The sequence below is a fragment of the Chionomys nivalis genome, chromosome 7 (genome assembly GCF_950005125.1).
Source record: "Chionomys nivalis chromosome 7, mChiNiv1.1, whole genome shotgun sequence".
NCBI lineage: Eukaryota > Metazoa > Chordata > Mammalia > Rodentia > Cricetidae > Chionomys > Chionomys nivalis.
The window spans coordinates 10,387,896-10,659,622 of NC_080092.1; the positions used below are offsets into that span (position 1 = coordinate 10,387,896).

General features: G+C 46.3%; 3 protein-coding genes and 1 pseudogene across 5 annotated transcripts in view; 3 read left to right on the plus strand and 1 right to left on the minus strand.

Moving 5' to 3' along the window:
• The window catches only part of Tfap4 (transcription factor AP-4), a 17,772-nt gene extending 17,689 nt beyond the window's left edge, over positions 1–83 (plus strand). For both annotated transcript variants that reach the window (XM_057775234.1, XM_057775235.1), the window contains exon 7: positions 1–83. This exon is cut by the window's left edge and continues 883 nt beyond it. The gene's annotated coding sequence lies outside the window, so the exon portion shown is untranslated.
• A 665-nt stretch (positions 84–748) lies between these two features.
• LOC130878563 (60S ribosomal protein L27a-like) lies at positions 749–1,317 on the minus strand (annotated as a pseudogene).
• A 17,905-nt stretch (positions 1,318–19,222) lies between these two features.
• On the plus strand, positions 19,223–61,727 carry Srl (sarcalumenin). The gene is made up of 6 exons (XM_057776798.1): positions 19,223–19,283; positions 46,947–47,048; positions 48,501–48,596; positions 53,453–53,569; positions 54,794–55,027; positions 58,662–61,727. Exons 1-6 carry the CDS (start codon positions 19,223–19,225, stop codon positions 59,471–59,473), a joined length of 1,422 nt encoding a protein of 473 aa, XP_057632781.1. The 3' UTR covers positions 59,474–61,727.
• Positions 61,728–121,814: 60,087 nt separating this feature from the next.
• Positions 121,815–243,046, plus strand: Adcy9 (adenylate cyclase 9). Of its 2 annotated transcripts, none has more exons than XM_057773560.1 (11): positions 121,815–121,946; positions 122,130–123,865; positions 203,703–203,893; positions 213,086–213,247; positions 214,199–214,416; positions 219,317–219,419; positions 221,924–222,132; positions 226,906–227,065; positions 229,198–229,346; positions 232,536–232,577; positions 237,742–243,046. In XM_057773560.1, the coding sequence occupies exons 2-11, from the start codon at positions 122,173–122,175 to the stop codon at positions 238,931–238,933; spliced, it is 4,119 nt and encodes a 1,372-aa protein (XP_057629543.1). In that variant the 5' UTR covers positions 121,815–121,946; positions 122,130–122,172; the 3' UTR covers positions 238,934–243,046. The 2 variants fall into 2 exon arrangements, with proteins under 2 accessions (XP_057629543.1, XP_057629544.1); XM_057773561.1 differs by having other exon boundaries at positions 213,086–213,190.
• Positions 243,047–271,727: the final 28,681 nt, after the last annotated feature.

The following is a 271,727-nucleotide window of genomic DNA, read 5'->3' on the forward strand; positions in this document are numbered from 1 at the left end:
TCTTTTTTTTTTTTACACAATTTTGAGGTCTTTGTGTCCAAGGAAAAGCTATTATATTTTGTTAAGAAAGTGGGGGTAGGGAACAAAATACCAAGAGGCCATTGTGCCTTTGTAAAGAAACAAAATAAAATTTGTACTTTGTTTTTTAGATTCTGTATTTCTTGAGGATGTACTGTTCTGGGGACCCTGGCCTGGGCTGTTTGGCCTAGACTAAGGGGTATTCTCTGGACTTCCAAATCCAGAGAGGACTGTGTGAACATAATGGCACTCCGGATGGTGTGTGACGTTGCAATGACGAGATTGGGGCCCTCAGTCCGTGGGCTTGGAATATTCTTCAACAATGGGACGTCTGCTGGGGTGGAGGGAATGGCTCAACCCTCACTGGAGGGCAGGAGCGTAAGCCAGGGTTTTAACTACCAGAGGAAGAGTATAGATACTCTCAGGCTCTCTAGGTTTATGAGCCTTACCGCTGCCTGGATGTCTGTGCCCCTGTGTTCCTCTTCTCCCCAGTCCACAAATCCCCCTGTAGATTGGAGTGAAGACTCGTTTCCACGCTGGGGTGGCACAGCAGTGCAAAGACTGACCCATGGCAGTCCAGCGCAGAGTGACCGAGTTCACTGGGGGTCAGTGAGCAGGGACGACTGAGGGTGGCTGAGTTTTCCTCTAATCCCATGTGAATGCCTTTTTTTTTTTTTTTTTTTTTTTTTTTTTGTAAATACTAGCATTTAATTGGCCTCCCTGAGTGGCTTCAAGCCATCAGAACACAGGCACCTCCAACACCCTTAATCTTCTCTTCAGTTCTTCTGCTGAAAAGTTTGGCTTTCACAATGACAGGCTGCTTAGGGAGCTTTCCCTTCCCCAGAACTTTGTAGTAGCCCGATCGCACGACATCAACGATGGGAGCAGCTCCAGTCTTGTTCTTGGCAGCATTAGCCCGGGTCTGCTCACTGACCAGCATCCACACAACTCTTAGTCTTGTTCTTGGCAGTGTTGACCCAGGTCTGCTCACTGACCAGCGTCCACACAACTCCAGTCTTGTTCTTGGCAGCGTTGACCCGGGTCTGCTCACTGACCAGCGTCCACAGTTTATCCAGGTTGACAGTCGGGCAGAAGCTCTGGTTCCTCTCTAAGTGGTAATGCCTCATCCCAACTTTCCCGGCGTAACCTGGATGATATTTGTCGAAGTTGATCCTGTGATGCTGCATGCCTCCAGCGTTCCCGCGTCCTCCTGGACACTTGTGGTGTTTACCGATGCGGCCATGGCCGTGGCTCAACGTGGCCCCAGAGTTTACGGGTCTTCCTCAGTCTGGATGGCATGGCGGTGGCAGAAAGGAAAGAGGGCGAATGCCCATTTTATGTGGCTCTCTGTCCACATGCAGCAGAATTAATTCAGAGCAGTGGCTAGTCGTTAAGTCGTAGAGGTGACTACAGGTTCAGATAAACCAGAATCCAGGTGGAGGCACACCCCTTTAATCCCAGCACTCAGAGCCAGAGGCAGGTGGATCTCTAGGAGTTTGAGGCCATCCTGGTCTACAGAGAGTTCCAGGACAGCCAAGACCAAACAAAACACCCCAAAGAACCCAGACTTAAGGAAAATTTGTTCCTTGTTCTTAGTGGGGGTTGGGGAAGGGGGTATGCTGATCTCAGCCTACACTGCCCCACCAGGGAAGGAGTTGGTTTTGCTGTTCTGGCACAGAGAACAGCAACATGGAGGCTGGCTGCAAGATGGCCTTACTCAGGCTAGGGTTTGGAGGGCGAGTGTCAGATCCGCTGAGGCCAGTGTTCTCATCTGCACAAGGGAAGGCAACCTCTCCATGATGTGTAAGCGGCTGTGGCCTGCCAGTGCTCAGTTCAGCCTCACACAGCACAACCTCGCCCTCTGAGTCTGTTTCCTTCTTGGGAAATTGCAAATGATAGTAGGTCAAGGGCTTCCCGTCTCTTTGGGAGAGGAGACTGCCCTTCAGGTTTCTTTACCTTGTGACTTTATACAACATGGCTCATTTCTCATTCACGCTCACTCTGTGGGACTAAGACCAGAGCAGAAGAGCGATTTCCACCCCCAGCAAGCCTCTGGACATGAACTTACTCAATTAAAAGGCAGGAAAAATTTAAACATTTAAAAATACTTTTAGAGCCGGGCGGTGGTGGCGCACGCCTTTAATCCCAGCACTCGGGAGGCAGAGGCAGGTGGATCTCTGAGTTCGAGGCCAGCCTGGGCTACATAAAGTTGCTCATTTTACACGTGAACCTAGGCCACTCACAATGTTAATAAACCCATCTAATCCCAAACATCTCCTCAGCTTCAAAATGCACCCTTTCCCTACAGCAGTCGCTCTCATCCTCCTCATCCCTGGTATCCACCAAACTCATTTAGTATTCAAAACAAAATAGTGGGTGCTGGCAAGATGTATCAGCAGGTGACGGTGCTGGTGATGGGGCTACAAGCCTACCTGGGTTTGATCCGGGATCCACCACAGGGCGGAAGAAGAGAATTGACTCCTGGCAGTTGTCTGTACACATGGACCATGGCACACTTAAATCCCAGGGCTCAGGAGGCAGCTGGGCCAACATGGGCTCTAAAGAATGATTTTGAGGCTGGCCAGGGCTACACCCTGTCTTAAAAAACAAAACAAAACAAAAAACCGGCGGTGCTGCACACCTTTAATCTCAGCACTCAGGAGGCAGAGGCAGGTGGATCTCTGAGTTTGAGGCCAGCCTGGTCTACAGAGCGAGTTCCAGGACAGCCAGGATACACAGAGAAACCCTGTCTCGAAATACAAAACAAAGAAAACACACACAAAAAAAACCACTGTAATTGTATTAACTGAAATTCACACTTGTTTGTGAGGTTTTTTTTTTTTTGAGTATGCACCATCAGATAGGAGTTAGTACTTCCTCAGTGTTCCCCCAGTCTGTGTTGTTTTTCTGGTATGTTTGTTATAGTTTTGCTTTTTCCAAAATGTTATGTAGAGTCATTTGAGTCTGGTGTCTTTAGGTAGCCTCATTTTCTTAGGTATGCTCCATGCAACTCCTGATAGCATCAACAGAGGGCGCTGTGGGCCTACGATGCTTGTTTCTGGCGGGACCGAGGCTCTGCCTCCTTCCGGTCTCTGCTCTAGTCCCACAGGCCCGAGACGGGACTTGGGACGGAGCCAAGAAAAACAGCCCGACTCTGGAAACGCATTGCCGCCCCGCGGTGGTAGGCGGGCTCTTCAGGAGGCTGCGGAAGTCCTCGCGCGTTCAAGTCCTGCCCCTTCCGGGTTTAGCCACGCCCTCTCAGCACACCTCGTGGCGCCTCGGACGGTCGGGGGCGTTCCCTCCAGGAGGCTCTGCCGGCCCCGCCCACAGGCGGACGCGGGCTGCTCGTACCGCTTTAGTCCGTCGGGTGTTGGTGCCGCGACCTCTCTTTACGCGTGACTTTAAATGTCCAGCCGAGAAATAGGGGACACACGTCTTCATGCTAATTATGTCTGGAGCATTGTCACCTCAGGATGTCCTCCTTTGTTCCGCTCGAGCCCAAGGCGGGGCCGCCGATGTCCGGTCGGCAAGACGAACCTGGACCTAGAGCGAGACGACGGTGCCGCTCTGGACTGTATTCTTGCGTGCAGGGACAATGGAGCGGAGCGCGAGTGACACCTTTAACACCTGTGCTTTTGGGGGTAGACGCTGGGATGTTAGGCAAGCCCTACCCCTGCCCATTTAGCCAACATCTGTTTTTACCTTTTACTTTTAGGCTTTATTATATCTATAATGTTGCTTGTTTTTATTTTATGTGTTTGAGTTTGCTCACATGTATGTATGTGCATGCTCCAAGTGCATGCACGGTGCCTACAGTCCAGAGGAGGGCATCGGATCCCTTGGAACTGAAATTCAAGACCGTCGTGAGCTTTCTGTGGGTGCTGAGAGCTGAACCCTAGTCCTCTGCTTTTAATTGCTTGCTGAATCATCTCTCCAGCTCCTGTTTTATCTTTCGTGTTTATTACATGTGAACACACCTAGTTTCAACACTTAGGTGGAAGCAGGGGGATCAGGAATTGATTATCCTCAGCCATGTAGTATGTTTCAGGCCAGCGTGGAATACATGAGACCCTGTGCCAAGAAACAGAGTGAGCCGGACAGTGATGGCGCACGCCTTTAGTCCCAGCACTCAGGAGGCAAAGGCAGCCAGATCTCTGTGAGTTTGAGGCCAGCCTGGTCTACAAGAGGCAGTTCCAGGACAGCTAGGGCTGTTACACAGAGAAACCCTGTCTTGAAAAACAAAAAACAAGAAGGAAATAAGAACTAATGCTACTTTTGTTATTAATTTTGTTTTTGCTTATCTCTATCTATCTATCTATCTATCTATCTATCTATCTATCTATCTATCTATCTATCTATCTATCTATCTATCTGTTTGTTTATTGAGACAGGGTTTCTCTGTGTAGCCCTGGCTGTCCTGGAACTCTGTAGACCAGGATGGGCTCAAACTCAGAGACTTCCTGCCTCTGCCAACCAAATGCTGCGATTAAAGGTATGCATCACCATCATCCTGTGAATGTTACTTTACCTTAATTAAATCCAGTTAATCAAATTAAATTGATTAAATAAATTTAAAAAATTACAATTATTTATTTTGTGCAGGCCTGGGAATGGAACTCAGGTCATCAGGCTTTCCAGCAGGCACTTTTACCACTGAGCTGTCTTACTTGCCCTACTTTATTTAGTTAAAAAATAGTTCTTTCCGGGCGGTGGTGGCACACGCCTTTAATCCCAGCACTTGGGAGGCAGAGGCAGGCGGATCTCTGTGAGTTCGAGACCAGCCTGGTCTACAAGAGCTAGTCCCAGGACAGGCTCCAAAACCACAGAGAAACCCTGTCTCGAAAAACCAAAAAAAATTAAAAAAAAATAAAAAATAGTTCTTTTTTCTTTTTCAATTTTGGTTTATCAAGACAGGGTTTCTCTGTAGTTTTGGAGCCTGTCCTGGAACTAGCTATATAGACCAGGCTGGCCTCGAATTCACAGAGATCCACCTGTCTCTACCTTCTGAGTGCAGGGATTAAAGGTATACGCCACCACTGCCTGGCCTTAAAAAATTTTTTTTAATCGTGTGTCAGTGTGTCTGTACCTAAGTGCAGCACAGCACCTTCCTGTCCTCTATTGCCATAGACAGCCTCTTGAGCCTGCGATTCCCTAAGAGGGAAACCGAGGGATCATTTAGTAATAAATCCATATTCTTCCCAAAGGCTCCAGTGATATCAGCCAGGGGTTTTGCATTCTGTTTTGTGGGTTTGATGACACGTTTTGGTCACAAAGACGTAATTAACACTCCGACATGCTACTGCCGTGGAGGGGTAAATGTCCCAGCAGTTCTGAATGGCACACCCATCTTGTCCTTAAATGGCTCTGCCAGACTCGCCTTCCCAGGCCTCTCTTCAAACATCTCTACAGTGGGGTCGCTGAGATGCAGCATTAACTGCGGGCTGGCTGGGTACCCATTCTGCTGCCTCTTAGCTTGTCCTGGCTATGGACAGGTGTATATTCCAAGGTCTCATTGAACAACAAGCAGCCGGACTGGCCCCATACCTTCCCACCAGCATGAGTTTGTTAATTTTTATTGCTAAGCACTAATTCTTTGTATGAATATTCCATAATTTTTATCCATTTACCTGGAAATGGACATCTAAATTGTTTCTAACTTATAGCTATTGTAAAATCATTTTTTTGAAAAAATTGTTTATTTTATGTGTATGAATGCTCTTATCTGCATGTATGCCTGCATGCCAGAAGATGACATCAGATCCCATCATAGGTGGCTGTGAGCCAACCTATGTGGTCGCTGGGAGTTGAACCTCTGGAAGAGCAGCTAGTGCTCCTAACTGCTTAGCCATCTCTTGGGCTCTGTAAGTTCAATTTTACAGACACTGCCCCCTAAATACCCACAAGTAAGTGGTAATTCAGAATTGTCCTAACTGTGATTGATGACCTCTTTGGTGGCTGTTTCTTTGAGATCAGGGTTATTCTCAGTCCCTGGTTCCCTCATTGACCCTATTTTGAATCTTCATTAGGAATAAGCCTCATGGGAAATGTGCTCTTTCTTCTGTAAGAGTGTTGTCAGGGACCACTGCATTGTCCCTTGTTGGCTTTATGATGAGCCTCAAGAAAATTCCTGTTGACTATCAGTAGCAGGAATATTATCATTCTTCCTAGCATGTGGTTTGTTCTCATTTTAAGGACACTGAATTGGGCGTGTGGTTACACACATGTTAGGATTTAAATATATAGCCTTTCTCTCCCTTCTAGCCTTCCATTTTGTGTTTTTTTTCCCTGCTTCTCTTCTATTTGGTGCATTCTGCTATATGAATTAGTGCCAAGTTGTTTTTGTTGTTGTTGTTGTTGTTTGTTTTCTAATACAGGGTTTCTCTGTGTAACATCCCTGGCTGTCCTGGAACTCGCTCTGTAGACCAGACTGTCAGGCTGGTCTTGAACTCACAGAGATCCACCTGCCTCTGTCTCCTGAATGCTGGGATTGAAGGCATGTGCCACCACCACCCAGTGGCAACTATTTAATGCTTTTCTGGTATAGTATGGCACATAATGAATATGTGTCCCTCGTGCCATGGTTTGCCTCAGTTCCACAGATGTTTGAAGAATCATCTAGTGGTAGAGGCGGGGGCCTTTCCGTGGCCTTGATCTCTTCAGTAGTGACTCGCTGACCCCTGACGGTGTGTAGAGCAGCCTCTTGGAGTCAGCCATCTGGCCATGCTGTCCTTAGCTGCAGACGTTGGTCCTGGCTTCACCCTGCCATCCTACTATCCTCCTGAACCCAAGTCTCTCTGCTTTCATCAGTGCTGTTGAATGTGTGACATTTGTCTTTTTCACATGTGCTTCTGCTTGCCTGCCTTGTCCTTTGATCCTGGGTGGAGATGGGAGTCAGACTCCATTCTGCTTTATCCCTTCTCTTTTGTTGCCCTGATGAATTGCAGGTTTTTTCTGTTGATTGACAAGAACATGTGCTGATTGAGAGAAGAGGGTGGGACTGGGGGCTGTAGGCAAGACTGGCACTACATTTGGCGACTGTGCAAAGGAATGAACGCCTCAAATTGGCTCTCCTTCTATCACACCCCTGCTATTGGAAAAGGAACCAGGACTGACAGCTGCAACATTGTTTCTTGAATTATGTGCCCCAAATCAAGGCTAACTCCAGGGCACAGCCTAGCTGGTGGACGGACATTCTCAAGATTAAGTAGACAGTCTCAAAGTGGATGGAGACTGTGTGCTCTTTGAAGAACAGAGGTTTTTCTCAACAAGTTTCTCCTGGTAACATCTGCCTTGTGGAGTCTGTGATAACATTCTGAAAATTGTGGCTGCATAGAGAATTGACAAAAATGTACTGTTCTTTCGTAAGAAAAGGAAATGTGCTAGACGGTGGTGGTGCACACCTTTAATGCCAACACTCGGGGAAGCAGAGGCAGGTGGATCTCTGTGAGTTCAAGGTCGGCCTGGTCTACAAGAGCTAGTTCTAGGACAGCTAGGACTGTTAAACAGATAAACCCTGTCTCAAAGAAAAAAAAAGAAAAGAAAAGGAAATGCCACCAAGGCTGGACAGGTAGGTGTTCCTTGCCATCAAGGGAATGGCCCTGTGCTTTTTCTGTAAGACACTGAGATGACAGGTGGGAAGGAGTTGCAGCATTGACTGGTTCTAAGTCCTCACTGTATTCAACAGTGGAGCCATTTTTTTTTTTGTAATATTAAACATCTCTCACAGCGGGTATTTGAATAGGCTGAATGAATATGTCGGATTTTTATGGAAATAGTTCCCCTATTGGGTGGGAATTTGAAGTCTTCTAAGATTGATAACCTGTAATTACCAAGAAAAATAGAATAGTCCTTTTAGTGAGTGCTTCTAGCCAAATGTGGTTCACATTTGAAATCCCAGTACTCAGAGACTGAGGGAGGAGTGTGCTAGAAGTTTGAGGCCACTTGGACTACATAGTTTTAGGCTAAGATACAATGTGGGCCCCCATCCATCCACCCCCATCCATCCACCCTCTACCTCACGAGTGCCAGGATTAGAGGTGTGCTCCACCGCACCTGGCCAAAGAGACTAATAATAATAATAATAATAATATCAGGATTAGAGGTATGCGCCACCGCACCTGGCCAAAGAGATAATAATAATAATAATAATAATAATAATAATAATAATAATGATAATAATAATAATAATAAAAAACCCAACTTGAATGAGATAGTTTAGTGGGTTAAAGTGTTACATTAAATCCGATGACCTAAATTTAGCCCTCAGGGCTCGGGGAGAGGCGAGAACTGATTCACCAAAGTTGTCTGCTGACCTCCACATTTGTGTCAGAGCATCCCGTACACATACAGAATAATAAAATACTAACCGATGCCAAAGATGGCCTTGGTGGCTGACACTTATAATCTCAGGACTTGGGTGCGGAGACAGTAGGACTAGGAGGTATACAGTTTGAGACTAGCCTGGATACTTGAGACCCTGTCTCACCCCCTTCTACCCAGCCCCTCCCCCCTGGAATGTGCAACAGATGCAAACGCAGATGCTGCCTAAGTTAAGGTCTGACAATTTCCTGGATCCTTGAGGAATGTTCGAGCCTGACAGTCTACCAAGTCAGCTGCCCAAGACAGACCAAGCTACAGACGCTGTGCGGGGACCATACAGTTCTAGCACGCGTCTCGCTGCGCCTTGTGGCCTTTCCCATTGTTTCTACACCTGCTTCTCATCCATTGTTCTAAACACTAGGTGTTAATTCTGTGTGCTGCGTTCATGACCTATGTTCTTTTTTCTTTTGTTTCTTTTTAATTTTTTTACATCCTGACTGCTGTTTTTTCTCCCTTCTCTTTTCCTAGTCTCTCTCCCCCAACCTTCCCTCTGTACCCCCATTCACTCGTCCTCCTCTTCTCATCAGAAAAGGACAGGCCTCCCATGGATATCAACTAAACAGGGTTTCTCTATGTAGCCCTAACTGTCCTGAAATTCACTGTGTAGACCAAGCTGGCCTTAAACTCATAGAGATCCATCAGCTTCTTCCCTCTGAGTGCTGGGATTAATGGCATATACCACCGTGCCCAATTCATTTTTTTTTAATTTTTGATTATATGTCTCTGGTGGGAATGCACATGTCTGTGTGTGCCACAGGAGGTCAGAGATGTTGGGTCCCCTGGAGCTGAAGTTATAGGTAGTTGTGAGTCACTTGATGTAGCTGCTGGGATCTGAATTCAAGTCTTCTGCAAGAGTAGTAAGTACTCTGAATCACTGAGCCCTAAAATGAGTTTTTACTTTATATGTTATTCTGTGTGTGCTGTGTCTGTGTGGGTTCCATGGTGTGCCCGTGGGAGTCTGTTCCCTCCTTCGCTGTGGGATCTGGGCATTGAATTCAGGTTGTCAGGTTTTCTTGGCAAGTACCTTTCTTAACCTGCTGAACCTTCTCACTGACCCCCTTTTACAGATTCTGAACCTCAAAGTGAGGCAGCCTAAGCCAAGAAGTCCCAGATCTGAAATCACAGATACAGACTTTATATTTTGTCAAGTAACTTACCAAATGATTGCTAACAAATCGCAGCCCCAAACTAGCTCACAGATTGTTTTCACAGGTGAGTCCTTTTGGGGATCCATTCATTTGTTTTTGTTAGCTCTGGCTGCTTTTGAAAAACTTTAACCTTTTGACCTCTGACCCTTTACAGGAGAGGCTGCTAATCCCTGTTCCAGGGCACTGGAAGTGGGACTTGAGTGACCCCAGAACATAGTAGCCTCACCTCACGTTCTTTTTGTTGAGTTTTACATTTTTATTTTGTGTTAATGTGTGTACGTGTGTGTGCATGTTAGCGCTGTGGCGGTGAGAGGAGAGAGCGTGGAGGAGCTGGTTCTCTCCTTCCACCATGCAGTTCTACGGTTGGCAGGCTCGGTGGCGTCTCACTGGCCCTCATATCATGTTCTTTCTTTATTTATTGTGGATGTTTGAGACACGGTTTCTCTGTGTGACCCTGGAACTCCATCTGTAGACCAGGCTGGCCTTGTCAGCCAGCCTCCGCCACCCAAGTGTGGGATTAGAGGTGTGCACCACCAGCACCCGGCTCACACGCATCCTGTTCTTAAGCACACTTCTCCCCTTTCCACGTCTGGAATGTCAGCCTGAGACTGTCAGGAGCAGGTGTACGTAGGGACTGGTAGCCTGTGAAAATGGGGCTGAAATCTCCATGATCAAGGATTCTCAAAGGCTGAGCAGGGCCCTGGAGGGTCTGAGTTTGGAGATAGTGGCAGAGGTGGGTGATGTGACATGTTGGATGTCTTGTGACCACATGACATCTGTTTGAGAATTTGAGATTTAAGAGTTTATTTTCTGCTGAGTTTCCCCTTTGGTCTCTTTTTTCCAAACAGGGCACCCCATTGCCTCTTTAAAAACAGTGTTAATTTCTAAGTTTATGACCAAAAGTTGTTTAGGCAGCTCTTGTACATCTTTATGAGGAACTGCCACACCAATTTCCATAATGGTCATAGAAGTTAGCGTGCCTTCACGCAGAAAATAGGTGTCCTCCTCCCCCAGTTCCTCAGCAGCGTGAGCCATTATCTGTTTCATTGATATCAGTCATCTGACAATTGTATGATGAAATCTCAAAGTAGTTTTGATTTTCATTTCTGTGAAGGTTATGAATGTTAAACACTTAAAGGTTTCCTAGAAATTCAAGTTTACTCTTTTGAGAATTCACTCTTTACATCTGTATCCCATTTTGAATTGGGTTATTTGCTTGCCTGATGTCTGGTTCCTTGAGTTCTTTAAATATTTTTACTGTTGGTCATCCATTAGATGTGGAATTAATAAAAATCTTTTCATAAAAAAATTGTGGAAGCATACATGATAGACTTTTACTATTTTGAAATTTTTAGGAGATTGTCTTATGATTTTGATTTTAAAAAATCTTAATTAATATCTGTGTTTGGGGTGTGCATATGAGGTCAGAGAACAACTTACAGAAGTCAGTTTTCTCCTAATACCATGTGGTTTTGGGGGCTTAAACTCAGTTCCAAGTACCCCATCCACTGAACCATCTTGTCTGCCTTGCCTCAGTTTTGAAAGAGGGTCTTTGGGCTCAGACTGACCTGTAGCTCACTATGAATTCTTAGCCCCTTGCCCTCTACCCCCATGTGATAGGATTATAGGTATGTGCCATTACATCTGGCTTAATAATTTTTAATAACACACAGTTCTGTGGCAGTGTTTTCAAAGTGTATGAGTAGGTTTTTCCAGCATTGCTCGAATTCTGGGTTTCATGAATGCCAGACAAGTGCTGAACACTGAGCTGCCCTCTCAGTCCCTCGTGCGTACCTAATAGTTCTCATCTATAAATCTGACTACTGAAGCTTCCTCGTATAAACGGAGTTATACAATGTCTATTGTCTCACACCCTTATGTCATGTGCTGAATCCCAACCCCTAGCACCTTAGCATGCGATTGTGTTTGGAGATAGGGCTGATAAAGAAGCAGTGAGGGTAAAGTGAGGTCGCTGGAGTGGGCCCTAATCCAGTCTTCTGGCATCCTCAGAAGAAGAGCTTAGGCACAGACACACACGGGAAGACCATGTGAGGACACGGGGAGAAGGTGCAATGTGCAAGCCAAGGACAAAAGCCTCAGAAGAAACCAATCCTGTGGATACTTCAGTCAAAGCCTGCCAGCCTCCAGAATTATGAGACAATAAATAATTTCTGCGGTCCGTGATTTTCTTTTATAGAAACTTAGCAAAATAATCACTTAACTCAGCGTAACATTTACTTAGAGGTTGACACATGCCTCATTTCTTTGCGTGGCTAAGTAATATTTCATGTGTGAAGACTGCATTCTGCTTATCGGCGCATTTGCTGGGAGGCACCTGGATTGTTCCCAGCTTTTGGCTATTGTGGACCATGCCGCTTAGAACATGGTGTGCAGTTATCTGTTTGATACTCCACGTAATACCTTTCCATCTAAGAAGATGCTGAACTTACTTGAACTCGCTTAGGTTTCAGTTCTTGGGGCTTTCGTTGACACTTGTGTCTTCCCTGTATTCCTCATATCCCTCAACTCTTTTTTAATGACACGGTGATCTTTTCTTTCTCTGATGGTGTTCACTGTGATTGACGGAAGAAGTCACAGGTGTATTAGTAAGACTATTTATGTATTTGTTATATATACAATATTCTGTCTGTGTGTATGCCTGCAGGCCAGAAGAGGGCACCAGACCTCACTACAGATGGTTGTGAGCCAACATGTGGTTGCTGGGAATTGAACTCAGGACCTTTGGAAGAGCAGGCAATACTCTTAACCACTGAGCCATCTCTCCAGCCCACAACACTGTTCTTGATTGAATACTACTGAACCAATTGTTTGATTTCCCTGACACTTGAATTTGTATCATGGTAAGTGAAGAAGTAGCCTGCCTCCATCTTAGGCTGAAAAGCCATCTCACAGTGACGCAAATAGGCCAAATCCTGTTTATGATTAAACCTCTGTTGCTCAAGGATTAGGCTATGTCCCACCTGTAACCTCAAATACAGATGGTTCTGTGCTGCCTGTCCAGGAATGGTAATCATGTCTTTGTTTCAAAAAGTTGTTTAGCCGGGCGGTGGTGGCGCACGCCTTTAATCCCAGTACTCGGGAGGCAGAGGCAGATGGATCTCTGGGAGTTCGAGGCCAGCCTGGTCTACAAGAGCTAGTTCTGGGACGGGCACCAAAAAAAAAAAAAAAAAGTTGTTTATAACCATCTTGCAACCCAACCTTTGTTTCAAAAGTTATATGAGCACCTATGACTACCTTGTTATGCCCACCTTGCAACCATGTTGTTGTTTCAGGAGGTCATTAGGACTAACTTGTTTATCCTGCTCCTATAATCTGGCCTATTTTGCCCACCAAATCCCCAATTTGGAAGCCCCCTACTCCTGAACTATAAAAGCCTTGTCTTCTTCATATCCAATGCTGACCTCTTTAATCCCGCCTTAGTGGGAGGCAGCCTGTGTACATAAATAAAAAAAAATGTGTCAATTAATTTGGCTGTGGTGATTTGGGTCGGTGGTATATTTAACAGAATATTTTAAGAGAATTGTTTTTTGTTTGTTTTGGTTTTGTTTTTTCAGGATAGGTATTTTTCTTTACTGTGACCAACTGTTCCCTCCTTTCTTGCAATGACTCCTCAGCTCTATACACAATTGTGAGACATAGTTTTGAAAGAGAGCACAGAGCTTGGGGAGATGGCTTAGCGGTTAGGAATGCGGAGCCCCGAGTTTGGCTCCTAGCACCCACCCTTAGGTTTGGTTCACAACCTCCTGTAACTGCTGCTCTGGAGGACCCAGTGCCTTCTTCTGGTCTCTTGGTGACCTGCATGTTGCACACGTGCACATGTACATGCACACAGATACAAATTAAAGAAAAAAGTTGAACGTTTGCTTAGAATTTGCAGATGAAAATTCTGGCAAGAGTAGATGTCATAGTCATGAGTCTGAAGCCAGTTTAAGTCATAATTCCTCCTCAGGCCACTCGCTGGCTTGAACGAGACATGCTCACATTGAAGAAGGTGATTTCTTTTTATCACAGTCTCTTCTTTAAAATCGGTGATAGGGATTGAGCCAAGGTCTTTCAGCATGCTAAGCCAATACTCCACCACTCTCCCAACCCAAGATCTTTGCTGCAAATGTTAAAAATACCTTCCTAGTAACACCCAGATTAGTGTGAGACCAAGCAACTGGCACCATAGTGTAGCCAAGCAGAAACAGAATCCACCACCACAGTTAGTAACGTGGCTAGTTTCCTTCAAGTAGAACCACAGATTCATTATAATCCTCCTTAAAAATCAAGAATACTTTTAAAAATTGGTTGTGCAGATGGACTAGTTTTCTTTAGAATTGACAGCGATTGCTGACAGTGTTGAAAGGTGAAGTTCCCCTAGCTCTCTGACACTAAATGGCGGGCTCCACTTGCGCTGTGTATTAGCTTGACAATTCCATTCCAGAGGGAGTTTTATGTCCTACAATACAAAGCATACTAAATACCAATTTGTAGTTGGTCATAATTGTGCATTTAATATATCTTGAAGATATTAAATTATTTCTAGTCCCATGTTATTTTAAGAGAATTGTTTGTTTGTTTTTGTTTTGTTTTAGTTATAAACTGATTGGTCCATTAGCTCAGACTTCTTATTAACTCTTACAACTTATATTAGCCCATTATTCTTGCCTATATTAGCCACGTGGCTGGGTACCTTATTCAGCGAGGCAGTCACATCTTGCTTCTTCTGTGGCTGGGTCACAACTGCCTTTTTTTTTTTTTCCGAGACTGGGTTTCTCTGTGTAGCTTTAGAGCCTGTCCTGGAACTCGCTCTGTAGACCAGGCTGGCCTCGAACTCATGGAGATCCACCTGCTTCTGCCTCCCGAGTGCTAGGATTAAAAGGCTGCACCACCACAGTCCAGTTTGAGAACTTTCTTAAGTATTTCTTCATTATTGCCCTGCCAGTACTATGTGCTCTCTGTAATAACACTGATCATGATAATCCAGTTTTCTGATTAGTTTTGCTGATGTGCTATTTAAGATTGAAAATTTGATTTTATATGTGTTGTATAGAACGTTAAATTGGGAGCCAGTGAAATGTCTGTTGTCGAAGGCACCTGGCACCTTGATTTTGTTCCCTGAGACCTGCATGATGGATGAAGAGAACTCCCTCCCATAAGCTGTCCTCTGACCTCCACACACAGACCACAGCACACATACACATATATACAGAGACAAGCAAGCAAACAAAAACACCCTAGACTGACTGGGTGCATTGATGCCCTCTCTTAAGCTAGCACTGGGGAGGCAGAGGCAAGTGAATGTCTGTTTTGTTTCATTTTATTATTTGTTTTTTTTTTTTTTTTTTTCTAAACCCATAGAGGTCCACCTGCCTCTGCCTCCCAGTGCTAGGATTGAAAGTGTGCGCCAGGGCTGGAGAGATGGCTCAGCGGTTAAGAGCATTGCCTGCTCTGCATAAGGTCCTGAGTTCAATTCCCAGCAACCACATGGTGGCTCGCAGCCATCTGTAGTGAGGTCTGGTGCCCTCTTCTGGCCTTCAGGCATACACAGACACAGAATATTGTATACATAATAAATAAATAAATATTTAAAAGTGTGCGCCACCATCATTCAAGGGACATTGGGAGTCCCAGGGCAGCCAGGGTTACAAGTGAGAATGTGTTTCAAACAACAGTGGTCTGGAGAGATGATTCAGTGGTTAAAAACGCTGTTTTTGAAGAGGACCTGGTTTGGTTTCTAGCACCCACATGATTGTTGGGATAATCTTTTTTTTATTGTGTGAAGATATGTCCTTGTTTTACCTCACCAGCCTAAGGCACCTTCTAATTGGTTTAATAAAGAGCTGAACAGCCAGTAGCTAGGTGAGAGAGGAAAGGCAGGACTTCTGGGAGAGATGGGAACTCTGGGAAAAAAAATCTGAGGAGGGAGATTAACCTGCCAGACACAGAGGAAGTCAGACAAAGGTACCGAAGAGAGGTAATGAGTCATGTGGCAAAATGTAGATTAATATAAATGGGTTAATTTAGGTTTTAAGAGCTGGTTGGGAGCCGGGCAGTGGTAGCGGATGCCTTTAATCCCAGCACCCAAGGAGGCAGAGGCAGGTGGATCTCTGTGAGTTTGAGGCCAGCCTGGTCTACAGAGTGAGTTCCAGGAAAGCCAGGACTGTTACACAGAATTCCTGTCTTGGGAAAAGAAAGAGCTAATTGGGAATAAGCCTAAGCTAAGGCCAAACTTTCATAATTAATAGAAAGTCTCTGTGTCGAAATTCGGGAGCTGACAGTCCAAACCATTCCCTCTTCTAGTTTCCACAGGCACCAGGCACACATGCAGCACACTTACATGCACGTGGGTAAGACATGCATACACAAAATACAAATAAATCACTGGGCATAGGGAAGCAGAGGCAGGCGGATCTCTGTGAGTTTATTATTATTGTTATTATTTTGATATTTATTGAGCTCTACCTTTTTCTCTGCTCCCCTCCCTGCCTCTCCCCTTCCCCCTTTAACCCTTCCCCAAGGTCCCCATGTTCCCAATTACTCAGGAAATTTTGTCTTTTTCTACTTTCTTCTTCCCATGTAGATTAGATCTATGTAAGTCTCTCTTAGTGTCCACATTGTTGTCTAAGTTCTCTGGGATTGTGGTTCGTAGGCTGGCTTTCTTTGCTTTATGTTTAAAAACCACCTATGAGTGAGTACATGTGATAATTATCTTTCTGTGTCTGGGTTACCTCACTCAAAAATGATGTTTTCTAGCTCCATCCATTTTCCTTCAAAATTCAAGCTGTCGTTATTTTTTTCTGCTGTGTAGTACTCCATTGTGTAAATGTACCACATTTTCCTTATCCATTCTTCCATCGAGGAGCATTTAGGTTGTTTCCAGGTTCTGGCTATGACAAACAAAGCTGCTAGTTGAGCACATGTCCTTGTGGCACGATTGAGCATCCTTTGGATATATACCCAAAAGTAGTATTACTGGGTCTGGAGGAAGGTTGTTTCCTAATTTTCTGAGAAATCACCACACTGACATCCAAAGGGGTTGTACTAGCTTGCATTCCCACCAGCAAACCCCACAACCTCTCCAGCATAAGTTGTCATCAGTGTTTTTGATCTTGGCCATTTTTACAGGTATAAGATGGAATCTCAGAGTTGTTTTGATTTGCATTTCTCTGATGACTAAAGATGTTGGACATTTCCTTAAGTGTCTTTCAGCCATTTTAGATTCCTGGATCTCTGTGAGTTTGAGGCTGGTGTAGTACCCAAAGGGCTCCATATAAGGCCCTGTCTCACAGACAGAAAGAAGATATTGAAAATCTGTGACTTTTGAAGCAGGGATTTTAGATAAGACACTATTTTTTAGATAAACACTTAATTCGTAAAAGAAAATTTGATAAACGGCACTTGATAAAAATCAAGAATTTTGTTCCTTGAAAGGCATTTTAGTGAGTGGAATGAGAAACTACAGCCTAGGAAAGAATATTTACAAGCATATTTCTGATAAAGGATTTATATCCGGCATACATGATCAAAACTGAGCAAAAGATCTCATAATAAGTGAAAAAAATTTGAACAGGCATTTCATAAAAAATATATCTAAGAAATAGGTAGTAAATAAATGAAAACATTAATATTATTAGTTATTAGAGAAATACAAATGAACTGCAGTGAGTGAGATGGCCCAGCAGGTAAAGGCACTCGCCACCAAGCCTGTTGACCGGAACGCCATTCCCAGGATCCAGGTGGTGGAGACAACTGTCCTGTCTTCTGAACTCTGTGTGCATCACACACACACACACACACACACACACACACACACACACACACACACACAAAAATAATTGTTTAAAAAATAAAACCCTGCAGCAAGCTACACCTACACATCTGAAGACTGAAGGTAAGGGACGAAGGCATGGCTCAGTGGGGGGTTCTTGGCTAGCACATGGAAGGCCTTGATTCCATTCCCAGGACCACATAGACCAACCATATCAAGTGTTAGGCTGGGAAAGGACTGAAATTCTAGTACACTTTTGGGAACATAAAATAGTATGTTCCAAATATCACCTTGGGAATTATTGATTGATTGATTGATTGATTGAGGCAGGGTTTCTCTGTATAACAGTCCCGACTGTCCTAGAACTTGCTTTGTAGACCAGGCTGGCCCTAAACTTACTGAGATCCGCCTGCCTCTGCTTCCCAAGTACTAGGATTAACTGCCCAGCTGCCTTGGGAAAATTTTAAGTAGATGCCATATGACCCAACTGCTTCACTCCTAGGCAGTTACCCAAGAGAAACGAAAGCTTCTGTCTGTACACTGGTATGCATACAAGTATTCGTAACAACCTTCCTTTTAATAGTCTAGTATTGGAAACAACTCAGTGTCTATCAGCGGGTGAGTAGGAGGCCAACTGTGGGAGATTACTCACTGATAAAAAAGAATGAGCTATTGATACAGTGTGACTAAATCTCAAAGTAAGGTGTAAGTGAAGGAAACAGATAAAGAGCATCGGCGATATTTACAGCCATAGTTGTGAAATGCAAACTAACCTGTATTGACAGCAAGGGGGTTAAAGGTTTGCCTGACTGTGTAGGGAGGAATCTGTTCATTGCCTAATTGTGCCGGTGTGGATGACTTTGCAGACAGAGGTCAAATTTCATCAGTTTGTGTCCTCTAAATAGGTGTGGTACTAGGAGCGGTGGTGCACACCTTTGATCCCAGCGCTCAGCAGAGACAGGCAGATCCTTGAGTTAAGACAAGCCTGGTCTACAGAGCTTCTTAAAAATGTAAAGCACACACAAGGGCTAGGGATGTGGTTTCTGGGAGAGTGTTCTGGCAGGGTCTAAGCCCTGTGTTCAGTTTCCTGTACAATGCAAACAAACTTTGGGAACTGTAAAGTCCCTGCACACAACAGATGCCTTCATTCACTCCATGGCTGGTTGCTACCTCCTCCTTTCCTGGTGACACTGTGCCCCTAGCCACACAGGCCAGCATCTGTTGTCTCTCTGCGTCCCACACCTGGCTTTCAGGGCTACCACAGCCCAAAGGACACCGCATCAAATGGCACTTTGCAGAAGTGCCTGGACATTCTGGAGCCCCTGCCCACTGGAACTGGATCTGTCTCCCCACCTCCGACTGACATCACATCACTCAGGCGCTTCTCCGAGTCCCCTTTTTCCCTCTGCTCAGCAATCTCTATGCAGAGGCTCTGGGAGGATAAACTTGTAGTCACTGACCTCAAAGGTCAGATGCTGAGGGTTTTCCTGTTTGCTAGACTGCAGATCGGCGACCAAATAGGACTGGTTTTGATTCGGCTGATAATTCCTTCATTTGGAGGAATTTCCAAGTCCTGGACCTGTCTGAGACTTTAGGTCAAGATAACAAATATTCTAGGAAGACGCAAGTTCCTAACTCCTGAGCCTCAGACCAAAGGCCATCTCACTTTATTCCCTTAGTCTTTACCCTGGACCAAACGAGTACTGGGCTCTGGTTTCTGGTGCTTGAGATTAGGGCAGTACCTGCAGTATCCCTGAGGGTCTGGGCTTCTTCCCTATCATGTTTGCCCAGTTGCCCTAGTGACTGTGTGACCCTTCTCCCCGCCCTCCACTGCCCGCTGTGGCTGCCTGCACCCACCATATAAATAGAGACGAGGAGCAGCTGGGCTCTCTTGGCAGTCACCATGAGGGCGCTGCTCCTGCTCTGCTGCTGCCTGGCCTCGCTGCTGCTCTCAGGACAAGCAGGTATGCCTCCTGCACAAATGGCTCCTGTTAGGTCCCTGGCAGTCCCGAGTTTTTATTGGAGTAAGGGTCTGGGGCTGACAGCAGGACTTTGCTTCTTGTTGGTATCACTGCCCTTCTCACAGGGGCCTGGGACACAGAGGATGAGATGTTAGAGAGAACTGGGGGCTCGTGAGGGGCTCTAAGAAGAAATGAGAACAGATGGTTCTGAGGTCTGGGCCAGGTTTAGAGAGAGGAGTCTGGCTGGAACATGCTGGAAAAGAGGACCCTCCAAGTCAAGTCTAGAGGGATCTCTGAGATGAATAAAAACAACATAATTTTAGAATGGAGGTTCTGAGTTCCTCTCTTGGTAGGGGATAGGACAGAGGACTCTGTTCTAGCTGGTGACGTTAGGCTTGCGTGTCCACGGACAGAGTGGGGCACTGTAGGCAAAGCTGGGAATCATTTTATGAACAGTGGGGCAGGACGAGTCAGGATAGGGTCGAATTGAACATAAAGCTGAGAATTGGTGATTGTGTTGGAAGCAACTTGACAGAATGCAGAGAGGAATGGGAGAAAGCCTGTATGAGTTACAGGGTCTTTCAAGAAGGGGGCTTGGCTCTGCACACGGTGGCTTTCCTTTGACATCTCAGCACTTTGTGTGACAGAGGCGGTGGCTTGGGTTGCAGCATGGGGGTTATTTATAGGCTGTGGAGGGGACACCTGATCATTTTGCCACTTGTCTTGTTCTTAAGACTCCCAAGGCTGGCTTCCCCTTGGGGATACTTTGGGGGAGGTGCCCTAAGAATCCCCCTAGGGTCTAGGACTGTGCGGCTTGTCTCCGGGACTAGCACTTGGTCTTTGCACATGAGATCGTGAGGTTTGTGGGTCTGCCCTTAGGTTTTTAAGGTTCTCTCTCATGAGACTCTGGAGCTGCAGAGGTACAGTCCCAGTGAGAGGACAGGCCTCAGGATGAACAAAAGACATTCTTTGAGGTGGAAGAGATAAGGCTGGGGGCCTCTGGGCTATTGAACTTGCTTCTGGGCCCTGCCCTTGTCTGCCCTTGAGTTAATTTGGTCTGTGGGGCTATGGTGGCTGGAGTGGTGAGTATTCCATGCGGCTGTCAGGTGGCTAAGTATGGAAACTGCCCTGTAATTGGATCCTGAGCCTGAAGCCACTGCCACCCTCTCCCCTTTCCCCTTCCCAGCTGCCACCTTGAAGCTTCCACACAGCAGAGTCCCAGGAATTTCTGTCCTTTTAGGGGCATCTTTTATATTCTCTCTTCGTATAGAGAGAACTGGATATCCAGAATATTCCAAAATCTCTGCTCAGAGCTCTCGCTATGGGGAAAAGGGGCCCGTGCTTTGTGTGAACATTTCTCCAGGCTGTTACTTTCCTGCACCCAGCAGTGTGAGCATGCCTGCTCCTGCGGGTCCATTAGTGTGCAAATTCCCCTGCCTGCTCCTTCCAGCCGAGTGACCATTACTCTGCCAGATGGAGATTGTATACTTTAAGGTGGCTGCTGCTTAAATTTAGCGGGAGGTTCCAAGACACCAGATTATTTCCCTGTACCCTTATGACAGTAATCTTTCCTAGTGGTGAATTTTCCCTCAGAATGTGCCATCCTGGTCAAGGATCACGTCTTTGTACCTGAACTCCTCTCCTCACTCCTCCTGTCATTTACCCCCATTTTGCTCTGCCCTGGGCTGGAAAAAGCAGATGTCTTTCTTCTCTAGCCCTACCCCAGCTTCCAAGGATAGGAATCCTGGAACTCTACCTGTTCTTATCTCCTCCACATTGCTCCCGTATTTCCTCTAGGCTGGGTGGTTGACTCTTCTTCCTATTAGGAGACCCAACACCCTGCTTCCCTAGCTATGAGTCACAAGTACCTACACCAGGACTTGGAGCAGCCATGGGCTCCTGTCATCAGGTACCTCTGGTCTCCACCCTTGTCCTGCCGCCCCCGAGTTCTTTACGATGACCTGAGTGCTTCCTGGGGTCTGCACCTGGCAGGGAGGTAGGTCTCGTCAAGAACCCTAGAGATGACTTAATCGATGTGTTCTTTGGACAGTGAAGGAGAGGACAACCCAGAGAAGTGAGGGGACCTTTCCGGGCAGTGACAGAGGCACGTGTGCCAGTCACTCCTCTGGGGAGCTGTGTTCCTCCCCTGCCTGCCCTCTCTTACAGCGCCTGTACGCAGAGGTGGAAAGGGGCACAGGTGAGGCCATCCAGGAAGTTCCTGAGAATGTTGCTTTGGATCCTTTGCCTCCCTGGAGGATTGAGCAGTAGGTGATGCTAAGACAGCATTTGTTAGGGGTGAAGCCATTGGTGTGTATTGTGAAAGGCCGATTCATGACACCTTCGCTTCCTGCTCTGTGATGAGGGATCTGGGATTTTTGTGTCTATTCATCGCCCGCATACCCATCTCAGCCCTGGTTTGCAGATTTTTGACTCCTCTCTGGCCCCCTCTGCCATCCCGAGGGTTGGTTTATGCTGGGAGCTCCCGTCTATAGGCCTAGGGCAATGTGTCCATATCACTCCTTGAGGCTGTCACGCCTATAAGGCTGGTATACCCAAAGGGAACTTCCCTTCCGTCTCCTCCACGGCAGTTCAGCTGCTGCTATCTTCTATAGGGAGGCTAAAAGGACTGAATTCAGAGTTCTTGAGGGAGAGAACTGACCCCAGAAGCCTTTCTAGCTCCCAAAGTGATGTCCCCCGATACTAGCTCTGACAGGACCCAGTGCCTCTTGCCTCCCATTTTGCACATGGAATCTGTGAAGTGCTATGCCAGGGTGTGCTTATGGGTTCGTTCATTTGAGACAGTGACTCCTTTCCCAGTATCATGGGGACCACAGTTTGGGAAATTCTGTTTCTGCCCCATATATGAGACAGCTAGTTGACGGTTGGCCAGAACCGGGAGTCAGGTCTTTCCCTGTGCTTCAGTCCCCTTACCTCCTGAGGAAGGCGAAGAGGAGGCCAGTTGCAACCAGCTGGCCATTTGGTGCCTGCTTGTGAGTGTAGGCTGAGAAGGCCCCAAACAAAGGAGACAAGATGGCTGCTTCTGCTGCTGGCTTGGCCTGGGAGACGAGGCTGGGTGCTATGCTTCCTGGTGGGAATGAAGGTGACATCTGGGAGAGTGTGCTGCAAATATGGGGGATGGGCACATTCTCTACTCCCAACCTGGGAGAGTGTGCTGCACATAACGGGGGATGGGCACATTCTCTACTCCCAACCTGGGAGAGTGTGCTGCACATAACGGGGGATGGGCACATTCTCTACTCCCAACCTGGGAGAGTGTGCTGCACATAATGGGGGATGGGCACATTCTCTACTCCCAACCTGGGAGAGTGTGCTGCAAATATGGGGGATGGGCACATTCTCTACTCCCAACCTGGGAGAGTGTGCTGCACATAACGGGGGATGGGCACATTCTCTACTCCAACCCAAGTCTAAGCCATCGTGTGGTGTCGCTCGAGTGTGTGAACCCATATGTCCACACAGCTCGCAATACTTCATTATTTTATAAAGTCATCCTATATTTATTGTGCCTGCTGGTTCTTCCCCCTTTCCCCCAAGATAGGGTTTCTCTGTGTAGCCTTGACTGTCTTGGAACTCACTCTGTAGACCAGGCTGGTCTCGAACTCACAGAGATCAGCCTGCCTCTGACTCCCGAGTGCTGGGATTAAAGACATGTGCCCCACTGCCTGGCTGTGCGTGCTGTTTTTTAAAGTATGATACTGAAGGAATTCGGAAGACATTTTGGCATGCCTTTGATCTAGAAGGAAGGTAAAAGATAGCCTCCTCTTCCTAGTATACCTGGGCTGGTAAGATACTGCCATAATAGAGATTTGAGACAGTGAGAGGGAGTAGGGTCATTGAGCTGAGTGGATTGAGGAATGTCTTTTTTATGAAATAAATGACATTTACCTTTACTGATTAGGGAGGGGCATACATGTGCCACAGCATGCATGCAGAGGTCAGGGGACAACTTTGGGAGACTTGGCTATCTAACTGAGGTCAGCAGGTTTCCTAGCAAGCACCCTTACCTGCTGAGCCATTTGCTGACACTGAGAGTATTTTTAGATTAAGGAAGATGAAGCTCGAGGAAGGCATGGTCCAGACGCGAGAAGACAGCAGAAAGGGGATCTATGTAAAGGGGACAGGATGAGTGAACCTCCTGCAGTAGCGTGGATGGTTTTGAGTGGCGGCTGAGGGGAAGAGTGGGTGACCATGGAGGACTTTTGTTGATAGTGTTGACTGGGAGGAGTAGGGCTGGAAACTGGTCAGCCAGGAGTATAGGTCAGAGAGCATAGACCCCAGCAAACTTGTGAGTAGGGAGAAGAGGCAGCCCTAACAGAGTTAGTGTCCAAAAAGCCAGCGTTCTCCACCTGAGCGGTCTGCAGGAAGCCCTGACCAGCTTCTTTTAGGTCAGAAAAAGACATTGCAGGCTATGTAAGAGAGGACATATCCTAAATGTTCAGTTTGGGCTGAGTGTGGTGATACATGACTTTAATTCTAGCACTCAGGAGACAGGGGCAGGTGTGCCTCTGTGAGTTTGAGACTGTCAGCTTGGTTTTTCTAGTGAGTTTCAGGCCAGCCAGGAGTGAGACCCTGTTATACACATACACAATTCAATTTGGGCAGTTTGAGTGCCGCAGACCATGGGACATCTGGATGGGGATTCAAAGTGGTTAGAAAGATGAAGTTGACAGGTATGTTGACACATGGGAGACAGGTAGGAAGATCATGAGTTCAAGGTCATCCTGGGCTAGGTAGTGGGTCTTTGTATTAAACAAACAAGCAAACAAAAACAGAGGAAAGATGAGATTGGAGCCCAGGACGAGACGAAAATCAGGCCTAGTACTGTAGAGGAACCATTCATTTATACAAAGACTAGCAAGGCTTGGAACGGGGAGCAATGCAGAGGGAGAAAATAAGACCAGGGACTAATCTCTGAAGGACACTGGAACTGAAGATTAGGAAGAGGAAGGGGATAATAAGTAAATGAATTTCAGAAAGATGGGAAGGAATACAGGGGAAAGAGCAGCCTGGTGGCCAAGGGAAAGGATGTCTCCTAGAGGAAGGGGCAGTCAAGGGGAGTAAATGTCACAGAGTCGTGGGGACGATGAGGTGTTGATTTTGACAACCCAGAGGTCACTGGCAGATTATGAGGGATTTAAGAGTATTTAGTGATCACACAGAGGCAACATATTTAGATGTGGGGACTTAAAGATTAAGTAGGGGAATAAAAGCCAGTAACAGAATTCAGGGCCAGAAGGCATTGAAGACAGAGAAATTTTAATACCAAGCAAGTTTCTGAGCCAGAAGGGAAGGATCCCGAGCAAAGGGAAAGGTTGAAGAGCATAGGGAAGGACTGGGGCTGTGGTTCAGTTAGGAGAGTGATTGCCTAGCATGTATAAGGCCCTGGGTTCGAGTCCCAGCACCACATAATCCTAGGAATGGTGGCAAATACTGGCAATCTCAGCACTTGGGGGAGAATCGGGAGTTCAGGGTCATTCTGGGCTTCCGAGTGAGTCAGAGACAGCATTGGACTATGAGACTGACTTAAAAAGAAGAAAGGACAAGAAGGAATGGCAAATGGGGTGTCTAAGACTCAAGGAGTGCTGTGACTTTTTAATGTAGTCCTTTGTGTTGTGGTGACCCCAACCATAAAATTACTTTCATTGCTACTCATAACTGTAATTGTGCTGTTATGAATTGTAACGTAATTATTTTTTGGAGATGGAGGTTTGTCATGACCCACAGATTGAGAACCCCCACTACTCTAGAAGGTGTGGAAGGCCATAGAATGGAGAGCCAGACAAATTTCTCAAGAGCTCTGTGTAGTTAGGGAGACTCGTTACTCTGACTTTGAGTTGAAGCCAAGTCAGACTCCTCTGTTGAGGAAGAACTGTGAGATGCCTGGAAGGGGCGGTTGGAGGAGAAGCAAACCCCGGCCTTTTCACGAGCGTGGATGTCGTAGTGACTGCAGTAGAAAATAGACTTCCCCCGACTCCATCATCCAGGATGTGTACTGAGTGAACGCCTGGTGAACCTGCCATGTGTTCTGGTTCCATCTGGATTTGTTTTCTGTTTTAAGTAGAAACTGATGGAGGAGGCCCATGGCCTGAGTCACCTGGCCCTGCTCTTCTTCACTGAGGGATGAAGACAGGTGTCCAAGCCCAGGTCTCTCCATTGGTTTCATCTTGGCTGAGAGGCCAAATTCTCTCATTGGACAAGGGGCGGTGAACAAGACGAGCACATAGATGGTTGCGGCTTGAGTACTTCATTTCTGCTCTGAGAGCCTGAACTCCTCCGAATTCCCAGCTCTCTCCTCACCTGCCTTCTTGGAAAGGCAATCACAGCGGAAGCTGCCTGTCTTTAGAATGCATCCACCCTGCCGGGCCTCTGTAATTCTTCGGTGTCTGACTTCTCTGCCTCTCTGCTAGCACCTGCTCTGACCTCCACTTCTACCTAACCCAGCGCAGTCAGGAAAAGCCTCACTCACGTCGATGGAAGACCTCTCATTTTCTGTGATCACTCCATTCTAGAGGATTCCAATTTTAGCTCAAGAAATGCATCTCTAAGGTGGAATTTCCCATTGCTTTGGTGAGCAAGGCCTGTGGAACCCCTTAATTACAATACAGAAGCAACAGATAGTCCATGAGTTCTGAGTGCAAAGGGGCTGAGCTGCAGAGTGGGCCTTCTTCTGCCTGAGGAAGATTGGAGTCACAGTGAGCTCACTCTAACGGGGCTTTGGATTTGTTCAGTGTGGCGGAAATCTCAGTCCTCTGGGGCTAGCCTGGTGTGCTCGGCAGCAGGAGAAGGCGACAAACATACTTTAGGGGACAAATAGGACTGTCAGATTAATCTGAGCTTTTGGAAACTGGTCTCTTTCCTGTTGGCCTGATTGGTGTGTTTTTGTAGGATTGAGGAGTCTTCCTCTCCTGTACCCCTTAGACAGGGTTTCTCTGTGTATCTCTGGCTGTCCTGAAACTCACTCGGTAGACCAGGTGGCCTTGAACTCAGAGATCTGCCTGCCTCTGTCTTCTGAGTGCTAGGATTAAAGATGTGCACCATCACTGCCCAGCAAGGAGTCTTGATTCATCTAGTTTCTGCCTCTTTCTTTTCCACTCCTGAAGGTGGTTTTACTTACAATCAAGGTTCCAGGGCCCTTCCACCTCGGGGGACATGCCTGTCACTTGTCAACTTATGTATTTACCCTCCCTTCCAGAGCAGAAATTCCTGGGCTGCTCAGTTGCAAGATAGAAAGCTTATATGGAGAAGTAGAAGTCAAGTGTCAGAATTAAGCAGGAAGTACAAGTAACAATATAAATTTGATTCATAATCTGAATATAATTGGTTAATAAGTAGAATTTAGTCAGAATTTAATCTGAATTAAAGGACCAAGAGTTCAACCATTCACACTTTGAAGGCCAGTGCCTTATAGTGAGTTCTTCATCCAGCTTACCAGTTCTTTCTCAACAAATACGGAGTCGGGGAGCTGCTTTCAGTTGCCCTGTGGTAAGTATGCCCATGGCCAAATTCTGAGGACACCAAGAAGACATTGATGCCAGGGGGAGCCATTCCAGAAGTCTGTCTTTCTTGAGATGGTGCTGTCTAGGGTGCAGGATAGCAGGGTGGCCATCAATGAGGCCAGAAGTATTCTATGGGACAGTATCTTAGCAAGGGTGGGATTCCTGGCTCTCTCTAAGGGTCTTGGGGAATAGGAAAGGGCTTTTCCCTTCCTCTCCTTTCCCAAATCTCTCTTTGCACAGCCTCCTTGAGAGGTCTTGCTTCTTCCTTCGGTTTGGAGTAAGCTAGCTACCGTGTAAGCATGGCTGCAGAAGGATGTGGGTGTGGCCTTCCTTAGAGAACTCCTTAGTCAAGGAGACTGAGGTGATTCGGGTCAGGATGTAGTCAGAAGTGTGAGGGAACAACAAAATGACTGAACTCGCTGGGAACTTGAGTGAGGACAAGGAGTGGGGTATTTTACCCCTGAGGAGGGAGAGCTGAGGCTTTTGTGGGGTCTCTAGCTCTCTCAGACCCTTCTCGGAACTGTCAAGGTCCTGGCTGAGCCACATGGTACAGGCAGGAATGGACTGTGTCTCTGCCCTGAAGAACTGACCTTCTATTTGGAGAGATGACTTGCACTGTAAAAAAATCTACCTAACACCCTGTAGCCTGCACTCTGGTTGGAGTACAGAGGGTAGTTAGGAGGGAGCCAGCCACACTTGTCAGAAGGGACAACTATCAGCTCCCAGAGGGCGGAGGCTGTGCTTTTAGTATTCCTCTTACATAGTAAATAAGTAGTTTTTGTTGATGTTGTTTGTTTGTTGAGACAGGGTTTATCTGTGTATCCCTGGCTGTCCTGGAACTCACTCTGTAAACCAGGCTAGCCTCGAACTCAGAGATACATCTGCCTTTGCCTCCTGAATGCTGGGATTAAAGGCGTGCGCCACCACTGCCTGGCTTTGTTGTTGTTGGTTTTTTGTTTGTTTGTTTGTTTTTTAAATCTATGGTTTTATTTTCATTTACTATGACCAAATAGCCCAAAAAGATTAAAAAAAAAATCCCAGAAATAAACAATTCATAAATTTTAAATAACTCTTTTTCTTTTTTTCTTTTTAAACAGTCTCACTATATAGTTTTGGCCTGGCTGGTCTGGAACTCACAGAGATCCACCTGCTTCTGTCTAGAAGTCAGGATTAAAGGCACTGCTCTACTGACCACTGTTTAAACTTCCATATAGTATATTGTTATAATATAGGCGATTATTACTTCGTTACTCTTTTGTTATGTATGCCCCCACCTTCTCACAGGACTGGGGACTGAACCTAGGGTTTCACGCTTACTGGGTCTCATGCATGAGCTAGATCCTCAGATGACTGTGCCTAACTTAAAAACTTATTACATTTATTTATTTCTCTCTCCCTGTGTTTGCACACATGTACATTCATGCCTTGGTGCATGTGTAAGAGTCAGATTTCAACACGGGAGTCAGTCTTCTTCTGGGGCTCAAACTCAGGTTATCCAGGCTTGGCAGCAAACATCCTTTCTTACTGAGCCATCTGGCATCCCATGTCCCTCTTCCTGGGGCAGTCTCAGGGAGCTCAGCCTGCCATCAAACTCACTACTAGTCTAAGATGGCCTTGAACTCCTGATTGTGCTGCCTCTCCCTCCCAAGTGCTGCAATGGCATGTGTGCATGAGCATACCTGGCTTTCTGTGATGTCAAGGATGGAACCCAGGGCTTTTGTCCATGCTGGGCAAACGCTTGAACAAGTGAGCTACATCTCCAAGCCGTCTCTGTGCTCAGTTTGTAAATTAAAACTGTATGGGGCCAGTGAGATGGTTCAGCAAAGAAAGTCATTTGCTGCCAAGCTTGATAACCTGAGTTCCATCTCCAGATCTCACATGGTAGAAGGAGAGGGTTAACCCCTGCAGATTGCCTTCTGAGCTCCACACATATGCCATGGCATGTGTGCACCCTCCTCACCAACAAATAAATAATATTAACGGTTAGCCGGGCGGTGGTGGCTTACGCCTTTAATCCCAGCACTGGGGAGGCAGAGACAGGAGGATCTCTGTGAGTTTGAGGCCAGCCTGGTCTACAAGAGCTAGTTCCTGGACAGGCTCTAAAGCTACAGAGAAACCCTGTCTCGAAAAAAAACAAAAAACAAAAACAAAATAATGTACAGGAAAAAAAAAAAAAACCATAGCCTATATAGAATCCCTGCAAGCCTAGGGGATTGTTGTACAGCATTACTAGTCCTGAGCACGGCGTTTGGATCACTGAAGGCACTGAATGATGTCTAGTGAATGAGCAGATGATTTGTGTAAGAAGAGCTATCTACAGGACTGGGGGAAGCTCCGAGTTTTGCGCCTGCAAGAACAGAGTGAGAGCCATACTGGCTAGAATGGGAAGCTCATGTTCAGGGGAGACAAGGCCACACTGATGGGTTGTAGCCAGCTGGGAAAGGCCTTGAATGCTAAGCTGAGTGGCCAGCTCCCTAGCCTGCTCTTCCGTTGACTAGACCCACCCCCTCTCCTCCCTCTCAGATATTTTTAGATCCTTCTAGAGCAGGGACAGCACTCTTAGTTCAAACAGGTGCAGGCAAATCCTGGCCTGGAGTTCGGGGCTTACAGGAAGTGGGCTGTGCTGGGAGCTCAGCCCAGAACTGAGCCAGGGGAGAGCCCTGGAGCTTGCTTGGGAGTCCCCTCCTTCCTTTCCTCCTCCAGCAGGCCACTGCCAAATGGCAGCCCCTGGTCCACCTCCAAGCGGCCATTGGGTTAGAACCTGGTTGCCCAGTTGTCTCCAGTAGAATTTTCCCTAGATGGCAATAGGTAAAAGCTTGACTGACAAAGCCAAACCCTTGGCTCCTCCTCTTCCTCTCTTCTTTCTGTTAACAGTGTCTCTCGTGTCTCTCTATGTAGCTGGCCCTGAACTCATAACCCTCCTTCTTTAAGCCCCTACATGCTGGGATTATAGACACGTGCCACTACACTCACCTTGTACCCGTTTCTTTACCTACTAAGTGGGGATAATAATACTTCAACTGTTGGCTATGTGATTATGAAGGAAAAAGGGAGCTGGGGGAAAAGAGCTCAGCTGGCAGAGTGCTTGTTTAACATGATCAAAGCCCTGGGTTTTATCCCTAGCACAGTTTAAACTGGTCATGGTGGTGCGTGCTTTGTAATTCCAGTACTTGGGAGGTAGGTATGGGTTGGGGGGTGGGGGTGGGACAGACCAGAAGTTCAAGGTCATCCCAGTATCCTGGGATGTATAGTGAGTTTGAGGTCAGCCTGGGATATACAGACCCTGTCTCAAAAAAAAAAAAAAAAGTCTTTGAGCCAGGCATGGCCATGCATGCCTTTAATCCCATCGGTTGGAGGCAGAAGCCGGAGGATCTGCTCTACATAGTGAGTTCCAGGACAGCCAGAGCTACATAGTGAGATACTGTCTCAAAAAAATGTTCGTTGATATTAGATGTTTTTTAGCGTTCATGTTAGCAGGGCTGTGACAGCACCAGAGCATTCTCACTGCGGAGCAGATGCTGTCACTTGACGTGTGCTGCCAGTTTCCTCAAATGTCATGGGACAAGAACAACCGGGGATCTATCAGCATTTCACTGCCGCTAGGGCTGTTAATATCTTCGGGATTCTCTGTCCTCAAAGAGCTTACAAACCAGGAGAGGGGGTAGTCCATACTCCTGAGATGAACAGAGGACCATATAAGGTAGATGGAATCAGGGGCTAAAAATAAGCAGCCAGAGAGCAGAGAAGGGGAAACACTTGTCAGACAGGCTCTGTGGCTGGGAGGGGGGCGTTCAAACTGGGACTGAAGGCATGAGGATGCCAGGACGGTAGGGGTAGGGGCTGGGGCTTGGGACTAGTGAAATCTCATCTGGCTTAGTGTGGGAGAATGTTTGGCAGGTTTCTGAGGGCCAGGCTTAGGTGTTGGTTCGTATGTCATTTTCCTGTGGTTGCCATAACAAGTCACCCCAAGCTCGACGGCTTAAAACATTAGAAATGGTTGGGTGTGGTGGTGCACATCTTTAAACCCAGCATTTAGGAGATAGAAGCCGATGGATGTCTGTGAGTTCAAGACCAGCCTGGGCTACAGTGAGACCCTGTCACCAAACCAAACCAAACCCACAAATGTGTTCTTGCTCAATTTGGGGAGCAAGAAATCCAAAATCAAGGCATTGGTAGGGCTGAACTTCTGAAGGCCTTTGTGGAGGAAGCCTTTGTGTTTTTCTAGCTTCTGTGACTGCCAGGAACCCTTGGCCACTCTGGCTCCTTGCTTCACTTCTCCAGTCTCACCTCTGCCTTCCATTGGCCTCCTCCCCGTCTGTGCTTCTATGTTTTTTCCTCATCATATAAAAATATTAAAGACATTGGGTTTAGAGCTCACCCTAATTAACATGATCTCATCTTAATTAATTACATCTACAAAAATCATATTTCCAAAGAAGGTCACATTCTCAGGTCATGGTGGACCGTGTGTTGAGAGCCCACAATTCAACCTGCTCTAGTTCCAAGATGTCTAGTAGTTGCTACCCCCAAATGTTTAGTTTTTATGTCCCGCGGGCAAGAGTGTTCTGCTGGGCAGGGGGCACCTGTTGTCTCGGCCCCCACACGGATTTGGTGGCTAATTTGGGGCTCTGCTGACACACCCAAGGGAAACATGTTAAATGAATGTATGGACAGCTGGCTGGAGTGGAGAATTCTGGGAGCAGCTGCCCAGCTTGTAAGGGTGCGTGGAGGTGGGGTGTGACTGCCTGGGTACGCTCAGCTATGGAACATGTTAGAGGTGGAGGATCCCAGGGAAGGGAGGACTGGCTTCTGGGTGGGTAGTGACAGGAAGAGCGAGGACTCAGACGTTGGGAGCCTATGCACAGTATTGCTTTCTTTGGGAGGCCCTGTATCGATTTCCCCTCTTGATCTCAGCTCCTGGGTGTTGTGGGAGCCAAGTGAGGGATATGTGGGATGTGGAAGCCCTCCTGAGCTTTGGAAGAAGCTGCTCAGAATAAACTTCTGAAAGACTACCCTGTGAGGCCGCCATTCTCACGGACCTCCTGCCAGCTGCAGAGTAGAGCAGCTGGGGCACCTCATGGTGGGTAGCTGAGTCTGGGCATCCAGGCAGTTCTAGAAGCTGGGCACTGGTGCATTCTGGTTCTGAAGGGAGCAGGATCAGGCGATTACTTTTAGCCTTTGCCCAGACCTTTTCAGAAATGTGCATCAGTGGGTACTGGAGAGACTGCTCAGTAGTTAAGAGTACTGGCTGCTCTTTCAGAGGACCTGAGTTTGGGTCCCAGCACCCGTATCAGGTGGCTCACAACTGCCTACAGGGTATCTGATGCTGTTTTCTAACCTATTCAGGCACCCACATACACATAGCACACACACACACAAGCACATAAATAAATCTTTTTAAAAAAGAGCAACAACAACAATAGTAAAATGTTCACCAGTGAGCACAAGGCCTACTTCAAGGCACCCACTGGTCTCCCTCGCTAGCCTGGCATTGTGTGCTCTGCTCCCCAGCGCTCTCCTCCCCTCCTCCCCACAATCACTGCTCCCCTCACACACTTGGCTTGTCTTCTGCAGCTCTGTCCCCAAGTAACCTCACATCCCAGGAGCAGCTAGCTATTCAGGTCCCCTGTTGTCCACAGTCCTTCTCAGGCATGGAGACTGATGCTGGGTGCTAGTTCTGGCTTCCTGCCCACTCATATTGCCCTCTAATTGGATCCTAATGTCTTCAAGGGGAGATTTTATTCAGTAACTCAGCTCACTTGGTTATTTCACAGTCAGGTAGGAAAGCAGCTCTTCTAGGGCCCTTTAGTCACACAAGAAGTAGGCCTGTGGAGGTTAAGTACCGGCATCAGGACACGGCTCAATGCCACTTCTCTTGTCTTATAGAACTATTCTGTTCCCAAGTCGAAAAAAATCTTCCATCAGACTGTTTTCCATCCATCCATTTTGTGTTCATCCACACAAATAGCTATTCTTGGTGCTAAGGAAGCAAATTCCAACCCACAAGAAACTAAGAAAGTTATGAGGCGTATTGGAAAACAGATGCAGTGAAGGAAAATAAAACTAGGGCGAGCGAAAAAGCAAGGCTAAGTGGGAGACAGTCGGCAGTGGGTAGCCGGAGTGAGCCTTGATCACGTCAGAGCAAACTGTCCAGGAAGATAGAACACGAAGGACAGGAACAGGAGGGACACGGGGTGGCCCAAGAGGAGCAAGAGTTCTAAAGTGGACAGGGTAGTCAAGGTGATAGAGGAGAAGAGATGAGGTCACAGGGGAAGCAGGGCAGAGGTCATAGGCCTCTAGGTCACTGTAGAGCTCTGGTTCTTCCTTGGCATAAGACAGGAACAGCTGGAAGGGTGCACTGAGGAGCGACATCATTCATGGCTCTGGCTGATGGAACACACAGGGCCATGGGAAGGGGTGGCTGTGTGTTCCTTTTTCAGAGAGCCCTGAGAAGCACCGACGGGAAAGGGGGTTATTGTCACATGTTCTCAGCAGTCATCAGATGCTCACAGTGCACGGATAGCTGCTAAGTCTCAGCTAAACACCTGCTGTCTCCCTGGGGAAAAAGGTGACAGGTACTTCAGGAATACAGAACAGACACACTGAACTAAGTTTAAGGGGTGGGGAGGAAATTCCTGGGGGAGGAGCCTCAGAGCTGAGCTCTGAAGTTAGAGCAGGAGTTGGCCCTGGGACAGGGATTGGCAGTGAGACAGGCATTTTGGAGGCTGGTCAGAAAGTCATGCTGAGTGAAGGTGATTTGAATAATAACCTTCAGGCATGAATAACATGAATCTAAAGAGGTGTTGGGCACGGCCGTTTCTCTGGAGATGTCATTCGGAAGATAGGTCACTACCATAGAGAGCGGGGCTGTGTCTCGTCACGTTACTCAGGGTAGTGAAGTCTGGTCATGAGTGAATTGAGGCCAGAGATCCATGTGACCTCAAGTGATATGAACCAAAAGACATCATAAGAGGTGTGGTATGAGACATGGCTAGCAAGAGGGGACAGGTAAGGCTGGAACCTATAGAAATCAGGAGGGAATTCCAGGCATAAAGGCCATCATGACACCTCAAGACATGTTTAAGTCCTAAGCCAAGTACCTGTTTGTGGGATGTGGAGCTATCGTGGCTGTTGGTTGGGTTCCTAGGAGAAGGGTAGGCTCTGTGTCCAACATGGTGGCTTCCTTCTGGGGAGAGAAGGAGGAGGAGAAGGTCATGTGGAGATGGAGACAAACACTGGTAGAGGCAGCTGTAAACTTGCTGTAAGGCAGGGACTGCCGGAGAAACAGACAGGCGCTCCCCTTTAGGGCTCGGGGGAAGCATTGCCCAGCTCATGCCTTGATTCTGACTCTGACTTTTGGAACTGTGAGAGAATTGATTTTTGCTCCCCTGCCTCTCTCTCTTAAAGATTTATTTATTTATTGGTTTTTTGAGACAAGGTTTCTCTGTAGCTTTGGAGCCTGTCCTGAAACTCACACTGTAGACCAGGCTGGCTTTGAACTCACAGAGATCCACTTGTCTCTGCCTCCTGAGTGCTAGAATTAAAGGAATGTGCCACCACCACCCATCAAGCAGAGGTTCTTTATTTTTTAATTAATTATTATTATTATTATTATTTTGGTTTTTTGAGACAGAGTTTCTCTGTAGCTTTGGAGCCTGTCCCGGAACTAGCTCTTGTAGACCAGGCTGGCCTCGAACACCCAGAGATCCGCCTGCCTCTGCCTCCCGAGTGCTGGGATTAAAGGTGTGCGCCACCACCGCCCAGCTAATTAATTAATTTTTAAAAACTATCTTGTTTCATTTTACATACCTATCCCAGTTTCCACTCCCTCCCCTCTTCCCGCTCCCCCCACCTTCTCCCCACGTCCCCTCTATCCACTCTGGGAGCAGAGGTTCTTAGCCCCTTTGAGGGGCTGAATGACCCTTTCACAGGGGTTGTCCCAGACCACTAGAAAACAGATATTATATTATGATTCCTAAGAGTAGCAAAATGACAGTTATGAAGTAGCAATGAAAATAATTTTATGGTTGGGGGTCACCACAACACAAGGAACTGTAGTAAAGGGTTGAAGGTCTAGGAAGGTTGAGAGCCACTGCTCTGGAGTTCTGAGTTTGTCCTGTCCAGGAAGCACCAGCATTAGGGCTGTTCCCTTTCAACTCTCCCAACGATGACTGCTGAGACACCTCTGCAATCTCCTTGTGACCTTGGGCATTTCAGAGACTTCATAGTGAAGGCTGGTGGCTTTTCTCAGGCTCTCGATGGAACCTCCCCCCAAATCTCCAAACAAAATTGTGCCTCCAACTTACTCTAGATGTTTCTGGCTTGCTGGGAAGGCAAATAGGGGAGTGAGTGAGCAAGCCAAGGTATACGGGGTCTTGCAGGTGGAAACATGGGCCTAAAAGGTAGAATTATTAGACAGGAAAAGGGGGCTGGTTGCATTTGGTTAGGAACCATGCGTGAAGACAGGTTAGAAGAGTTTGTGCTTAGTCCTGTCTCGTACTCGCTCTCTGGGGGACTTCTAATACCCCTTTTCTTTCTCCTCTGGACTTGGTTTCTTCATTTGTGGAATAAGAATTGAATGAATCAATTTATACTTTTCCTTCAGTTCTAGAAGTCTCTATTGTAAAAATAACCATAAGGCTAAAAATCAAGATGTGGGGGTATGGATATAGGGGCCAGAAGTGGAACTCGTCTGCCATGGATCTGGGGATATTCTCAGAGCGACAGAGTGGACTGCCCTGGGCAAAGAGCAGTTTTCCATAAAGGTCTATAGGCTAGGGCATAATACCTATCCCACTGCTGACCAGCCTGCCTTTGGCTTGCCCTTCCTCCTTCCTCCACTATGAACAGACACTGGAACGGGCGGCTTTTGTGGCGCCTGGGAGTGAGAGCTACTGAGGCTATCCTGCTGGCAGTGGGCAGCAGTGCTGGTATGACCGGGTGCTGTTGGCCTGCTACGGTAGCTATGGCACTTCCACTCCCCTGAACTGTTTGAGCCCAGCTGCAGGAGGTGGTGAAGAAGTAGGCTGACTGTGATTGGTTCTACAGCCTGGTGTATGAGGTGCTTTTGACTTAAGGGTCAGAAGCCTTCTCAGCCTATGAGAAATTTGGCCAGGGGAAGCCTCAGCCTGTGAGGTGTAAGTAACCAGGGAAAGCTTCAGTTCAGGCCCAGGCTGGGAAGATCCAGCTCCCAAGTGCAGATTTTTCCAGCCTCCTTAGGCTGGGAAAGAGGTGGCTCTGGTCTCACTGCTCCTTCATTGCTGAGCCCCAGTGACTAACCCAGGGCATCCAGAGGGAGCTGCGCTCCTTTGTCTCCCACTGGGTATCTCATTGCTGGCATCTACAAGTTAAACCATCAGTTTTCCTAGCATCCTTCCCTACAGATGCCAGGGAGGTTTAGTCTCCTCAGACTGGGAGCTGAGGAGATACGGGAGTCAGACGCCTGCCTCAGTCTTTCTCGGACTCCACCCTGCATTCATTCCTCCTTCCTTCCCTGGCCGGCCAGCTTAGTCCTTGCAGACTGAGGGTATCACTCCCAGACACTCTTGTGAGGATTTTGTGCTGATCTCTGGAAAAACAGTTTCAACGGAGCACTCCTTCTATCAGCTTACTTGGAGGCAACAGGACTTAATCTTTTTTTCTTTTTTTGAGACAGAGTCTTATGTAGCCCAGGCTGGCCTCAAACTCAATGACCCAGATTCTCTTGTTACCACTTCCCAAGTGCTGGGATACAGGCATGTGATACCACACTCAGTCTATGCCGTTCTGGGGATGGGACCAGGACTTCATGTGTGCGGGCCAGCATTCTACCATCAGCTACATTCCCAGCTCAGGACTTAATATTGTGCTTCTCCTAGAGATATTCACCTTTCCAAACGAATAAGCAAGCCAGGTGTGGCAGCACGTGCTCACAGTGCCCTCCCTCCCTCAGGCTAAGTTATATAGAACCAAGCCAGCTGGAACAATATAGCAGGACCTTGACTTAAAGCAAGCAAGCAAGCAAACAAACATCTAGGCATAGTGACGCATGCCCGTGATCTCAGCACTTGGGAGGTGGAGGCAAAAGGATTAGGAGTTTAAGACTAGCCTTGGCTACATAAGGAGTTTGAAGCCAGGCCAGGCTATGGTGCTTATGTCAAAACAAACAAACAAGCAACCAGCCTACTAACGAGCCAAACAAATAAAACAAAAATGAACATTGTTTATACTAATGATCCCCTGGCATCTAGACAAGCACCCATAGATCTACCAATGGCCATGGGATTTATAGCAATTTCTCTGTATACCTCCCAAATCAAGTATTCACAGGAATTAGAGGTGAGGTGGAAAATAGTTATTCTGTCAATTCTCTGTACTCTGTAGGTTAAAAATAAGTGTGTTAGAGACTTCGACCCTTTTCAAAAGAAGAAGAAATAGGTGGGCAAAGAAGGCCCTGTTCTAAGGCAAGCACAGCTCCTGTTGTTGGCTTAGTGGGAGAGAGGGTGAGGTTGACTTGGCACAGGGATGATTTAGAGGCAGCAGGAGCTGGGTTCTAGAAGCAGATACTACCAAAGATTCCCGGGAAATCAAGGCAGGTACTCTTAGAGTTTTAGCTAGTGAAATTTGAGTAGTTGGTCACTGAGATGGTTCTCTGTGATTGCTGCCTTTGCTGGTGTGTTCTGTTCCCTTGATGAATCATTTGGGGGCCAGAGTCCAGCCAGGGACGAGCTGTACTGGTGGGATTAGCCTTGACTTTAGAGACTTGGCCATGAAGTCAAAGACAGCCTCCACTGCCTCTCCTGTGGGACCCTGTCTCCCTTGTCTGGAGGAAAGGCTAAAGGCCAATGGGTGACTAGAGAGTGTTCCTGGATTCTGGAGGACGGAGACAGCCTTTGCTCAGGCAGGCACTTCTCTGCTGAAACGCCAAACGGCATCAGCTGTCAGCCACATTGTCTGAGGAAGGCGTCACCTGTGACACAGGAGAGGGAACTCTGGATGGTGAGAAGTCACTGTAGAATGAGATAGAGAAAGTAAACAAGTGAAAAGAAAAAACAAATGGAGGACGGTTAGCAGGAAGGCTCAGCCTGCTGCTGGAAGACAGAGGGTGCCCGAAAGGGTGAGAGCAGCGGCAGCGTCACAGGTCTGATGTTTCCCCAGACACAACCCATGAGATGTGGGCTAAGGGCGACTTGTGGGACTTGGAACTCCTGTGTACCTCAAGGCAAGTGTGCTCCTGATTAGGTATATAAACAGAAAAGACTTTCTCCTGGCATCTTTATTACTACTGATGGCTCATTAGCGTAAGTGGGTATGCGTGGGGGTCAAAACACTTACATGTTACTTTGATCATCACAGCTTCAGATCAGATGGGTGAGGAGGCGTGTAGGAGCATAACCAGTCTATCCTTACTAAAGACTGCTAAGGAACCAGCACTCGCCTTTAATCCTAGCCCTGAGGAGGCAGAGGCAGGTAGATCTCTGAGTTCAAAGTTAGTCTGATTTATAAAGTAAGTTCAGGCTGACTAGGGATACACAGTAAGACCCTGTCCCCACTCCCACCCTACCCCCAAATCCTAAAGAGATAACCTGCAGCAGAATTTACATTGAGGTGTGCTCAAAACAGATTAATAAAGTATGTCTTAGGTTCTCAGACTTGTTCTTTAGACCTCCACTTTCAACTTTGGGACCGAGCTCCTTGGTAGTTGGTGCTGAGGAACACTTAGTGTTGAGGGTCTTGGGCCTTGGTATTTTCTAGAATGATCTTATAAAACACAGCTACATACTGGCCCAGAGCCGGGATTCAGTGTTTGGAAAACTTTGTAGGTATGGTCACACCATTCCCAGGCAGAACTCTGCAGGAATGAGTTGTCAGACAAATGCCTTACGTTTCCTGTGTCTGCTTCCTCATTTCAAGAGAGAGCGATAGCCTTGGCCTTTTCTGCTGGAGAGGGCTGTGAGGAGGATCAAAGAATAAGGACTCCAAAACGTCTCAGAGCCCTGAGGGCAAGACCAGATCTAGTGCAGAGTTTTGCACCTGTACAGGAACAGAAAGGAAGGGGGCTGAGGTTGTCAGGTTTCTCCCATACTCACCCTCTAGACGGTGGGGCAGATAGATTCAGGGAGGTACGGGCTATGAAGGAGGCCCTGTTTCCACGCTACTTCATCTTTCCTTTCCCCTGAGGAACTTGTGAAACACAAGCCGGTAAACCACTGAGGTATAGTGGGAGCCCCAGGCCACAGTTAAGGGTTCTGTCCCAGCCTGACCTTGTCCTCTGGGCAGCCTTAGCCAGAGCTTCCTCCTCTCCAGCTGGGTTCACAGGCCTTGGAAACTCATCTGTCTCCACAGAAAGTTCGAAGGGATAAGGCGGGAGTAGAGGAACAAAGCCAGTGTGCTTGTTGTGGGGGAGAGAAGGTGGAGCCACTGCTGCGGTGTGAGGTCCAGAGAGCAACAAAAAGCCTAGATTCCCCAAGAGGGCTGACGGTGGAGGGTTGCCAGGAGAGGTAGTGCTGGCTTGTGCCAGGCTGAGCCTGAGTGTGAGTGATCCTGGGATTCAGCCTGTCAGGTGCTTAGGCCTCCCGTGGGCCTCTTGGGATGAACTGGGGGCTTGCTATTCATGTGCCTTGACGTCAGTGGCCAGGCCCGGCCAGCGCTGAGCTGGCTGTGTTGGCGGCAGTTCATACAGTAGGATACTTCATGGCCTGATATGGAACCATGGTCATTTCACCAGAACTCAGCCCACCGGGAACCTCGGTGTCCTCTGGTCCCTCCTGCTCTGGGCACCAACGGGGGTTCTGGCAAAAAGTCAGAGAAGGAGGGGAGGAAAGACACTGGCCTTGGATCTCAGGGAACTGAGCATCTGATGTGCCTCCCACAACAGATTTGGGTCCAATGCTTCCTGAGGTTGAGCTCTGGGAGCCCCAGCAGGACAGCTGGTTTCAGTGGAAGACTTTCTGCCAGAGCAGTTGGTTTTAGCTTGAGAAGGAAGGCCATGGGGCAAACTGCTTAGCAGACAGCCAGGGGTGGGTGCTTTGGCTGTAAGGTGTAAAAACCAAAGCTGGGAGGTGTTAATGTATATACACACACGGTCCAGTAACTGGGAGCGGAAACACGGCAGCGTGAAAGTCAGGCATCCCTTCACTATCTGGTCCTCACGCTCTTTTGGGTGATGCTGACTTCTCACTCCCACTGGAGTCAGAGATTTTTTGCTTCTTCTGTTATGATTCTCTGTGTAGCCCTGGCTGTCTTGGAACTCACTCTGCAGACCAGATTGGCCTTGAACTCACAGAGATCCGCCTGTCTCTGCCTCCTGAGTGCTGGGATTAAAGGTGTGCACCACCACTGCCCGGCAGAGGTTCTTTTGAGAATATCAGAAATAAAAGAAGAAGCCAGACCAGATCTCTTTAGCTCAGTGTCATCACTACAGCCACCATCATCCCCACCTTTGTCATCACAGAGCCACAGGAGCCTGTGGGAAGGGTTAGATACAGCGGAGGAAATGCCGTAACTACTGCTGTTCCGAGGGAAGGTGCCAGGTTCCAGAGGCCCAACCGAAACTGGAAGCCCCAGTGGGGATCCTCCCAATGCGGAGGGCTGGGAGCAGAAGCCTTGGGGTCAAACTGTTTGTCTTTGACCCTGCAGTGGTTTTGTCTTTGTGTGCTGGGATTACTGAAGATATGTTTTTATTGTTGTTGCTAGGGTTGCCTCATGGATACTTTAAATGTGAACCGCTTAGGAAGGGGAGGAAATAAAGAATCAGGAACAAGGTGATTCTAAGTGTTGGAAGCCACAGGAAAGGAGAGGAGAGGAAGTGGTGGAGACCAGCGCCTCTCGAACCATAGTAATGTGTGAATTAGTCGTCTGGGGCATCTTGCTAAATAAGTATTCTGATCCATGCATCTCCAGGAAGCTCTGGGGTGACGCTGAGGAAGAAGCTGGTCTCTGGGTCACACTTGGAGTAGTGATGACCCTGCTCAGAGTCAGGCAGTATCCTTTCCAGGTCAAAAATCAAAGGTCCTCAGCCTGTTACTAGCCACGGGGCATATGCAGGGCCCTGAATTTCAGTCTTCTCACCTGTAAAAGGGATGGAAGGAGCTGGGGAGCTGGGGAGCACACCTTTCATCCCGGCAGGAGGAAGAGGCAGGTGGATCTCTGAGTTCCAGGACAGCCAGGGCTACACAGAGAAACCCTGTCTCAAACAAAACAAATGAGGGATGGGGGTGGGGGGAGGCAAGGAGGGAGGGAGAGAGAGAGAGAATACTTGTTTTTCAGAAGCAGGTAAGTCTAAGTAGATATTTTCCATTGCCTAGCATAGTAAATAATTATATGAATGCATCTCATATTTTATACATCTTACTGCTCAGAGGACTGTCAGTTTCTTTAGGTTAAAACAAATTCCTGCCACAGATTCTTCTCAGAGACTAGAGAGATAGAAAGGCAGGGGAAGGAATTGGGGCAAGTAATATTTAGTTCCCTCATCCTGCTGAGACTAAGGAACCAGGATTTCTCACTGGTTTCTTCATGTAAATGTAGAACTTCTTCTAGAACTTTCTGTAGGGCAGGCAAGGGTCTTGATTGCTGAGAACACACAATTAAGATCCACCTTGCTACCCAGGAGCCAGAAGCATGACCCTGGAAAGAGGGTGCACGCAGTCAGGGACTGGGATCCCCACGAAGGTTCTGGTGTCTCCTGACTACCTTGTGAGCTAGGAGTGGGCAGTTCTGCGTACCATTCACCTCTTAGCCACATGGTGGCCCTGAGTCTGTGGTAAACCAAAGACCATCACTAATTTGGGTGTACAATCTGCCAGGGATGACAAGCAAGCTCACAAACAGCTGTGCATACTAGTGTGCTTGGGGTGAAGGTTTACACATTTGTATACAGGGGTCCTCTAGAATTGGTGCCCCGCAGCTCCCCATCCTCCAGGAGCTGACACAGGTTGACTAACTGTGGGAGCTAGTGATAAAACACCCGTTCCTAATGGCTGGAGACTGCCCCCGCCTTTTGAGAACCGGCGAGGGGTGGGATACCTGGAGACGGGAAGGCTTCTTACTTCGGTGAGGGAAGCACCAGGCTTTCCCTTAGAGGGACTGTCTTCCTTCCCTTCCCGTGGGCTTGCAGCTTTTCCTGCAGGCCTCCTCTTTAAAGAGCTCCAAGTTTGTGAGGGAAGGTCAGAAGGGATAGGTCTAAGCTTTGCTTCCACCCCATTTTCCAAAAATACCCAGCTTGACCCTTGGTGGCAGTCTCTGGCACAGACTGGGACCATGTTTGTTCTGTTCTCCCCGTGCCGTCTGCTCTGTGGGTACAGCCGCAGGACCTTAGAAGGGGATCCCCTCAGAAGGGGTTGGCTGAGGCCATTGGGAAGCCCAGGCCCTACCCATTTTGGATGTCTCCTCCTTAGGCCCTGTTCCCTCTAATCTGAGGTAGAGAGGCCAGCGAACGCCTGCCCTTAAGGGGACAGGCTTAGATGTGTGACTTAATAAAGCTGAGAGCCACAAGTAATCCCCTAAGTACTTTGCCTTGTAACCTAAGATTATCTGGCCTGCAAACACCTGTTCTCGCTCCTTTGCTGATAGCAGTATAAAGAGCTCGCTGGTTAATGACTCTAGGAACTGCCAAGGATAGGAATGTACGAGCATTTGTCTCATCTTGGAATATCTCCTCAGGAACCAGGTGGCACGTGCCACGCCCATTGCAAGGTTGAGGAAGGACTGGAAGGGCTCACAAAAGTTTCTATCCATATATAGTCATCAGGACCCGGGGGAAGGCTTGAAGGTCAGGGTCAGGCTTTGGGGGTTCTTGAGTTACTACAGCAGCTAACTCCCTTAGTGGACAGAAAGTCCTCTAACTCCCTAATCTGTAGGCCCCCCAGAGGCTTGGAGGGAGGCAGGTGGTCCAGAGGACCCAAGTTGGGAGGCATAACTTGGACGCCAGGCACATATGGTGCTCTCTGCAGTGGGAGCTAGCCTGCCATAGACTCTAGAGAAGCAGAGCAAGTGCCAACCCTGTGAACTGACCAATCATGTTCTAATCATTTAGAACTGCAAGTCTCTGCTGCGGGTGGCACAGAAGATGTTGGCAGTTTGTTGGAGAATCATTTCTCTGCTGGAGATGCAAGTCTAGAGGAGAAAGAAAGGGCGCTTTATGCAGATGCGGCCCCTGGAGACAAGAACCTGCTCCTTCACTACCCAGACGGCAGGGAGGCTGAGAGCTTGGAGCAGACACCAGCAGGGGCCCCTTCCACTGCCAACCGCCAGGGCTCCGAATCCGAAGCTAGCCTGTCTAATACCTCAGCTGCAGAGTCAGCTCCATCTGGGGATACCGAAGGGCATGGGGAGGAAGAGGAGGGCCCCGCAGCAGCAGGCACCCTTCCTCCAGGAGGGGTGGAGGGGCCAGAAGAAGAGAGGCCAGAGATTGGTTCCGGAGGGGAACCAGGACAGGAGGGGACTGCCAGTGTGGGGGCAGAAGTACAAGGAGGGAGTAGTGGGGTCCCTGGGGAATTCCAGGGACTCTTAGGTGGTAGCCCCGTGGAAGAGGCAGCAGCAGGGACAACAGAGTCCACAGCCACCCAGGTTTCCCCTAGCATAGAGGGTGAAGAGGTCTATACAGTGGAGGCAAGGGACAAGGGCATCACAGGGTCTGGTCACCAATCCGCAGAACTGGATGGAGTCCAGGATGCCACAGTTGCTGGAGATGAATCAGAGGCTGATATGGCTGCAGAAGCCAGGGAGGGGGCAGAAGACCAGGCCCCAGGCCACAGCCTGCGGTCAGAAGAGGAAGCCATTGTAGGGCCCGATCACCAGTCCACTGACCTAGATGCAGTCTCTGACGACACCTCTTCTGGAGGAGAGGCAGGAGAAGCTGCAGAAGGAGCAGCTGACCAGAGCCAAGTCCTTTCCTCTCAAAAAGATGTCGAGGCTAGCCCAGGGTCTGGTCACCAGCCTACAGAGCTAGTTACAGCCCCGGATGCCACATCTGCAGGAGAAGAATCAAAAGCTGAGATGGATACAGAAGCTGGGGAGAAGGCTGAGGACCAAGGGGAGCCTAGACCTAGCCAGGAGGCTGACTCGGCTGTAGAGGCCAGTGAACAGTCCGGGGACACCCAGGGTTCCAAGGACAGGGAGACAGAGAACTACCCTCCTGAGGCCCAGGTATCAGGGACGCCTGAGGAGGGCCTGGCTGAGGCCTCCTCTGAGGAAGAGGGTGATGAAGAAGGAGGAAGTGAAGAAGGAGGAGCTCCATCTAAGGAGGAGTCTGAAGAAGACAGCGGTGATGGAGTTAGCTCAGAAGAAGAGGGAAACGGCTCTGGGGAGGCTGGGGAGCCCCAGGAAGCAGCAGAAACCACAGAACATGAGGAGGAAGGCATCCAGCTTGATGTGGAAGATTTGGACGCGGGGTCTGAGGGTGGCAAGACCCAGGATGCAGAGGCGGAGGCACCCAAAGAAAGACAACAGGGGAGAGGGACTCCTGTAATTGCTCACCAGGGTAGGATTCATTCCTCAAGGCAATCCCAGATGCATTCTTTACATTCTTACACGTTCTTGGACATTGTGGGGCAAATACGGGGTGTGATAGCCCCTGGTTAGTTCTGGTAGTGGTAGGCAGGGCCCTGTCCCTCTGATCAGCCCAGAGAGCCCATGTAGGCAGTTCCTTAGCCACCCAACCTTTAGTGTGGATGGATCTAGCAGGAGGCTTCAGAGGAACCTGACCATTTCTGAGTTAGGACCAAGAGGGCTCCTCTTTAGGACTGGTAGATGTGGGTCAGCCTTAAGGACAAGGGAACTGATGTCATGTTTGCGGTCCTGAGACTGGCTGGAGGAAGGAGGTGCAGGGAGTTGGCGGGGCAGGTTAGGAAGCACAGGCACTCTTCTTCCAACTGTGTCTGCTTGCGAAGACTTCCCGCATAAGGTGTGAACGTCAGGAATCGGGATCAGGACCATGGTGTGAGAGCTGAGGCTGACTGCTCTCAGATGCCCCTTTAGAGTAGGATAGCCCTCACAGGACAGGGAAGGAGGAGGGCGGGGGCTGATGGGTCGTCATGGTCAGGACTCCGGACCTCATGCCGTATGTGTGGATAGAAGAGAAGGTGCCTTGCAGGGCACAGGCTGGGTCCTGCTATGACTACGTTTTCAGGTGGCATTCTTACAGATTTCCTTAAGCCATTTCCCCCTTTGAGACAGGAGTTTATGTATTCCAGGCCAGGCATGAACTCATTGTGTAATAGTCAAGGTGGCTTTGAGTTCCTGATTCTCCTGCCTCAGCCTCGAGGTTACAGCCACACACCACACGCCTGACTTCTTATGGAACTTAGTGGACTTTTTGTACTCTTTATGTACTTATGCTTTCTGTAAGAAGCAGTAATCTCTTCCCCTTCTCTCTTTACTAATCTGACCTGGGAGCAGGGACTCCTGAGACGCTGCGTAAGACATGCAGATACTGGCCTCCCTCTACCCCACAAGCCTAAGCTACACCCTCCTAATCTAAGGTCCCCAGTAGGCAGCTTTGCTAGAAATGAGTGACCTCAGAGACCAGGACCGTGAACAATATCCTTCCCAGGACTCATCAGGTATGGGTGTCTCTTGTTTGCTCAGTCATCGGAACAGCTGACCTGTATGTGACTGCCAGCACAGACAGGTACAGTCACACACCTGCTTTCTTCCATTTCCCATCAACACTATTCTGACGAGATGTTCCCTCAGTTGGCCAATGGCTTTCTATGCCCTGGGGATAAAATGCAGGCCCCTGTGGTGGTCTTTAAGTCAGCTCCTGGAGCGCCTGGGCCACTCCTTGGCAAGCACCCTGTGTGGCCCATCACAGAAAACTACTTTCTTTTCTTTACTATCTTTGGCACAACAGCAGAAGTCAGGAAGTCAGGAAGGGTCCTCTGCCCCCTCCCACCTCACCCCTCAAACCTGCAGACATTCTTAGGCCCTCAGAGCTGCTCTAGCCTCCTTGCTGCTCAGAATTACCACATTTTAAAGACAGCTCATCAGCTCGTTCCCATTAGGCTAAGGGCAGGAGCCATGCCTGTGTAGGTGTCCCTGGAGGGCCAGCATGACATTTGGCACCTGACATGTGGTATGTGTTCAATACATTTGTTTTATTTTTTGAAATAAGGTCTTGCTATACAGCCTGGATGGACTTAGACCTTGAGAGTCACTTGTCTTGGCTTCTTGGTTGCTAAGATCATACACAGGTGTGTGTCACCGTCACCATGCTCTAGGCTCAGCGCAGTTGAACAGATGACTACAATCAATGGGTGGGGTGATAGTGTCCCAGTGTCCTCGTTTGTTTTCTGTTGTGACAAAACACTGACCAAAACAACTAGGATAAGAGAACGTATTTGGCTTATAGGTTACAGTCCATCTCCTTGAGGGAAACTGAGGCGGGAACTGACGCTGAGATCATGGAGGAACACTGCTTACTGGCTTGTTCCCTCGGCTTTGCTCAGCTAGCTTTCCTATAGTAATTGAGGTGGTCAGGACAGTTCTTGGAAGGAGGTTCCCTGCTCGGGCGACACTAGTGTGTTGCCAGCTGACACAGAAACCAGCCATGGCAGTCACTGAAATGCTCACTGCCCAGCTGTGAGGACCAGAGTTTGATCTCCACCTCCTGTGTAAAAAACCAGGGGTGGTGCTGAGCTCTTGTAAGTCCAACACTGTGAGCAGAGACACACAGATCCTTGGGGCTCACAGACCAGTCGAGCCTAGTTGGTGAGTAACGACAGGCCTCGTTAAAAATAAAAGACAGGAGCCGGGCGGTGGTGGCGCACGCCTTTAATCCCAGCACTCGGGAGGCAGAGGCAGGCGGATCTCTGTGAGTTCGAGGCCAGCCTGGTCTACAAGAGCTAGTTCCAGGACAGGAACCAAAAGCTACAGAGAAATCCTGTCTCGAAAATCAAAAAATCTAGAAGAACGACATCAGAGATTGACCTCTGACCTCCGTATAGTCCCACACACATGTGCTCATGCATGCTCCTGTACACCTCCACATACATGAACACACACACATAGATCATGGGTCTTAAAAGTTGTATTTACATTTCAAATTCATTCAACTTGGCAACTTTGCTCTGTGTCTACCTGAGGTCTGGCTCTGCTCCATCTCTGTGAGGCTTACAAGTCTACTGGTTTAGCTTTGCTCTGACCCTGCACTGTTTGCTTTTCTTTCCAGAAGAGACGGAGGATGTGAGTGAAGAGGCTCCCATGAGGGACCGCTCCCACATTGAGAAAACCCTGATGCTGAATGAGGACAAGCCAGCTGACGATTACACAGGTACCCGGGGAAGGGATGGGCTGGGATTCAGGGCACCAGATCTCTGTAGTGCTGAGGCCAGAGGGGACCACAGAGAAGAGGAGAACCCCGGGCAAGGGGGGTATGTGAGGTAACTCTGTGAACAAGGCCAAGGATGGGGGACAAAGAATATAACCAAGCAGAGGGCACAGAGTCAGAACAGAGGGTGAACTCCAGAGCCATCATCTGTAGGGTACACCCCCCACCCCACCACTCCACTACCCCACCACTGTCCTGTGGAGGGAGGGTGGTTAATAAGAATCCATCTTATCTGCTTTGGTTTTTAGTTTACAAACTCTTTCATATTTATGTTTTACTTTGCCCCCACAATGAACCAAGGATTCAATGGGGGCTTGTTACCTTTTCTTGATTGATTAACTAGCCAGACACAGATTAATACAGCAATTCGCTCTTGGCACAGAGCCAGAGAACGGCAATGCAAGGACTAGAACCTTACTGGTCAGATTCTTGCTCCCCATCCTGTCCTCTTGTGCTACACACACCCCACAAAGTTCTCAGTTGCACCCTAGGTTTCTGCTCCCCCAGAACATGGGGCATGGCTGAATCCCCCAGGAAGCATTGTGCCACAGGTCTGCTGGGCACTCTAGAGAGACCTTGACAGCACAGACAGAGCACAGGCAAGAGATTCTCATCTCCCAAGGACAGAGCTTTCAGCCTAGCTTTTCTGGATGCACCATTGAAGTGAGGAAGGAAGAGAGTATTAGGTTTCGATTTAAATATTCTTGAGACAGTGTCTCATGTAGTTCAGGTTGGCCTCAAACTCCCTATAGAGGAGCAGAGGACAACCTTGAACCCCTGATCTTCCTGCTATCACTCCTTAGTAGATACTGTAGGTATGAGCTGCCACACCTGTTTTTTTTTTTTTTTTTCTTTTCTGTTTTTATGGGACATGGGATTGAACTCAGGTTTCTGTGCTTGTGCATGATAGGTAAGCACTTTACCAACTGAGCCATATACCTGCCGAAGAATAAGTCTTCTATTATTATTATTATTATTATTGAGACAATGTCCCACTATGTAACCTGATTGCTTAGAACTTTCTGTGTAGACCAAGATGCTACTGGAATCACAGAAACCCAGTCACTCTGTCTCTTGAATGCTAGGATTAAAAGTGTATAACATAGTGCTCGGCCAAGAATTAGTTTTTTGTTTTGCTTTGTTTCTTAAATACCTCAGGAGGTTTTGGAGATTGGGTAGGAAAACACTTTTTGTTGAGGATTTATGAGGGTGGGATGGGGACCAGTTCCTTCCTAAACACAATCATGTCATGATCTTAGGCTGCGATGACTCTCCTCACAGGCAGAGAGAGACTCTCTCAGGGTGTGACATGGCCCTAGAGTGAGGAGCAGTGGGGTGTGTGTGTGTGTGTGTGTGTGGCCTGCCTGACGCTCACTCCCTGCTCCTTCCTCCCAGCGGTACTGCAGCGGCTGCGGAAGATCTACCATACGTCCATCAAGCCCCTGGAGCAATCTTACAAGTACAATGAGCTGCGACAGCATGAGATCACAGGTACAAACAACATCGCGACCCTGAACTGGGCTCTGGCCCTTTACCCACGCACACCTCTCTGGTGCCCACGTAGGCTCGCGAGATGCATGTGTGGTGCGTGCTAGGACTCTAGGAGGAGTGGAGGACAGGAACCTGGGCCTCGGAAGTGGCCTTTCCTAGAGCAGTGAGCGCTCAGTACTCTAAGAGGGTGACAGGTTTCATTGTCAAGCACTTTGTCTCAGCAGTAGGCATTTTGATTTCCAGGTGTAAGGCCTGTGAGATCCCTCCTGGGCTCAAGGGCCACCAGGCCCCCTATTCACACGGGCCTCCATATCACCGTATTTCTCCTGCCTCCTTATTGCTCCTCTGGGAAGCCTCCTTTGGGCCTGGGTGATGACGGTGATGATTTTTTTGTGTATGTATATTTTTGAGACAGGGTTTCTCTGTGTAGCCCGGGCTGTCCTGGAACTGTCTCTGTAGATCAGGCTGACCTCAAACTCACAGAGATCCGCTTCCTCTGCTTCCCAAGTTCATGTGTCACCACACCTGGCTGCTGCTGTTGATTTCTGGGACAGTCTCACCATGTAGCTCATGCTGGCCTTGAACTTCGGAAGCTCCTGTCTTAGCTTATTGAGAGCTGGCTTTACACACACATTCTATTGCATCCAGCATAGGACCTAGATTCTTTTAAAACTTGGCTTTTAAAATGATAAGTAAGACATCCTTGTTTCAATTGTATTCAAATAATATAAAATAATTTATACTGAAACAAAGCCAGGCATGATGGCATATAACTACAATCCTAGATTTGGGGAGGCAGAAGCAGGAGAATTATAACATTGTGGCCAGATCAGGCTACATAGTGAGTTCTGGGCTACTACATGGGAAGACCTGTCTCCAAAACACCACACACACATACACTCATACACACATACAGACATACACTCACACACACATACACATGCCCATAGACACATAAACAGTTTCTTTCTTGATCTTCAATCTATTTAATTCCACTCCCGGAAACACCCACTCAGTTTCTTGTTATAGTGCTCAAGACTACAGGAAGTAATAGAATCTTCCAGACAATTACTCTGAATCTATGAGCATATAAATGCTGTTTTCTTCTTACATACATGGAATCATATTATACCAGCTGTGCATACATGTGTGTTTATACATATACATGTATGTGCATGCATGCATGACTCTCCATTATTCTTTATTGAAGCTTTTTGGCCCTGTCTTCTAAGAACACACCAGGCTCTGTACAACCAGTATCTAATTTCCGAGGAACAATAGGTGCTTACCTTGTTCTATCTTTAAAAAAAAAATAATGGGGCTAGTAGCTGTGAGTGGTGGCTCACACCTTTAATCCCAGAACTCAGGAGGCAGGAGGATCTCTGTTAGTTTGAGGCCAGCCTGGTCTACAGAGTGAGAGCAGGAGCTTAAAAAGTTATCCCTCCCCACACATATGGGGCTAGTGAGGCAGCTCAGCAGGCAAAGGTACTTGTCTCTAAGCCTGATGCCTTGAGTTCAGTTCCTGGACTCCACATGGTAGAAGGTGAGAATCAGCCCCTGAAAGTTGTTCTCTGATCTCGTATACACACCACACTGTGCACACTTACACACATGCAAACATCATTATGTACACATAAGATAAACTAAAAAGTGCTCCAGGACTGGGCATGGTGGCTATGCCTGGAGTTTCAGCACTGGGCAGGCTGAGGCAAGAGGATCGCTGATCATTTAAAGCCACACTGGGCTGCAGGGTGAATTCAGGCCACCCTCAGCTTTAGAGTGAGATGCTGTCTGAGAAAAATTGAAATTAAAACATTTCAAACACTAGTATAATTACTGTATGTTTTGTGCACAGATATTTACAGGGCATGCTTTAAAATACTACAATAGAGGGGCCAACAAGATGGCTCAGGGGATAAAAGCATCTTCTGCCAGCCCTGATAACCTACATGGAGGAAGGAGAGAACCAACTCCCACAACTTACCCTCTGGAACATTCCAGCTCCACAAATAAATGTTTAAAAAATTAATATGGAACACTAGAATTAAGTATTTTGATCATTGTTGCAAATTCTCCTTGAAATAGTCTAATCTGTATTCACAGAACATACCAGATAATTTGTGTTTCACCACAGTTTGCCAGTTTTGAAAGTGTTACTCATTTTTACCATGCTGAGGTACACCTCAGACTCCAGACACGCTAAGGTCCCTGTCACTGAGACTCCAGACACACTAAGGAGCCCTGTCACTGCGACTCCAGACACACTAAGGTGTCCTGTCACTGAGACTCCAAACATGCTAAGGTCCCTGTCACTCTGACTCCAGACACGCTAAGGTGCCCCATCACTGTGACTCCAGACACGCTAAGGGGTCCTGTCACTGTGACTCCAGACACGCTAAGGTGTCCTGTCACTGACACTCCAGACACGCTAAGGTGTCCTGTCACTGACACTCCAGACACGCTAAGGGTCCCTGTCACTGTGACTCCAGACACGCTAAGGAGCCCTGTCACTGTGACTCCAGACACGCTAAGGAGCCCTGTCACTGAGACTCCAGACACACTAAGGTGCCCTGTCACTCTCCTATAGCCACAGCTAATCTCACTCCTGTTTTAAAGTTTTCATAATTGTTATTTTTTTTCTTTTCAGTTCTGGGCATGGAACCCAGGGCCTTGAGCACCCTAGGCAAGTGCTCTACCGCTGAGCCATAACCACAACCCTTGTTTTAATTGTGAATGATATCACAAATCTCTCCCTGTGTTCCTTGGCAATTTCCATAATATCCTAAGGCCTATTGAGTAGCTGTGGTATCTGAGGGCATAGATAGCCCCACTTTACAGAAAGGAACCTAATGCCAGGTAGTGCTGGTTGTCCTGGCCGTGACGCTGCCGTCAGGCTGTGATTCTTCCTTTCCTCGGGAATACTCTGTTCCAGCACTTCTACCATTCTCACAAGCCTGCGAGCCAGTGGTCCTCTTCTGCTTCTCAGAGGACATGTGGACCCTGGTATGAGGTCACGGAATCTCCCAGTGGCTTTCTTTTGTCCTCTGCATTTGCCTTCTCTTCCTGCTCTGACAGCAAGAATGGCATGGCCCTCCTGGGGAAACTCCAGACTTAAAGCCTCAGTGGCCAAGAGGTTGCCAACTGCCCCAGGACTGGTTCTTAGCAAACGCCAATTGGCTCTTTTATGCCTTCCCTTTCTGGACTTGGCTTCTCGGCCCTAATCTCTTGCCAGCTTCCTGCATGACCCCTAGCCTTCAAGCTTATTACTGGTCTCCCACATATGCCCACAATGCCCCCTGCTGTGCAAAGTTGGAACAGCAGCACCCTGAAGCCCTGTCTGAGAACTCACTGGCTTTTTGAAAGTCTCTGTTACTGGACGTACCCCTATGGACCTGCTCATCTTGTCCCCAGGCTGGAGGGCCTCTCATGTTTATTTGCAGGCAGGAGGGAAGGGGCCAGGCCATGGATATGTGCTCACCACGCCCAAGACACCATCTTCCAGGACTTTATTTACCTCAGAGAAACAAAAGTCATGCATTCAAAAGACAGGCACAGAAGAGCAATCATACTATATACTGTACAGAAACGATGACCTGGGATATCTAAAATATTGATTATACACATCAAGACAGTTGGGAAAATGCCAGCAATTAGCAATGCTGCTCAGTGCAGTGGCAAAAGAGTCCAGATGCTCTGGAGGCTGAGGTAGGAGAATTACTGGATTCTTGAGCCCAGGACTTTGAGATCATCCTGGGCAATATAACATAACCTTGTCTCAAAATAAAAAAAAAAAATAGAAAAAAATCCCCTAAGATTAGTTACCTACTAGAGAGGGTGTTAGGGCCCAGACAGAGTGGACCGTTTTTACTTCAGACTTTGGAATCAAAACATTATACAGAATTACAGGAAATAAATGAAAAAGAAGTTTAAAAAGGAGGCCTGCATTTTGAGGACTATATGCAGATTCAGGAAGGCCAAAGTCTGGAGAATGTAGGTGTGCAGTAGACACCATTCAGAAAAAAACTGTGAGGAGCAGAGTCAACAATAAGACAAATCATTTCTCTGTCCAAAGGCTCTTATTCTTTATTTTGCCCCCATTTATTTTTATTTTATGTTTGCAGTAGTAGGGATTGAACCCGGGCCTCACACGTGCTATGCAAATGCTCTGCCCCTGAGCTCCCTCCAAGTCTCCATCCCTATTTTTGAAAACACTAAAGAATTCCGTTTTCTCCCAGCCGAGTAGCCTTGGTAGGGTGTGCTTCCCAGCATGGCGTCGGGGAGGACCTTGGTCTCAGCATCCAAGTATTTAAGGTTTGGTTTCAGACCCTGGAAGACTTATCGTGAACTTTGGAGCAGGATATCTGAGATTAGAATATTTGAGCTTGAGGTGGGGATTTGGGGAGCCACAGGGGAGAGGAGGGGAAACTGCAGAGCCCGGAACGTGGATGGAGCTCACTGTGCATGCCTCTTCCATGTCCTTTCTCCTCTTGTTCTTGGTCGTCTGCGGAGCAAAATTCAGTCTTTCTCAGTGTGAAGCTCCGCCCTTTGCATGACCCATTCGTCTCTAGATTTAGGCAGGAGACTGCGCCCAGCGCGAGCACTGAGCCAGTATGTATTAATCCGCTTGGCTCTTCCTTCTGGTGCAGGCAGATGTGCCAAGGATCTGGAAAAGGTCAAAAGGCTCCTGGTGTCTTTTGAGCGAATGTTCTCGTAAAGCAAGGTGCCCAGCTTGATCCACAGGGAACCTCCGAGCAGCTGGAAGACAGCGGGGATGCAGGGTGCTTTGGGGAGCAGGGCTGCTCCTACAGTAAGGACTGATGCTAGCTCACTTGCGTTTTTAACTCTTGCTGTTGTAGATGGAGAAATCACCTCCAAGCCAATGGTGCTGTTCCTGGGACCGTGGAGCGTTGGCAAATCCACCATGATAAACTACCTCCTTGGGTTAGAAGAAACTCGCTATCAGCTTTATACAGGTAAGAATGGGGGGTGGTGGTGTTTAAATTGTTAAAACAGATGAATAATCAAAGCACTTGTATGCCCTTAATAATATGAATGAAAATGACCTGCAAGGACCAGCAGTTCTTCTGCCTCCAGCAGCATTATTCATAAAAGTCCCAAAGTAGAAACAACTCCTGTCCACTGCTGGACGAAGGAATAACCAGACTGTAGCCTGTGCAGCCAGGGGAGCGCTAGCTGAGAGAGGGATGCTGCATGGCTGAGGACACGGCACAGTGGCTAAAGTGCTTGCTGTGCAAGCCTGACGATTTGAAGTCAGGTCCCTAGGATCCAAGAAAAAGGTGGAGGCCGGGAGGGGTGGCACTCGTGAGGCAGAGGCAGTTTAAGGTCAGCCTGGTCTACAAAGGCTCCAAAGTTACAGAGAAACCCTGTCTCAGAACAAAAAAAAAAAAAAAAAGGGGCCAGCTGAGTAGCACATGTGTCTGTGATTGCAGTACTTCTACAGGGAGATTGGAATAGGAGATAGGAGAACCCCTGAAAGCCTGGAGGCCGGCTAACCTGGCCTGTGCAGCAGTGGTAAGGGAGAAGAAGGTGAGAGTACCCACAGTTGTTGTCTTCCTTCTGACCTCCACCCTTGCGCCATGGCAGGTACATGCAACAGACACACACATACATGCACACATATGTGCACACACATACGAGCACACACATACACGCATGTGTGCATGCACACATGAGCACACATGCGTGCACGCACACACGCATGTGCACACAATACACACAAACACAGACAGAAAGGAATGAAGCATGCATGCTGTCAGAACACATCGGATACATCCTTGCCCCAATATGAATAAATCTTGAAAATGTGCTAAATAAAACAAGCCAGGCACAACAGCACAGATATTGTATGATTCTACTCACATGAGGTGCCACAACAGGACAAACTCAGAGGCAGAGAAAGAACAGAGGTTGCCAAGGAAGGAGAAGGGAGTTACTACCTAATGGAAACAGGAGTTTCGGTGCGGGAAGATGATAGCTGTTTTTGGAAAGTGAGGATAACTAACTGTTTGCATGATAATGTGAATATTTTAATGCTATAGGTTTAAAGATTAAAATGTAAACGTTATGATCTGTATATTTTGGCACAATCAGTCCTTTCCAAAACGTCTTCCTGTGCACACCCCTTCCAGAAGTCTGTTTCTCATTGGTTGCTTTTCCACCTCTCACCATGGATGCAGGTGCTGAACCTACCACCTCCGAGTTCACCGTCCTTATGCATGGGCCCAAGCTGAAAACCATTGAGGGCATCGTCATGGCTGCTGACAGCGCCCGATCCTTCTCACCCCTCGAAAAGTTTGGCCAGAATTTTCTGGAGAAGTTGATTGGCATTGAGGTTCCCCACAAACTTCTAGAACGAGTCACTTTTGTAGATACACCAGGCATCATTGAGAACCGCAAACAACAGGAAAGAGGTAATTTATGGGCCTGGAGGTGTGCTCAGAGGGAGAGTACTTGCCCCGAAAGCACGGGCACCTGAATTCACACCCTTACCACCTGTGTAAAAAGTGAGGCATGGCTGTGGTGGCACACACCTTTAATCCCAGCACTTGGGAGGCAGATGCAGGTGGATCTCTGTGAGTTCCAGCCCAGCCTGGACTACAGAGTGAGTTCCAGGCCAGTCAGAGCTGTTACACAGAGAAACCCTGACTCAGAAAAACCAAAAAAGTGAGGCATGGTTACCTATGCCTTCAACACCAGTGTTGCAGGGTGGGCATAGTTGGATCCCTGAATCCTGGAGCTCTGTGGCCAAGCCAGCCTAGCCAAAATGAGAGGCCTTGTCTTAAAGAAATAGGTCAGAAAGTAGTCCTCCTCCTCTCAATGTATACACACTTGTGGGCACACTCACCTTCACACACACACACACAGACACACACACACATTTCTGGACAGCAAGAGCTCTGTCTTAGGACACTGAGCAGCAGAGGGTGGCAGGCCAGCAGAGGAACAGGGTGGTTAATGTTCGAGATGAAGAGATGCTCTTCACCTCCACCCCTTCTCACTGTTGCTGTGGTAACCACTTGGGAACTCAAGTGTCATGTTCTCTGCCTCCTAAAGGGCTGCCTGAGTTTGGAAATGGTCAGTAGCTTCCTAGGGGGAGTACTGGTCTTCCCTGTAGGGTCCTGGAGATGTCCAAGCTGGGGACTAGCTGTCTTTGGGTGCCCAGTCTACCCTGAATGGTGGAAGGCCTAGACTAATTGTATCCCGGTGATTTATACTTGAATTCAGCTAACCTGGGTCTTGGGCATGGGCTTATCTCTTCTTACTCCCAACACCTGCTTTGTTGGGCCTGCTTTAGTCTAAACCTTTATTATCTAAACCCAGCCCCTGCCTGCCTCGGATGCAGGGCATTGCTATTTGGGCCTGGTAAGCATTAGGCTGTATCATAGGTCATTGGATACTGCCATGGCACAGGGCTCTCTGCACTGATGTGTCCTAACCAGGGCAGTCATAGTAAGAGGCGATCAAATGGCAAATCTCAGTTTATGGTTATGATGCATTTGGGTTATAACTGTGTAGGTGGAATTTTTTGTAGGGACTTCTGACTCCCCAATAAATGATCAGAGACTTATCATTAATTATAAATGCTCAGCTGATAGCTTAGGTTTGTTACTAACTCATAACTTAAATTAACCCATATTTCTCATCTACGCTCTACCATGTGGCAGTATCTTTTTCAGCATGGCATATTCACCCCGCTTCTTACACATCTGTCCGGTGACTTTGCTCCCTTCTTCCTTGCACCTCTCTTTGTCTGCAAGTCCCACCTCCCTTTCCTTGCCTAGCTATTGGGCAGTCAGCTTTCCATTAACCAATGAGAGGAAATCGTTTTCACAGAGTACAAAAAGATTGTTCCACAGCATAACTGAACCCTGATTTATTGGCAATAATATAATTTAGTTATGATAATCATATTAGGCCCTACTATAAATCAGATAGCTTTATATATTGGCAGCAACTCCCGTGGTGTAATGGTTAACGCTCTGGACTCTGAATCCAGCGACCTGAGTTTGTATCTCGGTGGAACCTGTTCCTTGAGGAAGAGACCTGGTCATTCGTCCTCATCAACTCAGACGATGAAACCCGATAGAAATGGGCTGCCCATGCTGCCTCAGCACTGCTGGGGGATGATTCACTTCACTTAGCTCTATACATTATTTTATTGGTTAAAAAATAAATCAGTGTTTTTGAAACTCTTTGTATTAGTCATGGTTCTTTAGAGAAACAGAACTTACAGAATGAATCTAATTATCTATCGATCTATCTATCACCTCTATATACGATAGATATTGTCATATTGCTCTCTATCTCTACATATAGATATAAAGGGGATTTATTAGAATGGATTATAAGTAACTGTTGTCTACTAACAGAAAATCCAAGAATCCAGTAGTTTTCAGTCCGCTAGGCTGGATGTCCCAGCTGGTCTCAGAATATGCTGGAATCCTGAAGAAGTTGGCTTTAATGCCAGTGAAGGCATGAACTTGGCAGTGAACTGGAGGGCAAACAGGCAAAGAGAGAAAGCTTCCTTCTTCTGTGTCCTTCTTCTGGGCTGCCAGCAGAAGGTGTGTGGTCAGATTAGAGATGGCTTTTCCCATCTCAAAAGATCAGATTAAAAGTGGGTCTCCCCACTTCAAATGATCTAATTAAGAAAAGTCCCTCACAGGTGGATCCAGCCACTCGGGTTTTAGTTCATTCCCTATGTAGTCAAGTTGACAACCAAGAGCAGCCACCGCAGTGGTGTTCCTTGTCGTCTTGTTTTGTAAATAAGAACACAGCAGGTGAGAAAAATTACTATATAGCGAGCCCCTGTGTGGCTTCAGATTTAAGCTGCGTCTTTCCTGTCTGAAGCACAGTAGTTTTTCCATCCTGTCTCTCTCCCTTATTATTTTTATTTGTTTTTGAGACAGCTCTGGCTGTTCTGGAGCTTGCTATGACAACCAGGCTGGCCTTACAGAGATCCTCTTGCTTCTGCCTCCTGAATGCTGGGACTAAATGCATGCGCCACCACATCTATCCTAACACGGTAGTCTTTAAGTTAGCTTTAGTATTACTGTTCTTTTTGTAAATTTATAGCTTATGACCTAGAATTTAAGAGCAGTCACCATCCAGCTGGTCTGTCACTAGCCCAGGTCTCGACAGACACTCAACACTCAATATATGTTTTTTCTCCTGAAATCACACATCCCCTTTCCTTCTGACTTCTGGACACTGTTCTTTCAGTATCTTTGCCATTGTCCTAGAGATCCTTTTAGACATTTGGAAAACCACCTGCTTTTTTTCTTTTAAAATTTTTATTACTTTTTAGCTGGATGATGGTGGCACACACCTTTAATCCCAGCCTTCAGGAGGCAGAGGCAGGCAAATCTGAGTTCAAGGCCAGCCTTGTCTACAGTATGAGTTCCAGGACAGCCAGGGCTATACAGAAAAACCCTGTCTCAAAAAACCATTACCAAAAATAAAATAAAACAATTGTCTTATGTGTATGGGTGTTTTACCTGCATGTATGTCTGGACCATACGCATGCCTGGTGCCCACGGAGGCCAGAAGAGGAAGTTGGCTCCTCTGAGACTCAAGTTACAGACAGCAGTGAGTAGCATGTGGGTGCTAGGGACAGAACCTGGGTCCTCAGAAAGGACAGCCAGTGCTCTTAACCAATGAGACATCCCTCTAGCTCTGATTTTTTTCTTTTTGTTGCTGCTTTTGTTTTTGAAACAGCGTCTCATTATGTGGCTCAGCCTGGACTTGAACGAAAGATCCTCCTGCCTCTGCTTCCCAGAATGATGGGATTGCAGGAGTGCACTACCACACACTGCATTAAAAAGCCCCACTTTGGACAAATACTTCACTTCACTAGGGATTCAGAAGCCACTGTAGATTAAAGCATGGGTCAGACTGTTCTTGATTAAAGGTTGACAAAAAGCAAGAGACAATACTCACTGGTCTCTAGAAATTCAGGAGATTGCCAGGGCTTGACTCGGCTCAGGGAGGTGCAAAGAGCTTTGTGTGTGTCCCACTCAGGTTGACTTCTCATTTCTGTCCCCCAAGGCTACCCCTTCAACGACGTGTGTCAGTGGTTCATCGACAGAGCCGACCTCATCTTTGTTGTCTTTGATCCCACCAAGCTGGACGTGGGTCTGGAGCTGGAGACGCTCTTCCGCCAGCTGAAGGGACGGGAGTCCCAGATAAGGATCATTCTGAACAAGGCCGACAACCTGGCCACGCAAATGCTCATGCGGGTGTACGGAGCTCTCTTCTGGAGCCTGGCCCCACTCATCAATGTCACAGAGCCTCCACGGGTTTATGTCAGCTCCTTCTGGCCACAGGACTATAAGCCCGACACCCACCGGGAGCTGTTCCTCAAAGAGGAGATCTCTCTGCTGGAAGACCTGAACCAGGTGATTGAGAACAGGCTAGAGAACAAGATTGCTTTTATTCGCCAGCACGCCATTCGTGTCCGCATCCACGCCCTTCTAGTTGACCGCTATCTACAGACTTACAAGGACAAAATGACCTTCTTCAGTGATGGGGAACTGGTTTTTAAGGACATTGTGGAAGATCCTGATAAATTCTACATTTTCAAGACCATCCTGGCAAAGACCAACGTCAGCAAGTTTGACCTTCCCAACCGTGAGGCCTACAAGGACTTCTTTGGCATCAACCCCATTTCCAATTTCAAACTCCTCTCTCAGCAGTGCTCTTACATGGGGGGTTGCTTCCTGGAGAAGATTGAACGGGCCATCACCCAGGAGCTCCCCGGCCTTCTGGGGAGCCTGGGGCTTGGGAAGAACCCAGGTGCTCCTAACTGTGACAAAACAGGTTGCGGCGAGGCCCCAAAGAATCGCTATAAGAAGCACTAGGTCATGTTCAGCCATTCTTGGGGCCCCATGGGTGAATGAGCTTGTGTCCTAACCGTCTGAGAAGTCCCGGTTTTTAGCCCTTTGAGCCATACTGGTGACAATCAGTCTGAATTGGAGATTTGGGAGTTCATTGAGGCCGGTGAATCAGGGAAGGAACAAGGGAGGAGAGTGGAAACTGTGAATTATAGTGTGCTTGTCTTATTGCTTCAGTTAGAAGGCCTGACACAGGCTAGTCAGGCTTCCCTTGTTTTTCCTGGGTCATGTCTTGGAGGGACAGAGAGCAGCTAACTCCTAATGAATACTAAGATAATGAGGGTCGAATAAGCAAAACTCAGTTGAAGTTTCCCAAGCAACAGAGGTTCTCAGGTCAGTGTCAACTCCTTTCACACAAATCTTCTGTCCGTTCCCTGTCTCTCCTCAGCTCCCTCCTAAGTTTGGGTAGATTTCCAGCAGTGGACAGTCTCTTGAGTCTGATCTTCATGAACTTGGAACCCAGCCTTGGAATCTTCTTCCTGTCTTCCCAATGGGTAGGGCATCCAGGACACTAAAAGTTTTCAGATTAGTGTTGGCCGGCCTCTCCAGGTATCATTTCATTGATGTCTCAGTTGGAGAGCTCAGCTCAGTTGGCCCCAGAAGGAGGATGACTGGGTGACGAACTCAAGTACTTCCTCCTGGAAGTGACTTACATGAATGTACTGGAAGGGCTCAGGGCTTAGTTGGTTTGCAGTGTGTCTTTGTCTGTTGCATGTCTTGGAAAACTCAGATCACAAAGGTGTTGATTTCAGAAAGGACATGGGGACCTTGCTCCTGGTCCTTGGAGGTTTCTCTGGCAGTCCCCTCTCCCAAGTTTCAGGGGAAACTGTTTCTACATCTTCTTTGTGGGAGCACTTGACAGAGGACATGTCTCTTCTGGTTCCCAGAAGTGTGGCTTCTCCTTCCCCTTCTCCATTCCCTGATGCACCAATATTTCCCTCAGAGAAATTCCCTAGACTCAGAACTAGCCCCAGCCCTGTGGTATTGGTGGCAGACAAGGCCTGAGGTTCAGGTCCAACCTGAACTTCTGCAGATGCCCACTGAGTGCAGTCAGGACTGTCACACACCAGTGAGTGTGCATTTGTGTGTCCACTGTACAAGAGAGAGCTAGGACAGTGACAGACTCGAGGGCACAGAGAGAGGACCCCTGAGAGTCTTGCATGGCAGACATACGCTGCCACCTTGGAGCGCATGGGGGCATGAAGCCTTGGGAGGATGAAGAGCTTTTGGATAGAGCAGGTCAGGTGAAGGTCAGACTGTCTTGAGGGCTTCCTTTGAGCACAGCTGGCTGCGTTTTTTTTTGGGAGCAAGCTGTCTTTGCTTTTGCCTTGACTTTGAGGCATGAGTTGGGATCCACCAGTACCAGTGAGTCATCTGGAGCAGAAGGAAAGTGGGAAGGAAGGTGGAGCCAGAGCTCTTCCTTCTGAGCATCAGGTAGGGAGTAGAAGTAGATGGGTATGTGGTAGGGCTACATAGAGAACTTCAGTTTAGGAGTTCACGACTTTGAGCATTTAGTCTGGCACCAGCTAGGAGGGAAGGGAGCTGTTGCCTTGGCTTCTCACAAGTCACACGCCCCAAAGCTGCCAGGACACTGTTCCTTCCATAGGGTCATGCATAGAGCCTGGTGGCTCGGGCAGATGAGCTGCAGTCTACCTTTTCCCGTTAAAATACACATCCAAGCCCAAAGCTCCTCTCATTTCTCCAGCACTTATTCTCTGGAGAGACTGTTTCTCCCGCCTTTCCCCTTCACGCTCCTCATGCCTGAGGGCTTTGTGTAGCAACTCTGCTTTCTCTCAGTGCAGTCGGGGGAGCTGTCCTATCTGTCAGGGCCTGCATGCTTGGTGGGGAGCAGGTGGGACGAGGCAAACACAGTCATCCAGAATTGGTGTTGGGGGAGGGGCACTTTATCGGGGTCACTGTCCTTCTGGGTTTTCCTCCATCTTTTTCTTCTTTGTCTCCATTCTGCTCCTCTCCTCACTGCCTGCGTCCACCCAATTCACTTTCCTCTCCTGCCCATGGGCTGCTGATGAGCCAGCACAGGGGTTAGCACCCATCTTTGCCCAGCTCTGCAGAGATGGATTCTGAGTAGGATTCTGACTCCAGGAGATTCCTGAGCGGAATATCCGTGTAGGTGCTGGGACAGTGGCTGACCTTTCCTGTCTTCTTTCCATCCTGGCTTCGTCAGGGAGGGCGTCTCAATAAAGTTCCAATCTCTCTTCAACACCTTGTCCCTCTTGATTGTGTCCAGCCAGGTGAATCTCTTAGCTTCCTTTTACCCAGCAGAGTATACTCATTTTCAAGTTTCTGGGGGATAGCTTGGAAATTTATAAACGTCTGCCCTTGTTTTGCATGCGTGCCAGCACCTCTTTTGGTGGTTTCTCCAGCACCGAGCCTCCCTGGTGCGGAAGATAACTCATTCACAGCCGGCAGTGAAGACGTCCAAGGCCCACTGCTGTATGGCGGGAAACACAAAGAACCTTTTCCCCTGCAGCACCTCAGTTCACTATTTCCGACACCCAGAGTAGTGTCCCGTTTGAAAAGGGATCACTAGAGGTTTCCATCCCCAGGTCCTTCACAGAGCAGCTCAGATAGTGATAGCAGTAGGTGCGTTTCCTCTACCTGACAGCTACCTCATGATCTCTATGGCTGTGATGGAGTACGGCCTGTCAGAATGGTAAGGGTGGCTGCCTTCCTCTAGCTATCCCAGAAATGGACCATCCCTCTACATGTGTGGACATGTGTATTTTGAACACGTCCCAACTTCCTGAACCAGTAATCATCCCACACTTCATTGTTTTCAGTGTCCTGATCAGAGCAGAGTTCCTTTAATTTGGAAGCATCCTGCTCTGGGATCCTCCCAGGAGGTTTCATGCCATGGTGGGAGAGCGAGCTTGAAAGGGAAAGATGGGGGCCCCGGGGAAGAGGTGGAAGGTTGGAAAGAATCCAAAAGGGAGATCAGGACCACAAACCTAGGTCACACCCATAGTTATGCCAGGAAGGGTGCCAGTCAGTGGCCAAGGCCAATGTTTCTGGGTTCTCTGGCTTAAGAGGGGTTAATCCTCAGGCTAGACAAGTGGGCCATGTTCTCCCATCCTCATGTGATCTTGGACATCTTTGAACAAGTGAGCACTCTGACCTGCTCACCCGCTGCAGCCCGAGCACCCTGACCTGCTCACCCGCTGCAGCCCGAGCACCCTGACCTGCTCACCCGCTGCAGCCCGAGCACCCTGACCTGCTCACCCGCTACAGCCCGAGCACCCTGACCTGCTCACCCGCTGCAGCCCGAGCACCCTGACCTGCTCACCCGCTGCAGCCCGAGCACCCTGACCTGCTCACCTGCTGCAGCCCGAGCACCCTGACCTGCTCACCCGCTACAGCCCGAGCACCCTGACCCCTGATCTGCTCACCCTCTGCAGCCCGAGCACCCTGACCTGCTTCTCCGCTGCAGCCTGGATCCTTTCTTGCCTGGGCCAGAAATCCAGAGCTTTGCCCTGGAAAAGGGAGGGCAAGCAGAAATACACGTTCTGCCTCACATTTTGCTATTCCACAGCTCAGTATTCCCATTACATGGGAGTTGAGAAAGAAACAGAAAGCAGAGAAGGCAGAACTGAAGGCCATTCAAAACACAGCCAGGAAATGTGAGGGATGGGAATGGAAAGAGTATTTGTAAGGACACATGTAGATGTTTTCTAACGTGTGCTTACATATATCAGGGACATGAAAACATTCACGTGAAATCTGGGGGAGTGGAGGACAGGTGGAGATGTGTGCTTTTGTGGCCAAAAGACGCCCAAGTATCCAGGACAGTGTTGGGTACACTTCACTTTTATGCTACTGGAATGAATAAAGAGATGCTGGAGGAGAAGGTGACTCGTGTGTGTGTGTGTGTGTGTGTGCACGTGCGTGTGTGCGTGTGTGCGAGAACCTGGATGGTTCACCCAGGAAGAGGCATTCAAGGAACACCACCCTGTCAGCCCCTGGCTTTGCAGGAGTGTCTTAGCCTTAGAAACCTCACAGGAACTGACAGTACCTGTTGCCAATTCCTCCTCGGTGACATTAAGCTTGGGCTTTTCCTAATACAAAGAAATTGTTCTCTAGAAGATCATAAAGGCAATAAGGAGGAGGCAACGGAAAAATAAATTGCCTAGTGGCTGGCACTGTATACAGGAAAGGTGTGTCCAGCAGGTTGTGCCCACCTCCTGTCCTAAGGATAAACTCTCAAGCTCAAAGGAACTTTTCCCATACCTGCTTGCATTCTGGGACGTGGGATGTTTACCTACAATGTGTAGAGGATCCAAAGTGAGGTTTGACCACTAGGAAAAGGATGTTTCTAGGGTATTTCCTTTGTGCCAGGAACTGGGCTTCAGCTCTATGGGCAAAGCATCCTTACGTCTAACGAAGATGGGCTAATCACACTATCTGCGCTGGGGCTATGCCGCGTCTTTCTGTGCACTGTTTAATTTAATCCTCACAACCCTGTAGTGATGTCGCTGCTAGCATAGTTCAGAACACGGAGTTTAGAACGCAACAGAGTCCCAGTGCCTGGAATTGACTCTGGGCTTGCTACAAGATGGCCTTGGGCAAATGACTAAAGTGTATTTCAGTTCCCTTACTCATGAAATGGAGACACTGACAGCTCCTCCCTTACGGGGTTGTGGTAGGGAGTGAACAGCTCAGTACAAGCAATGTGCGGACTTGACATATGACTCAGCTCACAGACAGTGCTCAGTAAACCTCAGTCACTATTGCTATCGTCGGTCATTCTACTGATGAGACTGACAGTCAGAGAGGCCAGGGTGAAGGCATGTGGACATGGGAGAGCTGGAATGCCACCCAGTACCCGGCTCCCTGCATGGGCAGGCTAGGTAATTTGCTCAGGGCCACGTTATGTAACGCTGACTTTCTGAGAAGATTTGCTTGAGTCTTTGAGTGCTCATTCAGTACTTTGAATCTTTTTATTTTTATTTTTTTGAATCTTTTTATTTTTAAATTTATTTATTTATTTACTTGGTATCTGTGTGTATGCATGTGTGTATGTATATGCATGTTCATGCATGCATGTGGCAGTCGGAGGAAAAGTTTTAAGTCTGTTCTCTTCTTCCACCATCTGGGTTCCAAGAATTGACTCAGGCTATCAGGCCAGCGTACAGGTATCTCTACCAGCTGAACTGGCTTGACATACCAACTATATTCTTTACTTCTTCTTTTAAATTATTACTGAAAACAGATTTTTATACAATGAATTGATTACAGTTCCCCTCCCCCAACCCTTCCTAGATCTTCCCCACCCACCCAAATACACACCCTTTCATCCCTCTATCTTATTAGAAACAGACAAGCACCTAAAAAATAATAAGGTAAAATAAAAACAAATAAACCAGAATAGGAGAGAACAAGCAAACAGAAATCAAGAAACACATATTAGAAAAAGAGCTGGGTGTGGTAGCCCTCGCCTTTAGCCACAGCACTCAGGAGACAGAGAGGCAGTCGGATCTCTGTGAGTTTGAGGCTAGGATAGCCAGAGCTATTTGAGTTCCATGACAGCCAGCGCTGTTACACAGAGAAACCATGGCTCAAAAACAAAAACAATACAAAACAAGACATACAGGCACGCACACACACACACACACACAAAGAAAGAAAGAAAAGGATCTCTTTGAGACAGAATCTCACTATGTAGCTCAGGCTGACCTTGAACTTGTTATGTAGCCTAGTCTGTCCTCAAACTCCAGGTCCTCCTGCCTCAGCTTCCTAAGTGGAGGGATTATAAGTGTGTGCTACCAGGTTCAACTCTATTATTGCCTTATCAACACTGATTTGTGCTGACCTGGATCCCAAACCCGTGGAATACAGTATATATTTTTCAAATACTAATAAAGGTGATTTTGAGCTAGGTGTGGTGGATTGTGCCCGGAAGCCCAGCATCCAGGAAATTATAGTTCGAGACTTTCAAAAACAAACATCCCATAAGCAAAACCAAAACAAAAGATGGTTTGTGAGGAACATGAAAATGTTTGTTATATTTCCACTCATTTTAGTGCTAGTAATTTTCTCAGCATTGTTTCAAACGATCTGGAAGTTTTTCAGATTTATAAGGTATAATTTCTGTCCTGGGGAAGTGGCTACCTAGTGGGGGATCCGAGGCACAGGAGGGGTCTGTGATTAGGGAGGTCTTCACGAATAAGACATTTTCCAAATCACATTATCAGGACATAAAGTCTGATCCAAGATTTTCTTACCCGTTTGTTTCAAGATGAGGCCTTGCTATGTTATCAGGCTGGTCTGAGACACCTGGATGAAAGTAGTTTTCCTGTCTTAGTTTTCAAATGCTTTTCCTTCTTCTCATTTGTGAAGAACCAATGAATTGAAACTGTTAAATGTTTGACCAGTAGTGTAATCAGGATTCTTCAGAGATGGCCACAACACCAGAAAGGGTGATCGAGCTTGAGATAGTGCAATTGTAGCTACTCTTTGAAGGCTGGACAGGATTGGCAGGTCAGCAATGAGGGAGAGGGATGTGGGGAGGTGAGGGATTACACTCACAGGTGAGTCCTTGTGTGGCAAAAGGACAAAATCAAGGTGAGGGGTCTAGGCCACCTCTGTTGCTGAGCGGAGAACAGCATGCAGAACCGGAAGACCAGCCAGCAGCTGCACTGCTTGCTCGTGGATTTGCTGGGTGGGATGTGCTGGACTCTATCTTCCCACTCCTCAGAGCTGGGAACATGAAGGAGAAACTCCGTCCATCAGCATGGCCCTGGTGGCGGCCCCAGTAAACCTCTAACCCACACAGTGCATGTCTCTTTTCTGATTCCTTGTGACATTTTAGAACATCCCATCTCGGGAAGTCAGTTAACAGGTGGCAGTATTTGCCAGGACAAGGATATGATGTTCCGGTGCTCCTGCAGCCTGTGAGGACACAGGACTACTGTCGGTCCTCGACCTCCCCAGGGCAGGGAACGCTCGGGTGGCAGCTGGGATCCTCGCTGTGGCTACATCAGGTTCCTCTTCCTAAGACTGTAGGGAAATGCTGGCTGTACCTGCCCTTACCTTCTTCCCCAAGTCGCCTCCTGAGCTTTGTGAAGAAAGGGGGCCAGTTCTGAACCAGGGTTCTGACAGTGGGGAAGTGGGGCTTCCGACTGGCCTTGGCCAGTCTCTCAAGGTACGCTTCTTTCACACAAATAGGTCTTCCTGAGGTGGGGGGTCACCACCTACACTGCAGTCACTCGGCCCGGCCCGGAGCCTACAGGCATAAACCACAGAACGGGTAGCAAAGAGGCCTGGCCAAAAGACAGCCGGCCTCACAAGGCGGCAGAGCTTGCTGCGCATGCGCACGACCGCAGTACTCCCGCTTGCCCCCTTGCGGCCGACTCTGGATGCTTCCTGTGCTGGCTCAGGCGCACGCGCAGACTCGGAAGCGTGCAGCGGCTCTTCCTGGAGGCTGCGCCTAGTCCTGGGTGGGCGGTGACTGGGGAGCAAGATGACTTGGAGCTTTCAGGTCCCTTCAACTCCCGGTGTCCGAGCTTGTTCTCGTGTCCGAGATCTAGCGGGGCGCGAGGTAGATGCACGCCATCACCTCAGCACCAGCCGCCCCGCACCTCAAGGACCTACCCCTGAGGCTGAAGAGACCGACGCACCTGGTGCTTCCAAGTGGACACCGAGGAGCCCGAAGGCGGCTGAGTTACCCAGGGGACATGACAGTGCGTCCAGAAGGCTGGTGATGTGGAGATACGAGGCCTCGCCGAGAGATACAGATACCTGCAGAGTAACCTGTTGTGGAAAGAACAACAGACAATTTGGTGCTTGCTGTTTTTTAGAGGGATATTTTCTCCAGGGCCAGCCCCCAGGTTAAACAGAAAGTGAGGGTTTTAGGAGATGAACCCAGGATTTTCCCCCACTTCAGGATGAGGGGGCGCTACCCTGGGTGGGACCGATGAAAACGGCAGCTATAGAATACTAGCGGAAATGCTGTGGTTAGAATGGATTATTTGGGCTATTCTTCCCCCACATCACCAATTTTAGGAGCTGAAAGGACTTAGGAGATTGTGTAGCAGTTTCCTCGAGAAAGCAGCGCTGGCTGTGGTAGCCCAAGAACTTTAGTCGCAGCAGGAAAGATCGAGAAGGCAGAATCAGACAGATCTCTGAGTTGGAGGCCAGCCTAGTTTGCATCGTGAATTTCAAGACAGCTGGACTGCATAGAGAGCCTGTTTCACAATCAGTAAGTAGATAAACAAGAAACAACAAAACCACCATAGCCTCGGAATAGGCAGAGAGCACTTGATTAACACATGTGAGGCACAGGATTCTGCTCCGAACACCCTCCTCTACAAACCTCCCATCAGAAAATAAGATTAGTAGAACTCTGCTTGGAACAAGTCCAGTGACAGAGATCTGAATTCAGAGTCTTTCATCAGGGTTCAGTGGAAGGTCATTTGCTCCACAAGGCAGGGGTTTCCCCAGCATTTCCCAGCAGAGACAAGCTAGTGTCCCTGTGCAGGTCTGTGGAGAGCAGACACTGCTTCGATCCTTGGCTTCCTTGGTTATGTTAAAAGCCAAGGTAGGGCCTTTGTGGTCAGAAAGGAATGAGTGCACGCTAAAGTCCTGGGCTTCTTGGTTGTTGCTTTGGAGTGGGGGTTATTTGGCATCTGACGAGGCTTCTCTGTGTAGCCCTGGCTGTCTTGGAACTCACTCTGTAGACCAGGCTGGCCTTGAACTCAGAGATCTGCCTGCCTCTGCCTCCTGAGTGCTGGGATCAAGTTGTGCGTAACCACTGCCTGGCTGGCATCTGGTCCTTCCAGCCTGAGAAGAGGAACGTCCTTGGGAGGGAGTTAAGGGAAGTTGCACTGCAGGAAAAGGAGGAGCCTGCCCATCCTTCCTCCTCTTTATTAGCAAGCTTTATTCCTCTGCGCACATTTCTTTCCTGGGCTTAAAAGAGGAGAATACCCAGTAGGGGCAGGGAATTGTAGTATATGGAGCTGTGTGGTTCAACTCATTTTATAGTCCAGGAAGCTGAAGCCTGGAAAAAGAAACTATCCCAGGGTCATAGAGCAAGCTAGTGGCTACGCCTTATTAGGTCCAGCAGGAAACAGATGGCAGGCTGGGAATAGAGCTCATTTGGTAGAATGTTCATCAAGACTCCTTAGGTTTTGTTCAGAGTACTGCATACAACAGAGGGCCTGTAATTCCCGAACTCTGGAGGTCGAGAGGCAGAAGGACCAGAAGTTTAAAGTCTTTTATTTTGGCTACAGATGAATTCAAGACCAGCCTGTGTGTGTGTTGGGGGTGGGGTGAGAGTCACACTTGCCTTGGGTGATCTGAGGAAGTGTATAGGGAAAGAACTATATATAGTAGGGGATGTTTTGGGGTTCGTATCAATGGGGTCCGAACCACCTGTACTTCCAGAGAGAGGCCGTGCAGAATTTCATCTTTGCAGAGCTGGGACTTTTGAGTCAAGGGATATGGAAAGGAATTGGGTGAATTAAAATAACTCTTACTCTCTCCCTCCACCTTGTCTGTCAAGGTTGCCCATGAGCCAGACAGAATCAGCAGTTGAGTAAGTAGTTCAAACGGAACATTTCTAGAGTACAGAGCAGGGTGGACAAGAATGAGACACATACCCTGAGGGGCCGTCTAAGACACCTAGCGTAACTCTTAGTCTAATAAAAAGATTACATTTCCGTAGCATTTAATGTCAAGCATGTCCATTGTATTTTCCCATAAACTGGGATTTCTCTGTGTGACAGATTAAAAAACAAACCTGACCAGTGAAATAACCCAAGGGGAATAATGACTAATGAAGCTGATGTCTGTCTTTCTAAAATTTTGCCTTCTCAGGAGAGGTTCCCTGTGAATGTGGAACAAAGAGTGAGCAAGAAGCAAGTGGATGGCTTAAGGGGCAGCACTCCCTGGAGAGCTTTTGCTGTGGCACTGGTCTGGAGCAGCTACGAGAACAGGACACCAGCACCAAGTCCCGTGGGTGGTGTCTCCCCTGTTGGTCTTACTAGGTCACCTTCTTTAGCTTAAAAGAACAATGTAGAAATTTTAAAAAGTGTCTTGGATTTCTGTTTGGTTTTCTTAGTGTAAGAGAGCTTTTGGAATTAAAAGTGTCTGTGTCTGGAGCCATCTTTTCCCACCTCCTGGTTCCTGAGATCCCCCGCGATCTGGGCAAGCGCCCAGGGTGCTGCCTCTCCCTCTGCTCAAACTCCCACTCATTGTCCCACCCACAAGCTCGTGGTGCTGCCGGAGGAACACGGAGTTCTTCAGGGATACACAACAGCCAGCTTGGTGGGGAGTTTTACCAGCACCCCTAAAATGGTGTGCTGCGGAGTCAAAAGCTCAGCAGTCAGCGGACCTGTCTCCCAGGCTTCCTCTTCAGAATCTTTATTGACCTCTTCTCTCCTAGAGGGTGCAGGAGCCTTTCTTGAGTTGTCCTAATCTCAGGTCCTCGTAAAGGAAATGACCACGCTTGTGCACTGCACGCCTGCCGCTGTGCTAGATGCTTTGTATCCGTGATTTATGTAATTCCACAGCAGTCCACCATACAGCAAGCAGGGACTTCACCTAGAGGTCTTTAAAAATTATTTAAGAAGTGTATTTACATGTGTGCCTGTTTGTACATGTGTGTATATGTGTGCATGGGTGCCTAGGGAGACCAGAAGAGGGTGTTGGATCCTTCAGATCTGGAATTACAAAGAGTTATAAGCTGCCCGACAAGAGCAGTAATTGCTCGTAACTGCCAAGCTGTCTAGATTGCCAGCCCTGGCCTATGGAACATTTTTTAAAATTTAAATTTCAGACTTCTTTAAATTTATTTTTTTATGATTTTGAGAATTTCATTCATGAGTACACTGGACTTAACATCATTTCTATCAACCAACCCCCTTTCCTCCCTTTAACTCCTCCTGTTCTCTGCTACCCCGTTTCTTCTGGGTTGCCTGATCACCACCTCCCCCTCCTCTTCCTGCTCCTCACCTCTCCTCGTATTCTCCGTCATCCCCTCCTTCTCTCTTTCTGCACACGCACTCAGACACACCCTAATGAGTCCATTATAGAAACATTTGCAAACCACAGACATTAAGGGTAGAGCCAGCATTGATCTCATTCTAATTCAAGGCTTGTTCTGACATACTTCTCATTCAGAATAAACCCTGTTGCTAGAGTATTTGGGTTTATTTTGTAGGTTTGCTCTTCAGGACCTTTTCCGCGTGCCATTTCCTGTGTTCCTGAGGCTTGGGCATAGCACATGTACCATTTTCACTTATTTGTGGATTTGCCTAGCATCTGATTCCATCCGTGGTCTGTGGTGTCTTCTTCATCTGCAGGCCGTTTCACCTACTTATAATGCCAACATCCAACCCATCCTTCAAAACCCAGCACAAATGACACCTTCCAAAAGATGTGCCTCCGGTTTCACTTTCCTCGAGATTCGGAGCTCAGCTTCGTAGACCTTCCCTACAGTTACTACACTAGCAATTTGGATATAAAATCTATTTTCTTTGTTGGACTGAGGTAGGGAAGACACTGCATTAGTGTTTGGATCTCTCCCGTCCCTAAGGCACCAGAAAGCTAATGATTTGGACTTTTTATGACGGAGACGATTCACAAAGTGATTTTCCCCTCAATGTGGCTACTTTGCTTAGACCGAAATTCAACAGTAAAATAAATATCTTGGTAGAGAAGATGGAGGAGGGAAGGAGGGTATGTGCTAACGCTTCAGAGCCATTATTTCTGCTTTTTTCAAAAGCTTTAAATTTGGAGAAATGAAGAGACACGAGTTAGAACAGACAGGGGAGAGCAGACTGCTTACTTCCTCTCCAGACAGGGTCCAACAGAATGGTAGTTGTAAACTTTCGCCTTAATCACACGCTGTGGCTTTTCTGAAGCTATCTCCTTTATGTTTGTCCAGATAGCAAAAGCATCCCTTTTGATTTTATCACCGTGGAACAAGGTAGGCCTTGCCTCTGCAGTGGGGCCCAAGTTGGTTCAGAATACCCGTTCCCCTTATTGCCCAGCACAGACAGATGCTGGGCCCTTCCACAGAACACTGCTGTGGGCTGTGATGACTCGTCTGCTTTGTCACCGCCTACAGCTCGGCTCAAAGCCCTTGGGAATCAAAACCCATCCCTAGGAGAGGCACACAGAAGGCTCTCCTTGGAGATAGCAGCTTGGGTGTCTGCGAGACAGCAGACGTCAATCCTTGTCCCAGTGGGTCAAAGTCCAGATCAGTAGGAGCCACATAGACAGTTATTGTAGAAGTAGCTACCATAGAAAGCAGATCCCTTTCTGGGCATCAGCAGCTTAGACTTGGGCTCTGCCAGGAACTTACTGTTTCCATGGAGGAAGGACATCAACTTTTTACCATTAGTCCCATCGTGCTAAGGGGAGAAGGGTTGTATGAAAGTGGAAACCTCTCCACACCCATCATGGTGCCCCAGGTCTCTAAGTTATAGTGATAAATGATATGCTAGGGTGCCCTTTGTAGCACAGGAGAGACCAACACCCCTTCCCAGGGTGGAGATGAGCAGTCAAATTGAACTGAAGAGAGGAAACTTGTGTTAGGTCTTAAGATTGGAGCTCTTCTTTGCAGATGTGACTCAGCCGTGTTTCTGGGGGATGCTGTGTGCTATAGTGCCAATAGAATGTGGGGGTGAGCTATAGTTCCAACAGAATGTGGGGGTTAGCTATAGTGCCAATAGAATGTGGGGGTCAGCTATAGTGCCAATAGAATGTGGGGGTCAGCTATAGTGCCAATAGAATGTGGGGGTCAGCTATAGTGCCAATAGAATGTGGGGGTCAGCTATAGTGCCAATAGAATGTGGGGGTCAGTTATAGTACCAATAGAATGTAGGGGGGTGAGCTATAGTGCCAGTGGAATTTGGGGGTGTGTGCTGTAGTGCCAATGGAATGTGAAGAGTGTAGCATGAATTCTAGTTGTTCTTAATAAAAACCTGGAGTCAGATATTAGGGGTGAAAGCTGAGAGATCAGAGAAGCAGTGCAGCAGCTACTAGAGAGATTTTTACCTCTACTGAATCCTCAGACCAAAAGGGGATCCTATCTGTTTCTCTTTGAGACTGGATTGATCTAGTGTAGCCCAGGTGGCCTTGAACTCACAGAGGTCTGTCTGGGATTAAAGGTGTGTGCCACCACTGCATGGCCTCTAGTGGTTTAGCTCTGCACTGTGATCTTCCAGCAAGCTTTATTTGTTAAAACATAAACAAAATATCACTGCAGAAGCTGATGAGCATGAGGAGAGGTTAGACTTGCAGGTCTATCAGGGTCTAGTAGGAAAAGGCCTTTGTAGACCATGCAGATTTGGGGCCTTTCCCTGAGGGCATAGGAAGGACACTGAACTGTATTAGTGTTAATATTAATACTTCTAGTGCTGGGGATTTAACCCAGCTCCTTACATGCTGGGGAAGTACTCTCTCTGCTACTGGGCTACATCGCCAGTCGTCCCCCACCATGACCCTGCTTTTAAAATTGAGACAAGAGCTCTTACTGAGTTGTCTATGTTGCCTTGCACACTTTCTCCTTTGGCCTTCTGAGCTGGGATTGCAGGTATACATCATCCTGCCTGGCTTGTTTCTGTGTTTAAGGAAAAGATGTGGTCATATCTGCCTGTAGAAAGAGTCCCACGACAGAAATGTGGGGAATGAATTAGAAGAGTCGAAGATGATAGGTAGATACAAAGATAGAATATCATACAGAAGAGAAGTTGAGGACCCTAGCCAGAGGGCTGGAAGAGCAGATTAGAGGGGATTATCTAGCCCAGGGTCCTCTGCCCCTGAGCTCACCTGAGCTCTATGGTTTGTATATGTTCCCCTTCCTGATGCAGCCTTCGATGGTGATCATGGGTTCAAGACTGATCAAAGGGAACTGTGACATGCTTGGGCTTTGAGCTTATTCCATTTCCCATTCTATTCATCCAACACTTGAGAGGACCCTCTCCTGGGTGAGCAATCAGAACACCATTGTTTGTCTCAGTGCGACTCTGTTCTCTGGCATTGGAATCAGGACTCTATATTAGTCATGAGGTTTCTGCTGTCCTTCTTGCTCTTTCCAAAAGGACGGATGAGACACTAGGTCTTATTGTAAGTTACTGACAAGCAGGAACTAGAAAACATTGGATTAAAGACCAAGTTTGGGATCTCAGTCTTTAGAGAGATCAGCTGGTGAAATTCAGGGCGGTCCTATATGATCAGACAAGTCTGAGCATCTTGGTTTAAATTTAGATCAGTTATATAAAATGTAATCCGAAAACCAATGTGCAAGCCTTCTAATTATTCCGCTGTTGCTGTCTTGGCTGTGGTTACGCATGTTGTCCTTTCTTGTTAATATGTTAATAACGCTGTCATCTAATGGTTCTTGGGCCAACAAAATATAGCCGTCAGCCAACAAATAGGTTCTTGGTATCAGTGGTGTCCTACTTAGCCTTCATTGTCAATTTGACACAACTTAGAGTCTTCTGAAAGTCTTGATTAGGAAATTGCCTAGATTAGATTGGCCTGTGGGCATATGTGTGGGGCATTGTCTTGATTGTTAATTGTATAGAAGACCAAGCCCACTGTGGGCGGTGCCATCCCTAGGCAGGTGGTCCTAAGCTGTGTAAGAAGGCTAGTTAAGCAAAAAATTGGCAGTGTTTCTTTGTAAATTCTTCTTCAAGTTCCTATCTTAACCTCCTTCATAGATAGACCATGACCTGGAAGTATAAGATGAAATAAATATTTATTTACCGTAACTTGCTTTGAGTGTTTTTTAATAGCAACAGCAGAGAGGAAAGTAGAACACATTGTTAATTTAATAATGGATACTATAGTACACAGCAGAGATAGGCTATAGATGCCCCCTGGCTATGTTCTCAAGGAATTGAGAGACACTATTATTATTTTATTTTACTCTAGTTGGGAACAACAAAATTGTGAAAACCAATTAAAGAACAGAAAAATAGGCAGTTTGGCATGCGTGGCACAGACTACAGATACCACAGAATCCGAGAAAGAAAAGGAAATGGGTTAGGCTTCTTGGTCTCTCAAATTGCAAGTTGGATCTACTTAAATCTACCACAGGGACCTAAGCTGGGTCCAACTAGTCTTAGTGTGAGATTGGAGGCCAAGCAGTGCTCTATGGGCTTCCATGGGTTGTGGTCCTGCTGCACAAACGTCCGTCCTGTCTCCTGCATCTGTACTCCCTTCAAATCAAGATTTTCCATCCTCATGCAAATGCCCAAATGCCCCCTCTTTTTCTCCTCAGGATGGGCGCTATCTTCCCTGCTTCTTCTCAGCCTTTTGCTGACTATGCATCTGTGGTTTTCACCATTTCCATCAGGTCGGGAGGCGCTTCTTAGCAGGGCATGTATGATTCCCTTCTCACTCCCTGGGGCTCGAGGAGAGTGGAACCTCACTCAGAATTTGTTTGCTTAACGGATGAAAATCATTCAACAGATATCATTCTCTCTGGCACTTCAGTTATAGAAGATCAGTTTTGGAAAAGGAACACTAAAATCAGAAGGGAGTGGCCCTGCTTTCTGGATCCAGTTTCTGGCAGGAGGCATAATAAGTGGTTGGGGACTTAGTTTGATAGTAGAGTACTTGCCTACAAAATTTAAGGCAATAGGTTTGATTCCCAGTCCACCAAAGAACAACAAACCCCAAGATACAGAGATATGAAATTGAAATGATTTTAAGTAGGGTTTGTTCTCACGCACAAGTGAGTTTTCTGTCCAGTCCCCTCTTGGTCTTGACCTCTCAGGACCAAAGGAATAAATGGGATCTCAGAGATCAGAAGGCTTTTTCCTAGAGCATGGAGTTGGAGAACTGGGGCCAAGTCCTGCTGGCTCTTTGGTGACATTGGCGCCTCTCTGACTTGATGGTGTGTAGACCAAATAAGAAAAAAAAAGTAAATCCTTCAGGATACACAGTATCATTTGTATATTAGGCATAGATTTCGTCATACCTCCTGCCAAGCAAGCCTGGTCACGGTAGCCTCATCCTCAGCCTTTCTTTCTGTGAGGGAAGCTCAGACTGTCACTGCCGTCCGCTGGAAATAATGGATTCTCCTTAGGCCGCCCGAAGGCCAGATCCAAGGCAGTAGTCACAGGACAGCATGCTTGTTTTTACTTATTTTTTAGCAATTAGATTAGTTTGTTTTGATACAGTCTCTATATAGCCCTGGCTGTCCTGGAACTTACCATATAGACCAGGCTAGCCTTAAGTTTATAGAGACCCTCCTGCCTCTGCCTCCTAAATGCTGAGATTAAAGGTGTGTGCCACTGTGTCTGGCATACTTTTTTTTTTTTCAAGACAGGGCTTCTGTGTGTAGCCCTGACTGTCCTGGAACTAGCTCTGTAGACCAGGCTGGCCTTGAGCTCACAGAGATCCGCCTGCCTCTGCATCCTGAGTGCTGGGATTAAAGGCGTGCACCACTACTGCCCAGTGCCTGGCACACTTTTTAAAGTTTGTGTTTAATTTTGTGTACAGTTGTATAGGTCAAACAAGGACCACACTGACTTATTCGTCTGTCTCTAGGACACAGCTTGGTGCCGGCATCCTCAGAGGCCCATGCTGGTGAGTTTTCTCTGGAGTTACAGGTGATTGTTGGATGCCTGATGTGGGTGCTGGGAACTGAAATCAGGTCCTCTGGAAAAGCAGTATGCATTTTGAATCACTGAGTCATTACTTCAGCCTCTAGATGGCCCACATGTGTGTTTGTGTGGTGGGTATCCGCACATACATGCATGTACATGCTAGAACATATGACAGGGAACGTATGTGGAAGCTAGAGGACAACTATGGGAGTCGGGCTGGGACTCAGGTCAGCAGGCTTGGTGGTACGTGCCTGTATCTGCTGAGCCATCTTATTGGCCTGAAGAACATTGTATATTTTACTTTGTTTCTAAGTCAGATGCCTTCCACTCTGACCCTCAGTTTTCTTACCTATAAAATGGGGATAACGATACCTGTCCTGCTGACAGGGCTACTGAGAGGATCAAATAAGCCTATAGACTGTTAGTCTGTCCGAATGCTATAGGTTTAGTTTTAAATCTCTGCTTGAGGGTTTTGAAAGTCTGCCGCCCATCGAGACAGTGACATCATATGCATGCTACTGGAGGCCAGGGTGGGGCACAGAAGACAGACCCAGAGTCCTGGGCGCAGGCTAGAATGCAAAAGGGAGCTCCACCCATGTAGAAGACCTGATTCTTTTCCCATTCGCTTCTCTGGCTCCCAAACAGTCAGTGCCTGACTTGGGTGCAGGGGAATACTCAGGTTACTGTTCAATCAGAAGGCTCACACTGGTTTATTTGTCTATCCCTGGTGTACAGCGTTGTATCTAGACATGACGGGTATTCAAGATAAGATTTTTTTTTTAACAAAGTACAAATATTTGTGAGATCTCCTCATTGCTCCCATTCTCATTCCCTTTGTATTTGCAAATTCTCCTTGTAAATAAACATGAAAAACCAAGGCATAATTCAGAGAAATGGAGGCCTGACTTGTGCATAAGAATGACTGGCCAGCCTCAGAGCCTGAGTGTTCTATCCAGGGCCTTGTTGATTTCAGGTAGCTGTAAACCAGGGTCTGTCTGCCCGTAACCAGGTAGTTTTAAACACCTTCGTTGGTCCTGCTAGTCACTGGAACAGAAAGAAAATGGCTTAGTTAACAAAGACTTGTATTTATTGTGCGTTTGGCCCTGTTCTGGGTGCTTTGGGGAGCAAGACAAAGGAAGTTCTGGCTTCTGAGTTGGCAATTCTTACAGTATGGTTAAGATAATGACTGTGGAGGCTCAGGGAATTCCCGGCTGCAGGCAGTTTCTGCAGAGGGCAAAGGGTGTGGTGGAGAATCACTGACTTGGAGGACAGGCAGAGGCGGGGTGATCCTTAGAAACTGTAGGGCGGGGAGACTGCCTAGTGGAGGTGGACGTGTAAGGAGACAGAGGACCGTGGAGACTTGCTTCCCCTCTAGTTGTCTTTGTCCTCTTTCTGGCCCAGTTGCTGCCTTACAAAATGCCACAAACTTGGCAACTTTGAAGAAGGCATCCATTTATCATGTCGAAGTTCTGAAGGCCAGAAGTACACTCATGGGACTGGGGATAGAGCTCATTTGGTTTAAGGCTCGCCTAGCATGCAAAGAGCCCTGGGTTCGATCCTCAATCCTGTATAAGTTGAGTGTGGTAGGAGATGTCAAGGCAGGAGTCATACATTGAAAGTCATCCTCAGCTACACAGAGAGTTCAAGACTGACCTGGGCTGCACAGACAAACCATCATCACCACGGAGAACAGAAAAGAAGCCTTCAAGAGTAGTTTACTTTTATTGGACTTCTGTGCTTTGGACACCACAAGACTGAAATCTACTTGTATGCAGTCTGGGTAGTTGTCTGGAAGTTCTGGGAAATAATTTTAGGCTATTCCTGAGCTCACCGAAGTAATGCCAGAGTTCATATTCTTCAGTTGAGGCCCTGAGCTCCCTGTTTCCCAGATAACTGTCATCTGGGGTTGTTCTAAGCTCTGAGAGCCAACTCAGGTACCCTTTCTTTATGATTCCTCCCTCCATCTTCAATCTAGCAATAGCATGTTAAACCTCCTCCATGTCTTGAATTTCTGACCTCCTCTCATATCTTTGGGAAGAAATGGTCTGCATTAGAGGGCTCCTATTTGAGTGGCCTCCTTTGGGTCAGCTCAAAGACAACTGGTTAGTAACTTTCATTACACTTGACAAAATCCCCTTTGCTAGGCTGCCTAGCACAGTCCCAGTCTTGGGAAGGGAGTGAGAAATCTCGCAGGCAAGAAATCTGAGTTTCTGCTTGTCATAGATACATTAGAAAGTCCCAAGGGGGCTAGCCTTAGGGCTGGACAGAGGGCAGAAGGGAAGGTGAAAACTACAGGTGACAAACAGTGAATCAGGTGGTTTCACAAGCAGCCTGTCCGGCCTCGCAGCAAAGCTAAAAGAGTGAATCACTTGTTTTTCCTCTTTTTTTCCCAACACTGAAACTCAGAGGCAAGAGGAGCACACAGCTACTCAGTGACAACGCTGTGTGGCTCCTGTGGTACTGGGGTGGGGGCTGATTTTATGTATAGCAAAGGAGGGGAGCACAAGATGAGCCTAGAAGAAGGGCAGGCAGTTGAAGTCATTAATAGAAGTATGTCCAATTCAGCTGTTTATAGAAAGGATGCTTTGTGTCCATGTGGATTTAAATACTCAGCATCCATAGGCTCCAAATCCTGCCTTCTACATTCAGAAAACCTAGATTTCCTAGCAAGGGGATGCCAGGGCCACCCCTGCTGTGTATTTGGATGCCTGATTACTGACTCAAGAGCACGGGAAGAGCTGAGGACCCACCCAGATCCAAGCAGAGCGAGGGAGAAGGGAGCCAACACCAGCCAGTGGCAGCCTCCAGAATGGGGTAGGAATATGCTTTGTGCCAAGGGTTCTGGGCAACACTTGGTGTGCAGGCTGGTTTTATGGTTTTAAAAGGACTCTGATTTTCAGAAAATCAATTCAACTTAACATTATTCTTTTTTCTTTTTTCCTTTATTTTTCTTTCTTTTTCCTTTCCTTCCTCCCTCCCTCTTTCTTCCTTCCTTCCTTCCTTCCTTCCTTCCTTCCTTCCTTCCTTTCTTTCTTCTTTCTCTTTCTTTCTTTCTTTCTTTCTTTCTTTCTTTCTTTCTTTCTTTCTTTCTTTCTTTCTTTCTTTCTTTCTTGTTTGTCAGGGCAGGACTACTTCTCTGTGTAGCTTTGGAGCCTGTCCTGGAACTTGCTCCATAAACTAGACTGGCCTTGAACTCACAGTGTTTCTCTGAGTTCAAGACCAGCCTGGTTTACAGAGTGAGTTCCAGGACAGTCAGGGATACGCAGAGAAACCCTGCCTCAAAATAAATAAATAAATAAATAAATAAATAAATAAATAAATAAATAAAACAAGGCAAAAGCAAAACAAACGACAGCTCTCCCTCATGGTGTCAGAAAGGCTATGCCATGGGTCTGGGGATCGCTGTTGGTCAAGCGATTGTCATGCAAGCCTGGAGACCTGAGGTTGATTCTACCACCCACATTTAAAAAAAAAGTATGTGAATTTGTGTGTATTATGTGCTTGGCATTCTTAAAAACACACTTATTTCATGTGCGCCCATGTGTACATTCATTTGCCACAGTGTGCATGTGGGGGTCAGAGGACAGCTTATGGAGGCGTGGGTTCTCTCCCAACACTGTGTGGATCCATGGCTGGAATTCGGGTTGTCAGGCTTGGTAGCAAGCTCCTTATCTGCCAAGCATTTCTCTGGTCCTGTGTCTGCCGTTCTTTGTATTTAAGCATTCAGTAAAATTGATCTTTCATACATTATTGAACAAGCCTGTTTGCTGACAGTTGGGAGTTACTGAGCAGAAAAGCAAATTGAGCCTGAGTGTTTATTTATATATTTTAATTTATTTCTTTTAATTTCATGTGCATTGGTGTTTTGCCCACATGTATGTCTGTGTGAAGGTGTCAGACCCCCTGAAACTGGAGTTACAGACAGTTGTGAGATGCCATGTGGTTGCTGGAAATTGAACCCAGATCCTCTGGAAGAGAAACCAGTGCTCTTAACTGCTGAGTCAGCTCTCCAGCCCTCTGAATGTTTATTTTTAAGTACACTCTGCGTAATTTTTTGATGTTATCTAAGTTTAGCTGTTAATATTTTTTAATGCCATTGCTATTTCAAAATGAAGAAAGACAGGTTTATTTTTTCCCCCTTCAGACACAGAGTCTTATGTAACCCAGGCTGGCCTAAAACTCCCTACATAGCCGAGGGTAATCTTGAACTACTGACCTTCCTACCTCCATCTCTCAAATTCTGGGATTATAGGTGCGTGCCAACATGACTATTTTTTTTCTTTCTTCTTCAGCACTGTGGGTTGAACCTACTGTCTGATGCATGCTAAGCAGGTTCTCTGCTACTGAGCTATGTGCTCAGTTCACTTTTAACTTCTTATTTTGAGTCATAATCTCTTTAAATTGGCCAGGCCTACCTTGAATCTACAATCCTCCTATGTCAGGCAAGTGACGACTTTCAAGCATAGTGATGTTTATCCTTGTGCATTCTGCTGGGGCCTAAGCCTGAGAAGAGCCGCTCCTCAGAGTCAGAGGACACCAAACCCACCAAATCCACGTCCGGTAATCAGCTAGCGATCACACAGGCAGTAACGCCCTTGCCTGGCAAGTGTAAGAGCCTGAGGTCAATCTCTAGAACCCAATAAAAATGCTAGCTCTAGGGGCAGAGAAGTGGCGAAGAGAAGAGCAGGCGCTGCTCTGGCGGGACCCCAGTTCGGTTCCCACCAATGTTAGGCGGCTCACACACGCCTACAACTCCAGCCTCCATCTCTAGGACATCTGGAACCAAACACCTACAATTCCAGCCTCCATGTCTAGGGTATCTAGAACCAAACACTTACGACTCCAGCCTCCATTTCCAGGGCATCTGGAACCAAACACCTACGACTTCAGCCTCCATCTCTAAGGCATCTAGAACCAAACACCTACGACTCCAGCCTCCATCTTTAGGGCATCTGGAACCTCTTCTGGCCTTCAACCATGCACACGATGTTTACATATACATGTAGGAAAAAAAACTCAGACACATTAAAAACAGGGGGGTGGGCTTCGTGACTCATACCTTTAATCTCAGCATTTGGGAGGCAGAGGCAGATTTCTGTAAGTTCAAGGCCAGTTCGGTCTACATACTTAGTTCCAGGACAGCCAGGGCTACATAATGAGATCCTGTCTCAAAACAAACAAGAAACTAAAAAATCAAAAAGAAAGAAGGAAGGAAAGAAAGAGATATCCTGTCCCAAAGGAGGTGTATGTAATAGTGCTGCTCACAGTACCACCTGAAGTTGTCCTCTGGAATACACATGTATGTACACACACATGCATTTGTACCTGCACATGCACACGTGTGCACACACACATTAAAAACAAAGACATATCTAGTGAGGCTTCAGTGGCTCAGCCCTCATCGGTTTCTCACTTTTCTTCAGAACTGAGCGGCTGCTGTGTGGTAGGTTACAATGGTAAGAAACAAAATAAAACAAAGCCCTGTTCTTATCTGGCCAACAGAGAAGACAGAGCCCAGCCCCCATTCTGCTTTCTGTCGCTGAATTTGGCTGCCTTAGAGATGCCTCAGATAGGTGGGATCGTGTAGTATCTGTCATTCTGTAAGGCGAGCATGACAACCACTGCTATGGAAACTGTATATATTTGTTTTTTCATTTTTATTTATTTATTTATTTTTCTTCGAGACAGGGTTTCTCTGTGGTTTTGGAGCCTGTTCTGGAACTAGCTCTTGTAGACCAGGCTGGTCTCAAACTCACAGAGATCCGCCCGCCTCTGCCTCCCGAGTGCTGGGATTAAAGGCGTGTGCCACCACCGCCCGGCTATATTTGGTTTTTCAAGACAGGGTTTCTTTGTGTAGCTGTCCTAGAACTCACTTTGTAAACCAGGCTGGCCTCGAACTCACAGAGATCTGCCTCCCTCTGCCTCCTGAGTGCTGGGATTAAAGGCATAAACTGTAATTTTACTTAATTTAATGTTCTCAGGATTAATTCATATTGTAGATCATGTCAGAATGTTTTCCTTTTTGTGGTTAAAAAGTATTCCTTTGTGCCCCACACTAATTGTGTTTATCCATTCATTCTTTTTTAAAAAATATTTATTTATTTATTTATTTATTAATTATGTATACAATATTCTGTCTGTGTGTATGCCTGCAGGCCAGAAGAGGGCACCAGACCCCATTACAGATGGTTGTGAGCCACCATGTGGTTGCTGGGAATTGAACTCAGGACCTTTGGAAGAGCAGGCAATGCTCTTAACCTCTGAGCCATCTCTCCAGCCCCTATCCGTTCATTCTTGAATGCAGATGATTAAGTTGCCTTTGCCTTTGGCAGTCGAGAAGAATCCTGCTCAGTAGTGAACAGCTGTGTTATGTGTGTGCCAATACTGCTTACAGACCCCGCTTTCAATTCTTGTGGGCATATAGCCCACAGTGGAATTACAGGCTCATATGACAGACAGTTGGCTTAAACTTTTTGAGGAACCACCATACTGCTTTCCTTACTCCCACCAGCAGTGAGCAAAGATTCTTATCTCTCCACATCCCAGCCCACACTTGTTTTGTGGTTATATTAAAAGCCATTTTCCAGGGTGTTAGGGGGTTTTTCACTGTGGTTTTGATTGCTTTTCCCTATTGGTTAGGGTTGCTATGCATCAAGTGTTTGCTGATCTTACAGATACGGGCTATGAGATCTGGATTAAAATCCCAAGGCCAAATGGCATTGGAGTATTTTAAAGAAGATTACCTAAAGGGGAAAATGTTATTTCTTAAATCCATAGAGACAGAAAGGAGGTTAGAGGTTATCAGGGTAAAGGTAAAGGTAGAAGTGAGTGTTTACGGGGAGAGGTTTCCTTAGGGGATAACAAAACATCATAGGGTGCTGGTTACACACTGTGAACACAACGGCAGCCATTGAGTTGTACCTTTTGAATGAGTGGTTTTAAATTATTATACATTCAGGTATGATGTATATGTCTTCAATCCCAGCACTTGGGAGGGAGTTCGAGGACAGCCTAGTCTGCATAGTGAGTTCCAAGGCAGCCAGAGCTATGTAGTGAGACACTGTCTCAGAATAAGTAAGTAAATAAATAAATAAATAATAAATAAATAAATAAAATCACTTGTTCTCTATCTCCACAGCACTTTTTGCAGACGCTGTCTTTGCAAGGAGAGCCGCACAGAGTCGGCGAAGACAGCAGATGCCGCTGCTTGTTTAGCCGGCTGCACCCAGTATGAACAAAGGCTGCACAGTTTTGGTAAATTTGCTGTGTTATTCAGTCTCCCTCCTTTCCCCTCAACCCTGATTCTTTCCCTCTAATCTAGGAAACACCTTTACTTCATCTGAGGGGGCACACAAGCCTCCTTGTGCATTTAAATGTGGAAGGGTAAGCCAGCTTGTGGCATCTGAGGCTCACAGAGGGGTAGCATCCTAGACTGTGGTGTAACCAGGGACAGAGTAAGCCACTGCCTAAGCTGTGTTACACAGGCCCTTACAAATCACCTTTGCATGCCCAAGTGATTTCCCATCCATTGCCAGTAGTGATGTACTGCTACCAGCCCCTTTGCCCTAACTCGTGATCTGATCCAATAGAAGGAAGTGTTTACAGTTTGGTGAGTTGGAGAAGAAGAATCCTTAAAAGGTGGGACAGCCCTTGACATGACACCATGAGAGAAGATGGGGTAACAATGAACCTTTCCTGGCTAGGAAAAGCCACCAAGCCTTTCAGTTGTCACAAGACTCAGACAGTGTACTTTAGCAATAGACTTGTATGGGTACACGGCGTTTTCTTTTTTCTTGATGCTTTATTCTGCATGTCTCCTACTTAGCAGGTCCCTTGGAAAGCCCAGCAGGGTGGCTCCTTGCAAGTTTCCTTCCGGGCACAGAAAGGAAGCTGTGTAGGTAGTTTCCGGTGAGAGGTAGTAGGAACCTGAGCTGGAGAGCTGTCAGTTTCTCATGGTTCAGCTATCTCTGAGGCGATCGCTCTTTGCTACAGACAGTGCGAACCCTCCACCACCCTCCAGATGAGGTAGATGGTCTGGAGAGAGGAAGTAACTGGTCCAAGACTGTAAAGACAAAGAGAGGTTGAGCCAGAACTCCTTAACTCTTACATGTTTCACATGCCGAGTGGAGCAAGGCCAGCAGCTGTTTCTGTAGTGTCCCTGAAGAGCAGCAAGGATCTTGAATTCTGCTGTGTCTCCCCAGAGAGCCTGCATCTCTCCCAGGCTCAGCTTCCCCCACATGTTGCTCCTCTGGCTTTCTTCGGATCAGTCTTTTTTCCTGGTTGGCACACTGCCCCCCTCCTGCAGCCCCCGTCTCTGTGCCTGTACCATCTGGGACTCCATTTTTGCTCACTCTACCTACCCCCTCCACCATGTTCTGCTACACCAACGCAGACTTACTAAGCACAGAGAATTCTTTTATTCAGCTCTGATTGCTTAGGAAGGAAAAAGAAGTTGCTTCTCAGACTTCGGAGTCCTAGCACTTGAGCAGGGTTATTTAAACATTATTTCTAGAGTCTCCTTCCTTGATATTTACTATAGTTTCTCATATGTCCTCTCTCTGCTGATACTCGGTTCCTGGTCTGGATTTGCACTGCAGAAAGAAAACGATGGTTTGTTACATTTGTGCACTTGTTTTGAGGTGGGTCTCACCTATAGTCCAGGCTATCCTCAGATTCATGACAATCCTCCGGGCTCAGCTTGAGTGTTAGGATTACAGGTTTGAGTCACAGAGTCTGGTTTAGGATTGACTAGTGGTTTAAGTAGGTCTGTCCTCCTGGTCATGTCTGCTCATATCCTGATCCTGTTATTCGAGGTCAGGGGTCCTAGCAAGCCTTCCAGTGCTGGTGAGACTGGCTGAGGCAGATGCTATTGCACAGGGGAGCTGCGTCCATCCTCCCCAGCTGCATCTTCCTTTGCATGCTTTCCTTGCATCTTGTTTCTTTCTCTCCATCTTTTTCTTACAACGGATTTACTCATCCTTGCAGTCAAGCTGATAGCATCCAGTTACTCCCCATGTGTAATCTTTATCAAAGATACAGCCATTTTCTGCATGCAGATATGATAAAACACTGTGGCTTATCACTATCATTTGGGATATCAACTACCCAGAAATGTCTGAAAGCAGAAACCAGCTAGATAGTTGACTGTTCCAGTATGGGACTCTGTCTTTAGAGGTAAATGTGTCACCTCTCCCTGCAGGGATAACAGGGAAACCAGGACATACTCAGGGAAGTGAGAGAAACCTAGGCAGAAATGGGGTCAGAGTTCTTCAACCCAGGGTACTTGCCTAGGCTTGTGTGTGTGTGTGTGTGTGTGTGTGTGTGTGTGGTGCAGACTTTTATTGTCTTCACCAGGGAAAATTTCCCGCAGGCCTCTCCCTGTCTGTGGTGAGCTTTCCTGGAGCAGCTAGAAGGAACTGAGAAGGAGCCCCGAGAGCAGTCATCAAACAGATGTCAATATGTTGTCAGGAACCATCTCGCTCAGCGTGGTCTCTGGTCTGTACATACCCAGTTAATCTGTGGTTTCCTACACATTCTCCTGCCCCCAACTTGGTAAATGTGGTTTCATTTGCTTGGGTTCCCCTTCTTCTGACTGCTTTGTCAAGCTAGGATCTCCTGCGCTGGGACTCCTGTCCCATGAGAAGCTGTCCTACTGGCTTTCCTCTCTGATGCTGTACTCTCCTCTGCTTACCTTCATCTAAGCATTTACGTATTGTGCTGCGACTGCATGCTGTGCATTTGTTTCCCATACAGACTCTGGGCTTAGAGGGCAGAGTGTTGTAGGGACTCATCCTGGCTTCGTTTTGTTTGTCTTCTGGGTGAATGAATGAAGCAGAAGCTAATATGTGTCTACGTGTGCCAGGAGTGTGTGGGTTCCAGCTCTTTTTAGTTGGAATGAAATTTTCAGAGGGAAATATCTCCATCCAGAGCATGAAAAGGGGGTTTACATAAGGGATCGTGTACAAGTTGTGCATTCTACTGATTGACATAAGAGATCATGTGCAAGCTGTGCATTCTGCTGATTGACATAAGGGATCATATGCAAGTTGTGCATTCTGCTGATTGACATAAGGGATCGTGATCAAGCTGTGCATGCTGCTGATTGACATAAGGGATTGTGTGCAAGCTGTGCATTCTGCTGATTTATATAATAGATTGTGTGCAAGCTGTGCATTCTGATGATTGACATAAGGGATTATGTGCAAACTGTGCATTCTGCTGACTTATGTAAGGGATTGTGTGCAAGCTATGTATTCTGCTGATTTACATATAGATTGTGTGCAAGCTGTGCATTCTGCTGATTGATATAAGGGATCATGTGTAAGCTGTGTATTCTGCTGATTGATATAAGGGATCATGTGCAAGCCATGCATTCTGCTGACTGGTATAAGGGATCGTGTGCAAACCGTGCATTCTGCTGATTCACCACTGCAATAGGTTCTGGTTGCTGCTCTAATGAACAACCACAGATTTAGTGGTTCAAGGCACGCATTTAGGAGCTTGAAGTTCTGAAGGTCAGAAGTTTGTAGTTAGTATCATGGAGCTAAAATCATTGTGTCTAAATTCTTTCAGAAGGTCCCAGGAAAGAATTCCTTGCCATGTAAGCATGGGATTCTTCTGCCTACATTCCTTGGCTTGGGATCCCTTCCTCACGTTGCTCCAACCAACCTCTTGCTGCCAACTTCACTTCTAGCACCGTGCTCTCCTGCATCCCTCCTGCAGGAACTCTTATGACTTCCCTGGGCCCACACAGATAATAAGGAGGCTCTCTCATTTTCATTATTATATCAGTAATATCCCTTTTGTCATGTAAGGTGACATGTTCACTGGTCCTGAGCATCTTATAGGAGGCTGTTGTCTAGTCGTCACATGCACAGTGATTCTTCTGTGTCTTCTCACCTGTTTGTGTAGCTCCTCCTGCTATTAAAGACCTGTGCTGCCTCCTCCACCCCCACTGGATACCCCTAGACCTCCGTTCTTACTGCTGTCCTCGACCTGGGCTTCTCCAGTTGAACCAAGCTTCCTTCTAGATATTTACTTTCCACCTCTGTATCTTTACTCCAAGAGCCGTAGTTCTCTCAGGAAAGTCCCTGGCCTGACCCCAGCTTGTCTTCTTTCTTCCACAAAGCACCCTTCTCTATGCCCTTACTCTCAGACAGAGGTTCTAGACTGGCATGGTTGGACAGTTGCATTTCAATGATCACTACTACACGTTACAGTTCTTTGTTTGCAGCCAAGTCTTCAGGGCTGAACAGCAAAAGAGCCTCCGAACATCAGCTGCCTTTGGCAAACCATCTTATCCCTGGGGTTGGCACAGAGCACAACACGTGTGGACAGGGCAACATGAAGGTCTGTCTGCTGTTTGAGCTTCTGTGGCACCTATGATCTATAGCTCTCGCTGGTACAGTCAATGCTTGTGTTCTGCATTTGTGCTGCTGATTGTCCCACCCCTAAACATGTCAGGACCAAGGTCTCCCGTGCAGCACCCTGTTCTACTGGGTCAAATCAAATGAACACACCATAGAACTTAATGATGTCACTATTTCCAACCTGCATACTAATAGTGTCTTTTTGACAAAGAGACTAAGTGTTCATTGCTCATCATTTTCTGATCTGCTGGTCACTACATCTTCCCTCCCAGTTCTGGGGGCTCTTTTCTGGGGCTTTCTCCCATCCACCCCCAAATATGGCTTCCCTCTGGCAATAATGCTTTTTAGATGTGGAGTCAGATATCAATTTATTGATTTGTATCAAGGAAGAAAACTACCGGGCAAACTAGATTCTATCTCTCTTGCAGCAGGGAAATCCACCCTGCAGGACTACTCGGCCTGACAGAGTAGCTTAGGAAAGCAAATGGTGCAGATGCTCTCCAAGCTCAGGGATCCCTACAGGGATGGCCCAGGCCAGAGCAGATGGGCAACAGCCCTGCAGTTCTTCAGTGAGTAGGACCTCAGGTAGTGTTGGGTCCTGCTCTGCAGGTCCTGGAAAACTGACTGTGGATGAAGAGACTCCAGATGCACACACAGAAAAGCTGGGATCATGTAGGCTGTTCTACCTCCAAAGGAGGGCCCCTACTCTACCCAGAAATCAGTGCTGCCATTATGCAAGGAGGGGGAGTTAACTATCTGGGTGGGGAGGTCTCTGTAGGGTTGCAGTTATCCTGGAGGAGGGAGCTGCAGTTGCTAGTGAACGCTGTTAACATCCACACCTGCCAGCAGACTTCACCACTTCTGTGAGCCTGACCTGGGGAAGGCGTTACCCTTTCCGTGGATCTGAGGCGCTGGGGTCCTTGAGACAGTCCTGGTACATGGCCTCCGTTATGTCCACAATGCACATTCACTCAGGACGCCATCCTATCCTTACACGTTTGCTTAAGACTTCTCTGCTTCCCACAAGGTAGCTTGGTTGGCTCTGTAGGACAGAGTGTGCCCTGATGCAGGTGAGCAGAACTGATCAGGGAGCACACCCACGTAACCAGAACTGATCAGGGAGCACACCCACGTAACCAGGGCATCATGTAGTGATCCTACACATGGCTCGGTCTCCATCAGGACCTCATGGGTGTTTGACTTCAATAGTCAACCATGGCCATGCCAAAGGACAGAGAAGGGTGATTCAGTTCCTGCAATGTATTGTTTGCTTCCTTCTTACCTCCCGTTCTGCCTTCTGCCTGTCCGTCCTCTCTCCCTTTCTTCTGGAGACGAGTTTTGATGAATATGTAACCACGCTGACCAGGAGCATTTGCATACCTGCCTTTCCCTGCCAAGCCCCTCCCTCCCCACGTTTAGCAGCGGAAATGGTAAATGAATGAACAAAGTGTGGTTCAACCACACACTGGAATATAATTCAGCCATGAGATGGGTTGTACTGGCACGTCGATGAGCCTAGAGAACATCCTAGACAGAGAAAGGCAGGCATGAAAGGCAGTGTATAGCGTGAGTCCATTTATATGGACGTCTAGACCAGGCAAACAGGGACAGAACGTGGATCAATGGCTTCCCACTAATTAGAAAAACCACTGAACATTTTAAAACAGGAAGAGAGTGCTAAGGGCGCTACTTTTTCTGGTATTAAATAGTGGTGATAGTTGCATAACTAAATATTCTAAAAACTGCTGGAGATGGCTCAGTGTTTCAAAGCCCACACTGCTCTTGCAGAGGACCCAGGTTCTATTGTCAGCACCCACATGACAGCTCACACCCATCTGTAACTCCATCTCCAGGGGATATGACACCCTCTTATGGCTCCTGAGAGTACCAGGCATGTCTGTGGTACACACACACACACACACACACACACACATGCAAACAAAACACTCATACATATAGAATAAACAAATATAGCTTAAAAACCTGTTGCATTATATACTGTCTTACTTAGGGTTCCATTGCTGTGAAGAGACACCATGACCACAGCAACTCTTATAAAGGAAAAAGATTAATTGGAGCTGGCTTACATTTTCAGAGGTTCAGTCCATTATCATCATGGTGGGAAGCATGGCAGCATGCAGGTAGACATGGTGCTGGGGAAGGAGCTGAGAGCTCTATATCTGGATTTGCAGGGCACAGAAGGAGACTGCTGCTCTAGGCCTCCTCAAGGCCACAGTGACACATTTCCTCCAGCAAGGCCATGCCTTCTAATAGTGCCACTCCCTATATGGACCAAGCCTTCAAACACACGAGTCCACAGGGGTCATTCCTATTCCAACAGCCACATGCACTTTATGACCTGGAACTCACCCTGTAGATGAGGCTGGCCTCGAACTCATATGGATCTACCTGTCTCTGCCTCCTGAGTGCTGGGATTAAAGGTGTGGGCCACCATCACCAGGCCTTATTGTGAATTTTAAAAGGGTGAACTTCATGGAATGCAAATATAGATCAATAAGACAGAGATTTAACAAATACGAAACATTGTCATCACCACAGAAAGTGCCCTCAAGAGTGCGACGCTAGTCAATCCCTACGTCCTGGAGAGTTTGGTTGCGTCTGTTCTTAAGGTTCAGGTACAGTCCTGTGGGACAGAACAGCGTGAATTTTCTAAGAAACATGTGCGAACAATGTGCAAGCCCATTGTTGTTGAGCCTCCCGGGGCACATGTACCAGGGCAGCTGTGGCTTTCCTATGTATTGTGGCCCACGGGAGACTAAAATCCATTGTAATGTGTTGGGCTCTGATCAGATTATGAATTGTCTGCTCCCTTGTCCATGTCTTTGTGACAATAGCTTGAGCATTTCCCCTCTAAGTTTATGATTTGCTAGTTTTTTATTGTATTTATTTATTGTGTGTGTGGCACAGCCCACGTATCAGGGGACAACTTGTGGGAGTCAGTTCTCTCCTTCCATCAGGTAGGTACTGGGGACTGAACTCAGATCATCAGGCTTGGCAGCAAATACCTTTACCCACAGGCCATGATTTACAACTAAAAGAAAAAAAAAGAAAGAAAGAAAAACCTCTCTCTCTCTCTCTCTCTCTCTCTCTCTCTCTCTCTCTCTCTCTCTCTCCCTCTGCCCGCCTTTGCCACCCAAGTGCTGGGATTAAAGGTGTGCACCACCACTGCCTGGTGAGCTTTTTATTTTTTAAACATATCAGTCAGAAAAAAACCCCTAAGCACTATTTAAAAATCTATTATTATAGGTCAGGAGAGATGGCTCAGTGTTTAAGAGCATTGGCTGCTCTTCCAGAGGACTCAGCTTCAGTTCCCAATACCTACATGGCAGCTAACAACTGTCTGCAATTACAGTACCAGGGGATCTGATGCCCTCACACAGGTACACATGCAGGCAAAACACCATGAAAAAAAAATGAAATCATATTTAAAATTTTAAAAATTATTATATTATTTTAGATAGGATCTATGTAGACTAGGCTGACTTCAAACTCACAGAGACCTTGTTGCTCAGTTTCCCAGGTGCAGAGATTAAAGGTGTGAGCCACCATTCCTGGCAATGATACTACTTTTTATGTTTGATGCCTTTTGTGTTTGCCCATAAATTCCATGAAGATATTGCTCTATGTTTTTGTCTTAGATGTGATATGAATTTGGCCTTTTCTTTATGTCTAGAATTTACTTTAACTTAATTAAAATTTTGTCTTTAGATTTATTTATTTATTATTGTGTATAAATGTTTGGCTTGCATATGTGGAGGTGTAACCCGCACATGCCTGGTGTCCTGGAAGGTTAGATGGTTGTGAGCTACCGTGTGGGTACTTGAAACTGAACCCAGGTTCTCTGGGAGAACAGACAGTCCTCTTAAAGGCTAAGTCATCTCTCAAACCCTGTTAATTAAAATTTTTATTTTATATTTTTATTTATGTGCACGTGTGTGTTCATATGATTATATGTCACATGTGTGCAAGTACTCACAGAGACTGGAGTTACAGGAGTTATGAACTTCCAGATGTGGGTGCTGAGACCTGAAATCCAGTCTTCTGGAAGAGCCCCAAGTGTCCTTAACCACTGAGCCATCTCTCCAGACTCCTATTTCAGATTAATTTAGTAGCATGATATAAGGAGTAGAAATTCATGTTTTTCCTCTTGGAGGTAGATGATTTGTTGAAAAGATTTTTGTTCTTTATTGCTTTTGTAGAAAAATCAAACTTTCATTGTATATGCACGTCTACATTTAGACGTCATTAAACTTTTTGTTTTTTTGACACAGGGTTTCTCTAGCTTTGGAGTCTGTCCTGGAACTTGGTCTGTAGACCAGGCTGGCCTCAAACTCACAGAGATCCGCCTGTCTCTGCCTCCCGAGTGCTGAGATTGACGGCGTGCTTACCACCGCCCGCCAGGTGTATCCTACCGCAATACCTACCATCTTAAAAACGGCTATTTATAGTAAGTATTTAAAATCATCTAGTGTATTTGCTCGAACTTTTTTTTTTTTACTAGCAAGATTTCGGCTAGTCTGCATCTCTTTTTAAAATTCCACTTAAATTTTAGTTGACTTGCCAATTTCCAAACAAAGCAACCGCTGGAATCTTGATTAGGATTATGCCGAGGCTGCAGATAAACGTCAGAGGATTGATATCCTCGTAATATTGAGCTTTCCAACCCACAAGCACACAGAAACAGAGCTCTGCTTTCTTTCTTTCAACAGTGCTTTGTGGTCTTTACACAGAAGACTGCAACACATATCTCTTACTAAATGCATTCTCAAAGTAGTATTTTAATTCTATTAGAAGAGACTGGAGGTGCCAGAGGGGTGGAAGTGCAGCCGTAGATGAACAGGCAGTGCGGTGACACTTGGGGCTGGGCCTGTTGGCCCTTCCTCCATCTGGATATCAGAGACGAGCTGATTCTGTGTGAGAACATGACTTTGTGCATTGAGACGAACTTGTTCTCATTGCTCCTTTCTGGATCCCGGGTGTTCTTCACTGGTTGGCCACAGACTGGAGGAGCTTGTGTGTCTTTCCAGGTAAACTCCCATGTCTTCAGCATCCAGCAAGCCTCTTTGGCTTGTTGCCAGAAGAGCAGCAACTAAATGTCCTCTGTGAGGCTCTGTTCTACTGCCCTACTGTTGCAGACTAAAAAATGTAGCAGAATCAACCACAGGCTTGACAGGGAGGAAAAGCAAAGAAGTGAATGAGAAGGGGCGGAACCGAGAGAGAACTGTGTGGGCCCTGCACACTTCAGGGTCTCCCAGAAGGTTTTCAAGGCTCCAACGAGGGCTGGGCCTGCAGCTTAGATGCATCTGTTCCCTATTTCCAGAAGGCTCCTTGTGGCACTGCCCAGACCTTCGCATGAACAATTCTGAGGGAATGGTTGCTTCTTGATTCTGCAAATGCAGAGTTAGTGTGTCCCCTGTGGTCTCCTGTGTCTCCATCTTGGAGTCTTTAGCTTTTTGGCAGGTCAGTAGATCCTGTGAGTATAACCAGGGTTCACTCTTCTGCTTGTAGCTTTGTGACACATGGGCAGAGCTGTTCTAGAGAATTCAGACTGAGCCTGTTGGAGGTGTCCTCAACCAAAGGGAGGTTGTCAGGAGTGTCCCCTGACAACGGTGAGAGCTGGGATTCTCAGGAGAGGAACTGGTGGTGAATTTGCAGGGCTGCCCCCAACAGGAGCACACGGGGAACGGGATGGAGCCACAGGAAGAAGAATCGGCTCAGTGTGAAAAGCTGTACAACTTCATACAGACCTCCGGGCCTGCCGAGCACTGTGCATCCATGGAACATATCGGTCCAAGTTCCTTTGCTGGGCACATTAACAAGAAGTTCAAGGTCTCCATTTGGTTCTGCTTCTGACCTTTACCACAGGCCAGCTGATTCTACGCCCCACTGCCAAGCGGAGAGCATTCCAAAGGAAGACGTTTCTAGGAAATGAAATTTCAAGAGTGTTGATACCGATGTAGAGAGGTTTGCCTGGCCAACAGCCCAGGGCTGTCACCCCCAAACTGAAGTGGAACTGGCTCAAAGGACCAGGCATTGGCTCCTCTACCCTGTCCCGTCCTCACTGATCATTTGGCTAAACTGGGCTCACTGAAACCAGTTGAGCTGGGCCCCTGACTCTGCACGGCTCAAACCCTGAGAACACACCAGGAGGGGTGACATCCGGGCTGGAGGAGAAGTGGAGGCTGCAGGCCGCCTACTCAGGCACTCCAAGGAGGCGCCCTTCTTTCAGCATAAGCTCTGAGCCAACTTTTCTTTTTTCTTATGACTCAGTGATCATTAGTTAGCAGAACTGCCTGAGCCTTCTTCAGTTCCATCCAGAGCTCTGCCCATGCTCAAGCTGTGCATGCCGCAGGGATATGCTCCTTACGCGGGCATGTGCTCCTTCCGCTCTTAAGAGAGGACTTGTCCCTCCCTAGCGCCTTCTCCACAGTTTCCGCAGAGAGAGGACAGAGTGTTTCCCTTGTGCTGGTCACCGGGTCCTCTGGGATGCACCTCTCTAAGACACACGCCTTGGGGTCTAGGTAGTACAGGGACTAAGGATGGGGGTGAGTCACTCCCATCAGGGTCGTGAGGCATGATGGGAAAAAAAAGAGCCTTGAGGTTGTTGAGCCTGAATTTGCTTGCCAGTCCCAACACGAATTAGCAGTGTGACACTGGGTAGCTGCTTAGCTCACCTGAGCCTCCGTGTCTTTGCCACAAATAGGAGGCCATGATGTCTCTTGTCCTTAGAGGTGGAGGCAAATGATGTAGGACTGGCTTCCTGGGGGAGTTCGGTGAATGCTGCCTTCCTGCTCTGTCTGTTTCTCACAGGCCTCCCTTACTGGAAATTCCGACTTTCATTCTTCCCGAGGTCTCTCTGGTGGCTAACTGGCAGGTAGTGATGGGTGTGGAAGGGCCAACTCTAAGCGATGGAAAGTCTTGCTTCCTCTAGAACTCGCAAGGGTTGACATTCTGGCCCTAGGAGGGACGGACGACATGCTCCATCTGTCACTTGTTTGCTCATTACCTTGATATGTTTGCCGTTCCTCCTGTTAGCCATCGTCATATTGTCTGCTGGAACCATTAGGCACACCTGGAGAAAGGGGCTATATTGGTCTATAGACTGCAGAAAACCCCTTTCAAGGGTGGAGACCAGGACCGGGTAGACCGGTACATTGACTGCCTCTCCTCCGGTAGTTCGTTGGACCCTTTCAGAAGGAAATGAGCTGACTGACGCTTGGTCTGAGGTTGACGTTTGCCTTTGTTTCCGTGGGATCAGTGGTACAAGGCCCTGCCTTTGCATGGGTTCACTGATACTTTATTTCCTTTTTTTTTTACATTTTATTTATTTATTTTATACATATATGGTATATGTGATGTAGATGTATTTGTATATGTTTGTGTGCAGATGTTATATGTATATATGGTGTATATACTTGTGATGTGTGCGTATATACTCATATGTGTGTATTGTGTATATATGTGGTGTATATGTGTGAGTGTTTGTGGTATATGTGTGTATGGTATATGTTTATATATGCACACACATATGTGTATGTGTAGTGTATGCATCTGCTCACAAGTGCACATGTGAATGGAGGCCAGAGGTCAATGTCAGGTATCTCCTCAATTGTTCTCCACTTTATTTCAGGAGACAAGGTTTCTCAGTGAACCTGGAGTTCATTGACTGACTAGCATGGCCGTGCAGGGAGCTCCACAGATCCCCTGTCTCTGTCTCCCTAGGACTGGGATTACAGGCATGCACCTCCGTGTCTGGCTTTCATGAAGATGCTGGGGTTGAACTCAGGCTGTCATGCATACATAGCAAACACTTTACCCACTGAGTCCCCTCGGCAGTGTCTTTAAAGAATGATGTGAGGCCGACAGTGCTGGCTCTCCAGGACACAGGCTGTGTGACATGATTCTGCTCCAGTGAGGGACTTAGAGTAGTCAGAATCACAGAGAAGACGAGGCAGTATTCAGCGGGGACGATTCTAATGTGAGGACATGACAAGGAGATGCGTGGTACTGGCCATTGTACAACAGTGTGAAAGTGCTCAATGTTACCGAGTTACATGAATTTCACACTTAAAACAGGACATCTTATGATATGCACATTTTGTTACAGTGGAAATGTTATGTATCTATGTAATCAGTGGGTGCTCTAAAGTTTTTAAATTATAAGACTATTATTTCTGAAAATTAATAGTGTGAATGAACATGCTTGAGATATGAAGATATTTATGGGCTTATTCATTTATTCAGTCAGCATTTCTGGGCTGTTGGCCCTATCAGACTTCTGAGTTAAGTTTGAGGACAGAGAAGCAGTCACATGCCTGCTCCCAGGTCTAGGCTCTGATGGTAAGAACAGTGACCCGACCCATGAACCCTGACCCATGAACCCTGACCTGGTGACTTCAGCTTGTACTCTGGCAGAAGAGAGAAGGAAGTTGATGAAGTCCACCTGGGAGACAGCGTGATGCTGTATTCTGCTGGGACCTGTTGAATCAGGAGGGTCCCTAAAGAAGGAGGCCCGGATGCTATTCGAGAAAGATGGGGCCACCCTTGTGAAGCCTGACCCTGAGTCGTGGAAGGATGCTTGGTACAGTGTGCTGTGTGTCCTGAGGGGAGCTTCAGGGTGACTTCAGTGTTTTCCAGATCCAGCTACAGCTAAGTCTCTGGACAGCTAGTGACCTTGGCTATGGTGGAGCTTAATTTTCTTATCAGTAAAAGAGATAATACAACACAGCTTCTCAGGACTGTGGGACCAAGCCAGACCTTTTTTTGCCGAGTGTTTGACCAAGATATGTCTGTATCAATATCTTTTTGCAGTAGAGACAGAGCTATGTTATCTGTGCCTATGTCTGGTCTCCACACACCCAGATAGGCCAGAGCAGGAGAATTCCAAGGGTTTAGGAACAAGCCTTGATTATTATTTTTTTTACAATTTAAAATTAAATATATTTATTTATTTAGTGTGTACGTGCACATTAAGAGGTCAGAAAATACTTGGGGCAGTAAATTCGTTTCCTTCTACTGTGTGGGTGCCAGGCATTGAACTCAGGCCACAAGGCTTGGTAGCCAGCACCACTCAGCGATTTTGCCAGCCCACACCTTGTATAGATTTTACTTCTGTTTTTCTTTTCTTTTTTTCTCCAAGCCAAACTGTACCTAGCTTTATTAAATATACTGCCCATAAACCATTATACTATCTCAGGCAGGACATGGGCAGAAAATCATTTATGGTAAACAAGAATTGCCAAATTCCCTTCTTGTATGGACTACCAAAATCAGGAAGCTGCTCCACAGCCTGATCCCGTCTTCATTTGATGCCTCGTACAGCGGGGAGAGCTTAGAGTGGATTATCTGAATTAACCGAGTATCCACATCTTTTTTAAATGAACTACTGTTGTTTTGAGAACACTTAATGATGTCACTGCAAAGTCCAGGTTCCCATTAGACTGAAAAAACCATTTTTGGGGGTCATATTCCAACAGGTCTCTGCTTTTAAATCTATGTTGTTGGTTCAGAGGGAGGAGGCTGTAAAAATGAATTTAGAATTTTCCCACACCACAAGGCATTTTGTGCCATGGTGGTCACATAAGTCAACATCAGGATGACTCTCCTAGGAGCCTAGAGGAATATTTCAAAATTATCAGGGGAAGATGTTTTTCTGTCATCCATCCAGCGTGGGAGACATTTTGTTAGTGACACATGTTCCTTCACCCCCCAAAACAACCATGTGCTCTATGTGCTAATAACATAGCTTTTTAAAAAAATAAAAGTAAAACAAAATTCTACATTTTTATAAAACTTGATAAAAATAGTATTTCAAGCTGTACAGTCACCAGAAGGACACGGTTATCAAAGTGAACACTCTTCCCTTGGCATCTCCAGCACCGTCAGTTTTCTGTGTCTGGTCTGTATTGGCATCTCCACTGTCTGCAGGATTATTAGCATCTTTAGCATCATCGGCTTCCCCCTTCTGCCCCTTGGGTACCTTCTCTCCCTTCTTTGCAGGAGCATTTTTGGGCTTGGGCTCTGGCTTTGGAGGAGCAGGTTTAGCAGACAACCTTGCAGATCTTCTCCGTGGCATCCTTTATCTCCGTGGCTTTATCTCCTCTAGCATCCCCTTCAGCTGAATACAGGGATGCAGTGGTATGCAGGTTTGGTACCATGGCGTGTGTGTTTGTGTGTGTGTTGTGTGTGTGTGTCATCCTCGCTGCTTTTTCACACGGCTAACTTCTCTGTTTTTCCAATAGGCCGTTTTTGGCTCTGGGAAGTGGTGAGGCTATCCCGGGTGGCTTGGTACCCTAGGTCTTCCCATCCTGACCTCTCTGTCAGAGTGTTGCTGGTAGTGTGGGCCCAGAGAGGAGAATCTGGATGGGATCTAGGAATGACAGTGAGGGTGGGAATCTGGGCTGTTGAAGCGTAAGGCCTTGTCTTTCATTGGTGCCTGTGTCAGAGTCCCAGTCGAAAGTCCAGTCCTCTGAATAGCCGTATTTGCTATGTTGTTAAGAAGACAACATTGCTTCAGTGTAGACAGATCCCCCTCCACCCAGTTGGGGAGGCAATAGGGTCATTTTTGTCAGCAGAAGATGGTGTATTCTTATGCCTACAGAGGCATCAAGTATTGGTAGCTTATATGTAATAGAACCCAAGAACAATTTGCTAAAATACAGTTGAAAAAAGGAGGTGGCCCCGCCTCAGGCCTCATCAACCATCCATGTCTCAGCTTGAGTCAGTCTGTTGGATTTCATGGCTACTGACGACTCTGTGGGGGGCACTGGAGGGCACGACACAAGGCAACAGAGATTTAGTAAGACCAAGAAGTCATCTCAGGAAGTAGGGAGTACCTTTGAATTCAGCCAGTACAATAGCCAGCACTCGCTGAGTGCTTACTGTCTGCCAAGAGTCGTGCATAGCGTTTCAGATCATCTATCCATTTATAAAAAAGTTGTATCTTCTACCAACATCTAGAGTCTATTCAGCATGTCCTTTATCTCTGAGTAGAGCAGCAAGCGACAGTATTTTTTCATAAGGATGTGGCTCTGTGACCGTGGATAGCCCACTCTGAGCTGAAGGGAGCTCTGAGAATGAAACGAGAGCGTCTGCTTCCTTTCCTCTGGCTATCACGAGAGATGGAGGCAGAAGAGGCTTTGTTGTTGTGAGCCGTGTTGGCATAACCACCGAAGGAAGACATCTGGCTCGCAGCCAGAGAGGCAGTGTGAGTAACATTTCCAGGATTTTGCTGGTGGAAATTTCCACAGATGTGTCTTCAGGGGAGGAGGTCAATTTATTGGACTCATATGGAAGTCTGGAAAGGGTTCTGATTAACTTGTCAGTCTCCTTTCCCTCTGTTTTGTGGCGTGGGGATGGAACCCAGGGCCCTTTCTCATGCTGTGAGTTTTACATCCCAGCTCAAAATGTACCATTTAAAGTGAACAATTCAATGACTTTAGTTTTTATCTTTTATCATCATCGATTATTTATTTAGTTTGTTAAGGCAGGGTCTCAGGTGGTGAAAGTGAGGGTTACAGGCGTACATCAGCAGACCTGGCCTCAGTGAGCATCTTAGTACAATCACAGAGGTGCACATGGCCTGATTCTAGAACATTGTCATCACTCCAAAGGAGACTTCTTAGCAAAAACTCTACACTCTGCCCCTTGGCACTAGACATCACTAGTCTACTTATTTTTTTCTTTTCTGAGTCTCACTGTTTTACCCTGGCTGGAACTCATTGTGTAGATCAGGCGGGCCTTGAACTCAGATCTCTACCTGCCTCTGCCTCCCAAGTACTGGGAGTAGGGGTGTGTGACACCACCACCAGGCTACTAGTCTATTTAGAAAAAAAGTTATTGTTGTAAATGTATGCATATGTTCAGCTGGGGTGGGGGCAGAGCATGGGTGGAGGTCAAAGGGCAACTTTGTGGCGTTGATCCTGAGGTTGAAGCTCTAGGTTGTCAGACTTGTACAGAAAGTGCTTTTACCTTGTGAGCTAACTCAGCAGGTACCACCGCTCACTTCCGCACCTGGAGATGTGAATTCGACCCCTGGAGCCCACAGAGTGGACAAGAACTGACTCTTACGAGTTGTCCTCGAACCTCCTGGCTTATATCACAGCAGGCACATGTGCACACGCACATATTCTAAATTAAAAGCTAATGAAGTGTCTCATAGTAGGCCACGATGGTACAAACCTTTAATCCCCATCTCTGAGTTTGAGGTCAGCCTGGTCTACAGAGTGAGTTCCGGGACAGCCAGGGCTCCACAGAGAAACCATGTTTCAAAAAATTAACCAACCAAACAAAACAAAGAGGCTGACACAGAGCAAGTGCCTCCTGTGGGTCTGTAGATAACTGACACTTTGTTTCTGCCTTCTGCAGTTCCTATTTTTGCTTTTCTTGCTATGTAGTACAGTGACTGGAACATTTGAATAGTGTCAAGCAGCAGCGAGCGAGCTTCTGATTTTGCAGGGGCTGCTCTTTTACATTTGCCACGGTGCTAGGTTTTCTCAGTGCTCTGAAAATTATTTATGGGTACGTTTGTGGTCTGGGGATTTGGGGTCTCCTGGAGCAGGAGTTACAAGTGGTTGTGACATGGGTGCTGGGAGCCAAATTCAGGCCCTGTGGAAGAGCAGCTAGTGCTCTTAATGACTGCGTCATCGCACCTGCTTTTTTTTTTCTTTTTGTACCTGCCCTCTTGCTAGGTACTTAAAAATAGAGTAAGGAAATCCTTAGCTGAAGTTAATATCAGTAGTTGTCAAATTCGTAGAACATTTCTGCATCTGTGTACTGAGATCAAGCGTGGTGCTACCGTTAATCACACTGACTGATTTCCCTCCCACCCGCAAGGTGCTGTGGATTGACCCATGTGTATACCCAGCTCTGTTCCCAGCTCCGCAGTAGTAAAATCTCCAATATGATAACAGTCTTGTGTTTCTGGCACATTCCAGGTGGGTGTGGAGGGATTCTAAAGGTAAGCAGAGGGTCTCACAGAGCTTTGGAAGCCCAGGAAGGATCTGCAGAGCTGTCTTAGAGAGGAGGCTCAGTGCTGAGAGAGACCAGAGTACAGGAGACGACTGCAGAACCCCAAGTCTCTTAGCCCCAGAACAAAGGTCTGAGGGGCTGGTCAAAGAGCAATGGGAGAACTATGGACCATACTATTCCTGGAGCTTGCAGAGGGTGGGAAAACATTTGACTTTGCCCAACTGGAGTAGAAAATCCCTTCTAAACATGTATAGCTTTCAGGAAAGACTTCAAAAGGTCAATCTCAGCAGCCAGGCTGTTTCACGAGTAAAGTCTACGGAAGACCTTAAGAACATACTTCCAAAGAGTCAACTACATCGGCACGTAATGCGCCTCCTGACAACTTCTAATGCTCTTAAAAATTAACTTGAAGTCGAACATTCCGTAAAGTCGAGTTCATAATAAAATATTGTGGTCAGCAAAACAAGCAGTAAGACATATCCACAGTCAGAAACAGTAAGACGTATCCCCAGTCAGAAGCAAAGTCAGCCAATGGACACAGACTCTGATGGTAGGCACAGTGCCACCGAGGGCAAGGACTTTAAAACAGTGGTTTAATGTGTTCAAAGATGTAAAAGAAATCACTCACACTTGGGGAGCAAAGTAGAGGATATTTTAAAAATAACCCAGCTAGATGTGGAGGTGCGTACCTAAAATCCCAGCACTCAGGAAAACGGCAGAAGGATCATTGCAAGGGAGAGGTCAGATTGGTCTACACAGATCGTTCCAGGCCAGCCAGGACTGCACCGTAAGTGAGACCTGGTCCCAAAACAGGAACAACAACAAAAAAAAGACCCAAGAAGATGAAAGTGCGGCCACCAATCTCAACACCCCGAATTAGATCCTGGAACTGACAGGGGTCGTCTCTGCTCTCCACACGTGCAGGACGACACTGGGTTGCCTGTGCACTCATACAAAAATAAGTAACCAAATGTAAAAAAAGCAAATGCCTTCTAGAGGTACAAAGTTCAATAAGCAAAATGATTCACCAGATAGGATTAATAGCTGAGGGACGGAGTAGATCAGCAAACCTGAGAGCAGTAACGGATAGCTCCACAGTAAAGGTGAGAAAGCCATAGCCTTTCTGTCTCATGGGACATAGCAGAGCACGTGCGTAACCAGATCAGAGGCTGAGAGTGAAGGCCAGGTATGCAGTTGCATGCCTGTAATTCCAGGAAGCCAAGGCAGGAGGATGACAGGTTTGAGGCCTGCCTGAGCTACATACCCAGAACCTGTCTCAAAAAACCAAAAGAACTTCAGCAGTAACAACAACAAAGTCTGAGGAAGGGGAAGGCCAAGGCATTCTTCAATTATTTGAAGAGCCTAAAGCTGCCAAATGTTTCCAAATTCGGTGAGTGTTCTGAACTTACAGATCTAAGACACTCAAAGAGACCCAGACAGGAGAGAACACGAAAATCACGCCAAGCTTGTCCAAGCTGGGCCCTGCAGAATGGCTCCCGCAAAGAGGGATGGCAAGAAAAAGAAGGGTTCTTCTGCTGTCTCCAAGGTGGTGATGAAAAATACAGCATTAACAGTCACATGTCCATCCATGAAGAGACTTCAAGAAGCAGGACCCATGGACCCTCAGAGAAATCTGGAAATTTACATTACAGATGTGGAACTCCAGACGTGCACATTAAAAAGAAATGTTCCATGTCATATGCATGTATGTTTGTCCAGATAATGAGGGAGAGGATTCTCTAAACAAATGCCATAATTTGGTGACCTATGACCCCATTACCACATATAAAAAACTGCACTCAATGTGGATGAGAACTAAGTGCTGAGTGTCAAACCAAGTAACACAACTTCCCTGCAGATGCAAGAGAAACACCAGAACCAAACTGCTGAAAGCAAGTGGCCAAGAAAAAAACTTCAAAAGTTTCAGAGGGGTAAAAGAGTCTTTGTGGAGAGAGGAACTCAGATCATCCCTGACTTCAGGGTTATTCAGAAACAAGACAGGGAACCGCAAACAACATTCGTAAAGACAAAAACCCAAATTATCAATCTTGAATCCTGTATCAAGTGGCAAAATCCTTCCAAGAAAAAAAAACACATTCCCTCCCCACAAAAGACACCTTTCAAAAGCTTAGAGAATTTGCTCCTCGTAGGCTACACTACAAAGGAAGTATGGAGAACGTTCTTCAGATAGAAGAGAGCATTCCAGAGAGAAACCTGGGTGCACAGGGAGGAATGAAGGCCTGAAAAGAGAGCCATAAAAATGGTTTCTCTCAAAAAAGTCTCCAAGGTAGAAAAGGGACCAGCTGGGAATGAGGAGACTCAGAGGGAGAGGGAGGGGACGAGAGAGATGAATGATTGTGTGTGCTTGCGTGTGCATGTGTATGAAAATGTCACAGTGAAAGCCAATATATACTAACAGAAACACTTCTTTAAAGCCAGGGATGGCGGCTCATGCTTGTAATTCAGCACTTTCAAAGCTGAGGCAGATTACTATGAGTTCCAGGCCAATCTGGGAGATAGAGTAAGACTTTGTATCAAAATCCAAAGGCAAAACCACCCCATACAGAACATCCCCACAAGTTTTCTTAAAATGCCCTTTAAGGGCTGTAGCTCTGTGACAGAGTGCTTGCCTTTCTATCACACTCTGTCTGTCTATCTATCTATCTATCTATCTATCTATCTATCTATCTATCTATCTATCTTATATACAAAATAACTGACTAGCCGGACATGGTGGTGCACACTCGCCTTTAACGCAGTACTCAGGAGGCAGAGTTGGGTAGATCTCACAGTTCTAGACCAGCCTGGTCTACATAATGAGTTCTAGGCCAGCCTGGTCTACATAGTTTTTCCTTGAAAAACAAACAGATAAAAGATAACTGCTTCAAGCAGTGTGCGGTTTGTAGCAGGTGGGAGTAGAACCACCGTAGCGTTAGGAATGGAAAGGGAAACGGAGGAGCAGGCGTTTCCCTGACTCCCTCGGAAGCTGACGTGGGCTCTTTCTGATCAATGGCTCAGGGGCCCAGATGGTTCCTGGTCCTCAAGAGCTGTAAAGACAGAGTCAGGCCTCTCCCTCTCTCTCCCTCCCCTCCCACCTGGAACCCTGGCTGGAGTCTGCCAGTTATCTTGGATGAAAGCTGAACTTTGGACTTTGGACCCTGGGTTTTCCTTCCTGGGCAAAGATAAGGCAACAAGACCTAAGGGACTTGGCCCCAGACCCCATGGCTCACCCTCTCTGAACTGAGGCTACTGGACATTTTGGCAGGGAGGAAAAGAATGTACCTCGTTAAACCACTGTTTCTTAGAGTGTTCCTCTAACCCTACTCAGTTATTTGAAAGAATCATCTAGTTGGTAAACCCCTAAGAAGATGACTTATAAAAGGGAAGAGAACGTTAATAAACACTAAGGCTATTTAAGAAGGGGGGGGGGGCTTGTTCTGAACAGCCCGGCTCTGTGTACGAGAACCTGAGCACAGGCGCTTTGACATAAGAAGAGTCAGTAAGACCAGTGGGCCCCCGAGACTAGGGTCAGAAGGAGGGGACTCCTACGTGGTCAGGACAGAGGTGAGTTCAGTCCAAGGCAAGTGTATCTGGATTTTCTCTGGCTAATATCAGATTTCAGATGTATTCTTGGTGCTGACAGTGTCAAGACCCGGGCACATATGACCCCAAGCGGTTTTGTTTATCTATGGTATGCTGGGACACTATGCAGAGAAACAACAGGCATTCACAGGGGCAGTCATGATGATTATGAGTCAAGATGGCCACAATCGGACGAAGGTGGAGGTTGCGTAGGACTGTAGAAGAGATTGTGACTATCGTGAGAGAAAACAGAAACCTTTCGTCAAGGCCTTTCTCACTCAGAACAAAATGAATATGTGTGTAGGGGAAAATCACTTACGGGAGCTGTGAAGAAACCAGTCACTTGTACATGTGTGTTCACAGTAGCATGTTCACGGTATGCACAAGTGGGGACACTCCAAATATTGGTCAGTGAAGGCACAAACGGACACACAGATTGTGGCAGGTGTACGCACTTGCTCATAATTTAGGCTTCAAAGGAATGACAGTTTGCTTTCTTCTTAGTACTGAGGTAGGAGGATCGCTTGCATTCAGGAATTTGAGACTAGCTGTGGTAACAATAAGGAGATCCTGTCTCAAGACCAAATGAAAACCGACCGAAACAAAAAGCGTGTAACAACACAGGAGATATTATGCTGAGTGGAACAATCCAGACATAAATCATTATTGTGCTATTTACTTGTGTGAGTTTTCTAGAATGGTCAAATTTATGTATAAAAGAAACACCGGTTAGGTTGGGGATGTGATTCAAAGGATAAAGTGTCCTCTCTGAAAGTCTGAGGGCCGGAGTTGAGATTCCCAGAATCCACGTACAGGCCAGGTGGGGTGGGCGTGGAGGTCCTCCTGTAATCCTGGCACTCAGGAGACGCTCTGAGCAAGGTGATTAGTTAGGTTGTCTAAACTCTGCCAGCTCAGGGTCTGTGAGACACCCTGCCTCCGGAAGCCAAGAGCAGTTGAGAAAGACATTGTACATCACCCTCAGGCTTCCTCATGCATGCACACTCATTGGAACATATGCACACGTGTGCACCACACACAGAGTTAGAAAGGGGCTGTAGAGATGGCTCAGGGTTAAGAGTGGGTACTACTCTTGCAGCAGAGCCAAGTTCAGTGCCCAACACCCACATCAGGTGGTTATAAACCTTAGTCCAGCTCCAGGGAATTCAAACCATTTGGCCTTCATAGTCGCTGCACTCCCATGCACGTGCCTTACATACACAAGCACAGACATAATTAAAATATTATATATATATACATATATATGAGAGAAAACAGAGCAGATGTTACCAGGGACTTGAGGATATTCAGGTTTCATGGGGAAGAGTCTGTGTTTGAGATGCAGAGGTTTGGTGTCTTAGAAGTGCACACTTAATGATTGCTAAGATGGTAAATTTTATGCTGTGTATCTTAACACAGTAACTGGCTTCTTTCTGGGATTTTGAGTGGGAAGAGTTCTCAGCATTGTCAGGCCTCCATGCTGCTAGAAACAGAACACTGGCCGTGACATTCTAAAGCATCTAGGCTGTTGCCTTCTGTCCTTGTCCTATCTGGATGCTTAAATAATAGAAGAAAAATGATGCAGAGATAGGACATGATAGCAAGGGCAGGCATCAAGCCAGAGCTGGTGGTGTGAGTACCCATAATCCCGTGTCTTGCATGCAGGAGGCTGGAGCCAAGGGTGTGTGTCTACAGTCCTTGCTTGCAGGAGGCTGGAGCAAGAGGCTTACAAGCTTGAGACCAGCTAGTCAGAAAGAGTAAGAAAGAAGTCCCTAGAACTGGCCAACTCTACCTTGTCCCCAGAGGCTGTGGCCATTTCCTCACGGAGCCAGGCAGTGGAATCTGTCCTCTTGCCCCCTGTGAGCCAGGCTTTCTGACCAGGCCTGCTCCTGGAGTTTCTATGGAGTGACATCTGCTTGGCAGCAGGCTGAGAGCAGGGCTCCAGACAAAGCCATCTCTCCCTGACCACCTTACAGAACCTGTCACTGGAGGCTGCCTACCATGACAACTTACCTAGAGAACTACCTGAGTCTCAGAAAGGCACCAGGAATTCAGTTTGCAGCAAAGCACATTCCAGATCCCTGCTGTTGGGTGCCGCACCCAGATTCCAGAAGAGAACCTCAGCAGCCCTGGCTCCGGCAGGCCTTCCCCAGCCTCTCAGGTGTGTCTGCCCTGTGACTTTGGACCAGGTGCTGTTAGGCAGGGCTCCGGTACTTCTGAGTGACATCTCTTGCTCTGGGCGGGAGGTAGATGTCTTCTCCATCTTAAGCACACTTCTCCAGCTGCCTTGGTTCTGTTTTGGAAGGAGATACAACCTGGTGAGTCTTGCTTCGTCAAGGACTCTCGGGACACTTATAGTCTGCCATCAATCTTCCGAAGGTTTCCGTTTGACCTCTGAGCCTCCCCTCAACCTGCCTTTCCTGTGGCATTTCCAGATGTTTCCTCCTGTGCCCTGTGCTGTGGCCTCCCTAGCCTGCTCATCTCCCCCACAGCACAGCCCACATTCTTGCCTGGGATGTTTGTCCTTGTGACTCCAGCCACCAATCTTGTGGTATAAGAGTTGTTCAGAGAAACAGAACTCGTAGAGTAAGTAGATATACAGCCAGATAGGTCTGTCTACCTATCTACCCAAATCTATCTATCATCTATCTATCTATCTATCTATCTATCTATCTATCTATCTATCTATCTATCTATCATCTATCTATGTTATATATGTATGTATGCATGTATCTTTATCTATATATGTTTTGCATGTATGTATCTATGTATATACCTATAGGTATATTTATGTATATATGTATCATATATGTATGTATATATCTATACCTTCATATATACATGTGTTATGCATGTATTTATATATGTATCAATATGTGTTATACATGTACCCCTGTATCTATGTATCTATGCATCTATCTTTGTATCTATCTATCTCTATTATCTATCTTCTACCAATCAATATCTAGAAATCTACTACCTGTTACCACCTCTTGTATCATCTGTTTATCTATCATCAACTATCGGTTTATTTAAGGAATTGCCTCTCATGATTGTGGGGTTGGAGCTCAAGCTCCAACTACAGTTGGAACTACAGCCATCAGTTTGGAGGCAGAACATCTTCTTCCTCAGAGACCCAGTCTTTTTCTCTTGAGACTTTTAACTGACTGGATGAAGCCACCTACATTATAGAAAATGACCTGCTTTATTCAAAGTCTACCAATTAAATGTTAAAAACATTTAAAACAGCAGCAGCAGCAGCAACAACAACAGCAACAAAACCACCAAAACAAAAACAGAAACAAAACTTCCCTAATAGCTTCCAGCCTGGTGTTTGGCTAAACAACCAGGATGCAGCCTGATGGAAGCCGGAATTTGTCGTGCAGGATTTACCTCTGGGTGCTGGGCTCACACTAGGCGAGCAGTAGTTAGGTATTTACCACACCAGGTATTGTGTTCTGTCTCTCTTTGGTTGATTTGGCTGAATCCCCACAATTACCAGTGGTGCTGGTTCTGTTGTTGACCTCCGCTTACAGAGTTAAGGTTAAGGGAGGTTGAGTCACTAGACCAGGACTGCACAGCGAGCTGAGGAGCTGAGGAGCTGAGGTCAAGAGCGCCCACTGCAGTGCATTGCGTTTTCCTGAGTCCACAGAGAATACCTTTCCAACCCGAAGTTACAGCACTATTTACTTGCCCGTCTTTGAGGCAGTTTTCCATTGTCTGCCCGTGTCCTTTTTTCTACTTGTTGGAAACAATAGTAGGGTTGTTGAGCACGAATAAAGCCCCAGAGGGCATGTGGCCTGGCATCTTTGACATCTCTCTTCTTCACTCCAACTGCAGTAATCAGGCATTCATGCAGAGTCTCTGTCCCTGGCTGGCACTGTGACCACAGGGTCCTGAGTCCTTCTAGCCTGCGCTGATAAGGAATTGGGAGGGAGCCTGGCTCTGGGTTGAGAAGTCAAATGAGGTTAGCCCCGGGAGGGCATTGTGGCCTGGCTGCAGCCAAGGCCATTAGCACAGTCTCCACCCTCTGGCCCGCTAGGGATAACTAAGTTGCTCAGGAATGCGACTTGAGCCCAGTCTTAGCAACCCTGCCCTGAACCTCCCCTCCCCTGAGCTTTTTTTCTCCAGCCTCTCTGACCCTCACAAACCACTACGTTCATACTGGCTGCTCCCAGAGCCAGCATGCTGGTGCTGTTTCTCAGCCTTGGCCCCAGGGGATGGAAGCTGCTTTCTCCCTGCCTGCCGCACCGAGATCTGGCCTGAAGGACAGGGTGACTCTGTGGGCTCCCACAAAAGATATGCCTGTCTCCTAACTCTTGGTACCTGTTTGTACGATCTTATTTGGAAAAGATGCTTGGTTATATAATAAACCTGAGGCTCCAACGACAATTCATTCTCTCCCTTCTCTACCCTCTCCTCCAAGTGTGGCCTGAAACCCAAGTTCCTCAGGGCTCACGTGTAGCCTAGGCTGCTCTCAAATTTGCTAGGTAGCTGAGGATGACCTTCAACTTCTGGTCTTCCTTTCCATTGATGGGATCCCAGCGTGCCTGGTTTTACGTTGTGCTGGAGACTGAACCCAGGGCCTTATGCATTTGTGTGTGATAGGCTAACACTCTGCCGACTCAGCTGCTTCCAGGAGCACAGGACCTCTCGTTTATTATTTGTGTTTTGGGTGAACAGAACTCACTAAGCAGCCCTAGCTGAGCTGGAATTCTCAGGGATCCACCTGCTTCTGCTTCCTGAATGCTGGGATTAAAAGCATGCACCACCATACTTGATCCACAGGTATCCACTGTGAGGGAGGCCTAGTGTGAACAGGTAGATATGACAGTTAGACCGCCACAAGTAAGAAATACTGAGAGGGGCTAGAGGCTGGAGAGGCAAGGAAGTGTCCTGTAGAGTCTGTAGCAGGAACCCTTATGAGAGGAAGGGGATCCCCCTGCCCCGTGTCAGCTAACACCTTGGCTTTAGACTTCTGGCTGCAGAGGTGCGGGTATGTGCCTTTTGTTGTAAGCTGCCCACTTGTGTTGATCTGTTAGTTATCCTAATGCAATACATCCCTCACCATGGGCCTGGGGTTGAGCGAAGGAAGACCTTCTCAGTACTGCCTGGCCCTGCCCTGCCCTGCCCTGCCCTGCCCTGTCCTGCCCTGCCCTGCCCTGTGAACCAGTTTGGGTTAGTATGTTGCTTAGCTGTATATGTACTTGTATGTACCGGGTACCAAATTGAAAAAATGAGTGGACTATAGAATGCCGCTGCGGTGGAGATGGTGTTCTAGAATTCTCTGAGGTCAAGTTCTTCTAGAATTTGTCGTCTGAATCCTGGTTTCTCTGAAGAGGGTGGAGGATTGAAGAGACTTACAGAAGGACAAGGCAGACACAGAAAAAGTGGCTATAAACGTGGCTGTTGCTCTCAGGATAGAGCAGAGCAAAGCACGGGGCTAGGAGGCTTGGATTCTGGGCCCGAGTATATGACGGCAAGGCTGTGGCCTTCAGGAAGTCATTTCTAAGCGCTCCGAGTCTCAGTACCAGCATCTGTCTCTCCACTTCAGGGGCTGGATTGTCCTGCCCTCCTATCGCAAGCCTGCTGTTAGGAAGGAGGTTAGACATGAGCCTCTTGCAACCCTCCTTCACCAGTACAAGTTGTGCGCATCCTCATCACAGAGTTATCGTCTGTGTCCCAGTGTGTTTGTCCTTGGACTCTTTGAAAGTGTCTCTGTGTAATCTGAGTCAGGGGAAGGGGCAAGAGGACCGTCTCGAATTTTCAGTGCTACCTGGATTTGAATTATGCTTCTTGAAGAAACTTGGCTCTAGGGCTGGAGAGATGGTTCATTGGTTTAGAGCTCTTGTTGTTCTTTCAGAGGACCTGGTTCCGTTCCCAGTACTCATGTAGTGGCTTACACCCATCTGTAATTCCAATGCCAGGGGATCCAGTGGCCTCCATAGGCCTACAGTTCAGTCCGTTGTCATCGTGGCGGGGAGCATGGCAGTGTGCAGGTGGACATGGTGCTGGAGCTGAGAGTCCTACATCCTGCAGGAACAAGAAGTCAACTGAGACACTGGGCAGTATCTTGAGTGTAGGAAACCTCAAAGATCTCCCCAACGTGACACACTTCGTCCAACAAGGCCAAATCCATCCCCCAAAAGCCACATCTACTAATAATGCCACTCCCTATGAGATTATGGGGGCCGATTACATTTAAACAGTCACAGTGTATATTCTGCGTGTGGGATTGGGAGCATGTACTGGTGCCTGTGGAGGCCAAAAATGTCAGACTTCCTGGAGCTGAATTTATCAACAGTTGGGATCTGCTGATGTGGGCTCTGGGGGTCAAACCCAAACCCTCTGGAAAAGCTCCTAACCACTGAGCCATTTCGTCAGCCCACAGTTTTGCAGCTGGATTCTTCCTTTGTAGCCTTCTGTCTCTCACACTACGATCCCCAACTGACTTCTTCCAGCAGTTGTAAAGAGAGACGCTTGTCCAGGAGCCAGGTCACCTTGCCACCTTCCTGTAGTCTGTGCACACACCTGAACACTGAGCCACAGTTGAGTGGCTTACTATGTTTTCAGGAAGGAGAATGTGACCAGTTGTTGCCTTGCAGCTGCTCAGACGCTTAGGGGAGACACACGCACCCCGAATCTTAGCCTGCTTTATGGTGAATGGCAGGTCAACTCCAGGCTGCTAACATACAGAAGAGGGATCGGAGTCTTCGCGCTGGACCCGAGAATGAAAGCTCCACACAGTGGGTTTTCTGGGACCATTCCCATGAATCTCAAGAACTTGATATTCCTGTTCCCCTGAATTCCTGGTTACAGAGGTTTAAAGGGACAATTATATAAGGTGAGGGGTGAAGTAGGGAGAGGTGCTGAAAAGAAAGATGAGAGGGAATGGAAACTTTTAAGTAGTTTTTCCCCACATAATGGGTCGGAATTTGGAATGGCTTGCTCTGACCTTTGAGTCTGAGCTCCCTACTGCCTTGCCTGCTGGCAGCACACCTTTTGGTTATGTGCTCCAGCCACGCCATGGTATTTCCATGGCAGCTCTGCCCTCCACCTGCTTTTCCTTGAGTGCTTTCCCTACGGCATTTCCACCTTTCCTCTTGACCTGCCTGTCAGGGTTCTTGTCCTGTCTCTAAGGAAGGTGCCATAGTCTCCTTAGCCACCCTCCTGTCCTTCCCCATCCTTTCTCATGGCTGACTTACTGTGGTTGTGGAGGAGACTTCACTTTCCGGGAATTCAGGTGTTTGTTTCCCACCTGAATATTTTTTTTCTTCTTAACTGGAAAGGCATAAACGACAGAAATACTCCACCATAGTGTTGCTTCCTTAGGGCTGTCATAGTACAAAGTATCACTGACTGGATGGCTCGCCCAAGGGAAGCTGATTTTTCACAGTTCTAGATCTTAGAAATCTGAGACTACCACACAAACGCCATGTTTGCTCCTGTGCCTTCACACCTGTCCTGCACCTATCTGTGGCCAAATTTCTTCTTATGAAGCCAGTCCTTTTGGATTAGGAACCGCTCTAATGGCCTCACATTCCTCACATTTTCACAGACCCTCAATGCTGAGACCCAGATGAACTGGAATAATGCAATCCAGCCCATAGCAACACTGTGATGATTAAGTGGATAGCTGAGTGGTGTTATATGCGCTATATTCATGTTGTTGTGTATAACTATCACCGCCATCCATCTCTGACACCAGGCCAGGGTCAGACAATGGTGTCATGGAGGAGTAACCTTGAGAGCCTTGTCCATCGTGAATTGTGGATGGCTGTGGCAAAGCCTTCACTATGGGTGTCACTGTAGCGGAGCCTCCCAGTCTGCAAAGGACTTTCACAATGCCTCTGTTGGAATTTGACACTGGTTCGGGGGTCGTATCAATACTGTGAGGATTGGTGCCCCCAGACTGGTGCTAGCTTCACAGTGTCAAGGAGCCTGCTTTCCACCACTGACTGCAGCCTGGTGTGGCTGCAAGGCGAGGAAGACCCCTGGTCCATCACCCAGGTGCTGGCAATGGGTGGGCTCTGCAGTGAAGGGAGAATCTTGCTAGTCCTCAATGAGGGTGCCGGTGCCCTCCTCACTTGTTATCCTGCCCAGCTGGTCTGCAGCACACCCCCATTCCTGGAGGGCATAAAGAAGGAGCCTGGCCCCGGGTTACCCGGATACAAACAGAGGAAGCCCCTGCCTGCCCCTGCCTCAGTTACCCGGATACAAACAGAGGAAGCCCCTGCCTGCCCCTGCCTCAGTGTGAGTGACTCCTCAGTTCCCTCACAGACAGTCTGCCTCCGAGCGAGGACTGACCCCTACTTACCCCTGATACCCTCTAGAAAGGGCCTCTACTCGACTTCTTCCTTCTGCAGTAGGAGCAGGGCGCTTCGAGGTCTGGTCACATGTGTCCCCATTTTAGTTCTCGGGGCACCACAGCTTCACAAATGTAACAAGCTCTCACCCCAGAGCCTTCTTATGACACCGATGAGTAGTTAAAGCCAGTTTTGAAATACTAAAAACAAAACAAAAACTGAAACTATACCCGTCAAGTAACTCTCTGTGTCTCCTCCCCAGCCCCTGGCAGGCACCATTCTGTTTTCTGTCTCTGAATTTGGCTATTCTGTATATCTCATACAAGATGGGTCATAAAGTGTGTGTGTGTGTGTGTGTGAGTGTTTGTGTGTGTGTGTGTGTGTGTGTGAGAGAGAGAGAGAGAGAGAGAGAGAGAGAGAGAGAGAGAGAGAGAGAGAGCGCTCAGTCTTGCTCAGCGTAATGTCTTCAAGGTTCATCCGTGTAGTAATGTCAGACTTTCTCTTCTTTTAGGGCTGACTCATAGTCTGTCGTAAGCAGGGAAACAATTGATTTTTTTTTTTTTTGACACAGGGTTTCCTTGGCTGTCCTGGAACTAGCTTTGTAGACTGAGATAGCTTCAAACTCACAGAGATTCGCTTGCCTCTGCCTCACAAGTGCCGGCATTAAAGGCGTGCGGCACCACCACCCAGCTCTTAGTTGACTCCTTTAAGTTTTAGTTTACTAACTCAGCAGGTTGCTTTGAGTACAGTGTGTAGGACCAACATCTGTTTAATTATACTTGATGAATCTACCCGTGTGGGGGCAGGGGAGTGATAGATGGGTCCTGAAAGAACTGTAGCTATCAGGTACTGTTCCAAGGACCAAGGCTTTCTTCTTTAAGGAAAGTACAAAACACAAAATCTGGTAGTTTTTTAAAGTGTCACAAACATAGCTTAAAAGCAGAACTCTTGTTTGTAATTGGAGACTTAGCGCCCAAAGAGTTCCAGTGACCAGAAAGATACATGACTCTTCCAAACCCTAGTTACCTGAACCGGCTTGAGCAGAAATCTCTGACTAGCTTTTTGGCATAGAAAGGAGTCGACTCAACCCTCACCTCTACTCCCAGGAAAGCATGGCCTGGACCAGAAGAAGCTTGGGCCAAGAGTGCAGTCCCTGTGGAAAGATGGCGTGGCACAGAAGGAACTGATTTTCCTTAGTCCTTGGAGAAAGCAGAATGAACCTTGAACTTGCAGCTGCCAGGGTCTGTAAGAGTCTCTTGGTTTCTTTCCCAGTCGGGGTTGCTTTTCTTCAAGTGTTCTATGCCAAAAAAGGACAAAGGATTCAAAGGAAGAAAGATGGAAGGTACCCCCCAGAGACCCTACATCCTTATAGATTACAAGCTTATGAACTGGTTTTGTGCTTAACACTGGGCATGGCTGTGCCAGGTGCTCTGCGAACACGCTCCACACACGATCACGAAGAACTGGTGCCGGAGGATCTGTGAAACTACTCCGTCCCCACCTCCAGCCATCTGCTCCACGGTTCCCTGGTATGCACTCCGTTTGGGGATGACAGAATTCTTTTCAGAGTGATGCAGAGTGTTGAAGCAAAACCCATCAAACATGACACCCCCGTGTGAGTCTGTAGTGCAGATAGCCAGAGACGGTCCACAGATGCATGTCTCTCTCAACAACACTATAGATTGCCAGAGAAGACCCATGCCTACCCATTGCTGTGACCAAGTGGAACCGGATGGAAATCAAGGCCTGGCAATCAGCTAGCTCCTCCCGGGTTAGCTGTCTTATAGCTGAGGTTGTGAATATACAGATGCCGTCTCAAATGACATGCCTGTTCCCAGAAAACTAGAAGCTTACGGCCATCAAGAGCCCAAGAGCAACTAGGTGGGTACGAAAACTTCTCAGCTAGTCAAGAAAATAACTGGGCGCCATCTTGGAGTCTTACAGAGACCACTGCTGCTCATTTCTTACGGAAAGGCTAGTCTCACTTCACACAGCCTCCTCGACATTGCTGCTTGGTCCTGGAAACACTGCGCGTGCGCGTACTCGTTAGGCGCACTCATGTGTCAGGGCTGGAGGACGATGTCAGACGTCTTCCTCTATTGCTGTTTTATTTTTGAGACTGAACTGAAGGCTTGCTGTTTTGCTGGGATCTGCCTATCTCTGTTCCCCAAAGCTGAGGTTGCAGGCATGCATGACCACGCCCTGCTTTTATGTGTGTGCTGGGGATTCAATCTCAGTTCCTCATGCGTGCACACTTACCCACCGAGCCGTCTCCCTGTCTCTATTGCTGTTGTTTGATTATTTTGAGACCCTGTCTTACTTTATAGCCTAGGCTGATCTGGATTCTGTTTGCCTGGCCTCCTTAGTGTTGGGTTTACAGGCATGCACCACCGCGTCTGGCAAAGCTGGGTTTCTATCATGGCTTGTGTAGGATTCCTGTCGGGAGCATGAGGGCATAATGAATGCATTGGAATAGCAGAGATCTCCAGAGAGAACCAAAATGGTTGCGTGCAGCCTGCAACCAGCCACTTAGATTGTCTCAGATGTTGCTTATTGTAGATGTCATTGTGTACTTTCTTTTGGAGTTATTCTGTGTTCAAAATGCTTGTTGGCATTGACTCTTATTTTTTTCTGGCTTGTGAACATATATTTGAGTAATGTTAATGATAATTTTATACTATCCTGTGCCCAATGTAGATACTCATCTTAATAACAAATCTTCAGGCGTCTACCCCAGTTGATATTGGGTATTCAGGTTCATCATAGGAGATACATCAGCCTCTGTAAATGGCTGTCCTCAATAAGGATTGAAATGGTTCCAAAGAATTGGTTTGCACACCTGTGTGTTTGTACAATATGTGTGTGTTTGTGTGCATGCATGGTAGAAATTAATGATAGCTGTCCTTCTTTACCACTCTTCACCTTAATTTTTAAGGCAAGTTCCCTCACTAAGCCCGGAGCTCACCAGTCTGGCTAGGCTGACTGGCCAAGTCCCAAGGATCGTCCTGTCTCTGTCTCTCCGGGGCTGGTATTGCAGACACACGCACGCACGCACGCACAGCCTTGCTCAGCTTTTCATGCAGGTGCTCGAGTGGAGCTGGGGTCTTCACACTTGCTTGGCAGGTGCTTTTCCGACTGAGCCCTTCTAACGCAAGGTTTAGCCGCTGCCGATTAGGATCGCCATCTACTCTTTACAGCTGAGTGGCAGTGGGCTGCAAGAGCTTTTTCTTTTTTTCTTGAAAATATGATTAATCCAAGGATAAGAACCTGCAGATATTGACAAGGGAGTGGGAACATTTGGAGGCAGAAAGAGCTAAAAAACCATTAGAACTAGAGTTTTAGAAAGGGAAAACAGGATGCAGGAGTCATCAAAGACACAAAGAAAAGTTTCCTGAATCAGGACTGACTGAAAGAAACCAGCAAGGACCTGACACACGGATGGAAACAGACCGACCCCAACACACACCCAAGAGGGGCTGGTGAAACTTTACAGCGGCAGGGAGAATTTAAGAGAGAAAAAAAGCAAGTTCCAGACCAAGGGTCAAGAGTCTTACACCTGAGCTCACGGCACCAATCCTGGGAACCACAAGATACTCGGCAGCTTAATACCACAGGCAAAGAATTTTATTTCTTAGCTCCAAATCGTTGCCTGTAAAATGGGCACAGCATAGTGTAACCAGAGTTTCAGGGCCTTTCAGAGATTTTCTGAACAAAAGTGGGCAGAATCTCCTTGTCTTGCCTCCAACTGGTCAGTACCCTGTGGTATCCTTGGGAACCCCAAAGTCCATAATCCTTCACAATGCTGAAGGTCTGCTCTAATCTGCTATGAAGTGGAGGATCACAACAACCTCTTCTTTATCCACTCTGGTTAGACGGGTCACACAACAGTTTTTATAGTTCAGGCTCTTGCAATTTGAAGTGAAATGGCTTGCAGTGGGTTTCTGAGGCTTCCACCACATAACACATTGTTCACAACTTAGGTGGTTTAGAACAAGAACAATTTATTCCCTTAAAGTTCTAGAGGCCTGGACTCTGAAATCAGAGCACCAGTGGGCATGCTCCCTTGTGTGTGTGCTGTGTATTTTGTCTATTGAGATAGGATCTTGTTGATGCAGCATTGGATTGCCTAGGATTCAGAGAAATCCTCCTCCCTTAGCCTCCCAAGTGCTGTGATTGCAGGTGTGAGCCATAATACCTGGGAACATACTCCTATGGAAGATTCTAGCTTCACTTGCCCCTCCTACCTCTGTTAGCTCCTGGCAGTGCGTTACTTTATTCTTGCTTCCATCCATCCTCACGTCTTTCCCCTTCTTCTCTTCTCTTCTCTTCTCTTCTCTTCTCTTCTCTTCTCTTCTCTTCTCTTCTCTTCTCTTCTCTTCTCCTCTTCTCTCTCCTCTCCTCTCTTCTTCCTCTTTCTTTCTTTTCTTTCTTTCTTTCTTTCTCTTTTTTTTTTTTTTGAGACAGGGTTTCTCTGTGTAGCTTTGGAGCCTGTCCTGGAACTCATTCTGGCTGGCCTCGAACTCACAGAGATCCGCCTGCCTCTGCCTACCGAGTGCTGGGATTAAAGGCATGTGCTACCACCTCTTGGCTTCTCCTACTTTTCTTTTCTTTCTTTCTTTCTTTCTTTCTTTCTTTCTTTCTTTCTTTCTTTTTTTCTTTCTCTCTCTCTTTTTTTGCAAGTAGGGTTTTTATTTGGAAAAGGGAATAGGAAAGGGGGGGGGCAGGAGGGAGGAGACCAGCCCCTGGGGATAGGAGCAGGAGAGAAGAGAAAGACTTGTTGATGTGTGATAGCAGCACTCAGAAGGCATAGAGAGAACTATAAGTTTGAGGACAACCTGGGCTGCACAGCAAGAGCCTGTTACACACATACACGCACACACCACCCCATGCCTTCCAACACCTACTTCCATTTCCAAGCCTAATTCAATCATGAGTTCTTTGTGGACGCAAGTTTTACAGGATACTGTTCATAATGTTACATAGCTCCTGCAATTTCTCGTGTTCATTTTCTGCTTTGTCACCATCAGCCGTGGGATGGGACAAAAAGGGCTTAACAAACTCCCAGTGGGAGCTGGGCCAGGTGACAATCTGAGTGACGGGCATTGTGTTTTACTCAGACTGTCCCATCCTCATCTAAACTTACCGTGCTGAAGGCACCAACCAGCTCCTCACTTCAAAATGCAGTCACCCGAGGTTTGTCTTCCCTGCTCTAGGAGATCGCAAACACACCCAACCCAGATTTTAGTTTTGGGTTCAGAGCAAACCCTCAAGTGTGTGTAGAGAAGAGCGGCCAACTGATGAATATTATATAAGGTGATATTCTGCTTATTAAAAACAACTGAGTCCAGGTTATGGCGACACATGCTTGTAATCCCAACACTTGGGAGACAGAGGCAAAAAAATGAAGAATCATAGCTACATGGCAAATTCAAGGCTAGCCTGGGCTACTGTCTCAAAAAACTGGTAATGATAATAGCAACAAACAAATAAAAATAAAGTCTAAAATAATTACTTTACATACATCTTATTTCATGTATCCATTCACCAAAGACTTGGGCAATACCCACAGCTAATTTGAATACTCCTGGAACCACGAGGGAACCTGCAACAGATTTGGGTGGTCTTTAATCAGCCTTCTTTGCTTCTTTGGAAAAACTTGCCCTGTCAATGTGAAGGCAGCTATTTAAAACTCATGACTGCCTCCTAGACCCGGAAGTCAATGATGGAAAATGGTGGTAAAATCCCACGAACTCTCCCTCACCAGCTGCACTCACAACTCGCATTTGTAGCCTTACACAATACAACACAACACAACAGAAGCAATATCATCTTCCAGTGGGTGTTTGCCCACCTGACCACTAAAATAACATGGGCACTGCTAAAATTTCAGCATCTGTCATGATGATAATGGCCAGAACTCAGGCAGCATGCTACTTCTCTCAGCTGTGTGGTGTGTGTGTGTGTGTGTGTGTGTGCGCGTGCATGTTGTAAATATGTCTGTGTGTACCTGCATGTGGATAGGTTGATGTCAGGTTTCTTCCTTTATCACTCTCTATTTTTATTTTTGAGATAGGGTCTCTCACTAAACCTGGAACTCACCAGTTTGGCAAGCGCAGCTGTTTAGTGAGCTCCAGGAATCCTTCTGCTTCTGCCCCTCCACCGTTGCCCCTCATTTTGTGTAGTGCATTCATGTCTGCCTGCTCCCATGGCAAGCATTTTGCTAACTGAACTATCTCCCAGCCGCCGTGTGACTTCTGATGCTTTGACACCAAGTTCTCCCTCAGCAGGAAAACGTGCAAAGGAGAGAAAGTGAGGATTAGAGGCTGGGCCAGGCAAGGCTCTCTGGGATTGTTTGTAGAGTCTGTGCAAACACATGCTGATTCCCACTGTAGCAGAGTGAGCATTCCGAGTGAATCTGAGACGGAGAGAACCTCGTGGACTTGGCAGCACTGTGGGTTGGCCCTTTGGAGAACGCCACCTCATCTCTCCCAAACATACTGGGTGTGAAGACCTTTGTAGTTTGTGGAGGTGGAGAAGATGGACCCTTCTGTGATCCCTCCAGTTTTTGGCATTATGATAATGAGATTAATGTTTTCTGTGGAATTCTCTGTTACATTCCGTCTGTCTCCAAGCAGAACTGATTCTGCCTTTATAACCCAATCATCCTTCCACGGCCTATTAAGAATTGGGATGGTGCATCACCGCTCTCCAGGCTTGGTGCACAGGGCTGGTACTGTATCTCCAGTCTATGAGGGCTGACAGAAAGATCCACACCCTATCCTGGAGGGCAGGACATCTCTGGCAGCTCCTCGGTTTCAACAGAAGTTTCATCATCAGGGAATGCAGTCTCGCTGCTTCCCGAGAGATAAAATGGAGAAGGAAAGACACAAGTATGCTCATTACCCACGTCTAACAACCTGGCAGGGGGAATTCAGGAATCTGAAAGTTGCCACAAATGGTGGGTGGATTAAAATGGCTGGTGGGCGGCAAGGAAAAGTGCAGACAGGTGAACTTCTCCGTTGTTTAAGGCTTTGGTTCTCAACCTTCCTAATGCTGCGACCCTTTAGCACAGTTCCTCATGCTGTGGCGACCCCCAACCATACAATTATTTTGTTGCTACTTCTTCATAACTGTAATTTCACTACTGTTATGAATCTTAATGTAAATATGTCTGTTTTCTGATAGTTTTAGGCGACCCCAGTGAAAGAGTCATTCGACCCACAGATTGAGAACCACTGGTTTAAGGTGACCAGAAAGTGAGGGCAGCAATGTATTAAGGGAGAATACGGAAAAGGTTGAAACTGTCTCCAAGGGTCTCTCACAATGTGAGTTGAGGGAGGAGATAGGCAGGGCCCAAGCTGGGCCAAAGTGAGGTTCAAGAGTGTCATGGCTTCCGAAGTGTGAGGTCTGGTTTTAAATATGGACTTATTATTGCCCTTTGTAAGAATTTGGGCGTGTTACTTTTCAATCCTTGATCTCATGTCTCTAAATGAGAGACAGTAATATCTTCCTCAGAGGGTTGTGGTCAAGAACAAACAGGTGACTCTGGAAAGTATCTGTTGGTCTAGGGAACTTCAACACTAGGTCAGGGTGAGCTGACCACTGTTACTGCTAGCTTTTGCTGTGTACTCATTTTCCAAACCTCAGATACACAAGGCACATAGATAAAAACATTGATCTTTATCTTTAGCTATATTCTGAAATAATTTCAGAGTTAGGAAAAAAGTTGTAAAAATACTAGGGCATTCCCTTGTAGTCTACCCCTAGCTTCCGCTAATGCTAACGTCTTAGGTAACCCCAGGACAGTGGAATGCATTGAATAAACTGCCTGTCTCACCGACTGCCTGCTTACTGCCGTTTCCTGTTCTACTTTTCCCCTTCGTGACCATTCCTAACTTATGACAATACCTGAGGCTTTGTGTTTTGTGACCCGGGCACTGTTGAAGAGAACTGGACAATTTTGTTGAGGGAAATGTCTCAGATTGAGTTCCTTCCTCAGGTGTTTTCTCATAGGTAGGTGGAGACTTTGCATTTTGGACTGAAAAATATCAGACTTTTAAAAATTCCTATTTGTTTATTGTGGCGCATTACACACAACATAAAATTTATCATTTCTGCAATTTTAACTTATTAAAACAATTCAAAAACACTAGTACATCCATGACATGTAACCACTATGGATTTCAGGGTGTTGTGTTCCCACTAGGCCAGACTTTTTCATCACCCCAAAGAAAACCCAGGCTTGGTAGTGTAGTCAGTGTCTAATTCTTCATACAACCGCTGGCATCCACCACCTGTCTCTGTGGATTTGCTCGCTCTAGACATTTTACATTAAATCGGTTGTACAACATGTGGCCTTTTGTGTTTGGTTTCTTTCACTTAGCATGTTTCGGAGGTTGTAGTAAGTACATTTTATTCATTTTTATAGTCGAATAATATTCCATTGTATAGACAGTTCATATTTTACTTTCCTGTTTCCTAACTCCACAGTGAGACTGTTGCCGACTCCTAGGATGGGCCTGGGAGGTAGGGGAGGGAAGAAAAAGTGCCCTGTGATTGAGAGGAAAGCACTGTAGTGTGTGGTGGCTAGGACAGGATTGTGTTTATTCGGGGCAGAGTTTACACGGACCAGGGTAGAACTTGTTCGTGGGAAGCTGACTTCTTTTAGTTTCCCTTGCGGAGAGGGAAGAGCAGTTGTTCAAAAGGATGAGAGGTGCCCAGAACAGGCAGCTCAGTCGCCGAGCGGCTCCGGGCGGAGGGCGGAGCCCAGAGCCCCGCCCCGCCCCGCCCCGCTGCAGCCCCGAGCCTGGCGCGCGCTCCTAGGCGGGGCGGCGCGCTGCCTGTGCGCGTGAACCGGAGCCGGCGGTGGCGTGCGCGGGCCGCGCGTGCGCGCTGCGGCGGGGAGAGGGGCGGCGCGGGCGCGCGTCTGTCAGTGACAGCGGGAGGGGGAGGGGGCCGGAGATGGTGGCGGCGGCGGCGGTGGCGGCGGCTGCTCTTCCGACATGAGGCAGCGGCTGCGGGAGGGCTGGCTGCGGGCGCAGCCGCAGCGGCATCTGTAGCTCCGACAGGGCCCCTGGGGCGTGGGCGCGGCGTGCGGGCGACCGGCGTGCGGGCCGGCCGGCGTCGCGGGAGTCGGGCTCTGCTGCAGCCCGCACCGCCGTCCTCGGAGGGGCCCGCGCAGCGCTCCGAGCTCGGCCCTGGGCGGGGGTGCGGCGCGTTCGGCTGCGGGCAGCAGGCCCTGCTAGACCGGCCGCTCAGACGGGCGGCCCTCGGGCTCCGCCAGCTCGCCGGCGGGGGCGCGGGCCAGGGTAGCCCGCTGGTGCTCCGCGGCGTGGGGACGGGACGCGGCAGAAGCCGCAGGTCGGCCCGCGCGCTTTGACGCACCGGGCGCCTCTGCGGCAGGATGAAGCGCTGCCCGCCTCCGGCCGAGTTGTTTTTGCGAAAGCCGCTCCCGGTGCCCCGAGCGCTCAAGGTCTGAACTTCCCTCTGGAGCCGCAGTTGGAGGCGCGCGGCTAGAGGCCAGCAGCGGGCGACGGAGCCCGAAGGGAGCGCAGCGCAGCGCGCCCGGGACTCAAGACTCAGCGCCGCCGAGGCACGGGAACCCCGGGAGCACCAGGTACGGCCCGAGCGCTTCTGGCTCGCCTTGGCGCTTTTTCCTCCTGTATGGGCATTTTTTGTGAGCATATGGTGCCTTCCCAAGTGGCTCGCCAGAGCTCGCACTAGCGACAAGCTCTGGTCGCGTGGCCCTCCGGGAGTGTGTGTAGTAAGGCCGCTCAAATTCTGCTGGTTTTGCCCGCAGGTACCTCTGACCCGGTCGGGAAAGGTTCCAAGAGCTCAGCAACATGGCTTCCTCACCCCACCAGCAGCTGCTGCATCACCATAGCACCGAGGTGAGCTGCGACTCGAGCGGAGACAGCAACAGCGTGAGGGTCAAGATCAACCCTAAGCAGCTGTCCTCCAACACCCACCCGAAGCACTGCAAGTACAGCATCTCGTCCAGCTGTAGCAGCTCGGGAGACTCCGGGGGGCTTCCCCGGCGGATGGGCGGCGGGGGTCGCCTGCGCAGGCAGAAGAAACTGCCCCAGCTGTTCGAGAGGGCCTCCAGCCGGTGGTGGGACCCCAAATTCGACTCCGTGAACCTGGAGGAGGCCTGTCTGGAGCGCTGCTTCCCGCAGACCCAGCGCCGCTTCCGGTACGCACTCTTCTATGTGGGCTTCGCCTGCCTTCTCTGGAGCATCTACTTCGCTGTCCACATGAGATCCAAAGTGATTGTCATGGTGGTCCCGGCTCTGTGCTTCCTGGTGGTGTGTGTGGGTTTTTTCCTGTTTACTTTTACCAAGCTGTACGCCCGGCATTATGCGTGGACCTCGCTGGCTCTCACCCTGCTGGTGTTCGCCCTGACCCTGGCTGCGCAGTTTCAGGTTTGGACACCTCTGTCAGGACGTGTTGACAGCTCCAATCAAACGCTCACAGCCAAGGCGGCGGACACTTGCTTATCTCAAGTGGGGAGCTTCTCCATGTGCATTGAAGTGCTCTTTCTGCTCTACACGGTCATGCACTTACCTCTCTACCTGAGCTTGTTTTTGGGGGTGACCTATTCTGTCCTTTTCGAGACCTTCGGGTATCATTTCCGAAATGAAGACTGCTTCCCCTCCCCGGGACCTGGGGCCCTGCACTGGGAGCTGCTGAGCAGAGCCCTGCTCCATGTGTGCATCCACGCCATCGGGATCCATCTGTTTGTCATGTCTCAGGTGAGGTCCAGGAGCACCTTCCTCAAGGTGGGACAGTCCATTATGCACGGCAAAGATCTGGAAGTAGAAAAAGCCCTCAAAGAGAGGATGATTCATTCTGTGATGCCAAGAATCATAGCTGATGACTTAATGAAACAAGGGGACGAGGAGAGCGAGAATTCTGTCAAGAGGCACACCACCTCCAGTCCCAAGAACAGGAAGAAGAAGTCCTCCATACAGAAAGCACCTATAGCATTCCGCCCTTTCAAGATGCAGCAGATCGAAGAGGTCAGTATTTTATTTGCAGACATTGTGGGCTTCACCAAAATGAGTGCCAACAAATCCGCTCATGCCTTGGTAGGTCTCCTCAACGATCTGTTTGGTCGCTTCGACCGGCTGTGTGAGGAGACCAAGTGCGAGAAGATCAGCACCCTGGGAGACTGTTACTACTGTGTGGCAGGCTGTCCGGAGCCCCGCGCGGACCATGCCTACTGCTGCATCGAAATGGGCTTAGGCATGATAAAAGCCATCGAGCAGTTCTGCCAGGAGAAGAAGGAGATGGTGAACATGCGTGTCGGGGTTCACACAGGGACTGTCTTATGTGGTATCCTGGGCATGAGGAGGTTTAAATTTGATGTGTGGTCCAATGACGTGAACTTGGCTAATCTCATGGAGCAGCTGGGAGTGGCTGGCAAAGTTCACATATCTGAGGCCACTGCAAAATACTTAGACAACAGGTATGAAATGGAAGATGGGAGAGTTACAGAGCGCCTTGGCCAGAGCGTGGTGGCTGACCAGCTGAAAGGTATGTGCTTCTCTTTGTCACCTCCCTCCCCCATCCTGCTTCTGTTTGATAGTGATAGCGGCAGTGGGAAGGCTCTCTCCAGGGTTAGTGTCTGGAGGCAGTTGGCTGTCTCAGAACACCTGACTGGGGGAATCAGCATGCCTGTGTTCTAGTGAGTCAGCCGTGGCAGACCTAGTCATACTGCAGGCGGACACCGAGACAGTGCTGACCTACATGAGACCTTAGAAGGAAGGAGAACTTTGAAAGCTCACGTCCTCCACTTGGCTGTTGATGTCTCTGAATTCTGATGGAAAACCCAGTGAGTCTGAGGGTATTGGAGCCCTTTGGAAGTCGGAACTTTTTAGTGCCTAAAGAAATTGCCCTTAAATCCCATGCAGATGTTTTCCTGTCTCCTTTGACAAAACGGTGAATCCCAAGTCCCTTTTCCTCTCCAGGCCTTGCTTTACTTAGGGTTAAAATGGGGGTAGAAATCTGGCTGATCTGCAGGCTACTGGAAAGTTAGACATACGTACCTGTCAGTACACACGACCTTTTGCCTGAAGCGGCCAGTCTCAGTCTTGCTCTCTCCTGTCAAGTTTTCATTTCTGTCTTTCAATTTGCATTCGGTGCTTCGTTACTGTGATACCTGTTTCGCTTTCTACAGTCCAGATTTCAGAACACAGAACTCCATAAGGTGCCAGGTGGTTTGGAAGAGGAATGCTTATGTCTCCCCTACTCCCTCAGATTTGCCTCTGGCTGCTTGTCCTTAGTCTCAGGATCCTTACTGTCGTTGGTATTTTTGCTGGGCTGTGTCTTATTTTACTTTATTTTCTCATTTTTGTGTATATTTATCTTTGAGATCTGGAAAATGGATGTATAGATTGATGGGACCTATCAGGATTCTCATGAATGTGCTACATTTCTTTGCCCCATTCCCTGCAATTTTAAAAAGTTCCCGTGTTTTACTATAAATCTTCAGGATTGAGGGACCATTTATTTTACAAGTATACAGAGAATGAACATTGTGAAAAGCTGCGTTAAAGCTCTTTTGTGTTTTGTGGTGCCCAAATGCTGCATAGTTACACAATTAAAAGCCCCAGGGGAGGGAACCAGGGGAGGAGAAGATGGTTTAAGTCAGATGGGGAGGAAGCGGGGGGGGGGGGGTAGCTTAAATTAGAAAGTACCTGAGTTGCTTTAGCAAGGCCACCTGCCTGATAGCATTGCTGGGAGTTCAGTGGGCGTTTTCTCTCTCAATGGGCGTTTGTGACCTGAACTCCCTCCCTTGTCATTTATTTACTTGTACTCTGGCCAGGGTGGGTTTTCTTTCTCCTGAGTTTTCTTTATTGTTTTTATTAATTGCTAAAGAATTCATAGACAGAGCAGGACACTTCTTCTAGAGAGATTTAAATGTGGATGTCGACCACCTCATGAATGATGCTTTCCCCTAGAAAGATCTCACTATGACAAGTGCCTTTCTGATTAAGAGCGTGGCACCTCCTTTGGGGCTTCGTGGTGTCAGGGATGTAAGCCCTCCTTGACATTTTGGCATCTTCAGGACTGATGGTTGCAGGGGACGGTGGTGGGGGACTGTCCTGCTGTGTATGTAACGATACACTGTGCTGGGTCAAAGGTCAGTGAAAGCAGTTTTGTGAGGTGTGTTTTGTGTGATGTATCGTTTGGACTTCAAAAATAAAATAAAAATGGTGTAGTTATTAAGTATGTTCTGAAGTTCCAAAGTCACTGAATTTTTGGAAGTATCAGTGTTTGTTAATTTATTGGTGATTTTTGTTTTTAATTCATAGACCCAGGGTCTCAAACCCCCTCAAGAAAAATACAAAAAGAAATCCTAAAAGGAGTTAGTGAATTTTTAAGTTTCAAATAGTGTAAATAGTAAATTTAGCTTAAAAATAAATGTGCATTATATACTTATAAAAAGTTTGTAAATGGACGGGGAAGGAAAAAAATAAAGGGGTGAACTGTTTCTGATTTTTAAATTCAGTATTCCCTCCTTGCACCATTTTCTCAAGACCAATGTTTTTGCTTTTCCCTGCTCATTTTGAAAACCATGTGGACAGGACTAGCAATAGTGTGCATCTGCCCAAGTCCCTGACCTCTCTTGACACTCTTAGCCGTCTTTGCTTCTATTCCCTTTTCTTACTCTGGAATTGCAGCAGCATGGCAGGGAGCCACCTCTAGCTAACGAATCCGAATGGAATGGTGATCCATTATTTCTTTACGGTCACCTCTCCTCCCTCTGGGTTCCTCTTTGTCTGTCCCTGATTATTACACTCCTATGTATGTCTGACACTGTGAATGCACGGACCCATGACAGTCCCTGATGTCTGCAAGCTCCTGGCTGGCAGAGTGTTGCCGAGTGGGTCTATGTTTGGAGCATTTTGGAGAGGCGCTTATTGCGTGAGACCTGAGATCAAGTGCAGCTCTAGGGCGGGCAAAGGAAGCACTCTGGGTACAGAGCAGAAAGCATGGGCAGCAGCTGTCACTCATGCTTCTCAGTGGGTGTGGGCTTTCGACCCTGTTCATCAGCACCTCCCAGTGACCTCCCAGCAACGGTGACCAAAGGAGTTTGATCTCAAAGTGGGACGGATCCCCTAATGGGGCTTATGATCTGAATGGAAAACTCCCTTTTCAGTTCTAGGGATTGTAGCCTGGAAGGCAGTGAGCCTGGGGATTAATGTGCTGTTTGAGCAGATCCTAGATGAGGGGGTGGTGGCCTGAGGGAGGGTGACTGTCAGTGGAGAGGCAGTGGAGTGTGAGTAGCGCTAAGATAACCCGATGGGAGCCCAGGCCAGGCTTCATCAGAGGCTGGGATGGGGCATGACTGGGTGTTAGGGCTTGAAGAGAAGGGAGCCTGATGTGTTTCTAGAACTGACCAGGAGATTGTCTGGACTGAGGCAGTGTGGTGAGAATGGAGGTGAACGAGTCTGGAAACCCTGGCCCACTCATTCACACATTCATCAGATTCTACCCCAGGTTCTAGGTTCTGGTGCTACAACAGGGTCCAAAATGGATTAACAGAAAATCCTGTTCTCATCTCACGAAGCCTGGGTTTTGAGTGAATATTTGACACTCTAGTTTCAAATGGGGCTGCTTCACTAGTGGCGTTAATGGAGAGGCCTAAGATTTTGGAGATGACCACAGAGCAATAGCATTTATAAAACTAAGGAGAAGGCACTAAGTTGGAGCTACAGGAAGAGTGGTCCTGCTGTAGCATTGAGATAAACCTCAAAGCTGGAAGGATGCTGGCCCATCTGTGTGCCGTCACCAGACAGTGGGGATGATTATCCTCTAGGCTGGTTTTTCCTGTGGGAGATACAGAGTTGTAGAGGCAGAAAGTGAAACTCAGAAGAAAAAGCCCCCAGCTGCCTTCTCCTCCCCATATGGGTAGGCTTAATTTTTGTGGGAAGAATTTCAGGTTGCCATTGCTCCATTAGACATACAGATAAAGACATTTCCAGAGCCAAAATTTAGGCTGTGGAGCACCTGGGTGAGAAGCTCAGAGCTTCCATCTACATTCTTGGGTAGGGTGTCTCGTACGCGCTGAGACACAGCCTCCTAGGAAGCAAGTGGCTTAGATAAGGTGAGGCTGAAAATGTGGCCTCATTGCTGGCGAAGGAGACAGCAGCAGCCAGCGACGGAGCAGAGCCCTGTGGACGCTGTTTGTTTGAGACAGTGCTTGCTTGCTGTGCAGCATAGGTTCCCCTTGTACTGATAACCCAGGGTGGCCTCAAACTTGCAGTCCTTTTGCCTCAGCTTCTCCAGTGCTAGAATTGTAAGCATGTGCTGCCATGCCTGGCCTTTCCTATGACAACCTTTTCAGGCCCTTTGGACCCGAATTACATGGCTTCAAATAAGTTGCACACAGCTGTTAATTCTCAAGATAAGCTTTTGGGTGGATTAATTTGGCAAGGAAATTAAGAATGAGGTTTGCTGAGTCCTGGTGGAATGCAGAAGAAAAGAAGGTAATGTTTTAGGTTAGAATCACTAAGAAAGTTGAAAACTAAAAAGAAGCATCCTAACAATTGTGTTTCTGCCAACTGGCCACTGTCCCATGTCTACTTAATCCTGGAAAAAGAAAGCCATGCTGACTTTTCTATGTATGGGTACCTTGGGTGCAAGTCTGCTGCTTGGTGATTATGGTTTTGGTGCTTCTGCTGGGATTTTAATGTACTTGTCTGCTCATTCATCGTTCATCTGCATGTCTGCTTTTCTGGTGGTGGCAAGAAGCTGTTGGCTACGAAAAGAGTGGGACCCAGGGGCACTGCATCCCCTGGGCTTTGACAGTCATATGCAGTTTGTATTCGAGACACTTAAAGACCTTCCTAACAGGATCACCCATCGCTGGAAGGGATTTTATAAAGGGACCTGTGTTTTGAAGTGGGAAGGAACTGACGTGAATCCTGGACTGGCTGCATCCACCAGTTTTCCAGAACCAAAGGGAAGGAGCTGAGCTCGCAGGGAGTCCTCGTTTCAGTGAAGCCTGGTCTGCACAGAGAAGGGGATAGGCCCAGGAAAGGGGCAGGCTTCCCCAGGGAACACTGGAGAAGGCGACGATGACAGTGTTCTACCGTTGAATCTGGTGTACTGTGCTGACCAGCCTCCCCGTGCCTGAACTTGACACAGAATTTGTGATGGGAGCTGCCCTTGAACTCTCCTGCTTGGGGAGTCAGGTGTTTACTGTAGCGTTCATAGTGTTGTCCGCCTAGAGTGTCCCCTGCCGTCTGTACTGAGGTGAGTGGACAGACTCAGTCCCTTGGAATAGACGAGAATGTCCGCTTTCCCCTCAATGCTGGCAGTAGCAATGGAGGCAGACCCTAGGGAAGGGACAGATTTGCAAACAAGGTGGATAAAATCCTAGGCCTTGGACAGTAAGGCTTATGAGGCCTTCTGTGAGCCAGTAGCCCAAAGCTTTTGGTCTTAGGACCCCTTTTCTTTTACCATATTAGGAGCTAAAATGGAGAAATTTAAACAAATATTTTAAATTTACTTCAAAATAATAAGCCTACAACACCATCACATTAATATAAGCAATATTTTAATAAAAATAGTAACATATTTAAAAGGAACTGTCTTCAGACAGAACTGGTGAGAAGAGGAAGTTTGTTAATTGTCTGTGCTAATCAAAAGTTAATCTGAAAAATTCTGGACTCTGTACAGTGGAAATCCATCTCTGTCACCTTTTCTGAGTGTGTCCGCTGGGTTAGTGTGCAGTCTGGTCCTGGTTGGTGAAGGACACAGCACATCTGCCCTTATACAGATGGGTCCTTGGGAAGCGAAAGGGAGTTTTATTGAGATCATTATGTGGGTATTTTTCTTTGACTTCACGCCAATACTAACAAATATGAGTTTCTTTTCTTTTTTTTTTTTTTGGGGGGGGGCAATTTTCATGATAGGGTTTCTCTATGTAGCCCTGGTCGTCTGGAACTTGCTCTGTAGACCTTGAACTCAGAGATCCGCCTGCCTCTGCCTCCTAAATACTGGGATTATAGGCATGTGCCACCACTGACCGGCCCCAAATAGGAGTTTCTTAAAGCTTAGGGACAATATGGAGCCCAAGGCCTCCTTGTCACTTTCTTTTGTATGTTGTCACAGAATGTTTTACTGGAGTTTTAAATGGATTTTCTCTTCAGGTCTTTATAGTAACATGCCTTGGCCTTCTAGAGAATGCAGATTTCTCCAGCTAAGATGTTCTAAGTGCTGACATCAGGGCAGTCTGTCTGGGGACACTGGGAAGATGCTGACGTGACTGTGGCTGGTATATGTTTTCTAAAATTCTCATTTTCACTACAGAGTTTGAACTTTTATTATCAACAGCAAACACTGTCTGTTGATTTCCTTGAAGTGACATCCCCATTTTGCTATATTTTCAGGAGCAGCCTGCTAGAACTCGGGCTTGTTTGTAGTTTGTCTGTAGGTACAGATGATGTTCCATGAGAAAGGTTACTAGGTTAGCTTGCAGCCCCTAACTTCATTAGAGGCTCTCTGGACAGCCATGGGACCTTGCTGTGTGACATAGTGCCGGAGGCATATTTTCCTTTTTATCCCACAGACCATTAAAAAGACACATACGCAAGGTTGGGATTTAATAGTCATTTTTACTGCTTCATCAAGGACCTTCTTCAGTGAAATTGTTTTCCTTTGCAAGCGTAGGGTGGCTGAGAGCACCAGGACAGTTCAGTTTGGTGCTTTTGCCTCGAGTGTGTGTGGCATTAGGGTTTTGCTCACCGTAGCTGTTGTAACACTATGACACACCATGCTGAGAAGACAAATAAGGTCTTTATATCTTCATGAAAATAGTTTTGTACTCACAGATGCCCTGCTGTGTGACAAAAAAGATCACAGTTAGCTGTGTTTGTCTACTGTGCATGATATTATGGGTTTGATCCTCAGTGCTGCGTCAAACCTGGTGTGAGGGTGCATCCCTGTTGTCTGAGCATGCAGGAGGCAGCAGGGTTCAGGACATCTTCAGTTTTAGTTACTTAATTGAGGGCAGCCTCAATTAGATGAAACCCTGTTACACAAAGAAATCAACCAGTCAAGCAAACAACAACAAAACCAAGACAGTGCTTTATATATATAATGCCCAAATAGTCATTGTCTTAGATGTGAAATGAGCTGCCAACATGACAGGCGTTTTTTGTGTATTGTAGAAGTAGCTAGTAACTCTAGCTCAGAATTTTCCTCCCCTTAGCACTCCTCTGTGAGAAATCAGTGTTGTCTTGCAGTTGTTCAGTGTGCAGTGTGATTTAGTGGCTGGGTGCTTGGCTCCTGATCTGCTTAGATTCTGTCCTCTGTTCTGTGGTTCTTTACTGCAGGACCCAGACAAGCACCCAGGGGCTCTCCAGTGCACAGGGAGCACAGATCTCTGACAGGTTCTCTCTCGAGAGCGGAGAATCAGATGAGATGATTCAGGTGAAGCACTGATTAGCATAGTGACTTGTTTGCACAGTGGCAATGACCATTGGGTCACCAAGAACCAAGTCTCCCCCTCTGGGGCAAATTGTATTTTGTCCTCACAGAAGGACTCTTCTTTGCTATACTCTCTTTGGTGAACACTGAAACCCAGAACACACCAGGGACTCTGACTGTGTCAGTTTCTTCAATTAAAAAGGGCAAATGTCCAAACTGCAAACCCCTGATAGCTTGCTCTGGTTACACTGTAGCTGCTGAGCTTGGCTGCTTCCTCAATGGAAACCCCTGGGAGCTCAGCGATATTGTTTTTGGGCAGCTTCAAGTCCCACAGCTTTGAGGTACTTATAGTGATGTGGCCCTAGATAATTGAGGAGTTATGGGAAAAGCCTCAGCTTTGCGAGCCTGGAGATATGGCTGAAGTTTAAGCGAAAGCTGTCACTGTACTGTGAACTCTTATTTATTCCCTAAGTATTGAATGAGTTTCTGCCATTGGTGAGGCATGAACAAAGCCCCGGAGACAGACTGTGAGCCTCTCCTGGAGCACATGACCAGTCAAACGGCCACACAACTGTGCACCAAACTTGCCAATTATACAGTATGAACAAGGCTGTGCAGGAGGGACTCTTATTTTCTCCGTTCTGTAAGTGAGGGAAGTAAGTAGGGAGAGGTTCAGTCATTTGTAATGTTCAAGCAGCCAGAAGGAGTCACTAAGCAGTTAATCCAGTACTTCAGCCCAAAGGAATGTATCAGAAAACACAAGTGCCCACCTCATTGAGTTGAAGGGATTAAATGTTAAGTACATGTCAAGGGCCTAGAAAGGACTTGGCACACAGTATCTCTCATCAGAGACGAGGTCCATGAGCTGATGGTATTGAAGGGGGTGATTCTTTTTCAGCAGCAGCCGGAGCAACCTTACCTCTCTGTACCCCTTTCCAGTTCACATGGCATCTTTACACGCTGTCCCAGCTGCTGTGAAATCATATCACTGTGACACGTGTGTAAAGGGTTTTTATTTCCCTGGCCTCATTCCTTCCCTTTTTTGTTTTGGGTTGGTTCTTTATTTATTTTATTTATTCTCTCTCTCTCTCTCTCTCTCTCTCTCTCTCTCTCTCTCTCTCTCTCTCTGTGTGTGTGTGTGTGTGTGTGTGTGTGTGTGTGTACCGTTGTGCACATGTAGAATGTGGAGGTCGGAGGTGCTTTTTTGAGAATTGAATCCAGGGTTAATTGCGCAGCAAGTGCTTTTACCCACTGAGCCATTTTACCAATCCTGTTTCACAGTGGTTTTCTTTAAAAAAAAGAGAGAGAGATTATTTTTAATTATACATATGTGAGGAGGCTTGCAGGAGGAGGTCAGAAGTGTTGGATCCTCTAGCTGTAAACCACCTGTGTATCTAAATGGTAATCAAACTCCGGTTCTCTGAAAGAGCAGTTTGAGCTCATAACCTATGAGCCACCTTGTCAGCCCCAGTTAGTTTCTCAACAGCCTTTCAAGGTAACCATGGCTTTCTTCAAGAATATGTATAGACTGCTCTTGGAATTTATACAAGTTGATATTGCATTCCATTACAGATCTCTTTTTGAAATATTTTTATTTTTGTGTTTCAAGACATGAGTTTCACTGTATAGCCCTGGCTTTCCTGGAACTCTTTCTGTAGGCCAGACTGGCCTTGAACTCAAACACACCTGCCTTTGCCTCCCGAGTGTTGGGGTTAAAGGCATGTGCCGCCACCACCCAACTGAAATATTTTTATTTTTAGTTATGTGTTTGCATATGTGTCTGTGTGGGCATATGTGTATGTGACTTCAGTTGCCTGTGGAATCCAGAAAAGGCTGTCAGTCCTCCGGTACTAGAATTACAGGCAGTTGAGTCAACTAATATAGGTGCTAGGGACGGAACTTCAGGTCCTCTTAAAGAACAGCAAGCCCAGCCCCCTTAACTGCTGCCCCTTAACTCTCCAGTCCCCCATTACAGAATACCCCGTTTTGGTACCCAGTTTGTATCACACAGTGGCTTAGGGTAGATTTTCTTCTCAGTAGCATTTTTTAAGTAACAGAGAAATTATAGGTATTGAAATCTCATTAATTCAGTTTTTCTGATATTTTTATGCAGAGAGACAGTTAAAGTTTACCCCATCCTGTTTTGAAAAGAAAATTAATAGCATATGCATGTTTCCATGAAGAAGTAAACCACAGAAGAAAGCCATGTGCATCTCCAAGCTCTTAGGAAGCTCTAGTTTGCATTCTTGTAGTTGGCAATTATGAAGCAACGTGGCATTTATTTTTACAGTGTCTTCCCCCTGAGATCTGCTGAAGGACATGTGTCTGTAAATATAGATAAATAGCAGCAAAGAACAGAAGAAAGAAAAATCCCTACACTAAGATGTCGATGACCTGCTTGTAGGCTGAGTATACTCAGTATAGCTGCAGAAGGTTCCAGAAAGCAACGCCAGTAGTTCTCTTCCTAGGAGCCTTGTTCTGAACAGTGCCTCCTGGGACGAAGTGCTGGGTACTCTTGTTTCCCTCAGACATTCTTGTGTTTGACTTACTTATTCATGGGTGGTTTTTTTCCACTCTGCTGCAGTGTCCTGAGATAAGGGCTTTTCACAGTTTAAGCACTGCTGACATATTGTAGCCACTCAGTGGTTACACTCAGCTCTTTCTCTTCTGGGTTGCACCTCTGTGGATTCAATCAACCCCAGAGAGAAAATATTCAGAAAAAAATTGTATCTGTACTGAATATGTACAGTCTTTTCTTTCTTTCTTCTCTGTATTCCCCAAACAATCTAGTATAATCCCTATTTACGTATCACTTACATCATATTAGGTATTGTAAGTAATCTAGGGCCAACTAATACACAGGAGGATATGCATATAGTATGTGCAAATGCTGTGCCTTTTTGTCTAAAGGATTGGAGGATTTACGAGTGGACATGGTATCCACGGAGGTCCTGGAAGCAGTCTCCCTACTGCCTCACAAACACTAAGGGACCCCCATTTGACTTTGAAAGTGAGATCTGCTTTTCTTTTGTCTTAGAGAAAATTACTTAAAAAGTAAACTTCACCCCCATGTTTGTGTGTGTGTGACAGGGTAGCCTTGGACTAGTCTTTATCTTCCACCTCACGCCTGTCTTCTGGAGGAAATATTACTACAGCTTCTTGCGTTCTGTGTTGTGGACACTGTTGAGTGCTTAGCAAATCTTGGAAACCATGGGTTCAGTCCTCATCATAAAAGAACCAAAACCCAAACCCAATCACCTACCTGCAGCCTCTATTCAGTGAACTCCCCAGACATTCTCAGCAAAGCGCGTTGCCATCTCTGGCCTTCCAGTTTGTTATGTATATGTGTGGGTTGTAGTCTGACACGGAGCACCGTCCACCACTGAGTTACATCTTCAACACAGAGAAAGGGGCGTGACAGGAACTAGTATGGGCAATAGAAGGAAGAGCCTGTGGGGACGTGGCCTGGGCATGAGAAAGGAGGCGATGGGCACCAGAGCAGCAGCTTCTAGTCTGGTGTGTTCCTGTGGCCAGAAGGCGAGGAGAGCAGCCTGGGCTGAGGGGCAGGAAAGCCCAGGATTAGGAGCTGAGGAAAACGTAGGGTTAGTTCACTCAGGCAATTTGTAAGCTTTTTAAAATGGAGGTTTCATGAAGTATATATATATATATATATATATATATATATATATATATCTTGAATAATTTTGTATTCTTGATAATTCTTACTTGTCATTTATGTATATGAAAAACCAGCATTGCCTGTTCACCGACCACCTTTTTGAGGGAACAAAGCTTCAGGTTAGTACTGCACATAATTTCCAGGATTTTAATGTAATACTATTAAATTCTGTTAGTTTCTTTTTTTTCCTTCCTCAGGGGAAAATATGATATAAAAATTAGCTTTTCAGTCATTTGTTCCCATATTTGATTTATTTGGGAAGTATTAGCTTACTTTTTTTTTTTTTTTTTTTTTTTTGGTTTTTCGAGACAGGGTTTCTCTGTGGCTTTGGAGCCTGTCCTGGAACTAGCTCTGTAGACCAGGCTGGTCTCGAACTCACAGAGATCCGCCTGCCTCTGCCTCCCAAGTGCTGGGATTAAAGGCCTGCGCCACCACCGCCCGGCTTTTTTTTTTTTTTTTTTTAAATCTGGTCTAGAAAGAGGAAGAAAACCCACAGGTATCTCATTTTTTTTGTATATGGATATTAAAATATTTTGTGTTATTTTAAGTAAACACTGTTGTTTAGTATTGATCTGGTTAATTTTGCCCTATTAAGGTTTTGTTGCTTGGGTGGGTGGGACTGTGCCTGTGACTCTGTAACTGAGTTCTCACCCCCAGGAGATATTCCTTATAGGCCTTGCTCTTCCTTTTTGTCTTGTGAAGGAGCTGTTTGAGCACTGACAGGCCTGTGTTTCTGGAGGGAGAGCATTGTCACAGAATTAATTGCCTTTGTGAAATGCATTTGCTCTTGTAGGATTAGCTTTCCTCTCTAAGATGTTTGCTCCTCCCCAAGTTCAGCATGTTTGACAACGCTCTCCCCGCGCCTGCTTAGTCTTACTGGCTTTCAGAGTTCTCTTGTTTATAAAATGTAAACTTTGAAGTGGCTGTGCCTTAAGGTCCCCACTGTCCTCTAGGAATAGCTGAGATTCTCTCAGGATTGGAAAATAGTACTTTTCTTAATACGGAGAAGTGGTTTCCCCTTTGTCCATTTGTTTAAACTAAGAACCCTCATTTAGACAAATTTAGCATAGGGAAACTCAGATTTACAGTACCACTAAATTATGGGGTATGCTTGGGATTCTTAACTTCACAGAGGGCTCTTTGCTTCCTTTAAATATAAGTAATGTTGAATTCTAAAAGTATAAATTTACACATGGGTTTTTAGGGTCACATTTGTTATATAAAGCAAGAGTGCTCCATGAGGACCCCCTCTTAGCTTTGAAAGTTTGAGAACTGCTTTTGAAATAACTTGGAGGAATTGAGGAGTGAATAGGATTGCTTAAAAGGTTTTTTTTTGTTTTTTTTTTTTTTTTTTTTTTAATCTTCATGTTTGTGCAGTGGTGTGGGGAGTAGGTGGGGGTGGTGGGGTGGGGAGTAGGGAAGGGGAACGCTTGTGAAGGTCAGAGGGCAGCCTTGGCTGTCGGTCCTTGAGACAGGATCTTCGCGTTGGTTTCTGCACAAGGCTGACTGACCTGGAAGCTGTGGGGATTTTCCCTCTGCTCCCCATCTTTGCCCTAGGAGCACTCGGGTTACAGACATGTACTGCCACGTCCACCTTTACATGAGTTCTCCCCTGCCTGTACACAAGTTCCGACCTGAACACTTTGTCAGAGACTGGAAGGCTAGTTGTCAATAAAATGAGTTTCATGGTGTTCTCAAGTTTTTTGTTAGTAGGACTGAGCAAGTACTAGATTAGTAAGATCTGTACCAAGTGTGCCATTCTTAAGGTACTTGCTTTTCCTGCCTTTATCCCTCAGTCTTCCTGCCATTTATAGTGTATCAGAGGCTTGCTGGTCCTCATGAGTACCCAGCTCTGGAAATTATAAAGATTTTTACATGCTTTCTTCTGTATATTTTGCATCACTTCAATCACTGATGTAGAACATTTTATCCTCTGCCCCCTCCACCCCCCTCCACACACAGTGGGGAGAATGTACAGCGGATGGAACAGAGAGCCCTGAGCATGCCACTAGGTACCACCCTTTGGTTTTGTTTATGGTGGTTTGGGCCTTGTCTTTTTCTTCTTGCATTTCTTATCCTTTCTAAAAAATAGCAAGGACACTCCTGGCAGGGAATGTAACATTTGCTGTGGCGTGCAGGGCTGGTGAAATAAAGTAGCAAGAAGAAAATGCTGTGTTTGGTTTTGAAATACAGCGTTGTCATGGAGTACCTGTGTCCCATGACCTGAGACAAGGCTGGGGTGCTGAGACTGTAGCTGCCCCGAGAGTTGGGCTGCTCAGAGCCTGCCAGCCTAAGTCAGTCTCGGAGGTCCAAAGTGACTGCTGGTGTTTCTGTCAGCTTGGAAGATTAAGAACCTTAGGATTGCCATGCAGACAAGACACAGAGGCCTTTCCTTGTCCTTTACACACATTTCCCAGAGAATCTCTCAGCTGGAATAACTTAGCACAGTGTTCTTTCTGGCTCAAGAGAGAAATTTTTATCAGGAGCGCTTTGAGAGCCAGTGGTTCTAAGATGTCAGCTTGTCCCTCTGCCGCTGGGAGTTCAAGTGGAAATGTTTGCTTTCCTAGCACTGGCCATGCTGTTACTTTATTTAGTAGCAGCTGAGATTCCGATGCCTCCTTGGAGGTGCTCCCCACACAGTAAGGTTTCCGTCTCTTCAGCAGCTTTGGCTGAGCTGTGTGAACTTTTCTTTGATTTACTTTTTCATATCAGATTTTTTACAGATACAGTTTACATGGCGTTATGTACTTATGCAAAGCTTTCAATAAAATGGGTTTTAAATGTCATGCTCTTATTTATTTGTGTGTGTATGTGTGTGGGTGCATGTGTCCAAAGCATGCACGTGAAGGTCAGAGGACAACTTGTGCGAGTCTCCTCTCTCCTCCCACCATGTAGATCTAGGGATTGAATTCAGGCTGTCAGGCGTGGCAGCACACACTTCACTCATTGAGTCTTCTCACTAGCACAATTCAGTGACTTTTTTTTTTTTTAAAAAATAAAGCTGTGTGACCATTGCTGCAATCAATTTTCAGAATTTTTATTACCCATTAGTTGTCACTGCCAGTCTCCCTAAGCCTGCCTCCCAGCCTCTGTTTCCAATGGTACAGAGCCTACAGAATCATTGACCCTTTGATGCGTGGCATCTTTTGCTATATATCATATGCCCTTGCCCCACATGCTGGAGATCACAGCTAGGACCTTATGTGTTAGGCAAGCGCTGTATTGGCTGCAGCCTCAGCCTGGTTCTTCTTGAGCTTGGGATGCTGTCACAGGGTTCAGCTCTTCACATCAATGTAAGGGTAGACTTCATTTTATCTGTCCATCCCTCGGTAGATGGAAAAGGTGTTCTTTTTTGAAATAAACAACTGAGATGATTAAAGATAAGTTGAAATGACAAGGAACTTTTATTATTTAATAATAATATACCATGACTGAGATGCAGTTTTTTTTTTTTTTACTTTTTGACAATGTGTATAAGTTTTCCTGAATGCTTGGTTAGTGAGAATAAGTAATGGATTATAATTTGTTGTACATGTTTCATATAAACAGTTTAGTTAGTTTTTTTTTTTTAAATAGCCTTTCTTCTAGGCTTATTCCAGGTTGATTAAACATTAAGTTCTTGGGGCCTTTCCCTTTCTTCCAGCCAGTTCCTTAATAGAGGGTTTTAGGGAAGCATGTGGTTGAGTAGGAAACCACTCGCATTTGATATTTTGTAGATGTAAGTACCAATTATAGTAAGTCTTTCTGGATGTCTGGGTTTTCTAAGAGCTGAAGATTTTATCCATTAGTCAATAAGAAAAAAATTTCTTCCTCTTTATTTATTTTGGAGACAGAGTCTCACTTTGTAGTTCAGATTGGCCTTGAATTCTTGGCAAGTTTCCTGCCTCAACCTCCCAAGTGCTGGGATTTCAGGCATGAGCTACCGTGCCTGCCCCGAAAGTTTTCCTGTTTTAACCAATTTAAACATCTGGTTCTACATTTCTGCAATGTATGAAACAGTTTCATAAAAATGAAATACGCCAAATAAAATGTAATTTTCTCAATGACTCAGTTATTTTTACTACTTGTTATTTGGCCTTTACTAATAAAGCAATTTCCTTTTAAAAATAGGATTTTTTGTTTTGCTTTAAGCAAATGAAGATTGCTCTATTTTTCCAGTCCTTACATTTTAAAAATTAATTTTTCTGCTCACCCTCTTGATGTCAATTCTTATATAACTGTTGGTATGTTTTTCTTATAGCACGTTTGCTCTGGCTTTTATATTGGTCCATAAAAACAAAACAAAAAACATTTAGACTTGTTAATCCTGCTGAGACAGTTTGATTAAAAGGACTAGGAATTTGAACTAGGACTTGGTGGTACTGGACTGTAATCCCACGTCTCTGTGGTAGAGGAAGGAGTTCAGGGTCTTCCTTGGCTACATTGGGAGTTCTGAGCCAGCCTGGACTACATGACACCCTGTCCCAAAACAAAAAATAACAACCTAGAAAGTAAGAAAAAGGACTAAGAATTTCATCTTTGTGACATTTTTTATAGAAATTCTGAAAAATGAAGTTGCAAGGTACTTGACTTCAGAATGAGTATGTCACTACAGCAATTATTTTAGCATTTATTTATTTGTTTGTTGATTTGAGACAGGGGCTATATAGCCCATTCTTGCCTCAGACATACTGTCTAAACAAGGCTGCCCTTAATCTCTCTGCGGTTTCTACCTTCCCAGAGCTAGGATTATTGGCGTGTGTCACCGTACCGGGCTTTCAGTATTTCTAACGGGGTGAGAAAGCATTTTCACTGGCATTTGTATCTTAGTGAAGACAGCATGTTTCCCATAGGACCAAAAGAAAAAAAAAAGATTTATTTTATGTATGTAAAAATAAGAGATGGGAATTCTAGGCCAGATTCTATAACTGTTAATTAACTGGAGCTAATAATGCACTCCATAAATATCACAAACCTAAAATGTGAACATTACAGAAAGACTGAGTTTTTATTAAAGTGTACCAGAATTTCTCAATAGGATTTTGCAGAATTTCACAAGAAATATCTGGAAAACTGTAGGAACTATTACACATATAGCAATTTTGTGTGTTCTCTGACACACTGCCAAGGAGAACTGGGTACCTGCCTTCCTCTTTGGTTTAATCTGGAGGTGTGTGTGTGTTTTCATCCTGGGAATCCTGTCACCTGACAGTGCTGGCTTGTCACATGTGTTGGGAAGACTTGTGCTTGTGGAAGGGCCTTGTGCACAGTTGCTTGCCCCGTGCAAGCTGTCAGTGCCTTAATTGTCAATGTGGTATGTCATTTAAAAATGGTGTGTAGTTATTTAGGAAATCAGAGTAGCTATTTTCTCCTTGGAAAAGAGAACTACTAAGTTTGAAGGGTGTGGATTAGGATTGATGAGATCATGTGTATAGAGTTATTGGTCCTGCTGGATGTTCAGAGAACATTGATTTTATCCCACTGCCCTCCCAAAAAGCCCATTTTTTATCATCATTCAAACCCACGTAGTTGATGCTACCCCATGAGAAGTGCTGTTCAGATGTGGGGGCTCAGAATGGTCCTGTATCTCCCATTAGACATGCTAGCCAGAGGGAGTACAGCAACCCTCACTCTGACTTTTAGGGCTGGCCCCTTAATCTCTGGGGGAACTATGCGCTTCCTATGGTTTCCTTAAACCATAATCTCAGTGTGCCACTGTCTAGGGCCTCCAGGCCATGACCCTGGTGCAGGGCAGCATGTTGTGACCGCAGCTCAGAGACACATTCAACAGTTGTAGCTGGAGCCAGTCATCTTTTCATCTATGGACACATGAGAGAACTCACCCCGAGGTAAAGACGATAGATGCAGGGTCAGCTGGACACTACATCCAGTGGTGATGTAGGGTGGGGGCTCAGACACTGGAGTGAGAGCAGCTGCGGTGAAAACTGCTTTAGTCTCCGACAGGTACCTCGCAATGCAGAGGCTGGTAGAAGACTGTGCGTTAGTGTGGGGTCCATGCCTGTCATCCTGGAACTCAACTGAGTGAGGCAGGAGGAGCACCACATGTGCTAGCCCAGCCTGACCGAGAGTAAAACCCTGTCTCAAAAAACTAAACAAAAAGAAGCTGGGCATGGTCGTTCGTGCTATAATCTTAGCTCCTAGGACTCTACAGCAGGAGGATGGCTGGGAATTCAAAATTAGCTTGATCCATAGAGTGAGGCCCTGTCTCAAGTAACAAAACAAAACACCTCTCATGCTGCCCCACTAATGTGGGGCTTCCTGGTGGTCTGTTACAGGCAGCCTTTTCAAGACTTACAATCCACCACTCTCCCAAGCCTTCTTGTTATTTTTTTTGGGTTCTCCATGCTCCTTTTCATGTTATTTTTTTGTGTTTTCCATGTTAACCTTTTCATCGAAGTAAAACATGAAGCCAGCTGCCTTAAAGCGTTGATTCTGTGAGGTTGAGTACGTTCATAATGTGCTACTGTCACCGCTGTAGTTCCAGCTCATCCTCCCCGCAAAGCCTGGTCCCCAAGAAGCACTCACTCCCCATCTCCCCAAAAGTCAACACCTGTCAAACACTCATCTTTGTGTCCTAGGAGTCACATACTCTAGACATTTCATGTAAGTGAAGTCCTACAACATGTGACCTCTGTATCTGGCTTTTCCTGTTTGTTGTATATTTTCACGTTTTATCTGTGCTGTAGCCCGAGTCATCACTTGGTTCTTTTTTGATGGCACTGTCCTGCTCCATTATAGGTAGAGATCACATTTAATTTATCTATCCATTTCTTAACAGACATTTTGGTGGTTTCCACTTTTTGGCTCTGTGGTTAGTACAGCTATAAATATTTGTGTACACTCTCATATGACTACATGTTTTTGGTTCTTGCGTATTCATGCCTTTGATTAAATTTGCTGGGTCACCTGGTGTAGCTTTTTGACAGTAGTCTGCCAGTTTCAAACAAGTAACTTATAAAAGGACAATATAGAAAGCCACACCTGCCAGCTAGATGTTTTAGGAATCCCAGAGGCTTAGAGTAAAGCCTCAGTTCTACAAATTGTATAATTTTTTTGTTTGTTTTGTGGTTTTGTTGTTGTTGTTTTGAGACAGGGTCTAACTGTGTAATGCTTGCTGGTCTGGAACTTGCTTTATAAACCCTGGTGGCCATGAACTCACAGATACCTTCCTGCTTCTGCCTTCTGAATACTTGGATTAAAGGCATGCTCAGCTGTTTTTTTTTTTTGTTGTTGTTGTTGTTTGTTTGTTTTTTGTTTTTTTTTGAGACAGGTTCTTGATGTGTGACCCAGACTGACATCAAACTTTTGATTTCCTTTCTTCAGCCACCAGAGTGCTGGGACTGTGGGCCTCATTGCTCTTGTCTTTCAATTCTCTAATCTTAATAGAATTCTCTAATCTTAATAGAATTACTTTGTTGGCCGTAAGTGTTATTGTGCTTAAGATGCAGTTATGGCTTGGTGGTGGTGGTGCATGCCTTTAATCCCAGCACTAGGGAGGCAGAGGCGTGCGAATTTCTGAGTTCAAGGACAGCCTAATCTACTGAGCAAGTTTCAGGATGGCCAGGGATACACAGAGCCTGTCTCAAATAGCCCCCTCTCCCCCCAAATGCATTCATAATACAGCTCCAATGTTTTTGATGTATCAGTATGACCACATTGAGATTATGTGGTAAACAGTACCTAAGGTGAGCTTTAAAAATGCTTTATAAATATAGAAAATCCCAAACAAATATAGGACCTTTCTGGCTCAAATGAACTTGAAGAATCTGGATACAGTGTAGTAAAATGAGGCTTCCCCACTGGTCCACAGTCTTCTGCGCCCAGCTGGGCTGTGCTTCTCTTGCCAGCTGCCCTGAGAGCCTGGGACACGGATACTTTCCATAGCCGGCCTCGTTCCCACACACTTCCTTAATTTAGAACATTTTCAAAAGAAACACTGGCTACTAGGGAACTCTGCTCCCAAACATGGTCATTGGTTCATAGTTCATTTTATTTTGTTTTCATGTAGTTAAAACAAGGGATAATATGTAAACTTGTCAGCATAATTGAGTGTCATTATGGCTTAGAGTGAAAAAGGAGAAAATGGAGTTTTGAGTCAGTAGAGGTAAAGGCAAAGTCCCTCTGCTGCTGAACAGGTGACGGAGGAGATCAACAAGGCCATGCTGAGTAGTTGGAGAGGGTGGGAACATCCACAGGGTGTGAGGGTATGTCCCGACACTGACCTGGGCTGGACTCCCTTCCTATTAACTCTCCACTGGTGTGTATTGGCCCTCCTGAAAAGATGACTTTGTGAGCCATAACATGGCCAGGTTGTACCCCCTCCTCCCCACTGTGGATGGTCTCCAAAGCTGTTAGTCGGCCCTGGGTCACAGAGTCCCAGGAAATGTGTACCATGAGCTGGGATGTGACGGATGCCTGGAGATCAAATGGTTCAGAGTGCGTGGCACTTCCCCAAGAGACAGGGGAGCCAGAGTGGGTGTCAGGCTGAGAATGTGCTGGAGAGTACTGTGCAGTCAGGCTTCGCTTTACCCTGCTTTGTTTTTCTTGTTGTGTGGGGGGCAGAGTCTTGCTGGGTAGTCTGGACCTCACTGTGTAGTACAGGCTGGCTTCAGACTCATAGCAATCCCCCTGCTTCTGCTTTCTAAGCTGAGAGCGCAGGCATATATGATCACATCCAGATGCTGATTTTGTTTTAAACTTTAATTTTTTGTTTCATGTTGAGAATTTTGTACAAATACTAATAATACCACTTGCTATTTTTTTCAAAACCACCTTTGTGACCATCCTCTGGTTGAGCACAGGTTTTGAATGCCTGTTAAAGATAAAGATAGGAGGTCACTGTCCCAGGGTCTCCCAGACTGCCTGACTCTGCTGGTGGGGTGTGAGATGGTGCAGCTGTTGTGGGCAGCAGTGTGGCAACTCCTCAGAGGGGAGACAGAGAGACTGTATGTCCCACAGAGGGAGACATGGAGACTGTATGTCCCACAGAGGGAGACATGGAGACTGTATGTCCCACAGAGGGAGACACGGAGACTGTATGTCCCACAGAGGGAGACATGGAGACTGCATGTCCCACAGAGGGAGACACGGAGACTGTATGTCCCACAGAGGGAGTCACAGAGACTGTATGTCCCACAGAGGGAGACACAGAGACTGTATGTCTCTCAGTTCCACTCTCAGGCATGCACTCAGAAGTACCGAAGACATACTTTTGCAAAAAACTGGTGCACAGCTGTTCATAGCAGCCAAAAAGTGCAAAGCAGCTAAGAGTCTGTCAGTGGGCAAGTGGATGGACAAAATGTAGACTGTCCACGTGGTTGAATATTATTCAGTCATAGAGAGGAATGACACACTGGTGCATGCCACAGAGTAGATGAACCTTGGAGATGTGCTAAGATGCCAGACACAGAGTCCAGAATAGTGGAATCCTAGAGCAAGAAAACAGATGAATGGTTTGGGAGAGAGGGGGAATGCACGCCTAGCGGGAACAGGGTTTTCTTCTTAGGATGATGAGCAGTATTTTGAAGTCAGACTGGTACACACTGGTCATCCCAGGAAGGGGCCTCTTTGGCTATGAATTCAAAGCCAACCTTGGCTACAGAAACTCAGGATAGAGGGAGAGAGAAAGATGGATGGATGGATGGATAGATAGATAGATAGATAGATAGATAGATAGATAGATAGATAGATAGACAGACAGATATCTGAAACTGCTTATGTGGTGCCTGCTAGTTGTACCAAGGATCATTGGGTTTTATATTTGAGTAAGTTGCATGGTTTTTGGGTTATATTTAAGTGCAGCCATTACCAAATGCCAGAGCAATGCTAATAGCCAATTAGACACTCTAACACACTAGGACCGGGCAAGTGTAGATTGGTGGTGCACATCTGTAATCCCAGCACACAGGAGACTGAGGCACTGAGGTGGGACATCGCTGGGATCTTGAGGCTAACCTGGTCTACTTAGTGAGTTCCAGGACAGCTAGGACTACTAGTAAGACCCTGTCTCAAACCACTCTTTCCACAAAAGAAGAATGATTTATATAGACGTGGAACTGAGGGTATGAGATGGACAGTGCTGTCGCAGCATTTTGGGAGAGACGGAGATCTTGGTTTGAGGTCAGGACACAGTTTAGCAGATTGAGTGTCTTCACTGCTGTGTGCAGAGTGGTGTAATTTAGGAGGCCTGATCTGGGTTAACCATGAGACCATCTGTAAGGGAGGCGCCAGTGTATTAAGTTACCTTGGGGGATAGGATGTACTTTTCCAGTGTCAAGAATATTCCTACCCAGTGCCTGGGGCACACCCTCCGCGATACCAGAGTCTCCGGTAGTAATACATCTGACAGAACAGAGCTGTTTTATTTAGTCAGCATGTCTTATCACAGGCCGAGAACTTGAGTATCTTCCTGAGCTGTGCGGGGTGATCTCCACCACACTCCTTTCTTCTTAAGAGAGAAGATGCTACAAGAAAATCCATGTGCAAAACAAAACCTATAAGGTGTGCAAATGTGTGTAGATGGTTTAGGTCAGTAGGATCCAGATGAAGGGAGTCGGCTGATGGAGTATGGACAGGCAGAATCCACAGCCTGGCAGGCCCCTTCCTGAGGCAGGGGTGTGGTGGGGAGAGACTGTTGATTGGGGAGAACGAAGAGAGGGGTTTTCCCAGAGGAGGGCCTGCTAATTCTGCTAGCTTTACTCATATGCATGTGGCCTAGAAGTACTGTGATTTAGGTTGACGAGGACTACTTCAAGGTGGAACCAGTGTGGACAGGCTGACGACAGGGATGACATTTTATCCATCTTAGGAGATCAGAAAAATAGTCCCAGGAAGAGACTCAAGTTGAGTCAGCTAAGAGGCAGGAACAAGATGGGCAGATAGTGATAGCCCATTATTGGGCAGCTCCAGGGTGGGCCAGGGGTTAGCTGTGGACACACTGTTGAACTCTTGTAAGGAACTGACATCTGGGTGGCTAGGAAGAAGGGCAGAATCCCCTATCTTTGCATGACCTTGTTGGAACTGGAATCTTAAGTTCCCCCCATCACTTCCTGGTTGAAACATGACCTTTCACCAGAATTCAGCACGGATAGAGAAGAGTTTGTGCTGCTTTTTTGGTGTGATGTGTGTTTTGGAGGTATTTGTGGACCAGATAGAACCTGTACCCTGCACTGATATTAGGATGAATTGTTCTATGGACCCTGACCCCTCCACCAGCCAGTGGACTCTTTGCAGGGACTGGTGTGTTGTCAGAAGCCTGCTGGGACCTTGACTTCGGATGTTACCTGAAACAAGGCTGCTGTTGCTCTCACTAAAATCCCAGGGACCTCTGGGTTAAGTGGGGCCCTTCCTTGTCCTCTGCAACGCAGTAGACAGGGGACTCTTACACAGTAGACCTCCTGCCACGTCCTCTGAGCTCTTTTAGTGCTTACCCTCCGTCTGCGAGACCCCTCACCTGCTGTGATGGAGAGCCGGTGGGTGTTCTGTGGTGGGGTGGGAGGCACAGTCTTTGGAAGGGGTGAGCAGAGCTGAGAGTCCAGATGAATGCGACTTTAACGTGGTGAGGAGATTTATCCTTTGACAGTCACCTGTGAAGTGTCTTCCTTCTCACAGATGTGTCTTTCCAGAAAATGTTATAACAAACGTAATTCTTCAACTTTGGCCTGGAATGCCGAGAAGTGTCACTTGTTCCTGGGAGTAAGTATGTCCCATGGGGCCAGATCTTCTGTGTCAGGGGCCTAGGAGGAGGTAGCAGAGGCCCAGCGTGAGTGGTGTACTGGCTTTTCTGTAACAAAGTGGTGGGTTTCTCAGGCGCTCTGTTATCCTAGCTCTAATGTGTGGCCCACAGGAGAAGACACAGGCAAGGGGCCCGCAGTTTCAGGAACATAAACATAAATGTTTCTCGGGGGTTCTCCCCCACCTTACTCCTCCCCAGGTTGCACCGTGCACATACGTAAGCTTGCTCCTCCTTCTTCATAAAGCTCACTCCTATAAATACTCCTCAGTTAAAAATAATGTTTCCCTACTGAGTCAAGGCTCAACTCTTCTCTGTCTAATTTTAGTTCCTTGTTTTTATGAACTTGGAGATGTTTTCCTTAACCAGAAAACAGAATAAAGAAAGAAAGAAGAAGCAACACAGAGATGAAGGATCCTGCTTCATTTCCCAGCAGTGTGGTCATCTCCATGTGTAGTTTTCTTTTTATTAAGCATGTTATTGAAAACTAAAATCGTGAATTAAGACAGGCATTAGATAAGATGCAAAAGGGAAACCTGCTTTTGGTTGGCTGTTTCTTGTACTGTGGAAGGGTTTTGGAGTTTAAGATTAATGTGGAAGCAAGCCAAAAAAAAAAAATTTATGCTAGAGGCCTGGGGAGGATTATCCTGGTTCTGAAATTGGCCTGGGGAGGACTATCCTGGTCCTGAAATTGACCTGGGGAGGACTATCTGGGGAAGATTTTCCTGGTTCTGATTTTGGCCTGGGGAGGACTATCCTGGTCTTGAAATTGACCTGGGGAGGACTATCTGGGGAGGATTTTTCTGGTTCTGAAATTGTGCATTCATTCTTCTGTTGCATTAGTTTTTGAATGAAAAAAATAAGAAAGAAGTCAAAGTACATAATTTGACACCTGCTGCCAAAAATGACATTTGTATAAGACTGTAACTTAATCCTGTGTGTAGACAGGAATTATTTCTTATTGAAAGTGATACCATCTAAGCTGAAGAGATGGCTCAGCAGGCAAGCACATACATGCCATGTTTATTTGGTAACGTTTGCAACACAAATGACAAATCTTAATGATCACTGAACCTGAAATTTAATGAAACAGCCACAGTATTGTAAGTGCTAGCGACATAACGAGCAATCTTACTGGTCACTGCCTTGCCCACATTAGTTACTAGTGGAACTGAATGCTGTGCGCCTGAATTTCTTTTTTTATGAGTTGTGTATTAATTGGGGTGTTTGGCTTCTTATTTGTTGGTTTATAGTAGCTCTTTACATAAGTACCTTAAATTTCTATCTTCCAAATAAATTGAAATTTACCTTTCAGTCATTGATAGTTTTCAACTTACTGAATTTTTTTTCTCTGTGTTTGTCTTTTCTATCCCTGTTTTCTTTTGTGTTTCTGTGTTTGGTGACATGATTAAAAGAATTGTCTTTACTCCAGAATTATGTAAAGTGTGTACTTATATTTTCTTTTAATTCTTTTTTTCCTTCCTTTTTTCCTCCTTACCTCTCTCCTCCCTTCTTCCTCCCTCCCTTACTTCTTTCCTTTTTTTTTTTTTTCAAGACAGGGTTTCTCTGTGTGGCCCTGGCTGTCTTAGAACTCATCACGTAGACCAGGCTGGCCTCAGACTCATGGAGATCCACCTGTCTCTGCCTCCTGAGTGCTGGGATTAAAGGCGTGCGCCACTATGTCTATTTTTACATACTTCCCAAATTTATCCTTAGGTTTTACTACTTTTCATTGCAACTACAAATAAGACTCTCCCATTTTACTTCCCAGCAAGACATGGTCAGCATTCAGGAAAATTGCCAGTTTCTATCATTTGCATGCAGTGAAATTCAGTTGGATGAGTTTTAATAAAAGCCTGCTGATTGGTAACCCCTGACAGACACACGTTAGTCACCATACCTAAAAGGTTCCTTTCTGATGGTCATCAGTAGCGCTAAAGAGTGCTCATTTGTTTAGGCGTGCCACAACTTTTAATCAGTCTGCTTGTCAGTCAGTGATCATTTGAATGTCTCCAGCTCCTGGATATTATAAATAAAACTGCTGTAAACATAAAGATGTCTTTGACATACATGTATTTTTACCACTTAGGTTAAACAGTGAGTGACCTGTATAGTGAGTATTTAATTTCTTGAGAAACAACAAAACTAATAATGTTATTTTTCTCTGTATTTAGTCAGTTAATTAATGATTATTGGGTCTTTTATTTTTCTTTTGGACACATGTCTCACTGTGTAGTTCTTGATTGCCTGGGATTCACTATATGAATCAGGCTAGTCTCAAACTTAGTGGTAATTCCCCTGTCTCTGCCACCACAGTGCTGAGATGCAAGCATTCACAATTATATCCAGCCTGGATTTTAAAAATCAGTTCTAAGGCAGAGGCAGGTGGGTCTCTGAGTTCAAGGTCAGCCTGGTCTTCAGAGAGATTTCCAGGACAGTCATAGTTGTTACACAGAGAAACCCTGTCTCAAAAAACAAACAGAAATAACAGCAACAAAATTCAGTTCTATATATTCTTGGTAGGAAAAAAGCAGATAAATTTAAAATCCTTTTAAATCTTTATTTTTATTTTGTGTGTGTGAGATTTTCCCTCAAATACATGTAAATGGAACTGGAGTTACAGACAGGAGCCAACATGTGGGTGCTGGGAACCGAACCTGGGTCTTTTGGAGGAACAGCCAGTGTCCTTGACTTCTGGGCCAGCTCGCTAGTCCTCCCCTCCCTTTAATCTTTAAGTCTCATTTCTTTTTGTTAAAATGGAATGTACAGACTTACAACAAACCTTTTCTCTTAAGAGTTATAATGATGTTGGACTCATCTGTGTACTTGTGCCTGTGTTCTCCAGACAACTAGTCGCTGGCTTTGGGGACGTGCATTTGATCTCAACATGGCCTGAAACACCACAGGAAATGTTCCCTGACCCTTGATCATGTTCTCACTCTGCACTCGGAGGTCATGAGAAACTGCACTAGAGTGAGATGCAGCTTTTGATTAAGTAGTGACCCCTAGCCACTGTCTACGAGGGTGAGTCTTCTCTAAATAAAGCTTAGCTTTTGTTGTTGTTGTTGTTGTGTTTTATTGTTTTTCAAGGCAGGGTTTCCTCTATGTAGCCCTGACTGTCCTGAGACTCACTCTGTAGACCAGGCTGGCCTTGAACTCAGAGATCTGCCTGCCTCTGCCTCCTGAGTGCTGGGATTAAAGGCGTGCGCCACCACTGCCTGGCCTATTCTCATTTTTTGTACCATCAAGTTATTATTTTTGCTCATCCCTCCCACTCCCAGCCTTGAACCAGTGATCATCCTAGTGCCTGAGACTCCTCAAGACTGGGGTTACAGGTGTGTGTTATATATCCAGCTTCTTTCCAGGTATTCTTAACTCCCCCAGGACCCTCTTCAGCTCATCACTGTAAGATCAACTTAGGGCCTAAAGGCTCTTCTTCAAGAAAGTCATTGATCCCCCCTCTGTGGCAGAGCTAGATGCTGTAAGAATGGTAGCTAGGAGGTCCAAGCTCTTCTCTAGACCTCTTGCCTATTGAGTTTTACATGGATAGATTTGTTGTTGGGTTGGGTTTGGAGTTTTTCTTTTAAAATCACTAGCAGGTGCTGTGGGACAATGATCTTGTAGCCTGTAAAGATGTGTTACTTGTATATTAATAAAATGCTGATTGGCCAGTAGCCAGGCAGGAAGTAGAGGAGGGGCAACCAGAACAGGAGAATTCTGGGAAGAGGAAAGAGTCAGTCTGGAGTCGTTATCCAGATGTAGAGGAAGCAAGATGAGAATGCCTCACTGATAAAGATACCAAGCCACGTGGCTAACACAGACAATTATGGGTTACTGTAAGATGTAAAAATTAGTTAATAAGAAGCCTGAGTTACTAGGCCAACCAGTTTATAATTAATGTAGACCTCTGTGTGTTTCTTTGGGACTGAACAGCTATGGGACCAGATAAGACAGAAATCTCTGTCAACAAACAGGATTCTTTATTTATCATTGTTAAAATAGCTCTGCACTTTATTTTTTCAAAATTTAATATTTTCTGTGTGCGTGCATCCAGTGATGCCAGAAGAAGGTGATGGGTCCCTTGGAGCTGGAGTTACAGGTTGTGAACCTTTCTTGGTGCCATTCCTTCAGCCCCCAAGTCTGCATTTTAAACAGACCCTCAGACGGCATCTATTGGCATGTGCAGTGTTAGCACTTTTCTCATGATGGGTTTCTTTTCCAGAGCTATGGTCTGAGGAGGCTGTTTCCAGCTGGGCATTTTCACTGTTCCACCACAGACACAGCGGATATAAGTAGACTGGCAAGCCTCTTCTTGCTGCTCCCTGGAGCGGGTTGTCAATAGTTTCTTTCAAGTCATATGCCCCTGTCTCTTGAGATGTGAGTCTCATCATTTTCTACCTAATCTGGTGGGTCTGTTGGTACTCCTGTTTTCCTCCCTCACTTCTGCTATAAATCAGGCTTAATTTAGGGATTAAAGTAAGAGAATAAAGAGAAGCATTAATGCTAGCAAGATATGATGTTGTTCCCTATTCCACCCCCTCCATTTAGTCTTAGAGACAGGGGTCTCGTTCTGTAGCACAGGATGACCTTGAGCTATCTTCCTGTCTCAATCTTCCCAGTGTTGGGATTACAGGCATGCATTGCTATGCTCAGTTTGTTTTCTTTAAACTGTAGAAATATAAATGTAATTGGCAATATTGCAAACTTCTCATCATTGATAGTATGACCTTTTATTAATGTTTATTTTTTTACATTTATTTGCTGTGTGTGTACACATGACTGTGTGCACACAATGACTGCATGCATGTGTATAACTGTATGTGGGGGTCAGAGCTGGTTTCATCGTCTACCATACAGGTTCCTTGGACTAAGCACAAGTCATCTTGCTGAGCAACAAATGTCTTTACTCACTGAACTATCTTGCCAGCCCTAGCAGTATTGTCTTTTAGTCTGTTTCTTTCATATTCTACATAAAATTGTCTTAAGATTCAAGTTTTGCTTGAAGTGATTTTTGCTTTTTTGAAATGACCTGGAATTTCCTTATGAAGAAGTACAGAGCTTTTTCCTCTGTCATTTTTCCACCTTCCTTCTTGCAGAGACTTTGCATACACTTGTTCTTGGTTGGGAAGGGAGGGGTATCTTCCTCCACACGGGGGATACAGAGTTGTCCAGCAACCAGTGAATTCTGGTGGCAGTCACCCATGCGTGCACATTGTTGACTGTTCCCAATCTTACGCCTTGTTTGTAGAAGTGATGACAAGTTCCCTACCAGGGTAACCAGAACACCAGAAGTAATGTGTTTGACAAAGTGCTTGTCACACCAGCCTTTCCAGTGCCAGCAGTGGGCGAGGAATCATGAAGATACCTGCCTTGTCTAAAGAGCCGGATCTTAGATCATTTTTGTGACTCGGTTCATAAATCCTCTTGGATTCAGAACAGAGGCAGAGGATAGCTTGACTTACACTGCTTCCTTGCTTCACTGCTCAGGACCAGTGTGGTGTCTGACCAGGAACCCCAGATGCAGCCCCCTTGATGGGGTTTGATTAGTTGATAGAGAACCCGGTCACTAAGTAATGAGTTGGAAGTCAGCCTGAACTATGTGAGACCCTATTGCAAAAAACAGAGATGGCCAAGTGTGGTGGTGTTCACAGGTAGGATGTGCTGAAGAGAAGAGTCAGGAGGATCATAAGTTCAAGCTTATGTGTAGCCTGGGCTACACATAGCTGGGCATAGTGGTGTGTCCCTTTAATCCCAGGACTTGGGAGACAGAGGCAGGTGGATTTCTGTAAGCTCGAGGCCAGCCTGGTCTGCATAGTTCCAGGACAACCAGAGCTACATAGTGAGACCCTATCTCCAAACAAACAAAAAATGGAGGCAGGAGAGATAGCTCAGCCTTGAGAACCCTGTGGCTATTTCAGGGGACTCTCCCGGAGTTTGGTACTCAGCCTGTATCCCAGGCAGTCTGTGACTTCAGATCCAGAGGGCATCACGCACCCATGTGCACATAGGTGCACATACCTCATATGCATACCCAGAATCTTTTTAAAAAGTCTCTCATGTATCCCAGCTAATCTAAAACTCAGTTTTTAAATAAAAATAAAGCCAAATACAAAATTAATTTATAAGTATGATAAGCATTAAGTTTTATATCTCTGTTTGGTTTTAAAATTTATTAATATAATAAGGACTCCTTGTTATTGCCTTCCCTTTATTTAAAATGAATCAGGTTGAGTGAGATATAATGGGCACACACTAGAATTCGGCCTGTTAGGTGTGTGGTCTAGCTGCTGGGAACTGATGTTAGTCCCAACCGCTTGTTCTTTGTTCTTTCTTTCCCTCTCCTTGAATTTTTTGTGAAAATTGGTATGTGTGTGTGATGTGTATGTGCACATCTGCTCGGGTGTGTGTGTGTGCGTGCGTGCGTGCGTGTGTCGGGGTGCACATGCCCAGGCCAAAGGCTAATATTAAGTGTCTTCTATTGTTCACCACCTTTATATTTTATTTTATTTTATTCTATTCTTTAAGACAAGGTCTCTAACTGAACCTGCAGCTTGCTGTTTCAGACTACCTGGTCAGCAAGCCCCTAGGTCTGACTATGTCTGCCCCTTCCTCTAGCTCTGGGATTGTAAATGCACTCAGTGATTATGTGGGACCCACACTCAGGACTTCATGCTTGCCTAGGAAGCACTTTGCCCACTGAGCCATCCCCACGCCCACCCTTTGGGTATTCCCTATTTTATACCCTTCCCTAACTTGTTTTGCAGTTTATATCTTTACCTTTTGCAGGCTGTTGTAAATGTTCCGCTGCACACTCCATTGTATGAGAACTTGGTAGCCAGATGTGGTGTTGCTCAGCTGTAGTCTCAGGAGATTGTGCCATGAGCATTGCAGCTTCCAAGACTAGTGTGGGCTATGGAGTAAAATTCTGTCTGATAAATACAAGCTTACGGAGAGTTCTCTGGCCATCGTTGCAATAATACTGCATCTTACACGTACGATGAACTCTCCAGCGCGTTACTTTTGTAGTTAACCACCCACGAGAGCTGCACGTCTCAGTTTTCCTGCTGCAGTGATTGAAACATTTGGAATGGCACAGTATGGCAGTCACTAGCCGCTGAGGGCCTGGTGCGTGACAGCTGGGACTGAATTTTAGATGATGTGGGTTAGCTGCCATACGAGACAACGTAGCTTTAGAAGAGTAAAGATGTTGGGATTTTGTACTCATCTCTCTACGCCTTCTCAGAACATGGGTGTCTGCGCACCTCCTTTCCCCCCTTCCAAGTCCTCCTCCTTTTTTCTTTTATTAAAATGAGGTCTCTAAGAAAAGAAGGTCCTCTAAATAAGCGTGAGCAAAGTTCACGTGGACTCACAGAAACTGAAGCACCACGCACAGCCTGCGCCCTCTGCACCAGGTCCTCCGTGCGACACCATGACTCCCAGTTTAGTGTTTCCATGGGACCCCTGAGTGTGCAAACCAGGGGCTCTGATTCTTGTGCTCCCCTTGGCTTCTTTTCCTTCTGATGGCTTTTCTTGTCTAACTTTGATGTGTTAGGGTTAGGGTTTGCTTATTATTATTATATTAAAAAATGAATGAATGAGTGCAAACCTAGCCACCAGGCAGTGGTTCCCAACCTTCCTATTGCTGTGACCTTTTAGTACAGTTCCTCATGTTGTGGTGATCCCAATCATAAAATTATTTCATTGCTACCAGTAAATTTTATTACTGTTATGAATGATAATGTAAATATCTCATATGTGACCCCCAAAGGGGACACAACCCACAGTCTTTACACTAGGGTAAAGGTTGACAGCTGAACTGTCATTTATACCTGCTAAGAGAGGGAAAATCAGTTTTTTTCTAATGGAGTGACACTGGGCATATCCACCACTCCAGGGCAGGCCTCGTGTCCAGGAGTAGATGGCTAACGTATAGTGCACTCCACAGTCTTTTTGTGTACTTTTATTTGCTTATAGCTTGGTAGTTTTTCTTTTATTTTTAGGTGGTGTTTCATTTCATTTGCTTGCTTTTGTTGTTTTATTGTTTTTTGTTTGTTTGTTTGAGAAAGAACTTAAAGTTGGCTGGGAGAGGATCTGGAAGGGCTTGTGAGAGGGAAATAAGATGATCAAACTGTATTTAGATTCAAAAATTGTTTTAAATAATAAAAATATAATAATAATTAAAGATGAAGTCTCATTAGCTCAGGCTGACTTTGAATTTGTTATTTATCAAAGAACAACCTTGAACTTGATTCTGAGTGCTGGAATTACCAGTACGTGACCCTATGCCCGGGTCCTTGTTGTAATACACCCCATATACACTCCCACTTCCAGTGTCTCACTGAGTAATCTAGGCTGGCCTTGAATATATATATATATTTATAATGCCTGCCTGTCCCCATATATCCAGCCCCTGTGTGTGGTGGCCATGTCTTTTCCTTCAGGACTTTGTGCCAGCTGGGATAGTCCTGAATCCCTCCCTTTCTCCTGTGGGATCACCTCAGACTACAGGCTGCTTGATTGCCCTGTAACTCTATGTTGAATCAAGAAAATATATGATTCTATGATTTAATTTGTTTTTCTTTATTTGGGTGAGTGGATTTAGTTATTTTCTGAAAGTTTGATTCAACTCAGAAGATGTACAAGATTTATAAGATTATAGTATTTAAAAATTGTACGTGTCCTCTCCTGGTGAATAGGGGTCATATATAGGAAATATGTTTTCATAGTCTCATATATATTACCTAATTTTTCAGTTACTACTGGCATTTTTTCAGGTTGTAATTTGAAGCTAAATTTACATAGTGATGATAGTAGAAATGGCAGCTGATTTGGAAAGATGTGCTGTCTACATACCACTGCTTAAAAGATGTCAGTACTCTTACAGGCTTTATGCGTCACTGTTAGCAATGTTTATGTTAGGTTTATGTTTCTTCATTGTAGAGATTTTGAAAAGATTTATGATCTGTTCAGAAAGTTGAATATTTGTAAACATTTCTGAAAATGAGATAGATCTGAATTACTAACCCACAATTAATTACTTTGAAAAGTACAAAGTAACCATGCCATATGTAAAACATGATCTCATCTTCCATGTATATTTATGAGGTCTGTATATAGAGATGGTAGTGTATGCTTTGAAAGATGATAATCTATAGAGTGATTGGCATTCTGAGTGGGATTAGAGAATGTTTTACTTTAAACAAATTTTAATCCCTTCAGCTTTTTTCTTAGCTGATATTTGTTGCTTTTATTAGCAGACAGAATAATTGATTACAATTTTCACTTTTATTTATTTGTGTACACCATGCATATGGAGGTCAGAGGGCACTTACAGGGAGTCAGTTCTCTCCTTCCACTGTGTGGGTCCTAGGAATTCAACTCAGGTCCTCAGTCTTGGTGGCAGGCGCCGTTTACCCACTGGGCTGTCAGACTGATTTTTACCCACTGGGCTGTCAGACTGATTTTTACCCACTGGCTGTCAGACTGATTTTTACCACTGGGCTGTCTGACTGATTTTTCATAGCTCATTGTAGGATTTACCCTAGTTGGTGGCAATGCGTGTTTAAGGTACTCAAGAGAGGTAAGCAGATGTTAAAATCACCTTGACCATGTGCTGATCAAACGGGAGCCAGTCCTGGTGCGAGAGTGATTTTTTTCTGTATTCTTTATGTCCTAAGAGAATAAAATTAGAATTTGTAATATTAAAAGACTCTTTCTCTCATAGAAAAACTCATACTCTGAACCTTCAAGCTCAAAAGTAAAAGAGAGAACAAAGAAAGAAAGAAAGAAACAAACAAACAAAAAAAAAAAAACAAGCAAAAATGCCTCTTACCTGCTTAAAAACGAATTTACTTTTTCTCCAAAAGTGGAACTGTGGCCTTAGTTTGGTTGAGATTTGTGTCTGCGGACTCAGTGGAGGCACACAAACTCAAGCAGTAAGTATTTGCATGCGTGACTTACAGTGGAATATGTATCTAGGGAGAGAGTACCATCGCACCTGCTAATACTGCCTTCTAGTCTCTTAGTGAAAGCCTCGAATTAACCTGCTCCTGCAGCCTCTGCTGGTTTAAAAAGTTCTCTGTTAGACAGATCCTAAAGTACAGCCTTCTTGGGATGCGCAGGGTTACCCCAAGGCAAGCATTTAGCTTTGAAATAGACCCAGCTGCTTGTGTGGGATGGCTAGGTGAACCAGTGCTATCTTAATTTGATAATTATCCTGGTTTGAACCACAAGTCTTTGGGTTGACTCAGAACCATGTTGGTCTGCCGTGGAGTTATGATGTGTGTAATGTTAGATGATGTTCATTGTTAGAAGCCCAGGGAAAGGAAGGAGACTCATTTGGCTAACACAAAAATAGCTAGGGTACAAGAGGAAGCATTTAAAGAATGAGTACTTTAGTTGGTTGGTGGTGGCGCACACCTTTAATCCCAGTACTTGGGAAGTAGAGGCAGGCGGATCTCTGTGAGTTCGAGGCCAGCCTGGTCTACACAAGCGAGTTCCAGGACAGGCTCCAAAGCTATAGAGAAACCCTGTCTTGAGAAACAACAACAACAACAAAAGAGTATTTTATTTTGTGTACAATGTTGGTTATAAATATATGAGTGTGATCAAGTATTATACGTCCATTGTCTTTTTGTTGTTGTTGTTTGATACAGAATTTCTCTGTGTATCCCAGGCTGTCCTGGAACTCTCTCTGTTGCCCAGGCTGGCCTCGAACTCACAGAAATCCTCCTGCATCTGCCTCCGGAGTTCTGGGATTAAAAGCATGCACCACTACTGCTTGGCAATCCACTGTCTTTTTAAAGCCTACATTCTGGACAGGAGTTCTTATTTCTAAGTTGAGAGTAAGCTTTTGTATTCTCCTCCTGTCCAGCCTCATTAGTCTAATGGCTTCTCTTAGCCTGTCATTTCTAGTTCTTTTCTGTGAGAGCCAGGCATCAGCCACAGTTTTCTCTAAATCTGTCTCAGATGGTGACGCACAATTTAATTGAATAAAAGGTAAGAGAATTGGACGGTGAAAGTGCGTATGCTTTGATGTGGTAAGGATGCTCTCTTGATCACTGTCATCTAGAGAGCATCTGACATTCGTGGACAGTAGAGTCTTTATATGTAAACAAGAACACTGGAGCACACAATGCTGTGTTTGACCTAGGCCTCTTTTAAGTTTGGATGGCTCCTGTCAAGCAGGCTCTTTTAAAATTAAGTTTGTTTTTCTTTTTTCGTAAGGATTATACATTATTTTAAATAGTTATGGTCACTTTTTCATGTATATCGCAGAATTCTTATTGGATAATCTGGTAAACCAGATTATTCTAAACTGGTGAGAAGAGAAAGAAGAGCAATGCAGTTAAGAGTGGAAAGAGGTTCGAAGTGGGAGATGAAAGTGAAAGGCCAGGTGTGTTCTTAGTAGTCAGAGATACCTGGGAGAATGTACATCAGACATGGTTAAGGGACCAAGGCTGTAGCTTAGTTGGTAGAGTGTCCACCTAGGGTTCCGTTCCAGCACCAAATAGATTAGGTGTGGTGGTGTATGTTTGTAATCCCAGTATTCGAGAGGTTAAGGCAGGAGAATCAGAAAATCAGAAATTCAAGGCCATCCTCAACTGTATAGCAAGCCTGGGATCTAGAAGACTCAGTTGCAAGCAAACAAACAGCACACAAAAAGAGCTATTAACACTCTTAGGACTTAAGATCTGTAGAAGGAACCGGAGGTGGCTGTGCAGTTAACAACACATGCTGCTCTTCCAGAGGACCTGGGTTTGACTCCCGGTACCCACCTTAGGCAGCTCCAGGGGATCTGATGCCTCCAGCCTCCTCAGGCACCCATGATCACATACATGTGCCTACATGCAGGTATACACATCATTTTAAAAAAAATCTTAAGGAAAAAGGAATTATGGCATGGTAGTACACACCTTTAATTCTAATACTTAGGAAGTAGAGGCAGGTGGATCACTTTGAGTTCAAGGCCAGCCTTGTCTACATAGCAAGTTCTAGGTCAGTTAGGGCTACACAGAGAAACCCTATAAAAAAAAAAAACAAAACCAACCAAAGAAGCAAAAAACTCACAATAACAGCTAACTATAAACAACTTAAGAATTGCATGGTTTCATAAGGTTTGGTGGGTTTCCATAAAGACAAATAGATCTTTCTTACTGCCCCTCAGATTGTGCAGGCAAGTTTGTATTCTGTACTCGTTCCTGGACTAGTGTCTATTGTTGCCTGGAGCTATCCCTGTGCCTTCATGTGTAGTGGCAGGAGGTGGAAGACATATTCGACTAGTTGAAATGTTGGGCCTGGGTGGGAGGCTGGAGCTCCATTGACATAAGACTTCTACCCCCTTTTCAGGCTTAACACCCCCCTGCCTAAGTCACAGTGGTCCCTGAGGATCTAGACAGAAGATGGGTGATGTCCATCTGGGAAGAGAGTACCAAGTTTGGCAGGAAACAACAAAACAAAACAAAAAGGTTTATTTCCCTGTCTGCCTGGCTTTGGAGTATGCACTTGGGAGGGGAAGGTGAAAGGAATGTGCAGACATTTGGAGCATGATGGGTGAGAGTGTGGGGGGAGTGAAGATGGCAGCATTAAGAGATCTTGCTTGGTGCTCTGATCTTCAAGCACCAACCATCTCAGCTCCGATCTCCGACAATTACTACGCAAATGTCATCAAGTCTCCCGTGGCTACCAGTCTGACCTGTGGTCAGCTAGAGATTGACACATGCAGTGTTGCTGTCAGCTGTGAGACTGAAGGCTGGTGATGGGGGTCCCACAGGAGCATCTGTAGTCCTTGCCCCTCCTGACTGCATTTCAGAGCCGTCTCAGCCTTTTCCACTCATCTGCTACCTGTGTGTGCTGACGTGGGCTGGAAGCCAGGGTCAGCCTGCAGGTGAGCCGTGTGGGCTGAGGATGGAGAGTGAGGTCTATTAAGGTAGCCCTTGGCTTAACTGTTAAGTTTTTTTCTTTCCACTGGTATTTTTAGCAAACAAAAACCTCTTTATTATGATTAAGTTCAAGCATATAAAGGTAAAGAGAATTGTAACTCTCAAGTTAGGGTGCATTTCTATAAAGAGTTTAGAGATTGTATTGAGTCAGTAGACTTGATTTGAGAAGAAATGCTGTCCTAATAGTACCAAGTCCTGCAGACCAAGAACATATATTTATTTAAATATCAAATATGTTTTTATGATTATTTGATATTTAGATGTTTATTGAAAATATATAGGTTTGCACTTCTTTTTGGTAGTTTTTGTTTTGTTTTGTTTGGGGACTTTTTTTGGATACAGGGTCTCTCTATGAAGTCCTGGCAGTCCTGGATCTCACTATGTAGCTCAGGCTGGCCTTGAACTCACAGAGATCCATCTGCCTTTGCCTGAGTAGTGCTGGGGTTAAAGGCGTGCGCCACCACATGCCAGGCCTGAGTAGTTACTAATTAGGAATCCATTGTAGATGGAATTCTTTCTTTAAATTTTTTGAGATTTATGTACTTTTATTTTATATGTATGGGCATTTTACCTCATGTATGTTTGTGTACCATATGTGTGCCTGGTGCTCACAGAAGTCAGCAGAGAAGATTGGATCCCTTGGAACTGGAGTTACAGACAGTTGAGAGCCACCATGTGGGTGCTGGGAATCAAACCCAGGTCCTGTGCAAGAGCAGTCTGTTCACCTCTGAACCATCTCTTCAACCCCTGGAATTATTTCTTAACTTTAACTTTAGATTCTTTATTAATATTTTTATAGAAAAGTTGATTTTGTCATATTGATCCTGTGTATAATGAACAGTCTAAATTTGCTTATTAGCTTTAGTATGCTTTTGTAGACTCATGAGGATACTTTTTACATAGGACGTCAGCCTTGTCACCTTTGTTTAGCACCAGCTTTACTTCCTCTGATCTCTTTTTTAATTCTCCTTGCCTGTGTTACTGCCCTGGCCAGGACCTCCTGTACCACAATATTTAGAGTTGGTGAAGGTAATACCCTTGCCTTGTACCTGATCCGAGAACCAGCTGTTGGTGTAGTTGAAAGTCCATCTCCCCGGATTTGTCCAACCTTGTTGTTGGCTTGGCCAGTAAGTTTGTTGTCTTCATGAAAAATCTTCATAGAAAATTGCTTTAGCTCTCAGCAGCCAGTGCGTGGGCTCTGAGGAAGCTTGCTTTCTTTTGAATGAACCCATCTTTCCTTCTAGCAAGGAACATTTGGGGACAGTTCCACCTCTTTGCCATCTCTCTTGGGCTTCTTCTCATAGACTGGATCCTCTTGGTTAGCAGCAATGAGCTTTCCTCCACATCTCCTCTGCATCCTGAGTACGTTGTTGTGTACAGAGAGAACTGCTTTTTTGAAGCACCTCCATCTTTCATTGGAAGCACATGTAGCCTGTACTGTCCAGGGTGAGCTTCTCATGCCCTCCTGCCTTGAACACCTTGCTTTTCAGAATCAGAACCAGGGAATCATTTGGTCCTGTGACGGATAGACAAGCCTCCATTCATAGCTTCCTCCAGGACCCCCCAAAACTTTATTGCCGTGTAGTTCACACAAAACCTGCATTCAGGAGGCACCAGCTGATTGGCAGTTTTTATTTTAGCACTTAATATTCTTGCATTGTTTCTGACGTGATGTCAGCATTAATCTTTTGTGGTTCCCTTTACACTTTCTCTTCATGCGGCGTGACTTTCTTTGTCTTTGGCTTTTTCATGCCCTAGTTTGTTTTCTATTTCTCTGACCACAACCGAAAGCAATTTAAGGAGGAATTTTTTTTTTTTTTTTTTTTTTTTTTTTTTTGGTTTTTCGAGACAGGGTTTCTCTGTGGTTTTGGAGCCTATCCTGGAACTAGCTCTTGTAGACCAAGCTGGTCTCGAACTCACAGAGATCCGCCTGCCTCTGCCTCCCGAGTGCTGGGATTAAAGGCGTGCGCTTAAGGAGGAATTTAAGGGAAACCAGGGCAGGAGCTCAAGGAAGGAGGAACGGAGGAACCGAAACAGAGACCATGGAGGAATGCTCCTGGCTTATTTTCCATGACTTACTCTTTCTTTCCTTTCCTTTTTTTTTTTTTTTTTTTTTTTTTTTTTAATTTTATTTCCTTACATAACCTAGGGCCGCTTGCCTGGGGTGTCACTGCCCACAGTGAGTTGGGTCTTTCTAGTACATCAATTATTAGTCAAGAAAATGTCCCATACCTTTGCCCATAGGTCAGTCTAATGGAGACAATTCTTCATTTGAGGGTCCCTCTTTTCCCAAGTGACTTCAGTGTGTGTTAAGTTGACAAACAAACAGACAAACAAAAAACAGCACACAAAAGTTTAGTACAATGGCTAATCTCTCTCTCTCTCCCTCTCTCTCTCTCTCTCCCTCCCTCCCTCCCTCCCCCTCTCTCTCTCCCTCTCCCTCTCCGTGTGTGTGTGTGTGTGTGTGTGTGTGTTGTCCTCTAGACTAGCTGCTCAATAAGCTCTAAGGGTCATCCTGTTTCCACATGCCCTGTGTTCTGAGAGCCTGGATGTTTACATAGGTTCTGGAGTTCCCATGCCTGGGATGTTTACATGGCTTCTGGGATTCCCATGCCTGGATGTTTACATGGGTTCTGGAGTCCCCATGCCTGGGATGTTTACATGGGTTCTGGGGTTCCCATGCTTGGGATGTTTACATGGGTTCTGGGATTCCCATGTCCGGATGTTTACATGGGTTCTGGAGTCCCCATGCCTGGGGTGTTTACATGAGTTCTGGGATTCCCATGCCTGGATGTTTACATGGGTTCTGGGGTCCCCATGCCTGGGATGTTTACATGGGTTCTGGGGTCCCCATGCCTGGATGTTTACATGGGTTCTGGGGTCCCCATGCCTGGGATGTTTACATGGGTTCTGGGATTCCCATGCCTGGGATGTTTACATGGGTTCTGGGATTCCCATGCCTGGGATGTTTACATGGGTTCTGGGATTCCCATGCCCGGATGTTTACATGGGTTCTGGGTCCCCATACCTGGATGTTTACATGGGTTCTGGGGTCCCCATGCCTGAATGTTTACATGGGTTCTGGGATTCCCATGCCTGGATGTTTACATGGGTTCTGGGTCCCCATGCTTATAATGCAGCTCTCCTGACAGCTCTCTCTCCCGTGCATTTCTTTGGGTTTTAAAACAAGGTCTTGTTCTTTAGTTTAGCCAGCAATGAACAAGAGAAGAATCTCCTTCCTCGGTTTCCTTAGTGCTGAAATTATAGGCACGCACCACCATGCTACAGTGAGTTTTCCTTTTTGTTTTTCCGGACAGAGTCTTACCAGATAGCTGAGACTGGCCCTCTTTATATGACCCTCCTGCCTTAGCCTCCTGAGTGTTGGTATGACGGGCATGTACTTTTCATTTGAGAATCCCTTTCCTTGTGCATTGGTATGCTTAAAGTATCTCTTTATCTTCATTAAAAAATGTTTTTTATGTTGGATAGCTTTTTGATCCTTGATGTCATCTTAACTCTGGTATTGACTTTCTGTAGTGAATTTTATTGTAATTATTATTATTTTGTACTCTAAAATTTCTTTCTGGTTCCTTTTATAATTTTAATCTCTTTATTGGGCTCTCCTCTTTAAGAACTCATTGCTATTACATTTTCCCTTAATTCTTTAAGTACAATTTTTTTTTTAGTTTTTTAATCTTATGTATGATAGCTGCTTGGAAGGCTCCCAAGTGTTGGTATTATAGGTGTGTATCAACACACCTGACTCTTTTTTGTTTGTTTGTTGTTTGGCTTTTTGAGACAGAGTTTCTCTGTGTAGCCCTGGCTGTCCTGGAACTCTCTCTGTAGACTAGGCTGGCCCTGAACCCACAGATCCTCTTGGCCCTGCCTTCTGCATGCTGGGATTAAGGCATGCGCCACCACCACTGCTTGGCTTCATGTTTGATTTTTAAAATAGAAACTTTAGCTAGTATGTAGAAACTCTTGACTATGATAATTACCTTTGACAAAATCCAAGGTTTTTGTTGTTTGAGTTTTACCCGTTAGTTGTCTGGGTTGATTCTGTAAAGACAAAATACCTTGAGGCACTATGGTTTCACAAATTACAGAGGATCTACAAGTGGGTTCAGCTGAGGGGCATGCTCAACATTCAGGCCTTTAGAAGTCAACCTTGGCTTTTGCTAGGCCCTTCTCCCACTCCTTCTGTGTGCACACTTAGCCTTAGATAGGGATTTGTAGTTAACTGTCTCAGCCTTCCAGATCACTAGGGTCGTATGGGCGTTCTCCCTTGTCCACAGACGGGCACACACACTCTCTCTCCCTCTCTCTTGGCTGGTGCACTGGTCTTGCCACACCGGTATTGCAACCTCAGGCTAGCTGAGGTGTTGACCTTCTACAGTTTTCCATGACCACGTTGTTTGTGACAATGCCCTTGGGCATGTGTCCTGCTCGAAATCAAGCCACCCCTTTGGCAGCAGACACCAGTTTTTGAGCCCGACCTGCCCGGGTCAGTCCATGACATGACCGTAACTGTGGTTTGGAAAGGGCATCCCAGCTGAGCCCACAGGCTGGGCGACCCCGGCACAAGCCTTCGTACTTTGGAACACTTCTCAATGTGTTTGTCTCTGGTAGATATCCAGCCCTGAATCACTTGTTTTTGAAAAACTAGTCCAGTTGTATAATTAATTACTTTTGTAGAAGTTTTGCCATGTTTTTACTGTTACCCAAGAAGTTCTACCTTACTCCAAGCCTCCTAACTACATGATTGGGGTTATTTCCCCAACTTTCTGAGTATTGTAAGTTCATGGTGAAAATTCTACGGTGTAAAAATGTATAAAATAGAAATGAGAATCTTTGCTAGTGCCATCTCATGGGATAGCACCTCACTAAATGTGACTCCAGAAGTACGCTGCCTGTTTTTTTTTTTTTTTTTTTTTTTTTTTTCTGTGTTCTCATAATCACAGAGGTACTTAATCCATTCAAGGAGAGAAATCTAGATCGGTGGACTAGGGCCTGTGTGCTAGGCAAGAACTCTTTCATTACATCCATTAAGAAAAATACTTTTTGAGCTGGCGTGGTAGTGCCTACCTGTAATCCCAGCACTTGTGAGGCAGAAGCATCGAGATTGGGAGTTCAGGTCATCCTCAGCTACATAGTAACTTTGAGGCTTGCCTGGGTTAAATGTCTCAAAAACTAAAGAAAAAAGAAAAAAATTCCATTGTCAGAGACACCAAGTGGCCCAGGCTTTTTTTTTTCCTTGGGGTTTTGATGCTTTTTTGGGCATCTTTGATGGGCATTCCTCTTGAGAAGGGAGAGATTCCTTCATTCTGCTCATCAATTGCTCCCCCAAAGCAACCCAGGCCTTCTTCTCTTGTGCTCAACGGTATCGGCTTTTCAGCCTGATGGTCTCGCCCATGCTGGAGAAAGAGTTTTACATAGAGACCACAGCAGCCCTGGACCTGGGCTCGCTTGTGTTCTGTCATTCTCTGCCTTATGTTCCTACCTGTCTTTTGAGGCTCTGTTCTGCCTTTCTGACCCTCTAGAGCTTTGAAATTTGGGGGTATCATTGTATTTCATCTACTGAAGTCATTATTAGGGTTGATGATGTACTGTTATAAGAAAGATAACAATCTCAAGAGTTGTTGAATGACATGACTCTTTTGCATAGCTTGTTGATTTTGTAGATAAGCATTTGAATAGGGATATAGATATACTTTTTCATTAGCAGGGTGCTTCTGGCATCTAATCCCTCTAGCAAGAAGGTTTGTCAAGTGAACAAAAGTGACATGAGTGAAAATTGTTTCAGAAATGAGCCATTTACTAGGTATTTGTTTAACCCACTTCCATTTTCACATGCTGTAAATTGTAAGCAAAACCAGAAATCTTCCAAGGAGCAGTAGTGTGTGTCTGTCATCCCAGTACTCAGGAGGCTGGGACAGGAAGGTGGCTGTGAGTTCAAGGTTAGTCTTGACTTCATACTGAGTGATAGGTCAGCCAGAGCTACATAACAAGACTATATCTCAAGTAAACAAAAAGTGAAATATAAACAAAAGCTGGAATCTTTATGGGGGCTGAAGAATGCTGCCATTGAAGCTTGGAACCCAGTACCAGTCATTAGTATTTCTGTGTGTTTCCCGATAACATTGTCTCTGCTAATTCCACAAGTATGTGCTCAATAAATGTGTGCTGGACAGCACTATTTTTAGCTCTGTAGACTCATCAGCCAACAAAAGAGACAGCAAGCCTTGCTTCTGTGGGACACATAGAATAAGCAAGTTCAAAAGCTGATACCTCTTGGAAGAATATATAGTGTAACAGTAGTATGTACTTTGAGGAAGTAAAGCAGGGAGGGGCAGTGGTGATGGCAGTTAAACCCTTCTGGTGGTGGCAATGGTCGTGATGAGTGGAGGGAAGTCCTCACCCTTCTCGGCATTCCTTATCTTGTACACTTTGCGAGTTTATGAGGCACTGTGTGTTACCAGGAAAGAGTCATTTGTGAGCTTGCTGAAGCGAAGAACTTTTGAAGTTAGCATTGGCAGGATACCGAGCAACTGGGCTTGCTGGCTGCACCCCAGCCTTCACATCTGATGTGAACCACAGCTTTGCAAGCCTTCCCTGTGCCATCCAAAAATATTTTGTGACCTTGCTGGTTGGCAGTTTTTTGAAATGTTATTTTAAATCTCCAAAAAAAGGGAACCATGGAAGTGCAGGCCGTCCATCCCCGTGCGTCTAGATGCGCCATACAGCTGTGAGATACAATCCACTATTGTAGTGACAGGAGCCTGCTGTTAAAAATAGATGGAGACTTGCATGCTGAACTCCAGATGAAGGGCAAGTGCACTGGGGATGAATGCCAACTGCTGTTCTTGTCGAAAGCCCTTCTCAAAGATCAATATTATTTTTTGTTTCACTGGCTGAATTTAAAAACAACTGTGAAAGGGCTGCCTGACTTAACTGTTTCCACTATTCCAGCCCACGTGTATTTTCTCTCTTTAGTCAGCATAGTAGGCCTTGTGCTTATTTAGTGATGGTTGCCTGATTGCTCATGTCTTTGCATTTAAAATTGTGTATGGTCTGCTTTTAAACAGTAGATTTATAGATAACATGTTTACACATGTGGCATGATTCATGGCTGGAAATGTATGCCTGGTAAATATGTTCATTTCATATTTTATTCCCTTTTTCAAGAAACTTGTGCTGTACTTTATGTACGACATGTCAAAACATCCTGACAGGGTGCTATTCACATGGATGGTGTTCAGTAGTTTACAAACCAGTTTGTCTCTTATGGGAAGAAAGGTACAATGTGCCGCTGAGTCTTGAACAAAGTTGCATTGTTCTTGGATTAGTTGGACAGCAGCTCAGTGTCAAGGAGAAACTGTGATCATATATTCTTGCAATCCTAGGTCTGATTCATGTGGCAAAGGAGGAATTTGTTAAAGTGGCTAACCTTTATAGTTCATGCGTTAAGGGAGATTTCAGTATAGCAGAAGCCATGTTCACTATTTTTTGACTTGTATATTAGCTTCTCATGGCTCCTATAACAAAGTCCCTGAAACTGAGCATCTAAAACAGTAGAAGGGAGTGAAGGTGGGCAGTGTTGGTTCTGGAGTCAGTTCATCCCACCCTTTACGGTTCTGGTGGGTTGTGTCTCTCCGGTCCCTGCCTCTTTACACACAGCCTTCTTCTTTTTGTCCGTCTGCCTTTTGCTGTATTTTCAAGGGCATTCTCTTTGGATTTAGTGCCTACTCTAATCTAGTGGGACATCATCTCTGTCCTTAAATCATACTTGCAAAGACACTGTTTCCAGATAAAGTTACAGTACAAGGGTTGTGGGGGTTAAGCTTGTATTCAGCACTTGTTTCCTGAACACATTTGAGTATTTATGTAGTATTGACAATACATTGGCGATGGGGTGGAGATCCCAAGTAAGTTACATAGCCCTTTCTTTGACAGGCATATAGTGTCCCATTCCCCATTCTTTTTCAGATGCTGTTTAGTACTTAAAGTAAGAGAGTAAGCACCAACACACAATTCCACTGGGGTGTCCTGTAAAAAAACTGTTACCTGGTGTGACTATGTTATGGGTGGTTGGTATGGAGAGACCTGGTAGCCCTGTCCTGGCTACTGGAGGACTTGGAAGTGGTATGACTAAGTACCTCTCTTCCTTTGCCCCTCAGCTCTTACCTTTTCTTTCTTTTCCTTTCTTTTTGGCATCCATCTATCTGCCTGCCTGCCTGCCTGCCTGCCTGCCTGCCTGCCTGCCTGCCTGCCTGCCTGCCTGCCTATCTATCTATCTATCTATCTATCTATCTATCTATCTATCTATCTATCTATCTATCTATCTATCTATCTATCGTTTTTACATCCTGGCTACAGTTTCCTCTCCCTCCTCTTCTCCCAGCCCTTCTTCCCCCACTCACTCCTCCTCTGTTTCTCTACAGAAAAGGATAGGCCTCACATGGATATCAGTCAATCATGATATATCAAGTTGCAGTGAGATCAGGCACCTCCTTTCTCCTATTAAGGCCGGGCAAGGCAACCTTGTAGGAACCCAAAAGCAGGCCACAGAGCCCCTGCTCTCACGGTTAGGAGTTCCACAAGAAGGCAGAGCTCAGGGAATCCTATGGAAGACAGAGAAGGATTGTAGGAGCCAGAGAAAGCAATGGCATCACAAGAAAACCTGCAGAACCGTTTAACCTGGTCTCATAGGGGCTCAGAGACTGAACCAGCAACCAGGGAGTCTTCATGGGACTGACCCATGTCCTTTGCATATATGTTACAACTTTGTAGCCTTTTATTTCTTTCCTCACCTCCCAGCTTTGGGTTCACAGTGACAAAGCAGTCACACTTTGGAAGTAGACAGCATTCCCTTTGAGAATTAAAACCACTGTTTTCATTTGCTTGCCAAGAGCCGTTTTAGTTGAGAGCAGTGACAAAAATCTCTGGATTCATTGCCCTTGATCGAGATGAGCCAGGCAGTGGCCTCTCGACATGACCTTGGGTCACACTCTGATCTGCCTTTTCCCCCTTTCTGTGAACTGAAGAGGGTTATGCTAGTGTGGAGGAGCTTAGGACAACGCATGAAAGATTTGCAACTTATGCATGGGTGCTCAGTGGGTAGTGACTCCTTTTGTACAGTCTGTAGGAATGCTGAGCCAGGGGGAGTGTGGAGTACTGGATTCTAATGCTCTTACATCCTGCTTTCCAGAAAAGTTTCAAAATACTCCGAGAATTTTCGAATCTGTCTTCACCCCGAGTCCTTATGCTATGCTAATGCTCTGCGTTTTCCCAGCACTCACTACAGTGTGGACACATGCACATGCCATAAACACATGCACCTTCTTTTTCTCAATCATTTGGGAACCAGGTTTCAGGCAGCACCCCTGAGTATTCCTGAGTATTTCTTAAAAGCTAGTGTACTCTCCACGAGTCCAGCCCGTCCACCTGCCCAAGTCAAGAAATTAGCGTTGCTGGCATCCAGAGCCTAATTAATCCACAGGCCCCTTCATGCTCTGCCAGTTGTTCTTTTGAGGAATGTCCCTCAGAGCCCATCAGCATGCGCTCTGTCAGCTGTCATGGCTCTTTAGCCTCCTTCAGTCTTTGACAGTTTCTTCCTTCATCTTTGTCCTGCATGGCCTCAACATTTTAAAAGTCAGCTGGCTAGTTATTTTGTTGGATGGCCGTTAGTTTAGGTTTGCTCATGACTGGGTTTAGCATGCGTGTTTTGGGGATGCAGAAAGACTGTACTCCAGTCCTTCTGATGGTACATGCACAGTGTTTGTCCCATTTCTAGATCATGATTTCTCTATTATAAAACTAATTGGTTATCATTATGCAGTTTAGTTGAAAAGTAGTGTTTTATAAGGGAGACACTTTGTAACTGTTTTAGAATTCTGTATCTCATTAAACTTTTACCCATCATTTCTTTTTTTTTTAATTGATTTTATTGAGCTCTGCATCTTTCTCTGCTCCTCTCCCTTCCCTTTCAGCCCTCTCCCATGGTTCCCATGCTCCCAATTACCCAGGAGATCTTGTCTTTTTCTACTTCCCATGTAGATTAGATCCAGTTATGTCTCTCTTATGGTCCTCATTGTTGTCTAGGTTCTCTGGGGTTGTAAATTGTAGGCTGGTTTTCTTTATTTTATGCTTAAAAACCACTTATGAGTTGATAATTGTCTTTTTTTTCTATTTATTTATTCCATGATATTTATTGAGCTCTACATTTTTCTCTGCTCCCCTCCCTGGCTCTCCCCTTCCCCCTTCAATCCTCCCCAAGGTCCCCATGCTCCCAGTTTACTCAGGAGATCTTGTCTTTTTATACTTTCTACCTCCCATGTAGATTATTCTCTGATGATTCTTGCCTGAACCAATAAGTATGGTGGTCATCAAATGGTGATTTTCTAATTGCACTATTTCTTCTATAGCTTTTAGTTGCTGTTCCACTATAATAGAGTTAGTGTGCTTGCCTGCCTGCCTGCCTGCCTCCTCCCTCCTTCCACTCCTCCATCTGTTTGTATTCCTCGGGTTTATGTAAGCCATTACTACCGACATTTGCTTTGGTGCTCCGATCTTCCTAGTGGGAGCTCCTTCATGCTGGCCTCTGAGTCCTTTTAGTGTGTTACTGCCATCCTTGGAGTTCTCCTTTTACTTTACAAAATACTTTCCAGGCTCCTCAATGAATGTTCCCTTGGCCAGCAGTGCAATTGGCCTTTTCTACAATAAGCCCTGGTTTCTTTTAGCAGTGAACAGTAAGTGCCATTTTCTATTGCTATTGACTGTTAGATCTCGATGGACATAGGAAGTTAACGATAAGCATACGACTCCTCTCCGTACACATTTGTTCATGCACATGGGTAGGTACACATATAGAGTTCTGTAGCTACCCATCTAACTATAAGAAACAAGTTATAATCTACATCAAAAGGCTAGATCCTTTTAACCTTATCCATTCCTTGGCTGTTTCTCTCCAATGCTAAGAGAAACAGGTGCTTCTTATTGTCTTTACTATTTTGGTTTGTTTGATTAGTAGCCTTGTATGTAACCAGTCTTCTGACCTCTGGGTCACCCAGCCTTGGACCTTGTGACCAGCTGCAGGAGAGTGGTAGCCACAAAGTCTCAGGAAGGCCACAGCAGACAAACTCAGGTCAGCCTGTACTGGCGAGCATAAAGAATAATAGTTACTTTTCTTGTTGCTATGATAAAAAAAAAATACCTGACAAAAGCCACTTAAGGAAGAGTTCATTTGGCTTAAAGTTCAGGGCATGGTCCGTTGCAGCGGGAAAGGCAGGAGCGTGGGGCAGCCAGTCACATTGTATCACAGTCAGGAAGCAGAGGGAAGAGCTGTGCCAGTGCTTGGCTCCTTTTCTTTTCCTTTGGTTTAGAACACCAGCCCAGAGAATGGTGCCACCCACGTTTAGGATGGCTGCCATCCCATATCAATTAATGCTACCTAAACATTCCCTTACAGACATACCCAGAGGTTTGTTTCCATGCTGATTCTAAACCCTGTTGGCAATTCCTTACAATTATTTGAAAATTTATATTTTTGCCTTAAAGCGTGATTCTGCTAATCTAGGGTAGTTCTTTGTAGTGGTAGTCTAAACATAGCTGATATTTGGAAAAAGGTGAAGAAGAGGCCTTCCTCACCAACACTTCTAAGTCAAAAGGGAAAGTTTTGACACTGGACAGCAGGCTGGCCCTGCTGGTCAAGGGACCACTGTGATGGAAGTGCTGGGTTACAAGCAAGGACATTTGTGGCGGTGTCTCTTCCCAGAGGGGCACTAGCGTTTGCTCTGCTCTGTAGCTGGGAGAACTGTCCCTTTTCAAGTCAGCACCCTGGAAGTGATCTGACTGTGTCAGGACCCTGGGGCGGGACCAGGCTTAGGTCTGAGCTGGCCATGCACATGCAGGAGAAGGGTTTGCCCTGGCTAGGAGTTGGGGGGGTCTGGGTTTTTCTTTTTATCTGTGGCCCTGTTACAACTTTTTCTCTTGCTTCTCTTGTTGATCTGCGTGGTCCCAGGTTAGGCTCTGTGCAGCTCTGCAAAGCGGTGCTCATTGTCTTCAACTGTTTGTAAGTCATGGACAAGCAGGTGGCAGAGTGGAGCTTTTCCACAGTTTCCCAGGGAGCTGGAAATTCGCTGTGCTGCTGCACTGAGTCAGTTGCTTGGTAGTGACCTGTGCTGCCCCAAGCCATCTACTTCCCCATGTTTAGCACCTTTCTGCTCAGGAATTGATATTTCCTCATTGAAATCAGGAATTAGTCATTGAAATCCTGGGAACCGGTCAGCTGCTTGAGTTGTGAAAAGCAAGGGTTGTGGTTGTTGGAGACTTTTTGGCTTTTCTCAGTGAGTGGCTGGAGGCCCTGCCCAGTGTTTTTTGGAGACCCCCAGGCTTAGGAGTGGTCTGAGAACCAGGCAGCCTGCTAGAGTGGGCTCACCTGGGACATGTAGCTGTTGCATTGTCTTAAGCCAACATCTACTGTTCACTCCCTGTTGGGTGAGACGTCCCAACAAGCCCTGGGAAGTGGAGACGATTCCTGTACACTTCCTACCCTCATCTGACAGGGCGGAGCTGGCTTCTCTCGGGAAAGCAGGAGTTGGCACAGGTGAGTTGTCTGTGGTTCACCATTTGGCTTCACTCTTGAGCCCATCCATCTTCCTGGTTTGTGCAAGGGCACTGATACTTCTTTCCGCCTGACCTCTGCCCCTTCTCAAGGACAGGAGCTACAGGGTTGAATTAGGCTCATTTAGACTTGAATGGTTCAGTTTTCAAAATAAACTCCGTTTTGACATTGTCCTGCCATTTGTTGAACAAAGAAGAGTCACACAAACCACAGAAGAGGAAGCCATGACAAAGGAGTAAATTGTTGTGTTTCCACGTCAGTGTATGGAACTAATTTAGGATGGTTTGTTCACTGTCAAGGAATTAACTGAAATTTGAACAATGCACAGTCAATTTCTTTTAGATGAGACTTCATTTTAATGTTACTAATGTTTTCTAATTTTAAAATGGCACTGCAAACACAGCTTTGAAACAGTACTTACCATTGATTAGATCTCTCCGTTGTTTCATGGACAGCTTCTGACTGTGCCTCCCCAAGGGCAGAGCCCAGAAACTAATGAGAAGCTCTCTGTTTGGTGCCCTTCCCTAACTCGGACCTGCTTTGACCAGGATGAGTTCAGTGCAGAACTGGGTTCTCATATGCACACACGACCAGCGAGCGTCCGTCACGTTCCCAGAGGACCAGAGTGGGCCCCGAGGAAAGGGCAAGTGCACACACACGAGCAGTGTGAGTAGTACACTTGAGAGGCCATACTGCTCCTCTAAAGGCCACGGTCTGTTTTCTTACAGTGCCCTGGAATTCAGTCGGAGAGCCCCAGGCAATGGAGTTCAACTTAGGTAGGAGAGTTTGGACTTCAAGTCCGGCCTTGGAGCAGTCTCCCTTCTTGAGCCCTGGGCCTGCTATAGCACACTGGCTCACCCACTGCCCAGGCCAGTGGACCCCAAGAACAGGGTTCTCCAGCGTTCTCAGACCTCAGCTTCATCGGCTCCTCTCAGCCATGGTCACCTGTGTCCTTCTATGCTATCCACTGACTCAGTGTTTGAATGTTTTTGGAGAATAAGCGTATCTCCTGTAATCCACCCACTAAAAAACCCATCATGGAGGAAAACTTTTTTCTTGGCTTGTTCTCAGGCCAACATGGGAGCAAAGAATAGAGATATTCCGTTTGTTTCTTAAGTGTGAGATGTGGCTGGGTGTCCTGATGTCCTGATCATCACGCTGCCGAGGAATCAAAACACTTCAGCCAAAAGTCTCAGGGTCCGTGCAGGTGATTATGTGAGGACCCAGTGTAGATGTCCATGTCATTTTGCTTTCTGTCCTGAATGAATTCTGGCATGTGACACAGGAACCTCCTTGTCAACCTATTTGTCCCTCAAAGAGAAGGTAGTATTTCTCTTTTATCTTTATTTTTTAATATAATGACTATAAGAAACCACCTGTGCATCTTTGAAAGAGGAATGCTATCTTTTTAAAAAAATTATTTATTTTAACATTATGTGCATTGGTGTTTTGCCTGCATATATGTATGTGTGAGGGTGTCAGATCCCCTGGAACCAGAGTTACAGAGAGCTGTAAGCTGCCATATGGGTGCTGGGAACTGAACCCAGGTCCTCTGGAGAGCAGCCAGTGCTCATAACTGTTGAGCCATCTCTTTAGCTCTGAGAAACGCTATCCTGAGAAGTAAAGCATGTGAGAAGTTTTGGTTTGAGGTTATAAATCAAGTAAGATGGTTCCTGGCTGTAATTCCAGGACCAGAGAGCTGAGGCAGGAGGATCAGTCTGGATACATGCTGAGACTGTCTTAAAATGAACAAGAACCTCAGGACAAAAGGGACGGGGGAAGCCGTCTGTATTGACTAGTGGTCTAGAAATTTTCTGTCTTTTCTTTTTTTGTTTGTTTGTTTGAGATAAGGTTGGTGCTCACTCTGTTAATTGGAATGACTTGAACACACAGAGACCCACCTGTCTCTGCCTTAAAGGTGTGAGCCACTGTGCCTTGGCCAGTGAGTTTTACTTTCTTTAAAACTCTTTAAGAAACGTATTTCCTATTGTGGCGTATTCACCAGAGAAGACTGCTCAGACATGGGTTTAAGTCAATAGAAAGTCATTGTTCGCAGGCCGGTGGCTACACTGGGTGTTCTGTTTGGGAACCCAGTGTAGGACTGAGCTCAGGGTGAGCTTTTTGAGCACAAAAACCATGCTCTGGGTTGACATACTTAAGTTAACAAGAACAGTTAGCAAGAAGGGGAACTATAGAAGCCAAAAAGCAAGGTTAGTACATGTAGAGACTTTCCCAGAACTATGGGCTTTGGTGGATTAGGTCTTTGTTTTTGTTTTGGCAGGTGGTGCTGTCTGTGTGCTGGGTTTATGGCCTGAATGACACTTCCATCATGGAGTCAGTTGTGCTATGGTCTGAGGGCCTAATAATGTCTGCAACCCTGTTAACATTCCCCACTGGCCTTAGTGAATGAGTGAAATCGTGGGCTCACTGTGTTTTACTAAACTTTAAGATGCATGCCACCACCAGTAGTTTAGTCAGAATGAGAATTAAAGCAATTCTTGATAGCAAAGTACTTATCCAGGAAGCCAAGAAAACAGAGACTGGTACCAATTTTCTGATTAATCTTTCTCTCTTTCTTGAGAGGGGGGTTCCGCAACTATGGCAAGATTTTTTTAGAAATTACTTTTGATCAGTTAGCATAGAAACGATTTTCCCCCTAAATCCAGACATAGTTTTCTTTATCTCATGAGGTGTAAGTCTAAGCCTCTCCAATTTTGTAGGATCATTTCTGCAAGGGAATCTAACTCTTGTTAATACCTCTAGGACCTGATCAACCTGTCTGATGAGTTTAGAAAGCATCAGAAGAGGCACAGGTAGTCAAACCATTACTATATACCCTCCAGGTGGTCTCAGGGGCTCAGTAATATTGTTGGTATCCATATGAATTAACCCACAAGGCAGAATATCAGGCATCAGAATCAGGGGAAGTGTCTAGGTTAAAGTTGTAGATATTAGACATGTTTTAGCTGTTTGTAAGTCCTCTGATGGTAATTTGGGCTGCCCCCAGTCACAATGAGTTTTATCAGTCAGTGGGTTGACAGTCTGGTTAGTTCCTATTCTGTGTAGTAAAGAGGCTAACCAGCAGTCCTGGTTGATTTCTCGCTGAGAATAATTAATTCCTTTCCTGTGGTACAGAGTCCCCCGGTTTTTCCTGCTTCCCAAAGGCCAGAATGTTTTAAAGGAATTTTTCAGGAAGCCTCAGTTTTACAACCCCAATTTTTACAATGGAAACTCCCTTGTTTGTACAACTAGGGGGCCTAGACACAGGGCATGCACCGAACTGTGAACTCTGTATTCCTGTCTCAAAGATAAACTCCCACATCTTCTCTTTCCTCTAGTATAACCAGACAGTTCCAGCCAGTACCTTCCCTGTATCTGTCTTCCTCAGTTTCCAGTGCAGGCCTGCGGTCAGTGGGGGTTGGACCATGACCCTGTATTTATACCAATAGTGCAAAACAAGATTCAGGAGGAGGTAGAAGGGCAGGGAGTGGAAGGGCCCAGAGCCTCAGTGAAACTGTAATTTTAATGGGTCCTTAGTCTGGATACAGTCTGTTTGGCAGCCTCCATGTTCCCACTTTCTTGACCTGGCTGTGGTGGATCCATGGTGTAAGCCAGCTGCCTTCCACTGCCTTCCACAGCCTTCGGAGTGGAGAGAATAACCGTGTAGGGTCCTTTCCAAGGTGGTTTCACTGCCCCTTTGGCTACGTGTTGGACCCAGCCAGTGTCACCAGACTTGAACCAGTGGAAACTAGTGGTGGTTGCTGGGTCTGATAAGTAGCCTGACTGGAGGGCTTGAGAAAGGAATAGTGAGAGAGTTCTGCCAGCTGGTGGTCTCTTAGCCTGGGAAGCAATGGGGCAGTGGTCTTCCAAACACAGTCTCATAGTGAGTAAATCCCTCCCTATATGGGATGCAGTGGGCAGAAGCAAAGCAAAGGAAGGAAGCCTGTTCATACTTTGCTGGACTCTAATGAGAGTTTCGTTAGTTTCTTTTAATATCCTGTTTATTTTTTTCTAATCTGGAGTCTATATACACAATAAAGCTTTCAATCTATGATCTGAAAGCTTTAGCTGTTAATTGAAAGGTTTGGGCTGTGAAAGCTAGACCATTGTCGAACCCCTTTGCTGGGGGGAGGCCAAATCAGGGACAAGTTCCCGGAGGAGCTTTTTAGCTAACCACTTGGGCAGTTTCAGTTGGGTGGGACATGCTTTTACCCACCCGGAAAGGGATCTATAAAAACTAGCAAGCACTTGTATCCTCCCCTGGCAGGCTGGACCTCGGTGAAGTCAGTCTTCCCAGAGTTCATAGGGTGTTGGCCTCTCTTTGGACCTCTTCCTGGGAAAGGGCTCTCTGTTTTTGATTCATTGAGCACAAACCTGCCATCTAAGTGAGAGTCCCTTGTTAGGCTGTCCTGTTTGGGTATAACATGCTTTGGTCTGAGCAGCTCAGAAACCCTGTGAACCCCAGAAGAGTAGCCTGGTGCAGGTCAGTTACCAGAATCTTGCCAGTTGTTTCTGGGAAAATGGTCTTTCCCTGTGGTGTCCTCTATGAACCTGTGGTTTAGCTCTCCATCTCTTCTTTACCATGGAGTCTCAGGCAGCCCCACATTGAGGTGTGTCATTAGAATATCTATAGGCCCCACTGGTCTTAGAGCTGTTTGTTGGGCAGTGAAATCAGCGGTCAGGCAGTAGAGCATAGCAAATTTGTAGCAGAAGCCGAATAGCCACTAGGAAGACCAGGGTTTTCTCGGTTTTTCATGCCCTTTTCTCTGATGATGAGAAGCTCCCTTTCTCCATCAGCTATACTGTGGTCATACATGGTAGTAAAAGCATAGTGACTGTCTGTGTATATTTTTCCCCATCTGAGAGCCTGGGTCAGATCAATCTGTTCTGCTCTCTGGGCTGAGGTACCTGGTTTGGGTCCAAATCGTTTTAGTTAAAGTAACTACTGCAGCTTCCATGTACCTGGTTCCATCTTTCATCTCATGACTGTCATGGATGAACATTTGTGGGTTAACATCAGGCAACAGAGTAGCAGGATTGATGGCAGTGGGTTTCTCAAACAGGACTCAAGGGTAGCCAGGAGCAGGGGGTGGTATTGGGTCATACAGCCACTAGACAGCCGGACAACACCATTCTAATGTTCCTTGGAGGAGGACTGTGATCTTAACCCGGAGTTAACTTGTCTTGTTTTGTTTTTCATTAGACTAGCAGTAGCCACCACAGCTCTTAGAGAGGTGGACCATCCTCCTGGCCATTATTTGGACAGATATAGATAGGACATTTCCAAGTTTGGATTAAAACCCCATTTGTAATGCCTTGAAAAGGTTTTCTTTTTCTTTTCTTTTTTTTTTTTTTTTTTTTTTTTTTTTTGGTTTTTTGAGACAGGGTTTCTCTGTGGTTTTGGAGCCTGTCCTGGAACTAGCTCTGTAGACCAGGCTGGTCTCGAACTCACAGAGATCCGCCTACCTCTGCCTCCCGAGTGCTGGGATTAAAGGCACGCGCCAACATCGCCCGGCTTTGAAAAGGTTTTCTGCCGTGTACTCCCACGGCAGCTCTCAGGACTCATGTGTCTGATGGTTCACCCTGCTGAACACTGATTGTCACCTGCTGTATACTCCTACAGGAGCTCTCAGCAGTTTGGAGACACTTGGAAGTGATCAGGGAAGAGCTGAAGTCAGAGCTGTTTCTAAAGCCTCAAATGCCTTTTGCTTTCAGCCCCCTCCCCCCTTGTGCTGTGTAGAGAGGCCTCGCTATTCCACAAACTCAGGTCTCCAGAGGCAGCAGTATCCAGCCGCACTAGGAACTCGCGGAACTGTCTCTTTGTGTTTGGAGTTGGGATCTGAAGGATGAAGGCAGCAGCCCAACTCTGCGGCTCCTTTACCTCCCCTCAGCTGGTGGCCACGACAGGTAGCCTCTGATGTACAAAGCTGGATTTTCTTAGCTGATTTTCTGTAGCCCAGGGTCTGTAACTCTGGCAGCAGTCCCTCAGTGGCCCTTTCTAATCCGTTTTCCTGGGAAACCTCTGATGGAAGGATGGGAGACCAGCATTTAGTGCCTCATCACAAAGGCTGGAGAATCTTTAAATCCTTGGGGCAACCTGGTCCAGGGAAGTTGCGTGCTATACCCCTTCTTTGGGGCTGCTCGTTTAAAAACAAAGCTGGGTTGACTCCCTCTGCCAGTGGGAGGCTAAAGAATGGATCTTTCAGGCCAGGACAGTAGACACCTGTTTGTGTGGAAGAATCAGACTCATGAGAACCAGAGGCAGGAGAGGAGGTGTATTCCAGGGTGACTGGCAGAGTGCCAGGGTGTCTGTCTCTCCAAGCCAGGCAATATGGACTGCAGGTTCCCCTTTTGTTTCCAGGGCCATTAGGTATCGTTTAATCTGAGAGGTGGTCTAAGCGTATCTTTTTATTGGAGGAAGAACCTTCAACGAGGAGTTTTGCTGGGTATCTCTAAGTCTGTGTCTCGTCATCCGAGAAGCTGACAGTGGCTTTCAGTTTGTGCAGAAGGTCTTGTCCCAAACCAGTTCTCTGCTCTACCATCTTTGAGCTTCCTCCAGCAACTGGGGCCTTCTTACGCTTTTAACTTTATAACTTTTTTCTAATATCTGGGTCCAACTGGTTGACAGAGGAAATCTTTTTAGCAGCTGTTTTTAATCTTTTAAAAGGATCTAGAAAAATTGTTTAGTTTCCTCAATCATTGTAGGACAGAAGGGGAAATCTCTTCTGTCCAGGCTGTGCTATCTGATAGCAATCTCTGCCCAGCCCAGCAGTGGTTTTTCTATTTTTTTTTTTTCCTCAGAGAATGGTGGGTTTTGAGTCTTCCCATCCTGCAGATCACTGTTTGAAAAGTAAACAGAAGTCATAAAGAGAAAGGAGTGGAATTTTCTCTTTTCCTTGGGGCTCAGCTCATTTCCCCCTTCTCTGGGCTGCTTAGAGCGGGCATAGAACAGAGGGAAAGCTCACCTGGGGAACTATTTCCAGTCCCTGTCTGTGTACTGTGCTTAGATGGCAGGGGACCTGTATGAGAGACCCAGCCCCTCCCCACCTCCACACACAGGGACCAACTCTGATGTGAACAGGAGTCCAGCTACAAAACAGGCAAGTGCTCTTGCTCTCTGATGGAGCAGGTGAAGGTTTTTGTGTTTTTGTTTGTTTGTTTGGAGGGGTGTTCTATGGGCAACCTGACAGAGGCAAAAGGATTCCAATCACTAACAGAAGGGGGCACAGGTTTTATGCCAGAGGGTTTTTAAACCAGAGAAAGTCACTGTGCAACCCAGGGAACTAGAACTGACCGAAACACATAGAAAGACATACAGACACAGAGACAGACAGACATAGCAAAGACAACCAGGGGCATCCACTACACATTCATACACCTGAACAGATAGAAGGATCCAGTGACATCTCACATGGATCCCAGACCCTTGATCAGCAGCTGTGTCCGACCTCTCCCTATGTGTCCAGACAGAAGGTACCTTAACCACACTTACCTCCAGAGGTGACAGACCAGGCAACTTTCTATTTGTTTCCTTTGAGGTGAAGGTGTCAGACCCCTAGCAGCGGTTAATCAGAAGGGAGCCCTGGGGATCTGTATCTCCTAGGAATTCCTTGACCTCTGTACTCTTCCTCCCTCCAAGGAGCTCTGAGATCCCTGGTGTCTCAAGGTCTGGTCTCTGGGATTATGGTGGTACCTCCAGAGATGTGGGGTTATCACAGAGAAGACTGCTCAGACATGGGTTTAAGCCAATAGAAAGTCATTGTTAGTTGGCCGGTGACTACACTGGGTGTTCTGTTTAGGAACCCAGCACAGGAGTGAGCCTTTCTCAGTGTGAGCTTTTTAAGCACAAAAATTATGTTCTAGGTTGACATACTTAAATTAACAAGACCAGCTAGCAAGAAGGGGAACTATAGAAGCCAAAAAGCAAGGTTAGTACATGTAGAGACTTTCCCAAAACTATGGGTTTTGGTGGATTAGGTCTTTGTTTTTGTTTTGGCAACTGGTGCTGTCTACATGCTGGGTTTATGGCCTGAATAACACTTCTATCATGGAGTCAATTGTGCTATGGTCAGAGTGCCTACTTAGATATGGGGCCCTGTTACAATTACTAGATTTAGATTAAATGCTTGTAAAATAGCTTCAATACTTTTTCATTAAATATACACATTTGATATTGCTTTGGAAATTTCTGCTAATGCATTAGTTGTGTTTCATAACACATATCAGTCATGACTTCTGTGACCTTGGGCAGCTTCTTAAAGCCTCAGGTTCTTAATCATTCACATGACTTACTTATAAATTTATAAGGCATTTCAAAACTGGTTATCTAAAATCTTGACTTCTTAGATGGATAGAGAACCTTGGAAGTGCTGGGCATGGCAGTATATATCTGTAATCAGGAGATTGAGGCATGAGTTCTAGGCTAGCCTGGGACACACAGTAGCACATCTGTAATCCCAGCACTCAGGACAGAGGCAGAGGATCAGGAACCCAAGGTCACCCTTAGCTGCTTGAGACCTGTCTCAACTTCCCTTTCCCACCACTAAATAAATAAATAAATAAATAATAAAAATAGAGGGAAAGAAAGGAAGTCTGGGGGGTAAAATGGGATCGTCTGTAGTTAAAGCGGAGAGCAAGTTGCTTCTTGCTCCCCAGGCTTCAGTGTTTTCCCTGCCGCCACTTCAGTTTTGATCTCCTTCACACAGATTCTCAGGCTCTAGAAATGGTGCCAGGATCTCTCGTTTGTGACTTCGTCCAAAGGATTAGTTATGATGTTTTCCTAATTTGTAAACTACGAAGATCAAATCAATTTATGAGTTGTGTTAATAAATATTTACTGCATGCTTGCTTCATGAGTAACACAGACCCGGCAGTCTCATCTGTCAGCGTTTACAGTGGGACTAGGGAGCCAATCACCATGAGGCCACGGGGCGGGGCAGGGGAGGAGGATGGCAGGCACAGGGACGACAGGACAGTGGAAATGGGTGGATGGAGAGTCCCTCCATCTGTCCTGGCTGTGGGTGTGGGTGTGGCCTGGGTCTCCTGCAGCCCTGGAGCACTTTTCACATGGATGTAGGTGATCCTTTTGTGTGCTTCTCAAACAGTAGCCTTCTGTATTGGGGTTATGAGTGTCCAGAGCCCTTATTGATTCATATTCAAGTAGTTGTAAACCTATTTTCAATAGTAAATGCAGGGTGCTTGATGATAATGAAGTGTTGTTTCTCTGGTAACTGAATTTTAAATATTTCGACTGTGCAGGTTTTTAACTGGGATTTCTAGGCCTTTAATATGTGAATCTTTCCTTCAGGAGTCCCTTTTAGGAATCCTTTGGCATGTGTTGTTAAATATATTGAATAAAATGGCTTGATCAGGTCATAGAATTTTATTTATAACACCAGTATTTTTATAATCAATGAAATTGGTTAGATGAGTCTAGTTAAACTATTTCGTTTTGACTTTTAAAAGATTTATTTTATGTGTATTGAATGTTTTTCCTGTATGTATGCATGCATGTGTACCATGTGTGTGCCTGGGTGCTTGGAGAGTTCAGGTTTCAGATCCCTGGACCAGGCATTATGAATGACTGTGGGTGCTGAGAACTGAACCTGGGTCCTCTGCAAGATCAGCCAGTGCTCTTAACAGCTGAGCCAGTTTTTCAGTCTCAAGCTATGTAATTTTTTAAAATGGAAAAGATGGAGATCCATGGACCTCCAGTGCCCTGCCCAAGGTCACAGAGTTATGAATGTGCTCATTCCTGCCGTGCAAAGCCAAGGACAGACTATTCTAACAAGTCAGTCTGTAAGTCATTAATAAAGCGCTAGGAGAAGAGTCAGTCATGTTTTTCCTTTTTCTTTTTTGATGTGTGTGTGTGAGGGAGGGGTGTGATACAGGAGTTTATAAAAATGTGTATGTTCATGTGTGTATATGTGTGTGTGCATGCGTGTGTGTGTATGTGTGTGTACATGTTGGAGCACAACCTTCAGGCGTCACTCCTCACCTCTCTCTCGTGTTTGACACAGGGTCCTTTTGCCAGACTAGCTATCCTGGGAGGTCCCACTGATCCTTCTGCTGCTACCCCCCACTTCCTAGTAGGGCACCCAGAGATTACAGATGCTTGCACTGCGTCCTCCAGCTTTTTTTTGATGTGGGTTCTGAGGACCCACATTCAGGTCGACAGGCTGTGCAGCAGGAACTCTCTCCCAACAGACCATCTCCTACTTGGCCACTACTTTTTCTTTTTAAAATAAAAACAAAAGGAAGCTTTCAGCTGAAACTTATGAGTCATATTTTCTTTGCATGTTATTTTCTCTTCTTACTCTAACACTGGCATAAAATAGTCTATAAGGGCGGAATTCACTGCATTTTGTTTTCAATTTCAGACTTATATACTATCAGAATCAAATGTCCTATACATGTGGCTGTGGGTCTAAAAAGCATAGGAAACATTTAGGAAGGAGTCCTTTAGGAGTAAGAGCAGAAACAGGGACGTGTGGGAGCGGCTCCCCCGCTGACAGTGCGCTCAGGCCTCTGCTGCTGTGGGAAGAGCAGGGACTTGCTCTAGTGTAGCATGCCAGTGCATAACTCTCCCCAGCGTGTGGGATTTTCTGCCTGTCTTGGGCAGAGTTTCCATCCTGAGCATTAGGTGCATAGTCACCCTGGGTAAGTGCACCCTTGTGGTTTCTGGGGCCCCCACTGCTGCTTGGGGCAGAGGTGTCTTACCTGTCTTACCAGAAAGTCTCATGAGGTAATGGGAGCGTGAAGTGCCTTCCACCAGGCGCCGTTATTAATTACAACTCAGTCAGCAGGCAGAGACGCCTGTCTTAAGTGCCGGGCACGAAGAAGACACTTCTAAAGTACTCGTACATCTTTAGGAGCGGCTCCTCTTTAAGTCAGGTGGGAACCAGAAAGTGTGATTCTGTCCAGTGCCTCCTGAAGAGCAGTCATGGGTGCAGGCAGAAAAGATGTCCTGGGAGCATCCCTTAACAATTTCCTTCCTGCTGCGTCGGCTTCATTGCCTAATAAACGTGAGGAAGAGAGAGAAAGAGGATCTTCAACAGCATCACCACAGTCAAGACAGTTAAACTAGGTCTTTAAGTGTACACAGGTGGAACTGGTTATTACTGACTGTGTTTAGAAGTTTAACAGTTGTAAAGGGCTGGAGAGATGGTTCAGCAGTTAAGAGCATTGCTTGCTCTTCCAGAGGACCCAGGTTCAATTCCTAGTTTCCACAAGGCAGCCAACAACGGTCTGTAGCTCCAGTCTTAGGAGATCTATTGCCCTCCTCTGGCCTCTGCAGGTACCAGGAACACACATGGTACATAGACGTTTGGCAGGCAAAACACTCATACTCGTAAAAATAAATTTAAAAAAATTGAAAATAAAGAGGACTGAGTATATGTAGATACCAAGTTCACAGAGATGATCTGAAGTGAAGTCAGTTGTATCTCTTGACTAAATTGGAAGTCCATGTGTCCTAGACTTCAAGAGACAACTATTGTGGGATCTAGATGAGAGCAGCCACCATCTTCTCTCCACCTTCCCAGAGTCAGTGCTGGAATTGGGAGGGATTGTGTTTACTGTACATGGCCTCGAGGTGCCAGCTTGCCTTGCTGACCCAGGGGAGCTGTTACACCAGAAGCTGATCGATGCCTGGAGTCCTTGGGTATTCTATCTATCTGTATTCATGACAAAGTAATTATAACATTTTTTAAAGCAACAGGAAGTCAGCGCTTGTACATATCAGCTGCATTTGTTTTTTTTAAATATATATTTATTTACTCTATATACAATATTCTGTCTGCATGTGTGCATGCACACCAGAAGAGGCACCAGATCTCATTACAGATGGCTGTGAGCCACCATGTGGTTGCTGGGAATAGAACTCAGGACCTCTGGAAGAACAGCCTGTGCTCTTAACCGCCGAGACATCTCTAAATATTTACTCTTAGTGTTTGTCAGGTCTGTAAGACAGTATCATACCCTCCCAGACTAAGAAACTGAGGCTTAGAGAGGGTAAGTGATTGCTGCCAGCGATGCAGGCTGTTTGCGGGGCTGGGTCTGCATTTGTTTTGAAATCCAGGAGCTATGGTGTAACTGTGATGCTGATGCTAGCCTGACAAGGGGCCTTTAACGAGAGCATCCACGGTTCGCTCACCCTGGATGTGAAGAGGACTTGCCTTCAACTTAAAATCTGGACACTCTCACTGCAGGCCCTCTGACAGGCTAAACCTATAGAAGTGTTAGATGTGTTTTGGTGTTTATCTGTGACTTACGGAAAATAAGTTCCTGGAAAGCAGTTTTGTTTCACAGAGAATGACTGCCTCCCAGGACCGTGGTCCTTTAGTCTGAAGCTTAAGTTAGGGATATATGCATGGCAACCCAGCAGTGAGGACCCTTGCTGCATCGACGCCAGGGACTAGTGTCGTCATGGCTGTGTAACTGTGCTGTGGGGAGATGGATCCTGGGGCTCAAACTCTTAGCAACCTGGAGTTGAGGGCTGGACAGCTTTTCCTTCCATCCAGATTCTGACTTACCTATCACACCCCATAGGCTTAATCTGTGCTTTTGCAAATCTCTCTCTCTCTCTCTCTCTCTCTCTCTCTCTCTCTCTCTCTCTCTCTTTTAAATGTGTGAAACATGGGTTTAGAGAGATGGCTCAGTGGTTAAGAATGGTTGCTGCTCGTCTTGGGCACTCAAGTTTGGTTCCAAGCACCCACACTAGGCAGCTAACAACTGTCTGTAACTCCAGCTCCAGGGGGATCCGATGCCTCTGGTCCTCTCAGGCATTTGCATTTATATGCACATACCCACACACTGACACACACACTTATACATAATTAAAACTAATAAAAATAAATCTTACAGTATCTGTGAAGAAGGAAACAGATATGGATTGTATATAGTAATGCAGTCTGATCATAGAAAGGTGATTGCCAGAATCTGCCAGACAGTCTGCAAAGAGAACAGCCATCATCTTCTGTCTTCTCCCTACCAAAAGTATCCACTTTCTTGCCATCTATGGTGGCTGCATCCTTGCTCTACTTTCTGGTTTTCTAATTCAAGTGTGTTCCTGTGAGCGTGCAGCTTTGCTCTTCCATTTTGCCTGCTCATTGGTTTGTTCCTGGTTTTAGCTTTTTCCACCAGCTTTTTGTTTTGACAAATTTCAGACCTACAGAACAGTTGAGGCCAGTATGAGAAGCATGATACGTCATAACATCTGTCAAATGTGTGTACTCCATAAGTGTATGCACATATATATTTCCTGTAAATGTGTATATGTGTGCACACATATGGCTGGTGTGGATCTTGCTGTGTTCTAGCTGGCTTCCCGCCTCCTAATCCATGCGATCCTTCTCCCTTAGTCTCCTGAAGAGCTGGGAGTACAGCTACACACCACTGTGTGGACATATCATTTCTGTTGGGAGCCTTTGAACCGTTACAGAGTAAATTGTAGGCACAGTGGCCTTCTACTTCCAAGTTCTTTAGCACATATCTTATGAGAGTGAGGACTTTCTCCTGCATAGACAAACAAATCATAAAAGCTTAGCACTGTCAGGCATGGTGGAGGCTGAGACAGGAGGGCTGTGAGTTTGAGGTCAGCCTGGGCTACATAGTGAAAGCTTATCTCAGCAATAACCACCACCACCAGAGTGCTAGCAAGATGGCTCAGCAAGTAAAAGTGCCTGATGTGCAAACCTAGTGTCTGGTTTCTTTCCTCAGGTCCAGCGAAAGAAGGGAACCAACTCTGAAAGTTGTTTTCTGACTGCCACACATGTGGCAAGGCATCTCTACCCCCACACTCAACATACTCATAACACACACACACACACACACACACACCAGCAAAAGTGCTGAGGATACAGCTTAGTGGTTGAGCACTTGCTTATCATGTGTGTCTCTGGGTTCCATCCCAAACATTATAAAAAAGGGAATTTAGCATTAACAAACTTCTCTCACCAAGTATTTGTGTCACATGTCCCCATTGTCCAGCATCCTTTTGGAGCCTAAATTTATTATCTTCACCAGGGGCAGTCAAGGCCAATCTCTTGGATTTTTTCATCTTATATCTGTTTAGTCCCTTTAAATCTAAATAATGCCTTAGCAGACTTTAGATGCTTCTTTTTATTTTCACTTTTAGCTCTGTGCGTGTGTTCATGTGTGTGAATGCGGGTGTGTGCATGCCGTAGCTCGCATATGGAGGTCAGAAGACAGCCCTGGGTGTTAGTCGTTGCCTTCCTCCATGTCTTATTCACAGCTGCCTATGCCAGGCCTCCCGGCCTGTGAGCTTCCTGACGTTCTTCTGGCTCCACCTCCCATCCTGCACTAAGAGCTCCGGGATTCCAGATACGCACTGCTGTGTCCAGCTTCACATGGTTTCTGGGATCTGCACTCAAGTCCGCATTCTTAGGTGGAAGCGCTTTACTTACTGAGCTGTCTCTTCAGCTCAAATACTTATTTGACTTTGTTTGCACTTAAGTACAATTTCCATTCATAAAAAAATGGTTGAGACCTATTACAAAATAAAGATCCACAACCATCACCCAGGTTCTTCCTCACAAGGGGAACCTGTGTCCTGACTTCTGGTACCATGGTCTGCGTGTGCCTGTGTTGAATTCCGAATAAATAGAATCTGAAGTTTGTATTCTTCAGTGGTTCCACCCACCCTGCAGTCTTTGTTGATGATACTCATTCCTACTGCTTGTGGCTTTCATTTCATTTTCACGCTGTAGTGTATTCTCTGACCGCAACATAATCACCCCATCTTAGTCTGTGTGGATGTTTGGGTTTTGTCCATTTTTGGCTTTTGCAGAGTTCCTGTGAAAGTTCATTTATAGCATCCTGGCTCATCCTCCCCTGCATTTCTTTTAGACAAATAAATGGCCAGGAGAGGAATTGTTGTGCTGTGGAATATGAGTATCTTCCATTCCAGTAGACAGTCTCAGGTTTTTCTACCTGAAATACTGTTGATATACCCAGCCACAAGGTTTGTGAGCCTCCATGGCCCCACCTGCTTCTAGAGCTATCTTAGTCACTCTGGTAGATGGCACTTCTCTGGTTGAGTGCCTTTTTACAGTCAGTTGGCTGTTGTGCCTGGGTTTGCTCCCTTGTGATTGTTCAGGTTTGCATACTTCCCCACAGTGGCCTGCCTTTGTTTTCTCGTTGGTTTTAAGGAGTTCTTTCTATTTAGGCTGAGTTGTATGTGAAGCATGATTCTTCTCTCATATTGGCCTTTCCTTTTTACTATGAAATTGCTGTTTTATGGGTCATTTGGCCAAATGTTGGCAATTGGCATAAAATCTAACCTAGGTTTGGTACTCTTTTCCTTGACGGCTCTGTATTTTCTGTGCTAAGTTACCCTACCTAATTCTAAGGTCATAAAATTCCTTTCTCATGCTTCCTAAATGTTCTCTCACTTAGCTTTTCACATGTATGTTTGCAATCCACATGAAATTGATTTGTGTGTGTGTGTGTGTGTGTGTGTGTGTGTGTGTACACATGAGACAGGGGCAAGTTTGCATGAAAACAGAGATAACTACTTACCTAAACACTGTCTCTAACAGTTTTATTATGGTGCCATCTGCACACCATAAAACCCCACTGTTAAAATGTGTGCAGTGCACCTATTTGCAGACAGTCTAGAGAGGTGTTTGAAAACATTCCCGCTACCCACCAGGCTATTCAGTTCATCATCAGGAGTACCTGCCCCTAGTGCCAAGCCTCAAGTCTACTTTTTGTCTATACGTTTTTCTTTTCTTGTAACCAGAGTGATACAGTGTGTGGCCTTTTTCATCTGATTTCATCTACTTATCATTGTGAGTGTGAGGTCCCTCCATGCTGTGCCTTCTGAGTCAGTTCCGTGGTGTGGATGTACCGCAGTTCACCCATTCCCCAGCTGCTGCACCTTTGGACTGCTTCCACGTCTTGACTCAACAAATAAAGCTAGTCTGAACACCACACAGGCCTAGTTTACATATGTGCTCTAACTTCTCATGAGTAGCGACGTGTATGGCTGTGGTCATATAATTTTATTTTGCTAATTATCTTTTGTAAAGTGTTTTGTTTCTCTTGGAACACAGCACTGAGGGTTTTGATACAGGTATAGATTTTATGGCCCAAGTGCAATCAGGATACCGAGCAGTTCCACACTCCCCAGAAATCTTTCCTGTGACAAAGAGATTTCTGGGCCTCTCCTTTTAGGGACACATCATTGAGACAAAGGCATATGGTGCATGGCTTTCATGACACGTTTCCTTCCTGGGAGATTCATCCTAATTGTTAGGTCTATCTGTAGCACATTCCTTGTACTTGAACAGTGTTTCATTGTGTGAATAGCTAGCCATAGTGCTTATCCACCTACCCACGGGAGGGCTGGTAGTGCTGTTTCCAGGTTTGGGCAGCTGTGGATAGAGCTGCTGTAAACGCTGGTGTTTAGTGTTTGGTGTTAATACCAAGTTTAACTTCTCAGGGGAGAATACCCAGAGTTGAGATCACTGGGTGTAGGGTTGCAGGTTCCTCATGATGGTGATCCCATTTTACCTTGTCGTACCTCATTCCCATGACAGTTTCCATTACCCCAGAGACCTGCAAGGACTTGATGATAAAGGTATATAGTGAAAGCTCATGGGGTTTTAATTTGCATTTCTGAAATGATTGTTGTAGGACTTATATGCATAGTAGAACTGGCAGCAACAAAAGGTGTCACTCTGATCCGGATTCTGTTCTCAGAGCCACCCTTTCCTCAAGCTCCAGAAGGAAGCTTCATTGTGAGACAATGTCTATGTTTGTCCTGTGTCTGTATTCCACTGTCCTCGTTACCGTGACTTTGTGAGGGTACTGGAAGCCTGTAAAAGCCTCCCCCACAGTTCTTGAGGATGTTTACGTAAATGGAACCATACCCTGTGTGACCTTTTGGGTCTGTTTTCAAGGTTTGCATCTGTCACTGCTTCATCCTTTCTCCGGCTGAACCAGGTTTCATGTGTAGCTGTGCCACTGGTTGGTGGACCACTGGATCATTGCTGTTTGTTATGAACATTCGCTTACACATACTCTGTGAATGAGGGCTATAGCTTCTCTTGGGAATCTACCTAAGAGTGAAATTCCTAGGTCACGTTGCAACTCTATGTTTAGCATTTGGAGGACCTGCCAGACTGCTTCTTGTGGGAGCTGCATCGTGAAGCCTCAGCAGCAAAGCAGATTTCTGTTTTTCCTTACCCTTACTTGCCATCATCTTTGTTTTTGATTGTTCCCCTCTTAGTGGGTGGAAGCATTTACTGATTTATTCATTATTTTAAATTTTTTGAAAGTTTTATTTTATATGTGTAAGAGGGGTTGGCCTGCGTTTATGTCTGTGCACAACATGTGTCCCTGATGCCCTCAGAGGTCAGAAGAGGTCATCAGATCCCCTAGAACTGGACTTACAGATGGTTGTGAGCCACCATGTAGGTACTGGGAACCAAACCTGGGTCCTTTGTAAAAGCAACAAGTAATCTTAACCTCTGAACCGTGATTCCTTTAGCACCCTATTTATTTTTGTGAGGGGACACATTACATGTGGTCAGAGGACAACTTGTGAGCCTCAGCTTTCTTCTACCACACAGATCCTGGGGCTGAGCTCAGGTCCTCCTTACCCACGGAGCCATCTTGTCCGCTCATCATTGTAGTTTTGTTTGTTTGCTTTTCAAAACAGAGTGTCTCTGTATAACGGCTCTGGTTCTCCTGGAACCTGTTCCATAGACCAGGCTGACCTCGAACTCACAGAGGTCCTCCTGCCTCTGCCTCCTGAGTGCTGGTATTAAAGGTGTGCACCACCACACCTGGCTCTCATCATTGTTGTTTTATTTTTTTAATGTTTGAGATTAAGATGTAATTACAATATTTTCCCTTCCCTTTCCTCTTTCTATACCTTTGCATATACCTCTCCTTGCTCTCTTTAAAATGCATGACCTCTTTTTAATTTATATATATATAAATTATATATATATATCTGCTCAGTTTGCATAATGCTACTTATATGTATGTTTTTGGGGCTGACCATTTAGTATTGGATAACCAGTTGGTGTGCTCTTCCCTGGGGAAGACGATTTCTCCTGCTCTCAGCATCCTTAGCTGTCTGTAGTTCTTTGTGTAGAGTTCAGGCCTTGTGGACTTTCCCTCATTCGCGTTGGAATGTCTATTAATGTCATTTTTGTTCAGCTCATGTTTAGGCAGCCATGTTGGTGAGACCTTTGGGTGTAGATTCTGATGTTCCCAGGAGACACAGTCTCACAGCAAACTCTTTGATCCTTTGACTCTTAACAATTTTTCTGCCCCCTTTTCCACAATGATCCCTGTGCAGGACTATTTTGTAGATGTTTTCATTGGGATTGAGCTTCCCAGCTCTACGTTCGGATTGATTGTGGTTTTCTATACTGGTCTTTATCTCTCTCAAAGAGAAGTTTCCTTGATGAGGGGTTAAAGACTACATTGACCTGTGGGTATAAGGACAAATGTTTAGACTGTTCTTAGGGATTATTCTGGTTTAGTAAAGTGGTGGTTGTCGACTCTCTAATGTCCATGATGTCATTTAGTGGTGAGTAGTTAGCTAGATTTCTCATAACAGGCTCAGTGTAGTTTGATTTGCATATTCTTGCTGACTAATATGCTGAGCAACTTTTCATGTGCATGCACTTTTTGGCCGAATGGGCATCTTTGAGGAAATCTATTCAGTTCTTTGCTTTATAAAAAATGGGGTTATTAGATCTCTTATTGTGGGAATGATTTACATACTATCACTGTACTTCCTGAACACTCTCTGTTTTACCTGTGACATGGCCTTGAGCCCGTGAACCACTTTCCTGACATATCAATCTGTCCGCTTCCTCGGTTGCACATCCACTCACTCCCTACATCACTGCCTATCTGCCGCCTTGGCTGTCTCTTTGTCTGCTGGGTAGCTCTAAAATAGCTAGTTCCTACTGTCATCTGCTGGCAGCATATTCATCTGGAAGAACCTAGATTCTTTCTTTAGAGAGCCTTTATTTCAGGGGGAGCCTTGGGATATCTTGTATCAGTCATTCTGAAATGCAAACTAAACTCTCCATGAGGTAGTTCTTGTGAGAGCTGGTGGAGGCTTCGACCCTACCTCAGCGGTATGAACTTCTTGTCACCTCTACCAGGCTAAGCACACCCTTGTCCTAAATCCCACAGACGGGCGGAGCACTTAGGGTTTCTTTTCCTTTCCGTTTTTATGGGTGTTATGTAATCCTGCTGCAGCTCAGTCTTGGCAGTGTTAGATTCTCTCTCCTCCATTACACACTACCCCTTTGATGTCTCTCTCTGCACGTGTAAACTCCCCTTCCCTTGAGCCTTCTCACCGCGTTGGTCCTCCCAGGCTGCCCTGCCGCTCCATTCTGCTGCTGTCCTTTAACAGGCCAGCCCACCAGCCAGCCTGTGCCTTTCCTGCATAGCACTCTCTCCTCCACGGCCCCTGACTGCTTCCTGCTTGTCCACGCTCACTTTTCAGAGAGCCTTCTTTCTAGAAGCATTTGACCTAGTGATCTGTTCCCATCTTGATTTTTTCCACCCTCCTGGATGCCTTTGCATGTTGTGTTTCTGCTTATATTGTTGCCCCTCAGACCCATTGCCAAATCCACCTCCTTTGTCGTTTCTGAGTGTCAGTTTCTCAGGCCCATTTCTGCCAAACTGCGGGAGTAGGATGGACATCTGGGATTTTGGTGACCTAGACACTAGCACTTTCATTTGAATAGGTTCTAAAAACTTACTATTTATTAAAGTAATGAACAAGATAAGAGGTAATATTTCGATTTTAAAATGGTCTACAGTTAAATATGTATGTACTTATAGACACACATAGACACATATTCTCATAAACATGTTTTCACACACATTTACACATGCACAGAACTGTGATGATTTTCTTTTGTTTGTTTCAGTTTTGTTTCTATGAGACAGGGTCTTGTTTTATAGTGCTGTCTGGCCTAGAACTTGCCAAGAAGCTGTGGCTGGCTTTGAACTCCTGATCCTCCTACCTCCCAAGTGGTAGAATTACATGTGTGCACTGCTCTCCCCAGATTTCAGCCACTCTTAAGACTACCGCCCCGGAGAACACTCACTGCTGTGTCTGAGGGAAGCTGACTAAAGGCTGTGCAGAGGAGGCATTTGGGAAATTTGCTAGAAATGTTTTTGATGGTCTCACTGATTAAAGGTTATGCTGTCTATAAATTTAATTTTATTTTCAATTTGGAAAGAGGACATTACAATTTAAGTATGTGGTAAAGATAATAAATGTTTAATGAAAAGGAGTCGCTGGGTCTGCTAGAGTTGAGGAGCTGTGGCTTGGCCTTGCTTCCAGAAGGTGTTACTATGGCTGTTCAAGGGAATTTAAAATATTCCAGAGACCCTCACAGGGATCCTATGATGTGTCGCCAAAGGGTCAGAGCCTTGTGCTGGATCCTCTTTGTGGAGGCCCCATCATGTAAGGCCTTACAGAAACTGAGCAGATATTGTAATACAGGGACTTCTGATCTGCGGGACTTGGTGACCAGATATTGTCATCCACATTCCTATTTACCATGACCAAGGTAGCTTATAAAAGAAAGAGTTTATTGTGGTCTCACAGTTTCAGAGGGTGTGTCTATGACTGTCATGGAGGGAGTCAGGCAGTCAGTCATGGCACTGAAACAGCAGTTGAGAGCTTACATCTTGAGACATAACTAGGAGGCAGAGAGGGAGGAGGAAAGAAGTCAGTTAGACAGACAGACAGACCCCCCACACACACACACATGGAATGGCATGTGCTTTTGAAACCTCAAAGCCTACCTGCAGTGACACACCTTCTCTAGCAAGGCCACGCTGCCTTATCCTTGCCCAATAGTTCCACTAACTGGGCGCAGAACATTCGAATAGATGAGCTGACTGGGGCCATTGCACACTAGGGAGAGCACGGAGGCAGGCGAGCAGGAGTCATGACACAGCGATGCGCTGTGGGATTTATTCCGTGCTCACTGTCCTGGTGGCTAGTAGGAGGGAGGAACAGTAGGATAACCTTGGAGATGGTGGAGTTCAGGGGGAGCTGACCCAAGTTGGATTCTCTCTGCTTTCTCAGCGTGCTGGGAGTAAAACCTCAGTGCAAGCAACAGTGGAGTAGACCTCCCCTGGAGCACGTTCTCCAGGCACGGTCCTATTCGCATCGTGGCCATGAGCCTAGTCAAACATTCAGGCTCCACAGTGTCAGAGGCCCCAACATGGCCATTTGTGCAGTGGCGTGTTGAAACACATGTGTCATTTGTAACGGGCATGAGAAAGCAGTGAGCTCAGGTGTTTGTGTCACAATTATTTTGAGGGATCGAATAGTAAAATTTAGGGTATTTATTGAAGGGGAAAGCATAGTATATTTAACAAGTATTCATATCAAAAACATTTTTTTGAGAATATTGTGTCAAGGTCAAGCTATATAGATACAGATTCTGAATTACGTTTGATATCTTTCAGATCTGTTTATTTTATGTGTATGAGTGTTTTGCCTGCATGTGTCTGTATACCATATGTGTACCTGGTGCCCTTGGAGGCCAGAAAAGGGTGTCATTTCTCCTGGAACTGGAGTGACAGACAGTTGTGAGCCACCATGTGGTTGCTGGGAATTGAACCTGGGTCCTCTGGAAGAACAGTCAGTGCTCTTAACTGCTGAGCCATCTCTCCAGCCCATGAATTACATTTTAAAACCAAATTTTCATCTCATTTAAGACTTTCTAAAGATATGCACATGTTCCTAGTACTTCCGGCCTCTTTCCTTAGGTTACCTGCCACTCTGTGTGGATCTGTCCTGTCTTTCTCAAGTGACCATTGTTGCTGCACGTGGAGATGTCTACCTTGTATTATTGACCCCTGATGCTCTGTAACGAGAGTTCATATTTAGTTATCTTTCTTACCCCACCCGTTCTCTGTTAGAGTTTTTAACCACCCAGTGGCTGTTTAGGAAGGGTAAGAAGAGCTGCTTCTAGTTCACTGCACTCCAGTGGTGAGAGGCTGAGGTGGACTTTTTGATCACAATGGTGGTCGACAGCCCTGTGCAGCTACCTAAAGTTTAAATTGCTTAAACAACAACAAGAACAAGAACAAAACTGCTCCATCCAGCCTACTGACCTCTACATGCATCTTTTGGTCCTTGCATCAAGTTCAGGGCATTGACTAGAAGCCCACTTCATTTTCTGGGACCTTCTAGAAGTTCCCCCTCTGGCTCCAGCACTAAGTTCCATGTGGCTCTGACCTGTCATCATGAGTCAGCCTGGTCTTGGGTTATTTCTATGGCCCCTTCTCTTTTCTTTATGATGGCAGATTCAGGCCCATCAGCCTCAACAGACACAGTCACGAGCACAAGCTCTCTGTATGAACCCCTTTTAGGCCTGAGATTGTGCTGGCCTGGAGCTATATAGTCCAGACAGGTCTCCCAGTGGCATTTTGTATATTTTAATCCTATTATCATATATTATTTTTTAGAAATGATTTTATTATTAATCCCCCTGCCCAACTCCCATGTGCCAGGATTGCAGGTGTGCACCTTCATGCTTGCATGCTTGGCATAGTTCTTTTCTTTTCTTTTTTTTTTAACTAGGACTTAGAAGTTCAGAGTTGGTGGCAGTTAACTCTACAAGTTCTTTTTCAAATTGTAGAACATTTATTCAGTGAGAAACCTCAAAATCTGAAAATTGGTGAACGTGAATCACATATACCAATATGATCAAATCTCAAAGAGAATGCTCCACAGAAACAGCAACGTCTAGAAATAGTGCTCATAAAGTGATGGCCTTCATGTGAGTTATTGTTTTTAGTATTAGCACATGTATATGTGTGTGTGTGCAGACAGGTAGAAGTCAGAGGCCAACTCTCAAGGTCATTTCTCTCCTTCTCCTGTGTTCCTGGGATGTTTGTGGGTCACCAGACTTGCTTTCATCTGCTGAGTCATCTCACCACTACCTCCTCTGAGTTTAAAGGGTGCTTCATGCTCTGTATTGTTAGGAGAGTGTGTACCCAGTAAGAGCCTGGGGACAGGGCTTGAACAGGTGGGTGGCAGCTCTCCCTCTGGTCAGTGGGAGCACAACTCTTCAGTTTATTTTTCTTAACACATATTTTTGTCTAAAATATTCTGCAACAAATTCAGCTTTATACACACACACACACACACTCACACACACACACACACACACACACACGTCTCCGCTTTACCAGGTTTTATATTGTACTGGCCTGGAACTCTGTAGCCCAGGCAGGCTCCTCCTTTCTCCTCTCTTCCTCTCTCTTCCTCTGCCCTCTCCCCACTCCCTTTCTTTTGAAACAGTATTATGTAGGCTGGGCTGTTCTCAAACTTCCCTACATAGCCAAGGATGACCTTCAGCTTCCCGTCTTTGAGTCTGGAGTACTGGGATTAGAGGTGTAAGCCACCACATGGAGTTTGTGTTCTTTTAAAACATAATACAGATAAGCAAAATATGTAATAATATAGAAAGCGAATGTTTCCTGTCATGCTGGGCCCCTGTTGTATGTTGGTATACACTGTGGTTTGTGTTAACAGAGCCAAGCCCAGTTTCAAATAGAGTTTACTTTCCTGTGGCACTAACTTAACTGCGTACTCAGTGTCATCCTTGGGGCCAGTGCCTCTCCTCTGGAACCTTCCTTCCTGGACTTCTGCCCGATTCCGTCTCTCACAGCGGTGGCTCTTCAGGGTCTGGAGTGGAGTTCAGTTGCCACCATGTGGTCAGGGAGCCCCTGAGAACTCCTCCAGCCCTTCTCTTGAGTGAGGTCTGTCCCTGTCAATGTGTTCTGTAAACTGAGTGTGTCAGGGTGCCCAGCCACACACCCCTTGTCCTGTCCTCTCCTACGAGGGCGCCCACTCCCACCACCTTGCTGATGCTTTCTGCCTGTGCATGAGTCTACAACCGTTGTGATTTTTCTCAGACATAAATGACCTCCTGTACTGTGCAGTGGGAAGGTGAGTCCCCACTCCCTGCCTTGGCCAGGATCAACTTCGTATAAGTGTGCAAGCAACACTTTGAAGGTTATTGCAAATCTGCCACACAGTTTTGATTCTCCTGAGAAGAGAGAAAATGAAAGGTTGCTGCTGCTGCACAAATGAAATTGGAGATCTTGGGCATGCCTACAAAGAAAAGGGTTTGGAACTAGACTGGTGCGTATGATTCCTGCATTTGGAAGACTGAGCAGGAGGATTGCAACTCTAAGGCCTGGCTCAACTACAGAGTGAGTTCAAAGCCAGTGGGCAACTCAGTGAGACATTGTCAGAAAAAGTATAATGAGGGCTAGGGAATGTAGCTCAGTTATAGAACCTGGGTCAGTGTAGTCACCCAATTCAAACAAACAAATAAATGGTTGGGGACTCTGCTATGTGCCCCATAAACAAGGAAATGCCATCTGAAAAACTGCTTCCAGCACTAGAGCATCCGTGACACAAAACACTCATCAAAAGATAGAACAACAGTCCAGAGAGATGGCTCAGTGGTTAAGAGCACTGGCTGTTCTTTCAGAGGACCTGGGCTCAATTCCCAGCACCCACACGGTGGTTCACAACCATGTGTAACTCTGGCACCCTCTTCTGGCCTCTGCAGGTACCAGGCATCCACATGGTACACAGATAAACTTGCAGAGAAAATACCCAAGAGAGACACAGATAGACAGACAGACAGACTGACTGACTGACACACACACACAGAGACCCCTGATGATTTTTAAAGTGGGAAGTTTGCAGTAAGCATGTCCCTCTAACTGCAGTGTGGTTTGAAAGAAAGCCAGAAACTCCGGTAGACATCTACACAGCATCCAGTGATGAAGCCTTGTGTGGCTGCTCGCACAGAGGCTTCATCAAGTTCTTAAGAATCCTATCTTGTTCTCTGTATAACCTGAAGCTTACAGAAGACATGGCATGTCTTTGGTCTGTGGATCTGTGTTACCGTCCTGGCCAGATGAAGATGCTCCTCAGAGGTGTGGGTGCAGGAGCCACAGCCATGAGTCAGCAGAAAGCGTTCTTGCCCATCAGCGCATGCCTGGGTGAAGAAGATCCACACGCTGGGAGCACAGTGAGGCTGTGTGGCGCCCACACACTGCGGAGGAGCTGTGCCAGCAGTCTAACACTCCAGCTGGGCGTGGGCCCCACCTCTCTGGCTACACTGCAAAAGTGGGAGCTGCAAATCTGGTGATTCTTAGAGATCTCTCGTGAAGGTCAAGTTTTGTTTTGTTGAGTTTAATCTCTTGTAGACTTTTGAATTCTTGCCATGTAGAATTTTCAGTTCTTCAAGGTTATTTAGCCGTATTTCTTATTTGTATGTTTCTCCAGCCTAGCTCTACCTCATTATCTGTTTCTAAGCCCCCCCCCCCCTTTTTTAAAGAAAAATGCTTTTTTCCTTTTCCCAGCTTTGCCTTGAATCCTCAAGCATGCATATTTCTTCCTGGCTTTATTTCTTCTTGAAATGTTAGCGCTCTCACATCTTGGTAGACCTCACATAGTGTTATTTCTTTTTGTTTTAAAACATTTTTGATTTGTCAAGGAGTGTTTCTCTACAGCCTACAATTTTGTGACTTTTCGTGTATTGACGAGTGGTATAACCATCACCGTAGCTTTAGTTGATCTCATCACTCCACAAAGGAAACCTCTCTGCTGGCAGTCACCCCAGAGCAGGCTTGGTTCATAGCCACTGCTGGTCCTGAGAGCCCCGCTAGCTCATAGTATTCCACAACAGTTAGCCTGGGCCTCCATTCTTCCTTCACATTTGTATAGCTCATCGTTAAGATGCCTCGGTCTCTCCTGTGCATCTGTCATCACCTCAGGCCCTTGGCCAACACCAGGCTGCCTTGTCTCTATGCAGTTCCCTGCTCTAGGGGACATTTCACTGAAATGGAACCATGGCCTTTTGAAATTGGCTTTTTTCCCCTGAGGAATCTTTGACTTTATATCTTTCTTAAAGGTACTCTCTTGCTTGGTTTTCCCCATTATTTACCTGTTGCATATTCTCAGATTTACTTATTCATTTACAGTGCTGAGTCTGAAACACAGAGCCTTGAGCCTGTGGGGCAAACATTCTACCCCTGAGCCTCACTGCCCCTTCCCCAATTTTAATTTCTGTTCTTTCCGAACTCTATTTTCCATGTGTCTGTTCTATAATTAAATCACTGGGGCAGAAACGGGCTCAGATATCTTTGCTGCTGCACAGGGAGGCTTGTCCTCTCAGACACCAGTAAATTAGTTGCTAGTTTCGGTTACTCACACATTGCTCCTCAGCAGGCTCAGCTAGCAGCGTTGTCTGGCTCTTTAAGCCCTGGAGTCGCAGAGTGTTCCATAGTAGTTACCCTGGGCCCCTATATTTCTTCTGTTGCCGACTCATTGTAAAACCTTTAATGACTTCTGAACATACAGTCAACAGGCGCCTAGGGCCCATGACTTCCCTCTTCCTGGGGATTGTGTTACTCTCTCTGTCCTCCCCGTCACTGCTGGCCTGGTCGTTCATGCCCGCCCTTGGTTTTCTTGAGTTACTCCTCGTCAGCCTTTAATGCCCACAGCTGTCCTGTGAAGTAGCATCATTCCTATGCTGTAGAATTTCCATTTCAAAGACAGAGAGCTGAGGCCATATTTTCTCCTGACTCAGTTTCTGTAGGTGGAGCAGTGTCTGCCTTTTAGTCCTTAGCCCAGGTCATGGGGCTCAGTGAGGACTCCATATGTATGTACTGAGTTTGTGGGGTAAGGGGTTGAGCAGATTAATGAGTGGGCTGGGACCAGCAGGCTGCTGTGGGCATTCTCAGTGTGATCTGCCAGAGTCGGTGGTGGTCCTGAAGCCTGATGTTAAACCATATAGACAAAAGGTTGATTTTATTGTTTGGACTTAAAATTTTTTACAAATAAAATCTTACCCGTATACACATACTATTGAATGCAACCCGTGATTTATCATCAAATATTAAGCCCACAAGTTAGTTCCCACAGTTAGTTTTACATAGCAGTAGAAGAATTTGACCTATATAGAGTGTTTTTATTATTAAAAGATGAATTTTTTCCCAAACTTTTGCTCTTAACCAGAAACATTAACAAGTTTAAAAGTGTTTCATCTAAATCTTCATAGATCTTGGTGATTTGATAGGTTGAGTCAATTGAATTTTAGTTTAATAAATAATTTTCATTTTGTTGGCCATTTCAAACAGGACAAAGGAAAGAAACATTTTAGGATGTTTATGAGCCAGCCCAAGCTAATTGCTTCTCGTGTGTTTATTGTTGTAAATCAGTGATGACATCAGCTTCTAGGCAGTTGTTATGGTGTTCTTTTAACCCCCGCCTCAGTCACGTCTTAAGCACTCTTTCCTGGCTTTTCTTTATTTCTTCCCTTTTTGGTACACTGACCATCAAGTCCCTAAGAGTCCTGGTGACTGAGGAACTCATTCCAAAACAAGAGCCCCAATGAAGAAGACAGGTTAGGAAATGCTTCTTTTCATTCATACACTTGGTCCCTAAAACCCATCACCAGTGCATACAAGACAAAATTTTGTCCTCAAAGAATTGAAGACAGTCATCCATTGGCAACTTGGGGCAATTGGTTTGAGGATTCCCTGTGGACACCAAAATATGAATATGTTCATGTCTCTTATGTAAAATGTCATATTTTCATATAATCTACATATATTGTCCTACATATTTTATCTCTAGATTGCTCATTATACCTACTATAGTGTAAATGCTACATAAATATTTGATACACAGAATTTTCTGAACAATAGACAAGGAAAAATGTCATGTGGTGGTTTGAATGAAAATGGTCCCCATAGCCCCAAAGGGAGTGGTACCTGTTAGGAGCTGTGGCCTTGTTGGAAGAAGTGTGTCCCTGGGGGTGGGCTTTATGTCAAATGCTCGATCCAGGCCCAGTGGCTCTCTCTTCCTGCTACCTGGTGGTCCAGATATAGAACTCTCAGCTCCTTCTCCAGCACCATTCTGCCTGCACACTGACACGCTTCCTGCCATGACAAGAATGGACTAAACCTCTGAACCTGTAAGCCAGCTCCAATTAAATGTTTCCCTGTTAAGAATTGCCATGCTAATGGTGTCTCTTCACAGTAATAGAAACACTAAATAAGATATGTCTGTATATGTTCAATACAGAAATAATTTTTCTTTTGTTCTTTATGTATACACATGTGATATGCATGTGTATATGTGTTTGCATGTGTATATGTGTTCTCATATGTGAGTGCTTGTGCATGCATGTATGTGAAGGTCTAAAGTTGATGTTAGGTGTCTTCCACAGCCTTCCAACTTATTTATTGCGTCAGCGTCTCTCAGTTGAACCCAGAGCCATCAATCAGCTAGAATAGTTAGCTCACTTGCTCCACCTCCCTAGCGCTGGAATTATAGGTAACTGCCGCATCTACCTCACTTTCTCATGGGTTTTGGGTATCTGAACTCCAGTCCTAATGAAGCATTTTATACACCGAGCCATTTCTCCAGCTCCGCAGATACAATTTTCTGAAAGAATCATTTTGCTTCACAGTGGAATTTGTAGATGAAGAATCCACAGTGAAGAGGACTGACTATACTTAAGATTACTTGGAGGGTGGAGAGATGGCTCAGTGGGTATGAGAGCTTGCTATGAAATCATGGGAATTGGAGTTCAGATTCCTAGCAATCACCTAAAAAGCTGTGTGTGGTTGTAACCCCAGTGTTGTGGGGGTAGAGCCTGAGTGGGTGGGTGGAGGCAGGATTGTTGGCACTTGTTTGCTGCTGCCTTAGGTTTAGATTCAATGGTAGAATTTGTCCCAAGAGACTAGATGAAGAGTGACAGAACAGCATGCCCAGTGTCCTCTTCTGGCCTCTCTCTGTATAGACCACACATCCACACACAGAAAAGACACAAGGAAAGTTGGGTCTAGAATTCTAGCTACTTAGGAGGCAGAGGCTGGGCTACAAAATGAGATTGAATCTAGCCCAAGCAACGTATTAAGGCCCTGTCTTAAAATTTGAAAAGGAAAAAAAAAAAAAAAAACATGGGAGAGGGTTTTCTAAGCTCCTGTCACTCTCCAAGGATGTGTAGGCAGTTAATGGTTCCTAGGAGAGGGAAAGAGATTTCCTTCTTTTTGTATAGGAACTGGTTAGTTTCCCATGCTTCTTTGACTAACTCCTCACCCATGTTCTTGTAAGCAACTCTAATTAAACTCGCTGGACTGCCAAAAACGCAACACAGTGCAACGCAACACAGCACAACACAACACAAGATACAGGGAGTCAGTAAGAGTGGAAGCTGAACAGGAGAGGCCAGTGGTGGCGAATATGACCAAAATACACTGTATATATGTATGCAGGTTCATAATGAAACCCATTGTGCGTGGTTGATGTATGCTAATCAATAAATTTTAAGTATTGCACATGGGAATGGCTCAGTGGTGAAGCACTTGCCTAGTTTGTACTGGGCCCAGGCTACCGTCTCCAGTGTGGAAGGGAGTGATGAAAATATTTGAGGAGATGAACCATGTGCTGCTCTGTGTACAGTTTTTTTCACTCGGTGGGAACACATTAGGAAGCACCTCCCCGCTCTGCAGCCCTGTAAAATGAAGCTGATAAAAGATATGAGTGTCGGTGAGGCAAAAAATGAATTGCCAAGAAAGATTTCAGGAAATAATACTAATTATTTTCCTGTATATGCACATTTAACAAAGTAAATACTTTGTCTGCCTTATTTGGGCCTTTCAGCCCAGATGAGCTGTTCTAGTCATATCAGAAGCCAGGGTCTGTAAGTGTGGTCACCCACTAAGTCATTAACACGCAGGCCTAAGACTTCCACGAGGGCCAAGCCTTTAACTTTTCTCATTGTGGACAGGTAAACCTGCGTTTCTGTTTAGTGTGGGCAGCAGGACTCACTTTAAATTTAGCTCTCCATGTTGAAACATAAAAAAGTTACTTATCTACCAGACTCCCTTGCTTTAGATGCCTTCATAGGTTCAGTTTTTGTTCAAGAGCAGTATTGCCTCTATAAGTTGGTCATTCTGAGCTCCCTGAGGAAGAGCTGAGTTAGAGACAGATTTGGAGCAGTTCTGTACCTGTTTTTCTGTGTAGGAGCAGGAAAGAGCCTCCTGAGGATGGGCAGATCAAACACCTCGTTGGTAGTAATAGCTGCTGTTATCAGGCATACTGCGAACTGAGCACGGCTGTAAAGATCTATGTGGACCTTGGACAGTTACCCCAGTCTCACGGGCTGCTTTTCTAAGCCTCGTCCCACAAGTGAGAAAACAAGATGACTTAGGTCCCGTAGTTACGAGTGGTGGAGCCTGAACCTCATGCTCAGGGCTTCTCTTCAAACACCACACCCTATCCTTGTGTTGGCTCCTGACAGAAGCATCGCTACCACCCTTCATGTCATGTCTGGCTTTTCCACCAGCCCCTTCCTTATTCTTTCTTCTTGCTTCCCTTTGGCATCCTTGATGTACTCTGGTGACACACACACATACACATACACAGGCACACATTACATACTATACACTACATATACACCACACAACACATACCACACACACACTACACATGCACATACCATACACATACTACTCACAGCACACATCCTACACACATCACACATCACACACACACACTACACACACATACTACACATATTACACACACCACACACACACTACACATACCACAGATATTATACACATACATCACATACCCACACTTACTACCCACACATGCGTGCTCTATACACCACACATACAGTCCCAGCCGTGTTAAGCTCAGCACCACCTGATGATTACACCTGCCAAAGGCTCTTTTGTTGGAGGAATCCCCATGGACTATTCTAGAAATACCCACTGTCTGGGGATGGATGCCTGGGCTGACCTCTCTTGGAGGACCTGCTGTTCAGGAGGCTTTCTGCCTTAGTCTAATGGTGCTGCCATCACAAAATACCACAGACTGGGTAATTTATAAGAAGAGAAAGTTATGTCTCACAGTCTGAAGGCTTGTAAGTCTAGTGAGAACTGTATCCTTCTGAGGGAAGGACTTGTCTTCACAGGACTGAAGGAAAAGCTACCAATACTACTAGAGCCTTTCTAGGACCTCAGACCCACCCGTGAGGGAGGAGTACTTCCAGGTCTTACCACCACTTGTAGCCCTGCCCCTTAATACCATCATAGTAGCCGACTTCCGGTTTTGGAGAGGACAGTCAAGGCGGCCTCTCTCATGCTCCTGAAGCACCCCATCTCTCCTTACCCTGCACGGTGGTGACACTGTCACACCTGCTCCTCTGTCACCTGGGCTCTCTCTTCAGGTACATCCCTGATAATATACTGTAGACAGGAAGTGCTTGATGAAAGTATGTGGTGGATGAACACTGACCTGGTGTCCCAAATGCCAACCCCAGGGATACGTGCACGGAGGCGTGTTTGAAGACAGCGGCAGCAGAGACAGGCTGCCGTCACAGGGTGCTCAGCATGGCTTGCTCGGCCTTTTCTCTAGTTCAGGGGCTGCACTCCTCCAGGAAAAGCTGTCTGTGTCTTCCTTTGCAGCACAGCTGGACAGTTTCCTGGATGCAGGACCCTGCGGGTGTTGAGATCAGGGATGGGTATTTACAGATCCGAGCCAAGCCAAGTAGACTGTGGAGCCAGCCCCCAGTCCCTTCTGTTTCCTTCAGTTAGCAGACACAGATGCCTTCGTGGAAGAGCTGCTAACATTTATTTTAGTTCCCAGAGGTAAAACATGTAGTCAGCCATTCCTCAGCGCAAACGTTATAGAAACACATGGTGCATCGTGGAGGCGAATGGTCTCTGAGGCTGTGACTGCCTGGGAAAACTGTGGTACCCCCATTGTCACCGTACTTCCACCTTCTAGGAGTGTGTTCTCCACCCACAGAGAGCAAGACCCAGCTGCATCTCAGCCAACCGTGCTTTCCATCTGTGCTGATTGTAATTTTTATCCATCATAGGTTTGAAGACATACCTGATATCGGGCCAGAGAGCCAAGGAGTCTCACTGCAGCTGTGCAGAGGCCCTGCTTTCTGGCTTTGAGGTCATTGACGGCTCACGGGCGTCCTCAGGCCCTAGGGGACAGGGGACAGCATCGCCAGGGAGTGTCAGTGACTTGGCACAGACTGTCAGAACCTTTGATAACTTTAAGGTTAGTTTTTTTTCCTCTCTTTCTCTCTTCTACAACTTTGTAGTAATTCTACAATAAAACACATAAAGTAATAAATACCATATGGCAAATGACTCAGGATGCCTTTCAATTGAGTTTTCATAATTTAAGAGTTTAGTATAAAGTTAGTTACATTGTGCATTTTTAATATGCTTGCATCTTTAGCATTTTATACACCTCATTTCCTCTCTGCTTCGCATAAAGATACTTTTCTGTTTTTAGGGTTTTTTTTCCCCTCTATGGTGTCTTTGGGGACCTCTCAAAGATAATGATAATGACAGTAAAGGTTATTTCCTCACATTTGCTCTGAGAGCTGGAATCTATTTTATTTTGGAGACCATCTTAAATACTCTCCTGTCTCTTGAAATCCACAGTTTTGTGATTATCTTTTTTTATTCCTTCCTTCTTCTCTTTCTTTTGTTGTTGTTGTTTTTCTTTATTTTTGTTTTCAAAATAAAAGTCAGGGTTTCTCTGTGCAGCTCTGGCTATCCTGGAACTTGCATTGTAAACCAAGCTGGCCTTAAACTCAGAATCTGACTACCTCTGCCTCCCGAGTGCTGGGATTAAAGGTCTGTACTACCACTACCTGGCAATTCTGTGATTGTCTTTGATTGTGTTGGTATGGGTGAATCTTGCAGTGCAGTTCCATCCTCTGAAGAAAAAAAAAAAGCATTGCTGAGAAGATTCTAGTATTTTATTACTGGAATAGAGATTTCCTGGGGGTAGTCTAGAAGTGCATATTACTGGGCAGACATGTCATAATAAACTACTGGGGGAATTAACACACTCAACCTTGGACATAAGAAATTTTTCTCATTGTAAGCTGTTTTTCATTATCACATTGGATTTAATTTCCCTACTGTTTTTGTTTTTACTTTTACTTATTCATTCTGTCTGTCTCTCTGTCTGTCTCTGTGTATGTGTGTGTTTGCATGCATGTTTCTGTTGCCTGTTGGTGTGAGCATGCATCAGCATGGAGACCGGAAGTCAACCTCTGCTGCTATCCCCAAGAACCATTCGTGCTCCCACTTTAAAAACAGGCTTTTCTCACTAGTACCTGGGGCTCACCAATTAGACCAGACTGACAGACAGGTATCCATCCCCGCCTTCTCAGCAGAGGAGTAAAAGTGCATGTCACCAGACCCAGTTCTTCACGGGGTGCCAGGATCAAACTCAGGTCCCCGTGCTTACACAGCAGGCATTTTACTGACTGGTGTTTCCCTACCCCTTCTGTTTATTTTCACTTTTAAATATGTGCTGTTTCCATTTTTAAAAAGAGAGCAAGATACTTCTAGCATTCTTTGTTGTTTGGAGCTTTCAGATAACAAAAGAGTTCGATGATATGGTAACAGCTGTGGTCTGCTATGACTTTACCTACATTCTTTAGCAGATTTAAAAGCTAGCTGCGTGTGCATACGCTTAGAGTTTGCATAGGCTGGATAGAGTGGCTTATGTCTATAATTCCAGCACTCAGGAAGCTGAAGCGGAAGGATTACTGTGAGTTTGAAACCAGCCTGAACTAGAAAGCAAGGCCCTGTCTCCAAAAACAAAAATAAAGCTAGCTTTATAATGTGACAGTATGCTGGAGTATTTAAGCGCCCATCATCTGATTACTTCTGGTCGCTGCTGTGTCCAGGTTTATTGAAAGCACTCGTGTATCATTGTAGTCATGTGCCTTACTAGTTTAATAAAGCTTCTTGACAGATTGGACCAAATAATCCTGGTATGGGGCTGTGCTGGATGTAGCTGGATGGTCAGCACCACCTCTGACCTCTGCCTACTAACACCTCAGTCAGATCCTAAAATGTCCCCAACGTTGCCCAGTGTCCCCTGGGAGAAAGGGATGAACACTGAGCCACTATCCTCGGTGACAGCCTAGGATGACAGTGGACCCCTGTATATGCAGGACAGTCAGCATATCTGACTCTGCCTGAACTGCCTAGCTTAGAGATGGGGACAGGTACTTCACCATCAGTAGGAGGGGTTCCCACCTTACAGACTGATTTAACACAGGTTGGGAAGGATTTAAAAATGTGGCTTCCCAAAAGTGTTCTTTTTGCATATGGAAAAATGGTTTTCCCCAGGCCTCCAACTGAGCCTTATTTAAGCAGGAAAATAGAGCTCAAAATTCAAAATTAATGACGTGTGTTCATCAGCCTGTTGGGCACACATGACGGAGTTCCCCATGAAGCATGGCAGCTCTAGGATTCTATGCCTTAAGACACAGATTTCTCTTATATTAAAGGACCATTTTCTTATAGTTGCAAAGATTTGTTTTGATTTGAAGGGCAGAAACTACTTAGCATGTTCTATTGCCATACACACATTTCCAGACAACATGAATTCTTGGAAATGGAATATAGGATCCATCAAGTCGACTGAACTGCCAAGACATTTGTCAGAGAGGAAAAGAGAAGGTCTGTTTCCCTTTTAAGAGGGAAGGATGAGTTAGCCCAGGAAGTATAATTTCTGGGTTCTAGACGGGTAGTTTGGACACTTGGTCAGCATTTGTCTGACTAGAGCTTTCCCAGGACATTGGAATCATTCGGATCCCGCATTTGGGGTACACAGTACCTGAAAGATAAAGGGCAGGCCACGTGATGGATCAGCTACTGCCAGAAGCCTCCTTACAGCCCTATCTCCCCAGCAAGAAGTGAGCAGACTTCCATCCCGAGAATTCAGTAGCCCTGGGTAACTGTGCTATGATTACACAGAACACCGAGTCTGCATCCAAGGTAGTGAAGATGGTGGCCAGTCCTATAAGATCCCCTCTCAGGTAGGAGAGTTGGTAAAATTGGTCCAGTTTCTCCAATACACCTGTCAGCACCTTGAACAGGTATCGTTGGTTTGTTGCCTTAGTGATAGTGTCTGCCCTAACGGGGGCTTCCACTGCCCTGGGATCCTATGCAACATTTGTTTACTTACCCTCAGCAGGCTGCTTTTTCTTTGTCAGTGACCACGTCAAGGAAACTTCTTGTGGATTTATGAGCGTGTACCCTGAGGAGGCCTAGTTTAAGGTGATGTCTCTCAAAATATGTTCCCTTGTGCAGTGTATCCTCTAGACTAACAGGTGTGAGAAGCAGGGGAATCTGGTCTGGTTGACGTGTGAAATTCTGAGTCAAACAACACAGACAGGATTTCTCTAACCACAGGACTACGTTAGCAGCCTCTTCCAAGAACTGAAAATCAGAAAGGTATTTGGGAGGCAGTCTTGCTATACAACCCAAACCAGCCTCAAACTCACAATCCTCCTGCCTCAGCCTCCCTAGTGCTGAGAGCAAAGGCGGCAGCAGTACACTTGACCCTGTTTCTCACAATTGTAAGTCAGAAAATATTTTTAAAGAAATTTTGAAGACTGAGATGACTCAGCAGGTAAAGGTACCTATCACCAAAGCTGACAACAGAGTTCAGGCCTCAGCTCTCATGGTGGAAAGAGAGAACTACACCCACAGTTGTCCTGATTCCCACAGGCATGCCAAAACATGCCTGCAACATAAATAAAAAAATGCAATAAGGAAATTATGAATATTAGTTGAAGTAGAAAGATATGCATAATACTGTTTAATGAAAGTTATCAGGTGTTCAGGGCTATGTGTAAGTGAAATTTCCCAAAATATAAAATATTTCCCTCATGTTGTTTTTCTCGTGGAATATTTCCACAACATAGTAACAATTTTGTTTTTTTTTATTTCTTTTTCTTTTTATCTTAAGATAGGGTCCCATGCAGCCAAGACTGGCCCAGAGCTCCTGATTTCTCTGCTTGTGCTTCTGGGATTACAGTCTGTGCTCCATGCTCAGCTGAATCTAATCTGTCCTTTACTTGGATTGTTTTTTGTTTTTTAAAAACCAGCCTTAGTTTTTCAGTCCCAAAGCCTGTAGGGTTGAGGAATTACATGAAAAGTTCAGTAATCCAGAGCTCTGTGGCTCTATCCAAGGTGGCTTGGAGATCTGTGTCTGAGTTCTGAGTTCTTTACCGTCGGTTCTGCCTCCAGTGTTCCTGTCTACTTCCTGTTCTCAAGATGGTGGAACTTTTCCTTCTGTGGCAATTGCTGCTTTGTGCTTTTTCTAAGGATTCATTTCTGTTTACCTCTTAATCTATATCTCAGCAAAAATCTTCTGTTTTGAAAGTGCCCAAGCGTCATCTTTTTAAGTGACAAAGCCCTGGCCAGAGGTGGCATTGTTAGCCTGGTGTCTTCTTCTCAAATCGCAGAACCCAGTGTGTGGTGGTTAGGGTCATGTTTGTTTGTTTGTTTTTTCCCCTTGGGCTCATAGTTCTTCTATGACTTTCTAACTGTGTGACTCTATATAGGTGAGCCCCTTCTCTTCTCTGCCTTGTTTCCTCTGGTGTAAAATGGAACTTTTTGTCCCTGTTTCATGGGTGTTTCTGAAAAGGAAAAAAACTGAGACACAAAGAACTTAGAACTCAGTGATGTTTGCTGTCATAGAGTCATCCTTACTCCAGCCAACAAGCATCATGGGAGAAGATGCTTCTTCTAGTACCAGAACACTCTGCTAACTAGTTAGTAAGCCGTAGACTAAATAGGCAAGTCCAGGACCTCCCTGATGTTTCGTCCTCCAAAGAGCCTTCCCCATTCCCTCCTGTGGCATTTATGAAAAGGGACAGGTATTGACTTCAAAATGATTTATCTTGCAATGGGAAATAGCCTTAATTAAAAACAAACAAAAACCAGCAACCCTGGTTTAATAACTCTGTGCCATGCATTCTGACTGGAATTAGGGTGTGCGCACTGAAGCATGTCAGAATCAGTTGGAAATGTGCCCGTGTTAGAAGGGTAGTTATGATTCTCCTTTCAGAGCCCATGTCCACCAAGGGGGAGGGGAAAGGCGAAGTGTGCTCTTGGTGAGTTTCCAAGGACTCTCAGCAAACTCCTTGGCCTGTAGGTAGGCTGTTTAGGGGACTGTAGCACTCCCTCTACTGTATATGTGAGGGTAGAACACTCAGAAGAGCCTAGATGGCTGTCACAGCAGCTTGGGTCATTTCAGGTGATCAGGGTCTATCTAGCAGATCAAAGTTCTGGGATTTTTTGAAGGCCTTCCTTGTGACAGGAAAGGTAGTCACAGGAAAACCCCATGGTGGTCAGGGTTCAGGAGCTCTTGAATCAAACCCCAATGTCCACAAACTGTCTGTCTGTCTTCAGAAGGCTTTTATCTTTTTGTACCTGAAGCACAATGGTTTTTGGCCGGGCTGTCTGTCCAGTAATCCCCAGTGATCCTCTGCTCTCTGCCCCAGCTCTAACACCAGGATTGCAGGCTTCTGGCCACTCTTAGCCTTTTCAGTATGGGTGCTGGGATCTGGGTATAAATTAATGAAGTTTCTCTAACATGTCTGCCAGTCTTGCCCCACAGTTAGCCGTGCCTCCCAAAGTGTATAGGGAAGGCTCTCTTCTGGGTTGGTGGGAGGTTCTTGGCAATAATGGAGATGCCAGCAGCCGCAGGGGAGAGATGGACATTTTTGGTGAGTGGGGAAAGTTTCACAGTTGTGTCAGTGCTCAGCAAAAACTGGGTTATAAGATGTTTCAATTCAGATTGAAATTAGGCTGGAGAAACAGTCACAGGAAAATGGCTGTGGGGTGTAGAGAAAGAGACGAAGCATACACCATTGTACGTAGTAGATGCCTCGTGCTACAGAGGGGCCTCCAGACTGAATGGGGTCTTGAGATAGGAGAGCATCTTTCCCAGGGAGGGTGAGTTTTTCTGAAATTCTTAGATTTTTTTTTCTAAAACAGGGTTTCTCTGTAGCTTTGGAGCCTGTCCTGGAACTCACTGTGTAGACCAGGCTGGCCTCGAACTCACAGAGATCCACCTGCCTCTACTTCCTGAGTGCTGGGATTAAAGGTGTGCACTACTCCTCTTGGCTTTTGTTCTAAACTTTTAATCAAGAAAATCTCTCCCAAAAGAAAGAAGCTGAGAAAGAAGGAGACTAGCAGAGTCCCATTTTCAGAGTTCAATACAATGATCTGCTCCAGGTCTAGGCCCCCGGTACCACCCTGCTGAGAATGCCCTGAGACAGCATCTCCCATTACTGCCGTGTTCCCACTTGTTCAGCCTTTTATCCATGGCAGAAATGACCAGTCAGTCAGTTCCCTCCATAGAGACAGAATGTTCAGGGTCAGTGAAGTCAGTACCTCCTGAGTAGAGCTGGCACACAGAATGAAGCTGTGTGTGATGTTACATGCCTATAATCCCAACACTCAGGATGTGAGAACAGGATGATCACAACCTCAGAGACAACCTGAACTAGACTGTGTGATGAGTTTGAGAACACCCAGGGCTATCTAGTGAGACAATGTATTAAAAAAATACTTACTTTAATTGTGTGTGTGTGTGTGTGTGTGTGTGTGTGTGTGTGTGTATCTGTGTGGGCATCCCATGGAGGCCAGAAGAGGGTGTCAGATCTCGTGGAGCTGGAGTTTCAGGTCTTTGGGTTCTGAATTGTGATCCTCATAATTGAGTAACATGAGCCCTTAGCTACTGAGCCATCTCTGCAGCTCTGAGATCATGACTTTAAAATAATAATAATAAAAATCTGTTCTTGAAATACTCTGACATACTTTACATGTGCCTCCTCTGTTTGCACTTATAGTAATATACTTTAGGTAGACAAAACTCCATTTAGTAAAAGAAGGCTTAAAGAGGTTTTCCACCTATCCAGGACCACTGTGTCAGGGTCAATGACTTTAACCCCTGAGCTGAAAGGCTCTTCTCCAGTCTTGATGTTTAAAAGTTGTTGGAGAAATAATAGCTATTTGCTGTTTCACCCTCCCATTTTCCAGATCTTTGGAACCTAGGGGTTTGACTCAAATTAGTGCCTTTTAAACCATAAGGCCAGCCTGTCCCCACAAAGCTGTGCCCTTTCCTTCCTTAGTCAACTACTTGTTATGAAATGTTCAGTGTGCCCCCTGGAGGAGCAAGCCAACTACTGCAACCAGTGCAGGATCTCATCTCCAGTTGGAGGCTCAGAGGGTCGCTTTGTGCTGGACATTGGATGATTGTGTGCGTGTGTGTAGGCTAGAGGTCAGTGACAGATCTCTCCTTCCATCGCTCCCCATCTTAGTGACAGAGTCAGTCTCACTGAACCTGGTGCTCCCTAATTCATCTCAGGTAGCCAACCAGTAAGGACCAGGGGTCTTCCTGTGGCTACTTCGTCAGTTCTGGGATTACAGGTGCTCACAGCCGTACCTGGCTGTTTTTAAAAATGGGTTCTGGGGGATGCATGGCAAGTCCTGTACTGACTCTTAACACTGTCTGTTAGCAAATGTTTGAACTTTAACCCAGTCAATACAAGATATCTTAAAATCATTTTGTTGTAGCAGGGTGGTGGTGGTGCACACCTTTAATCTCAGTACTGTGGAGGCAGAGGCAGGTGGATCTCTGAGTTAGAGGCCAGCTTGGTCTATAGAGTGAGCTCCAGGACAGCCAGGGCTATAGAGAAACACTGTCTCAACCCTCATCCCCCCCCGCCAAAAAAAAAAAAAAAAAAAAAAACCTACTAACCTGAGGTATATGAGATACCATCTCAAACAAATTGTTGAATCAACTTAACAAGCCATTTGGTCTTACGGACATGAGTTTTGGAGTGTAAGCACAGCACCATCGGGATGGCTCCCTGAGAAAGCACTTGCTTGCCACGCAGTCTGAATGTGATCCCCAGAACCCACTTAAAAGTAGAAGGATAAAACCAGCTCCGTGAAGCTACCCTCTGACTCCTGTATACTCCCCAACCCAGCACATGCACACAAAGTTGAAATTAAAGAATATAAGCAGACTTTACCTGTGAGTTAATGTATTGGTTTAGATATGCTAATTAATAAATGATAGCTACTTTGGCATGCATATTTCCATCTTTCAGATGAATATGGATGTTCAGTCTGCATTACATCAGATTCCCAAACTACTTAACTCCTTAGGATCTTTAGGCTTTGATTTGTGCAGGCAGCAGTGATCTGTGAACCCTTACTTGGGTCATACTCTTGCTCTTAGATTATGAAGTGTTATGTATTTTTAATTTCCCAATAATATCTAGTCTTCCATAATTAGAGTGTTTGCTAGTTCTCACTGAGAAGAAATCATCTTCACTGACAACTAGCCATTGCCATCCCAATGACAGTCCCTAGGCTTCTGTGTCACCTTAACAGTAGAAGTAACTCTGTTCAGGACAGAGTGAGTTCCGGGAACTCCTGTACTCCTTAAAACGTCTCTCCAAGAAAGGCTTTTACATCTTACATGTGAGGGTCCTGAGGCAAAGTGGTCTTAGTGAGCAACTGAGCTGAGCCTCGAGGTTCCTGGATATGAGAACGGCAGACTTCCTCCTTCTCGTCTGCCTGTACTGAGTCTTAACTTTGCTTTCCTGGGTCAGCAGTTTCCTAAAACTTGGAATTTCTGGGCTGCAGGATGGACACAGACACTGCAGCTCTGTTCCTGGCACAGGACAAGCGCAGTATTGGCTTTGTCAGCAGTCAGTAATGGATGGGGTGGGGCTCATCGGGCTCTATCCCTCTGTGCTGAACTTAGTGGCTTACCGACAGATTCTGGAAGAGGGCGAATCATTGTCCAATGATAAACCCACCAGGTTCTAGTGGAGAATTCCAAACCCATGGTCACACAGATGGTTCTAGATAAACTCAGTGGGTCACAACACAAAGCAAGAAGATGGGAACATGGGAGAAAGATTCGTAGGAAGGAGGGGAACTGACAGGAGTGGAGAGAGATAAAAAGAGTGAGGCTGAGAGTAATCAGAATGTACTGTATATGGATATGAAATTGTTTAATTTTAAATTATGACTCTAATTTTAAGAAAAGCATAGTGTGTCAGGGGTTTGTGTGTGTGGAAGCAGGTGTTGGGGTTTTGATTTATTATGGCTGAGTGACGTCCCTGTGTACGAATGAGCACAGGTGGTTGATCCATCAAAGTCAATGGGCATTTGTATTTCCTTTTGGCTGTGCTGCCCTGAGTTTGTGTGTAGGGTTTTGTTTTCGTTTTGTGCTGCCAGTTTGTTCCTAGGTCTTCCTGAACCTGTGTGGTTCAATGAGCCTTCCCCTTGATTCCATCATCTCTGTGTGAATACAGATTGCAACAGCAACCTCGGAATGTTTGAATCATGTATCAGGGAGGTATTTTGCAAGTATATTCCTATGCCCTGTGTTTTCTCTCAGACTTGCCCTTCTTGTGGAATCACATTTGCTCCTAAATCTGAAGCTGGTGCAGAAGGAGGAACTGTGCAAAATGGCTGTCAAGACGAGCCTAAGACCGGCACCAAGGTAACGAGCTCATGGCTGTTGTTCCTGTCAGTACCTCTCCTGGCGCATCCACCTAAGGTGACATTCCTGTCTCGTCAACTTCTTAGTTCTCAGAATAGCTTATCTTAGGTAATAGCGCTCCATGCCTTCTAGGCGTGGTTTGAATAGACCAGTAACTAAAATGACGCAGGGGCTGGGAGTCTAGCTCAGTAGTAAGGGTAGAGCATGTATTTTGCATGTGCAAGGCCCTAGATTTGATCCCCCACATTGAAGAAAAATAGAACAACAAAAGGGATGGCTAGTCAGAGCCAGCCCATGTAAAGTAGAACTGGATCTGATTCTTTAGGGGCAACCAGTTCAAAAGGCTTGGGTTACGGGGCTATGGGCTGGGCTTTCTATTTGGTAGAATGCAGAGGTGCAAAGGGGACAGCGCTGCTCCTCCAGGTAAGAGATGCACCCTAGAAGGAGGCTCCTGAGGCAGAGCTAACAGCCTGGTGCCAAAGCTTTGAGGCCAGGGCAGGCCTGGAGTGAAAGCAGAGGAAAGCCTGAACAAAGAGCTTCAGGAGACTCTGGAAACTGCTCCTGGGACCCCCTCTCTGTCATTCTCCCTCTGCCTGTATCAGCAGGGACTCAGATGGGATGTTTCTCATAGCCAGAGGTTCCCCAAACTAAGTCCTGTTCATTCTTCATCCAGAAGCCTGGGTATTCCTTTCCCAGAACCTTCCTTGAACCTCCTCGGGGAACTCATTGACCTTCCCTGTAGCCCTCTTCTGTGTTACACTGGTCTTTTTCACCTCATGGATATTCTAAGACCTCTTTTTTCTTCTGGGCTGCCAAACACCCAGACATGTCCTGTCCCAAAGCAGGGCCTCAGGCAAGGCAGGGTTAGGGGAGAAGTGGAATGCTGGGTGGGAATAGATTCCCAGTCCTCCATCTGGAGGCTCCAGCATGCTGCGGGCTGGGTGAGAACAGTGTGTGCTCCCGGCCACTACCTCACTTCTCTGCTCCTCCCTCTTTGTCCTGAGGCAGGCTTCCGGAGGACCCAACTCCAAAACCCAGAACGGACTCCTGAGCCCTCCTCCAGAGGAGAAGCTCACCAACAGCCAGACCTCCCTGTGTGAGATCCTGCAGGAGAAGGGACGGTGGGCAGGTGTGAGCTTGGACCAGTCAGCCCTCCTCCCGCTGAGGTTCAAGAACATCCGTGAGAAAACTGATGCCCACTTTGTGGATGTCATCAAAGAAGACAGGTAAGACCCCACAGCCAGCAATGTGGCAGTCTGCAGTTGTGTGGTCTGCGATGGTGGCAGTCTGCAGTTGTATGGTCTGCGATGGTGGCAGTCTGCAGTTGTGCGGCCTGCGATGGTGGCAGTCTGCAGTTGTGCGGCCTGCGATGGTGGCAGTCTGCAGTTGTGCGGCCTGCGATGGTGGCAGTCTGCAGTTGTGTGGCCTGCGATGGTGGCAGTCTGCAGTTGTGCGGCCTGCGATGGTGGCAGTCTGCAGTTGTGCGGCCTGCGATGGTGGCAGTCTGCAGTTGTGCGGCATGCAATGTGGCAGAGTCTGCAGGAGTTGTGCCTTTCTCTGAGTTGTCTCAATCCATGTGTTTGTCCTCTGTTGTAATTAAATTATTACTTTATTTTTATTCTGAGGTAATTTGAAACTTGAAATTCATAATATACTCTGCCTGATCTACCATCTTTTGGCATTTTTAAATTTTCTTTATTCTTTCTTTATTATTATTATATTTCTTTAGTGCGTGTGCCCCTGCATGTGAGTATAATGCATGTTCGAGGCCAGGTCAAGGGCCAAATGCAGGTTGTTAGGGTTGGTGGCAAATTCCTTTTCCTGCTGAGCCATCTCACCTGCCCATTTTTTTTCATTAATTATTTTACGTACCATACGAAGAAATAGGTTTTATGATGTTTTTATCATTGCACTTTGTTCTTATTTACTCTCCCCCAACTTTTGGGGAAACAGTGGTTGACTCTGGGTCTCACTGTGTGATCCTGGTTAGCCTAGAACTTACTATGTAGATCAAAATGGCCTTGTTCTTGTGCAGGTTCTCTGCTTCAGCAAACATGGGTGCCACCACACCCAGTCTATATCTTATCATTCATTTTTTCTCCCCCCTCTGTTCCCTTCTCCTTTCCCTTCCCTTCCCTCCTTTCCCTCCACTCCCCTCCTCTTCCCTCCCCTCCCCTTCCCTTCTCTTCCCTTCCCTTTTTCTTTTTGTATTTTTTGAACCAGTTGGCAAGTATGTTGGGTACAGTGTGGTCATTACCCCCTCGTATGGCAATTTCTAAAAATAAGGATGTTGCTTAGGGATATTCTTTCTAGCCTTAAGTCCATACTGCAGATTGTCAAATGATCCGTCACGTCTTTGGTGGCACTTTCTCCCTCTGGCCTGGGATCTCATCCAGGCTCCTGTGTTGCATCTTTTACTGGTCAATCCTCTGGAATCTTTTAAAATCTGAGATAGCCCCTTGGCTGTCTCGCTTAGTCTGTTGTGACACTAACATTGTAAACTTCCAGACCGACTCTTCCACAGAAAGACTTGGATGTTGGAGTTTGTGGCTCTTCCTATCAGACTCATGTTCTGCTTCTCTGGCTAGGCTAGTGAGAGTGGTGTTCATCATACCCTTCTCCCCATGTCACATCCGGAGGATATGATGCCCGTTGGTCCTTAATATGTGATAGGCGTCTTGACTGGGTGAGGTATTACCAGTCTCTCCAAACTATTGTTATTATTTTCTCATTAGGACTATAGGCAATCAAGGAAGGTCTTATAATTAGCCCACTTCTTGTCAAACTTCCTTAGGTCAGCATCTGTTGATGAGTCTTGCCTGATGCCGTCTTTGCTATGGTAGTTAAGTGGTGGGCTCCATTTGCAGTGTGCTGCCGTGGGTGTTCAGCAGCCACTGTCAGGAGGTCCCCTCCCAGTCCTGCTCTATCCACCATCGTTACCCTGAACTCATGCACCCTGTTATGCCCCATCCTTGTGCTTACTACACTCCAAAGCTTGACTCTGGCCAGCGACGCCCTTCAAACTGGTGAGCAGGTCCTTTCGACATGGACCATTGTTTGTCCGACGTGATCTCTTTAATACAACAGGAAGTTCCAAGCTTGCTTCCTACCTTCCCTGCCCTATCTCAGGAATGACCCTTTTCTCCAAGGTGCACTGGCTTCTTTTCATGCTGCATGGTTTTTAGATATTTCATTAATACTTATTTAATGCTGTTGTCTAAGAACATGCTCTATGTGATTTCAATTATTTCATATAAATTGAGACTTGTTTTATGTTCTCATATATGGCTTGTGGTGAAGATATATACACTCGAAATATATATATATATATTCATGCTGGGTGTTGTCAATCCTTAACTATTTTTCAGAATAATCTATAAACATCAGTTAGGTCCAGATGACTGACAGTATTGTTCCGATAATCTGTTTGTTCACTTGTTTTCTGCTGTTCTGACAATTATCGAGCAAAGAGCATTAGACTCTCCAGGAGTACTCTGGGAGTTTAGTGGTAGCTAGACACCCAGACCATAGTTTAGTTGTAACTCCAGGAGTTACAAACTCATACCTGTTCTGGTTTCCGTTCTGATGCGGTGATAAACACCATGACCAAAAGCAACTTGGGGTAGAAAGGGTTAATTTCATCTTCTACCTCCAGGTCGCAGTCCATAGAGGGAAATCAAGGCAGGCACCTGGAACAGAAGCCCTGGAAGAACACTGCTCCCTGGCTCATATTTATCTATCTTTTTCTTACAGCCCAGGACCACCTGCCCAGGGGTGGCACTGTCCACGGTGGGCTGGGCCCTCCCACACAAATCAGCCTTAAAGACCACAGGCCATTTGCCAGTCTGATCTGGTAAATCTCCCAGGAAAATCCCCCAAATAACTCTGAATTACCTCAGGTTGACAACTGAAGCTAAACTTGGACTCCATCCTTAGGCTGTATCTGTTGACTTAATGTTAAATCGTTTGATCTTAAATGAGGACATCTTGCCGTGTATACTTGTTCCTCTCGTCTCGCTGTCCATTCCCTCACTGTTACATGTGTTCCACTGCATGAATTAGCAGTCCCTGCCCTCTTACCCCAGACTCTCTGGTCTTGAGTTCATCTACAATGATTGCACTTCTTTTATGTGGGATTGTGTTTTCCCATTCTTTGCAAGCCTAGTAACATTGGATTGTGCTGACATTGTGTGTGACCCTTAGAAAAATCTGAATTTCATTGTATCTCTTTGAAGAACACTAAGTTTCTGTCTCAGTAAACAGTTCACTTAGCTGAATTCAAATGTCTCTTAGTTCTAACTGGGCTGCTTGGCGTCTACCTCTCATGTGCAATTAAGATGCAATTCCAGGAATCAGAATTAGATATGAAAACAATTTTTATGCAGGATCTGGGCTTCCTCTTTCCTGCCTCTTACTTTCTGGGATTTATAACCTCGTTCTTTATCTGTAGTCACCCCAAATTATATTGTCTAATTTTGGGGTTAACTTAATTTTTTTAATATTTATCTTATTTGTTTGAACGTTTTGCCTGCATGTATATGTTATTGTACTACATGTGTGGAGGTGAGAAGGGGACATCAGATCCTCTGACATGGGATTTGTGAATGATTGTGAGCCACCATATGGGTGCTGGCAACTGAACCTGGATCCCCTAGAAGAATCATGAGTACTCTTAACAGCCGAGTCATCTCCCCAGTCCCTATTTTCTAGCTTCTAAATGCATTAAGACTGGATTCTAGAGCCAGGCATGGTGATGCAAACCCAAGATCCCAGTACTTAAGGGGGGAGTCTCCTCCCCCTTCCCCTGCCTTTCCTCTCCTCCTTTCTCTTCTCCCTGCCCCTGCCCCAGTCTTATTTATAGTCTGTGTCCTTAAACTCTTGGTCTTTCTGTCTTTGCCTTCTGAGTGCTGAGATTACAGATTTTTTTCATCAGAGGGTTAGCCAGTGGTACTAACTCATGTCTGTCTCTAGGAAAAACCAAATGAAGGTTAAAGGTGAGAACTGTACCTGGCTTTCTTCCCTTTCTCCAGCCATGCCCCTCTCCTGCCAGCTGTCCTGACTACTCTCTTGTGCCTCCAAGCAGTTGTTTTTGTATTTTCTGTGAGACCCAGAAGCAGGAACTCCCAACATTAGTTTCAGAACAGCCAAACAGCGTCAACAGTGTTGATTCTGCCACGCGAATGCTGAAGTGTAGGCACCAAAAGCCTTTTGCAGCTGCCGTGTCGTTTTCCCTCTGTCATTGTAAAGGCCGGCAGAGCAGCATGCAGGGGCAGACGTCCCTCTCCTGAGTCTGAGAAGATACGTTATTGCATATTCTTCACAGAAAAGGATCCGATCTGCAGCAGGACAAGGAAGAAATGCACCTCTGTGCACCGCATATGAGGCTCTCCTCCTGTGTTACATGATGGCAGGCTGGTGGCTACTGGATATGGGAGAGAGCGTATACCCATATTCATATTACCTTCTGGAATCACACTAGTGTTCCCTTAAATTGATAGTAATTCTCCAGATCATAACAAGGACATTACAATATGCTGACAGTCCACAAAAGAATAAATGAGTCACATAAATCAGGTTTGATTTCTCAGCTATTAAAATCATTGAGCACGATCACTTTTCAGGTCTCACCTGCACTCTGAGTATCTGACAATAGCCCTGCAATTACCCCAGCAGTAAACACCGACTGATAGTAACAACTTGTTAGATTTGAGGTGTAATTACTGTCAATATTCTGGATGATGGGAAGCTTTTGGAACTGCCTTCATTTGACGCCTCCAAATCAGCGGAAGGCCTGTCAGTGACAAGATCTGCCAGATCTGCTGGCTCTCTGAGATGTCTCGCAGGACCAAAGCGCCACCTTCTCTGTCCTACAGTCCTGCATATGTGGACTGTGTTCTGAAGCAGGGTCTAATAGTGAGTGTGGTGATTGTGGTTAATTGTCATCCCTAATGGAGGGAAGCAGTGTCTGATTGTGTCTAGAGACCCAAGGGGCTTTCCTAAGGTCTGCTGATGGAAACAGCACCCGTCTCGCAGTGGTTTTCAGAGGTAGCTTTGGCGATGTGCTCAGGGAGAGGCATCTGAGACTGATTCTGCTGGTTGATGGGGTGCGTTGGTTGTGTCTTCCAGCCTGATGAAAGATTATTTCTTCAAGCCACCCATCAATCAGTTCAGCCTGAACTTCCTGGATCCGGAGCTGGAGCGATCCTACAGAACCAGTTACCAGGAAGAGGTACGTTCTTCCTGGGACCTCACATGGGACACTTTTCGTCTGTGCTTTACCAAGTGACAGGAAAATGAAGGCCAGTGTTGATTTCCCACAGCTGGGAAGCCCTGTTTTGGAACTGTATGTGGATTTATCTCTGCCAGGAAGAAAACCAAGGCTCTTTATGCTCCTTTATCTTAAAGCCATGCCACACCCTACCAGACTGTTTCCTCCATAGCTGGTGTTTCTGGTCTTCTAATAGCTGCCCCCTGCCCTGGAAGGATGCCTGGTCACACCTGTTCTGGGTTTTTGGTGACACTTCTCTCCCCATAGTGCTGTCACTTCCAACCCTCTGAAATGGGACCAAAAAACTCAGGAGGTCTGTACCTTCATCCAGAATACGGGGTTCATATTTACACCATCTTAGTGCCCTTGAGGTCAAGGGTTAACTTTCCTCTCAGCCTACACATCATTTTCCCCAAGAAGCCTTCCTCAATACCAGCTGAGTCTTATTTCCCTGCGCTCTCTTTCTTTTTCATGTGCACCCCATTGTTGGAACACCATGATTTCTGGACCTAACACTCAGCTCTCTGTTTCTGTGCTATCTAAATCCCAGCACAGCCCACACGCCAGACATACTCGGCAGGCATGCTCGGAAGGAATGGGTGGAGGAACCTGGAGTCTGACTGGTGCTCTCTTTCCCTTGGCCTGACTTGAGTGTCCCAGAGCCAAAAGGGCACCATCACTGAACCCCAAGACCAAGAGGGGTTTCGTTCAGCTTCCACTTACTTATTGGGCAAATCTTCATCTTGATTATGTCCAACCCATGATGAACAAGATATGACTAGTCTTTGCTTTGTGTGGTTAGAAGTGTTGCCTTGTCAGTCCCCCACTGGACAATGAGTGTCATCCAACATTCCAAACACAAATCCTGCAGGTATTTGCCTAAAGCAAGAAGTATTGAGCCTTAGCATTCTAGACCAAGAGTTGGAAAAGTTGGGAGGCCTTGGTATTTAGGTGAGAACGGCTGACCTGAGTCTTCTCTGCCCAAGCCCTGGCTCCTCAGACCCCAGAGTGCTGCTAACTAGGTCCCAGAGAAAGCAGTGGCAAACCCGTGCCTCTGCAGAGGCGGCACTGTGGCAGCCTCACTTCCAAGATCTTGGGTCTTTTTAGGGAGCCTCAGAAGTTAGGCCAGGCCCGAAGCCATCTGCAGAGCCTATGCCACTTTGCTCAGTGAGGTCAGGCTTGACACTGGCTGACCAGGAATCTCATTCCCCAAGGCCAAGTCCTGACTTGTCCCGTCTCGCGCAGTTCCTGGGGTCTATCTAAGGCTGAGGAACCGAGCCAGTTTGACCTGAAAGGAACTTACACTAAGCTGAGAGGTGATCACAGGCCTCTCCCTCCCATATCCCTGACCCCTGCTGCCAAGGCTGCGCAAAGCCCCATCAGCAGTGTGCTATGTTCTCTGCAGCCCCTGTCTACACATTCTCTCTTCATCCTAAGACAGACCTGGGATGCACTTGGGAGCCAGTTTATCTGGCTCTCATTCCTGGGTTCCCTGGGTTCCCTTGGTTCCCTGGGGGTAGCCACTCTTAGCCTCGATCTGCACACAAGGAGCAGTGGTGCCTCCTCCTGACTGAGATGGTGCCACTGTGAGGGCCTACGGGGGTCTAGAACTGGTCATGTTTTGGACACATCTTGTGGTAGCAGTTTCCTCCTCCTAATTCCCGGCAATACGCATGTGCCTCTTCAATAAACCACACAGTGCCCTGTCTCCTGAGCTCGGTATTCTGCGGTCAGGCTGCCAGTTCCCTTCAGGCATTGTTTCATGTCCACCCTACACCCAGCACCCAGCTAGCCCAGAGCAGCGCACATACGCGCACGCACGCGCGCACACACACACACACACATACACACATAGGCTTTATCTCTTTTAAAAAAAATTGATTCATTTATTTTATTTCTTGTCTGTTTGCTTTTGTGTGTATATGGGCACACCACGTGTGCCCATGGAGGTCAGAAGAGGGTATTGGATTCCCAGGAACTACAGTTATGGATAGTTTTTAACAACCATGTGTGAACTGGAAATCAAACCTAGGTCCTCTGGAAGAACAGCAAATAATCCCCACCCTGGAAGGCTCTCTTGCTGAAGGTTCTATGCTCCCATTCCACGACTGGAGACTTCCCCTCTGCTGCTGCTTTCCTATCTGCCTGTCTTCCCATGAAGCCGACCCTCACATCCATCCATTTACTGGACACCTCCGTCACCTACGGCTTTCCAGATGTGCCTAGGTCTCTAGGACAGTGACTTGTCTAAGTGACTGCAAATGTGTTTGAGAGTCTGTTGTCTGCTGCTGTGTGATCCTAGGCACATTTCTTAACTTCTCTCTGCCTTGTCTTTAAATGTGGCCGTAACGAGGAGATGATCCACTTGGAGCATGCCTGGTCGGGAGCGCCTGGTCTTGTCCCTCACACTGTACTTCCTGCCGTCTGTGGGTCCATTCATCCCTGTCCTTTCCTGCTCTAAACAGGTCATAAAGAATTCTCCTGTGAAGACTTTTGCCAGCGCCACCTTCAGTTCCCTCCTGGATGTGTTTCTGTCCACCACGGTGTTCCTGATCCTCTCCATCACCTGCTTCCTAAAGTACGGAGCCACGGCCACTCCACCCCCACCCGCTGCCCTGGCCATCTTTGGTGCAGACCTGCTGCTGGAGGTGCTGTCCCTAGTAGTGTCCATCAGGTACGCACCAGTTGGAGGAGTCGCTCTCCAGTGTTTAGCCTCTAGCTCCCCCTTCTGGAGCCACAGTTGATAGCAAAACTGATTAACCCTCACAGTGGACAGGCATCTGAAGAGAACAGCACGTCTGTTTCTCCCCATCACCCCATTTCATCCTCCTTGTGGGCAGTCCCCGTGCAGCCCAGCTGATGCCTCATGGACGCTGGGTCTCCTAAATGAGAAGTGAGACATTCAGAAAGAAGAAGGGAGGAAGAAGTGCAACAAGAATACATGGCAGACAGCAGCGGGGCAGAAGTCCCTGCTAACCTAGGAGCCAGACCAGCCCATTGAGGAAGTTGTGTCAAATGTCTGAGCTTGGAATAGGCAGCCCTTGCTTAGGAATGACACCAGAAAAACAGATAAATTGAACTTTATAAATGTTCTTAAATGTTGTGTTAAAAAGAATACCATTGAAACCTGGCATAGTGGCATACACCTATAATCCTAGCATTTGGAAGACGGAGGCAGGAGAATCAGAAATTCAAACCCATCTTGGTTACTTAGCAAGTTCAAGGCTACCTGGGCTACACAAGACCTGTCTCAAAACAAACAAAAACCACCTGAGAGTGAGAAGAAATAATAGGTCACATCTGTGACAAGGATCTAAAACCGATAGCATATCAAGTTCATACAGCTCAATAATAAAAAGACAGCTAGCTCATTTTATTTTTTAATTGAAAATAATTTTTATACAGTATGTTCTTGGTTAGTTTCCCCTCCTTCATCTCTTCCCAGATCTTCCCAGCCCATCGAATTCCAACTCCATGCCTCCTTCTTTCTGTTTAGAAAACAAACAGGCTAAAAGAAAGAGAAAGCACAAGAAACACAAAAGTAGCAATGATTTTATTGTGTTGGCCATCTACTGCTGGGCATGGGGCCTGCCCTTAAGTGTGGTTTATATGCCTAGTGAGACTCCTCTGGAGAAAATAATTTTTACTTTGCAAGCAGTTGTCAATTGAAGATAGCTTCTTGGTTAGGGATGAGAGCTCCTGTCCACTTCTGCTTCTCAGCTTTGGGATTCGGGATCCCATCTGGCTCAGACACATGGCGCAGGCTGCCTCGGTCTCTCTGAGTTCAAATGTGCATCAGTCCTGTTGTATCTGGAAGACATGGTTTTCTTGGAATCGTCTATACTCTCTGGCTCATACGATATTTCCACTTCCTGTTCTCAACATAGCTCATAACCCTTGAGGAGAGGGGTTTTGTAAAGACATCCATTTATTTTTTTTAAGATTTATTTTTTTATTATGTGTTCAAATATTCTGCCTGCATGTCTGCAGGTCAGAAGAGGGCACCAGATCTCATTACAGGTGGTTGTGAGCCGCCATGGAGGTGCTGGGAATTGAACTCAGGTCCTCTGGAAGAACTGCTGCTCTTAACTGCTGAGCCATCTCCAGCCCCAGACATCCCATTTAGGACTGAGTGATCCTCTTCACATTGTCCATCTGTGGGTCTCTGTGTTCCCGTCTACTGCAGGAGGAAGTTTCTGTGATGATGACTGAGCAAGACAATCACCTATGTGTATACCAGAATAAAGCAGCCCATTTTAAACAGGCAAAAGGCCAGCCCAAGGTTCTAGGAAGCCCATAGCTCTCTGCTGTTTCTAGTAGGTGTGGATGCCCAGAGCCTTTTACTTACCAAGTATCCCCATCCTAAAAGATGCTCTCCTCCTGACTACTGTGACAGTGGTCCTACTACCTTGATCAGCCCTGCCATGCATCAGCCTAACTAAATCCGCTGATAATTGCCCCCAAGAGCTTGAGCTAAATCAGAAATGGCAGCACCCCAAAGCAGAAAAAACATACAGCTTAGCTCTGGTCCTGAGACTTCCGTGTTTATCTTTCCTTCCTAAGGTGGGCTGGCTGGGACACTCACCTCCTTCCTTCCTCACCCACCATCCTGCAGCTCCCTCTTAGCTACTAAGTTGCCCTTAGCCCCAGTTGGAAAGATGTGTCTGCACCATCCCTTAGATTATCTTTCACAACGAAGCCTCCTGCCACAACAAGCAGCCCCCTGCTACAGCCCCCACTCTCCTGCATCCTAAGAAATGGCTCACACACGTCCTGCCAGGAGCTACTCCAGAACTCAGGCCGAGAACTGCCTCCGCCTCTATATGTTCTTTTTCTTTCTTTTGTATTTGTTGTTTCGGTGGTGCTGGGAATTGAACCCAGGATCTCACACATGCTGGGCAAGTGTCATCTCCTGAGGTAGATACACACCCAGTCTTTTTTCTTTATATTTTCAGACAGGGTCTCACTAAGTAGCCTAGGCCAGCATTGAACTCCTGGTCTTCTTGCCTCGGCCTCTTGAGTGTCTGTACCACCAGACCTGGATTGTTTTCCTTTTGTTTTTTAAATGAACATGTAACTGGGCATTGTGGTGCGTACCTGTAAGCCCAGGCATTTGGAAAATGGAGGCTGAAGGACCAGAAGTCAAAGGTCCTATTTGGCAAGCTGCCAAGTTTGAGACCAGTCTAAGCTTTGTGAGATCCAATCTCAGAAAACCAAACATTAAAAATAGAACGAGTTTTATTATGACAGTTCACATGCAATAAACTCATTCATTCCGATAAAGAATTCAGAGGCTGGGGAGGTAGCCCAGTGGTGGGGTCAGGGCCCTGAGTTCAATACCTGGCACTGCCAAAAAAAAGTGTAGAAATCTGTGAGTTTATTTAAAGTGAGTAAATTTAAAGAATTGTACAAATATCATCACAATGTAATTTGAAGACGTTTATGTCACCCCCTGAAACTCCCTAGACCTGTGTATATTCTCTTACTCCCAAACCCTTGAGGTTTCTGTTGAAAGCCTGGAGTTCCTGGTCTCTATGCCTTTTTACTATAGCTCTTTTGATCCTTTCTGTCCCTTAATATCTAGTCTGGAAGAATTAGCCCCACCTGAGCCTAGCTGCAGAGAAGTGTTCCTACCTGTGCACTCTGTATGAGTCTGGTGAGCCAGCTGGCCACTTTACTCCTACGTGGACAATGCAGTGTCACAGTGGCAAAGGCTGAGACCAGATCAGAAAGACCTTACATAGATGCCCAGGGAAGCTCGGAGCCTCCTCCTTCCGCCCCAGCCCTGGGGAAAGAGGCTGATATAAGATCAGAAAGACCTATGTGGTGGGTTACATAGGTGCCCAGGGAAGCTCGGAGCCTCCTCCTTCCGCCCCAGCCCTGGGGAAAGAGGCTGATATAAGATCAGAAAGACCTATGTGGTGGGTTACATAGGTGCCCAGGGAAGCTCGGAGCCTCCTCCTTCCGCCCCGGCCCTGAGAAAAGCATTGAGACCAGCTGGCCTTCCCTTAAAACTGTGTGATCTTGGGAACCATGGTGAAGTCTTTTGAGCATTCCATCTCCTGGTTGGGACTCAGCTCCCTTTGTCCCCCTGTCTCTGGGCTCTGAGTCCCACCTGTGAGGATATCTGTGGTTTTTCTCAATGATGTTCCAAGGCCTCTGTTTTCATTTAGATTTTAGGAAGCCAGAAGAGCCCAGGGATCCTAAAAGTGTACTTGAATCTCTGTGGTAAACGGCCAGGGGATAGGGAATTGCTGGTCATGGCTATGGCTAAGCATAGCCAATATAGCTGTTTAGGGTTTAAAGCCAAAGATGCAAGTTCTGGCATGTGCAAGATGCCTGTGCTACTGATCACCACAGTGGTCCCTGACCAGAGGTGAAGGCAGTGAGCCCGTCCATACCCCCAGCAATAAGCCAAAGAGAGTCTCCATCCTGAGATCCCAGTGTCCTTTTCCACCTACCTGATGTGGGAGGTCCTTCTGTGTATGTGTTGCTTTTATTGGTTGATAAATAAAGCTGTTTTGGCCAATGGCTTAACAGAGTAAAACTAGGTGGGAAGTCCAAACAAAGATACAGAGAGAGAGAAGGCAGAGCCAGGGAGATGCCACGTAGCTGCCAAAGGAGCAAGATGCCAGAACATTACTGGCAAGCCACAGCCTCATGGCAATACTTAGATGAATAGAAATGGGTTAATTTAAGATGTAAGAGCTATCTAGGAATACACCTAAGTGATTAGCCAAACAATGTTGTAATTAATATCGTTTCTGTGTGATTATTTGGGTTTGGGCGTCCAGGAAACAAAAGCTTGGTCTCCATTTACACCTCCCACTGCCAGCCTTACCCTGACCACGGGCCATTGCTCAGCACTGTCCTCAGCCCATACACTCAGTTCCTGTTCTTCATAGGGAGATTTTACCACATTGCCATCACAATGGTAAGAAGAACCATAAGATGCTGTTGCTGGAATCTGAAAGCGCCTCTTTTAGGAAATGAAAAACCTGTCTGCTGTATTCTGTCATCCCCATGGTCCAGTTGTGGTTTTGTGGGTCCCAGTGGAGTGTCACTGTGTGACCCTGGCAAGGCATCTCTATCCCTGCCTACTAACAACAACCTTCTCCCATTGTGCCCATAAAAGGCTCAATAGAACACCTCCAGATAGGCCCCATTCAGGGCTTCCTGACCCACAGGAGACTTAATTTGGAGTTGTTACTGTTCTTTCACAGACCCACGGAGGTTTTTGATAAGCGTATTTTGCCCAAATGGAGCAGGTGTCTTTACAGTTGGGTTTGAAGATCTGGATATAGCCAGTTCACTCACTGACAAGTTAGGGGGTACAGTCTTTTGCCCTATGTACCCCTCACCCCCAGCATCATAAACTGCAATATGGGACAGTTGAGACACGGTGTGCTAACCCTCTTCTCCTGATCCTCTGCCCTCTGTGTCCCAGAATGGTGTTCTTCCTAGAGCATGTCATGATGTGCACGAAACGGTCGCTGGAATGGATTGCTGGCTGGCTCCCTCGACACTGCATAGGGGCCGTCCTGGTTTCTCTCCCTGCCCTGGCTGTCTATTCACACATCACCTCTGAGTTTGAGACAAACATACATGTAAGTAGCAGCATACCAACTTCTCTCTGTGCTTTCCAGGCTCCCCAGTGCCTTCTCTCACGTTAAGTCTGATTCCTTGGGATAGGGATGACACACAAGTCCTCAAAGAGTATCCTCTGTCACTGCTTCCAGCCATCCTCCTCAAACACAAAGCATGAGCTGGGCGTGGTGGCGTGTCCCTGTGGCCCAGCACTTGGAAGGTGGAGACAGGAGCATCAAGAGCTCAGGGTCATCTCAACGACATAGAATTTGAAGATAGTCCAGACTGTATATACAACACCCTGTGTCCACACACACACACACACACACACACACACACACACACACACACACACACACCAAAAACTTGGTAGGATAGACCTGCTGGCGGCTATGCCGGAAAAGTAGGTACAAGGCTTTTCCAACTTCATTCAGTATCCATCAGTTTCAGATCAATTACAATCTCGACTTCCTGTGGTTCAGAGCTTCAGCCTTTTGGCCTTACAGTGGTGCAGACGTATACCCAAAGAACAATTCTGATTTTGCTTCCATCCTTTTCAGCCATTTTGCTAAGATCACATGGAAGTTGTTTATTTTCACTTTCAGAGCTCGGTGAATAGCAGAGAGCAAATAGGCTTGGTATTGGATGGCTTTGTCCAGCTGTGTGATTATGTAGGAGTTCTGAGCGTGGTGAAACTAGACCAAGCTATGGTGTTTGGAAGCCTAGGAGTCTTTACATGCCTTTTTATTTATGATAATTTTCATTTGTCACACTGTTGTTTTTAATTTGGGGGATGCTGAGACTCAGACCCAAGACCTTGCTTATACGTGGCCACGGAGTCACATCCCCAGCCTAATGGTATGTGAAGGGTGTACTGAGACGCAGCCCTGCGGCAGAGCACACATTTGTACCTCAGGCTTTATAAAGAGGCTTCTGCCCCATGAGCCCATTCGACACGAGACAATATGCCTATCTGCTAAAGCCGCTGACAGGCTCCTGGATTAGCTGCTGCTCTGGGAAGGAGCTTTGGAATTAACTCCATGAAGAATGAGCTAGTTGTGGGAAAGATTTGCTTCTTGGCCTTTAGGCTGAGCTCTACTGCAGTGTATGTCTGAGTGTGAGAAGAGCTACCAGGCTGTAGTGATATTTCATTTGTATTTTAACAAATAAAACTTGCCTGAAGATCAGAACACACACAGCCACACTAGTCAGCCATACAGGCCAGGCAGTGGTAGCACACACCTTTAACCAAGCAGCCTGACTAGTTAGCCATAGAGGCCAGGTGGTGGTGCATGCCTTTAATCCCAGCACCAGAGAGAAACATAAGGTTGGATGAGATAGGAACTCGCTCTCTTTCAGTCTGAAGATTTCATAAAGGCAGGAGCTCTCTAGTGACTTGACTGCTTTGCTTTCTGATCTTCAGGTTGAACCCCAGTATCTGTCTCTCGGTTTTCATTAATCATGTCACACTAGGGGGCATCTGGTATCTTAGCATCAGCTCACATCTCAGTGCTCATAGCAGGACTAAGGACGGTGACTAATCCCACAGTGATAGGGCCCCAGTAAGCAGCTTCTCTTTTCTGTCCGTCAAAGTGATGCCATTTTACATGCCTGGAGGAATACTCTCCTAGCAGTGCGGACATGTAACCTCATATGCTGTGCTATGGGACAGACGTGTGATCTGTATATAAAACTGGTAGGTTACCCAGAGGAAGACCTCTGTATGATTCATGGCTGCTTCTTGTCACCATGACCCAGTGTGTGATGAGAAACATTTTAAGGGGCGGAGAATTGGTTCTGGCTCAGGACCTCGGGGGATAAAGTGTCATAGTGGGGAAGGTGTGGCTCTGGCTGAGGCTCCGTGTCTCCTTACAGTCAGAGAGACAGGAAGCAGAGATGGGAAAAGACTATAAACCTCAAGGCCCTGGCCTCCAGAGACCCACTTCCTCCTGCTAGGCTCTACTTCGCAAAGATTCCACAACCTCCCAGGATAGCATCCCTGTCACACTCACGCGTCTCTGGGGAACTCTACACTCAGGCATCACAAGTGTTAGCAGAGGTGGTTGATGTCGGACAGAGCACGGGTGTTTTTGTGGACAGGATGGGGGCACCGTGGAGGTGGGCAGACCGCTAACAGAGCCTTCTCTTGCAGTCCACCATGTTCACGGGCTCTGCGGTGCTGGTGGCCGTGGTGCAGTACTGTAACTTCTGCCAGCTCAGCTCCTGGATGAGGTCCTCTCTCGCCACCATCGTGGGGGCTGGGCCATTGCTTCTGCTCTACATCTCCCTGTGCCAGGACAGGTACGTGGCCGCACTCTCACCTCGTGCCTTCCCCGCCTAGCATCTCTTAGGCTCGGCAATGGCTCCGTGTCAGTGCTGTGTGATGTTTTCCATCATGACGTGGAATAGCTTCCAGCACACGTAGTACCCAAAGAGTACCAGCCTGGCCTGCAAAGGCCCTCAGTTCAGTCCCCAGGACTAACTAACTAACCCCCCCCAAAAAAACCCCAAAAGTACTAAAGTGCCATAAGGATGATATGAGAAAGATAAAACCATTTATAACAGCACACCATAGGTGGAGCATCCTTAATCCGAAAGCCTCAACTCTGGACGCTAGAAAATCTAAATTTTTGAGTGTTGGTATGATTCCAATGCCAGAACTCTGATAACTCAGGGTCCACAAGCTTTGATCCGTGCACAAAATTATTTAAAAATTTGTTTAACATTACTTTCAGTTTTTGTGTATAACACACACACACACATATACTGAAATACAAGTGAACTTTGGACTTACTCAAAGTCCAAAGGACTTATCCCTAAAAGATACCCTAAAAGATAATCAGTTGTGTGCATATATTCAGAATTCCACAAGCATGATCCAAGCCGCTTGGATTTGGGAATTCGACCTGTATATATTTGAATATAGATGTCCTTGGGTGCCTGCCTCTGCCAGACTCATGACTGTGGTAGGGTGATGACTTAGGAATTGGGATCTAAGAAAGGTATGAGAGTCAGGATGATGAAAGAGCTGAGGAAAAGCCAGAGGGATGCAGGTCTGAAATTCCAGTACTCGGGAAGCCGAGGCAGGAGGATTTCAAATTTGAGTCCAGCCTAGGCTACATAGCAAGACTAAGAGATTGCCGGGAGCATGGTGGAGAGACAGACCTTTAATCTCAGTAGGCAGAGGCAGGCAGAACTCTGATTTCGAGGGCAGCCTGGTCTAAAGAGCAAGTTATAGGACAGCCAGAATTATACAAAGAAACTCTGTCTCAAAAAACAAATGAACAAAAGGCACAAATGGGACCTGGAGAGATGGCTCAGAGGTTAAGAGCACTGACTGCTCTTTCAGGGGTCCTGAGTTCAATTCCCAGCATACATGGCGGCTCTCAACCATCTGTAATGAGATATGATCCCCTCTTCTGGCAAACAGGCGGATGGAACATTGTATATGTAATAAATAAAAAAAACTTTTTTTGTGGTTTTTCGAGACAGGGTTTCTCTGTGGCTTTGGTGCCCATCCCGGAACTAGCTCTTGAAGACCAGGCTGGACTTGAACTCAAAGAGATCCACCTGCCTCTGCCTCCCAAGTGCTAGGATTAAAGGCATGCGCCACCACTGCCCGGCATCTTTTTTTAAAAAGCATAAAATACCCTCACACAAACAAAAAAAAGCAAAAAAACAAACAAACAAACAAACAAAACAAAAAACTAGAAGAACCAAACTTGGTGGCACATGCCTATAATCTTACCACATAAGTAGAGGAAGGAGGATCAGGAAGGAGTTCAAGGTCTTTATGGCTGTATGTCTGAGGCCTTCTGGGCTACATGAGACCCTGTTTCATGGATAAAACAAAAATAAAAACTATTCTTCTGGCAGGGGCCACAGAAAGACAGGAGGTTTGAGGGTAGTGTGGGCCTCAGAGTGAGACCTCTTCCAGTCAAACCAAGCAAGCAACCAGTCAACGAAGTAAAATAAAAACACCCAATGCAGGCAAAGAGCAGTGAGATTGCTTTCGGCTGCAGGTTCCACCAGGTGCATAGTTTGTTCTTAGTTCGCTAAAATGTATCTCAAGTTTCCTATTGCTCCAGCAACTGGCTTTGTCAGCTAAGTACATAGTTGCAAATGGAACAGAGACTAGGATAGCAGAATGCTCACAGTTAGTGCTTGACAACAGTTCATGATCTCTTAAGCCAATTAACCTTCTGTTTGTGTAACAACATCTAAATATCAGGCTTTTCTCATAACTCCTTAGGGCGGTGCGTCCCAGGTGCTTCCCAGGTGCAGTGGAGAACCACCTGTTTATAAATCTGCTGGGACCAGGGAAGAGGGCGCAGGTTATTTTAAAGTTGCAGTGGACAGTTCTCCATTATACTTTGCAATACATCTAACATGTCTAACATTCCTGCTCCCTAACTTATTATCACAGCCAGGGACTGCCACACTTCCCAGGGGCCCCTTGGGAGTGTCATTGCTGTCACTGTGGACCAGCGCTGTAGTGGATGCTGCTCAGCACTATTAGCTGTGTCCTCGGGTATCAGAGGGCACTGGTGATCCGTGAGCAGAGTGACTTTCTATCCTCGGCTTCCTCACCATTTTGTAGCAAATGTGAAACATATTCATGTTCTCTGCAAACCAAGAGCAAAAGGGAATTTGAAGCAGAGCTGTCAGCCAGTGCAGAGAGGCTGTGACAAGGAATTGCATTAAGTGAACTGAGGCTGTCTCCTGCCTTTGTGGGGCATCTGGATTCCTGGCCATTACAATGCTCTATACAAAGAGTATGGAATTCCTCAACAGCCTTTAACCTCAGATGCTGTGAACCACTCACGGTGACATTTAGTCACAGCTTTGGCTTGTGATCCAGAGAGACAAAGTAGCGGCCTCCCATCTGCCTTCCTGCTATAAGGCAAACAGCAGGTTTTGGAGTGGAACTAGGTTACCTCGCACCAAGACCTCCTCCACATGGAGGACCCTCTGAGCCTACAGCCCAGTCCCAGTTGTTGCTGGAACTACCAGGGCTCAGTGCTTGTCAGGTAGTAAACAAAAGCCTGAATTTGCCTTTTCTTTTACGAAAGAGAAGTGTTGGAAGACCAGCTATCTACCTAAAATATTTCTCTGTTTAACCTTGAAAACATACCTAACATGACTACAAGTTTGATTATTATAGATGACTAACTACTAACTTGTCTTCCTTTATTATCTTAAATAGCTTTCAAGGACTAAAACTTTGCGTTACATTTTTAAAAGGTTTTTATTTATTTATTTTATCTATATTAGAGCTCTATCTGCATGTACTTCTTTATTCCAGAAGAGGGTATCAGATCCCCACCATAGATGGCTGTGAGCCACCATGTGGTTGCTGGGAATTGAACTCAGGTTCTCTGGAAGAGCAACCAGTGCTCTTAACCCCTGAGCCATCTCTCCAGACCCTTGGGTTGATTTTAATAATGTCTTTTTTGTTTTCTGTAATATTTTTATACATTTTCTTTCCAGTTCCATAGTGATGTCACCCTTGGATACAGCACAGAACTTCAGGTAAGCTTTCAACCTGGGCCTGTGTCTGACAAGTGAGAGCAGCCGTCTCTCCACTCTGTGTCCTGAAGGCACACATCCTACAAATAAACTGTACAAGTGTGTGCGCGTGCTTGTGTGTGTTGGGTTGAGAAAGCAAGCAATAGCTGTGTGTTAAAGTGTCCAGTCACAGTTGTATCTTACTGGGAAGATGATTGGTCACTAAGTCATTTATTAGAGTTAGTTTTATGCAAGACTTTAACATGTTATACAGGAACAAATCAAAGAAAATTTTTATCATCTAAAGTATTTTGACTTGGAGCCGTCCAAATGGCTCTGTTGTTAAAGGTGCATGCCATGAGAAAAGCAACCTGAGTTTGATCCCCAGAACCCATGTAAGAGAGGTTGAAAAAGCAACTCCCCTGGCCTCTCCACATAACCTCATCATGCCACACAGACAGACAGATCGCTGTGAGTTCGAGACCAGCCTGGTCTACAAGAGCTAGTTCCAGGACAGGCTCCAAAACCACAGAGAAACCCTGTCTCGAAAAACCAAAAAAAAAAAAATAATAATCTAATGAGAAATTTGAAATAATTAATATTTGAATTATATGTTTAGTGTAAAGCAAGGGTTAAATATTTAATTTAAAAATTGAAGGGAACAGGTAAAAATTATGTGTGCTGTGTCCATGCGTATCTAGAGCCACACCTGCCCCTGTATTAGTACATGCAGACCACAAAAATAAAAATAAATATTTAAACTACAACAATTAGAAAAATATTTCATGCCCCTTAAGACAGATAACCTTCCAGTCTTGTCAATAATAAATAGGTTACAAGGAAAATAATGAATGACAAATTAAAAAGGAAGGGAAAGAAAACCAAAACAGACAGAAAAACATTTGTAGAACAAAAAGCGCACACAGATGAAATTTCGACAAAGTACTCAGAGTTCACAGAAGAAATATATCACATATTAACCACATTTCCCAATCCTGGGACCCAAACGCAGGGCACTGAACATGCTGTGCCAGTGTCCTCCACTGATCTTCAACTCAGCTTAAATTGTGCCCTCGAAAAGCAGTAACACGACGCCGACCATGGCATGCAAGCCTGTAATACTAGCGCTCTGGAAGCTGAGGCAGGGGCATTGCTGTGAGTCTGAGGCAAGTGACGGTGTGGTCCTGTATGTGCAGCCCTAGTAGAGCCAATGTCAACAGCTGCCTTGCCTCGCTCGCTGGTTAGAGCTACAAGTGCCTCTTGCTTTCTGTTTCTTTGATTTATTTTTCTGCTTTAAAACCCCTCTTTTGCATGGTAACAGACATGCATTATTATTAACTTCCATTAGCGGCTTAATGTCCCAGCATTCAGTTATAAGTTAACTCCTACATTTATTCACCTCAAATTCCTCTTTTGGACTGGGCCATGATGGTGCAAACCTGTAATCTCAGCTATGCAGGAGGCCAAGAGAGCAGGAAAGCTTGCATGGGCTACAGAGTGAGCTCAAAGCCAGCCTGAGCAACTTTTTTGAGACCCTGTCTCAAAATGGAAATGAAAATCAAAGAGCTGGGAATAGTTCAGAGGTAGAGCACTTATCGCCAGAACCACCAGCACACCAAAAGTCTCCCTTTGAAAACTGGCCTTTGCTATTTGAATCTAGAACTGGAATTGTCTATCTTTGTCCACAATCTTAGAATAAGAATTGCTGGTTGCTTCACCAGACGCCATAATCCCAGCACTTGGAAGTAGGGACAAGAGGATCAAAAGTTCAAGGTCGTCCTCAGCTACGTAGTGAGTTAATTCCAAGACAGCCTGAGTGACCCGAGACCCTGTATTAATAAAGCCAAATCTGGTATAGGGCAGAATGGCTCGGAGAGTACAACACCGGCTGCTTAATGCCAATTCCACAGACTTACCCTCTGACCTTGACACACGAGGCATTCACTTACACACACACACGCACGCATGCACGCACAGGCACACACCAAATAAAGTGTTTTTAAAGGTATGGGCCAATGAGAAAACTCACTGGTGCTTTGCTGCCAGCTCTTTTGACCTAAGTTCAGTCCCCCAGGAGGCCAGCAAGTGAGAGAGCGTGAGATTGATTATGGAAACACGGGTACTGTGGCCTGTTTCTCCCACTGAGGTTTAGAGCAGTTAATGTTAAGCCTGCTGTTCTTACTAGAGGGGGCAGTTATTCGATGTGCAACATTGGAAAAAGCAAAACGAAACTTAGCCCCAGACCAGCAAGCCATGCTCACAGGAGACAGGGCTGGCTTCTCCGCAGCCCAGACCCTTCCCCAGCTCTACTTAAAAGCCAGCCAGAGCCGGGCGGTGGTGGCGCACACCTTTAATCCCAGCACTCGGGAGGCAGAGGCAGGCGGAGCTCTGTAAGTTCGAGACCAGCCTGGTCTACAAGAGCTTGTTCCAGGACAGGCTCCAAAACCACAGAGAAACCCTGTCTCGAAGAAAAAAAAAAGAAAGAAAAAGAAAAAAAGCCCAGCCAGAGGACTTCATGTTTTAGTCTGTTAAACAAAGTGGTCACTTTGCTTAGCATTTGAGAATCACAGGCATTACCATTTGTCTCAATGAAATAAGTAAAATAGATAAGCATGGGTACCCTATCATAGAGAGCTCTGTCCCGTTCCCAACCGCTGAGCTGTGAACGCGTGCAGGTCCCCTGCCAGCCTAGCTGGATTCCAGGGTTCAGCAGAGGAGAAGCTTCTCTCAGGAGCCCCTCCCCGTGAGCTGTGAGGATCTCAGTCAAGAGCTCTGACTTAATAGCAGGCCACATACAAAGCCTGGAGGGAGAGCGCGTGGTCAGCATGAACTGCACATCCCTGTTCCAGGGATGACGGAACCTTTCCCCGGTCCCAGCCTTTCCGAGGATGGTGGCCTCCCCTGCCCAGCTGGCACCAAGTCCCGGCTGGGAAGGTGTGGTTTGCCAGAGGCCCCCATACTCTCCATGTGTCCTACCAGAGAAGCCCACACGACCAGTCCAATGGCAGGCCTTTGTGACGGCTCTTTGGGGAGTGTCTCAGTGACCTCAAGTTCACTTTTTCTTTTCCTTTCTTTCCTTCCTCTTTTTTCTTCCTTTCCTTTCCTTTCTTTTTTTGTCTTTTTTTTTTTTTTTTGAGATAAGATCTCTGTAGCCCAGGCTGGCCTTGAACTTGCTGTGTATTCAAGGATAACCTCAGACTCTTGACACTCCTGTCTCTGCCTCCAAGGTGCTAGGGTAACAGATGTGTGCCACCAGGTCTTCCTAAATCCATTCTTTTTAAATACCCTTATGTCAGAGGTAACAATAAAACTTTAATTAAATAGGCGGCTAAGGAATTAAGGTTTCTGTGCCCTAGACGCGTCTCACCTGAGGACACATCAGCTTCCTCTCCATTTATATTGACACAGTCACCAAGTCCACCTTTACATCAAATCTAACAGCCTACCTCGGGCAGTTTAGAAATGCATTAACTTGTAAAACTAATATAAACTGAACAGTCGCAGTTACTCTAAAAGTAGGAGGGAATAGAAGGAGGGAGGAGGAACTCAAATGTTAATGTTAACTGGCCTGGGTAGTAGGACAATGGATGAATCGGTTTTTAAATTTTTACTTTTCCCCCAAATTTTCTATGATTGAGCATGCAGTATTTTTAACAGAGCGGGAAAAGCCTAAGCAAGTTTGGTGGTGTATGCTTGGGAAGTGGAAGCAAGACGATTAGAAGTTCAAGGTTAGCATTAGCTGTGTAGCAAATCCAGGAAGTGTGGCCTCTAGGAAAATGGTTTGAAGGCTGGGGCTATAGCTTAGAGAGCGTTTGCCTAAATGCAAGGGCCTGGGCTCAATCTCCAGCACCGAAAAGGAGTTCTTGGGAATGTCTAATTAAATTCTAAATACACAACGTTTAAAATTATTCAATAATCCAATATATGCAAAGGAGGATATAGCTCCCAAGAATGTAGAGAACACACTATTCAACTCTGTAAATGTCTGAGTCTCAAGAAAGAAACATTATGTAACATCACAGATGCTTTTACAAGAAATGATGACATGCAGTTGAATTATTCTAGTGTAAATTAGTCTCTAATTGTGATCAGAATTTATACTTAGAAAATAAAAGACTGTGAATAAAAGAGAAAAAAGAGACGAGGGTACAGGAATGTTCCCCAAAATGTTATGTTTCATCGTAACTGCAGCTCCCTCAGTGTGAGCGTGGTGCCTCCCTGTCTTAGATTCCTCCACAGCCACGACAGATAGCTCTGTGTCACCTCAGAGGAAAGACTGTCCCGCGCTGTGCTGACCGACACCCTCACCACGTGCAGTAGATGTTACTAAGTGTACAAATCTCGTATTCTTTTTGAAAACACTAAGATTGTCTCAAATGGCCTTGTCTTGGGAGACGCACACTAAAATAGTTAGACCAGCAACTTACTTTCAAAATGTTTAGGAAAAAGTACTTGTGTGTGTGTGTGTGTGTGTGTGTGTGTCATGTGTGTCTCTGTATGTGTTGAGAGGAGAAGCAGAGAGGCAACATTTAACAGTTGTCAGATCCAGGTGAAGAGCTTCCGAGTGTTTGTTTTATGAAACTTAAAGTTTCCATAAGGTTGAGATTTTCTAAAAGAAATAGTTGAGGAAAAAGAAAAGATCTTTTTTAATCTAATGAATTCTTTTTTTTTTTTTTTTTTTTTTTTGGTTTTTCGAGACAGGGTTTCTCTGTAGCTTTGGAGCCTGTCCTGGAACTCCCTTTGTAGACCAGGCTGGCCTCGAACTCACAGAGATCCGCCTGCCTCTGCCTCCCGAGTGCTGGGATTAAAGGCGTGCGCCACCACCGCCCGGCTCTAATGAATTCTTTTAAAAAGCAGTTAGAGCTGGGCTTAGTGGGCCAGGGCTGCAAGCCTGTCGTGTAGGTATGGAGGCTGGAGGATGGATGCAAGGCCAGCTTCCAGCTACATAGCAAGTTCATGGTCAACTTTGGCTGCATGAGACCTGATTTCAAGAAACCAAATGAAATGTAAATAAAACAAAAGTGTCCCTGAAGCCTGCAGAATAACCAGGCTGCTTTCTGGCCTCGAGGTGTCGAGGGTAATACTCAGCCACCCTGAGCAAAGCAGGCTCACTATCTGAGCGTGTTTGGGGCACTCCCTTAGAGGTGTTCTGAGCAGCTGTGTCATTTCTCATCTCTCTGCTCCCCAGTGCCAGCGGGAACCCGTGCAACAGCTCACTGCTGCCGGACAGCAGGAGGCCGGCCAGCCTCATAGGCAGGGAGCTCATTCTCACCTTCTTTCTCCTGCTGCTCTTGGTCTGGTTCCTCAACCGAGAGTTCGAGGTCAGCTACCGCCTGCACTACCATGGGGACGTGGAAGCGGATCTGCACCGCACCAAGATCCAGAGCATGAGGGATCAGGCTGATTGGCTGCTGAGGAACATCATCCCCTACCATGTGGCCGAGCAGCTGAAAGTCTCCCAGACATACTCCAAGAACCACGACAGTGGAGGCGTGATCTTTGCCAGCATCGTCAACTTCAGCGAGTTCTACGAAGAGAACTACGAAGGGGGCAAGGAGTGCTACCGGGTCCTCAATGAGCTGATCGGGGACTTTGATGAGCTTCTGAGCAAGCCAGACTATAACAGCATCGAGAAGATCAAGACCATTGGGGCCACATACATGGCAGCATCGGGGCTGAACACTGCCCAGTGTCAGGAGGGCGGCCACCCACAGGAGCATCTGCGGATCCTCTTTGAATTCGCCAAGGAGATGATGCGTGTGGTTGATGACTTCAACAACAATATGTTGTGGTTCAACTTCAAGCTTAGGGTTGGCTTTAACCACGGACCCCTGACAGCAGGTGTCATAGGTACCACCAAGCTGCTGTATGACATCTGGGGGGACACCGTCAACATCGCCAGCAGGATGGACACCACCGGTGTTGAGTGCCGCATCCAGGTGAGCGAAGAGAGCTACCGTGTGCTGAGCAAGATGGGTTACGACTTTGACTACCGCGGGACAGTGAACGTCAAGGGGAAAGGGCAGATGAAGACCTACCTTTACCCAAAGTGCATGGACAATGGGCTCGTGCCCCAGCACCAGCTGTCCATCTCCCCAGACATCCGTGTGCAGGTAGACGGCAGCATTGGACGGTCTCCCACGGACGAGATCGCCAACTTGGTGCCTTCTGTTCAGTACTCAGACAAGACTTCCTTGGGATCGGATGACAACACACAGGCCAAGGAAGTGCACCTGTCCTCTAAGAGACCCTGGAGAGAGCCGGCCAAAGCTGAGGAAAGGTTTCGGTTTGGAAAAGCCATAGGGAAGGAGGAGTGTGAAGACACGGGAATAGAAGAGGCCAATGAGCTCACCAAGCTCAATGTCTCCAAGAGTGTATGAGGCGGCGTGGCGAGCTGCCGAGGTGCTCCGTCCATCCACACAATAATATTTGTACTGACGGGCTGGCGTGCTCTCTAGCGCCTCAGTTCCTGTTCCCGGACGTGGTGTCATGTGGTCATTTCAGCCCTGATCTCTGTGTGGATCACAGTTATTCAGGGTCCATTTCCACCCTCTCTTCTTTCCTTTTCTCCCTTTCCTGGAAGCCTGCCCCCAGCTTGGGGGATCCGTTCAGCTGTGGAGGAATACAAGTGCCTTCAGGGTTTGGCCTTGAGTCTATGGCCGAGGCCACTGGTGGAATCATGGCCCTGGGTATTATTTGACTTCTTTAGGGGGGAAAAAAAGAAAACAAGAAAAAAAGAGAAAAAAAAAAGCTGTGGTTAAGATACCGTTTTTATTGCCTTTTCTCACAAGTTTTTTTCCTCATACAGTGTTTTCCAGTTTATTTTTTCTATAAACGTAATAGTGTTTTCAGTCATCTGGCCTTTCTAAGCACATACACGCACACACTTGCATTTATGAATCTGACATAAAGTGCCAGTAACTCATCTGGGGGAGGGGCTATAAAGGGGAGCAGGGCTGGGAAACTCAGCAAGCCTCCTCCTGGCATCTCTTGGGTACCTGGGCCCACGAACACTGGGCACTTTCAGGGGCTCATCTGCACGCAGGCCAGGATTTCCTATACTCACCAGGCACAAAGCTCACAAACCAGGCCTCAGGAATCTCAAAGCCGTGTTTCATCCTGACCCTCCACAGAGGGGTCTTCCAGCCAAGAGCGAAGATGTTCGTCTCAGAAGCCAACTCGCCTGAGGGAGACACTCAGCCATCTGAGGGTTGCGTTTATTTATTTATTTATTTGTCAAAATGTGTATTATGGGGAGGGGGCACTGGGTAGTTTTGGTAGAGGGAAACGGAGTGGGCAGGGCAGTTTGCAGAGGACACAGCAGATCAATGACAAGATGCCCCTCAGCGTTTCATGTCTCATCCACTGTGGCCCAAGGTGCCGCCCAGGGTGCTGCTCCCCCTTGTGGGGATCCGGAGTAAAACTGGCTCTGCCCCAAGTGGGATTCGCAGCCCTTTTGTCCAGGCCTCCCACTGCTGAACTGTGCAGGCTGATCTGTGGTGGGATTAACTCTGCTGGCCGAGTCAGACTCTCTAGAGGGGTTTCTTACCATGCACCGAGCGGGGACAGAACCATCTGTATGCCAAAGGAGGTGCAGACAGCCCGACACGGAGACGCTAAGGAAAATGGTTGCTAGCCTTGCTTGAAATTGTGTCTATCCATGCTGAGTCTCCAGTTTGTGCTGATTGGAGCTCAGGCTACAGGTGCCCTGCCGTCATCATTTTCCAGGTGGCGCTGGTGTGCAGCTCAGAGGCAGCCAAGGGCCAGCTTTGTTTGGTGGGGGTCTCATGCCGTGCCCTGTGTGTCCTTTCACTGGTAAACCTCACTGTATAATTGTCACATCTGAGTTGAATCCGCTTGTCACTCACGCCCAAAGACAGACAGAACCTGCTGATGCTAGGGAGGTGACATCTTAGTTCTAGTCAGCCACTTCCCCTGGGGACCCCTGGGATGGCCACGCCAGGCCCCGAGTGGACCTAGTGACCGGGAGACTTTCCATCCCAGTTGGCTCCCTGTTGGTCTTCCAACTCGAAGAACAGACGGTTGTGACAATACCTCTTGCTTCTAAAGAATGTATTCTTGTACAACGCCACAGATATTTTTTTGTCTTAAAAACACTACCTGATTCTTTCCTTGTACTAGGATTTAGGGCATGTTGGGTTTCTGCCTGTCAGTATTAGGGCGTGTACTCTCTGAGTGAGTGCCAGTCTTGTTCCACCTCCAGGCTGCGTAGCCGAGGAGCTAGCTGGTTGTCGGTGTCTTTGCAGTCCTGGTTAAGGTGTGCTCTACCAAGTTCATCCCTACGCACATTTTCCCTCCCAAACTCTTCTTCCTTTCTCTGCTACAAACGCGTCTGTGATTCTTTCCCGCCCTCCCGCTAACCATAGACCCGCAAACCAGCTGGAGAGAATCATTGGCCTTGAGCAGGTAGTCCAGTTGGACATTGTACAAACAGAGCCCTGGATGGAGGGCAGCTCGCGCAGGGTGCAATGCTCTTAGGAAACACCCTGAGCCTTCCTGAAGAACCACAGACATTCTTTCTTCTTTCAGGGTGCCAGGCCCCTGAGGCCTTCCCAGCTCCCTGCCCCAAAGCATACCTCAACACAGAACCACGGGCTCTGCAGCGCGCCTGCTGTGCAGCCTGGTCTGTTGGCATTGAACAAACAGCTGGAGACAGTTGGGCTTCTAGGCAGTGGACTCGGTGTCCTTCGGGTGGCAATACTTCTTAGGAACCTAGGGCAGGAAGCAATACTCCAGAACTGAATGTGTGTAAATAGTCGCTTGGCGTTGCAATTGCTCTTCCCTTCTCGGTCCTGGCTCAGAGCGATTTTATACATCAGTATGATCAAGCACACATAATTTTATCCCACGCAGATGAGCATAGAGCATCAGTTATAAGCCCCTAAGCTGCTTGACGAGCCCCACAGACTGTGCCACCTGCGCATGGCTCCCTTCACTCCTGGGGACTGCACCTGCACATTTGCACATGACACAGAGCCAAAGGCAGTGTGCAACCATCACCTGGGCTGTAGGCACCGGTACTTTCCAAAGAAAAGTCTGCGTTTGAATCTCTTGATTTTCAAGGTCAGCATTTTTTGATTGGTTGTTTTGAAAATCGCATCATGCCTAGATCCTGAAATTAAATTAGCAAGAGCCAACTGTTTGTGTTTCCATGTTTCCTTTGCTCTGCTCTTTTTAAATTGTTAATTCTAAGAATTTCAAAATGCATCCACTGAAAAAAAATGGATATTAAAATACTCTAAAACTTAACTTTGGTGTATGGTATTTCCTCATTGAAAAGCTTGATACGACCTCAGATTAGGCCCGCCCTCCACCCATCCCTTGTATTGTCTGCAACTTTTAGCCAAAACAGGAAGATTTACTTTTTATTCCCATCATGGCTTTAAAAATAGGAAAAAGCAAAGCAAAATTCCAGTTTTGTTTGTTTCTGGGGCAATATTATTTTTATTATTATTATATTGATGAATTCACCTATTGTAGTCAACTTTAATTGAGAAATACTTATTTTTACACAGAACATTACAGATCAGGCTATAGGACACATTGTACAGTTGACAATTCCCCTGCTTCATTAGGAGTTGATTATGCCCCATCTCAGTGAAGGGACTGACTAAGAACACAACAGGCTTTCTGAAAAGACGCCCAAGACGCGCGCATCTCACGGCGATTGGTGACCGCGGGCCAGGATGCTGCTGCCTCCTGCTCTTCTAGGTCCCGTTTCAGAATCCGTCGGGTGCAGAACTCACTGCGCTTGGTGACCACACCTGTTATCCGCTACTTAGGAGACAGTGAAGGGAAGATCAGGAGTTCAGCATCGGACAGAGTTCAAGACCACCAGCCTGGGCTACGTGAGACCCTGGCTTTGTTTGTAAGTTATGGAATCTCTCCCCAGAAAAGCTCATGTGCCATTTTGGACACATCTTTAAAGGTTTGCAGTGCCTCTGAATCTACAACCAAAGCATCGCTCTTTCAGGGCGTAGAACCTCTTCACCCGAAGGCTTTTCCTGGTTGGTCAAGTGTTGGTTGGTGAGCAACATAAAGGTTCGCTGAGAGCAACCATACACCTCACTGACCAGGTGCTTCCCTGCTCGGCAGTGCTGCATGCTTCTGCAGGAGCCTCCTCAAGTGCAGAAGGTCTCACAGGAACATGCTCTTAGGCGATAGAGGGCACGTGGGGGACTTAGACATCTTTGCAGACCAGAAAGGCTGCCTCTAATCTCTGCAGTACAGCTAAGCATTTGTGGTTTCTTTCATCTCCGATCTCTTTTGCACATGGTTGCTTCTCTTTGCCGTCGCACACTGTTGTTATGGCCGCCTGGACCAGATCCCAAGGACCTGGGAAAAGCTGACTGGAGGAACCAGCAAGTGAAAGGGGGTGTTTTAAAAGTTCTTATTTGCATATTGTCTACATGCACATTTAAAACCATCCCAGGTGTGTGTGTTTGCTTTACAAAAAAAAAAAAAAAGTAAAAGCCTGACTCTAAAGAGTTGTTAGTATCTGAGTAACTAAGCCTGTGGAACTCTCTTCTACTGAGCCTGCAAGTCTATGGAAACCGGAATTAAGCAATCCAAATGTCTGTTGTTAAAACCTCACTTATTAAAAGCAGGAGATTCTTTATATTTTATGGTTTTTTTTCCCCTCAGGAGCCTTTAGTAATTTGATTAAAGTTGTGGCCTCTTTCCTTTGGAAAAAAGAAGTGCACCTAAAACTCCACTTTTGGGGCTGAGCAGGTGGCTAGCCAGAAAGCGTGTGCCTTGAAGTGTGAGCATCGGCGTTCTGCTCCCTGGAAATGCCGAGTGGGTGTGGCACTCCTCCTGTAATCCTGGCACAGCCGAGGCAAAGACAGGGATTCCCCAAAGCAAGCTACCAAAATCAGTGAGCTCTGAGGTCAGTGAGAGACCCCAAAGGCAAAGGCACCCAGCACCAGCCTACACACACACACAAAGCATTCCACATGAGTATGAACAAAACCCTCCCTCTTAATAATGGATAAGATTTCAATTCATGGATCAGTAAACGACCCCTTACCTGTAATAACCAGAGGGTCGATGAGTTCTAATTCTGACTTGTAGGCAAGGCCTTCACTATCTGTTTAAGGATCCCCACTTGGAAATAATGGAGTTAAATAAATTTTTTTTCAAAAATATAATTTACAGTTTTATGTGTGTGATTTAAATATATTTGAGGACCCTCAAATTCTCATCATATAAATATCAATTTAGTTAAATTACTTGTAAGAGATGAGTAAATTTCATCCAGTATTTATTAAGCTCCTACTGTGTGCCAGAGGCCCCAGAGCTTCCTTGGTGCAGGACATTTGATTTGTTATGTGCTTGAGAGCCTTTGAGAGGCAGCTCTGAGTAGAAACAACCTTTCCTGATGGCTACCCCAGCCTCTCAGCTCCCTGGAGTACACAGTAATGTCTGTTTCCTGGCTGGCATCTTCAAGCAGGGCTCCTGAGTGCCACCCACAACTCTCAGTGGGTCTGCCACGGAAAACAATCCGGCCGACAAGCAGTTGTGGCTCCATGTTGATTTTGTTGGGTGAGTCAGGAGTGACCTAGCACCCATAAGAGCCTCCATCCCACCTTGAAAACACTTGCTGGTTGACCAGGTGTCTGCTAGGCCCACCTGAATGTCTCTGAAGGGAAGAGACGTTTCCTGAAAAACTGCAATCACGTGTCTTCAGGTTAAAAAGAAATTGAGATGGGGGTCTTTCTATGAATCCCAGGCTAGCCTGGACCTTGCTATGCAGATCAGGTTAACTGAGAACTTGTGGTGATCCTCCTGCTTCAGCCTCATTTTCCTCACCACAAAGAAGTCTTATCTTTGCAGGTTGGGTAGGGTCAGGAAGGAAGGAGGTTATGGGTATGGTTGCTACTTTGAAGTTCCCATCACCAGGAAGGGGCGTGACATGCTCAGAGAAGGGCCCAGAAGTGGTCAGGTAGCTTACAGTTCCCTAGACACAGGCTGTTAGGTCTCAAACAAAGTGGACGCTGGCCTCCAGTCTCCCTCAGCCCCTACCTGTTACAGCTGGCTGCCCTGCCCTTCCCCCATCTCTAATTCCTATATATCCCCACTCCTTTTGCCTCTTGGCAGCTGGCTCTTCTTGGTTCCTGATCTCCTGGCCTTTTGGCGTCTGGTTCTTCCTTCCCACTTCCCCCACGTGGCCGGTTTAGTCTGCCGGCCATGTTCACTCTGGACTCTGCCAGGTGCCTGCGCCTGTGCTCTCCCTCATACCTACAATACACCTTCTCCGCACCATATCTCGGGGCGTCATGTCCTCATTTTCATTATTTTGTTCACAAACATTGTCTCCCTCAAGACACACCTGAAAAGCTGCCTGCACTCCACCCCCTCGGGACCACTGCTTTCTAGTTTTTCCTGTCGCTTCTGGACACTTCCGGTTTCAAGCTGGCCCAACTTTCAATCACTCTTGGATCGAGCTCTCTCTTGGGATCTTTGTCTCAGGAACACAAAGCCTCATGAAGCCTCAGGACATGCGCGGTTCTCCACTTACCCACCCACCTCTGCACTCATTGCTGATCTCTGCTGCTCTCCCGTTTGGATGGGGAGCATCGGCTAGACCTTAGCAACAGGGGCTAGACCTTAGCAACAGGGGCTAGACCTTAGCAACAGGGGCTAGACCTTAGCAACAGGGGCTAGACCTTAGCAACAGGGTGGGCAGGCACTGTTGTGATGTCATGCAGTAATGATTCAAGGGCTGGAGAGCTGACCAGAGGCTGAGTGCTTCTTAACTTGAGTTCAATTCCCAGCAACTCCGCGGTGGCGCACAACCACCTGCCACAGCTGTCCTTGCAGCTGGGAGGGAGCCTTTAACAGAAGAGGGGAAGCTGGATGTGGATGAAGAACAGGTCACTCGATCCAGGGAAAATACAACCAAGCTCTGCCCTTCCGCAGCTTGGAGTCCTGACAACTGCATCTTGGAGCAAGCCAGACACCATCAGACAAGCACAGCAGGCATGGCTCCCGTGAACCTTTTCTAGTCACAGCGTTAAACCCAAGAACTCATGACACTGTGAATGAACCCAAACAGAAAAGCAAAGCCTTAACAGATTGTTTTTGGTGTGGACAGATGGCTCAATGGTTAAGAGCGTGTACTACTCCTGCCAAGGACCTGTATTCAGTTTCCAGTGCTCACATCAAGCCGCTTACAACTGTGTGTAACCCCAACTTCAGGGGACCTGACACCCTCTTCTTCCTCTGAGAGCACCTTCACTCACATGGCAAACACATGCAGATAAATCATGGTTTTTAATAATAATAACCTGTGTCTCTCTTGTAAGTACTGTTGGGTTTTAGTCTGATATCCAGCCACCACTTGCACCTGTACCTGTGCGCACAACACCTTAACTCAGGGCACAAGGTTGCTATGGTGTGTGCCTCGTCAGATGTGGTCCTGACAAGTTGCCTAGCATGACATTGTCAGAGTTGAGAATGTCTTTATGCTTCTGGAGGGACAAGGTGAGCACGTGTTGTAAAGTGCATTTGTTGCACACTTTGGGACTTCCCATTCACAGCCGTTGTACACTCTTGTCATTAAATAAATGACAGAAGGTTATAAACAACCCGAGTAGCTTTTTTTTTTTTTAAATCACTGTTTTCTGGAAACGAGCTTCCCTCTTCTCCCTGCTACGCTTCTCACCTGCACCTGCCTGTCTCTTGTCTAGAAGACAAGCAAATTCAAAAAGAAACAAAAGCCAGACTACTGGATGGCCTGGAGCAGCTAAGTGCTTGCTATGCAAACATGAGCAGCTGAGTTCAGACCCCAGAACCCACATAAAAAGCTGGGGGCAGCAGCGTGCACTTGTGTTCCCCAGTGCTAGGGAGGAGAACAGAAGGATCCTGGTGGCGTCCTGGCCAACATAGCCAGAGTAGTGGCTCTAGGTTCAGTGAGAGACCACATCTGAAAAATAAAATAGGGTGTGAGAAAGGCTGAGGAAGACCTTCCGTGTGGACTTCTGACCTCTGTGCGCTTGCATGTACGTGTACACACGCATACACATGCTTGCACGCATGCATGCACACATGCACGCACATGGCTGTGCTCTGTCAACCTCAACAGAAAGAATGGATCTGGGAAATACTGAGCTGTCTGTGTACCTAGAAGAACGCACATTATGGTTAGCTCACACTGAAGCACTGAAATCTAGCATATATTCAAATGATTTTTCTGTACCAGAGAAAAATCATGTAAAAAATTAGAGTTATTTTTTCAAAAATAATTCAAAATACATTATAATTAAATTCAAGTTTCATTGCTGGTTTATTTTGGACTAGTTGCTGTTTCAGATAGAAAAATGAATGTAATGGAAGACATTGGCGAGACAACCTGTAAGACTCTTGAGATGTCATTTTAACACAACACTAACTCACAAGCATGACTCAGTCACAGATGCCCAGTACAACTGCAGAGGGCACAGGCTGGTAGCTGCCTGTGAATCTACCAAGCTGAAGGGCCTTGGGGACTTGAGGAAGCCACTGGCTTAGGGGACTGGTAGTTGGCCCTGGTATAGCCATTTCTAGTAGGGTCTCGTGGTGCACTTGATCCAGCCTACTGCTGGGCCGTCCTCGCCTTCCTTCGCTCCCAGTTTAGCGACCTCCCAGTTTTCAGACCCTCCATTCTCACTCTGGGCGTGAGTTTCGGAGGTTCCTCCCCTCCAGCAGGAAGCTGACTAGAAACACAGTGGAGGGGGGAGCAGGAAGACACAGCCTGCATGGGTTCAGCGACACACCCCTCCGCACTGCTCGGCTGCGCCCAGCTTCCCTGGAGTTGTTCACACCAAACTCACAGACAGGAGCCAACCTAAGCTTATTTTCTCTGGACTGTTTTAAGCAGAAATAGAATAAGTGCTCAGGTTTTTTTTTTTTTTTCCAGTATTTTTAAATGTTCCAATAACCGTGCAGATCCAAAGTAGGGTTCACTCGCCGGCCCGGCTTCCAATCTCTTCACCCAAAAGTGTGACTGGTGTTTCCATGAGTCTTTTTTTTTTATTAATTAATTTATTTAATTATTAAAAATTTCTGCCTCTTCCCCGCCACCACCTCCCATTCCCTCCCCCTCCCCCAATCAAGTCTTCCTTCCTCCTCAGCCCAAAGAGCAAGCAGGTTTCTCTGCCCTGTGGGAGGTCCAAGGACCACCCACCTCCATCCAGGTCTATTACGGTGAGCATCCAAACTACCTGGGCTCCCACAAAGCCATTACGTGCAATAGGATCAAGAACCTATTGCCATTGTTCTTCAGTTCTCAGTAGTCCTCATTGTCCATTATGTTCAGCGAGACCGGTTTTGTCCCATGCTTTTTCAGTCCCCGGCCAGCTGGCCTTGGTGAGTTCCCGATAGAACATCCCCATTGCCTCAGTGTGTGGGTGCACCCCTCGCAGTCCTGAGTTCCTTGCTCGTGCTCACTCTCCTTCTGTTCCTCCTTTGGATCGTGAGACTTCAGTCCAGTGCTCCAATGTTGGTCTCTGTCTCTGTCTTCTTTCATCGCCTGATGAAGGTTAATATTAAGATGCTGACAGTGAGCTGCAGACCTATGATGCCCAAGAATCAGATTGTTTTCTGTGGTGTGACAGAGGTTTAGGTCCCCAGGTGGGACTCTTCGGTGAGTAGTAGCCTTGAATACGGAGCACAGCTGTGCACCGCTGAGAGGCAAACGGTGCAGAGAGAGGCCCTCTGGGAGAATACTCATGATTGTATTTGTCTGTCTATTCATTTTGTTTTAATTTAACACAACTAGTTAGAAAGAAACAAAGTCCAGCTGGGCATGTTGAAACATTCCTATAACCATAGCACTCAGGAAGCTGAGGCAGAGGATTGCTGCAAGTTCAAGGTCAGCCCGGGTTCTAAACCACCGAAAGGCTACATAGTGAAAAATGACTTCAATAACAGAAGAGAAGAAAACAGAAAGAATGGGCTGGAGAGATATCCCAGCAGTTAAAAGGTAGTAAGGCTCTTCCAGAGGACCCAAGTTCAGTTTCTAGCACCCACTCTGGCCAGCTCACAAATGCCTCTAACTCCAGCGTCAGGGGATTCAATACTTCTGGCCTCCACCTGCACTTAAAGGCACATGACCACACATAAGTATACATAATTAAAAGTCAGGTGGATCTCAGAGTTCGAGGCCAGCCTGGTCTATAGAGTGAGTCTCAGGACAGCCAGGGCTACACAGAGAAACCCTGTGCTACACAGAGAAACCCTGTCTCAAAAAACCAAAAAAAAAAAAAAGAGAGAAAAGAGTGAATTCAGGCTACCAGCTTAGTGGTAGAGTGCTTAACTAGATCAGGAAGGGGGGAGGCTATGAGTTTATCCATAAAGGAAAATTCTTTTTTTTTTTTTTTTTTTTTTTTTTTGGTTTTTCGAGACAGGGTTTCTCTGTGGTTTTGGAGCCTGTCCTGGAACTAGCTCTTGTAGACCAGGCTGGTCTCGAACTCACAGAGATCCACCTGCCTCTGCCTCCCAAGTGCTGGGATTAAAGGCGTGCGCCACCACCGCCCGGCCATAAAGGAAAATTCTGTGTGCTCTCTCCCTTCCCTCCCCCACCTCATCCCTCAGACTTACTATATAGCCAAGGCTGTCCTTCAACTTCTGCCCCTGCTGCTGGGACTCCAGCCGCACCACAGTGCCTGCTTTCTGTGGTGCTGGGGATGAAACCCTAGGCTTCCTGCATGCTAGACACTCACCAACTGAGTCACAACCCCAGACCCCACACCTTCCCTCTAAACGGTATGCTGCCATGGGAGGGGTCATTTTCAACCTGGTGACCCCCTCTCTGTGTTGCAGGAGAATATAGCACCCTGTCTCTTCTCATCTGGAGGGACACTTCATCTGAGATGGCCAGCATATTGGTGCCCTAATGTCCTTTTCAAGAATAAAACAGCTCATTCAACAAATTCTTATAAGCTGGGAAGGATCTGTGGGCAAACATCGAAATCCAGGCATATTTTAAAACGTGTTTTAGTTTTGGTTTAAATTTACTAAATTGTTTTTGCTAGGAAACTCTTTTTTTCCAACCAAATCAGTTACTTTTATACTATTGTGAGCCATTCGTTTTAATTTCATGGTTTTCAAAAGTTTACAGTTACACAAAATTTGATGTCAGTGAAATTCTCTAGAATGTTCATTATCTGGAGACTTCAGTGTTTCATCTGCCTTGCATATGCCTTCACGGTGGCTTTCAATGGCCCTCGACACATATCAGACATACTCCAACTTATTAAACACGCATATAAACACTCAGGCATTGAGACCCAGCTGGGTCATAAAGTATGACTGTCTTTAGCATGGATTAAATTTTGCACGAAGGGGGCCTGGTGTCTCCACAGAACGGGGCACACACACTGGTGTGCTCTGGAGAGTTGATGTGAAAAATCGGTTCCTTCCAGCCCAGCACCTCTTGCTTTGTTCCTGCCCACTCACCACCCTTTCATCTGCAATAAACCTGACAAAAACTTCCCGAATGAAAATAAGAACGTTCGCATTTTGAAGGAAATGTTGGCGGGCAGCCACAGACTGAAAGTACGCTGGCTAATTTTGCTCTTGTTTTTCTGCCAGTAACTCCTTGGCCTCTGCACGCTCTGCACAGGCGGCCCCAATGACGATTCTGATCGTGCCGAAAACTCTTGGCGCATGAGCCTGCCGATGAATCACAGCGACTTGAACTTCCTCTACTCCAGATGGACTGAGCTGTTTCTCCTCACAGACAGACTCATGGCAGCCCTAATGATGGGGCAATAAAGACGAACCGAGGGTGGTAAAGCCGCTCAGAATGCTCGGCCACGGGAAGTTAGCTTCAGCCTCTGTCCTTCATTTCAGCTAAGAAGGGGGAAAAGGAGGGAGGAAGGAAGAGAAAGAGAGGGGGAAGAAGGAACGAAGGGGAGGCTGGGCCTCGGGTACAAGCCTTGAAATCTCAGCACTCAGGAGGCTGAGGCAGAGGAATCTTCTATAGCCTGGGCCACAGAGTGAGGCCCTGTCCAAAAAAAAAGGAAGAAGAAAATAAAAGAGGGAAGAATGGAGGGAGGGAAGAAAGACGGCAATACCTTGACGGGTGAGGGGACTGGTACGGCTGGAACTGTTTGGATCTCCTAACTTCTATGTCAACCACCTCTGTGCCAACTTGGTTTAGAAACCAGATCGGAGGACTCTTCTCCCAGGGGTGTTTCCATGGGCCTGGGAAAGAATTAGGGTGAGGGGGGATTGAAGAGCAGCTGTGATTCCAGAGACAGACACTCCTGCAGAGGAGCCAGCACAGGGCTGTGAGCCTGGTCTTAGAGCCTCTGTCTGTCCCCAGTGGAAGGCTACAGGTCTCTCTAGTCAGAAGCCCCAGGCAACCCGCAAAGAGACCAGAACAACCATCCCAGCAAGACTCAAAGCCTCGTCAACTGCTGGGAAGTAGAAGACAGGGCATCCCTTCCCATCCACAGAGCAGAATGCCCGGGACCCTGGGCCTGGAATGTGTCTGGAGATAAATGTTTGGCCCATGTGCTGGCTAGTTTTATGTCAGTTTGACACAAGCTAAATCGTCTGAGAGGAAGGACACTCAATTAAGAAAATGCCTCCATAAGATCAGGCTGTGGGCAAGCGTGTAGAGCGTTTCCTTAACTAGTGATTGATGGAGGAGGGCTCAGTCAATCGTGGGAGGTGCCATCCCTGGGATGGTGGTCCTGCCTGAGCAAGGCATGAGGAATAAGCCAATAAACAGCATCCTCTATGGCCTCTGCAGCAGCTCCTGCCTCCAGTTTCCAGCCGTGCTTGGATTCCTGTCCTGACTTCCTTCAGTGATGAGCAGCGATGTGGAAGTGTGAGCCTGATACACCCTTCCTCCCCAGCTTGCTCTCTGGCCATGGTGTTTTGTCACAGCAATAGAAACACTAACTAAGACAGCCCACCTGGTGCGAAAGGCTCCTAGAGAATTAGGTCTCATCAGGAGAACCCTAGACTTCAGCCCTGAAGTCAGCTCTTCAGGGGCACGCTCTTCACTGCAGTGACAATTCCGAAATGTCCCAGAGTCTGTTATAAATTGTGTTCTGAGATAGAAGTCATGCGCAGCTACACTCGATGGATGGATGGATGGATGGATGGATGGATGGATGGATGGATGGATGGAGTGATGGATGTAGTGATGTAGTGATGGATGGATGGAGTGATGGATGGATGGATGGATGGATGGAGTGATGGATAGAGTGATGGATGGATGGATGGAGTGATGGATGGATGGATGGAGTGATGGATGGATGGATGGATGGATGGATGGATGGATGGATGGAGTGATGGATGGAGTGATGGATGGATGGAGGGATTGATGGATGGATGGATGGATGGATGGATGGATGGATGGAGCCATGCCCTCAAGAAGCCACGGTGGGCCAAGGAACATAGTCCTCTGGGGAGTATGGACAACCATCTGTGCAGAAAGCTATTTCCAGGGCAAGAAACATGGGGAGCAAGAGGCCTCATGGTCCTTGTCTGTGATTTTACCTCTGATGGGGCGGGGCGAGGCCAGAGACAGCAAAGAGAGTTTGTGTCACCTTCTGACCAGAGCCCACATTGAGCTCAAGGCGCCAAAAGAAAGGCTGAGCCCAGCATTGTGATGAAAGACCGTAACACCAGCACCTAGGCAGCGACGACAGGAGGGTATCAAGTTAGAGAGCAGCCTGGGCTGCGTGGTGATTTCAAGATCAATCTGAGCCGCAGAGCAAAGCCCAGGCCAGAAAACCAAAAATAACAAAAAGCTCTCAGCTTCGCTAGTCTGCAAGGGATCCCACACAGAAAGGCCATAATGGCCCTGGGAATATACGTGGGGAGGCAGGGCGGGTCTCCAGTCAGACCAAGATGTCTTCCCTACCCGTGCCCCAGACTGCTTCCTCCACACAATGACAATCCCACATCCCAGTCTCAGGAAGTGCTCCAGCAGACTTGCCTCTGGAAGCAGATATTCCCAACTGCTCTGGTTTCTTGGAAGGAAGCCAGGAGTAAGCCTGTGGCTTAAATTCCTTACTATTCAGTGTACGTGGCTGGCTCATGTACTAAAGCTTAATATTGAGCAAAACTATTCTGTGGCTTTTCTAGTGATGCCTGCCAGAGCTCCATGTTCTTGTCCCTCCGTCCTCAGCATTAAAAAAGCCAAAGACGACCATGTAATATAAAACGGGTCTTAAAACATACTGCTACGTCTTTATTTATGTTCATGTGTATGTGTGTGTACCTGAGTGTCTGGTGTGTATATGTGCGACCATGAGAATGTGTGTGTGCTTGTGCATTTGAGTGCTGCCACACACAGAGTAGTGGTCAAAGATCAACTTATTGGAATCTGTTTTCTCCTTCCATCTTGTAGATCCCAGGGATTGAGCTCAGGGCAGGAGGCTTGGTGGCAAATGCCTTTACCCTCTGAGCCATCTCCCAAACCCCATGTGGCTCTTTTTAAAATTATCAGTTTGGGTCAGATGTGGTGGTTGATACCTGCAATCCCAGCTTTGGGAGTGGAAGCAGGAGGGTGAAGAGGTCAAACCCAGCCTTGGCTCCATGGTGAGCTGTGGGGCTGCCTAGGATATGTAAGATCCTGTTTCAGAAAGCAATGCAGGCTGGGAAGAGAGCTAAGCTTGTTTGCCTGTCGTGCACTAAGGCCTGCATTCAGTCTCCAGCAGTCGCTTGAAGGGGCTGGAGCTAGGGAGATGGCACAGTGGGTAAAGCACTTGCCATGCAAGTACGAAGATGTGAACGCAAATCTCCAAAACTCACAAAGGCCAGACTTGGTGACCTAAGTCTGAAAATTAGTGCTTGTATGGTGAGGTGGGAGGCCTGTGAGGATAGGGCAAAGACAACTGAAGACCCCATCTCAAAATGAGGTAGAAGGTGAAGACCAACACACAAGGTCATCCTCTGACCTCCACGCACATGCTGACACACCCGTACATAGGAGGGTGGTTGTTTGGCCTCCATACACATGCTGACACACACACACATACACACACACACATACACACACACACATACACACACATACACACAGAGGCCAAGTTTTCCTTTCCTGCAGCTGCTCTCAAATAAACAGATTGAGGCTAATATTAATTAGAAATTCTCAGCCAATAGCTCAGGCTTATTACTAACTAGCTCTTACATTTTAAGTTAATCCATATTCCTTATTTACACTCTGCCATGTGATAGTACCTTTATTAGTATGGCACATTCATCTCCTGTTCCCTCTGCATCTGACTGAACTCCAGACTCTGCCCTTATTTTTCCCATTATTCTCAGTTTGGCTCTCTCACTTAACGTTATCTTGCTCAGCTATTGGCCAGTCAGCTTCTTTATTAACCAGTGAGAGTAGTACATATTCACAGTGTACAGAAGGATCATTTCACATTTCCCCTTTTTGTCTAATTAAAAAGAAAGGTTTTAACCTTAACATAGTAGAACTGTGTATAACAAAACAGTTATTAAGTAAGAATTAAAGTTACAATATTCAGTCCATTTGCATTTGGCAAAATTAGAGAAAATATTCTATTATCTATTTTATCTTTTTGTATGATTCTAAAGTTTTATATCTAATTTACCTTTTATCATAACTAAGGAAAACTTTATTACTATCTAGTCTTTGACTGTTGTAGAATATTATTTTAAGATGTGTTAAATTTGTTTATGCTGTGGAACATTTGTTTTAATGATGCAAAGACACATTGTATTCTTTTATGTTGCATTTGTTTAACTCTGTGTTACTTTGCTTGTCTAAAACACTAATGGTCTCATAAAGAGCTGAACAATCAATAGTGAGGCAGGATAAAGGATAGGTGGGGCTGGCAGGCAGAGAGAATAAATAGAAGACATCTGGAAGAAAAAAAGGAGCAAGAGAACAGGAGAGGGGGACATCAGGGGCCAGCCACCTGGCTATACAGCAAGCCATGGAGAAAGAAGTAAAGAAAAGTATACAGAAATAGAAGAAGAGAAAACTCCAGATGTAAAAGAGAGACAGATGGACTAATTTAAGAGAAGCTGGTTAGAAACAAGCCAAGCTAAGGCTGGGCATTCATAAGAAATAATATGCCTCTCCTTGCATGATTTATTTGGGAGCTGGGTGGCAGGACCACCAAAAGAACATAAGAGTAAAAGAAAATCCTACAACATTTGGAATACCAACATGGGTTCAAATTTCCAGGTAGAGCCCAAGAAAACTGGAAGAAGAAAGAAGGATAAAAGAAAGAAAGAAGGGAGGAAGGGAGGGAGGAAGGAAGGAAGGGGACATGGCTCCTTAAAGAGGCCCTACTGTTCTGCCAGCAGCGCTAATTAGAAACTAGAAATGGCAAGCTAAGTAAAGAACCGCTTGCGGCAGCACAGGTACTGCTTCCACAGCTAGTAAGGTTCAATGTAGTTTTCAGTCACTATGACAAATTTAGACATTTGGGCAAGAAACTGCTTTTGCCTTGACTGCTTGACAGTATGCTGTACGAACTGACATGCAGGACCCACAGGAAATTGGCTCCTGAACTTTGCCAAAACAAGGTGGGACAGTCCTTTAGAGTTCCTGATTCACAGAAGAGTCTGCCAGACATTCTTCAGGGCACAGAGAAAAGTAATTGATAAACTTTGTCAATGCAAGATAGGACAGTTCTTTATATTTCCTGCTTCACTGAAAAGTCTGCCAGAACTCTAGGCCTGTAGGTTGAAGATGGATGTCCCAATGTTGCAGAGGAACTTTGGGGGACCATCCAAACAGATGTCTCTGTTGTTAGGTAATATTAATTCCTTCTGGGGTCTGAAATATATCTCTGTTTAACCTTGAAAACATACCTAACATGACTACAAGTTTGATTATTATAGATGACTAACTACTAACTTGTCTTTCTTTATTATCTTAAATAGCTTTCAAGGACTAAAATTTTGCATTGCATTTTTTAAGATTTTTATTTATTTATCTATATTAGTGCTCTATCTGCATGTATTCCTCTATTCCAGAAGAGGGCATCAGATCCCCACCATAGATGGCTGTGAGCCACCATGTGGCTGCTGGGAACTGAACTCATGATGTGCACAAGTCAGCTAAAGATGATTTCTTTGTTCTATGTTTGAGCAGATAAAAGGTGTCTGTTTGGATTCTATAACCAAACCTCTTCCATGCCATATGAAAGTATGGCATATAATAAGTCATGAGGACTCTGTAGCCAACAAGAGTCTCAGAGCTGTCCCCATGTAGAGGGATCAGCATGTATGTCACCTGTCCTGCCTGTAGTCTTTCATGGTTTCTTCTTTGGTGTCTGTAGTCAAGATTTTCAGGATGTCTCCCACAGTCAGATCTGATCTTCATTAATTTTGAAGAGAACTATAACTTTTTGCTTCCTGTGGAAACAAAGGTATAACCTCTCCCCGAACACAAGATATTTTGTGACTTCTATTTTGAAGTAAAGGCATTCTTAAATTATATAGGTTAGATTAATTTGGCAGTTTCTATAATTCAATGTCTCTCAGCAGCTCTTTTTTTGTACATTAGCACTTAAAAATTCAAAGTCAATGAAGCACCATGCAGCATCCAGACCCCTGTGTATTTCCCATCTTTGCATGGCTTATTGTTTTATATTATTTACCCTCTCTTTAAAGACTTTATCATTTTTAAACTATTTTTTTCTAGGACCGTCTATACCTATCTTTTTCTTTTCTTTCTTCAGCATCTAAGCACATTTAGTTTTTTTTTTAATATAAACTGATTGGCCTAGTAGCTCAGGCTTCTTATTAACTCTTAAAACTTATATTAGTCCATAATTCTTGTCTATGTTAGCCACGTAGCTTGGTACCTTTTTTGGAGAGGCAGTCACATCTTACTTCCTCTGCAACTGGGTCATGACTGCAGACTGAGCTTTCCTCTCCCAGAATTCTCATTGCCCCTCCTCTACTTCCTGCCTGGCTACTGGCCAATCAGCATTTTATTAAAATACGATTGACAGGGTACAAACCATTGTCCCACAGCACTTCCCCCCCTTTTTTAGTTAAAGCAAGAACTATGAATCTAATATTCTTTGTTTAGCTTTTCTCCTGACCATTATCCATAACAACTTATAACCAACATTCTAAACAAAGGAAAATACCCATAGTCCATTTTGGGGGGAATGTGGGCATAGTTTTCCAAGATACTTCCTGCTGATTGGGGGTCACTGATAATCTTATGGGGACGTAAAGAAAATTGAGAATTATGATCAATTCATGATTGGAGTATCCTGTGAGGCTTGATCATCTCAGGCAGCAGTCTTTGAACTGTTCTGAATGTAGAACTCAGACATCTGGGCCATCCGCTCCTATCGGAGATTTCTCAGGGGGTCTTTCTTGATCAAACCTGATTTTTCTTAACTCACAATGAATCCACAGCCTCTCATTTCTTGTGGAAACAAAAGCGAAGCCTCTTCTCCAAAGTAACATATCTTTTGACTTCAATTTTGAATCAAGGTATTTTCAAAATACCTATCTTGGATTAATTCAGCAGCATTTTTAAACAACAAATATATTTTAGCAGATATTACTCCTTCCTCAGCATCCAAACAATTCAAAGAGAACATAATAACATACAGTATCTAGACTCTCTGTGAAATTTTCATCTTTACGTGTCTTTATTTTAACCTCTATTTCTTTTGTTTCTAAGCACATTCTTTAAGCATACTGCACCTTCGTAGAGGTTTTCTGTGTCTGGACCTACCTCTGCTAAGCACCTGCAGTGTTCTCTGACGACATGAGACAAATCTTAAACTGCCACATCAGCCACTGTGTTACTCAGCTTAGTGCATGGTGCGGGCACATTGGCTGGCAGCTGGCTCCAGCTCTGTACACCGAGCACCGGCCCACCTGAGAGACTGCAGGACAAGCCACGTTTGGCTCCCTGTCCTGAACTTTCCTTGGCTTTCTCAGGCCCTGTGTTTGAATATTTGAGGCTCCACATCAGGCCATATGTAATATGCTTTTTCCTTGAGACCACCAGCCCACAAATAAAGACACGAAGACTTATTATTAGCTAGGAAGGCCTTAGCTTAGGCTTGTCCCACAGTCTCTTATAACTTAAATTAACCAATATTTTTATTAATCCGTGTTCTACCGCGCGACTTTTACTCCTCTCCTATTCTATGTGTCCAACTCGTTCTGTGTCTCCATGGCATCTAGATTCTCCTCCTCTTCATTTTTCTCCCCAGAAATCCCACCTATACCTCTTGCCTAGTTATTGGTCGTTCAGATTTTTGTTACACCAATCACCACAATCCACCTTCACACAGTGTACAAATATCCCACAACACCTTTGAAGATGTAATCAAGGTTAAATGAGATCACTGGGGTAGATCAGGCCCGAATCCAATACAAATGGTGTCCTTCTTAGAAAGGGGGGCAACTTTGTGAAGATAGGGAGAAGGGGCTTACTAGTCAAGGAGAAGAAACACAGACAGGCCCAACTCTGCCACGTCTTGACCTTGGACTCCTATCCTCTAGGACTGTAACAGAAGCTGTTTGTATTGTTGAAGCCACGGGGTCTGAGGCATTTACTCTGGCAGCCCGGGACTTTACCCCTCGGGTCTTCCTTTGAATAACCAGTAACTTAGGCCAGCTCAGGATTCTGTTCAGTGGTAGAACGCTTATCTCCCATGCACAAGGCTCTACCTTCCATCCCTATACACAAAAGGTGTGCAGGGAAGAGAGTGCTGAGGATTAACCTGGACCTGGTGACCACATCTGCTTCCCAGCACTTGGGAGATGGAAGCTTGGAGGTCACACTGACTACCTAACCCATTCCAGGCCACTTAGGGCTGGGATACTGAAGACACTGCCTCAGAATGACACAAAATATCCTTGCTGTCCCCTCTATGATATTTTAAAATCTGCTGGTCTTATTCATAAGCCTCCCTTTCCCCAGTTAGACAGTGAGTCTCCTAAACAAGGGATCAGGTCCTAGTATTTGTTGGGTTTTCTTATTTCCAGACTAAAACTCAGAAGTTGACAAATAAGTGTTACCAGAATAACATTTAAGTAAAATGGGAAATGAGAAAAAGAAATAATTGGTAACACAGGGAAGAGCATTATCATACACCAAACTCCAATTTCTCGAAAGGAAATCATTCAAACACTGTTCAGCTCTTGAGAAAACATCTTCCTTCAGAGTATGTTTGCCTGTTTTTTTTTGGGGGGGGATCTGTAGTGATCTGTGATGTATTCTTTGTTTTAAATTTGTAATTTTGGGGGGGGTTTCGAGACAGGGTTTCTCTGTAGCTTTAGAGCCTGTCCTAGAACTAGCTCTTGTAGACCAGGCTGGCCTCGAACTCCCAGAGATCCACCTGCCTCTGCCTCCCGAGTGCTGGGATTAAAGGCGTGCGCCACCACCGCCCGGCCTTAAATTTGTAAATTTTTAAAAGTCTCTCAGGTTTGTGGAGATGGCTCAAGGGGTAGGTGCTTGCTCAAAAGGCATGAACATTTGTAATTCAGGTCACCCAACCCCATCGGAAGACAACTTGCCTGTAATTCCAGCACCCAAGAGAAGGCAGCGGGAGGGTCCCTGGGGCTTGCTAACTGGCTGGACTAGCTTCACTGGGCAGCGCTGGTTCAAAAGAGAGACCCTGTCTCAAAACATAAGGGGCAGCTCAGAGGAAGTCACCTGACACCAGCCTCCGGTTTCCAATGCATACAGAGTCACACTTGTACCCACACATATGTGTGCAAACACGAATACACATGAACCCCACGAACACACAGAGAGAGAAAGAGAGAGACAGAGACAGAGAGAGAGACAGAGAGAGAAAGAGAGAGACCGAGAGAGACAGAGAGAGAGTTAGAGAGAGAGTTAAAGCACAATAAATGAACACAATTCTCAGCAGAATGTGCTTCTTCTCGATTCTGGATGCTGCCATATTTCAGGATCCTGGATGTGAGATCTCTCTCCTGTCACACCATCATAGGAAATGCATTCCTTTCGATCTGTTTTGATGGATTTCTTGTATTTAGAAACAATGTGATTTTCTTTTTTTCTTTTCTTTCTTTCGCTTTTGTTTTCCGGAGACAGGATCGCTTGTCAGCAATGTAATTTTCTTGCCAATCAACAGCCCGCTGAAGCACAGCGTGAATACTCTTCCAGATTGGTTTAACAGCGATGCTCAGCTGGCATGAGAGGAGGGGTCACCTGGAGCAGATGCCTTCAGGTGCCACCTGAAGGGAAATCACCCGCCACCCTGAGAAAGGTGAGACCTGGCCCCACCATCAGAAAGCCGATGCTTGCACCAGAGCGCACTCTCGCGACTCCAAGCTTCAGAATCCCTGTTCTGGGCCCCCTCTCTAAATCCACGCCCCTTCTCGACCCAACTCCGGCACCAACTCCGGGACCCCGACACCCGGTGCTGTTACATTCCCCACCAGGATCTCAGCTGGAGATCTCTGCCCCAAGACCCACGCTGGAGGGGACTCGGTGCTCTCGGGCGCCGCCTAGCGCTGGCCATGTCGGCCGCCTGCGCTCTCGGATTCGCTGCCCCCACGCCCAGGAGCTGCGGCCGGAGCCCGCTGTAGCTGGGACATTTTTGGGACCCGCAGCCAGCGCTGGCAGCTAGAGACTGCTCCTGCCTTGGAATCCAGGCGTCTTTCTTTGGGGTCCCAGAGGCGCGGGGTGGGCAGAGGAGTGTACTGATTGATGGGACAGGGGGGTATGGCCCAGGTCCCGCTTCAGTCCTTCCGCATCCGCTTGTCCCTGCCACGGGAGGGAGGCGCCCTGAGGCCGCGCTGGGCCAGCTTTGAAGCTGCCCAGACTCCTGCAGTTTGCTAGCCCTGGCAGGTCGCTGGAACCTCTGGGAACTTTTAAGAATACAAGTATCTGGACCCCACTCCAGGCCGACTGACTTGGGGGTACTAGTGCAGAAACGTGTGTATTTTTCACGCTCACCCAGTGAGTCCTAAGGCCCTCGGTGTTAAGAATACCTACTTAACTATGTGTGAGCTGCGGGTCTCTTTTGCACCAAGCCTTCTTAACTGCTTGTGCACACCCTCGCGTCCTTCTAAAGGCTTGTCTCTGCACTAACCTGACCTAGACAGCATAGGTCCTAGGTCGAGCCCGGGTGATCACCCTCACCCAGGAGGAGGAGTGGGGGCTCTGTGTTCGGCACCAGAGGCCTGCCAGGTAATTACCATTGTGCTTGCCTGGTTAAAGCAGTCTCGAAACTAGAACCTGGATCCTTCCTTGAACTTCCTGTCCAGCTGGAGTTGCCAGGTCTAGCAAATAAAAGTGCAGAATGTTCAGTTAAATGTGTCTCTCAGATCAAACCATAAATAATTTTTTTCGTTTATCTCAAATATTGTGCAGGGAGACCTGCGAATGCAGTATTTGAGTAGGGGAAGAGAATTAGGAGTTCAGACCAGCTTCGGTGACCTAGCGAGTGTGAGGCCAGCTTGGGCTACAGGAGACCCCACATCTCAAAAAAGAAAAAGGAAAAAGGAAGCTCAAATATGCTAAATATCTGTTATAGATCTGGAATTAAGATGTAACAGGGTGTCCTGCATTTTGTCAGACACACTATGCCCAAGGGACACCCCCAGGAAATCCTAACTGGGCCTACATAAGGCACATTTGTCTTCGGCTAAAGACCGAGAGCCCAGCTAGCCTGCCACAGGTTGCTTGCTAGAGACTTCCTCACCCAGCTCCAGTCCTTGCTTCCTGCTCCACCTTTAAGCTACAGGGTCATCGTGGAAACTTCCTGGTGGATGCGGAGCCGGGCAAGGTTGATGTGTCTACAGCAGTGCCAAATATCTGAGAAATGGAATGGCCTTTGGCAACACCAAAACCCAGGTGTAGAGCTTTCCCTCAGCCTGGTCCTCTGGACTACCAAGCTAAAGTAGCAGGTGAGCTCCAGGTTCAGGGAGGGATCTAGTCTCAACAACAGCAACAAGACAAAGAAAAAGCTACAAAGTGGTGGGCTGAAAAGATGGCTCCGTGGTCAGAGTACTGGCCGCTCTTCTGGGGGACCCGGCTCGGACTTCCGGCACCCATGGTCAGAGTACTGGCCGCTCTTCTGGGGGACCCGGCTCGGACTTCCGACACCCATGCGGTGTCTCACTCCAGTGCTGGGGGTCTGACGCCCTGCTTCTGACCACCAAGGTCACTGCATGCACACAGTGCAAGACATAGATGCAGGCAGGGCACCACACGCATAGAATGCAATGTCAAAGGTGAGACATGGCTGACAAAGACACCCAACATCAACGTCTGGCTCCCGTGAGAACTCACGCACCTTCGCAGGCTTAGGCGGGGACACGTTATATGCATTTTTAGGTCCCACAGATCTGAAAATGGCTTGCAAGCTTGGCCAATTCCTTGAGGATCCAACCGAACACTGGAAATCTGGAACCAGGTGCCGTGAGAGGTGTCACGGGGGTGAGCCTCTTCCTTCCTCCTCCACCCTTTTGCGGATATTGGGAAACCATATGGATATCTATATTGTGCCGTTCTTTTGGCTTATTATTTAGTTTCATCCTTTTGAAAAATTTACTTATTTCTTTATTGTTTTTCTTGAGCTATACTTTTTTTCTCCACTCCCTTCCCTTCTTTCCAAAATTTGCTTATTTTTATTTCATGTGTATGAGTGTTTTGCCAGAATATATGTTTGTGTACTACATGAGTGCCTGGTGTTCACAAAGGCCAGATACGATGTCAGATGCCCTGGAACTGGAGCTGCAAGTGGCTGTGAGCTGCCGGTGAGTGCTAGGAAACAGACCCAGGTCCTCTGCAAGAGCCCAGTCATCTTTCCAGTCCTCCCTTGCTTTTTTAACACACGGTGTTGTTTTATATCTCAAACCAGCCTCAGATTCTCAGCAATCCTCCTGCCTCAGTCACCCGTACATTACAGGCACAACCCATCAGGCTTGCAATGCTGGGTTTTGTTTTGGTTTGGTTTTTGGTTTTTCGAGACCGAGTTTCTCTGTATAACAGCCTCGACTGTCCTGGAACTTGCTCAGTAGACCAGGCTAGGCTTGAACTCACAGAGATCCGCCTGCCTCTGCCTCCTGGGTGCTGGGATTAAAGGTGTGCGCCACCACACCTGGCACATGCTGGTTTTAAATGAAAAAAAGAGCCTCTAAATCAGGTACATAATTGCTTTCTGAAATTGCACATTTGTATTTGTGTTTCCCAATTTGTGTTCTGTTGTTAGAGCTTGCCAAAAAAACAAAAACAAAAAAACAACAACAACAACAACAAAAAAAAAACAAGTCAGATCGAGGCTCGCCAGGGCAGGAGCTGGCCCTTCCGGAGCTCGGAGCTCGCTGAGCCAGGGCAAGTGCAGCTGCTCCCCAGTCAGATGCGCACTAAGGCCTGATGGCTGCTACAGCAAAGTCGTTAACTCTAAAGCCATTCCTGGGCTTCACTTTGAAGAGGCAGAACCAGCTTCCCTTCTTACCACAGGTTCATGTTTCCAAGCCCCAACCAGGCAAACTCACGCAATTGATTGACTGATTGAAAATGAACAGTGGTCTTACGCAGCCCAGGCTGGTCTCAAACTCAGCGTGCAGCATGAAAATGGTCTTGACTCCTGTTCTTCCGGCCTCTGCCTCCTGAGTGCTTGGATTACAGGTCACTGTTTCCATGCCCAGAGAAGAGCTTCAGATATCTATGCTAAGACATGTTAAAGTACCTAAGATGGGCACACCGACCACTCTGAGAAGTTGTCACTATGACAAGCACTGCCAGCCTAGACAGAAAGAGCTGCCATCCCAAGGCCATACAGGATAACACCTGACTCCTCTCCCCATTTTCATGCCAAGGCTCTATTAGGGATAATAAGAAAGAAAGCTGGTGGTGGTGTCCCAGGGGGAGAACAGGGAGGGTACCTGGCCAAACCTAGAGAACCAGAGAATGGAGACCCCCTCAAGGTCAAGGATTGTGGGCAGAGAAATCTCAGGTGTGCTGAGACTACAAGCCCCCAGAGAATACCACATCATCCCTTCCCTACAAAATGCAAGTTAGTAGCCGGGCAGGTGGCTCAGGTGGCAAGTGGCTTGCCATGCAGGTGTGAGAACCTGGGCTTGATCCACGGCAGCAGCCATGTAGCGGCAGCTCACGGCAGTGCCGTTAACCTATAACCCCAGAACTGGGGCAGCAGGAGAAGGGAAGGCAGAAACCCTGTCTCAAAAGATGAAATGAGACTAATGAAGACACTGGATGCCACCCTCCTCGGGAACCCACATGTGTGAGCATCTGCACAAGTGTGTACTCAGGAACACATGTGTACATTAACACACCCACATGCACACACACGCACACACACGCACAAGGTTAAGACAGAAACATTAAGAATTTGAGCTGGAGACAACGGGGTTTGAACTGGCAGCTGGTCTTGCTCAACTTGCGGATTGTTTAAGTCTGCCCAGGCCCAGCACAGTCCAGAATCTCTGCATTTAAAGAATTCCCAGGTTGACACCGCACATTCCGGAGACAGTGCTGAAGCCTCCAAACCTGACTAATCTTTAGATTCTGGCTCTAACCCCAAATTCCCATTTCTCTCCCCAACCCCAGGGAATTCCACTCTGGGTTTTGTTTGTTTTGTTTTGTTCTTTAGGAATACTCTATGGGGATTTAGTAAGCATCCCCTGTGTGCCTTGCTTTGCTTATCTGCAAAATGGGAGAATGGACTCTCCCTCTTGAACCCCGGTGAGCTACTTTACGCAGCAGGCTTAGACGGTGTCCGATGCACCTCACATGGGAAGCAGTGGTTGGTCCTTACTAAAAGCCGTGGTTCTGGGCCATGTACAAGAATGACTATTGCCTGCTTTGGTTTCAATTTGTTTTTAAATACAAAGAGGGCCGGCTTCAGAAAAACCATAACAAAAAGAATGAATTAAGCTCAACACGGCAGCATATACTCACTCAGGAGGCTGAGGCTGTGAGACCTTCTCTAAAGCAGAGAAAAGCAGGGGAACGGGGTGGGGCTGGGGGCGCTTCTCTTGCAGAGGATTGGAGTCCTAGCACCTAGGGTAGCAGAGGTCCTTCCTCTTCTGCCTCTGCAGCCCCTTGTACTCATGTGTGCATGCACGCTCTCACACACACATGCATTAACTCGCGCACACGCCCCCACACACAAACTTTTAAAAACAAGTAAGATATTTGTAAAATATTAAAAATAAAAAGCTAGCATGGTGGCAAATGCCTGTTATGAGCTATGTGTTGAGTTCAAAGCCAGCATTATGTTCTTATGGCAACATAAGCCCATAGGAAAGCTCAAAAGGAAAACACACTGTCACCTGCTATGCCCAGGGAAGTGCCAGCCTCGGTAAGAGACTTTAAGCTGGGCATGATGGCTATACCTGTGAACCCAGCACTCAGGCAAGTGTGGGACAGGAAGACTTCCTGTTCGAGATTAGTCTAGGCCAGAGAGTGAGTTCAAGGCCTTACTGAGCCACTAAGTACTTTACCCAAGGCCGAGCAGCTAGAAGATAATGAATTGATAACCAAGCTAATCTCAGTCTAGTTCGAGCGAAGCTGCCTGTTCAGTCCTTTCAGAAGATCCCTCCCACTCCGCCTGCTCCGGGCAACCTCTGATCCTTCCTACTCTGCCAGCTCCGGGCAACCTCTGATCCCCTTCCTAGTGTCTGTTCCAGAGTCCGGGATGACTGGAGTCAGTCTGCGAAGCCCTTTAAAGGTCTGGTTTCTTATTTTGTCGCATTTCGTTTTGGTTTTGAAGATAGGATCTGGAAGTGTAGCCCAGGTTGGCCTGATCCTCAAGGTCTTTCCCCTAGATCTCCGGAGAGCCAAGGTCACAGGTGGCCTGGTTTTTGCTCAATGTAACTCCAGACACGTGTTTCATGGATCAGCTCGTCTTGTCCTTCTGATGATGGCCAAGGATTCTGAGGAGCTCTTCACCCATCAGCGGGCATCTGGGTTTTTTTCAGTTTGGAGCAATCATGCTGTTGCTGTGATCATTCACGTACCAGTCTCTCTGCGCAATAGATTCTCACTTCCCATAGGTAAATCCCTAGAGGAGTTTCCAGTTAGAGGGAGGCATATGTTTTAGTTCTGAGATGTTTTCCAGGGTGTTAGTAAATCACACTCTCGCAAGCAAACTGAATCATCTTGTCAGCTCCAAAACATCACCCACATTTGGTACTATTATTTTGGGGGGTGCTCTTTGTTTTATTATTATTATTTTTTTTTTTTTTTGATTTTTCGAGACAGGGTTTTTCCGTAGCTTTTGTTTGGTTCCTGTCCTGGAACTAGCTCTTGTAGACCAGGCTGGCCTCGAACTCACACAGATCCGCCTGCCTCTGCCTCCCGAGTGCTGGGATTAAAGGCGTGCGCCACCACCACCCGGAACTCTTTGTTTTATTTAACTTCTGCTACTCTTCTGGCTTTGCTGGATTTGGTTTAGGGGAACCAGGATTCCACTATATAGCCAGGCTAACCTGGAGCTCTTGGAAAGCCTCCTCCCTCAGCCTCCAGGTGTTAGATTACAAGCATGTGGCACCACACCTGGTTCCCTTTACAGTTTACTGTGCGTGCATGTGTGTGCACATGTGTATGTATGCGCACGCGTGTGTGCATATGTGTTTATGCACATATGTGTATATGGGCACACAGATCTGTGTACATGTGCACAGAGGACAGAGAAGGACTTTGGGTGTCCTGGTCTGCATTCTCAACTTTATTCATTTGACCTGGGGTCTTGCCCTGAACCTGGAACTATAGCTAGGCTGGCGGTCAGCAGATCTCAGAAAACCTCCTGTCTGCCCCCACCATGCTGGGCTTACATGCAGATTTGAGGCCACACGAACTTAGCTCTTCCTGACGTATGAGTTGGGATCCGAACTCAGGTTCTCATGCTTGTGCAGCCAGCACACTTCCCAGTTGAGCAGTTTCTCCAGACGCTCTTTACATTTTCTAAATGCTATCCTTTGCAGAGTAGACGACTCAAGATGATTCAAAATTTTCCTAAGAGGTGGTGGAGAGATGGCTTACGGGTGAAGAGCGCTTCCTGCCCTGGGGACCTGAGCTTGATGCCAGCCCTTACACTGGGCATCTCACAACCACCTATAACTCCAGCTCCAGGAGAGCCAGTGCCTTCCTTTGGCCTCAGCGGGTACCTGTACTTCTACAGAGGCACAGATACACAGACATAATTAAAAATAAAGATAAACCATTTTAAAAACCAAACAAATATTAATTGACTGTTTTAAATGGGAGGGTTGGTCTGGGATCCTCTACCAAGCCAAGACTTCCCCAGGCATGACTCCATTTCCAGATGTGTTATAAGAAGTCGCCAGTGAGGATAAAACTCAGAGCTAAATTTTCCCCAGATCCCCTCCACCCCCCCCGCCCGTCTCTTCTTCCTCTCTTCTCATACTGGGGACTGAACCTAGGTCCATCCTAGCCGACTACTCACCACCAACCCACATCCCCAGCAGCCCGGGTCTCTCTTAGCATGTAAGTTAGATGGGCAAAGTTGGTGCCAGGGTCACTGAGCTGCAAGGACTCCCTGCTACACAGGGAGCAGCCCTTATCTAGGCAGGCGGACCGTTGTGCACAGGCCCAGAAACTAGAACATCAGTAAGAAGGCTCCTTCTCTGAGGCCCGTTTTCCTTCCGGGCTCCAGTCATAGTCCTGGTCTCGGAACGCTCAAGGAAACAAAACGGTCCTGAAAAATAGTCCTAGTGAGGCCAGGAGGGAGGACAATGCTGTGGATTTGTTTCGTTTAGTTTTGTCCTGTGGAAGTGGGACTTGGAGGTACCTCTGGTGGCCCTGTTCCTTGCCCTTCTGAATCAACAATGACAAATTTGCAGCCTTTAGCAATCTTCTTGGGCTCAGTCCAGGCCACTCCCTTTCCTATGGCCTCTGTTAAGGTTTAGTTAAGCATCTGCTTATCTCAGCTAGGTGTGGTGGCACAGGCTGTGATCCCAGCACAAAGAACGTTGAGGCAGAAGGATCTGGAGTTCCAGGCCAGCCTAGTCTACAAATTGAGACAAATTAGTAAGAGCAAAGAATAACAGAGGCTAAAGAGATGGCTCGGTGATGAGGAACTTGCTACTCTTACTGAGGACCACGGTTTGGTTCCCGCCACCCTTATGGTGGCTCACAGCTGCTTGTGATTCCAGTTCTGGGAGACCCAACACCCTCTTCCAGCCTCGTCAGACACCACAGTCACACGCATACATGCAAGCAGAACACTTGGGAAAATAAATAACTGATTAAAATAAAAACTGAACGTGTGTTTTATATATGGTCTTGCAGCACCTATGACACTCCCATTCTGGTAGACGAGAAACGTCCTAGATCACCGTTGTAAAACATATTCCATCCCTACAAGAGTAGACAAGATAGTTTACCGTAAAGCAAATACTTGCCTAACCACTTCAGGCCCCAATGTGGGTCAGTACCAGCTCATCAGAACTCACCGTGTGCCCTGTCTCACAACAGGCCTTCCCGACTCACATCCTAATTTGCATTCAATCCCTTCCTCCCTTAGATGTACAATTTTATGTACATATTTCTGAGCCCTCAGGCAGGCATGGGTGCGTGCGCTGCTGGCTTGTCGGAACACACTCTTGCCATTGCAGGCTGTCTGTCTTTCTGCCTCGTTCAGCCTCTGGACAGACCGCGATTTGTTTATCCCTTCTCCCGGTGATGGGCTTTTGCATTGTTTTATTTTGTTGTAATCATTTTGTCACATTTATTTAGTTACATATTTTAAGTTATGGGGATTTTCATTGGGGTCCGCTCAGAATGTAGACCAGTTTCAGTACAGATGTACTTACATAGTTGAGTCTCTTTGTCTATGAATGAATTATTTATTTAGCTAATTTTTTTTTGGTCAGAGTTTTACTATGTAACCCTATCTGGTCTAGCACTCACTATGCAGATCAGGCTAGCTTCAAACTCATAGCAATTCTCCTGCCTTGGTGCTGACATTATAAGAATGTGTTACCAGGCCCAGATAATTTTATTTTTTTTATTAACATGTACATATCATAAGTGTATTATTATATTTCCTTCCTTATTTATTTTTAATTTTTCTTCTGACAAGGTCTTTTGAGGCCAAGACAGGTTTTGAACATTTCCTGACCCTTCTGCCTCCATCTCCTAAATGCTGAGATGATAGGTGTGAGCCACCACCATCTGGCCTCTAGTGGCTTAGCTCTGCACTCTGATCTCGGGAAAGCTTTATTTGTTAAAACACAAATGAAATGTAACTACAAATTTCCTTCCTCTATTACCCAAGAAAAAATGGCTTTTTAGTCTTTTCTTCCTTTCAACCCTTTGTGTCTTTTATATCTGTTTGTTTTGTATTTGTTTGTTTATTTGTATGGGATGGGGTCAAATGCTATAGTCAAGGACAGTCTTTAAATCACTGTGTAGCCCAGGCTGGCCTCAAACTTGAGATGATCCTCTTGCTTCAGCCTCCCAAATACTGAGCTTATGGGCATAAGCCATCTAAATCTTTTTCACCTAAGCAAGAGGCAAGTCAGTTAGCAATGGGGAACAGTGGGGTAGTGGGAACAGTGGGGGACCAGGGAGCAGTAGGGACTGGGGTGGCAATGAGTACTGGGGAGCAGTGGGGTACCAGGCAGCAGTGGGGTGCTGGGCATCAGTGGGGTACAAGGAACACACAGATCTGTCACTGTCTGTTAGTTCTCTGCCTGACTGCTGTCGACACCTGCCTGGTTCATCGGGACTTCTGCTGACAGTGCCCTGGGTCCCCCAGAAGTGCGGATTCATGGTCTCAGCGGTAGAGGTAGTGGGGATTTGTTGCTAAAATTTCCACTAGGAAGCCAGAGGCTGTGTCAACAGTGCATATCAACCATTGTGGTTTTTCATTTCCTCTAAGTTGTTCCCTCAAATTCAATGTACTACTAATTGTTCTTCATGTATAAATATGCTCTATTAAATACATGGGTTCCCAGTCCTGACCAAATGCATCCATAAAACAGCTCATACCCTAGGCTCAGGGATCACTGTGGAAAGATTGTGAGAGCCTAGGATCAGGGATCTTGCTGTGATTCTGTGTCTCCTAGGAATGTAAGAAGCTACATAAAATCTCACCAACATAACTGCCTAAACTTGAGCTGAACACGGAGAGCAACAAACATGCCAAAATGAACAAGGAAAAGCCCAGAAGGCCTCAGTCCTAACGAAAAACTCTAGGCAATGCAAAGAGTGGAATCTTCCTTAGGGATGAGCACACCAATCGCTACCCAATACCAAATGGTCAGTCCTGAAAACACATGGTGACATTACATAGACAGATCAGACTATATTTATGTATTTAGGAGTACATATACATACATATACATGCATGCATATAGCAATGACTAATAAAAAAGAGGCCACGAATTTGAAAGAGAGCAAAGAGGGGTAAACAAGAGGGTTTGGCGGGAGGAAGGGGGAGGAGGAATGATGTAATTACATTATAATCTCAAAAAGTAGATCTATCTTTTCTTAATTAACTATTTTTTTTTAAAGCAGGGTCTCTCTATGTAGCCCTGGCTATCCTGGAACTCACTATGTAGACAGACTGGCCTTAAACTCAGAGAGCAACCTTTGTCTACCACCTCAGTGCTGGGATTGAAGGCATATGCCACCATGTCTGGCAGAATTTTTATTTTAAATGTGGGTTTGTTTGTTTGGTTTTGTTTTAACTGGATGTAGTGGCTCCTGCCTATAATCCCAGCACCTGGGAGGCTGAGGCAGGTAGACTGCCAAAAGTCAGAAACCAGGCTGGAGAAATAGCTCAGACCAGAGTTCTCTAGCAGGAACCTATGACAGGTAGCTCAAAAACACCTGTGATTTCAGCTCCCAAGAATCTGTTGCTCTCTCCTGGCCCCACAAAACACATGTATTCACACACACATACACACACGCACACACACACACAAACTGGAGGCCAGCCTGAGCTACAGGCCAGCCTGGGCTACAGTATAATGCAACCGTTTCAAAGACTACAACAACAAAGTTTCTTTTAAGAGAGTCACACTTCAGGAGCAGAAGTGGCTCTCTGTGAATTTGAGACCAGCTTCATCTACACAGTGAGTTCCGAGCCAGCCTGGGCTACATAGGGAGACTCTTCCGAACAAGAGATCACAGCTGGAGAGATGACGCGGTGGTTAAGGGTGTGCACAGCTCTTACCAAGGACTGGAGTCTGATTCCCAGGACTATGCTGGTGGCTCATACCTGCCTGTAACTCTGGCTCCAGGGGAATCCAATGCTTCTCACCTCTGAGGACATAGACTCCCCCACATACACATCACTAAAAATAAACATTTAAATAAATAAATAGGACAGATAAAAGGAAAACTTCGAGTTCAAAGCAAATTCAAAATTTTATGAAAAACAAAATATCTGGAGTATAATGGGGTGAAGTAAAAGCTTCACTGTCAAGAGCATCCTTTTGCAGGAAAAGATGTCCTTTCTTTACAAACAGACTGTGGTACTCAGCTTGGGGAGTGAAGACAAAAGGGCCAGGAGTTCAAGGCCAGCCTTGGCTACATAATGAGTTTGAGGTCAGCGTGGACTATATGAAACCTGGACTCAAAAAGCAAAAGCTGGCTTGGGAAGATGGTTCTATGGGTAAAGTGTTCACTGCACAAGCATAAAGACCTGAGTTCAGATCTCCGGCACCCAGGTGGGAAGCCAAGTATGGTGGAGCACACTCTTAACTCAGTACTGGGGGCTGGAAATGGACAGACCTTGGGGCTGGCTAGTCTGCCAGTCTAGCTGAGACAGAAGACTTCAGATTTGGTGTGAGGATCCTATCTCAAAACATCAGGACAGCGGGGGCAATGTGGGGGTGCTGGGACGGGACAGAATGGATACAACAGACAGATGGACGGACTGGCTTAGGAGTTAAAAGCCCTTGCTGATCCTGCAGAGGACCCAGGTTCGGTTCCCAGCACACATATGGTCACTTACAGCATCCTGTAACTTCAATTCCAGATGATCCGATGTCCTCTTCTGGCCTCCCGGGGCTTCTGCACTCACATGGGGAAGGGAAGGACACGGGTAGAAATGGAGGAAAAATACAAGGTACCTGTAGTTTGTGGACAACATGTTGAGTGTGACCTCTCTCTTGGACAGAGTAATTGGAGTTTATCTTTATAGCTACATCTGGCTTCTCTTCAGCGCTCAACATACAGTGAAGAATTAGTTGTAGGAGGTTAGG

Coding starts and splice junctions, on each gene's coding strand:
- Srl (XM_057776798.1), top strand. CDS start 19,223: ATGAGGGCGCTGCTCCTGCTCTGCTGCTGCCTGGCCTCGCTGCTGCTC. Junction 47,049..48,500: donor GCCAGCTGACGATTACACAG/GTACCCGGGGAA, acceptor CCTTCCTCCCAG/CGGTACTGCAGCGGCTGCGG. Junction 53,570..54,793: donor TCGCTATCAGCTTTATACAG/GTAAGAATGGGG, acceptor CCATGGATGCAG/GTGCTGAACCTACCACCTCC.
- Adcy9 (XM_057773560.1), top strand. CDS start 122,173: ATGGCTTCCTCACCCCACCAGCAGCTGCTGCATCACCATAGCACCGAG. Junction 203,894..213,085: donor GAACCTTTGATAACTTTAAG/GTTAGTTTTTTT, acceptor GTTTTCTCTCAG/ACTTGCCCTTCTTGTGGAAT. Junction 232,578..237,741: donor GATACAGCACAGAACTTCAG/GTAAGCTTTCAA, acceptor TCTGCTCCCCAG/TGCCAGCGGGAACCCGTGCA.